The sequence below is a fragment of the Cryptomeria japonica genome, chromosome 7 (assembly GCF_030272615.1).
Source record: "Cryptomeria japonica chromosome 7, Sugi_1.0, whole genome shotgun sequence".
Lineage (NCBI taxonomy): Eukaryota > Viridiplantae > Streptophyta > Pinopsida > Cupressales > Cupressaceae > Cryptomeria > Cryptomeria japonica.
In genome coordinates this window covers 485990742-486279099 of record NC_081411.1, presented here as the reverse complement: position 1 = coordinate 486279099, position 288358 = coordinate 485990742, and the positions used below count along the sequence as shown (strand labels likewise).

General features: G+C 36.5%; 1 protein-coding gene across 2 annotated transcripts; it reads right to left on the bottom strand.

Moving 5' to 3' along the window:
• Nucleotides 1-133029: 133029 nt before the first annotated feature.
• LOC131065748 (uncharacterized) lies at nt 133030-252652 on the bottom strand. Of its 2 annotated transcripts, none has more exons than XM_058000371.2 (8): nt 252362-252652; nt 154575-154659; nt 154332-154400; nt 134710-134822; nt 134327-134438; nt 134092-134235; nt 133798-133972; nt 133030-133410 (listed from the first exon to the last, which is right to left on the bottom strand). In XM_058000371.2, the coding sequence occupies exons 1-8, from the start codon at nt 252411-252413 to the stop codon at nt 133285-133287; spliced, it is 876 nt and encodes a 291-aa protein (XP_057856354.1). In that variant the 5' UTR covers nt 252414-252652; the 3' UTR covers nt 133030-133284. The 2 variants fall into 2 exon arrangements, with proteins under 2 accessions (XP_057856354.1, XP_057856355.1); XM_058000372.2 differs by lacking the exon at nt 133030-133410 and adding an exon at nt 133593-133657.
• Between the last annotated feature and the right edge of the window lie 35706 nt (nt 252653-288358).

Sequence of the window (288358 nt, the reverse complement as noted above, 5' to 3'; positions counted from 1 at the left end):
GTGAACTCTGTTAAAAGTGTAAACCGATGTATTCACTACTTCTCTCCAATACACATGAGGTATATTTGCTTCTAATATCATGCTTCTAGCTGCATCCAGAATAGTTATGTTCTTCCTTTCCACAATTCCATTTTGCTGAGGTGTTCGAGGTGCTGATAGTTGTCTTTTGATTCCATTTACTTCACAGAAGGTATTAAATGATTATAGGTTCTTTGTATTTTATCTTTATGTCCTTCAACATTTGTTTAATCTATAATACCTAAGTACAATTAGTTGTTGTTGCAACATATTCTGATTCTGCTATTGATAATGATGTACAACTTTGTTTCTTGCTCATCCATGAAATCAATCTGCTACTAAGAAAGAATGCCCCGTCGGTGGTGCTCTTTCTATCATCTACATCTCCTACCCAATTTTTATCAGTGTATGCAAATAAATCAAAATTTTCATCTTTAGGATACCATAAACCAAGATTTGTTGCACCTTGTAGATACCGGAAAATCCTTTTTACTTCTAATTCATGATTTTCTTTAGGATTACTCTAAAATCTTGAAACAATACATACTACATTCATTATATCAGGTCTTGTTTGTGTCAAATACTGGAAACCTCCAATCATAGATTTATATCTTGTAGGATTAACCAGAGTCGAATCATCCTTCAATGTCAATTTATCAGTTGTAGTCATAGGAGTACTTATCGGTTTGGAATTTTCCATACCAAATTTCTTCAATAGTTCCTTCAAGTACTTTATTTTACATATGAATATACCTTTATCAGTCTGTGAAATCTGCAATCCTAAAAATAATTTTATCTCCCCAATCATAGATATTTCAAATTATTCCTGCATCTTATTAGCAAAGTCTTTACATAATCCATCTTCTCCTCCAAAAATGATATCATCAACAAAAAATTCAATAACCAAGATATCTTCATTAGTCACTTTGAAACATAATTTGTTGTCAGCATTACCTTTAGTGTAACCAAGCTTCAAAAGATATTTGTCCAATCTAGCATACCAACCTCTAGGAGCTTGCTTCAATCCATACAAAGCTTTCCTTAATCTACAAACCATATCTTTATCATTTGTCAATGAAAATCCAGCAGGTTGTTCAATGTAAAATTCCTCTTCAAGATCACCATTCAAAAATGCACATTTTACATCCATTTGATATACTTTATAGTTCTTGTGAGCTGTAAATGCAAGAAATAATCTGACTGCCTCAATTCTACCTGCCAGTGCAAATCTTTCATTGTAATCAATTCCCTCTTTCTGTGAATATCCTTTACACACTAATCTTGCTTTGTTTCTGATCACCTTACCATCTTCATTAAGTTTATTTTTGAATACCCATTTAGTTCCAATTACATTTTTGTCTTTGGGTCAGAGAACCAATGTCCATGTATTGTTCTTTTCAATTTGTTCTAATCCATCTTCCATAGCTTTAATCCAAAATTTATCTTCACATGCCTCAATAACAGATGTTGGTTCAATTTGAGAAATTAAACATACCTCTTCATTTTCCAGTCTTCCTCTTGTCATAGCACCTTGATATTTATTCCCAATTATCTGACTTTCAGAGTGATTCAGTCTTACATACCTGGGTGTGTTCACTTGTTGTTGTTCTTCAATCAGTGTGGATTGATGTCGATGTGACTGGATCCACATTCTGTACCGGTACACTCTGTATAGGTTCATTTATGATCACCTCAACTACCGGTTCAGAATCCATAGTTCTTGAATTTCCTCTAAAGTGTTCATCTATCTTCACATTTGTACTCTCAATGATTTTCTGCAATCTTTTGTTAAAACATCTATATGCTTTTCTCTTAGATGAATAACCAAGAAATATTCCTTAATCACTTCTAGGATCAAATTTACCAATATACTCATCTCTCTTAATATAACATTTTCTTCCAAATATTCTGAAGTATTTAAGAGTAGGAGTATTACCAAACCATAGTTCATAAGGGGCCTTACCGGTTTCACCTTTGATCTGAACTCTGTTAAAAGTGTAAACCGTTGTATTCACTACTTCTCTCCAGTAAACATGAGGTAGATTTTCTTCCAATATCATGCTTCTAGCTGCATCCCGAATAGTTTAACTCCATTTTGCTGAGGTGTCTGAGGTGCTAATAGTTGTCTTATGATTCCATTCACTTCACAAAATGTATTAAACTCCTTAGATGTAAATTCACCTCCTTGATCTGATCTTAAACATTTGATTCTTACCGGTTTCATTCTATACCATTGCCTTGAATAGTTTGAATTTCCCAAAAGCTTCTGATTTCTCCCTGAGAAAAGTAACCCAACACATTCTAGAATAATCATCAATAATTAGCATAAAGTATCTATCTCCCTGTATACCTCTTGTTCTTGCCCGACCACACAAGTCAGTATGGATTAAATCATGAACATTATTGGATTTCTCAGAAATACTCTTAAAAGTTGTTCTAACTTGTTTTCCCATTTGACATTCCTTACATACCGGATTATGAGGTTTTACAATCTTAGGTAAATCCCTTACTGCCTTAGATGAACTAATATTTATAATGCAATCAAAACTCACATGATAAAGTCTTTTATGCCATAGCCAACTTTCATCAATATGTGCAATCAAGCATGTATTTTCATTGTTATTCAAATGAAAGATATTACCTCTAGTCTGATTACCGATTGCAATCTCCAAACCAATTCTATTCATGATTTTGCATTTACCATTCTTGAACTGTAACTGAAATCCATTTTCAACTAATTGACCAACACTCAAAAGATTATGCTTCAAACCTTCAACATAATAAACATTGTCAGTATTGTGCTTACCATCAAAAGATATAGTGCCTTTTCCTTTGATCAAACAAGCTTTATCATCCCCAAATCTTACTAGACCTCCATTGTATTCCTGAAAAGATAAGAATTTACTTTTATCACCAATCATATGATGTGAACATCCAGAATCTATAATCCATTCATCATTTTCTTCAATTTTAGCTGCCAGGGCCTGCTCTACCTGTAGATCAGTAGGTGTCGGTTGATCTTCTTTTATTGCAACAAAATCCCATCCATTATCTGTCAGTTCTTCATCAGAATCATCAATAACTCCTTCATCAACATAGTAACATGATTAGTCTTTGTTCTTCTTAAATTTGTATCTCTGATATTCAGGGTTAGGTTTATATGTCCTTTTAGCTTCTTCTCTCAATCTTGCATGTCTATCAGGACATCTAGATGCCATATGACCAACTTTATTGCAATTAAAACATTTAAATGGTGCTTTACCTTCATACTTACTTCCAATAGGACCTTTAGGCATTTTCCTTGCAAATAATGCTTCAAGTTCTTCCAATTCTTCATTTTCCTTTCTGATATCTTCAAGCTCTCTTGCATAAAGTGCTTTCCAATTATATTTGTTAGATGATTATGATGATGCAGATGATGATGCTTTGAAGGATGAATTTGTCTTAATTGTAGCAATAGGACCAAATTTCTCAAGCTCAAATGCTGAAAGTTTTCCAACCAAGGTATCTTTAGATACTGATGTATTAGGCATTGTTCTCAATTCATTAATAGTAGTTATTTTCATTTTGTATGCCAGTGGCAATGCTCTTAAAACTTTAGAAACAATCTCATCTTCACTTAAGGAACCTCCACAACATTGTATTCCCAAAACAATTTCATTTACCCTTTCCATAAAAGCAAAAATTCTTTCATCTTCTTCCATTTTCAGATTTTCATACCTGACCCAGAAGCATTCCAGTTTTGCAATTTTGATAGTGGTGTCTCCTTCATTCAATGTCTTCAATTTATCCCAAATAGATTTAGTAGTACATCGGTCTAATAATCCCATGATTTGTTGATCTGACAATGCGCTCAAAATTGCTTCTCTTGCTTTGCAATCATTCTCTTGATCCTTACCCAATGTTGGTGGATTAGGTTGATTTGGTGTAGGACCAACATAGCCATTCTTTGTAACATCCCATATGTCTCTTCCAATGCAATTCAGATGTGTCTCCATTCTAATCTTCCATATACCATAGTTAGTTCCATCAAGTTTCAGACTGTCGTTCCTGAAAAAGTTTGTTGTCATAGAATCTCCTCAAGTTGTTAAACTTCTGCAAAAAGAGGACTTAGCTCTGATACCAATTGTTAGGACTTGGAGGCAACTAAGAGGGGGGAGTGAATCAGTTTTCAATCAATTTCAACCGAAATATAACTTAATCAAACTTGATACATTATATCGGTATACCAAACTTAATGCCGGTGAATAAATTAACAGTTAATATCAATACCGATGAAACTTAATGCATGAAACAGAAAGAGAAACAACATCCACAACACATAACACATAGATTTGTACATGGAAACCCTATAAGGGGAAAAAAATGGTGGGAAACCTTACCCACAATCAGATGATACCACTACAAATAGTATGTGTAAACAAATGGGGTCTGCACATGCAGAAAGGCCAACCGCCTAGAGCTCACTGCTCAATCACAAAATAGGAGTCACACTGACTACAATTGGATGGTTAAATCCAATGATAATGTACTACTCAAAGTAGCATCTCCAATGCTTGATTTAGTACCGGTTAAGATCTGATAATCACCTTCAAACCTTCCTTGAACCTTCTCTATGGTTTTCTCATATGATCTTCAATATTCGCACATACCATGTTACAATACCATAACCTTACTTACAATATTCTGCTCTCTACCTATTACATCATCTCACAAATGAGATCTTACATATATACCAAAACCTAAGACCAAATGTGTAGGTCGTCTATCTAAGAATATTACAATTAAACCAATTACAAATAAGTCAAGATGTGATGCATCATGTCAGCTCAATACATTTACTACAATATCCAATTAATAAATCGTCTCCATAATGTGTCATGCTGATCTGGAATAGATAATGCATGTCGACTCAATTAGACCAATAACCAAAACACCAAAACCAAGTATCCAATCTATATCTTCGACATAACCAAGTGATCTCCAGATGATAACAAGTCATCTTTAGTGCCAGTGTACAATATAACCTGCCAGTGAACGATATACTGGTGACTGTGCATAAGTCACTGAACTTGTCGGTGAACATAATGTGTCAGTTCAACATAACCAAAGATCTCCTCAAGGATAAGTGTTGACATCAATGACAAAACTAATGCAACATATCCATAATACCAACGACATTGTGATACTCTAATACAACAATAAGTTCTTATTATTCTACCCATCATCGCAAAAAATATTCTCCAGTATGTGTTATCAATTCTATATTGGTTGATCTCATTACAAGTGCCAATTTAAGATCCAACATAAATGTAAAATAAGGAAATTTTTGTTATTCTAAATAGAAAACTACAACCCTTGAATAGTGGACAACCCATTGTTCTTGATAATAGATGTCTCAATGAAAATTTTTTTCCCTATATTCTAATGTGAAAACAACTTTGAGAAAAATGAAAAAAGCATTTCCTCAACCTTTTGCTAGCATAAATAATTTCAATCCTTAACTTATAATGAAGATGATCAAACTACTTACTATTAGTTATTGATTTAAAAACTTTAGCAAGTTGAAAACTACATTCATATTTGTTCCCTAGATAAATATTGAGGGGTTGCATCCTCAAGGTAAAAGCTAAGCCAAAACTTAAATCTCTTAGAAAAGAGTTTCTGAAAATAGATGAAGAATAGAATACCTTTCCTTTTTCGCAATAGTTGCTTGTTATCACTTGCCATCCCAGCCTTAGATGCAATTAACATTTATTATAATTAAATATTTATTTTTTCTTACAAAATTAATAATTATCTTTTTAAATAATTCAATATATATTTTATTTTTTTCTTTTCAATAACTTAAATACTCAACCATTTAATAATTTAGCTATTTTTCACACAACTTCCAAAATTACAAAAAATATAAAATCCCAAACATGAATTCTAACCACTCCATCAATACCTTAAATGTATAAGAAATCATTTAATATGAAGGTTGACAGCCTCCCAAGATTATGAAACTCTCCAAGAAGTGTGGAATTCTCCCATAATGTTGAATTTGTATATGGAAAGTACCATTATACTATTTTGGCTCTAGAAACTCTCTAGCACTCGCATCATACTTTCTAATAAAATGGGTGCTCTCCAAGAATGTTTAAATTGACCAAGAAACAAACATTACATTTGTCTATCTTGAACTTGGTGGTAGTTCTCCCAATGGTCATCATAAGGTGGTCTCCTAAATTCGGCAAATAAAATAACAAATTAATACACTGATTCTCATCGTTCATTTTCATTCTCATTTAGTGCAAATGGGTAATTATCATAATGGAGGCATCTAGATGTCTAGCCATGGACCCACCATCCTCCATCTTAACGTTATATGATTTTTTTAGGATAAAATTATTCACCGAGGATTTATCTTAACAAATTTATCCACACATCTTCCAAAGATTCATTGCAATAGTCTTTTCATGCGCATTCAAAAACACTAAAGTAGCCAAACTAAGTCTAATAAGACTTTGATTTTGTATCCATCTTATCCTAGTCTTCTTGTGATGTAGTTACAGGTGTAGATTGCCCATAAATCTCAGTCTACAAGTGCATCCTTCATCTTGAGCTTTCATGAATCAAAGTTTATGCTTGATAAATTCTCCATCTCTATCCTTGATGTGTTTTTCATCTCTTCCTGCAATAAGATCAAAAACCTTTCAATGCAAGCTCCCACTCAAATGAATATTAATACTAAAAACCCTTTATCTAACACCTAATCTGAGGTGATTAAGATCTATAAAACTGAAAGGAATAAGGGTATGCAAAACATTTCCCACTTAAATATTATGAGGAGACTGTTGTGTAAATTTTAATCCTTTGACAATTACAAAAAATAAAAACACATCTAGACAAAAATAAACAATTGTCACAACCTTATTTCATAAATATTTTTATAAAATAATTAATTACTTATTTATTGATTGATTTTGTTTTAACTTATTCTAATCTAATAAAATAAAAATTTAATTAATAATTAAATATATTATTATTATTATAAATACTTTTATTAATATGTCTGGAAAATCAAATAGTAAGTATATGTATATTCTTTTTAAAACTTAAATAGAAATGTTATTAAAAAGAATTATTTTGTATACTATATAAATTCTATTTGGTATGAAATTATTTCTAATTCCTAAACTAACATTTATTTTTAAGAAGGAAAAGTAATATTTTTTTTTGAAACCAGAGAGAAAAGAAGTTTCTTTTAAAATTCTTTTAGAAACTTAAAATATAAAATTTATATTATAATTGCTTTTAGGTGGAAAGGTAATCATTATAAAGAAAAATAATAACTTTAATATGAGAATATTTTTTATCTAAATTTTAGAAGTTTCTAAAAAACTAAAACTCCTTCATTTTCACGTTAAGGATAGAGAAAAATAAAATAGGAAACTTAGCTTTTCATGCATGGAAAAAATTGAGAGAGGAATGATAATATAAAAAGTAATAGAATCATGAGGTAATTCATTTCTCATGCAAAATGAAATCAATTTTAAGGAAAAATATTTTCAAATTAAAATTTAGGAAATAAATATGAGTTTTCTACATAAAAGGATAAGAAAAGGTAAGATAAAATAACACGAATAATTATTATGAAATTTAAATTTCTTTAGTTTCTATTAGGTTTTAAGATAATTAAGATAATTATTATTGGAAGGATAAGTTTACATAAAGAAACATGTTTTTCTTGGAGGAAAAAGATGTCTTCTCGAATAAGTTAAGAGGAGATGCAATAAAGCAATTTAAAAAATAAAGAAATACAACTAATTGAACATGAGTAATTTGTTTGGAAAAGAGAAAAATAATAATTTTGTAATTTGAGAAAAATAAAGATTATTGCCTATATGAAAGTGAAATGGGTATAAGAAGAAGCAAAGAATCTGCAAGAGCATAAAAAAAAAATCTTTTTTTTACTCCATTCAGAGACAAACTATGGCAAAATCTAGGTATTACAAAAAAAATCCTTTTTTTACTAGAACCAAATATTTATGCAAAGATAGAGTTATATGAACAAAAAATTTCACCTTAGCATGAATAATTATGCATAGTATAAAGCCTATCTCTACTTGCCTGACAGATAAATTATTTATATATATAATAGATAATATTTAAATTATTACATTAACTTAATGAATTATGTGAGAGGATATACAATTATCTCTAATAATGAAAATTATCATGCATAGGGGTTAATAGATAATCTTTTATATGGTTTCGGATTAAATGATTTTGGACCATTTTTCCTTTTTGTTAGTAGGTTGGCATGATAGTATGTGATATTAAATTTATAGCTAAGGGCTAAGTAGCCTGAATAAGAAATTATCATGTTCAAAAACTAGTATTTTATTTGTAATTGAGCGTAGTTAAATCCTTGTGTCGATAAAGACCATAAGTCCCATGGCTTGAATCAAACATGAAATGGTATGCATAGGGTCAAATTAAGAAAAGACTCTTGTTAGATTCTTTAGATATTAAATATCTAGGAATAGGAACTATAATTTTATGTTAAACTCGATTAAATAATAAGTAATTAATTGGTTTAGTTTCTCATATTAATGTTCAAAGCTAATTTTAACGAACAATTCATAAAGCATATTAATAATAAATGTTGGCAAATTATAGCTATTTACTACTTTTTCAATTATTTGAAGATTAGTAAGATACAACATGAATATGATTATCAAGGCTTGAGCTCTCATAGATCTTGGTAGGATGTTGACTACTCATTTTTAATGCATGTTAAGTATTATTGTTCTTTGAGTTCAATTAGTTCTCATATCTTATTGGAATGAATTTCTTGAAAGATGTAATTAGAGTTTTATAACTAGACTTGAGAATAAGCATGGATTGATGCATTTGTATGCACTTATGTATTTTTTCTTATTTTATTTTAGGTTGTATTTGATGAATAATGATGAACTACTAAGGTCCTAACTGGTACTGAGAGAGGGGGTGAATCAGTACACACAAAAACTACATCAACACTTTGTCATATCAAAGCACAGCTAACCAGTTGTCTCATAGCAACACCGGTTAAATAGAAGTACTTCAGAAAACTATACCAGTTAAACAAAAACACTTCAGACAACATAAAACAGATCTAAAATCTTGATGACTACTTCACCGATATAATCATGCATGATTTGTATCAATAATACCACAACCATTAAGCACTGCATGCATATCTAATTTAATTAAAAACCACTCAATCATCACATGAAAAACTCACAACCCATAACACATAGATTTTTCATGTGGAAACCCAAATGGGAAAAAAACCAGGGTGGGGATGAATACCCACAAGCTTGTTTGTGAACTCTTTTGAAGTCCGCTCTGTTAGGAGCCTAGTCCGGTTAAAGACTTCACAATAAAGGTTCTATTAGGAACCAATCCTATTAGGGATCACCCGGTTAAGGGATGGCTATACACCCTGTTAAGAGTTACCTCGCTAGAGGATTTAAATAACTCAATGAACTTGAGCCACTTGGTTAGAGGATTTACAACAAATCTTGTTAAAGCTACCCGATCAAGGGATTTACCTTCTCTTGAAATGGTTAGAAGACAACAGGTAAAACTTCGATCTGATAACAACACTCCTTGCTAAGGAAGATCCTTTTCAGTTCCTCTCTTCTGCAATCACACTATGCAGATTTCTCACTTTGGTTTGGCAAGTATCAAATCTCCAACATGTGGACACAAACACAACTTTTTCCAACCACTACAATAACAAAACTCATCGACCTTATAGACAACAATTAGGTTGGTAGCATAAACCCTCAACCCTAAACATTTTAGGTTTACAATTACAAGTGGTCCAATCCTGACTGTCAAATACATTACATAGAATGAAATGATCTAAAATAGATCTCAAATCATACTATATCATCCAATCTTCACCACATCTGAAAAATAGTAACCCATCATGCGCTCTTCACACACCGTTAAGAAAAACATACATTCTTGAGGTAGACATTCAATGCATTTGATCTTCACGTGCAAGATCCCAAATAAATCCTTCACGTGCACACAACTGAAGTGGCATCTAGATCCTTATCCTTGTTCTTAACAAAATCATCACAAAACATCATCAGTTACACCGCACAAGCCAAAACGGAAACCCTAGAGCTGAACAGAGACTACCAACCGGTAGTCATACTTAGTGAACCTCGACACCAGTCCACTCCATCTCAGTTGACCATAACTGCATCCAATCTTCATACCGGTGCATACCGGTTCACCTGCTTGAGCACTTATTGACATCAATGACAACATACATTATCATCGCTTCATCATATGCCAAAAATTCCCCCCTTTGGCATTGATGGTAATACTCAGTGTATCTGCACCATTCTGAATAACATATACCCGTTTAATCATAAAAGATCACCACCACCACCTGAACTTGTTAGTGTACACTTTTCTCAATCACTTCTTGCACATATATCTTCTCCCCCATATGTCTTCATCATCACTCACACATATATCTTCTCCTCCTTTGACAACAATGCCAAAGTGGAGGCACAAGCTTCTGATCTCCACTATGCTGCTCCCCCTATGGAGTATCATCCTTCAACACATCAATCCTATAAGATCTGGCATGGTAGTACCTGACTGATGTGGAGCACACAACTTTAATTTACTTCATGAAGGGGCAGAACCCCTAATTCACCTCTTAAATATGTAAATGTAGTCTTCGATAAGGGCTTAGTGAATATGTCTACTAGCTACTCCTTACTGGAAATATGTTCTAATATAACCTCTTTATTTTGAACCTTTTCTCTCAAGAAATGATACTTGAGCTCAATATGCTTTGTCCTAGCATGCAATACTGGATTTTTTGAAATATTTATTGCACTAGTATTGTCACAGAAGATACTCACTGGTTCTGATATAGTCATTTTGAAGTCATTCAGTACATGCTTCATCCATATTGCCTGAGTGCAGTTCATAAATGCTTCCACATACTCCGCTTCAGATGTAGACTAGGAAATACAACCCTGCTTCTTTCTCATCCACGAGACTAGTCTTCCACTAAGGAAGAACGCTCCACCGATTGTTCTCTTCTGGTCATCCACATTACCTGCCCAATCTGCATCGGTAAACGCTTTGAGATCAAAGTCACCACTGTATGGATACTACAATCCATAATCAACTATCCCTTTCAGATACCTAAGAATCCTCTTTATCGCTACCAAATCGGATTCTCTTGGAGTAATCTGAAAAACGGGCCACTATGCCCACTACATGAGCAATGTTCGATTTGTTGTGCACCACATAGTGCAACTAATCGATCATTGACCAATACTCCTTCTCATCCACCAACACTATATCATCCTCCTTTGTTAGTTTACAACCGGTCACCATCGGCGTTCCAACTGGTTTTCTCTCCTCCATGCAAAAGGTCTTCAATACCTCTTTGATATACTTGGACTGGGTAATGAAGATACCCTCTTTCATCTACTGAATCTGTAGACCACTAAAAAACTATATCTATCCAATCAAAGACATCTCAAACTCCTTTTTCATCACATTTGCAAATGCATGACTCATATCATCATCTCCACCAAAGATTATATCATCTACAAATACTTCACATATCAAAATTTGATCACCTTCAGATTTTAGGTAGATGTTGTTGTCCTCACTTGTTCTCTGAAATCCTATCTTCACAAGATGAGAGTGTAACCATTTGTACCATGCCCTTGGTGCCTATTCCAATCCATATAGGGCCTTGTGTAATCTGCACACCATGGCACTATCTTCTGACAAAGCAAACCCACCTGGTTGCTCAATATACACTTCTTCCTCTAGGATTCCATTCAAGAAGGCAGACTTCACATCCATCTAGTATACCTTAAATCCTTTGAATGTTGCAAATGCCAATAGCATTTGGACACCTTCCAATCTAGCCACTGGGGCAAAGGTTTCTCCATAGTCTTCTCCTTCCTGAGCATATCCCTTGCATACAAGTCTTGCCTTGTTCCTTACCACTGTGCCTTCTTCATTCAGCTTATTTCTAAAGAACCATTTGGTACCTATGACATTCTTGTGTTCCAATCTAGGTACCAAGGACCATGTTGCATTCTTCTCTATCTGGTCCAACTCCTCTTTCATTGCCTTTATCCAGTCTTCATTGATAAGTGCCTCTCTAGAGGTCTTAGGCTCAAATTCTGAAAACATATAAGAATTTTCTTTAACCTTTCTCCTTGTAAGTATTCCTGCATCTTTGTCTCCTATGATTTGCTTTGGATCATGATGTAGTCTTACATACCTAGGAATGACCGTATCTGGTTCAGCTTGCTTTTCCTCTTCTTTTTCTGCTTCATCTTCTTCATCACCTACTAAAGCTTCTACTGGTACAGAAACACTAAGGTCTTTGCAGTGTTTGTCACTTATTTCTTTCTTAACCAATTGCCAGAAGGCTAAACCCAGTTCATCTTTCATTTTCTTATTGTCATTTTCCTCAGGCTTCTTAGGGGATTCATCAACCCTGACATTGATACTCTTAACAATCTTCTGAGTCCTCCTGTTATAGCACTTGAGAGCTTTGCTTTTAGTGGAATATCCCAAAAATATTCCTTCATCACTCTTAGCATCAAACTTGGTCAGGTGCTCACCTCTCTTGATATAGCATTTACTCCCAAACACTTTTAAATAACTCACATTGGGATTTCTCCTGTTCCAATACCCATAAGGGGTTTTGTCTTTACCTTTCTTAATGAGTACCCGGTTCATGGTATAGACTACAGTGCTCACCGCTTCTCTCCAAAATGTGTGAGCTACATTTCCTTGGATCAACATAGTTCTCATTGCTTCAACCATAGTCATGTTGTTTCTTTCTGCTATGTCATTCTATTGTGGTGTCCTTGGGGCAGACAAGTGCCTCTTGATACCGTTCTCCTCACAGTACTTATTGAATTGATCAAAAGTGAATTCACCTCCCTGATCGCTCCTTAGGCATTTATCGTTCTACCGCTCTCCTTCTCCACCAATGCCCTAAAGGTTTTGAACTTTCCAAATGACTCAGATTTGTCTTTCAAGAATGTGACCCACATCATTCTTGAGCAATCATCAGTAAGAATCATGAAGTACCAATCTCCCTGAATACTTCTAGTTTTCATCAGACCACACAGATCGGTGTGCACTAGATCAAGTAAGTTCTCTATTGAAAAGGACTTACCTTTGAATGTTGAGGAAGACATCTTCCCAAGTTGACATTCTCTGCACAAAGCATTCTCTGGTTTGTTCAGCAAAGGCAATCCTCTTACTACCTTGATCTTACTAGCCTTTACAATATTATCAAAATTTATATAACAGTCTCCTATGCCATATCCAACTATCATCAAATTTTGCCATCAGGCACTGACTAATATTGGCATTAAGCTAAAACAGGTTTCCTTTGGTCTTCTTACCAATGGCAATAAGTTCACCTCTTTCCAACTATTCTACAGACTGCACCTTTGAACTCCAGAATGAGTCCTTTGTCATTCAAATGAGCAACACTCAAAAGGTTATGCTTAAGGCCTTCCACCCAGTAGATATCATCCACACTGCTCTTTCCATTCAGTGAGATGGATCCCTTTCCTTTCACCATGCAATGTGCATCTTTACCAAATTGGACAACACCACCATCATATTCTTCAAGAGTCAAAAACTTTCTTCGGCCACCGATCATGTGGTGAGAAGACCTGCTATCAATGATCCACTCATTGGAGTTGTCAATATGTGAGACAAGGGCTTTCTGGTCAGCCAACTCTTCCTTGACAGCCACAAACACTATGTCCTCATTCTCTTCATCCTTAGATTCCTCATCGGTAATACCTTCATCTACTGCAACAAGACAATTTATCCTACCTACTCCTTTATACTTTCTAAACCTCTCTGGTTTATCCTTATTGTCATTGTTAGGACAGTTAATAGCTATATGTCCTATCTTATTGGAAGAAAAACACTTCAGAGGAAGCTTACCTCTATATTTTCTGGTGCCTTTTGGAAGTCTCTTGGCGATAAGAGCTTCAAACTCCATCAGAATCTCCTCATCGTCCATATCTCTTCTTGGCCTAGGTTCATAACTGGTACTGACCTCTTTTCCTTTCTTGGTCAATGCAGAGGAAACATACACTCTAAAGGTTGACTTGGTCTTCTGAACACTACCATCATATCTATTCAATACATATGCAATCAACTTTGCAATAATAGAGTCTAAAGATACCTTGGTTTTGTCGATAGACCTTAGCTCCTGAATAGCAGCAACCCTGATTGCATAGACTGGTAAAAGTGATCTCAGAACCTTACTGACAACAATGGCATCATCAATTATTCCACCAGTGCTCTTGATCTCTCCAACCACTGTCTTGATTCTTATGCCATACTGCTGAATGGTCTCTCCTTCAACCATCCTCATATCTTCAAACCTTCCTCTAAGGCTTTCTTCCTTAGCCTGCTTGACATGTTCATCATCGCCATAAATGGATTCCAGTTTGTCCCACACATCTTTTGGATTGTCCTTATCTTGTACATCAATGAACTCTACATCGGACAAGCTGCTAATATGGGCTTCTATGACTTGCCCATTTTCTTGTATCTCTCTTTTATGATCATCGGTTAGAGTGCTAGTGGGGATTACATAGGCATTCTCAACATAGCTCTAGTATTGTGCACCCAAACTCTTGATATATATCTTCATTTTATCCTTCCATAATGTAAAGTTATCCCTGTTGAACTTAGGACCTTCCCTCTTCATCATTAAAACAAGATATTTTGCCTCAAGCGATTAAGCTTATATCACCGAGAACCTAGATGAGCTCTAATACCAATTGATGAATAATGATGAACTACTAAGGTCCTAACCGATACTGAGAGGGGGGGGTGAATCAGTACACACAAAAATTGCTTCAACACTTTGTCATATCAAAGCACAACTAACCAGATGTCTCATAGCAACACCAGTTAAACAGAAGTACTTCAGATAGCTATACCGGTTACACAAAAACACTTCAGACAACATACAATAGATCTCAAATCTTGATGACTACTTCACTGATATAATCATGCATGAGTCTTATCAATAATACCACAACCATTTAGCACTGCATGCATATCTAACTTGATAAAATACCACTCAATCATCACATGAAAAACTCACAACCCATAACACACATATTTTTCACGTGGAAACCCAAATGGGAAAAAAACCACGGTGGGGATGAATACCCACAAGCTTGTTTGTGAACTATTTTGAAGTTCACTTTGTTAGGAGCCTAGTCCAGTTAAGGACTTTACAATAAAGGTTATGTTAGGAACTGACCCTGTTAGGGATCACCCAGTTAAGGGATGGCTATATACCCTGTTAAAGGTTGAACCCTATTAAGAGTTACCTTGCTAGACGATTTAAATAACTCAATGAACTTGAGCCACCTAGTTAGAGGATTTACAACAAAGCCTGTTAAAGCTACCCAGTCAAGGGATTTACCTTCTGTTGAAATGGTTAGAAGGCAACAGGTAAAAATCCAATCTGATAACAACACTCCTTGCTAAGGCAGATCCTTATCAATTCCTCTCTTCTGCAATCACACTCTGCAGATTTCTCACTCTGGTTTGGCAAGTATCAAATCTCCAACATGCAGACACAAACACAACTTTTACCAACCACTACAATAACAAAACTCATCGACCTTATAGACAACAATTAGGTCAGTGGCATAAACCCTAAACCCTAAACATTTTAGGTTTACAATTACAAGCGATCCAATCCTGACCGTCAAATACATTACATAGAATGAAATGATCTAAAATAGATCTCAAGTCATGCTGCATCATCCAATCTTCATCGCATCTAGAAAATAGTAACCCATCACACGTTCTTCACACACCACTAAGAAAAACACACATTCCTGAGGTAGACATTCAATGCATTCGATCTTCACGCGCAAGATCCTCAAAGAAATCCTTCACATGCACACAGCTGATGTGGCATCTAGATCCTTATCCTTGTTCTTAACTAACTCATTGCAAAACATCATCGGTTACACCGCACAAGCCAAATTGGAAACCCTAGAGCTGAACAGAGACTACCAACAAGTAGTCATACTTAGTGAACCCCGACATCGGTCCACTCCATCCTATTTGACCATAACCACTTCCAATCTTCATACCGGTGTATACTGGTTCACCTGCTTGAGCACTTATTGACATCAATGACAACATACATTATCACCACTTCATCATATGCCAACAGTATCAAGGATGAAGTTGTCAAATGCATATGTGTAGTTTAGAGAGATTCTATGTTGAAGAAGCCTTTTTGAAATTAATAGATAGCATGTGCTCAATTTATGAATGTCATGTATATAAATCTTGTCTATAGAATAAAGCTCAAATTCAAGAATAGATGCATGGATGTATCATGTGTTTTATCCATGTTAAGATAATTCATGCTATGTTTATTTATTAAGATAAATGTGATTGAGAAGGAACTAGAATGTAATGCCCCACCAAGAAACCTTAAAGGAAACAATGACAAACTCTTGAAAAGAGTGCAAAATATTATTTTTTAATTAATTAGAACACATTAACGTAAATGATAAACATGGCATTAGAAGTTGCACATGCGGAAGACTTATCACAAACTCCTAAAGGGTTTCCCGATGTGAATTTCTGAATTAAACTAATCTATCCTTAAGGTCAATTAATCCATTTAAGATATACATTTAACCATTAATAACTTAATTATACAAATCAATGATTGATTATACATTGCACGTAATAACAATAACATTACTATACTTCATTCATATTAATACATTCAATTACATTACATCAATGATTTAATTAAAGATAGAATTTCTTAACATCTAGAGCACATCAGAGTACATTATTTTGCATTGCAAGGATACTTAGTATTTCAATAGCACTTATACATCAAGTCACATATAAATTACATAATGATTACATAAAATTACAACTACCACAAAGGCATACATATATATATGACACAATCGACCACGTAAGGGTCCAAGAGATACATAAATGATTTGAAGCATCAAAGAGGTTCCAACTAGTACAATGGAATGAAATTAGTCCAAGAGAAACATCTGGAGAACCTATGAAGCTAATCCATCACAAGAAGGCACAAACAAAATACCCAACAGAAAGTGGCACTACCACCCGACCATGTGGCCCAAAACGGAACCACCCCTCCGTGCTAGGAGATAGTACTAAGGCCCTCAAGCAAGCCATAATGCAACATCACATGGTCTCACATATAAATCAGTTACTCACACAATACATAAGCATTCAAATATGACTCTCATAAGAGTGCTCCAAGTAAAGCCAACACATGACTACACATTAGTGAACATAAGGGAAGAGTGTCATCGCATAGCTTGTATGGGTTAACCTAGCAGGCCTCCATAGGCCCCAACCCCCATCCTAGGTTATCTTGATAGCCTCTCCCAAACCCCCAGCCCCCATCCATGACTCATGCGGACCCAACAAATCTTTCGTGAAGACAAGGTAGTTGGTTTGCCATTCCAGGCCTTCCCACTACATCCTGAGTTTGTACTAGAACTCAACCATGAGCGGGTCATAATTGATCTTGATTAATGTTTGAAAGCCAAACCCAATTAATTAATTTAGTTATCACTTACTAAAAACAAATTTTGATGGGTTATCCTCCTAACCTCTTTGGGCATGGCCCCCACTTGAAAGCCAATCTTCCTTATGACACTACACAACCTCCAAAGAACCCCAAGGAAAATCATAAAATCCAACTAACAAAAGGAGTTCAAAAAAGAAAAATTGAAGAACAACTTGATTTAACAAACCTTATACCAAGGTTAAACCACTGGAGTGAAACGAACAACTGGTCTATTCACAAAACAAGACCACAACCAAAATAAAGCAAGTACGACCACAACCAAAACTTAACCAAATCAACATGCACAATAAGATTACATTCAACAACATGCCATAATGACACGAGAATGACTTTATCAAATCAACATGAATAAATCACCAAACTCCTCTAATGCCATATTCCAATTAAAAAATTACAAATTAAATATATATATATTTATGTATAATCGCATAAACTAAAATTGAAATCATCAAATATCATATTGACTGCATTTTTTTAATTGACTCTTTTTTTTATGTTCACGGCATATATCTGTTGGCAATATGGATGAATTGATTAAATGTTGCATTGATGTTTTATCATTGATGTCAACACTAGCTATTATGGTTGGTTATCGGCAGATAGGTTTTAGTTACCGATAGAATATCTTGTGTTACGGGTAAGGATTTAAGGTTTACCGACAGAGCTTTTACTAAGAAATGACAGAATGCATAAGTGGTGTTGGTGCAACTTCTAGAAGGAATTCAGGATGCAGAAGGTGATCCTTGTTCATGGCTTGACTTATTGGAGACATCGCTTTGGCATGGTGGACTCATATTTGGCCTGGTACCTATCTAGGTTATGGACTGGTATCATGCTAACGTATTCCCTACACGTTACCAGGATGTTTTATGGATTGGTTATTATTGTTTTGGTCTAAAGACAACATGGCATATCATTGTAATATGGATGTATGTAATGATCTTATTCTAATATCTTTTAGGTGGCCGACCTAATTGGTTTAGGCCTTAGAGTTTATATAAATTGATGTAAGATCTCATTGTAGATCATGGGTATGGGAATGAAATATGTTCGTGGTCATGGAATGAAATATCATATGCGAAGGAGATTTGGTCAATCATAGGTGATTGAATTGGGTTTAAGTAAGAGGTCAAAGGCCTCCGATATTGAGCTTAACTGGGATTATAATTAGGCATGGTAGATGCTATCTCTGGCAATTAATTCTTCTAGATTGTTGTCCAATTATCCTGAGGTGGTTATAACCTCTTTGTAGTCAGTGAGACTCTTTTGTAATGAGCAGTACACTCTAGGGAGTGTTCCTTCCTACATGTGTAGGTCCCTTATTGTATCACATACTTTCTACATAAGTATTATCTAATTGTGGGTAGGCTTCCCACCACGGTTTTTCCCTTTACCAGATTTTCCATGTACAAATCATGGTGTTATGTGGTATGGTTGCATTGTGTTAATTATCAGTTTCATTCTTAAGTTTAATTGCTTACCGGTATCTATTTCTGCTATTCCAGTATTCAATGTTTGTGTGCTTTGGTTAAAGGTTATATAGTGGTTTGATTAATATAATTTGTTGACAACTGATTCACCCCCCCCTCCTCTCAGTTGTCCACTAGTTATCCTAATAATTGGTATCAGAGCTTTGGTCCTCTTTTGTAGAAGCTTAACCACTTGAGGTAGATCCTATGACAACTAATACTTCAAATCCACCGGCAACTATTTTTAGAAGAGAAATCCCTAAGCTTGATGGAACAAATTATGGGATATGGAAAATCCGAATGGAGACTCATCTTAGATGTCTTGGCAAGGATATTTGGGAGATCACTAAGAAAGGATATACACCTTATGATCCGGCATCTAGCAATCATGCTCCTCCAGACTTGGAAAGGAATATTAAAAATGATTGCAGAGCTAGAAAAGCCCTCTTGTGTGCACTTACTGATCAACAAATCATGGGATTGACTGTTAAATCATTGACAAAGGTTATGTGGGATAAATTGTAAACTCTGAATGAAGGTGATCCTATTGTCAAAATTGCTAAACTTGATAGTTACTAGGTAAGATATGAGAACGTGAAGATGGAAGATAATGAAAGAATTGCTACATTTATGGAAAGAGTAAATGAGATTATCATGAGAATTCAACATTGTGGAGGATCTCTAAGTGAAGATGAAATAGTTTCCAAAGTCTTGAGATCCCTTCCACCGGCTTACAAGATGAAGGCAACTACAATTAATGAATTGAGAACAATGGCAAACACTTCAGTTAACAGAGACATTCTGATTGGGAAATTATCTACTTTTGAGCTTGAAGAATTTGGAACTCTGGAGCTATAAAGTCTGAACCTACTTTTAATGCATCATCATCCACCAACAAAAGTGATTGGAAATCCTTAAATGCAAAGAATTTGGAAGATATGAGTAAAGAGGATGAATAATTTGAGCAACTTGAAGCCTTATTTTCTAGAAGAGTACCTAAAGGACTGACAGGAAGTAAGTATGAAGGAAAAACACCATTTAAATGTTTTTCATTTAATAAGATTGTCATTTTGTATCTAGATGTACGGAAAGGAATGAAATATTTGAAGAAAGAGTTAAGAAATCATTTAAGCCTGATCAAAACAAATATAGACTCAAGAAAAACAAACAATGTTGCATAGCAGATGAGGAAGGAGTAAGTGATGACTCTAAGGATGAACCGACAGTAGACTTTGCTAGTGGATCCGGCAATGGAAAGGAATGGGTGTTCTATGCCTTAAAGGAAGATGAACCAGAACCGGCTATCAAGAATGAAGAAAAGGCCCTGGCAGAAAAATTTGAAGACAAGGATGAATGGGTAATTGATAGTGTATTCTCACATCATATGACTGGAGATAAAAGAAAATTTATGTCGCTACAAGAATACAAAGGTGGTCAAGTCAGATTTGGAGATGAAAAAGCATGTATGATAAAAGGTAGAGGTATTATTTCTTTGGATGGAAAGCATAATACTAATAATCTCTATTATGTAGAAGGTTTAAATCATAATCTTTTAAGTGTTGGTCAATTGGTGGACAGGGGATTCCAAATTCAGTTTAAAGATATAAAATACAAAATCATTAACAAAACTAGTTTGGAGATTGCAACTAGTACTCAGACTGGAGGTAATATCTTTCACTTTAACACTGGTAATAAGACATGTTTGATTGCTCATATTGATGAGAGTTGGTTATGTAATAAGAGGTTGTGTCATGTTAATTTTGATTGTATTGTTAAGATCAATTCAACAAAGGCAGTTAGAGATATACCTAAGATTATAAAGCCTCATAATCCGGTATGTAAGGAATTTCAATTGGGAAAGCAAGTTAGAACTTCTTTTAAGAGCATACATGATAAATCTAATGATGTGCTTGATTTTATTCACACTGACTTATGTGGTCTAGCAAGGACTAGAACCTTTCAAGATGATAGGTATTTCATGTTGATAATTGATGACTATTCTAGAATGATGTGGGTGACTTTTCTTAGGGAGAAGTCTGAAGATTTTGAGAAATTTAAGATCTTTAAAGAAAAGGTAGTGACAGAAACTGGATTGAAAATCAAATGTCTGAGATCAGATCAAGGCAGTGAATTCACTTCTCATGAATTTAACAGTTATTGTGAGACAAATGAAATTAGGAGACAGTTATCTGCACCCCGGACTCCTCAGCGGAATGGAGTAGTGGAAAGGAAGAATAGAACCATGATGATGGAAGCCAAATTGACTCACATCTACTAGAAAGAAGCAATGAGTACAACAGTCTACACATTCAACAGAGTTCACATCAAAGGTGAAACCGGTAAGACCCCTTATGAATTATGGTTTAGACATACACCTATTGTTAAATATTTCAGAATTTTTAGAAGTAAATGTTATATCAAAAGGGATGATTCGATTGGGAAGTTTGATCCTAGATGTAATGAAGGAATATTTCTTGGATATTCAATTCAAAGCAAAGCATATAGATGTTATAACAAAATATTACAGAAAATTGTGGAGAGCGTAAATGTGAAAGTGGATGAGCAATACAGAAATAAATCTATATCATCTGAAAGGGAACCGACAGTGAAAATGATCATAACTGAACCAACAATGCCTCAACCGGTACAAGACACTAAGATAGTTACACCGACACAATAAGAAAATTCAACTGTGACTAATGACCAGAACAATGAACCTGAAGTTCAGAAGACACCAAGGTATGTAAGATTAAATCATTCTGAAGATCAAATCATTGGAGATAGGAACAAGGGAGTTATGACAAGAAGAAAACTGGCAAATGAAGAGGTATGTCTTATTTCTCAAATTGAACCGACATTTGTTATTGAAGCTTGTAAAGATAAACATTGGTTAAAGGCTATGGAAGATGAATTAGATTGGATAGAGAAGAATGAGACTTGGACTTTAGTTCCCCGACCTAAAAATAAGAATGTTATTGGAACTAAATGGGTTTTTAGAAATAAACTAAATGAGGATGGTCAAGTTGTAAGAAACAAGGCTAGATTGGTTTGTAAAGGATATTCTCAAATGGAAGTAATTAATTATGGTGAGACATTTGTACCTGTAGCTAAAATTGAATTTGTTAGACTATTTATTGCCTATGCAGCTTATAAGAACTATAAGGTCTATCAAATGGATGTTAAATGTGCATTTTTGAATGTGAACTTGAGGAAGAAGTATACATTGAGTAGCCTGATGGATTTTCACTGACAGGTGATAATGATATGGTTTGCAGGTTAAGAAAAGCATTATATGGATTGAAACAAGCTCCTAGAGCTTGGTATGCAAGGTTGGATAAATATTTTTTGAAGCTTGGTTTTACTAAAGGTAGTGCTAACAGTAATTTATATTATAAGATCACTGATGATGATAATCTGATTATTGAAGTATTTGTTGATGATATCATTTTTGGAGGAGAAGATAAATTGTGCATGGAATTCTCTAGTAATATGAAGAATGAATTTGAAATGTCCATGATTGGTGAGATGAGATTTTTATTAGGTTTGCAGATTACTCAAACTACCAAAGGCATTTTTATCTGCCAAACTAAGTATCTAAGGGAATTGTTGAAGAAGTTTGGTATTGATAATTCCAAACCGGTAAGTACTCCTATGGTGACAAATGAAAAATTATCTATCAAAGACATATCTGCACTGGTAAACTCGATAAGGTATAAGTCTATGATTGGTGGCTTGTTATATCTAACTCAGATTAGATTGGATATTATGAATGCAGTAGGTATTGTTTCAAGATATCAAAGTAATCCTAAAGAAAATCATGAATGTGCAGTAAAGAGGATATTTCGGTATTTGCAAGGAACAACATAATATGGCTTATGGTATTCTAGAGATGATAACTTCACTTTATGTGCATATACAAACTTAGATTGGGTAGGAGATACTGATGACAGGAAGAGAACTTTTGGTGGAGCTTTCTTTCTTGGAAATAAATTGGTTTCATGGATCAATAAAAAATAATCATGCATTTCTTTATCTACTGCAAAACTTGAATATGTTGCAACAACAACTAATTGCACTCAAGTCTTGTGGATGAAGCAAATGTTGAAGGATATCAGGGTAAATTATAGTGAACCAGTAGTTATCTATTGTGATAACTCTGTAGCTATTGACATGTCTAAGAATCTGATATTTCACTCTAAGACTAAGAACATATCAATAAAATATAACTTTTTGAAGGACAAGGTGGAAGAAAAGGAAGTCAAATTGGTTTATTTGAACAGTAAAGAATATATTGTAGATATATTCACTAAACCGTTGTTTAAGAAATCATTTGAGTATTTGAGAGATAGGTTAGGGGTATCTACCCCTCCAACAAAAACTTAATTAATGGAGCAGACCATCAATCCGGTATGCATCATCAGCTTTATCCTTTGCTTTGGGTTGATGTAGTGGTGTTACTATTCACAGGGAGTAGTCAGCTTTGAGATTCACAAAATTTTGATATCTATGTCATATCTTTGGCATTGATGTCAAAGGGGGAGAGTTATATGTGAAAAATTCTGATCAGTTTTAAATTGGACTGCACTCCTCAGGGGGAGTTGTTAAGATTTTTCATTTTTTCATTGTTATATCTTCTATGAGAAATGTTTGGCACTTCTTGGCACTTAGATGTTTTCTTTTTCACATCTAGTGTTGCCATCAATGCCAAAGGGGGAGATTGTTGGAAATATGGATGAATTGATTATGTGTTGCATTGATGTTTTGTCATTGATGTCAACACTAGCTATTATGGTTGGTTATCGGCAGACAGGTTTTGGTTACTGGTAGAAGATATTATGTTACTGGTAAGGGTTTAAGGTTTACCGGTAGAGCTTTTACTAAGAAACTTTGACATAATGCATAAGTGGTGTTGGTGCGGCTTTAGATGGAATTCAGGATGTAGAAGGTGATCGATGTTCATGGCTCGACTGATTGGAGACATCGCTTTGTCATGGTGGACCCAGATTTGATTTGGTACCTATTTAAGCTATGGACCGATATCATGCTAACGTGTTCTCTACATGTTACCAGGATGTTTTATGGATTGGTTATTGTTGTTTTGGTCTAAAGCTAACATGACATATCATTGTAATATGGATGTATGTAATGATCTTATTGTAATATCTTTTAGGTGGCCGACCTAATTTGTTTAGGTCTTAGGGTTTATATAAATTGATGTAAGATCTCATTGTAGATCATGGGTATGGGAATGAAATATGTTCATGGTCCTGGAATGAGATATCATATGCAAAAGAGATTTGGTCGATCATAGGTGATAGATATGGTTTAAGTAAGAGGTCAAAGGCCTTCGATATTGAGCTTAACTAAGACTGTAATCAGGCATGGTAGATGCTATCTCTGGAAGTTCATTCTTCTGGATTGTTGTCCAATTATCTTGAGGTGGTTATAACCTCTCCATAGTCAGTGAGACTCTTTTTGTAATGAGCAGTATGCTCTAAGTAGTGTGCCTTCTTTCATGTGCAGGCCCCTTATTGTATCACATACTTTCTGTAGAAGTATCATCTAACTGTGGGTAGGCTTCCCACTATGATTTTTCCCTTTACCGGGTTTTCCACATACAAATCATGGTGTTATGTGGTATGGTTGCATTGTGTTAATTCTCTATTTCATTCTTAAATTTTATTTCTTACCAGTATCTGTTTCTTCTATTTTGGTATTCAATGTTTGTGTGCTTTGGTTAAAGGTTATAAAGTGGTTTGATTAATATAATTTGTTGATAACTGATTCACCCCGCCCCCCCCCCCCCTCTCAGTTGTCCACTGGCTATCCTAACAATATCATGGTGTGGGGAGGAGGGTTTACCCCCCCCCCCCCCAAACAATGCATGGTGGAAGGGGTTCTCCCCACATGTAACGCCCCGCCAAGAAACCCCGAAGGGATAAAACTAAAACACTAGATAAGAGTGCAAATAATTTTTCTTTTTTTAAAACTTAATAAGTTTAATGATACATTGAGTTAACATTGAGTTAGATTACACAACAGAAGACTTAACTTAACACCTAAAGGGTTTCCCAACTTGGTTAACTAGGTTTATCACTAACATCGCTAACAAGAATTAATCAAATTAAGTTGATAAAACTTAATAACATAATTACACTTAATCAATGGTTAATTCATCCAATAGTCTAAAATACAGATGGCATATTTAAGTTCATTCATTAGGAATATAACCATAACATTACATCTAATATTCAAATGAAACATATGCATTACAATAAATTTCCATACATTGTTTGCATGATAAGATAATAAATACATTTAATTTCACTAAATCACTACGTTACAAAATCAGATAATGTTACATTACAATTTACATCTTGCCATGACGACATACATATCAAATTCATACAACTGATCATGAAAGGTCCAAGATATATAAAGAATGATCCATGACAAATGGGATCCAACTGGATAACAAAATGCTCAAATCCAAGCTCAATCAGAACACCTGTGAAGCCAACTCTCGAAAGAAGGGACGAACACACCCAATGAAAAGTGGCACTACCACCCGACCATGTGGCTCAAAAATAACCACCCCATCGTGCTAGGAGATAGAAATAAGACCCACTAGCACCCTATAGGTATGCATGCACACACGGTCGAACTCACAACATCGGATAAACAAACATGAAGTAAAACTCACAGGACATGACTTCACATCAAAATTAGATGTAACCAACAAGACTACACACTAGTGACCATAAGGGTAGAGTGACATCACATAGCTTGGTATGGTTACCCTAGCAGGCCTCCATAGGTCCCGACCCCCATCTTGGGTTACCCTAGTAACCTCTCTCGAACCTCTGGCCCCATCCAAGTCTCATGTGGACCCAACCAATCCTTTCATAAGGACAAGGTTGTTGGTTTGCCATTCCAAGCCTTATCACTACATCTTGAGTTTGTACTAGAACTCAACCATGAGCAAGGCATAATTATCTTACTTAGTGTTTCATCTACCAAGCCCCCTAATGAATTATTAAGTTATCACTTACTTAACAAAACTTTTGATGGGTTACCCTGCTAACCACTTTGGGTGCGACCCCCAATCGAAAGCCACTCTTCCTTATGACACTTAACCAAAAACCAAACGAACTCCCAAAACCAAGGTATACACATGAAATAGTACACGAAGTTCAAAACAACAGAAAAAACACTTGGCCAAACAAGCCCTTACACAATGTTAACCAACTGACAACTCCTTGACTCAAGACATGAACAACCATGAAGACCACCACATGACAACATCTAACAATCTGACCAAGGACTTGCAGCTCAAAAATAAATGTGAATACATTAATTAAACACGCATCTTCACCAATCTAAATTGACAATAATTTTTCCATTTGGTTTAAAATACAAGTCGACCAAGGTTCTCCAATTCACCTATAATTCAAATTACATCATATAAATAAAATCACCATCTCACTACAAATTAAAAACCAAATCTCATTTATATAATTATAGATATTTGCTATGCATATAAAAATATAAATTAACTTATTTATTTATTAATCTATTATTTATATTTTCCCCAAAATAAAAATCAATTTCATTTTTTTTTCCAAAATAACATATCGATTTAAATTTCCCAAAAATATATATTTTTATCACTTTAAAATAAAAAAAACTAACATGAATATATATATATATAACAATAATAAAAATTAAATTAAATAATTTTTTAAAAAATAAAACTTTATTAACTAACCCCATGTGGCTTTTCACAGCCACGTGGGCCCCCTTAAAAAGAGGTAGCGCTAAGCAACACTGCTCTCACATATGTTAGGCAGCGCTGCCCTCACACATGTGAGGCAACACTGTCTCATGTATGTGAGAAGTGCACCCTACATGGGCAGCCCCCAATCGCGATGATGGGGTCGAACCTGGCTCCCCCAACTCACATGAAATTTAATTTTTAATTAAATTTTTTTTAATAATATTTTTTAAAAAAAACTCAGCCACAACAAACTTATAAACTTATGAGTTAACACAGAAAACTCATAAATTTTCTAAGTAAAAAAAAAAATAATAGTTAAATTAAAAAAAAATAATAATAATACTTTTTAAATCAAACCCCCAAAATAAAGTAAACTCGGAAAATTTTTGAGACAAATAACAAAGAATACATAATTTATTTTTTTGAAAACAATTCCACTTCCAAGCAACCAAATCTGGGCAAATTTTGCCAGCATAACCCCATACAAGGGTGAATTTTAACAGATTAAAACTTTTCCCCAAATCAATCTCTCAACAAACATACTAAATTTTTATTTTATGAACAAACTGAAAACTTCTAAAATGAGCTCTTTTTCCAAAACACGGTGAACAACCATTCACAAATTTTAATTTGAAAACCAATTCTTTCAACAAATAAATTAGAAATTGATTGGAGAATTCGAAATGAAACAAAAGATGGTTGAAATGTCAAGTTTAAAATGCAACCCTTCCTTTTCCAAACAAAAAATTCAATGAGTTTGCAAGCAGATGAATTCATACACACACAGAGATATTTCTAAATCAAATAAGCTTTGAAAACAGAAATTTTTACAAACCAACCTTAATAAGCAATCCTAGAAGACAATTTGAGAAGAGCTATATCCTACAACTGAACAAATTCCTTCACCAGAGATGAAGACCAAATTTCCAACCAAAAACTTTTCCTTCTTTCTTCTCGTGAAAAACACAGATAAATAGAAAAATTTCAACCTAAAAGTCTAATCTAGGTTAAAATTATTTCTAACCAATCAAAAATTTTCTCATAAAGTGCATTTCCAAAAATGTCTTTCTCCTCAAAATACAATTTTCCGATTTAAATTAAAACTAAAATTTTTATTTCAAAAAGTCAATGAGGAAGATATTTTCTTTTCCAAATTCTATTTAATCTTTTCAAAATGCATACACATATTTAATTTCACGATTTAAAATAACCATTACTCAAATTCCCTAATTTAGTGAATTGAACCAATTGATTTAACAATTTATAATACTAAGGGGTACCAATTAATTTTAATCTCTTTATTTAAATATGCAAATAAAACATATTAACTAATTAAACACTTTACGATTTAATAGTTAGTTTCACAAATGCATAACGCACAACTCAAGTAAACCAAACAAACACATGACCCGCATACCAAACATAGGGAACTGATGGATGACTGACGATGCTCACTTTGAGCAAGGCTAGGGTTAAAATGTAGGGCCTTACAACTATCTCCTCCACTTCCATTAGGTCAATAAAGTACACTCAGATCTGTGAAGCCGGGTGGAGATGATAGTCGTACCTACACGGTACTTGTACCTACAATTCCCTGCATCAACGAACCACATATGCATATATATACAACCACAATATACACACCGGTGAAGGAGAAACGTGGTGTTCCCTGTCTCACCGAAGTGAGTGAAGGAAAATCATCTCCTCGCACACCATACACTTACAAACATGAAACATGTATAAAACACATCGCACTCATTAACTAAATTTGTTAGTCCATGTTAGTAATCCAATATAATAACATTTAACCATCAATAAGGAAATACTGCATGAACAACATACACTGCAACTCAAATTAAAGAATAACACATCATAGCATAATGTCTAAGTAAAATATCACAATATAATGTATCTACTAATATCCACTGAAAAGTAAACTGAATTCAAAACATGAATCTAAAAAGTCTAATCGAGGGAGGGGTACTACACCCCACCCCCATGGCTGTGGTGAGGAGACACCACAGTGTGGTGTCTCTCCCCACCAAGGTTGGTTGAGAGGCATCCCCACATGGGGTTGGGGACACATAGCCCCCCCGCTCCCCCCTCCCTCCCCTCCCCTCCCCTCCCCTCCCCCATTTTGTTATTATTTTTTTTTTTTATTATTATTATTTTAAATTTCCTCTCAGTTAAAATAAACAAGGGTATAATGTACAACCTGAGTTGACCTAGTGGTGGAGAACTTGTGCTCTTGAAATAGAGGTCATGAGTTCAAATCCCACAAAGGGGATAGGGTATGTACACCTTATCGGCTTCGACCCATTACCTATAAAAAAAATCACCAGTAGAGAGGAAGACTTTCTAGAATGAAAAAAGAACAATCCATCCCCTTTTGAAAAAAAATCCAAAAATATAAAGCAATTTTCCCAAAATCCCATTTAGGGCAAAAATTCTCTTTTTAAATAAATAGTAGAAAATTTAATTTCCTTTTAAAACATTGGCATGACTATTTTAAATAAACAATTCTATTATTCTTTTATTTTTTCTTTTCAACACAAAAGTCAATAAATAATTTAATAACTAATAACTAAAAATCAACTTTCTTTCTCTTTTATTTTTTTAAAATAATTACTCAAGCCAAAATATAAATTTCACTAAAATCCAACATTCACTCTAACTAGACAATTAAAAATAATTGATTAACTATTTATGTTCCTCAATTATGGAAATCAATGCATTAATAGAATTTCAACAAGATGCATAATCTTTAATTACCTAGGTTAAACATACTAACACCTTATTCAGCTTCTAGGATCCACTATTCCAACATACCTTCATACAAGAAAAGATCTTCTACATAAATCCTTATCCAAAAATTTTCATATCATATTGTACAAAACATCATCACTTAGTCTATCCAAACATGGAAACATTTATTTACATCAATAAGCATCATAAATATGGTATCAACATGTCTATCTAATTATACACTCTTCCCCGTATTACCAGGTTCATCACAACATACTCTCAAATTAAACTCTCTAAAATCCAATCATAACTAGCATTTCATACTACCTCTAAGGTACATAATGCATACACATAACAATGATTAAAGGTTCAGGGTGCAAAATCACATCAATGACAACACCAAAGCATCACTCTTGAAGCAAGATACAACCTCATACGAAAGAAGAATAAATATGATTACCTACATCTAACCATCTAAGGTCTACTTAATTCAATCATAACCCATGTAGGCTTTTCAAACACTCAATGAAAATAATAAGTCTACAGATCATTAATATTTATCTAAAATTATCACACAATCTACTAGATCTAGTTCACACTTCTTACTACTACATCTTATAATTCAGATGATTACAAACTAATTTCATCAAATAAAATACACTTATTTCCTTAACTAATCTCATTATTTAGTTAGTTACCTCATTATGCCTAGAATCACTCTTTGCGGTGTTCCCCCATAACACACTATCAGAGGTTCAAGTGAACATGATAGATATAACACTTAACACATAGCCTGGGATAGCTAATACAAGTATTCAAAATGACCATCAAAGATCTCAAAAGAACACCATCCAAATCATGATTGCCAAATATGATGATAAATTAAAAAAATGCCAGCAATTTAAAAAATCAACAAATTTGAAAACATGACAAGTGTCAGATTTAAATAAAAAGGAACAAGATTTTAGTGGCCATTTCATCATAAGAAATTTCAAAAGAAAGTGCTAGCCCCTTAGCCACAAAAAATAAGTCAAAAGATAGTTCAAACACTGTCACAATAAAAACATGAAACAAAGTGACCATTTTTCAGCCACATCAAAGGGAGTAACCGCTACACTACATCCAAGATCACACGTCTTGAGTGTGTTAGAGAATGAACCACAAACACTAAGGCTATTAGACTAACTACTTTACTTTAATACCATGCAATCTTAACTCACAAGTGTCACCTTCCCAACATTATCATTTATCCATATTACTAAAATTCACTAATCGAATAAGGTAAGGAAGTAACAACATTTCTATATTTTCACTAACCAAAACCTATATTCTCATAAATCCTAACAATTATACAATAGTTTTACGAAACTCAAAATTCTATTTTCAAATAAAACAGAATTATAAAAGATTAATTTCCTATTCTCTACCCACATTCTACATGCAATGATAAGATTATCTTTATCAATACTCTTTCTCCATCATGATCTATCAACATCTAAATTACATTGACTACCTAGAGAGTATATGCAAACAATATTCCATTTACTTACTCACTTAACATGATGCAATCATAGGCAAAACAAAACACTTTGGTCGCCAATGTAGAATGAAACAGACATTCATTAAAACATGCCTCATAATATTCATTGCAAATAATCAATTATTTCTATTTAATTTTCAAATACATCATTTACTAGCACTTTTTTTAATCTTCATAACTAGATAGAGAGAGAAGGGAGAGAATTTTCAATAGTCAACCAATTTACACACATGCATGTAAACCAACAAAATCACACAAGTATGGCTTAAATTTCTCCCTATATGCCTATCATCCTTATTGTACTATTTTTTTTCATTTCACTATCGATATAAAAGAATGCAAATTGGCTTATCATGATATTTCCTTACATTAAAAATGCCACTAATCTCTTAGTTTCTAGAGGAGAATAATAAAATACAATATTTTCTTACATATTAACCTTCAAGCAAAATACTCATTACTCTTAATTGCTATAATCACATCATTAACTATGACCATTCATTGAATGTCAAAACATGAGGAGATGACGGAAAATTGAAATTACCCATTAACTAATATAAGGTTATGTAGGAAAATCAAACACATTCTATATTTGCACATCCAATTCCCTCCTATACCACTATAACATAATCCTTTTACCCATCCAAGATATCTTCTAACATTCAAATGCACACTAGCCTCTCCAAGGTTCACATAAGGGTTTTAGGAAAACTCAACAAACATATATTTTATTTTTCTAGAGATAAGGAGGAAGAAATACATGTAAATCATTATGAATACACACTCAACATTTTCTCTACAAGATCTCATAATTACGACACTAAGTACAATTACAAATATATCACAAGTGCATGATCATACTTTCAGACTTAAGATAATGAATTAGTAAACCTAACAAGCCAATCTAAATAGTATAATATTGGTTAAGAAGGTACATCCAATTATATCTGAAAGTGAGATTAATTGTAGACCTAAACATCTTACAAGAAAACAATGCACATATAAACACACAACAACCACTAATCATCAATCAAGAAGAGCAAGAACTGAATACAAATGTTACACTCATTTAGTGTTTTCAGAAAGAGAGAGATAAAGAACAGAGCACGAAATATCTAAGATCTTCAAGATCCCAAGCGTTAATCACAAGCATACAATAGAGAGACAAGAATACAATGAAAATACTATGTATTGCACACCAAACTAAGGGCACAAATTACACCAGAGATCCCAGTGTTTGCAAACCTTGGCTCTAATACCAAGTGTAATGCCCCACCAAGAAACCCTAAAGGAAACAATGACAAACTCTCGAAAAGAGTGCAAAATATTTTTTTTTAATTAATTGGAACACCTTAATGTAAATGATAAACATTGCAATTGAAGTTGCACATGCGGAAGACTTATCACAAACTCCTAAAGGGTTTCCCAAGGTGAATTACTAAATTAAACTAATCTTTCCTTAAGGTCAATTAATCCATTTAAGATATACATTTAACCATTAAGAACTTAATTATACAAATCAATAATTGATTATACATTGCACGTGATAACAATAACATTATTGTACTTCATTCATATTAACACATTCAATTACATTACATCAATGATTTAATTAAAGATAGAATTTCCTAACATCTAACTCACGTCATAGTAAATTTCTTTACATTGCAATGATACTTAGTATTACAATAGAACTTATACATCAAGTCACATAATGATTACATCAAATTATAATTTCCACAAAGGCATACATATACATATGATACAATCGACCACGTAAGGGTCCAAGAGATACAAAAATGATCCGAGGCATCAAAGATGTTCCAACTAGTACAATGGAATGAAATGAGTCCAAGAGAAACATCTGGAGCACTTGTGAAGCTAATCCATCACAAGAAGGCACAAAAAAAATACCCAATGGAAAGTGGCACTACCACCCAACCATGTGGCCCAAATAGGAACCACCCCTTCCTACTAGGAGATAATACTAAGGCCCTCAAGCAAGCCACAACAAAACATCACATGGTCTCACATATACATCAGATACTCACACAAGACATAAGCATTCAAATATGACTCTCACAAGAGTGCTCCAAGTAAAGCCAACACATGACTACACACTAGTTAACATAAGGGAAGAGGTTCATCGGATAGCTGGTATGGGTTATCCTGACAGGCTTCCATAGGCCCCAACCCCCATCCTAGGTTATCCTAGTAGCCTCTCCCAAACCCCTGGCCTCCATCCATGACTCATGCAGACCCAACACCTTTTGTGAAGACAAGGTAGCTGGTTTGCCATTCTAGGCCTTCCCACTACATTTTGTGTCTATACTAGCACTCTGTTGGTAATTTGGAGGAATTTATTATGTGCTTCATTAATGTTTGTCATTGATGTCAACACTAGATGTTTTGTTGTCTACTGGCTTCCGGTAGAGTGGTTGGTCTTTGATGTTGATCTAGAGATTTGCCTTCAGTTTGGTCTAGCTATTGGAATTGGTTTTGATTGGTTATTCATGTCTTCCTGATGCATATCACATTTAGTTGGTTCAAGATTTGATAATCCGGATGCTATCATATGTTCTAGTAAGTCTTTTGGTTATCAGTAAGGGTTTTATCGATAGATCTTTTCTAAAGATCTTTTGATGAATCCGATAAGTGGTGTTGGTACGACTTTTAGAAGGTTATCAGGATGTTGATGGTTATCATGTCCATGTTCTAGTTGATTGTGGTGTTTCATTTGTCTTATGGCAACCTATTTTAGGTTCGATGTATTTATGCTATGTTATGGACCAGTTTATGTAACCTGTTGGTTGATGCTCCCTATGCGTCACCGGTTGGATTTATTATTTAGTTTATGTTGTTTCGGTCTTAGGCTGACTTGGTTTATCATTGGTTTATGGGATTATGTAATGGATTTATTGTATTATCTTTTAGGTGGCCGACCTAATTATTTAGGTCCTGGGTTGGTAGAAATTTGATGTAAGATCTCTTTGTAGATTGTGGTATGGGATTAAGGTTATGGGATTATCTATGTGTGAAAAAAGTTGTAATCATATGCAGAGGTTTTGGTCAATCATAGGTGATCGAATTGAGTTTGTGTAAGAAGTTTAAGACCTCTGATATTGAGCTTAACTAAAACTATACTCAGGCATAGGAGATGTTATTCTTGCAGTTCATTCATCTTTCTAGATTGTAGTCTGGATTTATTTTGTACTTAGTCAGGCTCCTTTTGTGATGAGTAGTGCGCTCTAGGTTGTTGGCCTTCCTGCATGTGCAGGCCCCTCTGAATGTAATCACATAATTGATGTGGAAGTATTATATAGCTGTGGGTAGGCTTCCCACTGTGGTTTTTCCCTTTACCAGGTTTTCCATGTACATATCTCGATGTTGTGTTATGGATGGTTGGTAATTGTTCTTTAATTTATGTTTATACTTAATTGTTATATCTGCTATTGTGTTGTTTGTCTTATGCATTCTAGTAAAAGGTTTTGTGTGCTCAAACTTTTATAATCTGTTGACAAGTGATTCACCACCCCACTTCTCAGTTGTCCATCGGTTATCCTAAAAATTGGTATCAAAGCCTGGTCTTCTCTCTAGAATCTTAACCACTTGAGGAAGATCATATAGAAACTAATTGTTCAATTGCATCTATTTTCTGGAGAGAAACCCCTAAGCTTGATTCGACAAATTACAAGGTATGGAAGATTCGCATGGAGACCCATTTGAGATGTATTGGGAAAGAGATTTGGGAGATCACAGAGAAAGGCTATACTCCTCATAATTTGGCAACTGACAATCCTCCTCTAACAAACTTGAATAAGGACATTAAAAATGACTATAGAGCTACAAAAGCACTCTTGAGTGCACTTTTTGATCAACAAATTATGGGATTAACTGACCAATAATCTATGAAGGCTATTTGGGATAAGTTGGAGGTTCTAAATAAAGGTGACCCTACTATTAAAATTGCAAAACTTGATGGTTATCGAGTGAGGTATGAGAATCTAAAGATGCAAAGAAGATGAAAGGATTAATGCTTTTATGGAAAGAGTTAATGAAATTGTTATAGGAATTCAGTGTTGTGGTGGATCTCTAAGAAAATATGAGATTGTTTCTAAAATATTGAGAGCTTTTCCACCGGCTTATAAGATGAAGTACACTACAATTAATTAGATAAGAAGAATGGCTAACACCTTTGTTAACATGGATACTTTGGTTGGAAAATTATCTACTTTTGAGCTTGAAGAATTTGGTCCTCAAGGAGCTGTAAAGACTGAATCTGATTTTCATACATCTGCATCATCAACCGGCAAGAGGGATTGGAAAAATTTATATGCAAAGGAACTAGAGGAAATGAGGAAAGAAGATGACGAGTTTGAGCAACTTGAAGCCCTATTTTCTAGAAGAGTACCTAAAGGTCCAACAGGAAGAAAGTATGAAGGAAAAACACCTTTTAAATGTTTTGCATGTAATAAGATAGGTCAGTTTGCATCTAGATGTCCTGAGAGGAATTCAAGATTTGAAGAGAAATATAGAACATCTTTTAGGCCTAACCATGATTATCAGAACAAGCATTAGTACAGGAGGAACAAAGACAAATCATGTTACTATGTGTATGAGGAAGGTGTGACTAATTCTGATGATAAACCAGCACAAGCTTCTGCTAGTGGATCCGGTAGTGGAAAGGAATGGGTATTTTTGGCTATCAAGGAAGATGCTCCGACACTTGTTATTTAAAATGAGGAAAAGGCCCTTGTTGCTAAAATTGAAGACAAGGATGAATGTGTGATAGACAGTGGATGTTCACATCATATGACTGGAGATAAAAGGAAGTTTTTATCTTTGCAAGAATTTGATGGTGGTCTGGTTATATTTGGAGATGAAAAAGCATGTATGATCAGAGGAAGAGGAACTATATCATTGTATGGTAAGCATAACATTGATAATATGTATTATGTTGAAGGTTTAAGGAATAATATTTTGAGTGTAGGACATTTGGTGGATAAGGGATTTCAATGACAATTCAAGGATAGAAAATGCAAAATCATCAATAGATCTGGATTGGAGATTGAAACCAGTACACAAACTAAAGGTAACATCTTTCATTTTAACTCCAAACATGTTTGATTTCACAAGTGATAAGAGTTGGCTATGGCATACGAGGTTGTGTCATGTGAATTTTGATTGCATTGTAAAGATCAGTTCAACTAATGTTGTTAGAGATATACCTAAGATTGTGAAGCCCTATAATCTGGTATGTAAGGAATGTCAAATGGGAAAGCAAGTCAAAACTTCTTTGAAGAGTATAAAAGATAAATCTAATGATGTTCTTGATCTTATTCATACTGATTTGTGTGGTCCTACTAAAATAAAAAGTTTCCAGGGTGATAGATATTTCATGCTAATCATTGATGACTATTCTATAATGATGTGGGTTACTTTTCTAAGGGAGAAATCTAAAGCTTTTGAAAATTTCAAGATCTTTAAAGCTAAAGTTGAGACAGAGATAGGGTTGAAGATTAAATGCTTAAGGTCAGATTAGGGTAGTGAATTCACATCCAGTGAATTTAATAGTTATTGTGATAAGCATGGGATAAGGAGACAGTTGTCTGCACCTCAGACACCTCAACAAAATGGTGTTGTGGAAAGAAAGAACAAAACTATCTTGGATGTGCCCAGAACTATGATGATGGAAGCTAATATGCCTCATATATATTGGAGAGAAGGTGTGAGCATGACGGTATACACATTCAACAGAGTTCATATCAAAGCAGACACCAGTAAGATACCTTATGAGTTATGGTTTAGTCATACACGTATAGTTAAGTATTTCAGAATCTTTGGTAGTAAATGCTACATTAAAAGAGATGATTCCATTGGAAACTTTGATCCTAGATGTGATGAAGGGATATTTCTTGGTTATTCTAATGAAAGCAAAGCATATGGATGTTATAACAAAAGATTGCAGAGAATTGTGGAAAGAGATAATGTCAAGGTGGATGAGTAGTACAAAGGTCAAATTAGAACTTATGAGAGAGAACTGGAAGTGGAGATGATCATAACTGAATTGGTAGAACTTGTACCAGAATAGAATGTTGAACCATTTACCCTAACAATATTAGAAAATTCCAGAGTAACTGAAGATCAGAGCAGAGAAACATAAAGTTAGAAGACTCCTAGGTATGTAAGGTTAAACCATTTAGAAGATCGGATCATTGGAGACAAGAACAAAGGAGTAATGACAAGGAGAAGGTTGGAACCTGATGAGGTATGTTTAATTTCTCAAGTTGAACCGACATCAATTATTGAAGCTTGTAAAGATGAATGTTGGATGAAATATATGGTAGAGGAATTAGATTAGATAGAAAAGAACAACACATGGACTTTAGTTCCCCGGCCTAAAAATAAGAATGTTATTGGAACTAAGTGGGTTATTAGTAATTAATTGAATGAGGATGGACAAGTTGTGAGGAATAAGGCTAGATTGGTATGTAAAGGATATTCTCAGAAGGAAGGAATTTATTATGATGAGACTTTTGCTCCGATATCTAGGATTGAAGTTGTGAGATTATTTATTGCTTATGTTGCCCATAATAAATACAAGGTTTATCAGATGGATGTTAAGTGTGCATTTTTTAATGATCTTGAAGAGGAAGTTTACATTGAGAAACCTGATGGATTTTCACTTTCAGATGACAAAAATATGGTTTGCGGGTTAAGGAAAGTTTTATATGGATTGAAACAAGCCCCTAGAGCTTGGTATGCTAGATTGGACAAATATATTTTGAAGCTTGGTTTCACTAAAGTTAATATTGATAGTAACTTATATTACAAGATCACTAATGATGACATATTGATTGTTGAAGTCTTTGTTGATGATATCATTTTTGGAAGTGAGGATAAGTTATGTATGGAATTCTCTAATAATATGAAGAATGAATTTGAGATGTCTATGATTGGGGAGATGAAATTTTTCTTAGGTTTGCACATTACTCAGAATGATAAAGGTATTTTCATCTGTCAAACTAACTATGCTAGAGAGTTGTCGAAGAAATTTGGTATGGAAAATTCCAAACCGGTTGATACTCCTATGGTTACAAGTGAGAAAATGAAAAAGAATGATGGATCAGCTCTGGTAAATCCTACAAGGTATAAATCTATGATTGGAGGTTTGTTATATATGACTCAGACTAGACTAGATATAATGAATGCAATTTGTATTGTATCAAGATATCAGAGTGATCCTAGAGAGAATCATGAGAGTGCGGTGAAAAGGATTTTCAGATATTTACAAGGAACAACTGAGTATGGTTTGTGGTATACTAAAAATGATGACTTTACACTATGTGCATATATAGATGTTGACTGGGATGGAGATGTTGATGACTGGAAGAGAACATCTGGTAGATCTTTCCTTTTTGGAAAGAAACTTGTTTCTTGGATCAACAAGAAACAGACATGCACTTCTTTATCTACTACTAAAGATGAGTATGTTGTTGTTGCTACTAACTGTACACAAGTTCTATGGATGAAGAAAATGTTGAAGGACATAAGGGTAGATTGCAATGAACCGGTAGTTATTCACTATGATAACTCTGCTGCTATTGACATATCAAATAATCTAGTATTTAATTTTAAGACTAATCACATTTCTATCAAGTATAACTTTTTGAAGGAGAAGGTGGAAGCAAATGAAATCAAACTGGTTTATGTGAACACTAAAGAGAAGATTCCAGATATTTTCACTAAAACCTTTGCCTAAGGAATCATTTGAGTACTTCAGAGATAGATTGGGAGTTTCTGCCCCTCCGGTAGAGACTTGAGTGATGTTGATTGGCATCAGTCTGGCATGCATTACCAAAACTATCATTCATTCTGGATTGATGTGTTGGTGCTACTACTCAAGGAGAGTAGTCAACTCTGTGGTTCATAGTTTTTATGACTTTTCTTTGATGTTTATGTCAGATTTCTGGCATTGATGTCAAAGGGGGAGAGATATTTATGTGAAAAATATAGCTTAACAGGGATATCATTCATAGGGGGAGTTTGGTCTATTGGTTCAAGACTTCATTGGCATATCATCTTGGAGAGTTTCTTGGATGTCTTCCATTGGGGAGACGCGTTTGGCATTTCTTGGAACTTGGATGTTTTTCACATCTAGTGTTTCCATCAATTCCAAAGGGGGAGATTGTTGGCAATTTGGAGGAATTGATTATCTATTGCATTGATGTTTGTAATTGATGTCAACACTAGTTGTTTTGTTGTCTCCCGACTTCTAGTAGAGTGGTTGGTCTTTCATGTTGATCTAGAGATTTGTCTCTGGTTTGGTCCGGCTGTTAGAATTGGTTTGGATTGGTTATTCATGTGTTCCTGATGCATATCACATTTAGTTGGTTCTGAATTTGATGATTTGGATGCTATCATATATTCTAGTAAGTCTTTTGGTTACCGGTAAGGGTTTTACCGGTAGAGCTTTGTTAAAGATCTTTTGATGAATCCGATAAGTGGTGTTGGTACGGCTTCTAGAAGGTTATCAGGATGCTGATGGTTATCATGTTCATGTTCCAGTTGATCGTGGTGTTTCATTTGGCTTATGGCGACCTATTTTGGGTCTAGTGTTATTCTACTAGGTTATGGACTGGTTTATGTAACGTGTTGGTTGATGCTCACGATGCGTCATCGGTTGGATTTATTATTTGGTTTATGTTGTTTTAGTCTTAGGTCGACTTGGTTTATCATTGGTTTGTGGGATTATGTAACAAATTTATTGTATTATCTTTTAGGTGGTTGACCTAATTATTTAAGTCCCGGGTTGGTATAAATTTGTTGTAAGATCTCTTTGTAGATCGTGGTATGGGATTAAGGTTATGTGATTATCTATGTGCGAACAAAATTGTAATCATATACAGAGGTTTTGGTCGATCATAGGTGATCAAATTGGGTTTGTGTAAGAATTTTAAGACCTTTGGTATTGAGCTTAACAGGAACTGTACTCAGGCATATGAGATGTTATTCTTGTAGTTCATTTATCTTTTTGGATTGTAGTTTGGATTTATTTTGTAGTCAGTGAGGCTCCTTTTGTGATGAGCAGTGCCCTCTAAGTTGTTGGCCTTCCTGCATGTGCAGGCCCCTCTTATTGTAATCACATACTTGTTGCAGAAGTATTATCTGACTGTGGGTAGGCTTCCCACTGTGGTTTTTCCCTTTACTGGATTTTCCACGTACAAATCTCGGTGTTATGTGTTATGGATGGTTGGTAATTGTTCTATGATTTATGTTTATACTTAAATGTTATATCTTCTATTCCGATATTTGGCTTATGCATTCTGGTAAAATCTTTTGTGTTCTTAAAGTTTTTATAATCTATTGACAATTGATTCACCCCCCCCCCCTCTCTTAGTTTTCCACCAGTTATCCTAACACACTCAACCATGAGTGGGGCATAATTAATCTTGATTAATGTTTGAAACCCAAACCCAGTTAATTAATTTAGTTATCACTTACTTAAAATAACTTTCGATGGGTTATCCTGCTAACCTATTTGGGCGTGGCCCCCTCGAAAGTCACTCTTCCTTATGACACTATACAACCTCCAAAGAACCCCAAGTAAAATCACAAAATCCAACTAACACAAGGAGTTCAAAAAAAAAATTGAAGAACAACTTGATTAAACAAACCTTATACCAAGGTTAAACCACTAGAGGTGTGAAATGAACAACTAGTCTATTCACAAAACAAGACCACAACCAAAATAAAGCAAGTACAACCACAACCAAAACTTAACCAAATCAACTTGCACAATAAGCTTACATTCAACAACGTGCCATCATGACACAAGAATGACTTTATCAAATCAACACCAAAAATTTACCAATCAGAGTAAATACTCAACAGAAAATACTTGCACTCTAAACACATCCATGTTAAGGAATCATATAAATCACTCAAAATATACTTAAAAGTCAATGTCATCTAATTTCAGCTATTTCAACAACTAACTCTTTCATGATAAGAAAATCCACAACAGAGAATAATGCATAAAAAGGGTCTACTTGAACATACACCCAAATGAACTTCCTCAACACATGATTTAAAACCATACACCCTTAAAAGAATCGCAGCAACTCGTAAGCTAATTAAGCCATCATTTAAACAAATATATAATCATTTCAATTTAAGCCAATATGGCTATAACAATACCATTTGAATTCGAATTTCAAGTTAATGAAAATAACATTTAAAATAATTTTGGAAACTAAATTCAATTCATAAGTCAAAATAATCCTTTCCAAATTAAAATCATTTCGACTAACAAAATGGATGGTTATTCCTATAGCCTAGTTTTGACCAAATCATTGTACGTTTACATCAATCAATCTTTGACATTTAACTTCATACTACTAATTCAAAATACATATTATATACACATATATAAATATATAAATATATATATATATATATATATAAATATATATATATATATATATATATTTATTAAACTCGAAATCTAATAATCCATTTTTTTTTAAAATCGAAATTCCTCTAACACAATATTCCAATTAAAAAATTACAAATTAAATATATATATATATATATATAATCGAATAAACTAAAAAATGAAATCATCAAATATCATATTGACTGCATTTTTTTAATTGACTACGTTTTTTTATGTTCACGACATATATCGTGGAGTGGGGTGGAGGGTTTATCCCCCCCCCCCCCCAACCACTGCGTGGTGGAAGGGGTTCTCCCCCCACCCCCACGACTATGGTGTCTCTCCCCACCATGGTGGGTCGAGAGGAACCACCCTTTGGTGCCCCCTCCCCACATCGTGGAATTGGGGATGCACAGCGCCCCCCCCCCCCCCCCATTTTGTTATTATTATTATTTTTTAAATTTCCTCTCAATTAAAATCAACAAGGGTATAATTATTTATTTATTTTTTAATACTTTTTCTTTAAATTTCTCCTCTAAGAAATATAGGGGTATTTTTATGTGGTAACATACAGAGAATCAAATAGCGAGTTGTATTAAAAAAACAAATTCATCAAATAGGTATATCTTCCTGAAAAATATTAAGATTTAAAATCTTGTTTTCTATCTGGTGTTTCATACCAATTTTTTTCAAATAAACACACTCCCAAGCTGAATAAAACAACAAAACCCCATTTTTTCTCCCAAAATTGGGCCAATTAAAACCCCTTTTTTTCAAATTCACATAAAACAATCCAAACAGACAGGAAAGAGTAGGAACAAAAATCAGTTTTCCCATCTCTTCTTCTTTCCCAGACAAAAAGAAAACCAGAAAAAAAAACAGTTGACAAACAGGCACAAATAAACAAACATGGGTTTCAAAAATCCAACTTTCCATAGCTTTCCTAGCAAGAAATCTGAGAAGAGCTCCCCATCCCCAGATACCAAAGCTTCCATCCAAAATTCTAATCATAGCAGAGAGGAAGACTTTCCAGAATGAAAAAAGAACAATCCATCCCCTTTTGAAAAAAATTCCAAAAATATAAAGCAATTTTCCCAAAATCCCATTTAGGGCAAAAATTCACTTTTTGAATAAATAGTAGAAAATCTAATTTCCTTTTAAAACATTGGGATGACTATTTTAAATAAACAATTTTATTATTCTATTATTTTTTTCTTTTCCACACAAAAGTCAATAAATAATTTAATAACTAATAACTAAAAATCAACTTTCTTTCTCTTTTATTTTTTTAAAACAATTACTCAAGCTAGAATATAATTTTCACTAATAATCCAACATTCACTCTAACTAGACAATTAAAAATAATCGATTAACTAATTAGCCACAAAATGATCCTAATGTAATTTATTCTTAATTTCATTTAATCAACACAACACACATTAATTACTCATTAAGTACTCAAGAAGAGATTAATCAATCACACAGAACGAATAACACACAAAACTCAACTTAAACCAAAATAGAACATGACCCACATACCAACGTCAGAAAAGTGTCCTACTTGGCGAACCAATAGGGTAGACAAAAGACTGACGACGCTCACAATCGAGCAAGGCTAGGGACGACATTAGGGCCTTATAACTACCTCCTCCACTTTCATTAGGTTAATTAGGTATGCTCAAACCTGTGGAGCCAGGTGGAGTCGGTACCTTGTACCTACAAATTCCCGCATCACCGAACCACGCATACATATCTATACAAACACGGTAAACACACCGGTGAAGGAGAATCATGACTTTTTGTGTCTCATTGAAATGAGTGATGAAAAATCATCTACTCGCACCCCATACACTTTCACACAACATGACAACATACACATAAAGCCACTCACACAAGAATCAAATGTGTTAGTCCATCGTTAGTAAAACATAAATAAACTTAACATTCCATCATTTATAAAATACAATGCATGAGCAGAGTTTACAACTACTCATCAATAAGCAATAATGTCTATTCATATTCACCAAATCCCACTCCAAAGCATAATACTAGAATAAAGCATCACAATCACAATAAATCAACCATCCACATAAGCCACTAAAAAGTCAACCTTGGTCAACGAGGTCAAAAAGAGTCTTAACAATGTAGAGGTACTACATAGAATCTCAAAAAAATTTAGAGGGATAAGTAAAATTGTTGCTTTTATCTTCTCATGTGTGTTATATGCAATTTGTGTGTCTATGTTATCATGACACTAGTATAATTTATTGCACGATTCCATTATTCTTGTCAGATTTGCATTGTTAGTCTACCTTGTGTTGGGTCGAGTATCTTTCATATAATGAAAGATTTCAGGGAATTATAACTACTTCGTGGTAGGGCGGATACGTGTTCTGACAATGTTCTCGGCCCTAATGTGATTGTGGGAGACAGTTGTTAGAGTTTCTATCTTGGTGGTCTTCATGATTTGTTTCCTATGTATTCTTATAATTGACCTTGTGGTCTATTGTAAAGTAACATGCTCCCTTATGTTCAACCTTGTTATAGGTTGCGTATTAAATATTCAAGTTGAAATGTAAATTTAAGTCTCCATTCTTGCATATCTAGACATGTGGAATATTTTATTCTTTATTTTATGGACATTTCTATAAATTATGTGAATTATGTTATTTTAAAACTATGGAGGTCCTTACAACAATACATTCCATAAGTAACAAGTGTATGTAGGTGAAACCATTTCATGAAAAAACCCCTCTAGAGCAACTCAATTTATTATTCAATTAACCATAATTACTATACACTGGGAGAGAAAGCCTCCATAGAAGTATCACCAACAAGAGATCTAAAAGAATTTTTATATTTTAATAATATTTCAAATATTGTACACTCAATATCCACCTCAAGCACATAATATATAAGAGATACAAACCCCAATACCATCAAATGATAATTAGAAACTATGTGAGGTAAATATGTGTGCCAAACTAAAATGTTTGAAACAACAAGGAAATCAACCAAGCAAGCCATTAACTCAAACACCTCAAGATTGGGATATATAAAGAAAGAAATGAAGTATGGAAGCATAAAACAAGTGAATGCAAACCTCATTTACCAACTTTGATTTGATTTTCCCATGTTTGGATGTGCGCTCAAGACATAGCTAGTGCTCAATTGCTCCATGATGCTGATATGTTGATTGGATTCAAGATGCAAAGATGGCATGATTGGATATGAAGGTGGATATTGGCATTATGATAGTATGGATGTTCTAAGTATGGGTGAAATATTGCATTATGGTATTACGAATGTATGAAAGTGGATGAAATTCTGCATTATAACAATGCAATGTAATGAAATTGGATGATTTTCTCCAAAATGAAGGGGGATTAAATAGGAGAAGGGAGGAGAGGAAAGGATTGGGAAAATGCAACACTTGTCCTCAAGGAGGACAAGTGGCAATCCTAGGAATGAAAAGTGGCTGAAGAGGGAAAGACAAGTGTCCTAAACAAAGACACATGTCAAAAGGGGTTTGACATGTGTCCTTGAGGACACGTGTCTCTTTTGGGAGGAAGCCACCCAAAAAAGGAATCAAATTTTTTAATATTAAGGAAATTAGGGGAATATGTGTACACACACATATGAGGGGAGGTTAGGATAAGGTTAGTTTGGGAGGATAGGGTTGGTTAGAACTCATGAGTTAAATTGAAGGTTAGGCTAGAGGGTGTTAGTTAGGTAGTTATAAGTTAGGAGACATGTGACATATTTAAATAATTTTATTTAAATGAGGTGAGCGAAATTAATTAATTAAAGGGATTGGAGAGGGGCATTAATTAATTAGAGGATGTTAGGTCCCAGAGACAACTGAGAGGGGGGGGGGGGGCAGTGAATCAGTTGTCAAATAAATTCAAACCAAAACAACTTAACCAACCTTAATGCTTAATACCGATAAACCAAACTTTATATCGGTAGATAGTTTATTAGTTAATTGCAGAACCGGTAAAGATTAATGCATGAAACAAAAAGACAATAACATCCACAACACATAACACCAATATTTGTACGTGGAAACCCTATAAGGGGAAAAATCATGGTGGGAAACCTTACCCACAATCAGATGATACTACTGCAAATAGTATGTGTATACAAATGGGTTTTGCACATGCAGGAAGGCCAAGCACCTAGAGCTCACTGCTCAAACACAAATAGGAGTCACACTGACTACAATTGGATGGCTAAATCCAATAAGAATGTACTGCTCAAAATAGCATCTTCATATGTTGGATTCAGTACCAGTGTAGTTCTGATTGTCTTTACAAAAACCTTACTTCACCTTCAAATAATGTATGCGTATATAGCTCTACTTAATCTTGCATATACCTTCTTACAATTCCTTATCTCAATCGCATATTGATCTTATAAATAAGATCTTACATATATACCATAACCTAAGACCAATTTTAGTAGGTCGGCTCTAAAAGATATTACAATAAAACAATTACAAGTAAATCAATAACTGATGCAATATCCGATTCAACATGTCGGCTTAATGCATTTACAATAACAACAAAATCATCTCCAAAGTGTGTCATGCTGATCTGGAATAGATAAGTATGTCGGTGCATAACCTGGACCTATTTGCCGGTAACAACAAATATGCAAAGATGAATATGCCAATGAACAAATCTCCAAGACAAAGTGTCCAAATGATGTCTTCGACATAACCAGATGTTTTCCATGTCATTCCAAGTGTCGGTGAACAATATATCCTACCGGTGTACTAGATACTGATGACTATGCATAAGTCACTTTCTTGTCGGTGAACATTGCCAATCCTTCCAAGTGTCAGAGTTGATAAGTGTTGATAGGTGTTGACATCAATGACAAAACCATACCAAAATACCAACAGAGGATTGGAAAGGGGGAATTAATTAATTAATTTAATTAATTCAAGGGATTGGAAGGGGGGAATTAATTAATTAGATTAATTAATTCAAGGGATTGGAAGAGGGAAATTAATTAGTTAGATTAATTAATTCAAGAGATGGGACTAATTATTTAAGATATTTAATTAATTAAATGGCTAAAGGAAATAGATTTGACTAAATTTATTAGCCAAATTTAAGTGCCTACATTTTGCCCCTCTTCACAGTGGCGCTAGAATAGTGTTAGTGCAAAAACAATAAGACACTTGTGAGAGAAGAAAAAGGAAGGGTGATCAAGAAAGGAGCGACAAAATGCCCCAGGCAGATGAAGGAATGGGTAGGGATGCCCCCTTAAGAGAGTGCATGGGGAGAAAGGATCAGGTGGTGTCTTGAAAGAAACATTGCCCCAACGGACAGGATGGAAAGAAAGAAGCACGGGAAGAGGAGATAATACGAATGCAGCAAAGATGAAGATGGAAACATCATGGAGTGCGAGCACTTGTAAAAATAGGACGTCATGTAGCACTTATTTTGATTTGGTAGTGTATGTGAGTCACCAAAGTATGAGAAACCAAGGTGGAATTTCGCAGCCAATGCATGGACTAACAATTATAACTAGACACACAAGCTAATCTAGCACCACACAGAGTTACAGAGACCCTGCAGGAAATAGTGCTAGAAGAAGCCCAAGCAGAAGATATGTCCCAGTGTAACATGAAATAACAAAGACCTCATGAGGGTACAGCAAGGAACACATCCAAAATAAATGCCAAGAAAAACCAAAAGAAACAAGATCACATCCTAAGCTCTGTTATTCCTAGCGCACCATGATATAAAGGATCGTGGCAACCAAGAGGAAATAGGACTCGAGGAGCTTAAAAAGATAAACATAGATAAAAAAGAATCAAAGCCAACACAAGTGTCTTAGATATATTTTATCAAAAGATGATGATGATTTGATGATGTTTGGTTTCAGGAAGGATACATCTTGCATAAGACAAAAATGATCAAGATGTCTAGTTTCAAGAAGGATACATCCTATATAAGACTAAGATAGATCAAAATGTCTGGTTTCAGGAAGGATACATCCTGTATAAGAAAAATGATGGGTGTTGGAGGGAAGGATACATCTTGAAACAACACTAGGATGAAAGATTAATGATGATCAACAAAAGGATCTAATAGGATCATGATTACCAAGATGCTCAATGATGATTGTTGAAGAATGAGCCAATAGGATATGATCTTGAAGGACTGGACCAACGAACGCCTATGTACAATGACACCTATATACAAGATGCACAAGAGATACAAACGATGGAGAGAGACCCAGGGACAGGCATGATTTTTCCCTAGTCAAGAGGAAAAGTGATGAGATATTGATGACGATGATTGGGAAGGATACATCTTAATGATGATGAGAAGATTGTGATTGAGCCTTGCAGCAAGGTTGGGAACAAGACCAAGGATGCGATTGGATGATTCAATTAGCATTTGACCTTGGATAGTTAAGGAATATGGATAAGATTTGTACAAGATGGTAGATTGTAAGGAGAAAATAGACTGATAGGACGGAATGGCATTGGATTGCGTGGGGGTAGCCTAGAGCTAGATACCAATGATAAGGGATAAATTATGCAATGGAATGATAGGATGGGAGGAATGAAAGGATGGGAGATAAGATGAAAAGGATTTGGATATGGAAGCATTATGCATGGTATGGATGAAGGGATTGATGAACTAGGAGATCCAAGGATTGGTGGATGAATGGATAGAATAAGATAACTGACCGGAGGATAGGAATCTTGAGGGAAATGAATGGAAGATTGGTGATGGGTAAATAAGGACTATGAAGGAAAAGAGTGATAGAGAAATGGAAGCCAAGAAGCATGTATACATGGTGGCTTTTTCTTGTTAATAAAGATCCAAGGGAGGATGGAGGAAGTGAACTGGATAGGATATGATGGGTATGGTAGGTAGATGGAGATGGAGGAAGAAATGGCTAGATGGCTAGAAGAACTTTACCCCCAAGCGCAGAGAGAAAAAGGATGAGTGGAATTACGCATGACAGATATTTGCCATGTTTTCATCGCGATACTTGTCCAAGGTGTCTGTTTGCCAAGTTTTCACCACTAGATGATTTTTTTCTCTTTACTCATTTTCTTTTTTTTTTCTTTTTTTTTTTTTTTTGGAATTTATAATTTTGGGGAGGAAATTTATGGATGGAGATCAATGAGGATAAATGGATTTGTAAGATAATACAGATGGAGTTGGATGAGGATAAATGGATTTGGAGATAGATGGAGGAGGACTGAAGCATCAAGTTCCATATCAAGGTAATTGGAGCCCATTTGGAGTGATCACTGGATGTTGGTACAACTTTATTAGGAATGAGGGAGTTATGAAAAGGCTTGGATTAGACAATTCTAATGGGGAATGTAAGGGACATGGTGGTGGAAAGTGTTTGGATGGAATGAGGGAAAGTGAGTAGGATGGGGGGATGTTGTTAGGACCAACATTGGCACATGTTGTGGGGGATGTGGGATGAGTGGAGGAGAGATGGATACAGCATGTGGATATGATGGAGGAATTGTGATAGGTAGCTTTGGGACATAGGGACCCAAAATAGACTCAGAAGAGGGAGGGGGAGAATCTTTAGCTAGTGGACTAGCAATTTTGGATGCCATTGGAAGTTCTAATTTTGGATGGACTGCTTCTTTTTTCTTTGGAATCCACAATGTTTTTGCTTTTTCTTTAGTGGGTCTTTGCGGCCTTTGAGATTCATTAAATTTTTGTATCGGATTTTACATTGTTGAAGTATGTCTTTTTGAGTGGACATGGTCATATTTATATTTTTGTGGATGTTTAGCTATATGCATTTTTTATTTGGCATCCAAACTGCTGCTAGTAGCATTGGAAGGAGTGTGCAAAGGTGTAGGAGATGAAGGAATTATGGATGAAGTGATAGATGCAAGGTTTTGGATGGAATGAGGTGATATGTTCCTTTGTTGATCCTGATTGGGAATGAAAGGAGTGGAATTTTTATCATTGGTGATAGGGATATCGGATACAGCATGAACGGACGAGTAGGAAAAGATGGAGGATGGGATTTTGGGATATAAGGGCCCAAAATGGATTTAGCATGTGAGGAATATATGAAGGTAGATTTTTGGATATAGGGACCCAAAATGGACTTAGAGGATGAAGGAGGAAGATGGGTGGTTGTTTTATCATTAATGATGGGAGAGGGGGAATGGCGATAAATGGTTTGGAGGAACGATGTGGAGATGCAATGGTGTGTTTGGAAGCATACTTGGATTTTGCATTAGTTGTACCAAAATTTTTATTTTAAGCACCTTGGGATATGTAACCAACACCATGAGATCCTAGATGTGCTTTGACATGGATGGGCTCCTATATACCTTTCTCATGTAGGCCTAAGCCTTTACTTTTATAGTTCATTTTTTCGAGCATTTTTTCTAAAGTAGGATACTTGTTCTCTGGGTAAAAAGATGTGAGTCCATTATTAGATGGAGGAGAATGAGTGGTGTATATGAGATGTTCGTCTACTGCAAGTGAAATGCCATGGATGAATGTAAGTGAACCAAGGGGATAGAGTGAAGGTGGTGGGATGGTTTGAATAGGAGGAGATGGAGGATCAAGAGGTGGAGTGTATAAGATAGGAGGACCTTGACTTGGTAGAGGAAATGATAAGGGATCCTGAGATGGAGTAGATGGATGGGTAGGATCTTTATTTGGCGGTGATAGTCCTGAAAATGACCTAGTGAAAATCTTCATTCCTCAAGAAAAATGTTGGTCATTTCTGGATATATTTTGTGTTATGTCATATGCTTCAGGATTAGGGTTTAGCGTTTTATGTATTTTTGTTTAAGTCTTGGTTAAAACCCTTAAACTAGTTATAATTTTGCATTACCTTTTTCACTTAAGTCTAAGGGTTCTAATAACATTGGCGGGGCCTTTTTGTGTCCTAGGTGTTAATTTGTTTCGCGGTTCTTGTTTTTCCTAAGTCTGCATTTTATTTCTCCTAGGTGGGTTCCATTTTAATATTTCATTGGCTAAATAAAATTTTCCTAAGTCTGACCTTAAGTATTGTTGCCGATATCTTTGTGATAACAGTTGGGATACTAAATATTCCTATTATCTGCACATGTGTTAATGGACGAAGTTCTTTTAATCTTGATCGAAAGATGCTCAGTCATTAAATAGCTAGAAAAGGCGAACACCATGTCCAACAGGATAAATCTTGAATAGATCCGATGAATCTTGCTACCTCATAGTCAAACATGCTCAGGAGATAATGATTATGGCATCAAGAGATGATGCCACATGTCTAGGGTGGATCGAGATAAGCGGAATGGTGGGGGTTGTTGATGATAATGAAGAGGATCATGAGTTGGAGGTGTCGCATCATGATTTTGATGTATCTGCTTGCCACAAGAGATGGTCAATGCTCGATTGACTAGTATGAATCACGCGATATGCCATTGTGGAGAGAATCAATGGTCCAGTTTCAAACTTGATCCAAATATGAATTTGAGTTGTTTACCACTCGTGCGAGCAATAATGGCAGACAAGATGGTGACTCTTGGTTCCAGAATGATAATAAAAGCCTTTTCAAAATCATTCTCGACTCACAAAGAAATTTAGTAGTGACTAGAAGGTAATTCCAGAGCTAAAGAAGATCTGAATGAGTTCTTGCAGTGCAGAATTAAGGTTCACTCAGTGCATATAAAGCAGTAAGTTGTTAATTTCCCCTTCTGTGTTTTCAAAGCTATTGAAAGTTGTGAATTGTGTGAGATTGTGGTGAAAGGATTGTGATTTGTTATAGGGTTAAAAATCTTGGCATAAAAGGGCTGAGGTTTTTCATTTTTTGTGTTGATATTTTTAAGTCTTGTGATAAGCCCTAGTTTCCCTCCTTTCTTTGTCAGTAATTGTTAAAAACACCCTAATCAAGTAGTATGGCTCCCTCATGAAACCACTCAGAATAGATAGAGTGTCTGAAGATAAATTTGTTTGAGGACTTTCTTTTACCAATTGAAACCATCAACAAATGATAAATATGAGGGGCAAAGGCTTATACAAGGCAAAACCCTAGGAGAAGGGTTAGTTGATAAAGCATATACTATTTCGGATGCCAGGGTACCCATTACTGGGGTGGAGATGTTTAAATTATGGTATGGACAAAGGAATTTGCAATCTTCATTTTCAAGTGCATGACAGTATGACTTGGGCAGGTTAGTGGTGCCCAATGTATTCATGGATGTCGACCTTCTCAAGGCAGTTGTAGACAGATATGATCCTGTTTCAAAAGTAATAAGGGGGAATGATGGAGAAGTTTTGTTGACAAACCGAATGGAGGAATTCCATGAAATTTTGTATTTGTATGAACCTTCTGCCATCCTTGTTTAGGTGTATTTGAGTGAATTAAAGGTTGAATGCTACATAATGGAAGGTTTCATCAGAGACAACCTCCTCCCAGCACATTTGGCGAAATCAGGAGACACAATATGCCACATTTGCCCAAGTTCAGTGGAACCTTTTCCTATTGGTTCCTTCGCCAAATATCTACAGGCCACTTTCTTTTCTCTATGCCAATTTTTAGGTTTCAACCCTTTTACAGTCATGCCACCGGATTTCATGTATATGGCTATTCAGATTCAACATACTGATTTCATAGTGGTTTTTGACTTTGCACTATAGCTTAAAAAAAAGCTTCATGAGGGATTGATAGATATTAAGAATGATGTGTTTAGTACTCATTGTTGATGCATATGTTCTTATATAGAAATATAGACAATTTTGAAGGTACCATGAATCTTAGAAGAACAATTGATAATATTGAGATATCGGTGCAGCTATGGAGTATGGATATGTCATGGGATAGGAAGGAGGCCAGTTTTGTGAAATTTGACAATGGTTTTGCTTCTAGATTGAGGCAAAGATTGATAGTGAATCCACCAAGGATTCCTACACAGCTGCATGATTTTGTAAGACCAAAGGAAAGGCTGCCACTTATGAAAATTGAGCACAACTGGGGGGATATCATCCCTTATCATGTTAGTATAGCTATAAAAGTTTATGGTTTCCCTGGTCAACCGCATGTATTACCTTTTAATGTCCCTTTGAGATTAGGTTTTGCTGAAGTAATCTGGCAAATAGGTTGTATACATGATAAGGAGCTAAAGGGTAGAGGCAAAGGGACCATTTTCCCATATTATACTCTCATCCCATGCTTTGTCATTATAAAAGGGGGATATGTGCATTTTGATAAGATTTTTTCACCATATCACTTAGGGGTCAACACAGTCAGACACAGTGACCCAGAGGGATTCTACAATATTTCCAGGCAAAGAATAAAAGGAGGCTCATTGCCTCATGAGCATAAGTTTCCTGAAGATATAATTATAAATGAATTTGATTTGATGACCCAAGATTGGAGGAAGGAAAAATGGATAGCTTTCGGGAAGCTATGGACTATTGTACAAAAAATAGATCCCAGTTATGATCCATTAAAAAAATTCACTCCATTCTATGCCAAGGTTGATTTTTTCATGAACAATTTTGATGAGTTAATTCTTGCATTAAAGGAGAAGAAATCTAGACTTGAGGAAATCCACACTGCCATCAAGTTGAAAGAAGAAGAATGCAGCAACCTACACCCATCACACTTGAAGAAGCAACCTTGATTCATCAGATGAGGATAAAACAACTAGGCTCACCTCAACCTCCACCTCATAGGACAGATGGGCTAGAAGAAAGTAGACCTAGTTATGTGCCCCCTCCAAAGGGTGGTATTGTGATAAAAAGAATAAGAGATGAGGTAAGTAGTGAAGAAGGGAGTGATAGTGGTAGTGACACAGGAAATTTGGTGGGAAGGAAAGGAAATAAAATATTGAACGTAGAACCAACCCCAAAGGTGCAAGTAAGACCTTTAAAGGGGTCAAGATCATAAATCTTGAAGATTCAGATAGGAGTCCCTCACCACCACATGTGACTTTTTCACCTCTAAGACAAAATTAAGAACAAAGAGAAGAGCAACACATGGAGGAACAACAGGAGGAGGATACCATTTAAATTACAAATGTAGAGATGCAGATTGGTATTCCTCATGTGTCACCCACTCTGGAATTAGACCTGTCTCTTCTGGATATTTAGGGAAGAACTTTTAGAGATGCCAAGAAGGAGGCATGTGAAAAATTTCTCAAGGATGAAGCTTTTTTAAAAAGCCCAGCCTTCCTTCAATTGGTGTGAAAGATGAATATAGATGAATATAAGAGGATAAGTGATGAAATAATTTCCCAAAGGCCAAACAAGTCTGGCTGGGAAAATCGGGAAGAAGTCAAGAGTGAAATGATGGAGGAATTTAAAGGAATCATTGTAGATGAAGGCGAGATGATTGTAAATCAGGTCAATATTTTAATTCTGCCAGAGTGGGACATAGCTAATGCAGTGGCTTTTGATGTGATCAGAAAATCAAAAGACCAACAATTCTGTTTAGAAGAAGCAAGGTTGGCATTAAAAGGATCATAGTTTGTAGATGATTATGCAACCTTAGTGATATGGTCACTAGAACAGGGGCCTAGGAGGCCTAATATAAATCCAAACTTGAAAGGAAGCCTCGTTGTAAAGAGAGCCTCTTAAACATAAAATGTTGAGGCCTAAAAATTAGTTGTTGATGCAGCCAAATTGGCCCATGAAACTTCAAAAAGGGAGGCTAAAGAAAAGCAGAAACTAACGAAGAAATTTGAGAAGCTTTTTAATGATTACAATATAGTTCAACATAGATGTGTGGAATTGGAGAATAAGGTTAAGCTCCTTGAGCAGAAATAGGTAGGAGCACCCTCTTCAGTTCTTGCAATTGCATCAGTCCCATCAACATCCAGGTCTCCACCAGTCTCACATATAGATGCATCAGTCCAATTTGATAGTGAGACTGACACTCTAATCACACCACTAGTGCCATATGTTGATGAAGAACATGCGCCCACAAGTTCTACTGACCCAACAAGAGATCAAATTTTAGAGAGAATCCATGAGTTAGAACAAAATCTAAAAGAGTCACAGAATCAATCTGCCAATAAGAAAAGAGAGATAGTTATCTTTGTGTTGACTCATTTGAATGAGAAAGTAGACAGTAGATTAAATATCATTAATTCTTTATATTCTTTATTGTTTAATTCTATTCAAATTTTTGACAGAGATAAAGAGGTGGAAATCCCTTTGTTTACAAAGTGGTTAAAAAGGGGGAACGAGCTCTGAATAATGTCAATGGCTTCCAAGTACCATGTTGAAAGGCCACCTATACTTCAGCCAACCTATTTGTTGGTAAAATCAATGCAGGAAGCCCAAGTGTTGCCAAACAATATAGAAAGAAAAATAAGAGAGTTGATGAGAACCTTTAGTGAATTGAATGAAATGCTCTTGTCGGGTATTGAGGATGAAAATGGGGCAATCAAGCCTTTACAACTCTAGAAAGAAGAGGCAGAAAGAGTCATCAATACTCAGGCGGACTTTATTTGTGATGAGTTAGATACTACCATGCTAGAAGATAGCATGGAAACACTAGTACATTTGAGCCTGAATTTTGACTACAGTTTGTCGCGATTCCGACTACAATTCGTCGGACTGTCGACGATCAATGTCATCAGAAACTTGTTGTTGAACATTCCAATGGTGCTCAAGACTGTCAGAAATCTGAAGATATTGAAGACTCTTCTAACGACGACCATGACTACACTTAGCCGTCGGTAAAACTCGATAAGTCATCAAAATTCCAATGACTTCAAGGTAATGTTTTGACGGTTCAGGTGTCGGAATAAATTGGAATTCTGACACCCCCCTCACTGCCTAGCCGTTGGTAAAATTTGATAAGTCATCAGAATTCCAATGGCAACCAGGGCATCCACACCAACAAGGATGTTGTATGTGCGGTGTTTCGATCATCTAAATTCAGATGGCCTCATCACTGTTTAGTTATCGAAATTCCAATGGCAATGAGGGCATCCACACCGATGAGGATGATGTACATGCGACAGTTCGGGCATCAGAATAAATTGGGTGGGCATCATAATTTTGACACCTGCTCACTTCTTAGCCATCGGCAAAACTCAATAGCCATCAGAATAAATTGGGTGGGCATGGGAATTTCGACGCCCCCTCACTGCTTAGCCGTCAGCAAAACTTGATAGTCGTTGAAATAAATTAGGTGGGCGTCAAAATTCTGACGCCCCCTCACCGCTTAGCTGTCAACAAAACTCGATAGTCATCAACATAAATTGGGTAAGCATCGAAATTCCGACAACCCCTCACTTCTTAGCCATTGGTAAAACTTGATAAGTTATCAAAATATATTGGGTGGGCATCGAAATTCTGACGCTCCCTTACTGCTTATCCGGTGAGGATGCTATCGGACATACAACATCCTCATTGGATGCTTGGTGGATGGAAAGTTTTGCACTTATTGACCAATATGATAATACTAAAGATTCATTACTCTGTATCAACCAACCAAACGGCAATAAAAACAATTTGACAATCTAATCATGCGACGGTTCGGGCGTCGAATGCTTGGTGGATGGAAAGATTTGAACTGATTGACCAATACGATAATACTAAAGATTCATTATTTTGTATCAACCAACCAAACAACAATAAAAACAATTTGACAATATAATCTTTCCACTTGAAGACTAGCCTCAAAAAACCATGTATGATTGAAGAATTGTGTCCCACGTTAAGTTCTTCAATCCCATCAATAGCCACCCATAAGTGGCATACCATAAGCTGGCATGGGAGGTATTCCCATTCCACTCATACCTGGCCGAAAGAAACCTCCCATGCCAGGCATTGGAGGTTCTGGCAAAGAAAAGGGGAAGAAGCTAAGCATACATATTCTATAAACAAAATAGGCACATTTTTATTTCTGCAGAAGATTTAAAATATTTATTAAAGAGAAACTTAAAATATTCGTAGAATTGTCAGAGTATATCAAGAACCTGAAGTAGGTATGGAAACACAAAATCAATCATATTATTCATCCAGGAAAGTTCCAAAGAAACATCTGGTCTGATCAAGTCATAGCATATGAACAAGCATGAAGCAAAGCATTCTCTCTTGACCTGCAATTCCAAATGCAAAAGTAAGCCCCAGTTCAATGCCCCAATCCAAAATGAAAATTCAAAATATACTTTATCCTATGAGAGAGAACAACCAACTATATGTTTTACCAAGTGTATACCTGTTCCACAAAATACACCAGCAATTCCTCTGCAGGTTCACGATCACTCGATTGAGAACTAGTTTCCATTGCATCCTTGTAAAGATTATCCTTTTTAGACAGTGCAATATGCTAGCACATAATTTTTCTATAATTTCCTGAAAAAATGCTATTTTCTGTAATTTCCTTAATTATGCTCTTAAAAATGCTCTTTTCTATAATTTCCTTAATTATTCTCTTAAAATGCTATATTTTGTAAACAAAATAGGCACATAGTTATTTGAATTTTTAAAAATCTTCATTATAGTAGAACAAGTGCTCCTTGAGGCTCAATTAAGAAAAATGCATACATGTTGAGCAACAAGATCTTTCTCTTATTTCTCCTTGGATTTCTCTTCTTGGACAGCCTCTAACTTGTCCTTAACAAGCTCATCAACTTTTGTCGTGTATTCTTGAATAAACTTTGAAAAAGAATTTTTTTGAATATTAGCTATTTAATTGTGCAAAAGATTTTAAATGTTTATTAAAGAGAAACTTAAAATATTCACAAAATCATCAAAGTATATCAAGAACCTAAGGTAGGTATGGAAACACAAAGTCAATCATATTATTCATCCAGGCAAGTTCCAAAGCCACATTTGGTCTAATCAAGTCATAGCATATGAACAAGCATGAAGCAAAGCATTCTTTCTTGCCCTGCAGTTCCAAATTGCAAAAGTAAGCCCCATTTCAATGCCCCAATCAAAAATGAAAATTCAAAATATAATTTACCCTGTGAGAGAGAACAACCAGCTATATGTTTTACCAATTGTATACCTATTCCACAAAATACACCAGCAATTCCTCTGCAAGTTCACGATCACCCAACTGAGGTGAGGAGGCATCAGGATACCATATACCGATGAGAGAGAATAGCAAGCTAGAGTTATACTCATCGATAGAAGTTATACCAATCAAGGAGAAAAGTTGAGGAGAATTGATGCATCGGGAAAAACTATATCGATATGACCCATCGGCATAGTAAACACTAGCGGCAGCAGTGGAGAATTGTCTTGCCGATAGCCGATGAGGGTATCGATAAGACTTATACCAATAAGAGTGGTGAAAAGAAGAGTCCATCGGTATAGCCAAAGTGATCGATATGTGTTACTTTGAGCCACCCAATGCTCGAAGAAATCATTGGTGAAACGTATATCAATGTAACATACTCTATCAGGAAGAATTTGCTTATCGGTATGTTTCATTGTGGACTACTCCGATACTCGATGAAGGAGTGGACTGATTGAGTGGAATGAAGACACTATCGAGAAGAGTCATGACCATGAATTCAGTTGCATTGGTATAATCAAAGTGATTGATATGTGTTACTTTGAGCCACCCCGACGCCCGAAGAAATCATCGATGAAGCATATACCGATGGAACATACTCTATCGAGAAGACTTTGCTTATCGATATGTTTAATTTTGGATTACCTCGATACCCGATGAAGGAGCAAACTGATTGAGTAGAGTGAAGACACTATCAAGAAGACTCATGGTGATGAAGTCGGTTGCATCGGAAATATCTATGCCGATGGTGAAGCCCATCAAAGAAACAATGCCTATCGTGATAATGCTAAATGAGGTCACCCGATGCCCAATGAGAATTTTGATTTGAGATATACTGATGAGGAGGAAAAGGAGTCATCGGCTTAGGGTATCCCAATAAGAGAAAGTAAGATGTCAAAGCAGATAAAGGGTTGTTCAGAGAGCGCCAAAAGGGAAATATTCATCGGGGAGACATATGACAATGAGTCGTTGTCATATCAGAATTCAAAACTGAAATTTTTATAATTCTTCTATTTAAAAACTACAGTAGATGCATCTATGGTTTGCACGAGGAAATTTTTATGAGAAGTTCATTATTTCAAAAGAATACGGCAGAGGATTGTAATTGCAGAATTGGAAACTTCGAGTTCAACAGGAAAGAAGAGGGCAGCCAAGAGCCCTGACTCTAAGGTGAAGAAAGGAAAAACTGAAGTGGTGCCTCCAATCAGGAAGTTAAACCAAGACATGATGACCAAATGCAGGCACCCAACCCAAAATCCAAAAGGTCAAAGTAGCACCTGTCAGGGAGAGACCAATTAGAAGACAAGTACAGAGAGATCGGAGATGTCTAGACCAAGGTAAGGGGACATGAAATGTTTATGTTCCACTATTTGAGAAGAAGCAAGGAGATATCGCTCTGCAATCCTTGGATGACAAATTTAAGTAAGCTTTTAGTCCCCAATGTTTTTGTAAACATAAGATTTCTATAGGTTTTGGTGAGGAATTATAATTCGGTGAAGAGGTGCATTCAACTCCCGAATGTGGAAGCATTTATTAGATTTTATGTGGGTACCATAAACGAGATTTTCAATTTAGACCCCAGTCCTAATAAGCCCTTGTCCTTTGGAGAGTTGGAGGAAGAATACCTTAGAATGGACACTACATATACCAACTAGAAATTTTCCATTCACAAGAGGCAGGTAAGAAAATTAACAAAGGAAGATGGGCCACCATTCAGCATTGATTTATTCAGACACTACTTGCAGTACACATATATTTCATGTGGGCTAGTAGGAGTGGTGGAGGTACCTGATCTAAAAAGCATTGGGTCATTGGTGTTAGCCTTTGATATACAGATGTATGAACCTAGGCTTTTTGACTATGCAACATATCTGGTGGAGAGGTTTTAGAAAGGTTTTTTAAACCTTAGGGATGATACTCATCCCGATTTCAAATTTTATTTACTATTGATGCATCTAGTGTTATTTTATGGATATGTAAAGGGTTTTTGGCCTGAGGGCCTAAAATTAAATACTAAGAATAGGGAAGGTGAGGAGCAGTCCATCCAATTGTGGACATCTCTTTGGGATTCTTGATATATGAGGTTCGGCTATATTAAGTTTTAAGAACTTATCGTGATGCCATTGTACCGCATGTATGGGATTTCATGTGAGGGGTCTATCTCTGATGAGATCAAGAGGTTTCTAAGACCCAGGGATTATGATGAAAGATGCATTGTTGATCATAACTAAGGGGACTAGTTTGTGAATAAGGATTTTACATGTTTTAGAGTATATGGATTTGAGGGGAGCCCCTACATGCTGCCAAAACTAGTACCAAACATAATAGCTTATCTAGAGATTGTGAGGAAATTGAGTGTGTCCAATGCTAAACATTTTGCAGATATGTGTAAGCAAGTCTTCCTGCCTAGGACACTGAGTTTTGGTGATTTCACCATAGTGTCAACCAAATCTTATGAAATAATTGATAAGAAGCTAATAGAAGAATATAATTTGTATGAGCATTATGCCAGGAAAAACTATGATCCTAAAGGATACATTCAGTCTTGCAAGAAGAGATAGAACTTGGGAGGTTATCTGCATGTTAGTATTGAGGCTGAAGATATCTTCAAGAACATGGAGGATGCAAAGGCCAAAGAGGTAATTGATCAACTGAATAATGAACTGGCAGAAAAGAGACGGAGACTCGAGGAAATTGAAACTGAGGAGGAAGAGGCAAAAAGTGAAGCTGATGAGAATGCACTTGTCTCTAGATGGCAAGTGCTAGAGAAGGAAGAAGAGCCAAACATGCAGGGCCAAATAGAGACAGCATTAGAAGTTCATACTAACTCTTAGTTAGAGGATTATTTTTCTTTTGTTGTTGATGATGTTTTTATTCATTCCAAAGAATTTAAAACATTCTTGTACAATTTTAAAGGGAAGAAATTGAGGGACTCTATTCCCAACATAACACCTGATAATGAGGTTGAGTTGTTAAAGAAATTAAAAGAGGAAATTGATGCAGAGATAACCACAATGACCCCTCAAAAGGGCAGGAAACTTCTTATAGAGGCTAGGGTGATTGTCTTTCCTGGATGGGACCTCAGTGCTTCTTTTATCTTTGACAGTTTATTGCATTCAGAAAACAAGGAATTCAAATTGGATATACAAGGTGTAAATGATGTATTTATTGGTTCAAGATTTGATTAGGGTGAGGAATCTTTGAGGTTATGGGCTTTGTACCCTCCCCACAAGAGACCCAAGATCTTTGATGTTGCCAAGGCCTTTCACCATATGATGAAACTAAAAGTTGGTGAAATTGATCTAATTGTTTCTACTGTTATCAGAGTGGATATTTCAAAATTCAATAAAGCACAGATGGTCAGAGTAGTGAGGGATAGGAACTAGTACAAGGCATTGTATGAAGAAACTCTAAGGAGAAGTGGGCAACAAGTGCCAATGGTTCTTACTCTGGATAGCTCTCAATGGAAGAAAAAATGTGAGGAGTTGCAGCAAGAAAATAAAAGGATATTAAAACAGATGCAAAGTGTAAGGGCAAATACTGCTAGTTGAAATAATTATGGACAGTGTTTCAAAAGAACATGGACAATGTAGTTTCACACAATAGAATTTCAAACAGATTGGGAACAAGGTTGCATGACAAAACAATGGCCAAAGCAGAAACAGAAGAAATTGAAAAAATAAAGAGGTTGCTGGCTAAACACAATAAATTTGATGAAGAATTACAATTAGAATATGATGAATGCAAAGACATTGTTCAACATGGTTTCCCAGAGTTAATTGATCAGAAGGGTGAGACAAAGGATAAAGATGTATGGATCTCATAATGTCGTAGTCTTCTCAATGTCACCCTTGATATTGCCCAAATTGATGGAATTGAATTGAAAGAGACTGTGAAATAGATGGAAAACTTTGTCATGCTAGAAGTTATTGTTAGGAATATCATCCATGATGCAGACACATATAAGTCAGAGAAGTACTTAGACCATATCGCGAAGTGCAGCAAGATGCTGGGAGACTAGACCTGATGTCTAAGTTGGAGCCCAGAGTCATGTTTTTCTATGTTTTTATAATATGTTCATATTGTAAAGATAGTTTTTAGGAAGTTAGTTTTTACTTAGTTTTTGTTAGTTTTAGTTTTAATGAAAGGGCAATGCCCTTTCACTTTCAAACTAAATCCTCATCTATAAATGGAGGATCTTTTAGAACAAGTGAGGGAGATACCTCAAGTTTTATTATCTTATCAAGACAATTTTATACAACACTTATGTAATTTGTTTTCTGGAAATATCAAAGTTGATGGATGATACATATTGAAATCAACTGGTTTGATTATCTATTTTCAATATAAATTTCATGCATTCTACATTCTGAATGGTATATGCTTTTCAATTGATTGATTAGTTCCATGTGATAAATTTGTTTTATTAGATTGCGTCAACGTGATATCTTATGTTATTGTGATTGAGACTAATTTCCAGTTTGAGAATCAGTTTGAAAGGTTGGTTGGAAAGTTTCAAATTGTCTTATTGGTCTTTCAGAGCAAAGTTAAAATTCAATAAGACTAACTACATTTTATATTTCAGTTACAATCCATATAGATGCTTTTGATGTGATGGTTTTGTTTTGAAAACAAGTTATTAAAATTGTCTCCATAGTTATACGTAGGATCTTTCAATTTGAAATAGTATGAAATCAGTAAGGGATGAAGGCACTTTTATTTTGTTGATCTGATATAATTAAATCAAGTATTTTCAGAAGCAATTTTCATCAAGGAATCATACTTTTAATTTATACAGGCACAACTTCATAAACATTTATATGTAAACATTTCATCATTTTCAGCAAGCAATAAATATAACCAGAAAGAATTCAAGAATCATTTGCCTCCTCAAAAATTCACTATAGAAAAGCCTTTAACCGGAATTCAAGAAGTTCATGTTTCTCAACCTAATTGAAATTGAAGATCATTAGAAAACTATTCAAATGCTCAATTACATCCCACTTTAACTTAAATGAAAGAACCAATGGAGAATTTCCTCTCACCCTCTGAGAAAGCCTTATCTGATCAAAGTTATCATGCATATCTATAGATTCTCGAAGCCTATCATAATCTTCCTCTTCTACATAAATTTCATTCAAAGCCTCATTAACAACAGCTACATTGTTGCTATGTACTGCAACCATGTACGGCTTCACAAGATGGAGATCTCCAGCATGGATAACAAATACAACAGAACAAAAGATACTCATGAAATTTTTCCAAACCAAATAGTTGCTAAAGAGAACATCTAGAAAAACTTAATACCCAAGTGAAAGATCTCAGTAATCCTAAAAACAGTAACAGAATAAAATATTTTAGAGCCATACCTTACGCATGATGTCAACCACTCGTGTGTGGTCTACCCTAAGAGAAAGGACATTCAAGAGGTCATTAATAAGATCTGGGTGTTCTTGCAAATAAAAGTGTACAGCTTTGTAGTATAATTCAACATTGGCCACTTTAACTACAACATCTTTGAATTGCATATGATCCCATGCCTCTAGAGAATGGTTCATGATAGTAGTGGAAACATTAGCATATTCATCATCTTGAATATATAAATATGTAAGTTCCTTCCAGTGTTGTTGCTCATCACAAACACAGATATGAGTTCATCAAAGTGACCCCTATTTTGATAGTAATCACTGACCTTCTCCAAATCATCCAACTAGAACAAAAAATAAATTTCAGAACACAAAAAATATAAATTTCTCACCTTCATAGTTACACATAACACTGCAGATGAACCTTCACAGATTATCATGAAAAAAAAAACTTAAAAAACAAACCACTTACTTGTGGTGTTGTTGTTCGTGTTAGCTCTATTGGACCTTGCAATTAAGATTCAATATACATTATTCAATAAGATTAACTATGCAACATAATGAAATATTGAAAAGTGTGTTATCTTATTGAGCTTCGCTTGGTTTCGAGAATAGTTTAATATTCTCTACTTAACAGGGCCAACCACGTGAAGGTGGAAGCTCATTTGGCCCCTCCCCCCCCCCCTAACATCACTCTAAATTCCCCATTAACATCTAACATTCATTCATTATTTCATTCATTAATAAAATATAACATTCATTCATTATCACATAACGTTCAATAACACATAACATTCATTAACACTCATTAACATGCAACATTCATCAATATTAATTAACACATATCATTCATGAACATTCATTAGCACATAATTACATGCATTAACACATAAAACTCGGTCATTATCAAATAATGTAGATTACAGTCATTTTTATTTTTATTTTGAAGCGATGAAAAGTCTAAGTGGAGCATCGTTTTCTTCATCACTTTCCCCCTCTTCAATTGTTCTGCCCTCTTCTCATGATCTTGATGTATGCCTAGTCCTCTTCTAAGGATGACGAAACAGATGCAAAGCGGGGTCCTCTGCAATAAAAAATAAATGAGTTAAATTCAAATCATTTTATATTTTTGTTACAAGTATTTCATTAATTTAAAGAACAAAATCATGGCGCTCTTTACCTAATGGGGCCACATCATCTTTGAAATTATTTTGTCTAGCCTCAACCTCAACATGATGAACACCCTCTAGATCCTCTAGAGTTGAAATATGAAAGGTTACATTAATCAATACACCAGTTGCAATTAAATATGTTTAAAGGAATAAAAATGGTCCTCTTTAACTGACTACGGAGCATCACATTCCTGATGTTGTCTACCCAGATCATGCTCCACTTCGTCACCACCGAGTACATGCTCTAACATATTAGCAAGAAAGGTTACATTAATTTCTACACCAATTAAAATTTAAGATGTTTATTTGTATTAATAATTACATTAAAAAAATGAATAGCAAATGAATACCTCTACTCTTGGGATGCACATCCAGACCTTCATGTGGAGGTTGTGTTCCTCGATTATCAGGTTGCATTCCAATGTCATGTGCACTATTATAATTGCTTTCTTAATTCAAACAAATAAATTCACTTTATGTTGGAACTTAACATCAAATAGATTATTGGTAAGGAATTCAATTTGAAATTATTTTCATATAACTTATTTACCTATGTGACAGATGCACCCAAATCTCGTGTTTACCCACTCAATTCTCGTAGCCGTTCAGCCATGATTGTATAGCCTTGCTATTAGGTAATTCTCTTGTCATCTTCTATGGGCACTCTATTGAAATCAAAGCCCTTCATTTTTTCTTCGTATCGTGAATTTTGATTGTATTGTTTGATCAAAAAAAATTCTTTGCAATTTATAAATATTTTGATGTGATATTTCATTTACTGATTCTTACAATTCGTGTGGCAAGTTTCATATAACCATCACAATTGAGTTTGTGTTTCCCATGATTTTCTTGTATTTCCTTGGTTCCCTTTGAAGTGTCACTCGGTCTATGAAAAGTTTGAAATATGTTATATTATATAAATATAAAGATTAATTAGTATATAATTACATTCTTAATAGTATCACATACCTTCTTCTAGCGTCTATTAGTGTATTTCCTTTTTTCCTTTCAATTATCTCCTTTGCATCCAAAATCAAGTCCTTCCACTCCCTCTCTGGGATCATGGAGGGATGCTCGTACTTTACGTTATTCTCTAAATGTGTCCTATACTGGTCCCTCACATTCTTTAGATATGTGCCAGCTTTTTCAAGGAGCTTGGTTTTGTCCAATGTGTGATGCAAAGGCCTTCTTACACCTAAGGACATGTCCAAAAGGTTCAATTTTATCCTTCCAAATGGTAACAAGAATCCTATAAGAAGGACTACACACCTTAAGGTTGGAGCTACTCACACTCCTCTAGACTGGCACCTACTCAAGATGAGTAAAGAGCTTCAACATTCCCAACATGCCTCACCATGATTCTTTCTCTTAGGTCCTTTAGATTTGGTCCACTCATGACATCTAATAATTGTTCCTAGCATTGGTTTTAGACTTAGGCATCAATACCCTATACCTCCTTTGGAAACCTACCCCCTAGGCTAGTAGCCCTATTCAGAGAGTATTGTTCCCTTAACTCTAAAATATTGCACACAAACTAACAAACAACTTACCATTCTAGATACCCTTTAAGGATTTACTCTCATCCCCAAAATGGATTGGCAAGATCTGCAACCTAAAGATCTGAACCCCTTAGAAGCCTAGAGACCTAATTAGGGTGATTAGGCCTAATTTACAAAGTAACACCCATTTATAGATTCCCAACTGAAAAACCAATTTCATGAGAATGTGGGGGATGCTAAATAACCTCTAATTCCATTTTTTCATGCTTGGAATCCACCATTACAAGATTTTAGTGTGATTGTCCTAATTTTGTCTAAGGTAGTCACATAGAGATGCCTACCTAGTTTTGCATCATACTCTCCACAACTATGTCCTCCCTGAAAAAACCCATGAAAATCCTAATTTAAACTAACCAATCCTACACTCCACCAAAGGAAAGAACTTCTAGAGGAAGGAGGTGCAAGATATGGCCATTTTTAGGTAAAACCCTAGCTTTCTGGGTAGTAGTCAGCAAATTGAAGGGTTCTCACTACTCACAAAAGATCAAGAGCTCAAACCATTGCAAAAAAAAAATTTATTCAACTCTATATCTTCTCCATGAATGGTTTTGTCATAACCAATCCATACAATGACCTACAACCACTGCAAACTCAAAAAATTTGGGAAATAACACAGTTTTCAATATTTTATTGCTTTCAAACTTCAATCCACAGTAACTCTAACCTTGGGAATCATATCCACAAGGATTATATCCTTCCCCAATGGTTTCCAACCTAATTTTGAAGAGTATGGAGCTGTTGAGAGGCTTACAACAACCAAAAGTGGAAAAGTTGCACTTTTGCTTGCAAAAGTTGCATTATCAAAAGGTGCACTTTCTGACAAAGTTGTCAGTTCACACCAATTTGGGATCCACACAACTTGGATCAACCAAAAATCACCTACACACCCTAAAATAATATCAAACACCAAAACAAACATCAATCCACCCCTTATACACCAAATTGTCCAAATTGGCTTATCAAGTTGCCTAATTTGTGACAATGGTTTACATGGTGGGGTCCTTATTGAATACACAAACAAAAGACATTCACAATGATCCTAAGATCCTAATATTCATCATCAAATCCATGTTTGTCTTGTTGAGAAGGTGCTCTTACACCATACTCCCTAGGAGAAGAGATGTCAAGCCCACTTGAGATCAGAGTTTGGAGGTCTGCACCATGGTTAGAAATTTGTTTGTATGTCATCTAAACTACTTCAGAGTCTGGTTTGCCTTGCCAAGCCACCAAATACGCTATGTACTCCGTGTTTCTTGTCCTCTTTGTAATTCTACTATCTAGAACCTTTCTCAACTTTGGTGGATCATGCTTTGGAATATCATCATCTTCTGCAACTTGCAATGGTTCTTCTTCTTCATTTAAATTGCCTTTGTAAGGTGTAATATCAAACACATTGAAAATGGGTGACAATTCAAGATCAGGAGGAAGTTGGATTTCATAAGCATTATGCCCACATTTCTTCAAAATTTGACATGGTCCAATCTCCCTCTGCATGAGCTTTGTGTGTTTTCTTTTTGGGAGTCTCTCCTTCTTCAAATGTACCCATACTAAGTCCCCAACACTAAACTGCACATCCCTCTTTTTCTTGTCAGCATGATCCTTGTACTTCTCTATAGATTGTTGGAGATGAGACTTCACTTGATCATGTACCTCCTTGATGGTTGATGCAAAAGATTCACCATCTGCACTAATGGATTCTTCTTTGGGAAACTCCCTCAACTATAACACACCTCTTGGGTGGATGCCATACACAATTTGGAAAGGAGATTTCTCAGTGCTCCTATTTATGGTGTCATTATATGAGAAATCTGCTTGTGACAGTATGCTGTCCCATTTATCTATGTTGTCTTGTCAAAAATCTTAATAGGTTCCCCAAGGACCTATTGACAACTTCAGTTTGTCCATCCGTTTGGGGACGGTAGGTAGATGAGAAAGATAGGTTGGTTCCCAACTTCTTCCATAGGGTCCTCCAAAAATGACCTATGAACTTATCACATCCCTGTCTGAAACTATGTTTAGAGGTAGCCCATGTATCCTGACTATCTCTTTGAAAAACAACTCTACAACATATGAGGCATCACAAGAGGTTTTGCATGGCAAGAAGTGAGCCATTTTGCTAAATCTGTCCACCACTATAAAAACACTGTCAAATCCCCTCCTTGTCCTAGGCAGACCCAACACAAAATCCATGCTTATTCTCTCTCATGGCTTAGAAGGAATGGGTAAAGGCTGGTACAAACCTGCATTGGTGGATTCCCCCTTGGATTTTTGACAGATCACACATGTTTCTACAAACTTCCTTACATCTACTTGCAACTTAGGCTAGAAGTAATGTCTTTTCACAAGGTCAAGGCTCTTGTCAAGACCAAAATGACCTGCCATTGCTCCACAATTCTTATCCCTAATGATATTCAGTCTCATTGAACACTTAGGTATACATAATTGTCCACCCTTGAATAGAAATCCCTCTTGGAACAAAAACTCAAAAAATTCAACATGATACCTCTCACCAAAAGACTCACATACCTTATAGATCTCTCCAAAATATTCATCATCATCATACATGTTCCTCAATGAGTTAATACTAGCACTTTCCATCTTGATTTGGTTGATGGTTAAGACCCCCCTACTCAAAGCATCTGCAACTTTATTCTTGACCCCCTTCTTGAGCTTGAGGTTGAAGGTGAAGGCTTGTAGGGTCTCTACCCACTTCATGTGCTTGTGGTTTAACTTCTCTTGACTATTTATGAAACTAAGTGCCTGATTATCAATGAAAACTATAAACTCTTTAGGCAATAAATAGTGCCTCCACTTCTTCAATGACTGAACCAAAGCATACATCTCCAAATCATAGGATGAGTATCTCCTCTTAGCATCATTTAGTTTTTCACTAGAAAAAGCAATTCACCTTCCTCCTGATTGAGTATTGCCCCTATAGCCATGTGGCTTGCATCACATTCCACCTGAAATATCTCATTGAAGTCTGGTAGGGAAAGGATTGGTTGTTCTGCAACTTTCTTCTTCAAAGTTTAAAATGAGTCATCTGCCTCCTTGGCCTAACTAAACTTGCACTTTTGTCCTCCTTTTATGGTGTCAAGCATTGGTGCATAAACATGACTAAATCCCCTTATAAACTTCCTATAAAAAGTTTCTAAGCCATGGAAACTCTGGACATCATTCATGGTTTTAGGTGTTGGCCAAGATAGTATAGCACTTACCTTCTCCTGGTCCATTTTCAACTCACCTTGTGAGATTACAAACCCCAAGTAGATGATCTCCTCCTGCATGAACAAACACTTGTCCAAATTTATCATTAGCTTCTCTTCATGTAACCTTTTGAGGACCATATCTATATGTTTGAGGCACTCTTCCTTTGAGTGCCTAAAGATCAAGATCATCAAGGTATACTATTACAAATTTTCCTATGAACTCCACCAAGACCTCATTCATCAACCTCATAAAGGTACTAGGGGCATTGGACAACCCAAATGGCATGACTTTTCACTCATACAACCCCTCATTGGTTTTAAAAGTTGTTTTCCATTCATCCCCTAGCCTTATTCTAATCTGGTGGTATCCACTCCATTTTGGTGAAATATTTTGCACTCCCTAAGCAATCAAGTAAATCTTCTATCCTAGGGATTGGGAACCTATACCTTATAGTTATCTTGTTGATGGCCCTTGAGTCTGTGCATAACCTCCAAGTGCCTTCTTTCTTGGGTGCAAGGACAATAGGTATTGCACATGGGCTTAGACTTTTGCCAATTAGCCCTGATTCTAGCAACTCCTCAATTTGTCTTGCCATCTCTGCATTCTTATCTTGGGTGAGCTTGTATGCTGCCTTATTTGGTAGGGTAGATCCAGGAATCAGATCTATGCAGTGACTTATGTCTCTCACCGGTGGCAGGGATCTCGGAATTCCATCAAAGATGATGCCTTTATACTTGTCAATTAACTGTCTAACTATAGGGTCTATGTGCCTCTTTCCTTCTTCTTTCCTCTCTGTAAACTGCTCCTTCTTTGTCACCTTGGACTTTGGAATGAGGGCATAGTAAACTACATCCTTCTCTGCAATCTCCTTCATGAACTACTTCCCTTCTACCAGCAACACTTTGGCATCTTTTCCCTTTTGTTCTATCTCATTCTCCATTAGGGGTAAAATCTCTATCACCTTACCATCCTTGGTGATTGAATAGTTGTTTCTAACCCCATCATGATAAGCCTTCAAATCAAATTGTCGGGGTCTCCCAAATAGGAGATGACATGCATCCGTCTTGGCTATATCAAATAGCAATCTATCCTTGTATGATCCAATCTGAAACTCTACCCAAACCTACTCTTCTACCACTGATTGTTGACCTTGGGTGAGCCATGAGACCTTGTAGGGGTAAGGATGTGGAAACCTTCTCAACTTAAGATTATCTACCATCTCAAGTGACACAAAATTTTCAGTAGACCCGAAGTCTATCAAGACCTTGCATACTTTTCCTCCTGCCTTGCAGGTAGTTTTGAAAAGAGTTTTTCTTTGTGGGGGCTCCTTGTCAAGTACCTTCATGGTGGTTACTTCTCTCCTCATCATTAGAGCCTCTCCTCTTTTAGGGTATCCATAGTTATCAGGAGCATTAACACTTTGATAGGTGTTTGCACTTGCCACACTTTAGCAATCAGATTCCTACACCAAGTTGTTCCTCCTTTCTACCATGGAGCTTGTAGCCTTCTCCAGACACCTATTGGCCATGTTCCCTTCTTGGTTGCATTTGTAGCATCTAGGAGGTCATTTGCCTTGGGATATTCCTCTAGAGAATGGCCTTCTACCCCTAAAGTTCCCTCTTTGATTGTAGCCTCCTCCTTGGTTGTAACTGCTCTCTCCTCTAGTACCTTCTTGGTTAGACTCACCTTGGTATCCAAAACCACTTCCTTTGCCTCTGAAAGGAATTCTTCCCCCTCTTTTTTGTCTCCCTTTTCCTCTGCTATTTTGTTCATGTCTTCTCTTTAGCTTCTCCTCCACCTTGAGTGCCAACTGAAAGCACTTTTGGACTATCTCCAGGGTGTGGAGGTTCAAATCTTCTTGGATGGAAAATCTTAGTCCATTGAGATATCTTGCCATCTTCTCATCTTCACTCTCCTTTACCTTGGTCTTCACACACAACTTCATGAACTCCGCTATGTAGGAACTCACATCCATCTCCTTTTGCTTCAAATTTTGTCTTCTCTTATGCAATTGGATATTATAGTCCACTGGAACATAGGCTTCCTTCACCAAAGCCATCATCTTCTTCCAAGTAGTCACTTTTCTCTTTCCCTCTTTCACCCTCTCATCTTAGATGAAAGTCCACCAAGTCAGTGCAGCCCCTTTCATTTTAGATTGGGCCATCTTCACCCTTTGGTGCTCTGGTATGTCTTCACTCTCAAAGAAATTGTCCAAGGAGTATATCCACCCCATCATTGTAGCAGGCTCCATCTTGCCTACAAACACTAGCAGATCCAACTTCACATCCATTGTTCTTCTTTCCAAGGACTTGAGGACACTCATCAGGGGTCTCTAGTCTGCAGGAACCTTTAGTTCTTCCTACCTAGGGATCTCCTCTTCATCCCCTTCCTCATCTCCTCTAGAGTCTCTCTCTCCCCTCTCCACTTTTCCCTTGACCTAGTCCATTTCATTTCTCAAGGCCTAATTCTGAGCCCTGACTACTCTTCTCTCTGCCAATTTCTTCTTTACCAAGACAACCAACTCAGCATTGGTCATCCTTGATGGGATATCTTGGGATCCCAATTCTTTTGGCATTGTGTCTTCTTCTTAAGTCTAAAGTGCACTCCTAAGATCTAATACCACTTGATGCAGAGGCCTTCTTACATCTAAGGACAGGTCCAAAATTTTCAACTTTATCCCTTCCAAATGGTAACAAGGATCCTACAAGAAGGACTCCACACCTTAAGGTTGGAACTACTCACACTCCTCTAGATTGGAACCTACTCAAGATGAGTAAAGAGCTTCAACATTCCCAACATGCCTCACCATGATTCTTCCTCTTAGGGCCTTTGGATTTGTTCCACTCATGACATCTAGGAATTGTTCCAAGCATTGGTTTTGACTTATGCATCAATACCCTATACCTCCTTTGGAAAACTACCCCCTAGGCTAGTAGCCCTATTTAGCAGGTATTGTGCCCTTAACTCTAAAATATTGCAAACAACCTAAAAAAAAATTACCATTCTAGATACCCTTTAAGGATTTACTCTCATCCCCAAAATTGATTGGCAAGATCTGCAACCTAAAGGTCTAAAACCCTTAGAAGCCTAGAGACCTAAATAAGGTGATTAGCCCTAATTTACAAAGCAACGCCCATTTCTAGATTCCCAACTGCAAAAACAATTTTATGAGCATGTGGGAGATGTTAAATATCCTCTAATTCTAGGGTTTCATGCTTTGAATCCACCACTACAAGATTTTAGGGTGACTGTCATAATTTTGTCTAAGGTAGTCACATAGAGATGCCTATCTAGTTTTGCATCATACTCTCCACAACTAACTCTTCCCTGCAAAAACCCATGAAAATCCTAATGTACAGTAACCAATCCTACACTCAACCAAAGGAAAGAACTTCTAGAGGAAGGAGGTGCAAGATATGGCCATTTTTAGGTAAAACCCTAGCCAAACCCTGGCTTTCCAAGTAGCAATTAGCAAATTGAAGGAATCTCACTACTCACAAAATATCAAGACCTCAAACCACCACCAAAAAAAAGGTGATTCAACCCTTTATCTTCTTCATGAATTTTTTTGTCAGAACCAATCCGTACAATGACGTATAACCACTGCAAACTCAGAATTTCTGGGAAATAACACAGTTTTCAGTATTTTATTGCTTTCAAACTTCAATCCACAGTAACTCTAACCTTGGGAATCATTTCCAAAAGGCTTATATCCTTCCCCAATGGTTTCCAACCAAATTTTTAATAGGTTGGAGCCGTTGAGAGGCTTACAACAACCAAAAGTGGAAAAGCTACACTTTTGCTTGCAAAAGTTACATTTTCAAAAGTTGCACTTTTTGACAAAGTTGTCAATTCACACCAATTTGGTATCCACACAAATTGGATCAATCAAACATCACCTACACACCCTAAAATCCTATCAAACACCAAAACAAACATCAATCTACCCCTTATACACCAAATTGTCCAAATTGGCTGATCAAGTTCCCTAATTTGTGACAATGGTTTACATGATGGGATCCTTATTGAATACACAAACAAAAGACATTCACAATGATCCTAAGATTCTAATCTTCATCATGAGATCCATGATTGGATTATTGAGGAGGTTCTCCTCCACCAATGTGTCATTTTTGAACAACTCAACCATACGATTTGTGAGTTCATCTTTTAACCTGTTTTCTTGGTCATTCCACCTTTTAAGCAAAAACAAACCTATTAGATTCAGAAATGAACTGAAGCTACCTTTAATATAGTTCAAGAAATGGATCAAAGTAAAACTATTCTAGAAATGATGTGAAATAAAAATAGTGGATTAGGGTTAGTTCACATATGATGTTCCACCTTTTACGTATGGTGGGCCCAAACATCTGCAATGCAATGTTATTAAGATTTTTATAATATATAATAATAATTTTAAAGTACCTGCAACCTTCTGTATCTTCAAGGGAATCAATTCTTTGTCGCTCACCACCAATGTGGTCTGCAATGTTCTTGTACTAGCAATACAAGAAGATCCAAGAAATTATGCTATGTTATCACTAGTATTCGCCTCTGGCACAGCCTCATGTGCATCTCGTGCTGGAGAAAATGAATCCACTATGAAATGCCCCCAAGAAAAAACACTTTAAGGGAAATAAACACATAAAAAAGAGAGATCAAAAGAGGGATCTACCAATAGTGAGTGGGTCAACATGATGAGCAGTACAGGATGTTTGCATGCTGCCTGTTCCTGACATTGTAGTCGGTAATACAGATGGGGATAACCTCTAATGAGGTGGTCTTTCCACAGGAACATTAGCAGCACCTGAAGAATAATACATTAAATATATATAAACTGCAAGAATTGTAAACAAGGATGAACCTTTATTAAGAGTTGTAAGGAAATATGAACCTTTATTAAGTGTTCGATGATAATATTAATGATACAATAGTATGAAGGAGAATAAGGAAAGTAGTTTTTGATGCAAGACAAAGGTATGGAAATTTGTGACAAGAGGGCAGTGTAAGTGATAAACTAGTATAGTCCTTACAAAAGATAGTCCATGGAATCTATTTATTTAGATTGCTTCAATGTGCTATCTCATGTTTTCAAACTTCATGCTGTCTTATTGGTCTTTGTAATGTCCCTACTTTGAAATATAATTTAATAATAGTAAATTAAAATACAAGTGATCAAATCAGATCAAATGAGAACTTCTAATTGTGCAACTAAATACTTTATTAACAGTTTAATAAACTATTATTACAATCATATATACACACAAAACTTATTATTATTCATTCTAAAGAGAGAGCAATAGTATAGACACGAAAAGGCCTATGCAAATAACAATAGCATTAAAAAAGCAAGTTCATAGTCCAAAGAAGGATTAGTTTTAATGTATAGAACATGGTCATCACCTGCACTACCTGCAATACCCTGATCATGTCCACCAGGTTGATGATGACACATGAAATTCTATAAAAACAACATGTACATATTTTAGTTAGTGACATAAAAGAGTATAAAATATAAACCATTATTGAAATTTTTTTATAATTAAACCTTTCATTACTACTTACTCGCATGTTTTTTTTTGCTTGCATCAATTCATTTACCCTATCTTTTATCTCATCAGTGTGAGGGGTCATGCATACCAAAGCAACAATCTCTTTAAAAATTTTGTGATCGACATTTTTATCACTTCTATAGGGTTTGTGGAAATTGCGTAGTCCTCATCGCTTAATATTGTGTTGAGGTGTTGATGTAAGGGAGGTTCCTTTCCCTTTCCCCGAACATCCATCTATGACAAGAATATTATTAACACTATCAAAATTACTCCAAAACACTCAAGAAAATAACATAATAATGTGACAGTTTGCTTCTATCTAATTAGTACAATTACAATGAGGTTTACCTGCTCTGTAGAAGAGTCGGGACTTACATCCCTGTATGTTCTATGTGATGGATCCAGGTTGCCCTGTGACAAAGAAAAAATACAAACACGTTAGCGAAATGAAACCAAGAGACTTAGCAAAAAAAACTTAATAATAAGATGGTATATTGGAGTCACTAATTGGGGGTTGGTTTAAATGGTATATAGTACGTACCACCCCCATGTTAGTAACTATAATCGATTAGTAGCTCTTCCCCTGCACTTATTGATTTTATCGCACATACAAATACACGATTTCCCTCGTACGCCTCAAATATGCAATTGGGTTTCTTATTAGTTGACCCAGGTCGTGTGCTATTTATAAAACCTGCAATATTCCCTGTTGCTTTTGGCCTTCCATCAATGTACACAACCACTCGTTTACTTTTATCATTATCTTTCTGTTGTATATAATTTGCTGACAATACATACCTACACATACTTTTTTTATATCGAACAATCTGCATCCAATATTTGTAAAATTGTAATAAGGTCTCACATACTCCATCAATTTGGAAAATTTGTTGTAATAGACCTTTATGTTGTCCATGGAAAATATGCCCAAAAATGACGAACGTGCTATGTGATATATCCTATCGTTAACACAAAAATCAGTGTTTATTGGAGGAAGTTCCTTGGGTAGCCATTGTTTCTCTAGATGTTTGTACCTCAAGGGAAGCTCGATGTCTCCTTTGGTCTCATCATCATAAGAACATGACCCCCCTTGAAAAAGGAAAAATTCCATGCGTTTATTGAATCTTCTTCTAATCTTCTGACCTCTAGTTGATCTCCCTATTTTAGACCTACTACAGGTCTTACTTTCATCAACTATTCCTACATTTGCCTCACTTGAGGAAGACACATCTGACAAATACATATTTGGTGGTACTTGCACTCCATCAAATGAGACAATTAGTTGGTAATGAGAGAGATATTTTGCAAATGAGGGTAATGTTGATGAAGAAGTCGGCCCTGAAGTTGATGTTGAGATTAAAAATTGAATAAATCCAACTAAGGCCTCAAGTGTTGATAATTGTATTAGATTTGTTGCTAATGTTGAGGTTTGAAGAACTGAGGAAGTTTGTTTTCTTAGTAATTTTTTTAAAATAAACTATTTCTATAAGGTGTATTGACTTATACCTCTCGATCCATGAGACTGTGCAGGATCCTCATCAAAGGGGTTCAGGTTCCTGCATATGTAATTCAATTATCTTATGTTAGCCAAAAATTACATGATATGTATACTAAAAATTACATAGTACACTACATGAACAGTATGCAATCATCATAATCATTGTATATTTTTTTATTCCTTACCTTTACTTTATGTAGACTATGTAGGATCCTCAACTAAAGGGTTGACAATGTCTTTAGTCAATTACTAGTTTACACCAAGGGTGGCAGCATCACACAAAATATATACATGAAATCAGCACCAACAATTAAGCATCATAAGCATTACAATTGTAATTTGATAAACAATAAATACATATGTATCATGAGCATCATAAGCATCACATATGTATCATCATATATGTAATTGAGCATCATAGGCATCACATATGTATCATCATAAACATGTAATCTATCACATATGTATCATAAATCACCATCCATGACATAGCTAATAGACAGTCCACATTCCATAAATAAACACATAGTTCAAAAAATTTCAAATGTATCATCATAATAATGTAATCCATCACATATGTATTTTAAATCACCATCCATCACATAGCTAAATAACAATCCAAATTCCATAAATAAACACAAATTTTAAAAAATGTCATACATTTCATTCATGTCATTGATCTTCTTCTTCATCCAACTCATCATCATGACCATCATGATCATCATCACCATCATCATCATCATCACCATCATCATCATCATCATCATCATCATCATCATCATCATCATCATCGTCGTCATCGTCGTCATCATCATCGTCATCATCGTCACCATCATCACCATTACCATCACCACCACCATCATCATCATCATCAGCATCATCATCATCATCATCATCATCATCATCATCATCATCATCATCATCATCATCGTCGTCATCGTCATCTACTTCTTTGGTATCTTCTTCTTCCATCTCATTCTACTTTATCAACCTTCCTCTTGGATCATGTCTAACAACAAATGACCAACCCGGTTATGTGGAACCTCTGAGTAAAATACCTACTCACATTGGCTTGGAAGAACATAGGTCTCATCCCCAACTGGCTCAAACGACCTTGTATTAACCATTGTAGATTTATTATCATGTTCAATAATAGTTCTATCAAGATCATTTTTATTCAGTCGTAGCCTATACCATTTGACGACGAACAGAACTAATTTGAAGGAATTATAGTCACACTCAAGTATATCATCCAAAATGTCATAGTATCAATTTTGAGACTCTTGAGGATGTATGTCCTTTCTAAATGAAATATTGGTCACCTCAAAGACTGCAGTTATCCCAGAATCACAAGTTTTCTTCATGTCATCCAACTTTTTGATGCGAAATTTATGACCATTGCAGCACATAGCCTTGTGGTGTTTGACCTACAATATGTCTAACATGTTAAAATTATTGCATCGTGAGTTGATAAACATAAGGGTGATTAATAAAATTATACATACCTATTTATCTCTTAAACCATATGCTAAATCAATTTCCCTTGGCATAACATTGGAATCTCCATTACGATGAGCTTCTTTAACCAATGAAGCCACACCTTCCCATATTGATGTGTGACCAGAATGTTGACATCGTTCAATTCACACTGTCATCCAATCAAGATTGTTTGCAATATACAAATGTAGCGCATCCCACTCCCGACCAACTATACAAATGATTAATAGATTACTTACAACCAATTTATTTAGAAGATTAAAAATTAATTAACTACAACAACATCTTATAATTACCTCTCACTTTCCTCAATCTACCTTTCCCCATCAAGTACTCCCCTTCAAATTTGTTAATGGGGTTGGGATCCCAAATGCGATCTATGTGGATCTCTATTGCAAACTTAGAAAGATATTCAACAATGTACACCATAGTCTAGTATACCATATATCCCTCCACCATATAACCCTCGGGATGTGCTCTTTGTCAAACCAAAGCCTTCAAAAATTGCAAGTTCCTCTCAACCATCCACATTGACCTAGTGTGTACAGGTCCACACAATTCAGTCTCCTCAACTTGGTGTATGAGGTAGTGTTCTTGTACATTGAAAAAAGTTGAAGGTAGACACTTTTGCATTTCACACATTAAATGAGGAATTTTTCTCTTCCAATATTTTATATCTTCTTTATGGATTTTTGTAGATGACAGCCACCTAGAAGAGATTCAAGACGCAAAAATATATAAACGAGACTTTACAAAATAATATACAATATATTACATAACAAGTAAATCAAATCACAAATATATTATCTATACAACAAATTGAACAAAGATCACTACTTACCTCATGTATTTTCCAAGATCATATATGACTTGCTTGACATTATTGTCAAAGTTGTTTGGGAGAGATAGAGGTAGAACGTACTACAACAATTATGAAATGATCTTTTCATTGTTTTCTAACATAATACAATGAAAAATACATGCGTAGTATACAAATATTTAGTAAATATACAAGAACATGAATTACCTTAATGAAGGTATGCCAATCATGTGTTTTCATCCCTGGCCCAAATTCACTTTTCTTTGATATGAGATTGTTTATGTTCGCAGCAAATCCTGTGGGAAATCAAATTTTTCATATGACTTTTTTTATAGTATTTCTTTGTTGGTCCGTTAATAACCAAGGGAACTTATATTATTCTGGTCTCCATTGTTATTTGATTGAATGACATTTTTCATTGCATGATTGGATTCTTGAATGTCAGTACAAATTTTGACAATTTTTTCTTTGTCACGCCTTCCCTCCAATATTTTCCATAATGTCTCTGTTATATTCTTTCCAATATGCATAGTATCAAACAAATTCACAATTTGTAGTTGCTCGTAGTAGGGAAACCTACTAAATTGTCTCAGATAACTTTTTAGTCCCTTTAGAAGGTGGTCATTAATGCCTTGATGACCTTCACGATCATCAATTACATCATCAGTAAACAAAACACAATAGAAAAATACAAATTCCAAAAATAAACCATTAGATGGAATGACATTACCTTGATGATTAATTCTATTATATTCCAACTTCCATAGCCAAGGTGACATTCTTCATGGATTTGATGTAGTCTCTTCTTTCCCATTGAAAAGATGTTTTTCAGTATTTCGATACTTATGATTTATGTGGAGGAAGTGCCTATACTCATCAAACACCTGCTTTCCTAAACTTTTTGAATCACGGGATTTCATCTTTGGACCACAAACTGGACATGCAAGTTTTCCCTTTGTTTGAAAACCTACCAGATAATGTATAATTGGATTAAATATGTTATTTTTTATAATTATAATTATAATGCGCAACTTGAACACTGTAACATACCACAAAAATGTGTTAGCCCTGCGGCAACATGTATTGTCCATACAAGCATTGCATGGAATTGAAATTGTCTTTGTCCTATTGGTCTAGAGACGTCATACATAATGACACCATTCCATAACTCTAGCAACTCATCGATAAGAGGCTCAATATACACATTCATATCTTTAACTTGGTACTTACCTAGTTGAATGAACAAAAACATTACATAATTATTATGACCATTTTACTGCAATATTTATAATTAAATGTAGATGACTATTAAATGATAAAATACCTGGAACAATCATCACCAACATTATGTGCTCCCTCTTTATTGACATCCATGGAGGAATGTTATTATTGATAACAAAAACTAGCCACACCGAGTAAACAGATCTCATCTCTCCAAATGGATTGACACCGTCCGCTGCCAATGAAAGCTTGTGATTACGAGGTTCTTCTTTAAAGTGTGGCCACTTTTTCTCTATGTCCATAAATGTTGAACCATCTACAGGAATTTGAATAATATCATCTTGACTTCTAGTGTGTGCATGGTAATCCATAAATTGTGTCAAGCTAGTGCACCTGAATAATCGTTGCATACGTGGAATAATGGGAATATAACAAAGAACCTTGCGAGGCACCTTTTTTGTTATTCGATCTTTTCGATATCTACCGATATGACATTTAGGGCATTCTATTGCAAATTCATGTTGTTTATGATATATAATATGATCATTGGGACAAGCATCTATTGCTTGATACTCCATTCCAATATCATTCAGAATGGAAGATAATTCTCGGTATGAGTGAGGTAGAATATTTGATGGTGGTAACAAAAACTCACCTATTAATCTACAGAATATTAATTTGTTAATATAAATAATATTAATGGTATATGATTCACCCTTTATGAACTATAATGACATATATGACATACCTTAACATACATGAGATTGTTATGCTGGATAAACCATTCATAACCTTGAAGTTCACCAACAACAATGCAGTGGAGAGAAGAGTTTTTTCAGAGCCTTCATAAAGGGGCTCGTATGCCTTCTCAAGTACAGGTAAATCATGAACAACATCAAAGTCATCTTGATCATCATGATCAGTTGTGCTAGTACTAAATGTGTCATGGATCAATTTATTTGTACCATCATCTTCAATTGTGTTTTCTAGCGCATGATCGTCATCTTCCATGGGATCATTATCTTCAGCTTTGATATTCACACCTCCATGTTCATCCACTTCGAAAAACATATTCTTCGGGTTGTGTTGGTCCATATCATATTCCCTGGGGAGCTCGACCTATATAAAAATGATCAACATAAATAAACCATGATCATGATCTCATTATGAAGTGATTTCTTATGTATATAAATTGTTAAAACGATATAATGAACATCTTACCAATGGATGATAATCATGTCCCCCTTCAATGTGACCATGTTGCCTACAATTGTCATAGTTGTTTTGATTAGAAGTCTTCTAGTCTTTAAGCCCTTACAAATTTTGTAGGGACAATAACATTCTCCATCACCTATTCTTTTTAAGTTAAACCACAATCTAGCAATTGTCTCCTTATTTTGTTCTTCTCTAATATTTTCTAACATGGTCTTTCTTCACATGCAAAAAAGTCAGGCTATCGAAACTTTGGTGCGTAACCTTCACAAACTAAGCAAAACGATATCGCAAGTACGAAAGTCTTCTTAGAACTAGTTATATAGAATTTGAAATGTTACTTAAACTTAGACTATCTTCAATTATGAAGACTATTTTATTTAGATAGTTTTCTTGGCTTGATTTTGGCAAGTTGATGAAAAATATTTGAGTTTTTAAAAAAGAGATGTTTTTATTGTGTCATCTAATAGAATCTACTTAGGAATGATGAATTTACAAAGAAGTCAACATGAAACCAACTTCATACGAAAGAGAATTGAATTAACTATTAGAATCCAAAATATGAAGAAACTTGAGCGGTTACATTAAGAGTTATAATCAATTCTTTTGTTGCAACCGTGTCAACAAGGGTTTTATGACAGTTTTGACAAAAACCATTAGAACTTTCTTTATGATCTATGGATGACTTCAAAACTGACTTGAATTAAAGATAACTCTTCATTATACAACCTCAAATAGGTTATTAGGGGCTAGATTCAATCCAAATCTTATTAGGAAAAACATCTAAAGCAGCAAATAATCATGACTATCAAAAATAACAGTTAAAAGTATTGAACAAAATATCAATTTTCTCATTGAATCTTCATGAAAAATATTTTCCAATACATAATTATATAAATAAACTTCCTTTCTATTTATCCAACAAACAATTACATAGAATAATTGCTCTCAAACTGATATACAACCCTGTAACTGTCACAACCCTACAGAATTAAGTGACAGTCAAAGGCTTTATTTGATCTAGCCTTACAAGACTTTCCTCCAACTCTGTCACACACACTTAATCCAAATAAATGATGGATTTTATAGCCTCTCATGGTTCTATAACTGTTCCAACTGCCCCTAAGACCGAAATGTACAATTTAACAATATTTTATGCATTGTTGCATTACAACTTTTTAGTGACACCCTGACAACTTTTGCCTTTTGACATGAATGACCAAAAAATTACTTAGATACTTTGAACACCTTAGTATGGACTCAAAACAAAATATTAAACCTTTATTACCCTTCCATGGGTACATTTACATTATTTGAACAATCAAGACCTAAATAGGACTATTTGACAACTTTTGACAAAATGGCTCAGTTAGCCTTACACATTGATTTCAAGCTTGACAAGCTTGTAAATTCTCATTACTCATGATGAGTATGTAGCTTCTTAATCTTAGTACCATTTAGTTCTCCATTTTCTTTAAGAAACAAGAGAGTATGGATGTCTTTAAGTATGGATGTCTAGAAGTGGAAGAGAAATGGAAGAAGTCCATTAGAACTCCACAAGTCTGCAAATCAAACCATTGGTGTAGCCTACCCCGAAGAAAGAACCCTAGCAAAACCAAAGGTCATCGGGAAGTGATTAACTATCACTAAAAGGGGATAGGAGTTATCCTGATACCTGATAGATACATCAGGAGAATATATGTTGATCGAGTCATTACTAAAGTATCATCGGCATGACTTTCGCTATCGAAACATGTGAATTGTTGTCTTCTTGATAGCCGATAAGGCTATCGGTAAGACTTACACCGATAGTAAGAGAAGCCTTAGTCATCGGTACAACTTAAAGAGATCAGGGTGTAACATTTCAAGTTGTCCTGATGCCCAATGGAAACAATAGAGTAGGAGATTCATCAAGGAAAAAGTAACTATCCACAAAGGTTGTTCAAGGTTCTGTCGATACTCGATGGAGGGCTCGGAAAGACACACTGATAAAAAACAAAGCCAATTAAGGAATGAAATATTGTCGATGGCACCAAGGGAGTAATTCGTTGGGAAAGCATATACCGATGAGATTTTACAGATACAATTCAAAATGGAAACCAAAGTAGCCTATATTTAATGCATGCAATTGAGTAGATTGATGGCTCACACGAGGCAAATTAAGAACCAAATGGAGGTTGTGTCTTAGTAAAAAACACACAGTGAGAATTATTGCTCACAATTCATCACGCATCATGGAGGTTGCAAGTTCATTGGGAAGAAAGAGGAGTGTTAAGGGCTTTGAATCCACATCTAAAAAATCCAAAATAGCGGAAGTCCCTCCTAAACAGAAACTAAATCAAGATGTCATTGATCAATTGCAGTCCCCAGGCCCAAAATCAAGGAGGTCAAAACAACATTTGCCTAGAAAAGACTAGCTTGAGGACAGGTTTAAAGGGGTTGGAGATGTGTGCACGAAAGTGAGAGGTTATGAACTCTTCTTGTTTCATTTTCTGAGAAAGGAAAGAGAAGTGTCAATTTGCAACCCGTGGATAACCAACTTAGGTAAACTAGTTGTTCCAAATGTTTTCGTAAATATCGGATTAACGGAAGTCTTGGTCAAAAATTACAATTATATGAAGAGATGCATTTAGTTTCCAAATGGCGAAGTGTTTATCAGATTTAGCAGTGGCACCATAGATGAAGTTTTTAACTTAGACCCTAACCTTGATGTACCCTTGTCATTTGAAGAACTAGAGGAGGAATTTGTTAAAATGGATACTACTTATAAAGGGTGGAACTTAGCTTTCCACAGGGTTGAGAAGGGCATTCTTACTGAAGAGGATGGTCCCACATTCAACATGGACATTTTCAAACACTACTTATAGTACATCTATATATCATGCAGATGGGTTGGAGGTATAGAGGTCCCTGATGTAGCTAATATTGGGCTGCTAGTGTTAGCAGCAAATGTATAGATGTATGAGCCAAGACCCCTTGATTATGCTACTTATGTTGTAGAAAAATTACATGAAGGTTTCTTGAACCTCAGAGATAATAGGGAGCCCACTTTCAAATTTTACTCGTTGTTAATGCATTTGATTTTATTTTATGGAATATTTAGGCTTATGTGGCCAATGAATTTAAAATTGAACACAGTGGATAGAGTAGGTAAAGAAAAACTAGTACAGATGTGGACATCAGTTTGGGATTCACGATATGTGAAATCAAACTACATCAAGTTTGATGAGATAATAGTAAATCCATTATACCAGATGTATGGTGTCCCGTGTGAAGGATCTATTTCCACTGAAGTCAAAAGATTTCTTAGACCTGTTGTTTTTTATGAAAGAGGTATTGTCAATCACAACTGGGGTGATTGGTTTGTTCACAAGGATTTTACTTTCTTCGGGATTTATGGTTTCGAAGGAACCCCATATCTATTGCCAAAACTTGTACCAGACAAAATTGCTTATCTGGAGATTGTGAGACAGTTAAGTGTTTCGAATGCCAAACATTTTGGAGGTATGCATAAGTAGACTTTCCTGCTTGTCCATTGTATCAACAAAGGCTTATGAAGCCATTGATAGGAAACTAATTGAAGAATACAATTTGTTCAAATATGCTGCTAGGGTCAATTATGACCCTGAGGGATATATTCACAATTGCAAGAAAAGTCAAAACCTGGGAGATTATATTCATGTTTACTTGGAAGAAGAGAACATGTTTAGAAACATGGAGGAGGAAGAGGCCCAAACAACCATTGATGAATTAAACAAGAAATTGGAAGAAAAGAAAAAGAGATTGCAAGAAATGGAAACTGAAGAAGAAGAGAGTGAAGGCGAGTCCGAAAAAGTTGAGGTGGTATCTAGGCATCAAGCACTAGACACAGTAGAAGAGCCAGACTTGCAAGAGCAAATTTTTGTCAGGCTGAACATCCATAGTGATGCAAGATATGATGAGTATTTTGCCTGTGTCTGATGATGTTTTTATTAAGTCAAAAGAATTTAAATCATTTTTTATATAATTTCAAAGGGAAAAAACTGAGACTATCCCAAATGTAACCCTTGAAAAAGAATCGGAATTGTTGGGGAAACTAAAGGAAGAAATCAGTTTAGAATTGACCACTATAACCCCTCAAAGGGGAAGACAACTTCTTAGTGAAGCAGGCATCATCATCTTTGTAGGATGGGACATGAGTGCATCATTTATTTTTGATAGCATGTTACATTCTGAGAATAAGGATTCTAAATTGGATCTTCAAGGGGTAAATGATGTGTATGTCAGCTCTAGATTTGACAAAAATGAAGAGGCTTTTCTTTTATGGGCTCTTTACCCTCCAAATAAGAGGCCCAAAATCATTGATGTTGATAAGGCCTTTGGTCACATGATGAAATTGAAAATTGGTGAAGTAGATCCCATTGTTACTGCTGATATGGGTATTGATATTTCAAAATTTAATAAAGCACAATTGGTCAAAGTGATCAAAGAAAGAGATCAGTACAAGGGATTATATGAAGAATTGCTAAAAAGAGGAGGATAGCCCATGCCACAAATCCATGATGGGTTTCAGTGGAAAAATAAATGTGAGGAAGTGCAATTGGAAAATAAAAAGTTGAAAAGGCAAATGCAAAGTGTGAGGGATGACACAACCTCTGTTTTATTGACTAAGAGATTTGAAAAATTGTAGGGTTTCCTTGAAGATTTTTGGGCTATTTATCAAAAGAATATGGATAATGAAATATCTCACAACCGGATTTATAACAGACTGGAAACTTTGTTGCATGATAAGGAAATGGCCAATATAGATGTTGAAGTCATTAAAGGAATACAAAAGCTATTGAAAAAGCATGAAGACTTTGACACAGAATTGCAAAATGAATTTAAAGGATGTAAGGAAATAGTACAACATGGTTTTCCAAAAATTGAAGATCAAAATGGATAGATTAAGGATAAGAATAAATGGATTGTGGAGTGCCAAAGTCTTCTAAGTGCTTCCCTTAACATTGCCCGGTCTAATGCACTTGACATGACAGACACAATCGAGCAGATGGAAAACTTCATCACTTTGGAGATTGTGGTCAAAGATATTATCTACAATGTAGATACCTATAAATCATAGGGATATTTGAAGCACATTCAGAAGTGCAATCAGATGCTTGGAGACCAGCCATAGATATCAAAATATGTTTAAAGATGTGACTTTGTATTTTATAGTTTTAGTTTGTTAGGGCGGTTTTTAGGAGTTAGTTTCTAGTTAGTTTTTTGTTAATTTTAGTTTAATGAAATGGTATGCCCTTTCATTTTTCAAACCGAATCCTCATCTATATGTGGAGGATCTTTTAGGAGAGATAGATATCACAAGTTTATAGTTTTTTTATCAAGACAATCTCTATGCATTTTCCTATGAACTCGTTGTCTGGAAGTTCCAAATTGATGGAGGATATGCACTCAAATCAACTAGTTTAAGTAGTTTATTTTCAATATAAAGATTCAAGTGTTTCTCATTTATGATGGTATCTATCTTTTCAATGGATTGATCAGTTCCTTGGATAAATCTATTAACATAGGTTGTTTCATTGTGCAATCTTATGTTGTTGTAATTAAGATTGATTTTCAGTTTGAATATCAGTTTGAAGGATTGGTTGGCAAACTTTGAATTTTCTTATTGGTCTTTCAAAGTAAAGTTAGTCTATTCAATAAGACTAACTAGATATCACATTTTAATTGCAATTCATATGGAAGCCTTTGAGATGATGGTCTTGTTACATTAACAAGTTATTAAAACTGTCTCTAAGGTTAAACGTAGGATTTTTCATTTGAAATGATATGAAACTAGTAAGGAATCAAGGCAATTGGTCTTTTATTGATTTTATATATTTTAAACAAGTATTTCCAAAGCAAGTTTCATTAAGGAATCATATTTCTAATTCATACAAGACCTACTTTATAAACATTCATTTACAAGCAAGCAGATGGAAAACATTCATTTACAAGAAAGCAAGCAGATTGATTTTGGTATAGTAAATAGGGTTTACTTTTTTTTTAATTTTTATACAATACTTTTAGCCTTTATCTAACATAATCGATAATTGGAAGACTTTTTTAATAACTAGGAACTGCAACATTAGGAAAGTAAAGAAAAACAGATAAATGAGAACATGCCGATAGGATGACAAGCTCAAATTTATGAGACACACACTCTGAAATGAACTTGTCTACAACCAACTTTAGATGATTCAAACACACAACCTGCAAGTCCACAGGAATTTACAGGCATGCGAAAATCTATAGGAATTTCACCATCTCCAATAGTTTGATACCGTCAAAACTACAAAATCAATCCTTCGATATCACCTACTAGACAACCCAATTTGTAGAGGAAGAGGCAGAGGCAAAAGAGGCAAAGGACACGTTGAACCCAATTTGCAGAGGCAGAGGCAGAGGAAGAGGCAAAAGAAATAAATCAATTGGCACAGGAAGAGGAAGTCGATAGTTAATTCAATCCGTCGCGCGTGGTTTTAAAATGAACTCGCGCTTTTATTTTATTTTTAATAATGCCTTTGGTCATCAGAATTTTTGACTAATAAGGGCTTCGTCGAAAAACGTCGTCACAATTTCGACATTATCAGGCATTTTAAAAAAAAAAAATCACATCTGATCACAAAAATCCTTGTCCGTCAGAAACCTCCATCAGAATTTGAGGCCAAATGTATTAGTGACAAGGTAATATGCACAAGAATATTTTTTGAATATTTTGAAAGGGAGGCAAATCAAGTGGCAGTTAAGTATACTCCATACAGCGCAAAAGTTGATGAGGTCGTCAGATGAGGAATATGTTGAATGGAGTAACACTTATTTAAAGGACGAATGAGGACATCAAATAGCTAGCTAACTATGTGATGTGACAATCTAGCAAGCAGTTTTGATTCTTTGTAGCATTCACTTTTTGGATGTGAGTAGCAAAAAGGTGGACCTGTTTCAGATCTTCATCAATAACAACAAAAGGGAAGAAAAGGTGCATAAAGTTCTATGATGAATCAGTTGCAGATATTTGGTCTTGGTTGTGACATTCCTTAAGGAATATTTTGTAACTGAATTATAGGTAACCAGTTGCGTTTGAATGACAAATGTCTCCTCTGGCCCGTAACTTGTTTTTCTCCCTTATTTTTATAAAAGGAAATTCAAGGCCAAGAGACAGGGTTCTGAGTTTGGTCTCTGTACTTAGTTTTCTCTAAAATTCAGAGTCTTCTAGGTAAAAAGGAGCAAGTTATAAAAATTTTGCAGAGCAAAATAGAATGAGTCTTGTGTCATATCTTATACAAGTTTTGAATGATTGAATTGTACATTATTTTTATGGCAGTTATAGCATTTGAATAAATGAAATAGAATCTAGGTTTATTTCTCTTCAATGTGTGATTCTACTATCTTTTGAACGTAAGTGAAACAAGGATTTCTTTCTTTCAGTACATTGTTGTGATGTATGTGATTTATTTTTATGCTTTGATCCAAGGGATCAATTAAATGCTTGAACAAAATTGCAGAGTGGTAGAACTTGTGTAGGGATTTCGATAAGTAGTTTGGGCTTGGGTTGTAATTGAGATGCATTGTAAGGACATGTATTCTTAGATCAATATGCTATCATATGAGTTCTGCTATAATTTACTTTATATTTCATGAATTTGACTCCCCAATAGAATGAGGCACTAGTCGCAGTTTGTTTCAAATATTTACAGTCAGGTTGTGCTCATTATGTTTGTATTTGTTACACATTGTTGATTATCAAAATACTATTTATCTTATGTATGTTATTGTATGTTTTGCCTATCTCATGCTCAATTCAGGTTGAGGATCGCTGAAGGATTTGCCATCCTTGAGAATTCTCCCTATTGTTGAGCCCGTACATGAGATATTATGCTTAATTTTGGTGAAAATTGTAAGTATGGCGCAAAGATTATAAGTTCACCAAGGGACCACCCTCCTGGGTTTTGCAGAGCCCAAAGTGTAGAAGGATTAGCAGAATCCTTGTCATATGTTGGTCCAAGTTCTTGGAGATATCGATAGTTGGAGTTAGCTTCTCCATAGATAACCCAAAGAATCAACTTGGTTTCTGCCTCTTGTAGTGTAAACCCCATTTTTCTTAGGGAACCAACAGACAGAGGAAATGATAAGGGATCTTGAGATGGAGGAAATAGAATGGTAGGATCTTGATTTGGATCAATAATTATTTCAACATGATCTGGAACAAGATCTTGGAATGATGGGATAGGTATAGATGGTGTAACAAGGAGTGAGTGAGTAGACTCTTCAAAGGGAATGGATGGAACAATGGAAGATTCAATGACTTGGGTAGATGGAGTGGATGGAAGGATGGGAGATTCATCAAGTAGGGTAGACATCTTAGATGGAAGGATAAGAGGTTCTTCAGTTGGGGGAGACATAGTGGATGGAAGGATGGGAGGTTCCTTGACTTGGGTAGATGGGGTGGACGAAAGGGTGATAGGTTCCTTGAATTGAGTAGATGGGGTGGATGGAAGGATGAGAGGTTCCTTGACTTGAGTTTGAATGATGGTAGGAGTAGGTGATGGGGATTTTGGTGTGGGAGGTGGAAGGGAATTTGCTGAAATGGAAAAAGGAATGGATGGTGGAGGATTCTGGTAGGATGACATGGATGAAGGTGGACTAAGGTAGGAAGAAGTAGATGGTAAGTTGAGATATGATCGGGGAGTGTGACTGGTGCCACTTGCCAATTCATGAATTTTCATCACAACAATGGATGAAAGAGGTGCCTATAGATAACTAGATCATGGTTTTGAAATAGTAGGTTGTGATGCTACTTGAGTTTGATGTTGTGGAGCACTGACAACTTGTGGAACTGATTGGATGGGTGGGGGCATAGATAATAATGACATTATGTAATTCATGCCCCCAGTCATAGCTTGAGTGACAAATGATGGCGAATTAGGATTAGATGAAATATTGAGATAAGATAGAAGATTAGAATTGGATGGAGAATCTAGATAAGATGAGAGATTAGAACTGGATGGAGAATTTAGATAAGATGGAAGGTTAGAAACTGGATGGATATTTGTCTCATCAAGTTGATCAACCATACCCTCGTCATCATCGACATAGGGTGAAGTGGAAGAAAATGAGGGATGACCGTACTCATCATAGTATGATTGAGACATGACTTGGACATTTATGTCATCAGGTTGATCAACCATACCCTCATCATCATCGACATAGGGTTAAGTAGAAGAAAATGAGGGATGACCATACTTATCATAGTAGAATTGAGGCATGCCTTGGACATTTGTCTCATCAAGTTGATCAACCATATCCTCGTCATCATCAACATAGGGTGAAGTAGAAGAAAATGAGGGACAACCATACTCATCATAGTAGAATTGTGACTCAATGATTAGTTGATGAGTTGGATAGAGATGAAAGATGAAAGAGGATGATAGGATAAAGCTTAGAATGAGATGAAGACTGACTTTGAGGAAATTGGAAAGAGGATGAAGTTTGATGTTCGATTTTGGATATTTGATGTTTGATTGACGACCTAAGAAGAAGGCGATGATGATGCAAATTAGGAGATGAGAGATGATGATGCATGATAGTGATGACACAAGAATTGAGATGAGGATAAGGTAATGACTTAGCAATTGTGATGACAAAAGTTTGATTATGTAAGTCAAAACACCTTAGTAGATGATAGTAACGATGCAAGATTTGGAATATATGACAAGGTAATGACTTAGCAATTGTGATGACAAAAGTTTGATTATGTAAGTCAAAAAATCTCAGTAGATGATAGTAACGGTGTAAGATTTGGAATATATGACAAGGTAATGACTTAGCAATTGTGATGACAAAAGTTTGATTATATAAGTCAAAGATCTTAGTAGATGAAAGTGACAATGTCAGATTTGAAATGAGACCAAGATGACCTAATTTGACACTTGACCTAGGTAAATTTTGACAACATAATGGGACAGCTGAGACAAAATTGATAGATCAAAATGACAAATGTTGAAGGATGAGACCAAGCTAGGACCTAGTGACGTGAGATTGTTTGATGTTTTGAGTTGATTTTTGACAAAAGATTATTTCGACACCAAACATGGAAAACACGCAAGTATGATAATTAAAGCAGATATACACTTCCTAGGATAGTCAAAGATAATACTTGTTGAATCCCTTAACCATAAAATACTACATCCAACAGGATAGATAGAATCTTGGCAGCATTGACTCCACCCTCGACACACACATCTCAGGCATGCCAAGCTTCAAATTTCTAGAGATCCGAGGATATAGAGAAATTTTCTATTTCCAATTGGGGGGTACATGAGGGGTGTCTTTGGCATGTGCGTATCACAACGCTTGAACCAACAAGTAGAAGGATTGGGGCCACTATAACATTGGTTCATAATAATTTTCCAACGGGTCCAGTCCAACAATGATTTTGTGAAGCAAGCCACTTAAGTCACTAATTGAACTTATCAGTGCAAAGAAGGCCTCCACATATGATGAATTCACTGAACACTCTGAATGTTTGACCAGGAATTTGTATAGTGGCTCAAAAAACACTACTCGAGGTCGCGCTGGGAGAGATGCTATCCCAACATTCCCCTGTTTTGAAACACTCACTTGAGGTGATGAGGCCCCCAAGAGGTGATCCTCTAATTAATATAAAAATGGGCATCGTTAACCACCTTTCTCATCACCCAAGTTTTGTGAAGGTGAGGGGAGAGGATAATAGGTGTAACTGTTGGTCCACCCTATGAGTGCACAAGTGTGCCAAACATGAAAGACATAAGATTCATTTTAATCCACATATAGAAGTTGTTTACTCTAAAAAGAAAGCATACTCCTAATCTACCTCTGCAAGAAAAGCATTAGTAGTTTCATAACTGTCTTTGACTGCTCGAAACACCCTTGCAAGCAAAGTGATTAGAAATTTCAATGTAAGTCTTTGGCCGATAGAAACGTCTATTTTATTCCCACCACATGCTACAAACAAACCATTAGTAGCATAAGTCAAAATTACAACATCAAATTTTTTTGATTTTTTGATTTTTTTAAAAATTTTCTAAAACTAGAAACTTGCTAAAAATGGAAATCTGCCAAATTTAGAAACCTGCTAAAAATAGAAACGTACTTAAATTATAAACTTTCTAAAAATGAAAACCTGCTAAAAATAGAAACCTGCAAGATTTAGAAACTTGCTAAAAATGGCAACCTGCTAAAAAGGCAACCTGTTAAAAATGGAAACCCGCTAAAAATAGCAACCTACTAAAAATAGAAACCTTCTAAAAAATAGAAACCTGTCAAATTTAGAAACTTGCCAAATTTAGAAACCTGCCAGATTTAGAAACTTGCTAAAAATGGCAACCTGCAAATATGATTAAATTGGCCCGTGAAGTGGGTCCCACCGGGCATGCCAGAAAATATGTGAGGTAAATATGCGTGCTAAACTAAAATGATTGAAACAACAAGGAAATCAACCAAGCAAGCCATTAACTCAAACACCTCAAGATTGGGATATATAAAAGAAAGAATTGAAGTATGAAAGCATAAAACAAGTGAATGCAAACCTAATTTACCAACTTTGATTTGATTTTCCCATGTTTGGATGTGTGCTCAAGATGTAGATAATGCTCGATTGCTCCATGATGTAGATATGTTGATTGGACTCAAGATGCAAAGATGGGATGATTGGATATGAAGGTGGATTTTGGCATTATGATAGTATGGATGTGCTAAGTGTGGGTGAAATGTTGCATTATGGTATTATGAACATATGAAAGTGGATGATTTGCTCCAAAATGAGAGGAGGTTAAATAGGATAAGGGAGGAGAGGAAAGGATTGGGAAAATGCAACACTTGTCCTCAAGGAGGACAACTAGCAATCCCAGGAATGACAAGTCGAACAAGATTCCACAAAGGACAACTGGCTCAAGAGGGAAAGACAAGTGTCCTAAACAAAGACACATGTCAAAAGGGGTTTGACATGTGTCCTCGAGGACACATGTCTCTTTTGGGAGGAAGCCACCCGAAAAAGGAATCAAATTTCCTAATATTAAGGAAATTAGGGGAATATGTGTGCACACACATGTGAGGGGAGGTTAGGATAAGGTTAGTTTGGGGGGATAGGGTTGGTTAGAACCCATGAATTAGATTAAAGGTTAGGTTAGAGGGGGGTTAGTTAGGTAGTTAGAAGTTAGGAGACATGTGACATATTTAAATAATTATTTAATTATTTAAATGAGGTGGGAAATTAATTGATTTAGAATTAATTAATTAAAGGGATTGGAGAGGGGCATTAATTAATTTGAGGATTGGAAAGGGGAATTAATTAATTAATTTAATTAATTCAAGGGATTGGAAGGGAGAATTAATTAATTAATTAAATTAATTCAAGGGATTGGGAGGGGGAATTAATTAATTAGATTAATTAATTCAAGGGATGGGCTTAATTAATTAAGATATTTAATTAATTAAATGGCTAAAGGAAATAAACTTGAATAAATTGATTAGCCAAATTTAAGTCCCTACAGAAACCCATGAGCTAAACCCACCCAAAAGCAACACCCAAATTATCCCTCAATCAATGTCTTATGATTTCTCATCTATGCATCATAAGTTGGTCAACAAATGTTACTCCCTTTTACAACTATTTCATGCATCCAACAATTTTTTACATTTCCTATGTAAACTTTCATAGGCCATAGCTTTTGAATAATGGGTTGATTGGGCTTGAGAATTTTTTTTATTTTTATCCAAAAACCAACCCTATATCCTAGAAATTGATTTTTTTCTATTTTATGTCCAAATATTTCACATTTTATAATATTGACATTAGGAGCAAGTTTGAGACACCTTTCCCAACACATTTTGTATTGATACAATATCAAAAATTACTCTACCACAATTTATGAGTTGTCTCATAAATAAAGCAAGTGTTTTTGCAATGTTCTTGAATAACTTTGAAGGCTAATAGAGATTTCACATAGAAAATCCAATGTTTTATTTTCTCTTTGAAGAAAAGACTTAAAATAAAATATTCTAAAAAAAAAGAATTAAATTCTTCAAGAATGTTTTTTAATTTTAACAACAAAAGATTAATGTGAGATGTTTGAAAAATAATAAATAAAATTAACTATTTCTAATCTAATATATTAACCAAGGAAATAATTAATCTTAAACTAACCAATTAAAATAGAAAATATCAAATCAAATGCTAAGCTAAACTAAAATGAAATAAACAAAATCTTGAACCATAATTGTGTGATTAGGCTTAGAGCAATTTGGAATAGAAAAGTTTGGAAAGTTGTTAAATGCAATTCTCAAATTGCACTGCCAAATAAGTCCCACTTGTATATAGTTGTTGATAAAGACCTTGACGTAGGAAAACTATGTGAAAGCTAGATAGTAAAAAAATGAATGCATTTGGCTTGAAAATGGTGAAGTTTAGAGCTACCAATTGTAATATTGGAGTGATGAAAAATAGATGGGATTGTAAGAATAGGGAAAATATTCTAAATGGATGTAATGCATTACACCTAAGGTGGAGAGTGTAGATCTCTACTACAGCTAGGTTGAACAAAGGAGCATCGTAACACAAAAAAAAATTTAAATGATCATCTATTTTAAAAATGAGTCTAAAACATGTTTCTTAATAATCTTTAGAAAATTTGGGAGGTAAAAAGGTTGAAATGAAAACCAAAGGACAAGTTAGAGGAAAAGATAAGGAGTTCATATGCTCAAGCAAAATTGTTGATTCCCATAGAGGATAGGTTCAAAATCACATTGTTGAACATGTAATATCCATGGTGATGATGTTAATATCATGGAGAATTGTGAAGTACCTAGGAAAATTATGAAATTATTGTGACGATTGTGCAATTGTCATCACAATTTAACAATCGTCACTTAAACATTGAAAGTATAGATAGGCTTTAAACCATTTTTTATTTTTGTAAGTGGGGTTGAAAACATACTGTAGACGTATAAAAATGACCACATTCCTAAATGAATATTTTATGTTCATTTCTCTATTTAATTAAATCCAATTTAATTAAATTACCCGCATTCCTCTATTTAATTAAGTAAATTACTCAATTAAATTCACTATACCATTTAATAGAATAAATTCATTTTATTCAATTAAAGCCCCTATCCACTTTTTAATTAAATTCAAATTTAATTAAAATAGTTATCCTAAATTGAATAAATCTAATTTATTTAAATTGCAACCAAATTCAATTAAATTCAATTAAAACTCATTATCCCTTCATCCAAATGACAAAAATCCACCTCCCACTTGCATCCTAAACCCTCTTCCTAATTTCTTCTAGAATCCATCTAATCCTAATTAATTAACCCAAACCCATCCACTATCCCTTTTCCTCAAATTTGAGGAGGTCACTTCTCAAAATTGGAGTAAAGTCTTCTAAAAGCATTAAAGCCTTTAATTTGTTGAATACCCCCAAATTTGGAAGGACTCTTACAAATTTGTCCCCAAATTCCTCATAACCATTAATGGTTAACTCAACCCTCTAGCATGGTTAAAGAATTTCCCTAAACTCAACATCCTTGTAACCCAAGGGTCTCATCAAGCATTTATTGCTTTGACCATGGTTATCCTTAATCCTTTGCACAAGAATTTATCCTTTGAATAAAATCTTTATTCAATGGGTAATCTTAACTTAACCTTAACCCTTACTCCCTAGGGTAACCATGAGGTCTTCTCAAGCATTTAATGCTTCTTACATCTCCTCTCAACCAACCTTATGTTGACAATTGTCACCATTTCATTGGTGCCAATTGTAAACATGGATTCCCAACTTTCAAACTCAACCTTTGATAGCCTCTTTCAATCCTAACCATCCATTGCCCTATTTTTGCTATAAATAGAGCTCTCATTCCTCCATTTTGAAGATCCAAGTCTTTAGCATCATACTTATACTAAAATCCATCCAAGTCTTTAGCATCATACTTATACTAAAATCCATTCAAGCTTTCATATATCATTTTAAGCTCATCATTTAGTCTCTCTTTTCAATAGGAATTAATCTAAATATGCATGTTTAGAGTATGTTCCTCATCATTTAGCTTAATCATAGACTAGTATATCATGCTAGGATAGTCTTGTTACTAATCTTGTCATCTTATAACTATTTTATTTCATTTATAGGATCATGCATAGCTTAGGATGCATTTCATCTTAAAATCAACCAAAGCATCCCTTGTTCTTGCATTTGTCATCCCCAAACCATTTTGCTCAGTGATCTGAGAGCAAAAACATTGGTTTGAGGGACCTTGTGAGATAGAGAACCATGGAACCATCCTTGGGAAGCTGAGCCATACTTCATGACTCCATAGCTTGCACCAAGAAGTCATGTGGGTGTGTGAGCAAGGCTCCCTAGAACTCCATTTTTCACATTTCAAGTTCTATCGACCCGCTTTTCCTGCATACATTTCTGGCACCCGATGTGGGGCATCACCCCATATATCAAATCGGTTTTTGAATTTAACCACTTTTGCAGGTCCATGGGAAACAAGAATCAGCGCGTGGGAAACATTCCCTAGCGCATCTAGTTAACAGTTTAGCACATCCTGCTTACTGTTCAACGCGTTGGGTCCATCATATAGCGCGTCAAGTATTTTCCTTAGCACATTATATTTCTAATATTTTCCTTTAGGTCTCAGCGTGGGAGAAAAACAGCGTGGCGCATCCGGAAAATAGCTTAGCGCTTTCGAAAAATAGCTCAGCGCATCGGGTCTGTTTGATAGCGCATTTCACCCATTATGTAGCACATCACAGACAGAGAATAAAATTTACTTTGTCACAGAAATCAAATTTAGACTTGTAGAAGTCCACAAAGCCAGTGTTTCTCTAACTACTTTACTTATCGTTTTTGCAGGATTACTGACAGTTTCTTGCAAGTTTGGGAGATCATTTTTTTTTTAGTTAGGACTTAAAATAGTTTGAATTTTTTTTACTAACTTAGCTAGGTTAGTTGAAAGTTTGAATTCTTTTAATTTATTGTTTAAAAGATAAAATTGAACTCACTTTGTTTTGGGGCTTTAAAAGGAACAACAAAAACCACCATTCTTGCTTTTCTAGGAGAACAAATTTGCAAATCAAAAGGCTTAAAAAGAATTTCACCATCCTTTGGTGCATAAAAGGATCCATCTTTAATTTTGGCAAAGTAAAGAATCACACAAAGTTCAAAGGTCATTTGCAAATTTAAAGAGGGGAAATCTTCCCCTTTCGAAGCGATTTACTTTGTTGACGAAACATCGGATTTACGTTGTTGACCATTTATTTTCAATAAATCCAAAAATCATTGCCTTGAAAAGTTAAAAAGAACACTATGTTTTCGTGGAGCAACATCTCCATATAGGATTAACAAATCATTGCTTTGAAAGATTAAAAAGAACAACCTGATTGCCTTGTCTCAAAAGTAGAAGGTATATGCTCTCCCCTTAACTGGGTGATCAAAAATCCAGACTACTCTTATGCTTTCAAATCATTTCAAGCATTTTACAATCCTTTAGTAGGCCTGCCTTCCCAAGGAGTTGAAATCAACTCTTAAAGCCATTTATGGCCGGTGTGAAGGGAACAACCTAAGTGGGAAACGGCTTTGACGCCAAGTGTTCCAACCCACTATAATCAAAAGTGGAAAGTGACGAAAGTCCTTTTCAATGGTTGTGCACAGTGATTAGCCTTCCCCCAGTATCCTTGAGATATGTAAAGCCTTTGTTCTAAAGGTTGGGAAGCCTCCTAAGGGAGTTTATCACTGACGGCCGAACAGGAAGCCTGATTACGAACCATAGAAATAGAAACCTTGAGCTGAGTCAGTAACCAGATATTTGTAATATCATAGTGCAAGGGTGGGGAAGAATCCACCCCCAAGATTGCTCACCATATATCTCCCAAGATAACTACTCAATTGTGAAGCAATTCACTTTGAGTTAATTTATGGTAAAAGGCAAAAAAATTGGGCGCCCTCTAGGGGGTGACACGGTTGTTTGAGCTGACGGAGTATTGAGACTAGTGGGCTATGATATTACTTATAACCTTTGAATAAAGAGTTTTCCTGAAGTGTATTATTTGTATCCAAACCTGTTAAAACATTGGGGATTTGAACACATCCTCTCAGAACATACACTTTTTGTTAGATTAAGCAAAATGGTTGTCTCTTTGGTGCTATGCTTAAATTTACTACTTCAGAAAATCATCCATCACAACTGAAAAACTCACAATAAAAATCCAAAAATTGTAAAAACCAACCAAAGGAAAATATCAAGACAGTTTAGTGCATGAGAGCAACTTCTTAGTGCATGTGGTATATTTGTTAGCACATCAGAGCATCCAATTAGCGCTTCTGGTTGAAACAGTAGTGTTCTACCAAAATTTCAAAACAGCATTAAACAGTCAGTGTGTCCGGAAAATAGCCTAGTGCGTTGGAACATTAGCTTAGCACGTAGGAGTCAAACAATAGTGCATAAAGTTTAAAAGTTAGCGCACAGCAGACCCATATTAGCGCATAACTTTTTCAAGCAAAATAGAAAACAAATTTTAGCAGTCTAAACAATTAGTGCGTGGTTGGGGGCAGCTTAGCGTGTATGGTCTTTTACTTAGCGCATGAAAAAATTTCTATAGCGCATCTCGTCTCTATTTTAGCGCGTGACCAAACCCAGAAAAACAGGGGGCAAAACAGTGAGGAATTTTGAAAACTTAGAAAACATTTTTGGAAACCTCTTTTCATCAGCATCATTTTTCATCAAAACAGAGTATCAACAACAAAGCTTTAAAAACTATTTCTTGAGCAAAATTTTTGTCAAACAAAAGTTGTAAAAATCTAAAACTGATCGCACGATAAAACATATCTATCCTATCAAAATCAGGAAACATCATCACAAGTGACAAAAGGGTCCTTTATCATCTCACGGATTTTATCTCAAAAACACTTGTTTCAAACCTCAGGTTGTCAAATAAAGTTTCCATATCAAGAGACTTTATCCATATCATTTGACATGCTTTGTCGTGGAGGGACATCTAAACCTTCACTTTGATAAAGTAAAATGTGATTTTTCAAAGCAAGATCAACTGAATCCAAAACAATTCAAAAGAAACCATTGATCATTTATGCATTACTAATCCCCATATTCTGAGAAGAAAGAATATTTATCGTAACACCACATTAAAGAAACAACAACCTAGTTTTTCCAAATTTATCAAAAGAAATAAATTTTTAGACATCAATCGTCAACTCTTCAAATTTCATCGAATTTTCTTCATCACGTCAAACTTTATATCCAAAACAAATCCAACGAATTTGACAAAGAGCCTTTAAAGACTAGGGCATATTGTCAAAAATCCGCATTTAATCAAATCATAAACCGTGGAGGAAAGATCAATCCGGCATTCTTGTCGGACGAGTGCATCACTTACAACACACCCTGACTTGAACCACCAACCCTTGAACAACATATCGAAGAGGATTTTGTCCCCTTCGTCACAGAAAGTTTCTACTAAAATGTCTGTTACTTGCTCTCAACAAAACAAACAAAGTGAGGCACAAGCAGAATCCAGTATGAATCAAAGGTTATCAAATCCTTTTGAAGGTCCACATCTAGAGGATACTGAAATTTCTGAAGAACTTCTTCAGGAATGCCAAGAAAGTGCTTCATTCCAAAAACTTGTGGAAAGACTCATGGAAAATGACAAGGAAAAATACTTGCTCATGCTCACAAGCAAAGGGGTTAAACTCCCTGATGACTTTGACACAGACATATTTAGAATGAGACATTATGAATATCAAGAATGATAGCGAGAAGGGGAAGCACGCGATCCTGAACATAATATTCTTGAACAAAACATACCGGAACAACATACACCAAGGCAAAACATCCCTAAACAACACATCCCCGAGCAAAACATACTGTTCCATACACCATTTCAACCCAGGATTAATGCAAGGGAAGAACTCTTCCCTTGGCAAAACAATGCACCTTTGGTTGCCCTTACTCAACAAATACAAATGTTACAAAGGCAAATGCAAGACATGCAACAAGGGACAACAGTGTGGTACTCTTTAAATGAAATTTGTCCTTATCCCTTTGACAGAGGATTGCACATGATCCCTTTTCCTCCAAACTCAAACGTGCCTAAATTTGACAAGTGCGATGGAAAAAGCGATCCCCGTGATCATGTCAAAGAATTTTGTACCATGAGTCTTGAATTTGCTCATGATGACACCTATCTGATGAGGTTGTTCCCAAGAAGCTTGGGAGTACAAACAATGGAATGGTTATCCAAGATCACACCTCCTATCAGATCATTTGATGAATTGGTCAACAAATTCATAACGCAATATTCCTATAACATTGAACATGCTATAACCATGCTAGACGTCTGCAACACCAAACAGAAAAACAATGAAACATTCATGATATTCCTTCAACGCTGGCGACGTATGGTTTCACGATATCCTCAAGACATTCCTGAAAAGGAAAAAATGGAAATTTTCATCGACAACTTGAATGGTGAGATGAGTTACAGGCTCAAACTCCAATGCATACCATCTTTCGCTAAAATGATTGAAAACGGCATTCAAGTAGAAGAAGCATGTGTCAAAAAGGGAATGCTCAAATTCTTCAAAGAAGGAACAAGTTCACCAAACTACAATAACCAAAACAACAACAACTTAGACAAATCTAGATTCTGGACTCGAAACAAAAACAAAGGTGGTAATGAATCACATGATCCAAAATCTAAACAACCAGTGCTCGCATTAATAGGAAATCCTCAAGCAACAAAGAATCATAAAGGTGCTAACCCAGACGCTAACACATATGCACCGAATACCAATCAAGGTCAACCCAGTGCAAACAACACCAACAATACTCACAACAAAACCACGAATCAAGGACCTAATAACAATTCACGAGATGGCACCAACAATTTCCAAAAACGTGTCTTCACACCACCAGGACAATCACTGGAGTCAGCATTCAGAGAACTCCTGGAAAACAAGATTATCTCTTTGCCCATAATCAGCAACTATGAACCCCAAGTCAAACCACCTTGGCGGAATGACTCACACTTTTGTGATTTTCATCGCAACAAAGATCATCGAACGAACGATTGCATGCGATTGAAAAACATTGTTCAGGACATGATTGATCGAGGTGATTTAACGGTGGATGGTCTCAAAACAAATGGTGACCATGGAGCCTTTAAAAATCCTCTTCCAATCTACAACAAAGATGGAGCTTCAACCTCAAATGATACACGAGGATCTCGTATCAACCACATCTACAATAACACCATCAATCACATATCAGCTGAAGACCATCATGTGAATGTCATCACAATCTGAGACCAGCATGATCATGAATCTATCAATGTAACAACTAGAGCTCAGAAATATGTCTTGAAGGGACATACCTCGCCGACAACCACTACACCAAAAATCCAATATGATTTAGTCAGCCAACTATGCAAAACTTCGGCTCAAATATCTATACTAGAATTTTTGAAACTGTCGCCAAAACACAAAGACATATTGGAACAAGCGCTATTGGAAACCAATGTACCTCAAGATCTGGATGCGGACAAATTTCAAGTCATGGTCGCTCATATGACAGGGCCTCATAATCTCACCTTCTCAAAGCATGATAATACTTCCTTAAGTCATCCGCATAACACTCCTCTCCATATTGAAGTCATCGTTTATAAAAACCAAGTAAAAAGAGTATTGATAGATGGAGGAGCTGGACTTAATATATGTACCTTAAAACTTATATGTGCATTAGGCTTCTCAGAGGAGTCCATTGATCCAAGTAAAAAGATTACCATAAAGGCATATGATGATGAGGAAAGGTCATCTAAAGGAGCCGTGATGTTACCCATACAAGTTGGACCAGTGCAAAGGGATACTATGTGTCAGGTCTTAGACATAGACCTCACATACAATATTTTATTAGGTCGACCCTGGATACATGAAATGCAAGCAATGCCTTCTACGTATCACCAATGTGTCAAATTTCCCTATAACGGACAAGAGGTCTCTATATCTGTTGATCACAATCCATTTCAACATTGTAATGCAATGGGAGCAGCCCAAGACAGTTTGGTTCCCCATAATAGGGAAAAACAGAAATCCTCAACAACATATCTACAGAAGGCAAAGCCCGAATCATTACCTAGAGATTTCAAGCAGAAAATGCAAATCAGAGAATAAGGCATGGGGGAATACTCTTTGGAACCCATGTGTTTGGAAAACTTACCAACATCACCCAGATCTCATGGATTACCTACAACATCAACACATCAAGTAACTCAGCCCATCACCAAATTTGATGGTACCTTCATCCAACTAGGCACTCTAGCACATGAATCAGAAGAAAAGGACATTCTTAGCTGGTTATACAAAGATGAGGAAGAAGATAACAGAGCAACTGCTCTGGACATAGTTCTACCAACTCACCTATATGGAAAGGGCTATTTAATCATGAAACAAATGGGATATGATGGTAAAGGACCTATTGGAAAATGCAAAGAAGGAGTCACTGAACCAATAGACCTTCCTTCACAGCTCAGTAGAGACAAAACAGGTTTGGGCTGTAAACTCACTTTTCTACTAGGAAAGATACCACGCATAACTCCAAAACCTCAATGGAAAGCAAAGAAGCAGTACAAAGAAGAATCCTAGTAGGAAGCACTATTTGAGTCAGCAGCAACAATCCGCAAGGACCATGAACGTAAAGAACAAAAGCAATATCAGGAGAAACTTCTCAGTCACAAGAAGGCCATATCTGCAGTAGTAGCCCATATTCAAACACCAATATCTAAGAAACAAATAGAATCATCTCTTGATATCGTTATTCATCCCTAGGGAGGCATAGTATATGAGCAAATACAAAAGGTAGAAGCAGGATCCGACACAAAATCAGAGAACACTATCAAACTAGTATCCATCATCAAAGATCTATTTTCACCATACAACATACCTATTTATAGCATTGATAAAATCTAGGATGATACCTTAGAGACTGATTTCAATGAATACGAATGGGGCAGCTGTTCTAATATTCCTGATGATATTGCAGAAAATAGTAGTCATACATCCATTTCTGGAGAGGCATGCAGCACAGAATATCAACCTCTTGAATTTGGTCCACAAAATATCTATGATGTCATGCCAAATGAGCAGCGACATTACAAACAAGTCTATATAGAAAATGATACCATCGAAGACCTCGATGAAATCCTTGACTTCTTTAAAACAAAAACCGATCACGATGAAACCTCTGTCTTAACACTTACAGTAGCAAAACTTGATCCACCAAATGATTCCTTACCACTTGTCTTTCCTGACCTCATCTACTGGGATGAACCCGAAATACATGATATACCAATTTTCCCGGATGATGAATCTATTATCCACTACCTATGTACCGTTAACCCGGAAACAGGCTCTACCAGCAAACAAAGTAACGATATCTGCAAACCAAGGAGTGCCAAGTCTCTCAGTCGCAAAAATGAACCAAATTAAAGATCTGATGCTGAAAACCAGTCAATGGCAGCTCTAGATCACAAAAAAATAAAAATAAAGGACGCATCTGAGGGTGAAAACATTTTTAAGGCACCTAAGGATGGGAGACTTGACACTCTTCCTGAACACTTTCATGAGCAATCACCCATATTGATTGAGCCCACTCAATCAATCAACATTGGTACTACAAAAGCAGTCAAAAACATACACCTAGTAGAATCTCTGACAAAGGAGGAAAGATCAGCATTTCTCATTTTTTTTATAGAAAAGCAAATTAACTTTGCTTGGTCATATGCAGATATGCCCAAAATTGATCCACACTTGATCATGCATCACTTGTCCATCTCTCCAGGAGTTAAGCCAGTCAAGCAAAAACTAAGAAAGATGAATCCACAAGTAGCACTCATGGTCAAGGCTGAACTAAAGAAACTATTAGATGTCGGATTCATTCGACCCATCGACTATGCAGAATGGATTTCCAACATAGTACTGGTATCAAAACCAGATGGCAGTATCAGAATCTACACTGATTTCAGAGATGTCAACAAAGCCTGTCCAAAGGATGACTTTCCTCTACCCAGTATCGACATAATTATAGACCTCACAATGGGCCATGCAATGCTCTCACTAATGGATGGTTTTTCAAGCTATAATCAAATAAAAATAGCCCCAGAGGATCAAGATAAAACAGCGTTTACCTGTCCATGGGGAACGAACTGTTAGAATGTTATGCCTTTTGGCTTGAAGAATACAGGAGCTACTTATCAACGAGCAATGACAACAATCTTTCATGACATGATGCATACCTTCATGGAAGACTATGTGGATGATTTACTAGCTAAATCCTTCACCAGAGCAGAACATCTCGGCATCCTAACAAAGATCTTTGATCGATTGGAGAAATTCCAAGTTAGGCTCAACCCTAAGAAGTGTGTCTTCGGAGTTACATCAGGCAAGTTACTAGGCTACATAGTCTCAGCTAAAGGTATTGAAGTAGATCCAGCAAAGGTACAAGCCATTATGGAGATGCCACCACCAAAGAATATCAGTCATCTCAGGTCCCTACAAGGACAACTCCAATCAATCAGGCAATTCATCGCTCAACTAGCTTATAAAAGTCTACCATTCAATCATTTGCTACATAAGAATGTACCTTTTCGATGGGAAGCCAAGTGTACAGAATATTTTTATCAAATCAAACAGTATCTGATGAACCCACCAGTTCTAGTACCACCAATAGCAGGAAAGTCACTCATTTTATACATTTCAACAACAAATATATCACTGGGGGCACTATTGGCACAAGAAGATCAACAAGGAAAGGAACGAGCCATATACTACATCAACAGGACATTGAATGGCTATGAACTCAACTATACATTCATTGAGAAGGCTTGTCTAATAGTAGTCTTCGCTTCTCAAAAGTTTCGACATTATATGTTAGCACACACCATTAAGCTAGTGGCGAAAATTGATCCTCTCAAATATCTACTCGGTAAGGTAGCTCTTACAGGCCGATTGGCTAAATGGGTCATGATTTTCAGTGAATTTGACATCCACTACACAGAACGAAGAGCTATCAAAGGGCAAACAATTGCAGATCAACTAGCTGAAGCACTGCTACTAGGCAAGAAAACTATGGAGATTGAATTTCCAGACAAGGACGTTCTTTCTATTTCTACCACACAATGGACCTTATACTTTGATGGATCCTACACACAACATGGTTTAGGTGTTGGCATTCTATTTATCACTCCTGAAGGACACACTATACCAAGATCATATCGGCTTATGTTTCCATGCACAAATAATGTGGCTGAATATGAGGCATTGGTTATAGGCATCAAAATGGTCGTAGAATGGAAAATCACAGAGTTAATGGTCTATGGAGATTCACAACTAGTCGTCAATCAAATCAACAACGACTATCAAACAAAGGATGACAAGCTACTGCCCTACAAGCGAATGGTGGATGACTTCAAACAATATTTTGTACACATCACCTTCGAGCAAATACCAAGGTTGAACAATAAAGTAATCGATGCAATGGCTACTATCGCTTCATTACTCCAAATTCCAGAACAACAGAGTCATTACAAGTTTCTGGTAGAGCAACTGTTCTCCCCAGCCTATGACCACTCTGAATCCCATGTTATCTATGCCTTAACCAGTTCGGATTCTCCTTTATATGGACCAATATATGATTACCTAAAGAACAACATCCTACCCATTGACTTATCCCAAAACCAAAAACGTAATTTTATCCGACAAGCCGCCCGTTATACCCTTACTGCTGATACTTTGTACCGTCGAGGTCTAGATGGTACTCTTCTTCATTGCCTTGATCGTAATGAATCTAATTCTGCTTTACATGAGCTTCACGAAGGTATTTGTGGCACACATTCAAGTGGGACTACTCTTGCTAAAAAGCTTCTAAGGATGGGATACTACTGGCCTACAATGGAAAAATATTCTTACCACTTCGCCAAGAAGTGTCCTAAATGCCAGATCCATGGCAATCTGATACATGCACCAACACAGGAACTACAGCCATTTACAACATCTTGGCCCTTTTGTCAATGGGGACCAGACTTGGTTGGCAAAATTCATCCTTCATCTTCAAATGGACACAAGTTCATTATAACTGCAACAGAATACTTTACCAAGTGGATAGAAGCAGTCCCCATGACAACAGTAATTGGAAAACAAATTGCCTCTTTTATCCTGAACTATCTGATCTGCAGATATGGTATTCCAAGTTCCATCATCACCGATAATGGATGACCGTTCAAAAACCAAGATGTCCGAGAACTATGTGAACAATTCAAAATACAACATTGGTTCTCTACGCCATACTACCCCTAGGGGAATGGTCAAGCAGAAGCATCCAACAAAACAATACTGAAAATCCTAAAGAAAACTGTAAATGATGCAGGCAAAGATTGGCATGTACAACTCAATCCAGCACTTTGGGCATACAAAACTAGCATCCATACACCTACAGGAGAAACACCTTTCTCATTGGTCTATGGATTAGAAGCTATTTTACCACTAGAGGTAGAAATTCCATCTCTCAAAGTCTCTCTAAAAGGCTTAATCCCAGATGAAGAGTATAGAGTCAACCGACTACAAGAACTAGAACTATTAGATGAAAGACGTCAGTATGCTTACACTCATCTCAAAGTGTATCAGCAATGCATGTGTCGAAGCTACAATCACAAGGTCATCCCTCGCAACTTCAAAGTTGGTGACCTAGTCCTCAAAGAAAATCCAAGAAATCAGCAAGATCGAGAAAAGAAAGGGAAATTTGAACCTAACTGGTTGGGTCCCTATGTCATCATACCAATCTATGGATCAGGTGCTTATCAGCTTACAACTTCAGAAGGAGATGTGCTTGACGAACCAACTAACAGCATTCATCTGAAGAAATACTACACTTGAGTAGTCTAATGCACGGAAAAAGTCAAAAATGAAAAAAAAAAAAATCAAAAAATCAAGAAAAAGAAAATAAAAAGGTACAATAAAAGCAACTAGTGAAAACCTGGTAACAGGCGCTATTGTGAGAGGACAGCTCCTTTATCTATATCCATATCCCTACAGTAGAGCACTATCGGCCATCGCCCGATACTTAGCGAATATCCAGTTAGGACATACTTAGCGTACTCACTATCCTGGTTTATCCATATATCCTCTCACCACATCTCACCATGGCTTGGTAATCACTGTACATGTCCACATCAAGAGGCACACTTAGCTAGGGGAAATAATCATCAAAACTAGCAGTATGTTCAAAACATCAAGACTATTTGCAAAACTCAGAAACACCACATCCAACAACCAAAAACTTGCTCCATCACAAAACAAAACATTGAATCGCTAAAACAGGAATCACAACAACACTACGATGGATGATTTTCTAAAGTACTAAATGTTGCATTATTGCATAAAGTCTTGATTATTTTTGCATTTAAACCTTTTAAATTATTGGATTCTCTACATTTTCTCGACAATGCTTCAAAGCTAGAGATCATGGGAAAACTCCAATATTTTCTTAGTCTTCTGTCTGTGAGGCGATCACTTATACTGTGTAAATACTTGTCTCAAGACATGATACAACAAATATCACTAAAGACATGATTCCGCTTTATGCATACAAATGGTTTAATCTTATCTGTTATACGCAATCCACACTCTAGTCATCCTGGTTCAATTATACCTTGATGCTTGTGCTATCTTGCAAAATCAAAAATCATGTAAATTTTTCTCAGGTCATTATGGTTCAATTATACCATTGTGCTTGTATAAATTTTCAACATATCCCAAACAGATCAATTCTCAATGATGATACATATATCGAAAGCAAATAAACATGTGGTTATATCGGATGACAAATGTAGAATGAGGATGCTCCAAAAACAATTAGTTGCATATCATTTAACAATTAGTTGCATATCATTTTACAATTAGTTGCATATCAAATCATACATCTCATTTTCAAGATACATGTCACAGCATATCAAATCATACATCTCATTTTCAAGATACATCTCACAGCATATCAAATCATACATCTCATTTTCAAGATACATCTCACAGCATATCAAATCATACATCTCAGATTCAAGGTACATCTCATAGCATATCAAATCATACATCTCATTTTCAAAATACATCTCACAGCATATCAAATCATACATCTCATTTTTAAGATACATCTCACATCATACATCATGCATCATATCATCTATCTATGCATTGCATCATCATAAAGTAAAGTAAAAACATATAAAACATGCATCCATAACACATCACGTGATCAAAGAAAATGGTGTCATATATATATCAAAAAAAAATTATCAAAATATACAAAATCTGTCATATCTGTGCCCCATGCAAAAACAATAATCCAAAATACAATAGAGACATCGTCTCTCAAGTATGACTATCTCCTGAGGGGGATGGTCTCGCCACTGATGTCCCAGCCCTTAGATCTCCAAGAGGATCCTGTCTCGGCAGCCTCGTCACACCTCTTCTCTTTGACTGTGACCCAGTCTCTCGAGATAGACTCGATCTCGACTGCGTGAAGCTCTACACTCTGCGCTCCCTGGGCACCGCATCCTCATAATGGCGTCGATAGTACTCTGCCTCCCTCACTCTCAAGGACAGCTCTCTCATGATGTCCCTCATAGGACCAACTGCTGCTTCTCTCTGCATGCTCCCTGCCAGCTCCTCCACTCGACCTCGCCGCTCTATCTCCGTATCGCGCTCTAGGGTCAGCTGGGTAATCTGACGCTGCTATGTCAATAGCTATGCCTGCAACTATTGTACTATCAACTATAGGGTCCTGATCTGGGCATCCTCCACATGCATCAGGATCCGGACCCGTAGGGGTACCTGTGAAGGGGTACCCCTATCCCTCTGCCTATCCTCGGTGCCGGTGGAGGTAACTCATCAGTCCTCCTCCTCTGCGCTAGTTGTCTCCACTCATCAGTCCCTCCCACCATTTCTATCACCTCTCCCACACTCCCCTCCTCTCCTGCTCCGATTGCCAACCCTCCTCTCCCTTTGTCCATCACAGCTCGTTGAACTAATCTCTCCACCCGCACTCCCCTATCACCCCCATCTCTACCTTTGTCTCCTCTCCTCCCCCGATATCCTCTCCCTCATCATCCTCCTCCACCTCCATCATCTCCATCATCACCATCTCTCCCTACCTCATCCTCGTCATCATCAAAGGAAAACCGCATCTCCTCAGGATCTGATATCTTGGCCACCGCATGAGCTGCAAACAACCCAGTGAACTCATGTGTCATCCCAGCATCTAGTATCTCAGGAGCATAGTCCCATATCTAGCCCGCTAAGTTGGAGAACTCCTCTATAGCCGCTCCACTATCAATAGTAGGGCCTCAATCCGATATATCCTGCCTCCGACGTGCATACAAGCAGGTCCCTTGTGGTATCCCCTACTGCCGACCATACTGCCGCAAAACCCTACCGACCTGAAATCTCTCGATCACAAAGGGCGTCTGCCCTATCAAAAACTGACTCATAAAAACATAAGGCATCTCCAGCCCATCCTCGGCCCAGACCTCGCAATCTATATACGGTCGCCAGACGACCGTATCGATGTCATCCAACACTCTCCTCCAATGCGACAGTTTGCCCAGCTTACGCTGGACAACTAGCCCCCTATATCCATATGCATATGCCTGCCCAACAGGCCTGTCTCTATCCACCAGTGGCCTAGCTACTAGAATGTGCTCCCAACACCATACCTGTAAGAGTGTCACGCCAGATGACAGACTGTCGTAACCCAGATATACCACCTCATGTAAATCCTTGTATAAGTGAGCTAACATGGTCGATCCCCATGCAAACCTGCGGCCCTGGGTCACCATCTCCTCAAGCACCAATCCCCAACCTACAAAAAATCTCTTTCACCTATGGTCAGGACATAGGAATCCACCTATAAAACCTGCTAGTACTAACGGGAGAGGCACATAGTCCAAATCCAAGAACTCCTGCCAAGGGATCTCATATCCACACACAGTCTCATCATGAAATATGTGCCGCAGTGCCTCTGTCCCACCCTCCTCGGTCTTCTCATACGGAAATAATGTACCTGCTATGGGAATCCACAATATCCTGTAACAATCCTCAGGAGTAACCGTCATCTCACCTGTGGCAAAGTGGAAGGTGTTCATATCACTATGCCATCTCTCTGCGAGCGTTGTGAGTAAACCCTGGTTCACAGTGAACCGAGGCATATCTAATAAAGATGACAAGCCACATCTCTCAATAACATCTAAGTCAGCCTGTGTCAACCGTGGTATCAATGCCCATGGTCTAGGGAACCGCTCGCGTGATTGAACCACTCCCAATCGCTCCTATCAAAAAGCAACACAAGTCCAATATCAGTTTCCTCATCAAAACAAAGATATCAAAATCAAAATCACATCAAAACCTTGAAATATTTTGCAAATCTAATCAAGTTCCACATCATATCATTCCATATCAACTTGTAACACAACTCAAGTTTTCAAAAACCATATCGAAACTTGTAAAACAACTCAAGTCTCCACATCACATAAACTTGTAAAACAAATCAAGTTTCCCACCCATATCAGCTTGTAAAACAACTCAAGTTTCCAACCCATATCAACTTGTAACACAACTCAAGTTCCACAATCATATCAGCTTGTAACACAAATCAGGCTCCACACATATTAACTTAAAACAATGCAAATCAAATCAAGGTTCGATCAAAAACACATTAATATCTACATCAATAACTTGAATGATCGCAAATTAAACCAAGTTATATCAATACTCATATTGGACAAATTATCAAAAACATGACAACCGACACAGCAAATGACAAAAATCCACCTCCCTAGGCAAAACTGACCTTCTCTTATGTAATTTTCTACATTCAAAAATCATCCTATCTTGCAAAACCCGATCCATGCGCTAATTAAATTTGGCTATGCACTAAACCATATCCATGCGCTACCCTGTTTTCTCCACGCGCTATCCTATCTACCCTATGTGCTAGACTAACTCTACGTGCTACCCTTTTTTCTCCATGCACCAACTAATCTACCCTAAGTGCTAAACCCGATCCATGCGCTAACCTATCCCACGACTGCGCTACCTATTTAACCCTATGCGCTAGGTCTAACCTACGCGCTACATCCCCCTGCCCATGCGACCTCCTGTGGACCCTATGCGCTAGGTTTACCCGATGCGCTACCCTTTTAACCCTAAGCACTACCTTGTATCCTTCATGCGCTAACCTAAAAATTTCATGCGCTACCCTAAACATTTTCGGACACTACCCTAAATTAATACCCTATGCACTATGGAATTTTTCGTATGCACTAAACTAAGATCCCTATGCGCTAAAATGTGAAAACCACATTTCAAAAGTCAAAAACTGACCAAAAACGACCAAATTAAAAATCAAAAAGGGGTCAAAAGGGTTGACTTGTCGGTGGTCCATATGCGGCAGGCCTCCGATACCTCCGAACACGCTCAAATCGATGCATAGAATAGGGAATAGGCATTTTGTCTTCTCTCCAAAAGTCTCTTTCTCCAAGGTCAACAAGCACAAATGAGACAAAACAATGCACTTTTCCCCTTTTATAGGGTAAAATAGAATTAGGGTTAGGGAAGTGAGCATGTAATTTGCTCGTGGTCTCCCTCATACCCTCGCACACGTCAATTATCAAGAGATGAATCAATTTACACATTCCACCTAGCCAAATTTTACAAAACAAACACGATTATCAAATCAAATCAAATTTTCCAAAATTTTGATTCATCTCCCGAGGGCGCATTATCAACATTGTTTATCAAATCTAGGGCATCACACATCAAATCTGGGGCACGACATGAAAATCCATAAAGACAACATTGTTCATAAAATCGCAACGACACATCATTTTCTTTGAAATAACATGTGCACACACGTCACTTCAAAGAGGGGCAAAATGTAGACGTATAAAAATGACCACATTCCTAAATGAATATTTTATGTTCATTTCTCTATTTAATTAAATCCAATTTAATTAAATTACCCACATTCCTCTATTTAATTAAATCCAATTTAATTAAATTACCCACATTCCTCTATTTAATTAAGTAAATTACTCAATTAAATTCACTATACCATTTAATAGAATAAATTCATTTTATTCAATTAAAGCCCCTATCCACTTTTTAATTAAATTCAAATTTAATTAAAATAGTTATCCTAAATTGAATAAATCTAATTTATTTAATTGCAACCAAATTGAATTAAATTCAATTAAAACCCATTATCCCTTCATCCAAATGACAAAAATCCACCTCCCACTTGCATCCTAAACCCTCTTCCTAATTTCTTCTAGAATCCATCTAATCCTAATTAATTAACCCAAACCCATCCACTATCCCTTTTCCCTAAATTTGAGGAGGTCACTTCTCAAAATTGGAGTAAAGTCTTCTAAAAGCATTAAAGCCTTTAACTTGTTGAATACCCCCAAATTTGGAAGGACTCTTACAAATTTGTCCCCAAAGTCTTCATAACCATTAATGGTTAACTCAACCCTCTAGCATGGTTAAAGAATTTCCCTAAACTCAACCTCCATGTAACCCAAGGGTCTCATCAAGCATTTATTGCTTTGACCATGGTTATCCTTAATCCTTTGCACAAGAATTTATCCTTTGAATAAAAGCTTTATCCAATGGGTAATCTTAACTTAACCTTAACCCTTACCCCCTAGGGTAACCATGAGGTCTTCTCAAGCATTTAATGCTTCTTACATCTCCTCTCAACCAACCTTATGTTGACAATTGTCACCATTTCATTGGTGCCAATTGTAAACATGGATTCCCAACTTTCAAACTCAACCCTAGATTGCCTCTTTCAATCCTAACCATCCATTGCCCTATTTTTGCTATAAATAGAGCTCTCATTCCTCCATTTTGAAGATCCAAGTCTTTAGCATCATACTTATACTAAAATCCATCCAAGTCTTTAGCATCACACTTATACTAAAATCCATTCAAGCTTTCATATATCATTTTATGCTCATCATTTAGTCTCTCTTTTCAATAGGAATTAATCTAAATATGCATGTTTAGAGTATGTTCCTAATCATTTAGCTTAATCATAGACTAGTATATCATGCTAGGATAGTCTTGTTACTAATCTTGTCATCTTATAACTAGTTTATTGCATTTATAGGATCATGCATAGCTTAGGATGCATTTCATCTTAAAATCAACCAAAGCATCCCTCATTCTTGCATTTGTCATCCCTAAACCATTTTGCTCAATGATCTGAGAGCAAAAACATTGGTTTGAGGGACCTTGTGAGATAGAGAACCATGGAACCATCCTTGGGAAGCTGAGCCATACTTCATGACTCCATAGCTTGCACCAAGAAGTCTTGTGGTTGTGTGAGCAAGGCTCCCTAGAACTCCATTTTTCACATTTCAAGTTCTATCGACCCGCTTTTCCCGCATACACATACATGTTACAAATAATAATAGGATAGAATTGTATTATATGTCTTCATTTTCATTTACCAAATTATATGTGATGTGTCACTTTGAGTGGCATGCCAATGCTAAAGACCAAGACCAAGAGATAGTTCCAAATTGCCATATCTTGTGCCAATAATAGTGTTAACAATTGCCAATAACAACTACCAAAATAAAGAGCTAATGGCAATCAATACCCACACCACACAAAATAAAAAATGGTGAGTATGTTTGCATTACAACCAAACATACAATTCTAAGTTATGGGAGTAAATAGGAGAACATAAATCTTGTATAGAAGTACATCCTTCTAAAGGAGAATGCATCCCTCTCTTAATTACACTAGCTTGCTTTGAATCTAGATGAAGGGTCAAAGATAAGGGAGTATTATAAAGCAACATCAATGAGGACATAGGACATGGAATTTTCACAATACTTTCCTAATAATATTGACATTAACAAGTATAAAATTTCACATTTTAAACATCATTACCATGCCAAGCTCCACAATACACAACAATTATCATCTCAAAAAGCATAAGCAACAACCAACATGGTAGGTACAAAACTAGATCATGTGTTACATCCATATCATTTTCTTTTTCAAGATGGATATCTAGTATTACATGCTCAAGATATGGTCACAATATTAATGAGGTTTTGTCATAATTCTTTTACATTTAAACAAATAATTCTTTTGTACTATATTATACAATAAATTATACACACCTATGACCCACTTACAATCACTATACAACAAAGTACATAAACCTTTACATTATTATCATTTATTAATTTAGAATTATTTATTGTGAGGATTTCACATTGTATTTATTCTATATCATCGGACAAAGTTTCTATTTGTGACACTTCCTTATCAAACACCCACTCAACCATGTCATGCAACATCAATTCAAGTATTTCTACAACTTTTTTTTGTCTTAACTAAATATACTAGATGAACCATTTATTATTAAAATCCATCCAATGATGCAATATTGAGGAGGGAAATCTAACCAAAAATATAAAGCACAACCAAAGAATTTACTACTTCATGACAAGGTTTTCTTTGCATGTTAGTATAAACAATCACAATTGTGAATATAATAATGTAGTCACCATAGCCAATGAAATTACTCATTTTCATCCATGAGAGAGCTTTACAACTTCGCACGCTTAATGGTTTGATCCTCCATGGAGGGGTCGCTCAAGCCAAGTCGTGGAGGAGGGCTCACGACCTCCTCCACGCAGCTAAGCCGCCTCTTCTACCTCAAGATTTTCTTTATGATTAATGATGCATTGTGTTTGTGCTTTGGCGTTTCAACTTGTGTACCTTAAGTGGCTAATGCATCATGATGGATAGGGATTTGGATGGTGGTGCAATTAATTCAGTCAATCATGTTGGGTTTTCAAATGTTGTCGCCTTGGCTAGTGTTAAAACATTTAAGGCTACCCTTGTCAACTCATCATTCTCTGTTTGAAGATAGGGTTTCTTCGTTGCTTCAAGGTAATGGTGACGAGTGTAGAGGAGGAGGTAAGGAGGAGGTAAGTAGAGTAACCTTGCTCTGTCTAGTCTTTCTATTGTCCCCAATTCGGAAATGATTGATGTCCTAAATAATTAAAAATCTAGATTAAGAGATGTTGCTATTTTTCTTGTGGTCGTGGACACTTCCAATTGCCCGACTAGTAAATATATGGATGAATGGCTTAAAAATATTTGGGTTAAAAAGTTAGGGTTGCATATTTCATTTTGTAGAATGATTCAGAGAGGATTGTTTATCATTTTCTTTAATGATGCTAAGTCACAGATGGTTGTCGTCAAGAAGCAATTTTGGTCCATAGGGAAATGTACATTCAGGGCCCTCAAATGGTCACCCGAGGCTGTGAATGATGAAATTCTAGCCTTCTCTTTCCCTAGGTGGATTGTGAATAAAAAAAAATTGCTTTTGTTGTAGAATTATATCCTCCAAATGTTAGCCTCCATTTGGAGAGTGCTCGGAGTGGATAACACTCATTCCTTGGTCCCTCACATGCATGCTTCAAATTTCGATCGATCCTGGTAAAGACCTTCCAAGATTTGTTGAAATTAAGGTCAACGAGGACCCCATGGTTTGCCTCATTGAAGTTCTTGGCGGTATTTGTATGTGGGAAAAGAGGGTCGATAGAACTCAATATGTGAAAATATTCCAAAAGACTTGTCCACACACACACACAGGACTTCTTGGTGCAAGCTATGGAGTAATGAAGTATTACTCAGCTTCCCAAGGTTGGTCCCATGGTTCTCTATCTTACAATGTCCCTCAAACCAATGTTTTTTTGCTCTCAGATCACTGAGCAAAATGGTTTAGGAATGGCAAATGCAAGAACGAGGGATGCTTTGATAGATTTTAGTATGAGATGCATCCTAAACTATGCATGATTCTAGAAATGCAATAAACTAGATTATAAGATGACAAGGTTAGTATAAATACTATCCTAACATAATATATTAGTCTATGATTGAGCTAAAATGATAAATAAAGTATTCTAAACATGCATATTTAGACTAATTCCTGATTTAAAAGAGGCTAAAATGATGAGCATAAAATGAGATATGAAAGCTTGAATGTATTTGAGCATAAGTATAATACTACAAATTTGGAGGATATCTAAAATGGAGGAATGAGAGCTCTATTTATAGCAAAAACAGGGCAATGGATGGTCAGGATTGAAAGAGTTGATCAAGGGTTGAGTTTGAAAGTTGGGGATCCATGTTTGTAATTGGCACCAATGAAATGGTGACAAGTGTCAACATAGGGTTGGGTTGAGAGAAGGGGTTGGAGACATTAAATGCTTGAGAAGACCTTAGGGTTATCTAGAGATAAGGGTTAAGCTTAAGTTAGGCTTACCCTAATGGATTAAGAGTTAATCCAAGGATAAACCCTTGTGCAAATGATTAAGAGATAATCATGGTCAAAGCATTAAATGCTTGATGAGACCCTTGGGTTGGATGAAGGTTGAGTTAAAAGAAATTCTTTAACCATGTAAGAGGGTTTGAGTTAACCATTAATGGTTATGAAGACTTTGGGGATTTAAGTGGTTGAAGGCTTGAAGCCTTTAATGGTTATCAAAGACTTTGAGGAATTAAGTGGTTGAAGGCTTGAAGCCTTTAATGGTTATCAAAGACTTTGAGGATTTGAGAAGTGACCTCCCCTTGCTTAGGGATGTGACAAAGTTTAGAAGATGGGTTAGGCTAATTAGAAGCGATTAGAAGAGTCTAGAAGGAATTAGGAATAGGATTTAGGATGCAAGTGGGAGATGTAGGATTTTGCAAGTGGATGGAGGGATAATAGGATTTAATTGAATTAAATGATTTAATTCAATTTGGTTGCAATTTGGGGAAATTAAATAAATTAGATTTATTCAATTTAGGATAACTATTTAATTAAATTTGAATTTAATTAAAAGTGGATAGGGGGAATTTAATTGAATAAAATGATTTATTCATTAAATGGGTATAGTGAATTTAATTTAAATAAGTTGAATAACTTAATTAAATAGAGGAATGCAGGTAATTTAATTAAATTGGATTTAATTAAATAGAGAAATGAACATAAAATATTCATTTAGGAATATGGTCATTTTTATACGTCTTAAGTATTAATGCATGCTTTCTATGTAAAAGAGAGGGGCATATTCACAGGAATTGCCCTATTCTCACTATACGTAAACCCCCATATGGTTTCAAGGGTAACTCTGAAAATCTTGTGAATCCTAATGGTGCATCTAGCACCCCTCTTCAGTCTCTTCCTAATCCCATAGAGGGTACTCAAGCCTTTGTCATGGACATGCTCAATGTCCTTATAAAAGAAATTAATGATTTTCTTGTCAATCTCCCCATTTTGGATGAAGCCCCTAAGTTTGGGATCTTTAATGCTGACCCTCTCCCTCAACCAACGATTGTGTTTTCTCTCTCTCAAATCAAAGATCCCAAGGAGGGAAATTTTGATCAATTTGTGCACTTGAAAAGTCACAAAGTTAGGGAAAGAACGCCCAATAGTTCAACATTGAGAAACTCAAGGGTTCTAAGGATTCCATGATGGAGATATCCTGGTATTCAGAGTAGCACCCTTGGGATGTTCATTCCTCTATTCCTATGGATGATGACTCTCATGTATTTTTGTCTGAGACTAGTTCAGTTAAATAAAATAATAACTCCCTTGTCAAATAGATATTGTTAGGGGTATCGAGGATAAGAGGATCTATCATGAATCTGAGCGAAGTTGATAGCTTGAATTCTCCCACAAGGGGTTCAGGCCCCTGAAATTAACCAATAAATTTGGCATTCTTATCAGACCTCCCTTTGAGATGCTTCATGATGGTGAAGGCAGTGAGAATCCCCCCCTTTGTGGTGGTATTTAGGCTACCACTTCCCCCCCAAATTGATGTTAGCACTTCCCCTATCAATGAGAATCAAAATCGTAATTTTGACAGTGATGCATCCTTCTTTGATGTTATTATTGTGAACCTCCTTATTAGGAACAAGGTTTCTAATGAAGCCCATGACTTAGCCATTGTTCCCTACGATAAATCTAGGATGAGCGTCGGTGAGGATCTCACTGGAGTTCAATCTATTGAGTCAGACTTGGATTTTGGGTCCCTGTCCGATGAATCGATCACTAAAGAGGAGCATTATACAAGTCAAGACCAAGTTAAAGATTCCAAAATTGAAGAATATGAAATCCTAATCCTTGATGGGAATGGTCTATTCACCAAGGTTAAAAGGAAGAGGAGAAGGCTTAAACGTAAACAATCCCCCCTACCTAAGAATAAGGACACTACGAAGGACCTATCTAAGTGCTTCGACATCTTCAAAGTGGCCAAAGATATCATCAATTAATGTTTCTCATGGATCTGAACTATATATCTTGGAACATTAGGGGACTTGAAACCCTAGACGTGAAACATGTGGTCAAGTGATTTCTTAAAAAACACCAAAATATTGACATATTGCTACTACAAGAAGTAAAAGCCACTAAATTCACATTGGATGCTAACCTTAGATCCATATGGAAAGATGCATTTCAGTTCTCTACCAAGAATGACAAAGCTAACGGGGGTATTGTCATTATGGTTGGAGGCAAATGGAGTTCCAAGATCATGGACAGTGGCTCATCCCCATGTAATAGAGTGGTGTGGATAATCCTAAATCTTGGTAGCACTAGGGTTGGTGTATGTTCCCTCTATGCCTCCAATGACTATAGAGAAAGAATTGTCTTATGGAAATGACTGGATAACCTCTTAGATATTCATTGGCTCATAAGAGGGGACTTTAACATGATTGAACATCCAGAATACAAACTTGGAGGTTTGAATTTAGAGTGGAAAAGTGGGGAGAAGCTCCACTGGGATAGAATGAAGGATAAGCTTATTTTTTTGATCCCATTGAAGGTATGAAGGAGTATAAGGCTATATGGTATACTTGGTGTAACTTGCAGCAAGGGAGGAGGAGGATTTATTGTAGACTAAATAGGTTCTATTCCAATAAGGACTTTTTTCTTTCAAACAAGATGGGAATGGTAACATTGTCAAGGTGTTTCCATTCACTCTCTCAGATCATCATCCGATTTTAGTTCAAATTTATGTGAACCTCAATACAGCCCCTCAGGTTAAGAGGGAAGACAACTTTATGATTAACACCAATCTTCTAAAGGATCAAGATGTTAAGGATGTCATCTATATGATTTGACAAATCAATAAATGGGATTCACATATCCCTTCAGCTCTTGAGAAATGGAACCAAAATGTTAATAGTTGGAAAGTTTTTTGTCAAACCATTTAAAAAAGAAAAGCTAAAGACAGTAGGAGGATTGAGAGAGAACTTGAAGATAGACTATTGTCCCAAGAGGCCTAGGCTCAAGATAATCATGACAATATGGAATTGTCTCTCTCCTTATCTCAAACCAGAGACATGTTGAGAAGCATACAACACAAGAAGATTCAAGGGGCCAAGGTTAGGGATAGACTCAATTAGTTGCAACAAGGAGATAAAGGCTCCAAATTATTTTTCAATATATTGAGGCAGAAGGAGTCAAGGAAAGAATTGACAAAATCTAGTAATGAGCATATTAAGACTGCCTTTCTGCAATACTATCAGAAGTTATTCTCTTCAGAGGATTTCTCACCTTCTAGCCTCGCTGCCAAAGACAAATGTAGAGCCCTCATTCCTAAGAATATTTCAGTAGAAGAGGTTGAATTACTCAAAAAACCTATATCATTTGAGGAAATACATAAGGCCATCAACTCCCTTAACAATGATGAGGCACCTGGTCTAGATGGGTTGCCTATTGAATTCTACAAAGAAGTTAAGGATTGGATTAGCGTTGATTTGTTGCAGATGTATAAAATTAGCTCTAATAAAGGGAACATTAGGTTCTGAAATCAACAAAGGTGTGATAAAATTGCTCCCAAAGGAAGGAGACAAATCTCTCATTAAGAATTGGAGGCCTATTACATTACTTGGTGTCTCATATAAGGTTCTGGCTAAAATTATTGCAATAAGATTGGTGGATATCCTTCCATGTTTTGTTAGCAACACTCAAACCAATTTCATTAACGAGAGGTACATTCTTGAGAACCCCATCACAAGTTGGGAAGCCATGAACTGGGAAAAGTTAATTGACCAAAATGTTGGTATGTTTTCAATAGATTTTGAAAACGCTTATGATCAAATTGAGTGGAGCTTTCTAATTATGCTGCTAGAGGCATTTGGGTTCCTTAATGAATTCCATCAAATGGTTTGAGTGCTCCTTAAAGATGCATCTTCTCGAGTGGAGGTTAACAATTCCCATACTCAACCTATCAAGCTAGAACGATCTACCAGACAAGGATTCCCTCTTTCTCATGTCATGTTTGTTATTGCAACAGATGTTATATCTTACCTACTCAAAGATTCTTCCCACTCCCCAAGGATTAGGGGTCCAACAAAGTGGATCTTATCAATATCCAATTTGCTGATGATACAACCTTTTTTCTAAAACTTGATTAGGATAATATGGACTCTCTGATACTTAAGCTTAATATATTTTGTGAATCCTCAAGGGCAAAAATATCTACATCCAAATTCACTCTCATGGGTTGGAATGATACCCCCCCCCCCTCCTTTGCTTAGTAAGTATGGATATCAGTGGGGTGGCCCTTCTAAGCAAGTAAGATATCTGGGTATTCCCTTTTCTATTGACCCATGTCTGAAAGAGATGTGACTGTGGATTAAAAGAAAGCTGGACTACAAATTGAACACATGCAATAAACAATATTTACCACTAGTAGGCAAGATTCAGGTCTGTCAAAAAATTATTTCCTCTTATAGCTTATCATATGCATCTATTTGGATGTTTAGTAATTATCAAATTAATAATATTCAAAAATATATTAGGAAATTTCTTTGGTCGGATGGAAGAGGTAATAGAAAGTGGCACTCAGTTAAATGGAATTGGCGTTGTCTTGGTAAGAAGTTGGGTGGTATAGGTCTAAAGGATCTCAAGATGCAAGGTATAGCCTTAGTAGCTAAATGGATATTTCATACCCTAGAAGGTGAAGAGCCATGGAAGGTGCTTATCATAAATAACATTATTCTTGTTGTACCAAAGCAGGGCAAATCCTAGAAAATGCTCCCCTTTAGTGACCTAGTCGCTGGTAATTTCCTAGTCTCCCTAGTTGGATCTAATGTGTTTAGGGTTATATGGAAGGCTTGGGAGTTCATTAGGCATCTTGTTACTAATAATAAGATCACCAATAATTCTAATTTTGTTTGTGGAGAGAGGTCTATCTAGTAGAACTTGTTCAACAAAGATAAACCGCTTGCTCTCATCCAGGGCTTCTCGACTAAGAGTCGGTCTCAGAAAGGTATTTGTTGTTTTAATGACATTATTACTGATGATAATTTGATTTTTGGGTATGATATCTCTCATAAATATCATTTGCCTTCTTCCAATTGGAGGACTTATACTATGATGAGGGAGACATGTCTCTGCCTTGGTCTCCCCAAGCCATGTGATGTAATTCCAGATAGATTCTTATCATATACTTGGGTGGATGGATCTTTGCTAATGAATACCCAAGAGAAAATGGTTTATGATGCATTATCTTCTAACTCTAACTTGATTACACATATTAATTTTGTTCGGCATTTGAATTACAATAGTACTAATTGGCAAAAAAATTTCACCCAACTTTGGGATGGTAATATCTCACTTGAAAAGAAAAGCTTTAAGTGGTTGTTTAATTTGCACAAACTTCCTATTAAGAGTAATCAAAATGATATTGATGTGTGCAATATTTGCAGGGTTGTGAATACTTCCATGCATATCTTCTTTGAATGCATTTTTTCTAAAAAAAATTGGAATATGTTTGGGATTAACTTTGCTAATGGTTTTACTCATCTTGATGTTGTTTGTGGATTCATTAAAGGCATTAAAAAAGTAATCTTTTTGGTCCCTATTATCTTGTGAAATTATTTGGACTATATGGAAGTTTAGGAATGAAGAAAGGTACCAGAGTAAGGATAGGTTGCTTACAGAGTCTCTAAGGAGACTCATTTTTCACAATATTGATGTGCAAGTCTCCATACTGATGAGACTTGTAGTAAATTTTTTTGAGAGATTCATAGAAGATGGAACCACAAGTCTTTATGTCTGAGCTTTCTCATGGGTATACCTAGTCCAAATTCAGCATGGAAAGGTCCTCTTTTGTCAATGCATTGGAGGTTTTTATGCACAAGATCAATGAAGGCAAGAAGATGGAGCGTTGGTATGAGGTACAACTAATTGAAGCTAGAGTTATTCCCTAGAACAAAATTGTCATATAGACAGAAGGCCCTCTAGGATGGGCTTCCTGGATTGAGAATTAAAGCATATTGTACATCATGTGTAGCATGTATAGCATGTTTTGAGTATATAGGCCATACTGTATATCAATTTTGACTGAATGTAAACTATATATGATGTATAGACCCCATTTTGTGGTTGATTATATGAGTCACTCTCGTACAGTCATGGTATCAGTCCCTTTTTGTAGCAGTTAGGATAAGTTTTTTTATCAGTCTATACTTCGAACATTATATCTGATCTTTACTCTATATTTAATACCAAAAAAATGAAATTACTCTTTAAGCATCAAGACTATATAAACTTTCCTATGAAATTTTCATACATCATTAGCATCACTTAAACATTTTCCAATCAAAACATTCATTGCAATCCATCAAAAATATAATTACCTAATCACAATCGTTCATCCTTATAGTTTTCTTATATTAATCACCATCCAAACTCATCAAAGTAACAAAACAAAGCACACCAACAATCAAGCATTTCAATAACATATCCGATGTAAATAACAAATAACCATAACTACCAATATTACATGTGCACATTTAATGGATAAGACCCCAGCGTTTAACTCCCAAATATTCCCTCATTGCAATTGTGCTTTGATTCTAGATGGTATGCCCAAAATTCTCACCATGGACGTCACTGATATTCGGATCTTCCTTTCCCGGCGGATCCCAGAGAGAAAAGCGACGGATGCATGCTAATGTCCGAGAGAGAAGCTAGGGGCCCCAAGTGCAGTTGTTAATCCGTATATGAGGGGTGGGGAGGGAGCTAGAATGTTGGCTGCTGGAACTCATCTCACCTGGGTCGATTCCAGCGTAAATGATCCGACTGGCCATGCCTTCGTGGGTTCGTGGGAAACTACTTCTTATTCTGATCCCTCTTCTAATCAAGGAAATCTGGATACATTCAACAAGGATGTACCCAATAGTTTTTTGACAAAGCTTCACTAAACAATAATGCAACATGACAACAAAAGTCATTGCCAAACGCAATGCCTCCTAGCACCAACAATGGATGAAAGAACATATTGACATGTACACAAGGAGGATAAGATCATATAGCATGATACAAGTGATACACATCCTCATCCAAGACACCTCCACTACCAAAAAAAAAGAAAAAAATTTGCTTAGCTGGGAACCATCCTACGTGGCACCTCAAAGGAGTTGCTCCTATAGATAACCCACTTGTGATGTTCTCAAAATAAAGAGGTGAAGCTCATTGCCTTTCAAACCAAACATTAAAGTAACATAAAACAAGCATTCTAAAATTTATATAAATTAACTAAATTTCTAAATAGAACACATTGTTCAATTATATTAACTTTATTAAATTATGCATGAATCCAAGCGAAGTACTTCTCATAAAATCTTAGTTTAACTTAGCCATAAGATAAATAATATATTCTACTTGTAATTGAAAGCAGAGATTAGGAAGGATAAATGATCATTTACGTCTTCAACTACCTTTGAAAGAAAAACATGAAGGAAGAATCATTATGTTTATATTCCACCTGATCTAAACCATCATGATAACAATATATTAATCATTTGCTATATTTTAGTATTCTGACAAGATAATGGGTTAGGAAGGGATAAGAAGCACACTAATACTCTTTTTATTGGTCTAGCATAACACAATATGTATTTCGTTGCTTCAACCATTCGAGCACATAATTATGGATTACTTTTCACATCCTGCCTCATTTCTAAATTGATGAAATAAATATGCACTAGTACTACCCATTAAGATTCATGTGAATGTTCATTTCTAGTCTGAAAGCATTTGAACCTTGATAAGGGACTAGAGTGCGATAGATATATTTATCTTTTGAGGAAATAAAAATAGGTTTATTCCTTTGAGCGTTTGTCCAAAAATTCAAGTAAACAAGGCAACCTTTCAATTTTATCTTTTTACACAACTTCACTGGCATTTTTATTTGTTTTTGAGATTATACTAAGGGTTAAAGTCCGCATCTTTTCTAAAATTAAGAACATCAAAAATATATATTATGAAACATTACATATATCTTTTTCCAATAAATTCATGGACTATACGATAATAAAATTACAAGCTTTAGAAGATAACATTACAATTGTCAAGGGAGGTGTGCCTCCTAATCATATGGTATTAGTAAATACAAAGGATTCTACCTACATTCTAATCAAACCCTAGATTTGGAGGATTGTCCAAGGACCAAAAACATATAAAACACCTTAAGATACTCAACACATGGCCATAAAGGTTACACAAATATAGAAGGATGGACATAATCCCAAAAGACCAATTAATGGTTTCTCTTAAGGGAAGGCAAGGAGTATACTTTACAATGGAGTGCACAAATGCCAAGGACCTACAACTCAATAATAAGCATAGCATCAACCATTTTATGCTCTAAGAATACAAGATGACATTATCTAAATAAAATTATCTTTTAACAATTTCATTTAAATCATGAATATAACCACTTATCTCAAAAAAATACATGAAACAATAATCCAAATGATTTCCGAGGTTTCCCCTAGCAAGCTCAACTCCACACAAGACCTAGTCCATCCATGTGCAGTGTGAAGCCTAGTGAAGATTTCAAACAAATTAAAAGCTCACAATTCTTCCAACACTATCGACATCCAAGCTAAAACAAAAAATTCCAATTTCAAGCCCTCAAACAAGGAAGCAAAAAATGTAAAAGAGCCAAAGAAAACAACCAAAGAAGAGTCAATTCCAATCCCATGTAAGACCCTCAAGAAAGCAAATCCTTCCCTTGTTTCACCTTCAATCTAGCGCACTCCCTGAGATTCATAGATTTTTCAATGAAATGAAAATGCATCCTCCTCATCAAGCCATATGACAATAAAAAAGAAATTTTATATCACTAATTTCCATCCAATGGGATGGAGCTAAATGGAAACTCTCCTACTTATGGACTCATAAGAAAGGAACATGCTTACCCCTATGAAACACCATTAGTTCTCTTTGCCCATTAAATGCCAAACTCTTCCTAGGGTCTTTATAGTACACAAAAGCCTTCCAAAACACTCAAACTTTCTTCCCCAAATACCTATGAAATAACACAAAAATATTTTTTCCCAAACTTCAAAAAGTGCCCTAAAAGCAAAATTCAAAATTTTCTAACACAACAAAATTGAAATCCCTTAAAATTACTAACCATGCCCAAACACTCAAAATAAATACAAATAAACATAATAGTCCCATGTGATTAACACATTATCTCGGTCGCATTTCACCAAGATATTTTGGTAAAAATATTTAACACAATCAATCTCATTGCTTGATAATGTGGAGCAAAATAGTAAAATGGTCCCCCAGATCCTCCAATCTCATGACGCCTTTTCTTATAATGTTCAACATTCATCATGCACATTAAATCACACCACAAAAAAATTATAGCCAAAGCACCACATTATTAAATTACACTTTCCATTTATAGATATATCCACAATAGTCTCAACGCATTAGCACCAGCATAAATAAAATTAAATCACAATCAGCAATAACTAAATCACACATTAAAAAATTATTAAAAAATCATAATTAAATGTTTATTTTCAATAAACAATATTTGTGTTTTAACTCAAAATATTTAAAGTAAGCTCAATCATAATGCTAAATTTATCATCTGGGATGAGGTCCCTCATTTGTGGCCTCACCGATTCATAGCTCCGGGTCAAAAGTGTTAACATGGAGCCGGAAGGCGCGTCATTTATTAAAAAAAAAAAAATCACATATTTTGACCAGCTCATAAATTAGGGTTATCAATGTTACAAATCAAGAACTATTTAAATTGTATCAACTTAATTGCCTAAAGAAACCAACAATGTCCATTTAGAGTAAATATTATAATATCACAAGCATCACTATTCATTAGCAACAAAATCAATAACCAAACTAATCTATTCATTAGACTAACATCTCAAAAATCAACTTCTTAAGTCGTGTCCATTATCATAATAAAAATACATACAATCCACAGTAATAAAACATATGCAATTATCTTCCTAATTTAAGCAACAAAATGAAACTTACAAAGCCCTAAGTATTATTATACTAATACATCACCTAACAAACTCAAATAATTTTCAACACACAATCACCATTATCGAGAAGGAATTAGGTCATCATCACCCAAACACACTAATTAATGGTTACCAACCAAATCAGTGATCAAAATCATAGAGTACATTGGTTAGAATATTAACAAGTAGTGACTAAAATTGGATAATATCTTAAGAGTTACTAAGCAAGAAAGGTGCAACTAGGACTGCAACATGGTTGGGCCTTACAAAAGATGTTCTAGCATGTAAGCCAATGGCCTTTAGCTAAATATGTGGTTTGCAAAGATGGTGAACACGTGAGAAAGGATCCTAAGAATACAAGGGAGCTTACATCAATGTTGGAAAGGCAAAGAGAGTTATTCACATATGGGCCATGAGTTGAATCAACAAATCATCATTGAACTAACATGTATGCCCATAGAATTTTAGATGCTTACAATTATCATCAGATAAAGATGCAAATATCAGCGATACAAGCTAGCATTGCCATACTCTTCCATAATTTGATGTGAAGAATGTAGATATAAGTGAATCATATGTAGCTATGTGTGTGCATGTTGAGTTTGTAGCTTCCAATAGCCAGAAAGTTTTTATGCTCTTTACTTAGTATAATAAAGATGCTCACTCTTGTTGGTACTTGCACGACCAACATTCCCATACCTACAAACTCTTGCAATAAAAATTTCATCGCATAAACATAAAACTCTTTAAAATCTTAACTTTTTAACTCTAACTTTGTCTCAACAAATTAGTTTATTTGTTAGAAATTAGGATCTTAGGATACTAATCACTATAAACAAGATCATAAAATAAATGAAATGAGAATCATACATGCATAAATGTACACATTACACAAGATATACATGGGGAAAACCCTTTCGGGTAAAAAAAACTCATAAAGCATCATTTTATTAAAACACTTACAAATATAGTCTATCATAAAATAGACTCGAACTTGGGGACACTCCTCCAATACTTCCACATGGCCAATAATACCTCATATGCATAGTGATACAACTCACCATAAAGCATTGAATTCTCACCACTCCCAAATGAGAGAGAACCTCCTTAAATATAGGAGGAAGGGTGGCTTCACTAGTCACACCTTTTCAATAGCCCCCACTCATAAATAATTAATAATCTAATAGTTATTAGATTATAATTATTTCAAATGGGATATGCTTATAAAGCATATAATATTTAAGATGATATAACCTTATATTAGAACATTATATATAAATATTATAAGGATGTGATCCCTAATAACATTATGTTCTAACACTCCCCCTTAATGTTAATAGGGGATCACATGGCAATTTCTATAAAAGAAAAAATGAAGTACCCCAATAATGTAGGTTTTCTTTGACAGTGATAAATAGGGACACAAATATATGCCAACATGAAGATCATGCATTCCGGACTACATGAAAATCATCTTGTCATAATTTATAATCCCAGTGTTTCAAAAAAGATGCTATGAGGTCTTAAAAAATTATATTGGAGTCGCGGTCTCCTCAAATTAGCCTCTCCCCAGGTTCATTACATAGTGCCTGTAGGACTTAATACAATGCTTTCACAAGTGGAAGATTTACAAGGAGAAGAATCTACAATATGCCCGTAGGACTTAAGCACAAATGTGCCTATAGGACTTACTAATGCCTAGCTGCAATATTTAAAATAAAAGAGGACTTACATATGCCTATCTGCAAGCTTAAAGGACTTACTAATGCCTATATAGGTCTTATTTCATACCTATTAGGACATATGCCTACTAGTAGGATTTAAAACTAGGATTTAGCCACTAGGTGGTGTCATTGACATGCACACTCCCCCTCAATGGCATGACCTAAGGCCAAGCATTATTTGAATTTGGAGCATATAATGCCTAAAGGTCTTATGCCTATTAGGTCTTACATCTAGGATTTAGCCACTAGGTGGTGTCATGTACACTCCCCCTTAATGGCATCACCTAAAGCTAATCACTGCATAGAGGATTTCAAAGTGATGGCTAAAATTTCAACATATAGCATGTGCCCATGATCTTCAAATTTTCTTTATCATAGAATGATTTCACTTGAGTGAGGTGCCCATGATCTTCAATGTGTCTTTATTATGAAATAATTTCACTTGAGTGATGTGCCCATAATCTTCAAGGTGCCTTTGTTACAGAATAATTTCACTTGAGTGATGTGCCCATAATCTTCGAAGTTCAATTTGGACTTTAGAAATGATATTATTTGGAAAGAGTAAAATAACTTCAAGTAAGATGGTACTTTTACATGTATCTGAATGGAACTCTTCCAATAATCTTCAAGGTCATATTGATTCTTCATGAGCTACACTCATATTTTGCCCATTTGATTCAAAGACAAATAGAAGATAGTCTTCTTATTAAAGTATTGCACCATCCATGTAATAGCACTTGCACCATATGTTTTGAAGGCATAACCTCGCCATAGAAGAAACAATATAGTTAGTAACATAGTAATCAACTTCATTTTTGGTGCAAAGAAAAAACAAAATATTATTTTTTTGTCATTTGTCAAAGATCATATAATATTCCTCATAAATGTAAAATATAGTCCAATAATTCATAGCAAGGAAATCAACATATATTTTCATGCGAATAAGCATGAATAATTAGTTGTCTTGTTTAAAAAATAGACATACTACTACATATAGTAATGATCCATAAAACAAAATAGGCAAGCATTAATTAGTGGAAGTCGGCTGATATAAATAGAGGTTTGAATTTGCAGGGCCATTGAAGTGTTTGACATAATTCTTCAATGGGATCTAATCGCATGGTTTGAACAAAATATATTTATGAAAATGCTTCATTAGTGCAAATGTTAAGTCCACATTTTTCAACATCATGCAAAAGGTAAGCAAACTATTTGAAAGAATTCCTCAAATAAATTATATCTCATGGATTGCGATGATAGATGGATAGGTACAAAATAAATGAATTTGATTTCCCTATATGGGGAGTGTGAAAAAGGAGATTTCGGTTGGGAAGATAGCCACATGACAAAAATGCATTAGTAAAGGTTGCGACTCATTTACCTTCAATCGATTGCAAAGAAGCCCTTTTTGACTTTTATGAGGATAAGTGCTATTTCCTTGAGTAATATAAGGACACAAACTTGTATGAAGAATTACATGAAGATAAGAAATTCGACATAGATGAAGGCTTCAATAAGTGATTCAATTTTTTTGAAGATTTCATTTAACAACTCCTATTTAAATAATGGTTTGATTAATTGTACTTAACAGACTTAAATATATGGATAAATTAAAATGTTGATTGAATGTTGTAATGTATTTTTCATATTATTTCAAAAAAGAAAATGTCATTATCTTTTATCAATTATGATCAAATTACAAGTAAAATGGTGTTTTATTGAAATGTTGTGTTCAAGAGCTATGAATTTTATTTTTCTTTGATAAGTTGAAAAACAAGTTTCTGACTCTTATAAAGACATCAAATTTAATAAAAGACTTCATGAATTCAATTTTAAGGTTAAACACCTCAAGTTTCTAAGCCTTATATCAAGTTATTTTTTTTTATCTCTCTAAAGAGAAACAACATCCAACTTTCTAAAGGACTTGATCTAGTAACTAAAGCACAACTTTCTATACAATTGGCACTAAAAAGGGTTTTGTGACTATGTACTTCTCTTATAATGGACTAATTTTGAGTTAATAAGATTATGAAATTTGATGTTATTAAAAATATATATGTTATACTTCATTTAATAATCAAATATTTGACCCTCACAATCCAATGCTAAAAAAAATGAAATATTATTGAAAATATCACACTTGTAAAAAGGAATAGTTAGAATTTCCTTACTTGACCTTGATAAATTGATTTTAAATCAATAGAGAAGGCACACTAAATATATAGCACAAATGGCCTCGCACGTGTGTTGATTTGGCATAGATAATTTTTCCATCAAGTTTTATGTCTTCTAGTATAACCTGAAAAAATGATTAGTACTAGCCTAACCTGCTCTGATACCATGTTAGAAATTAGGATCTTAGGATACTAATCATTACAAACAAGATCATAAAATAAATGAAATGAGAATCATACATGCATAAATGTGCACATCACACAAGAAATACATGGGGAAAACCCTTTTGAGTAAAAAAACCCATAAAACATCATTTTATTAAAACACTTACAAATATAGTCTATCATAAAATAGACTCAAACCTGGGGACACTCCTCCAATACTTCCACATGGCCAATAATACCTCATATGCATAGTGATAAAACTCACCATAAAGCTCCAAATTCTCACCACCTCCCAAATGAGAGAGAACCTCCTTAAATATAGGAGGAAAGGTGGCTTCACTAGTCACATCTTTTCAATAGCACCCCCCACTAATAAATAATTAATATATAAGATTTTCTAGCCTTGTATTAAAACATTATATATAAATATTATAAGGATGTGATCCCTAATAACATTATGTTCTAACATTATTTCTAACACAAAAAATAATACATATCCCATCCTCAACATCATAAAAGACATAGAAGCTAGTTTACATGCATTCCAACTTGTGCCTTCTTTGACACAGGCAAACTAGCTAAAAGTGTAATGGAGTTGTGGTATGTGGCACTAGAGCAACTTGATTTGTTGCTACCATTGCCCAACAATCTTCATTTTCATGGCCTCAGATAACCAGCATGGTCTAGTGTCGGTGGCAAAAGCACTCGTTGTGGTCCTTTTACTATACCTCCATCTAATGTCAATAATGGTGATGCTCTTTGTGAAGAACACTGAGAATAAATTTTGGTTTAGTTATTTTACTGATGATAATGATGCTCTTTTGTAATATTCGACTTTGACAAATTGACATGTAGTAGTATTTTATAGCTGTTATATTTATTTTATACATGTGGTTACCTGAACTTAATTATTGATTTTAAGGGATAATATACATAGAACAATGAATATCTATTGTGAGATTCACGCTTAACAAACTGACATCAAAGTGGTATTTTATGGTTGTTTTAATTAGCTTATGCATGTTATCTGGTTAACTTTATATGTATACTTTTTTTTTAACATGAACAGGATGCAAATCTAACTTTCAAGATGATTTGTCTCCGCTCACAAAGTACAAGTTGAGACTCTGCAAGCAAGTGTTACCTGTGATTGTGAAAGTTAACCGGCAATAGTACTGTAAAGACGTTATCTCTTTGCCCACCAAGGTACAAAATCTCGGTGCTTCTCATCCTTGCTTTAACAAGCAGATAGTTTTCTTGTAATTACTCTTCTCAATTCACGTAAACTTCTTGTTTATTTTCGTGAAAAAAAAAGTATACTTTCCAAAGAAATCTGGGCAATCATCCGACAGCTGTAGAGTGTTCATCTATTGCCAACCAGTAACATTGATATTGGTACTTATCTTTTAGCATTTTTCCAGGTTGGCAGCCCCGTTGACCATTAGTACACAATAGCAGGAATCTGCTGCTCTGCACCTACTTCCTAGGGAAGAATACTTGTACATTGGACAAAACATTTGATACACTGGGTTTTAGAAAATGAAACAAAGGAAACTAGAGAAAGGTCGCGTGTCTTGTCTATTTATTTTGCAACTGTCTAAAAGGACAGTAAAATTAAAGCAATTTGGTAGTAAACTCGCAAGGAGCATCTACAGATTTATTTCTTGTCACTAGTTTATTTATTATTTCAATAACCTCACTCTCAGAATTGAGAGAACCAACAAGAATAGGTACAAATTTCACTGGCCACCTATGCCCAACTACAAGAAAAAAAAATGCATTTAATATGGCAATGAGCATTCAAAAACATCTAATCACTAGCGGCCTCGATATCAAATCCCAATTGAGGCTTCAGCAATCATTTGGTTGTTATGCTACTTAAAAAAGGTTGAAAATATGGGCAATCATCACTGGCCTAAATGATCATTTTAGAGGATCTAAATCATAGGAAAAAGACTTGGAAGAAGTAGAATAGCAATTGGTTAACAAGTGGGAAATAAGCCTACATGACTGTAATCATCACTGGCCTAAATGATCATTTTAGAGGAGCTAAATCGTAGGAAAAAGACTTGGAAGAAGTAGAATAGCAATTGGTTAACAAGTGGGAAATAAGCCTACATGACTGTCCTAACACTAATGAGGATATAAAAAAGTGGGTGTTAAGAAAAATTCAGGAATGCCATCTGGACAAAACAGCTAGGCAGAAAAAAGGTATACTGTTATCAAAGAATTTAATTCCACGTGGAAGCATGATGAAAAAGCCTGTTTGAAATCTACAATTAAAGGAAACGCTAAAATTGTAACTGCACAATTGAGGACTAGCTCTCATCATTTGAGATGTGAAACCGGTAGATGGAAGATGCCACAAGAAGTCTGGGAAGAAAGGACGTGCACTTTTGCAGCAAGGGGGTGGTGGAAACGGAAATGGAAGGGGATTTCATCAAAAAGTGTGCAGCATACTTAAAGGTGGACAATTTAAATGAACTTTTTGAAGAGACAAGGCTTCACAAAGCAGCAATTTTCTTACTCCAGATCCATAACAGAAGAAACAATTTAGAAAAGAACTCGAAAACAGATTAATTTGGTGTCTCTTGGTCCCTTGGACCACTGGGTCTCCTGGACGTTATTAAAATCCCTTCATTCATTCATTCATTCAAAGTTGAAGAAAAGATTCGGCCACATTAACAAGAAGCAACGTTTATGATTTGAAGTTGAGTAAAAAAACAAACTGTGGAACGAACTAGTTGACTACAAAATAATTGCCTCAACTAGAAGCCACAGATCAAACAAGACATAGGAAGATAAGTCCACCCCAAAATACTTGAATTTTACCATTAAATTATATAATAATATCAAATGAAAACCACAGCCAGCTCTTTAAGCCCAACATTATAGAATTATATTTGTAATGTCTTTGAAATCACAAATTTGTTACTTCAAGCCTCTGCTTTAGCCACTGCTGATGCATAGCTGACACTGCTATCTCGCATGCTTCTACACTGGCTGGATTGCTCATATTGAATGAAAGAAATATCCATTTTCAATGAGCAGTTCCTTAACATCTGTCACATACACAGAAATAATTATCACGTTTCCTGGCACAGGAAGCTTCCACGGTAACAATATTCATCCATTGAAAAAATGTGTTATTTATCTGAAATTCATAGAGGTTTCTAGCTAAAATAAATATCTAGATTATTTACAGACCTGAAATGAACTATCAGAAAAAAAAAAGGAACTGTACCCGTATCAAAAAGCTTATTACTACAAAACACGGTACCTCCAATGGATAAGAGATTCACTCAAACCCTATAAGAAATAACAGACTTACAATGTGACAACATAAATTAGGTGATTTTTTGGACATGCAAAATATGAAATTTAAGCATAATTCTGTTATCTATAACTTTTAAAGAATAAGGACACAAAGAAAAGAGGAAGTTTCGTACATGAAGAAACACACTGATGGGATGTCTGCCACAAATGGTGTTATCATACTCCAGCAAGTAATCTTTAAAAGCATCAGGATCTCCTGATTCTATAATGTCCATGCCTTTCTTGTCCAAGGCCTCAATTGATTTGTAAATTGCCCCTTCCTTTCTATCATAGTATACATAATTGAAACTGATACAAAACAGGGCAGATAAAAGCATTTGGTAAGAGTTCCCAATAACAGTTTCTACTAAGAAGAGTGCTTGTTTAAATTTAATATAGCTCAGTCAAGTGAAATATTTAGAACTTACCGGGTTCCCCAATGGCAAAAATCAGATGAGACAGAGAAAAATGTTTTTGGATCATCAACATACTTGGCCAGTAAACGTCCATACATTGCCTCACTCTCAGAACTGAGAGAACCAACAAGAATAGGTACAATTTTCACTGGCCACCTATGCCCAATTACAAGAAAAAAGATGCATTTAATAACCCCCCAAGATGTGGCTTGAGAATGAAAGAAGATACTTGGGGTAAACATATTACCCCTGAAAAACTTTTGCAAGGTATGGTAAGTGCATCTCCATGCTATGTTCTGCCTCATCTACTTGAAGATCCATGACCTCAAATTTCCCGGTTGCTTTAAGTTCTTCATTAACTGAAACTTGGATGCCCACGTAGCTTAAGCATATATTTAAATGCATGCTAGATAACTAAAACCAATAAAACATAAATAGAGATACCAATCCAAGCTAGAAAAGAAGTTGAGACGGTATAAGATTTAAAATGGAGAAAAGAATAATGCATGAGGCAAACAAATGAGTAAAACAGAAGCCAGTCCAAAAGAACTCAATGCTTGACAACAACTGAGTAATGCCAAGCTAAGGTAAAATATCACTTCTTGCAAAAGGGTTTTAATTTTATATCACCTTCTAAATCAATTGTAAGGTCCCCCAGAGGCGTCTTGTAAACTGTAGCCCTTGAGATAGCACACTTTGGAGTGTAATAATGGTGTGAGGGACCAAGAAGAAACACACGAGACCTGAGAAACTCTTCAGCCACAAATTCCGTAAATATATTCACAATTAGACTGCTAAAAACGTCTATGTTTACTCTAACCTTAAAAAGAAATGCTATGACAGAAAGTTCAGAGAATATATGCAGAATGAGACCATTATAGATAAAATATATATTAATTTCACTGCCCCCAATATATTCCATCTTTAAAAAATGCAAATGAGAAAATGCATACCCCTGGGTTAAAAATGATCATCATTCACCTGAAACATAAGCATTTCTACAATGAACTTGACGAATGTGATCTTATCCATAACCAACGAACTGGAGAACAAAATTGCAAATAAAATGAATTTTAACTTTTCCCTGTATTAAAGTAGAAATTAAGGGCATGCATTGGTACCATTAGTCTTATTAGAAGAAATTTGATAGCTTGCTTTATTTAAAGATTCTCAAAAAATTTGGCTCACAAATTTTCACATGTTAATTATCTAGGAAAACTTGTATTAAATTGAATCTGAAACAGAACCCCATGTTATCTATGGTCTCTTATAAGAGACCATTCCTGCTTGACACAATCTTGAGGGAAAATAAATGTTACTGTAATGTCCCCTTTCTAGTCAATTAAGTATGGTGGACCGTTAGCCTCTTCAACCGGTTCACGTAGGCTAATGAGTTAAGGCTAGGGAACTCATGGTGATGATTTATCCAACGATTGGCAGTGACTGGTGTTTATTTGAGCTCCGGTGATTATGACATGTATGATGCCCTTTTCTCAAGTGGTTTTGGTTGAGACTTCCAATACTTACTATTTTTAGTAAGTCAGTTGTGGGCACCGCCTGAGCCAATCGTCAATGTTACTATTTTTAGATGTGTCAACGGAAGCAATTGATATCAATATCTCGATATTTATTATAGTCCAAAGCATTTAAATTATATAGCAATAAGTTATTAAATTAGTAAATAATCAAGTTAAATTAAAGATTAACTTTATCATTATCTTTAATTTATTTAATAAAACCAATCGTCAATGTTACTATTTTTAGATGTGTCAGCGGAAGCAGTTGATATCAATATCTTGATATTTATTATAGTCCAAAGCATTTAAATTATATAGCAATAAGTTGTTAAATTAATAAATAATCAAGTTATATTAAAGATTAAACTTTATTATTCTATTTAAATTATTTAATAAAGGACTATAGCGTCGCCAAATATTAAGTCTCTAAGGGGTCCACAAGTGCTGGAAGGTGTTGGAGAGGCTTCCCCCATCTAATCACATTCATTTGGGACAATTATTGGTTTCCTTTGTCGTGCAAGGTGCTAGGTGAAACCCTAAGTTCAAGCAGCAAGGGTCTAAGAAATTTCAAGCCTAAGGAATGAATGGAATATAAATACTCTGAAGGTCCACACCACAAAGTCACGCAAAGGATCTGGTACTGCTAGAATAGATGCACAAGCTAGATGCTCCTTAAGGAAGTTGGGGATTTGGGTAATCTCATACCGAAGGCTCATGAGATGAATAGGGGGTCAGAAAATTGGGGGTTGGGATCTCAAGATACCAAGATGCTAGGCAAACAAATTTGCAAGCAAGAAGGATGGCAAGGAAAACCTTGAAGGTCTAAAAGGGAATGAATGATGGGAGGCTGAAGATTAAGAAAATGGAGTGCCCATTACAATGGGAGGAAGTGCGAAGTGGGAAGGGAAAGTCCATGGGCCCCAAGAGAAAGCATCGATGGGACCACAAGGATCAAGATTTTAAATACTCAACGTATGAGATACGATGAGATGAAAAAATCTTGCGGTCTAGGGAAGACAATAGAGAAAAAAAGCGGAGATTGGTGTTCGAAGATATCAAATGTAGTTAGAATGTGAAATATAGTCAAAATGGTCACAAATGATTTTGTTGAAAAGTTCGGGGGTCAAAGTTTCAGCATGCGTTATACCAATAGGGATTAAAGATTGGGGAAAAGGAAAAACCAATACTTAAGGAATTTAGGGAAAGGAAAAATCACAAGCTTGCCAACGTGGTGAGGTTTGGCCCTTTGGGATTCTACGATGCTAGATACCCTTTTGGTACAATGATAGGGTGAGGTCCAAGAGCCTACCATATAGTGGAGATCAAGAAAATAGGATATCCAATACCATGAGAATCAACAATTTGGGTACTCAGTTCCTTCAGAAATAAGGCAATGAGGGAGGTGGAACTCTAAAAGCCCACAAGAGAAGGGATCAAGAGAGTGAGAATTAGGATGAATCTATCAAGGGACTCAAGGAAAATAAAAACTTGAGGACTTGAGGGAAAAGAATTCTAGAAGGGAAAGGTGCACAAGTCCACCAAAGGGAAATGAATGCCAAGGCTTGAACATCAGGCAAACTAATTGCATAATACATCAGTGATTCCAAGAGGGCTAGACCCAAATACATAGAAGTTAAGCAAGAGTCAAGAATCGAGAGTGTGCGGAAATGGTTGCAATGTAGACAAGGAAGTCCACAAACAAAAATCTAGAACTATAATAGGGAACAAAGCAACATGGGAATCAGAATTTGGGGGAACTTCGCAATAGGTAGACATATAAAGAGATTCCCAAAAGCCCATAGGAGACGAATACAACAAGAAAACCTAGGGGCACAAGGAATTGAGGAAATGAGAGAAAGGCACACGAGTACATAGAAGCTCAAACTCTAGCAAAGAAGATGAAGTGAGCATCCAAGGACCATGAAATAGAGGGAGATGGGACAAAGGTAACGAAAAACTCGGAAACCTGCCCAAAGCTAGAAATTGACTTAAAGATCCTCATGTTTTGAAATATTTGCATTTTTTGTGATTTAAGAATAGGACAATCTATGGAGGCAAAGTACACCATCTAATCACAAAATTGGCCAATTGGACCCATTTAAGGAATGTTTAATGATTTAATCAATTATCAATGATGCGAAAAGTAAAGCCACAATGAGGAAAGGAGCACCAAACTTTAAAAAAATTGCATTTTTTAGCATAAAAGAGATAATGCCAACAATCCCAATGTTGAATCTCTATTATGGGATAGCCTAAAACTATTTGCTAAGTCAATTAACCTCTTGGCTCCAATTAGATTATTTGGTGTAGATAAGGCAAAAAAGGGTTGAAAGAATGATTGTGGGGAAGCAATGAGAATTACAAAGGAGTTCCCTCAACTAGGTCAAATAGATTATGTGGACTGACTAGAGGAATAGAAGCAGCAAAAGAAGGAACCATTGGAGAAGCAGCAAAAGAAGGAACCATTGGAGCTTAAGTTTAAGAAATAAGAATATTCACAAGCAAGGATATTAGAGGACGTGTTGCAGTTGTCAAGGGATCATTTACTAAGAAGTTAGGGTAGCCATAGAAGTTAGAATGGTATGCATTGTGGAAAATGAAAGAAATGGGGATGGTGGAAGCAATGAGGGTGGAAATTATGGGTGAGGATATAGATGTGGGAGTGCAAATGATGGAGGGGTTTATGGATTGATGATGGAGATGTGATAAGAAAGAGGAGGTGCATGAAGATCAAAGGTTTCTCACCATTGTTCTTGTATATCTTCTCTTTCTTAGCCCTTTGATAGTTGGGCACATTGCTTAGCCCTTTTGTTTAGCTAGTAGACATATAGGTTTGTGTCTTTACGAAAAATATAAATAGGATATCAAAATATAAATTACAATACTAGCAAAGAAGAGTTCCCAACTTTGCCAATATTGTAATTTCCAAATTTTGATTTTTAGTATCAAAATGGAGGACTAGTGAGTTGGGTTCCCTAGTCTTTGACAATTTTAAGCTACTTTTAGAGAAAAAGAGCTATAAGCCAAACATATAGGTAATGACGACAACCTATATGTTTAGCTAGTAGACATATAGGTTGTGTCTTTAGGAAAAAAATTCTCTTTGTTCACATCATCTCCACTCTCGTTATCATCATTACCCCATGGTGGGGCACCCTAACTTTTTCTTGTTGGTGGTGGAGGTGTATGTAATGTAACAAATTTGGATGCATCCTACCTTGAATGAACTTGCTTGGAGATGCCCCCTTGATGACATTTTGATTGGTCACCATCTTGGGGTTACTATCAAACCTCTTAAGTTTGCTCTTCTATTTCTACTTCTTCTTTTGATGACTCTATAGGTCTGTCAAACACTTTTTCCCTATCAAAGTCATGAAGCTTCATTGTCACATTTGTTGTAGCATACATCTCACCTCTTTCCTTATACATTTTTGAACTTGTGAGAGCAATAGGCACCTAAATGTTGCTTCAAAAGTTGCCACATATTCTACTAAGCCACTAAGCCTGAGAGCACGCAACAATCAATCATCGCAACACGCCTCTTATCCCACAAGTGGCAGGAACATCCCTTGGGGTAATCTATTTGCCTCTTGGCCCACAAGTGGTAGGAACGTCCAACTATGACCAGTTCAATCCCTTGGGGTGGTCTATTTAGTTTGGGGGAGCCAATAAACTGCATCTTCCTAGCTTATTTCCTCCAACTTTATATTTGATTGATCATGGGATAATACATGTATATCTGTAGAAATATAATATAAGTAGCGATCTTATTATAATCAATATCTATAAATGCATATAGGAAGGTTGATTGTATTTAATACTTAGAAATCAATATTTATAAATGTAGACTTCATACCAAATCACTGATTCAATACACAATGGTTGTATGCCTCAATCTGATTCACTTATATCAGATCTGTCCATGTTCGATTGATTGAATGATTGATGAGTGATTGATTGATTGAATGAATGCCTTTGATTGTATGATTTGAGGTATTGATGAGTGAAAATGTAATGAAGGCTGGTTTGATATATCGGTGAATGCTGATTTGATAAAATGATTTGCTGATTAATTGTTTGCTTGAATTGATGATTGGAATGTGATCCTTGAATGATTAGAATGATCTCTTTATACGTCATTGGTCAAAGGGTCACCACCTTTCATAAGACTTGAGTCACCACCCTTCATTGCTATCTCTGAGAATAATAAATTTTTTCCCAAATTGATCTCCCTTGGATGTCCTCCTAAAGTGAAACCTTGTCCCCTTTATATCTTCCAACATGAGAAAGAGTCACACCTCTTCATCATGTCTGCCCTTTTGCAATGGTCACAACCTTTCACAATTATCACCCTTTGAAAGAGTCATAACCCTTCATCATTTCTGCCCTTTGAGAGAGTCACAACCTTTCATAATTATTACCTTTTTGAAAAAGTCACTTCCTCATTTCCTTCTCATTCCTTTCTTCTTCTATCAATCCTTCTTTAATTCCTGTTTCATTCATTCTTCCTTTCTCCATTCCATACCCCTTTATATTTTCATATTTTATTGAGGAGACACATCTCTTTGGAATGAGACATACATTTAAAGGGTCATGTCTCCTCATTGCAGTCTTATTATTCAATCAGATCTAGTTTCGGTGGTGAAAGACACACCCTATCTGGGTTATTGTTTCAATCAAAGAGTACACAAGTTTGCTTGAGATTTTGATGACATGGGTTTGCAAAAAACGAAAATTTATGAAGTCTTTTGAGTTTTCTTTCAAGGTTATTGGTATGATTTGATTATCTATGGAATGTTGTTCGAATTTAGTGAGTTCTGGTTGAAAACCCAGGTCTGGCTGTACACTTCCAGCCACAAGGTTTCTCACATTTTGGTTCGTTTCTCCAAGAGTATAAACTTTTTGCTTTTGGGTATTGATGCATTGTTCTTTCTACTGCTGGGCGACCAAGAATGATAGGTTACTTGTAAGGTTTTGTTTGTTTTTTACTTTTTCTCTCTTAAAATTTGTAGTGGAAGATCTTTGATTTAAACTACTACAATCTAAACAATAAATAAATTTGCACCCTGTACAATTTTATCCTCTGAGATTTTTGCATGAAAATAAACCACTAAAAGTAAACTAGACCTATCTTTTTTATCACAAGCCTTGAGAATTTCTTCTCTCTCCAGGAGAGATTTATATTATGCAGGTAAGAAAAATGATATGAACTAGAAACAAATACTATTCATTAATTAACACAGAGACCAACAAATTCTATTAACAATAACATTTGTTTAACACAAGTAACATTCTACAAACAACATGAAATGCAACACAAGATTGAAGGCAACAATTCCTTAAAAGCATCAAGGCTACTTATGAAGAAATAAAATAGGTGTTAAGCAAAGTTGAACATGAATCTTCTTATTACTGACTTACGAAATCTCACAACAAAACACCATAAGCTGATTTCAATGTTTGAATGAGAACTTCTGCACCATAGATCTTGCATAAACTCTCGTTACAATTTATGTGTTTAAAGCACTTATTAGTTATTTATAGGCTCATCAGAGGCAAATTTTAGGGATCAAATGATATTAAAATAATCTCAATAAAGCCCTACTTTAAAGCAGCCCTAATTCTATCCACTGAAAAGAGGAATAAATCACTCAAAATAATCTAAAATACTAAATAGTCTTCTTCTCATTTCAAATCTGTGTTCTCCTTTATATAGGCCTCTGAGTTTAAAATAGAGCCATTCTCTTCCTAATTTTTGCTTTAAAATACTGAAACTAGGCACTGGATTTTGAACTTGAAAACTTGCTTTCATTGGGCACCATTCTGAGGTGGCTTAACCAGTACAAAAATATGCCTAACATGAATTGAATGGTGGTGAAGACTCGTCAAAGGTGTGCTGCTCTATGTATTTAACTTGTCTTCATGGCTGGGCACAGTTTTAGAACATGTTTGCCACTTAAGTCACAGTTTTGCGTTGGCATTACTAGCCAAAAAGTGCCACTTTCACTTCTATGTTTTTCATTTCTTTCTTCTTGGCAGAGTTTCCTGATATTTTTGCCACTTGGTTGCTTTCTTCCACCTTGCTTGACCACCAAAAAAGTGTGATTTTCACTTATTTGATGGCAAGCGGGTCGCAATTTCATTAGACAAATGCCACTCTTAGTGCAATTATTGGGTTCTTTTGCCACTACAAAATGTGAAATTCTTACTAAATCTTGTAGGCAGTTTCTTCATGGCACATTTTCCCTAGTCATTTGCCACCCTTGCCATGATTTTGGACTCAGTTTGCCACCTTTTGTCACATCTTTTCACTGGCACTGCTACCTAAATACTACAACATTCACTTAAGTTTGATGCATTTCCTCTTGGCACACTTTTGTAACTCCTCTGACACCTTTGTCAGAAATTGTTAGTGGCCTTGCCACTTAGAAAATGCGCTGTGACTTTGTCACTTAAAATTTCTTGCTTGGTTTGATAGAATTTCCACTTGATTTTGCTATTTTTGGGTGCTACTTCTCACTGGCTTTGCCACCTTGATATTCCACCAAGCTTCATCACTTTCTCTACTATTTCATGTTGATGCCTAAATTAGCCATGAGCTTCTTTGTCTTTTGCTTGGCATGGTACAAACTTGAACAATCTGCAAGAATGCTAGATTTAAAGCCTAGACCAAGATAGGACAACCTTGCAACTTGAAGGAGGAATTCAGCTAGCATTGGTAACAAAACAAGAAAGACCTATCTTAAAGCACAAACTTTGATAATTGACAAAGTTTCATAGAGACACCAACAAGTCCATATAAATCTTCTCCTTTCATATGTTTGAGCACTTAAATCAGAAATTTATCCACCAAAGTAGTTAGGGTTTTCCACTGACATTAAGGACTTCAAGTTCCGACTGACAGCATGTTACTACATTGTCTAGTTCTTAATGCTAAAATACTGCAAATTCCAATTTGAAAACACTAAATAGGTGTGGATCTGATTTAGAAACAGATGGAATAAGAAGGCCAAATATTTCAATTTATTGATGGCCACAAATTTGTTCAATTCCCTTTGTATATCTAAAACAATTAATTCTGAAAAGCTTATCCTCCGAATATTCCAAGTGCAATGTATCTCAATCTATGCAACAAGTTAAGATGGGTTGCATCTATTTGTTGATCACTTTTGTCTCCCAAAAGAAATTAAATGATGCTAAGGTTTTTTTTGCCTTATTTATTGAATTTGTGCCACTTGATTAGCAGTGAAGGCTCAGCCTTTGATTTCAAAGTCATCTAAATTTGTAGAAAGCATAGTTTCCTTGCCTTAACCATCTTGAACCACTGGCTTTTCTCATTTGCATAAGAGAATAATATATCGTTAGTATCCTCATTTGTGTATCCCTGTCACATATGCCGAAGGCATTAAGAGACCTCTAGTTACTATTGATTTGTGTACATATGGAGACAGATCTGTGAGGTATTGCTCGTCCTTGCTATCCACTACTACTAAGGCTCCTTAACACCCCAATTATCACTCTAACAGCTGTGGTTCTTTTTATTCTCAACATCGTGACCCTCTCAAACCACTCTTCTATGGCATATATCTCAAGGGCAAACTCACATTCAAATGTTTCTCCTACTACCAACAATTCTTCAGCTTTGAGTGTTAGGAGAGGCTCTATTCAAAATTGAACGCCAACCGAGATTGTCCATCCTATTAACCCTGGACTTTTTTATGAACATTAGCAAATTCTACACTAATACTCATACAGATCAATGATAATATTGTTGATTCCTCCAATGCATCCCTGAGTGTTAACACCTAAGGATTTTGTTTTCCCCTCTTGGATAGTCTTCATCTATTTCTACTGATTTGCAGGGCCTCCTCCCTTATCTATTTATAATTGTGCTATTTCAAGGGTTAAGTTGTTTAGGTTAATCCTCATGTGCATTGTAATGTCACCATTTTCACAGTTCTCTCGTAGTGCAGTTGGTGTCGGCTTTAGGGGGGTTTTTAGATGCACCAATGAGTTGAGATGGATTAATGGAGATGAACGACACCTTCTAGAGTGATTTCAGACAACTTGTCTGAGACATTCTATTTTTAGTAGTGGCCGTTTTTAGCACTTACTATTTATAGTAAGTTTTAGTGCATCCCAGATTGCGCCAGTTCGGTGTTTGGATACACTATTTTTAGCAGTTGCTATTTTTAGTGTCTATTTTTAGCAGTGAGTCGGCCTCTATTTTCCCAGCAGTGAAATATGTCATTCTTCAACGTTGGGTGAAGTTTAATAGTGTTAAAAGAAATATATTTTGATTTTTAGTTACTTAAGTCTATTATATTGTCACTTTATGACTTAAGCAACTTGTACCCCTTCGCCTAATTGCACAACGTTGTTTTATAAAGGGGGCCCTTTTATGTCCTTATGTGAGGCTTATTTATGAAGAAATGTTTTATCCCACATGGATTGGTAAAGAGAGTGGAGCCTCTTGAGAATGTTATAAAAGCAACTTAGTGGAGTTCATTTCTCATGCTTGGTTGGAGAATTTGGAGAAATTGTGGATTTTCTTTGGAGAGTTCATTTCAAGGGCTTTTGAGGATGAAAACCCTCTTAGCTAACAATCTCTACGCTGTTGGAAGATACAGTCTGGAGATTTATTCTTGTGCTTACAATAGAGTGAAATGTTTGAGCACCATTAAAATATTCCAGTGGGTTACTTTATCAGCATCGATTTATGTGATTAGAGAGCTGATTGGAGGGGAGTTTAAAGTGTGATAGCATCTTTGTGTGCTTCCAGCAGAGCCGAACTAGTGGGATCAGATTGTACCTTCTTCTATAGGTCATACTTACTCCTACAGGCTGTACGTGGGTGCTGACTTCTACTTGTACCAGCAGATGCCTCATTACTTGAAGGGCATTGTGTGGCTGTGGCAGGGATTGGAGATTTTATTTGCTGCCAAGGACGTGTTTATTGATCAGCATGTTGATGGCATTCTACAGGTCAAGCTAGGGACTCAATCCTTGGACAGCTAGGCAAAAAAGTGACTGGTTTAGATGCCCAGAAATTCATTGTAAGCTGCTATATAAAATAAGAGGTTACTGCTGTATTAAAAATCACTGCTTATGTGTCACATGTAATCATCAACCAAATCGGGTATGTCCAGGCCCCCAAATCTGAAGTTGTTTGTTTAAGGCAGATTTTATGAAGTTTTATCAGTCTGAAACTTCCGTATCAGACTTGTCTTCAGAACTGATTTGAAGTGAACTAAGTTGAATTTGAATGCATAAGTTGTGGATTTGGTTTATGTCTCCTCGTCTATCTTTTCTGCATATTTCTATTTGCATTTGGCATTAAAAACAAACCATAAACTCAAAGAAAACTCAGAAAATCAGACTTCAAGATGAATACATGCCAAGTGTTTGACAAAATGTCAAACAAACCAAACTGAAAAATTAAGGGCAAAAGGACAGAGATTCTTACATGCATATATTTTCCAGCTTTTCCCATTTGTTCATTTTTCCTGTGCCTAGGGTCCTTTGCCATTGTTCATGTTGCATGTTTCAGTCCATTTGATGTTTTTAGTCATTCATGGCATTAATATAATTTATTTCTAACAGCTTCTGCTATGATTGCCACCCTGATTTTCCCAAACTTGACGTCAATTTTATTGGATTGGGCATTTTAGTATTTAACACGTCGCTACCAATTAAGGGCTGAGGTGTACTGCAAATGGAGAAAATTAGACAAATCCCAACTCCCATGCACAGCATTGGTAGTGAAGGAAAGTTAAACCTCCCCATTTAAAAATGCTTCTTCATCCATCTGTTCAGCATTCTTTTTTGTTCATGCAGTGAATACATCTAAGTATTCATTGATTACTTGGGCCATAGTTTGCAGACTCTGAGTACTCTCCAAGTTGCCAAGTTTTTACACTTCTATTATTTTTGCTGGGTGAGTTTTTACAAGTTTAACTCGCGAGTTTTTATAGATGTAGGAAAAATTTTGGTAAAAAATGCCAACACGGGTAAAATGCTCATTAAAACATGTTTTTCACATGTCTTTTCTATTAAACCATGCATTTCTCTTTTGAGATGCCAATTTTTAATTTAAAACATTTTGTAATTGAATTTTGCAAAAAAAGTATGTTTCTTCAAGAAATTTTAATTTTTAGTACTTTCGAAGTTGCTGAGTTTTTGCCAATTTTTTATTGAGTATATGCCAAAGTTTTTGCCAAGTGCTCCCCTGAGTCTGAGTTTGCAAACTACGACTTGGGCCATATTGGTGGGCAGTGGGGCACAGGGTACCTCCTCTCTTTGCTTAACTAATACCATAGAATTTGTTTAATGAGGTTGAATCATATGGTGTCCTTATGCAGCATCATGCCCTTGAAGGCCAATCATAAATGACCATGGGATTTAGGGGTTGTGGCATGCAAAACTATTTCTTGTGCTGGAAGTAGAAGAAGCCATTTCTCTAGAATTTAGAGAAGAGCTCTTCTTTCCAGTTGTATGGGAATTTATAAAAGACCTAACCCCACCCATTTATAATAACACTCACATTCTACTCTTCTCTTCTCTTATTCTTAGTTGTATTATGATTTGGGAAACCTTTAGAGATTCCACCCAAATATTTTTGTGTTAAGTGCAGATTCTTTGCATTTTTACTTATGGATATTATATTTGTGTTTATCATGGAATATCAGACTTGAACAATCCCACGCCAAACCCTAGTTTGATGGTTTCCCAAAAGCATATTGGGTAGAAGCAAACCCTGAATAATAACATTGTCAATTTGCTCGAATTCAGGCACTCAACTAGATTAAAACTAGAGATTGAGCATAGCTGCTTTTGACTTTGTCTTTCAATTTATTGCACAATAAGTCATATTAAGCATAGTAACCAGTCATGAATCAATCGACAAGTTACTAACGGCATGAAATTATCATATGCCACTAGAACTAAATGGTATGGAAGGGCTACAATCCAAGAGCATGATAATTTTAGTGACTTCAAACTCTATATTCCAAAAGAAAAGCACAGAATGATCTAGCACCTTAAAAAATTGGAAATTCAACAAGCATGATGTCTCAAATACTAAAAGTGAGAATACCTCCTGAACAGGATACAAACCACTCACATAATGCAGGATGCAATAAAACAACTCTGTGAAACCTTTAAAGATTCCACCCAAATATTTTTGTGTTAAGTGCGGATTCTTTGCATTTTTACTTATGGATATTATATTTGTGTTTATCATGGAATATCACGCTCGAACAATCTCACACCAAACCCTAGTTTGATGGTTTCCCAAAAGCATATTGGGTAGAAGCAAACCCTGAATAATAACATTGTCAATTTGCTCGAATTCAGGCACTTAACTAGATTCAAACTAGAGATTGAGCATAGCTGCTTTTGACTTTGTCTTTCAATTTATTGCACAATAAGTCATATTAAGCATAGTAACCAATCATGAACCAATCTACAAGTTACTAACGGCATGAAATTATCATATGCCACTAGAACTAAATGGTATGGAAGGGCTACAATCCAAGAGCATGATACTTTTAGTGACTTCAAACTCTATATTCCAAAAGAAAAGCACAGAATGATCTAGCACCTTAAAAAATTGGAAATTCAACAAACATGATGTCTCAAATACTAAAAGTGAGAATACCTTCCGAACAGGATACAAACCACTCACATAATGCAGGATGCAATAAAACAACTCTAGGAAACCTTTAGAGATTCCACCCAAATATTTTTGTGTTAAGTGCGGATTCTTTGCATTTTTACTTATGGATATTATATTTGTGTTTATCATGGAATATCACTTTAAAAATCTCACGCCAAACCGTGGTTTGATGGTTTCCCAAAAGCATATTGGGTAGTGTTGTATAACAAAAATGAGAGCAACCCCCTTGATTTTTTGTTAAAATTCATCCTCTGAGTCTTTTTGCATGCTTTCCAAGGTTGAAATTTGTTTCAAATCTTGTCTATTTTGGGTGTGTGCCTCTTTTTGATCTTCTTTGGTTAGTTTTTAATTGTTTTGAGTCTTCTTTTTTGCACCCTTAGTGCAAAATCAGGTTTCAGAGGTCACACTTCAAGTTGGGGGTTTTTCTAAGCACATTGCAAGTGATATTGATCACTTGTAATCGAGTCTTTAAGACCCGATTACAAGTGGAAAGGGTTTTTGTTAAGTGTTTTACACTTGCAATGATGAAAATATAACCCAATTTCACTTTTGTGCCTTTATATTTTAAGTCATTTGTTATCGGGTAAATATACCCCGATTACAAGTTTGCAACTTGCATTTTTATTTTGTGACTTGTAATCGGGGGTTTCAAACTCAATAAAAAAAATTTAGCACTTGTAGTCAAGTTCATATAACCCGACCAAGTGTGGCAGTGCGTTCTTTTTCTCTTGCAAGTTTGTGAGTCTGTTTCCCTTGGTCATATTCTGCGATTTTTGGGGAGATTAATCAATGCAGAAGTGATTGCATCCAAAGGGGAGTCTTATTCATATTGCCTATAAGTGCGTGATTGGTTCTTGCAAGTTTGTGAAGTTTTTGTTGCTTCTTCTAAGTCGTTTTTTTTCTTGATTCAGCGTTTTCATCTTTCAGGTATGTTCTTATGCTTCCTCTTTGTTTGATTGATTGCTTTAGGGTTTTCTTTTTTCTTTTTCATTCGTATGTCTTGCTGGATATTTGTTAGCTAATTACAAGCAACGGATTTTCCTTTCGCGCCATGATAATGTCCTAAGCGTCCAAGTTTAGCTCCCGATGTGAGTCTTCCTTTCCATTTGATGCCAAGTTTGTGTTCTTCCTCTCCGCATCCAAGCACATGTGTCCTCACTTTGCATCTATCATTAGTCCTATGTTGGCATCATGTTCTTCCCACGCATCCAAGGTGTATTGTCTTGTAAGCTTTCCTTTGTTACTTATTATATTTATTTCCTTAATGTAAATGAAATCAGGTCTTATGACTGCGTATGCAAGTTCAAAAATATTCAAATTTACTTGCCAAGACCCGACTACAAGTAAATAAGAGGTTGCTTTACCCAAAGTCGTTTCCCATTTGCATATTGTCTCTCCTATTGAAGCTCTTGTCATAAATAATCTCTTGTACTCCATGTGCATTGCAAATGCAAGTGATGTGTTATTGCAGGTCATTTAGATTGCAAATACATGTGTCTTTCACTTGCAGTCGGGTCTTGGAGACCCGATTACAAGTGTGTTTGACATATTCATTTCAAGTTACCCTCAAAGTCAAATCGGGTCTTGTTCTTACAACTGCAAGTTCAAATATAAAGACTTACTTGCAGTCGGGTCTTGGAGACCTGACTACAAGTAAAGCACATTGTTTTATCCCTCATGCTTACTTGCAATCGGGTCCCCAAGACCCGACTACAAGTACCAAAGTTGGTTTCTATCCTTTGGCTTCGCAAATTCATACCACTCGCAGTCATTTCCCTCCATTTCAAGATGCTTTCCACAAGGTCATTTCACATATTATCCATTTGAATCGGGTTTCAAGCTTTCAATTACATGTATGCACCATTATTCGCCTTATAACTTCACTTTCTCACTTGTAGTCGGGTCTTGGAGACCCGATTACAAGTGCAAAATGTGTAAATTATTCCACTTGCAGTCACCCTCACGAGATCCGATTTGCTTTCCCATCGCTGTCCAAGCTCATCCATAGAGCATCTTTGAGTCAGTCCAAGTTGTTTCATAATGAAATCCTTCCCAAGTTGTGGTATGAGCATTAGTTTTAAGGGCTTGAAGACTATGGAATCCCCAGTTGTTGTTGAAGATGTTCTTACCCTTTTGAATTTTCATCACAGTGTTGCAGATTCTTCGATGTCAAAGGAACCAACATCACCTCCAAACAAGAAGATGAAATATAAATATGACGAATATCAAACTGAGATTGCTCCCACTCAAGTGGTCTCTCTCATTGATGAGATCTGCGACACAGAGATCGGACATGTTGACATGTCCAAGTTTCTAGAAAGAACAAAGTGTTCACCTACACATGGGATGCAGCTGCTTATGAACAGTCATATTCATTTGGTTTCTTCATTTCCAGTGGTTGCCTTAGAGCCTGAATTTGTTCTTGCATGTGCTGCTCATTTTGATCGAGAAACGAGAACAATTAGGGATGAAGATGGGAATGTTATAATCAAATTAGATCCAGAAACAATTGACAAGATCTTCAAAGTCCCCATAGCTACTTTGTATGCGGACATTACTATGAAAAGTGCCCTGGATCACTACAATCAGAGAAGGTCAATATTAATGCTAAGTGGTTGAAGACTCCCAGGACTTGCGTTTCCAGATGGCCTAAGCTTTATCGCTACAACTTCATTGAAGAGGTTGGCGACATGATCACCCTTCTCAACAGAATTATGGGTTTGAGACACGCTAACATGTTTGAGATCTGGATGTAAAAATATATTGTGATCATGAGAAAGGGGCAATCTCATATTTTCAAGGGAAAAATCATCAGTGATAACCTGTATGAGTAGTTGTCACAAGTTTCCAATACCCTCACCTTTTATATGAATTCATGCTTGCTGTATATTGCAGCATCACTTAGACAATTTCCTGGTCTTTCCACCAAGGGTGATAGATCGTTGGTACCTGTATGGAAATATTATGATCAGTTGACCCTTAGACCTAGCAGGATTCATTATAGAAGAGTGCAGGATGCGTTCTTTGGACACTTCATGTGTCTCTTGGACAAGACCCTCGAGAACAAAAGAGTCTTCGAGGCAACCTGGAAGAAGGTGAATGAGTACGGTTGCCTATTTCTGCAGTTCCCAACTTTCACCTATATGAGAGTTGGATGTTTTGAAGGCCAACTGTACATGTTGCCGAGGTACCCTACAGACAAGATTGTTTTAATGGAGTTGGCAAGACAATTAATGGCAGTTCATGCAGTACAACTTGCCAATCATAAGCTGGGTATCAATATTTCTTCACACAATCCATCACAGCTAGGTCGGTACTCTTTGAATACTTCAGCAAGAGCCAAAGCAATGGAAACTGAACTTCGAGAGATTAAGTTGAAGAAGTTCGTTGCAAGAAAGGATTTTGATTACCGAGGAATGAAGGATAAGATCAAGAGGGCCTTCACCCATGTTCATCGTCTGGAAGATATTTGGGTTGATCTTCGCCCTGAAGAAGAAATCAAAAGGATGGATTACAGCTGACTCACCTTGGAGCAGATTGTTGATCTTGATTTGATGCGGATTCCGGAAGGCATGGTAGATGGTGGAAAGATTCTTGATACGAAGTACATAGAACAAGGAGTTGTTGAAGCTCCTCTTCCTTCTCCTCAATGGTCGAAGAAAGAATGTGATTCTATTTTTGATAGATTTCAGCCCATTCTCGCAAATACCAATGCTTGGCTGAAAAACACTAATGTCAAGACTATCAAGATCAAAGGAGGAGCAAAAGTTGATTCAGCTGGACCTGTTGGACGAAGATTCGAGGTCATAATTGAGTCTAAAGAAGATGCCTCTTCTTCCGGTACAAGAGTCAAATTGAGAGTTAGCAGAGCTTTGGTTATCCCTCCTCCAGAGGTGTCATTAAAAGGGAAGGAGAAACCAAAAGTGCAAATACAAGTTATTGATGCTGACAATGATATTCATGAGGAGAACCCAGCAGGATCACCTCCTTCTATAGGATCGGAGTCTCCTCATACAGCCCTTCCCCAATTGTCATTGGATGTACCTATGTCCCCAATTGATACGGATATAGATTCTTTCTCCACCGTTCATGTGGAACCTATGCAACCAAGTACATCTGCCTGTACTAGTATAGAAGTACCTTTTGAGACTTCTCACGATGGCTTGGAGAATGTCTTCGATGTAAATCCCTCATACACCATCCTGTCTAATGTTTCTCTTCCTGAGATCGCTACTTCCACAATAAGTTTTGATAAGTTCATGACGGAAGCTAGTCATGATTTGTCATCCAAGCAGACTCTTGTTGTTGTTCAGACAAAATCCCCTCCTCGAGTTACAACTATGGTACAGGCAGAGCCTGTTTCAAACCACAATTGTTGTCTTTAATGTGAACTCCTTAGAACTACCCCCATGGCTGAGTTCAATCACACTTAAGAGGAAGAAGCAGGAGATCTCTCTTGATATCTTTGATTTTTGACAAGTTGGAAAACTTAAGCCCAGACCTCTTAAGAAGGCAAAGACAGTTTCGCGGGTGGTAGTAGACAAGAACAAAATGAAATATGCAGAAGTAGCACAGCCACTAGTTGAGAAGCCGCCAGAAGAGATGTAGTTGTCAAATTACAAGCTCACGAGGATAGAACTTGGAAAACAGACACATTCTGGTCTCAAGCATGATGCCCAAGATTCTGTCTCTTTTTGGTCCAAAGTTATGATGAGCTGCTTGCAAATAAGGATGAGCTTAAAGAAAAGAATTGGCAACTCATAACAGTGATTCAAAAGATCACAAATTCTTCAAAGCAGGTTGATCCTTTGACCTCCTCCACCTCTAAAGAATCTATCAAACAACTGGAGAAAGCTGCTCGAAAGGCTAAGGCAGTGGATTCTTGGGTAGATAGCTAATTGATCAAAGTACCCAAGTGGTGAACAAAGCATTGCACATACTAGTTAATGTAAGAGCAGAAAAGTAAAACTGAATCAGACCTTGGTAACTTTTAACCAGAGTCTAGTTTCAATTGAAAATGACTTAAAGATCTGGCATGAGATGTATTAGGTCAAACTAGAAATTTTATGCAACAATGTGGTGATTCCGAACAGAGAAAGATACATAGAATTTGAAGAACTCGTGACAAAGATGTCATTGGTTATCAAGGAGCTTATCAAAGATGTGCAAGCCACCCTTGAGATAAGTGATGAAGCCGAGCAGGATATCATCTCTAGTTTTGACAAAGTATCTTGCAAAATCATAAGTCATGATGGAGAGCTACTCGCTGAAGATATCATTCTTAATGACTTAGTGTCAAACCTTTTTTAGGAGTTAGAGTTAGAGCAGTTTGTTGTAGGTTCGATTCACAAGTTCATGAATTACCAGGTGTTTTCTGATAAAATGCAAACTACTCTCGAAGAACACAAAGAAACAATAGTAAGGTGTTTTGATGTCATCATAAAGACTGTTGCAGTTGCCAGAAATACAGTAGGCCCAGATCCTAATGAGTTGCAGAGATCTATTAGCAAATTCTAGTCTTTCAGAATAAAAAGTGTCTCATGACACTTACTCTTTGTTTTATGTATTTTGTTTTTTTTTGACTTTGTGATTGCAAGTGTCACTTTCACTCACATTCTTGTAAAATGTAATTACATGTAAAGCAACTACAAATTGAGTTATATTGGAACTATAGTTGGAATAAGTCATGGTGGTTGAGAGAATTTCTCTAGTTAGTTAGGATCCTCCCACCTTTTTCACAAGGCTCCTCTCCTATATATACTGGAGAGGGTCTATTGTATTGGATATCTTTTTTGCAAGCAAGTAAATTCTACAGAATTTTGTACTCATAAAAACTTTGAGCTTTATAGTTGTAAATTGATCTCTTTTGAGTAATATAAAGGAGTGTGGTACTTCAGACTTTGTGTTGAAATCTTCCTTTGTTCCCATTGTGTTCTTGTGTTGAAATCTTCCTTTGTCCCCATTGTGTTCTTGTGTCATTTTGGAGCATTACTTTGTGCTTACTTGAAGATTGTAGAAGGCTGTTAAGAAGAGCTTCACCCTAAGTACTTGCAGACTTCGTGTTGTAGATATTGAAGGTGGAATTAGTTTAGTTTGTGATTTGAAGCTGAGAAGTGTTGCAAGACTTTGTGCTTGTAGTAATTCCCATATAAAGTAGTGTTAAAGTACATCATATTTGCAGACTTTGCACTGCTATACACTGCACTTTGTTCTTAAAGTTATAGTTATAAAAGGGTAGATAGGACTGCGAATATTCAAGACTTTGTGTTTGATATTGTTTTTCCGTCCTGGAGGAGGTGACCGAAGTCTTTGTGCTTTCAGGAAACTTCATTTCCTCTCTCAATTTTTCTTTAAAAGTTGTTGCTGTTATTTATTTACAATTGTTATTAGTTTTCTGTGAAGAGAAAAGAGTACTCTTTCTTGAAAGAAGAGGAAAGATTGTTGTCCTCCCCATATTAGATTAGATTAGTTTGTAGCTAGGGGGAGCCTTCCCTAAATTAGGAGAGTATTATACTCACACACTGTCGTTGAAACCACAATATTGCACATCCCCTAGGTGTACAAAATTTTCAACCAACAGGTAGAAGCAAACCCTAAATAATAACATTGTCAATTTGCTCGAATTCAGGCACTCAACTAGATTCAAACTAGAGATTGAGCATAGCTGCTTTTGACTTTGTCTTTCAATTTATTGCACAATAAGTCGTATTAAGCATAGTAACCAGTCATGAATCAATCTACAAGTTACTAAGGGCATGAAATTATCATATGCCACTAGAACTAAATGGTATGGAAGGGCTACAATCCAAGAGCATGATAATTTTAGTGGCTTCAAACTCTATATTCCAAAAGAAAAGCACAGAATGATCTAGCATCTAAAAAAATTGGAAATTCAACAAACATGATATGTCTCAAATACTAAAAGTGAGAATACCTCCTGAACAGGATACAAACCACTCACATAATGCAGGATGCAATAAAACAACTCTGGGATACATTCCCTACAAGAATGTGTCCCATCAACAACAAAGTCAAATGAAGTGAAGTATATAACTCACGTGCTTTGAGGATCAATGCTTGCAAATGCAAACGCTGCACAACGACCCGAATATGAGTAGCCTGCATGCCTGCAGTTTTGAAGTCCACTATTTTAGGAGATGAGGTATCATTTCAACAGTAAAACAATATAGGAGAAACTGTGAATTCAGTCAAACATATGTTCAAACATGCAGAAGAGAAAATGTACATAATGTCAACTTATTATTTCCATTCTAAATCTTATTCAACACCAGGCAACTTACGGAGCAATGACACCTCGTACATCAGGAGACTTAGACTGGCCACTGGCTCTTAACCATCTATCCAGCTCCTCTCCTAATTGCCTTGCTGAGAATAACCAAGGAAAATGCTGTTGTTAAGTTTAAAAATGGGTGAAACAAGGATAACAATCACATAACAAAAAAAATGAAGGCTAATATCAAAAGATGAGATACAAAATAAATCACTATCTTTGATTAAAACAAATGTTCCAAGCCTACACAACCAAACTAACCCCTAGAATCCACAATGAGGAAAAATCTTATATAAGGCGCCTTATTATATACAAGTTTCCCATATGATTTGCACTTTATTCAAATGGGATTAAAACCTGTCAGTGGCTGCAATCCGTGCATATTTGCTTCAATTTGTCTCCACTTTGTCTTAACAGAGATATTATGACTACTACAAGATTCGAGATTTAATTAAGTGTTTTACTTGTTAAAGCTAAGGAAATTGATAATGGTTTGTTCGAAAACCTGCCAATTGTTTTCATTATTTGAGAAACCAAGTTCAAAGATGTGTATCCATTTTAACCAGTTGCTTTATCATGATAGTAACACCTAAGTCCAAATGAGGTTATCACTCTTGATATCTCATTTCCTAGTAGTTATTGTAAAGATACTTTCCTTTTGAAAATGTAACTGCCTCAACTTCTACTGACATTTGTTAAGGCTGTACAGAGAAATCTAAAGCATTCTAACAGGCCAGTAACCTATATTTGAAGTTACCATATTCTTATTTTATGTCCAAAAAATATCTTTTAAGCAGTACAGCAAATCCCAACTGCCTTTTAACTAATATTGTGTTTGCATTAGGGATGAAACACAAATCCATCATAAAACATGAATTAAGCACGATTTCCCCCATCACAGTTGACAGCACTGAAGGAATATAAATGCAATTAAGTGTTTAATTTTAATATGAAAGCACATCTACAAACTAGCCTACATGTTTGCAGATAATTCATTACATTTTTTGTCAAATATCAATTGAATTTTCACATTATGTATCTCAACCTGATGTTCAATTGAACCACTGTCACCGTGCATATTCTCTCTAGTTCGCAAAAACAGAAAAGATCAAAACATAAATCACAAAACAACACATCACTCGAGGCATCGGCATTTAAAAAAATCAAAATCAGTTTGAAAAAAAATCTAGCACAAGTAGATCGAAACATCTCGAGGCATCAACACTTAGAAATCAAAAAACCACTTGATAAAAATTCTAGCATAAAACTGATGGAAGCACTATACAAGGCTAATATATACTTAAAATGGTTCACAATCATAAGAAGCTTTTTCATTTATTGCCAACAAATTAATCTGTCTCCATATTCACTGCCATCGTGCATAGTACTGTTTAGATTGTCTGTAGACATTGCAAAGCCTTAAATGAAGACCAACTTCTCTAAATTCTTTGGTTCAAGTCAATTCTTTGACAAGTAAATAAAATTGAGTGTTTTAGCTCTAAACACAAGAAGAAAAAGAGGCTACTTTTGAAAGTAACTATGTAGCAAAAGCCTGCAACAGAGGTGCATCCTGCCCATTAAGATGTCATCATTCTGTCAGATTCTTCTGAAATAAGTCTATCATACAAGGCATCCATTCTACCAACTCATCTCATGCGATTGAGAACTATTCAAACTGGGTCCTGATAACAGATGCCCCCTCTCTATCACCACAAATATTTTTTACTACCATGATGAAGGCCCTCATCACCTCCCTATTATGAGAAAGATGCCTTCTTAGTCACTTCAGTCTCTTGGAAATTAGGGTTCAAGGCATAAGAAGTCATTTTGATAGCTGCGTTTAACTTGCTCCATTTGAAATAAAATTTAACATTATCAAGAAAAATAAGAAAATACCCCTCCTATCTACCACAAATTTGATTGTCTAACACATCCAGTCAATATTTTGAAAACATGCACCCAAACATGGGCTCTCTGTACCTGAAAAGAGGTTAATCTCAGAAGAGACTCAAATTAAGCAGCTGATCACAGAAGCAGGCTCAAAATCAACCACAAATTTGACATCACATCAAAAATAAATTATGGAAGGTCAACCGTTTAGCCTCAGCACCAATCTCTGGCATATCACTGACTGTGATAGAACATAATGCTCCTTTAACTTCCAAAGGTTGCCAAAACAAAACAAAAAATGACAGCATGTTTTAGTGAGTTTAAGCAAATCTACCCTAGAAAATTGCATGTGATTAGTGATGATTGCATTCAAATATATGAATCTTTTCTTGCACCAAATCAACTTCAAAAACTCCAAATTACCAATGTTCTTCACGCATGCACACAACATGTTGTCCAGAATTAACACAAATTATTTTCAAGTCCTATCCATAAAACCTGCAACTTTGCATAACAAGACTGCACTTGTTATATTAGATGCCCTACATGCTACACAGAATAACCACATAAACATTAGATGGTCTTTCAAGAAAATAAAAAGAGTTTTTTGTTATGAAGCCTGAAAGCTACTATCTGCTATAAAGAATTACCATGTTCATGATTTACTATTTATAGTTGCAATGTATTTTCCATGCTTTAAATATCTGTGGACATTACATGTTAGGGCAATAAACTCAGAACTGATCATCAAAGTTTGCAAGGTATATTCATCCAATCCCAGTTAAACATGAGACAGAGAAGATGGATGAAGTAGGAATAAAATAGGAAGTAAATTTGGTTGCTCGTGCCTAAGTAGGAAATAAATTTGTGCAGATGCTCTTACTCATAACAAGGTAGTTTGGACTAATATACTCACAGATACTTATTTCCAAACATTTTATGATTGTCTGCAAAATAATTCTTCCAATGATTGTCTATATTCATACCTACCAGGAACCAATATAATAATTTTATAAAACATAATGGCAGACCAAGTATTCTAGATTTACCTGATATTAAATAGTAAATATTATAATATCTGTTGATTGTAACTAGGTAGGATGCGGATTCCAATTGCCTTAAGGCAAATTTGGAATCCGCCAAGGGGCCGGGCCCTTCTCTCCCCTCTCACACGCCACTCTAAGGGAAACGTGTTCCCTCTAATAGGGCCGACCCTATAACCCAAAAGACATATCGCACAAAAGGGGATAAAATAAATAAAAGAATTGGCGCCAAGCCGACCTCAAATAGGTCCCTTGCCACATATAAATGAAGAACAACTTGACCTCATTAAATATATCACATCTTCCCTCACAAATGCGAATTAGCTCTAAAGTTGAAGCGAATTTAGTCAGTTATTTGTTGTGCATGAATGCGAACTACATCTGCTGCCAAGGTGTAAACATTAGGTGTGGATATCTCCATTGAAAGGGGCGAACTGCTGTCAAGAACAAGGTGTCAAAAGTGCAGACCAGGTTGCTGGTTGATGAAGACAAAAGTGCAGATCTGAGGTGCAGACCTGATACTGATTAGCCATCTACATCAGCCCTAAGTGTGGTCATATCAAACCTCCTAAAGAGATAAGTGTTGTAATCAGAATATTGTGTATAATTCATAATCAGATCTGAGGATCTCTTCTTGTTGGGTTTTTCCTCCTAGGAGGTTTTCCCAGAGTAATGCTGTCTTGTTTCATTTTTGTTTGCTTTCTGTCATTCACTAAGTTCAAAACTCTAATAGAAAATAATCTAATTCTAGTTACTAAATCTATTTTCTGAGTTTACTGTTAATCTGAAAGTAAAACTAACATGGTATCAGAGCCCTAGGTTATATATATTAACTTTCAGATTTCAGTAGTCTTTTATTCCAGTTGTTGTTTCATTTTCTGTCAAGACAATGACAGGACTGAAAGTTGAAGATAGTCTTGAAGGGGCACTTAACTTTGCTGCCTGGAAGGTCTGCATTTTACTTGCTCTTAAGGAAGATGATCTCCTTCAATTTGTGCAAGACAAAGAGTTGACTGTGCCCACAGATCAAGAAGAACTAAAGCAGTTTAAAAAGTATGCCCTCAAAGCCAGAAAGTTCATCATTGACTCAGTCAGAGATCACCTTGTCACCTCTATCTCCAAGTTCACTACAGCCAGAGAGATATTCAAACATCTAGAAGGTATTTATGAGATCAATAACCTCAGTAGAGAAATTGCATTAAGGCAACAATTACTTCCCATTAAAATGGCAAAGGAAGATTCAGTTATCTCTTACTTCATGAAGATCTCTGAACTAAAGGATCAACTAGGCACAATTGGTCATGACATAGAAGACAAGGACATTGTCATGATCTCATTGAATGGTCTCCCAAACTCATGGGAGACCTTCATTCAATCCATAAGTGGGAAATCTAAATTCCCAACCTTTGATCGTCTTCGGAACGATTGCCTTCCTGAGGAATCTCGCCTTGCCACAAGAGGAAAACTCAAGAGTGCTCAAGTGGATGATCAGCATATGCTTGCAACCCAATGCAAGAAAGGTGGTAATTGAAAGAAGAATAATCCTAAGAGGAATAGAGAATTCAGACCACACAGTTCTTAGAATTCTTGGAAGAAGCCAAGAGATCTCTCTCATGTTCGATGTTTTAGATGTGACAAATTTGGTCACTATGCTAAAGAATGTCAAAATGAACCCTCGCAAAGAGAAGCCAACCTAAATGAGGTCTCAGAACAAAATGAAGGCTTCTTATTCATTTATGCCTTGTCAAGCAACATACCCTCAGATAGTAACACATAGCTGTTTGACAGTGGTGCTTCCAGACACATCACAGGCTATTGTGAGCATCTTTCAAACTTAGTAGAAAAGGATACCAGTCTACATGTGGTAATTGGTGATGATGCTCGATTTTCAATAAGAGGTTCTAGCACTACCTCTTTAGATTTAAATTCTGGTATTTCACTTCACCTTAGTGATATCTTATTTGTTCCTGGAATTAAAAGAAACTTAATTTTTATTTCTGCTCTAGAAGATAAAGGTTATCAAGTAGCATTTTCTGAGGGTAAAGTACTTGCTTGGCCTAAGAAATCTAGTTTTAAATCTGCTCAAGTTATTGGAAATAGATATGATAGTTTGTATAAGCTCTCCACTAACCCTGTTCAAGCCCTCATTAATGAGGCCCCTGAATCCTGTGAGCTATGGCATCGAAGGCTTGGACACTTACACTTTCAAGCTCTTTCTTCCCTCGGAAGGATAGTTAAAGGCATGCCTAAACTCAGTCAATTTCACGATGATACTTGTAAAGGTTGTGCTATGGGTAAAAATGTTAAAAGTTTTTTTCATAGAAGTGAAAGTAGAGCTAAAGAAAAATTATAACTTGTTCATTCTGATTTATGTGGACCTATGTCTGTAGCTTCTCCTAGTGGATGTCTCTACTATGTAATCTTCATAGATGATTTCTCTAGGAAAACTTGGATTTATTTCTTAAAAACTAAAGAATCTTTAGAAGTCTTAAGTAGATTTAAAGAATTTAAGGCATTGGCTGAAAACATTTCTGGTAAAAGAATTAAATGTTTAAGGTCTGACAATGGAGGTGAGTATACCTCTGGCAGTTTTTATGATTTATGTGTTGAGTCAGGAATTAAGAGGGAATTATGTGTTCCCTACAATCCTCAGCAAAATGGAGTTGCTGAAAGAAAGAATAGGACTATTGTTGAGGCTGCAAAGGCTATGATCCATGATCAAGACTTGCAAACTTTTCTTTGGGCTGAGGCTTCTAGAACAGTAGTATGTATTCAGAATAGATGTCCCCGCCGTGTTCTAAAGAATATGACTCCTAAAGAAGCCTTACAGGATCCAAACCTGACATCAGCCACTTGAGAATTTTTGGAAGTCCTGTATATGTTCATGTGCCTAAAGAAAAGCGAACTAAGTTGGAGCCTTCCGAAAAGAAGGGGATGCTAGTTGGATACAGTGAATCCTCCAAAGCCTTCAGGATTTACATTCCAAGTCAAAGGTATGTTGAAGTAAGCAGGGACGTTACGTTTGAAGAAGATATTGCTTTTAAGAAATCAAAAGGTTCACTTGTTGTTGATGAGGTTAATAATAATCAAGATATGAATATTGATACCAACCTTGAGATTCAGAGGGAGTCTGTTGAGCCTCCACCTCAAGAAGAGCATAATGATTCACCTGAGCCCATGAATCCCACTAATATACCTAGTGGCATTGTTGTTAGCAAAAAGAGGCCACTTTGGGTGAGAAACACCATTCAAGAAGCTGAAAGATTTGCAGCTCCCAGTGGCACCTTCAAAGAAAGCAAGAGACCTCAAGTATTCTCCAACTATGTTGCATTGATGAGCAATCTCATTGAGTCTGAGCCATGCAATGTTGAAGAAGCCTTGAACCATCATGCCTGGAAGCTAGCTATGGATGAAGAATATCAATCAATCATCAAGAATGATGTTTGGGACATAGTGCCTAGACCCAAAGGTAAATCTGTTGTTTCCTCTAAATGGTTATTTAAAATTAAACATAATGTTGATGGTAGTATTGAAAAATATAAAGATAGATTTGTAGCTCGTGGTTTTTCTCGAAAGGTAGGCATAGATTATGAAGAAACATTTGCTCATGTTGCTAGATATACCTCTATTAGAACTATAATAGCTATTGCTGCAGCTAGAGGTTGGAAGCTACATCAAATGGATGTTAAGACTGCCTTCCTTAATGGTGTCATTGAGGAAGAAGTCTATATTGAACAACCTGAGGGTTATGAGATTCATGAAAGAGATACTCGTGTGCAAATTGAAAAAAGCTCTATATGGCCTCAAACAGGTCCCTCGTGCTTGGTATGAAAGAATTGATAAATACTTGTTAAGTTTAGGATTTTGTAAGAATGATGTTGATTCTAACATTTACTTCAAATATCTAAAGATGAAATGTTAATTCTGGTTTTATATGTGGATGATTTATTTCTTATTGGTAAAGATGAGCTTATCATTAGATGTAAAAAAGAATTAGCTTCAGAATTTGAAATGAAAGATTTAGGTCTAATGCATTATTTTCTAGGACTAGAAGTATGGCAAACATCTAACGAAATTTTCTTAAGTCAAGGAAAGTATTCTATTGATATTTTGAAATGATTTAGAATGATGGATTGTAAACCCATGTCTACTCCTATGGAATCTAACTTAAAGAAGTTGAGTGTTTCTGTAGCTAACTCCGATTTTGCAGATCCATCTGAGTATAGACAATTGATTGGATCCCTAATGTATCTAGTTAACACTAGACCAAATATATGTTATGCAGTGAATGCTCTCAGCTAGTTCATGAACATGCCTAAACATGTTCATCTTGTTGCAGCCAAACACATCCTAAGATATTTGTGAGGCACAGTTGGTTATGGGCTGAAGTATCCACTTAACATCCCGATAACCCTAGAAGGTTACTCAGATGCAGATTGGGCAGGAAGTGTCAAGGACAGGAAAAGCACTTATGGCATTTGTTTTAGCTTAGGATCCATAGTAATCTCTTGGGCTTGCAGAAAACAGTCCTCAGTAGCACTAAGTACAGCTGAAGCTGAGTACATTGCAGCAAGTGTTGCTTTTAGAGAAGCGGTGTGGCTTCGTAAGCTCCTTGCTGGGTTGTTTGGACAACCTTGGAAATCTACAGTTATTCATTGTGATAATCAGAGTTGTATAAAGATGTCTGTCAATCCGGTGTTTCATGACAGGTCAAAACATGTGGAGACTCATTATCACTTCATTCGAGATATGGTGCAAAGAGGCGCCATTCAGCTGAAGTATGTCAATACTGATGATCAGATTGCAAATATTCTTACCAAGCCCCTGTCAAGAGTGACGTTTGTGTACTTCAGAGACAGACTTGGTGTTGTGGAAAATGAAACATTGGTTGAGAAGGAGTCTCAACCTCAGTGATACATTGTGTTGTATCAACCACCCTCTGCGGGCAATGCAAGGTGGTATTCTTCTCAAGGAGAAGAGCAAATGTAACCATCCTCTGCGGGTAATGCAAGATGGTAGAAAAGATCCTCTCCACCCTCTGTGGGCAATGTAAGGTGGATCCATTCTATGCTTGTGTGCAAGATGGAAGATTATGATATGTAATTCCAATCTATGCTTGTGAGCAAGATGGAAGACTACAACATTCTGATTATGTAATCCATTCTTTGCTTGTGTGCAAGATGGAAGATTATGATATTCTGATTATGTAATTATTTCCTCCCTAGTTAAGAGGGAGTGTTGATTGTAACTAGGTAGGATACGGATTACAATTGCCTTAAGGCAACATTGGAATCTGCCAAGGGGTCGGGCCCTTCTCTCCCCTCTCACACGCCACTCTAAGGGAAACGTGTTCCCTCTAATAGGGCCGACCCTATAACCCAAAAGACATATCGCACAAAAGGGGATAAAATAAATAAAAGAATTGGCGCCAAGCCGACCTCAAATAGGTCCCTTGCCACATATAAATGAAGAACAACTTGACCTCATTAAATATATCACATCTTCCCTCACAAATGTGAATTAGCTCTAAAGTTGAAGCGAATTTAGTCAGTTATCTGTTGTGCATGAATGCGAACTACATTTTCTGCGAACTACATTAGGTGTGGATATCTCCATTGAAAGGGGCGAACTGCTATCAAGAACAAGGTGTCAAAAGTGCAGACCAGGTTGCTTGTTGATGAAGACAAAAGTGCAGATCTGAGGTGCAAACCTGATACTGATTAGCCATCTACATCAGCCCTAAGTGTGGTCATATCAGACCTCCTAAAGAGATAAGTGTTGTAATCAGAATATTGTGTATAATTCATAATCAGATCTGAGGATCTCTTCTTGCTGGGTTTTTCCTCCTAGGAGGTTTTCCTAGGGTAATGTTGTCTTGTCTCATTTTTGTTTGCTTTCTGTCATTCACTAAGTTGAAAACTCTAACAGAAAATAATCTAATTCTAGTTACTAAATCTATTTTCTGAGTTTACTGTTAATCTGAAAGTAAAACTAACAATATCTCCATCTTATAACTATTTCTGGACATCTTAGTGTCCAAATGACTTGTTTGTTGATTAAAAGAATTATGTTTAGCCTAAATGGAAACAAGATATTCATAAACATGTGCAAAAATATTTAAACTGTCAGAAGGTAATATCAGAAGAGATTTAGAACAATGTAAGAAACCTAGATAAATACAACTACCGTCTAATCCAAATTGTAAACGGGAACGGGAATCTATAAGTATGTTATTACCTCACTACTCTACCTCAAACCCATAAAGGTTGTGATTCAATCTTAGAGGTCATTGATAGTCATAGATTAACTAATATGGCTCACTTTTGCCAGCTAAAATTAAATCATCTACTTCTGATATAGCTCATTTATTGACTGTTTGTAAAGGAAATATTCTGTTTACAAGAATTCCTTAGAATTTAGTATTAGATAAAGATCTCAAATATTTTTTATTTTGAAATCTCTCTGTGATGAGTTGGGTGTTAACTTGAGTTTTAGTGCTGCATATTATCTCAATTCTAAAGGTTAAACTAGAGAATTAATATAGTCATTGCAAGTGCTTCACCTTATCATGCTTAGGCATATATAATATCAGTATCATAATTTTCCCATCCCCTTCAGAAAACCATTGCCCTCAATGCTTAGCAATGTTAGAACATTTTCTATGAATTGTTCACAATTCCATGTTTTAACTTAGATAAAGATGTCAGCAAAGTATACCAACACCAATTTGTGAAGAATTGGTTGGAAAACTGAATTTTTTGAGGTTTTTTACAAGTGATCTTGTTGAGCTCCTTGTAATACGAGCACATTCTCCATGGCTCATCCTTCTTGTTAGCATAATCATTGGGGAGAAATAGCACTTGTTAGGATTAACAATGCTTCCTGGAATTAATTCAATGGCATGATCATGGTGTTTGATTAAGGGTAGACCCTTGGGTTCTTGAAAGGTCTCTTGATGGTGTTGAATGATCTCTCGAATCTTTGACTGATCTAGTTTCTGCATCTTGTGCTTCTACAAAATGTGGTTATGTCCTTATGCTAGAATAACATTTCTTAAATAATTTGTTTATCCTATGGGAGATAATAATTTGACTTGGTGGAGATTGAATCTCTATAAGTTTATAATTTTTCCCATGTGTACTAAAATCCATGAATAGTTCTTGAAAATTGAAGGACAATGTTCCTAATTGTTTAAGCCATTGAACTCCTAAAATTACATCTGTGCTGCCAAGTCGGATAGCAAACAATTTTGAATCTGGGTGATAATCTCCCAATGAGAGTTTTATATGATGGCATGTACCGACACATGAGAGTTGTTTCCCATCAGCTAGCGTGACCTGAAAGTTAGAGACTGGATATACAAAACAATTGAGGTCATTAGTCAATCTTCTATGACTAAGTCGTGTCTCCTACCAACACTATCACCTTCATCTTTATATATAGCCCCACACTTTTAAGTATTTGTGTCGTGCTTGTGCCATTCAATGCATGTAGGGAGATAGTAGCACTTGCTTCTGCCTTTAAATGTGCATGCTCTAGTTTGATATTGAGTCCCTTTAATAGCTATTTGTCCCTCTTCGTCAACCTCATCTCAATAATCATAAGTCTCTTCTCATAATTACCACACTTATGACTTCTAGACCATTTGATATGACATTGCCAACGTAGACCTTTTTCTCTTTTCTCTGCCTCTTGTTGATGAGAGAGTTTAGTTATTTGTCTTGGGTTAAGGAAGTTGGCCTCAATTTTCCTAATAGGATTTGTGACATTTCTATGTTTCTGTCCTAAAGTTTGACCTTGTGTAGATATACTAGAGGCAAATTTTGTTGTTCAATATGCAATGCTTGTTACATAGCTTTTCTAGTTGTAAAAGGTTCCAACAAACAAACATCATGTTTAACTTGGTCATTAAGTCCATTGATGTAGAGTTGTAGCCTTTGATAAGGTGTCACCTTGTGGGTCCAAATTGTCAATCTCATATGCTCAGCATTATTTTTAGCTCCAAATCTTAATTGTTTTAAATTTGTTAGTTGGATAACACCACTTTCCTTCCATGGTTGCTCATAGACAATTACTTAGTCATTACTAAACTCTTTCCAACTAAGAATTTTCAATTGATTGCCACTCAACCTCCAGTTAGCACTATAGGTAAGGTTTTGATCCTAAATATAGCAGGACTATGTTAGCCATTGCATTGTTTGGTATATTATGATGTTTAAACTATTGTTTCATGAACTTACATCAATCCCATAAAACTTAGGGATGCCTATTTTAGGTGGGTTTAATTGTTGTCCTTGAAAAGGTTGTTCTATCTCTTGATTTCTTTTTTAATTAGGGTTGTACCAACCTTGGTGGTTTTTGACAATGTATCTTGTTTAAATCTATCTAAATCATCATTTTAAGATGTTGGAATTGGGTTGAATACATTGCCCTTAATAAAATTTACCACTGTTTCATATCCTAAAGGAATTTTCCCCTTAAATTTAGCTGGTGGACAATAAGAAGGGCCCTTGGATTTAGTATCTATAGAAAAGTCCTCTAATCTTAAAGATGACATGGCTTCAATTATGTTTTATTTTAAACACTAGATTATTATATTAATAAAGGATATTATCTAGTGTGAGTTGTAACCATAAAATTTTAGAACATGAGCTATGACAAAATTTAATGTTTGTGTTTTGAACTTCAGCCACTAAATTAAGAAATATATATTGTATCTAACAATAAATTATAAAGAACTAACCCCACCTAATTTTTCGTAAGCTTTCCAAAAAGAAAATTAAATCCAATATTAAGGGTCTGTAGAGCAGATCAATAGGAAAAAATCTCCAATGACCTACACAAAACTCTAAAATTTTACATGAACTTATATTTGATGTATATTTATAAACACAAAAAAAACAAGTCCAAATTTGAAATGATGTGTTAATTATGGTGGAAACAAAAATATTGGCCCAAATTGTAATTCTAACACTTGTTATAATATTTCTTGGAAATAAATGCAAAATCAGAAAAATAGCAGACCATTTCAAAGGGGTGACCATACCTATTGAACCCAACTATGAATTTGGAATTAAACCTAACAAAATTATTGGTTAAAGAACTAGACAATTACAAAATAGGGGTATTGATACAGTAAAACTTAATTGGTCTTTTGAGATGCTAATAAAGCTCCATGGCAAAAGACTTAATATATTCACAGTGAATATCCCCATTTATTTCACTAAGTAATTGTTATTTGTGATGTGACATAGATACACTTCATGCTACTAAGCTAAGTCACCAGGTTCGGCCAAATTTCTTACTTGAAGTTCAAATTTCCCGAACTTTAAAACAGAGTATAAAATTCGTTTAAATTCGTTCAAATTCGTACATTGAAAAAAGTTAATATTTTTTAATCACGATTTTGGGGTTTTTTCGGTTTTTTTTATAAATGAGCTCCAGAAACCCACAGTCTTCAGTCCATCGTGAGTCATCGCTAGAAAAGTGTGGAAGCCGAAGTGGAAGTCGCAGTAGTCTGCGGTAGTGTTCAAAGAAGCCCGTGTTCGACACCCTACCAGTTCACCTATGCCGCCGTGTTCGACACCCTACCAGTTCACCTATGCCGCTGTTACATATATTTATTAAAAAATTTAAAAAATTACATATATTTATTAAAAATTTAAAAAAATTACATATGGCGAATTTAATTCGAATTTTATACATTTCGAATTTTTTCCTTGTCGAACTTCATTCGAATTTCAAAGTTGTCGAACTTCAAATTCGAATTCGAACCTGGTGACTTAGCTACTAAGAGTAGTAGATAAATTGCAAGAGGATAAATGATATAGAATGTTTAACTCGCGTAAAAATACAGTGAGCTTTTGAAATATAGGAAATAAACAAATTTGACTTTTTTAATAAATGAGATAAAAGCATTTTGTAATCATGTATAAAAAAAATTATACAAAAGGTAATAAATCATAAAGCATTGTAAATAATATTTGGATGATTTTTATGCATGTGTGCAACTCCTCGGAAAATATTTTAAGAAGAGCCTATTGTTGGCAATATAGCATTATAACAGACAATGAAAGATTGTTGGCATTTCAATAAGGATATTGAGAAGGTTGTTGATGATTATGAATATAACTGATTAAGGATGTTTACTGTCTTGATATTATTATTTTGTCATTGATGTCAAGAAATTGATTTTCTAATTCAGTATGATGTTGCCATATCTTGAGAAGTATGATATGAAGAATAGAAAGATGTCAGTAAAAGACACAGGAAAGAATATGATGAATAAAGGGATGAATAAGGTATTCAATGGGCAACTATTACCGAGTCAGACAATGATGAGATCATGATGTTTTAGATTGTTTTAACATCATACATATGTTGTAAATTGTAACGGTTAATACCATACTATGTTATCAAGCAAAGAACCTAGTCGGTAAACCCTAAGGAACCTAGTCGGTAAACCCTAAGGTTATCGCTATCGGTTAATGAAGGCGGAATGTCTACCGAGTGAAGTTTAATATTCACCGAGTTGTTACCGAGTTGTAACCGAGCTATAACAGAATGCATAAAATGTTTACATGCGGTATTTAATGAAGGAAGCTGATGAGCTGGAACTGATTAAATGATTGGTATGCCGTGCATGAAGTTTTTTAAGAATCTAAGGCAAAGGAAAGTCGGCATGAAGATCTACAGCGCAGATTGAACCGCAATACCTTGGTACAAGTTCCAAGAAATGTATGCAAGTTCCTAGGCGGGGTAAAACATTTTCAGATCGAAAGATGCATTGAACCTGGACAAGATTGAAGATCTGATAACTATGATTGATCATGGGAAATGTGATCAAGCAGATTAAGCGGTTACCTAATTGTTTATAAATAGGAGACTGTTGATAAACAATGTATGCGGGCAAGTGTATGCACAGGGATGCTACATAGTGATTACCAAGCACAGAAGCTTGAAGACCTGTTTGAATAACAGAGTATAAAAGCCTAGCAGTTAGACAAAATTAGTTCTATGTCTAGATTGTATTGAACAAATAACAATATGCTTTAGCATTTTAGATGTGAAGTTGCAAATAGATTTTTATTACTGTTATTTTGTGAAAGTGACAGAAAATCTCTTAACCGAGTGGACCTAACAGTCTTATTTGTAAAACCCTCTAGCAAGGTGATATTCTGATTGAGTGTTTGAAATCCTTTAACAAGGTCACTTCTAACAAAGTGAAGATCCTAACAGATCTGAGGGAAATCCCTTAACCGGGTCACATCTAGCAATGTGTTTGTAATCTTTAACAAGATTTGCTTTTAACCGAGCATACTCTAGAAGAGTATATTTCTTAGTGGGTCCGAAATCTCACAGTGGTTTTTCCCTATTTGGGTTTCCACGTTAAATCTGGTGTTATGAGGTTTATGATGTTTATATGCTTTTGAGTTTGCATGTTTGACAGTTTTTGGTTATATTACTGTAGTATATGTTACCGAGGTTGAATCTGATGTTTTTATGGAAGATTAAGTTTGTATGATTCACCCCCCCCCCCCTCTCATCTTGTTGGCTATTGGATCTATACTTATATTAAGTATCAGAACTATCAATCGGTATCAGAGCTTTGGACTCTGGAAGGAAAGTTTAAAGGCACTTGAGTTAAAGATCCAAAGATGTATAAGAGGGATGCACCGAAGCTGAACAAGTCAAGTTTCTCTACATGGCAGAAAAGGATGAAGCTACATCTATCAGGAGTTGGAGAATATGCTGTATACTATCTGGAGAATGATTTTGTCACACCGAGCACCTATCCATTGACTATGGAAGAGATAAAGACAAAGCAAGAACATATTCAAGCAATGATTGAAATAACATCTGCATTGACCGATTCAGAGTTTAATGATCTAGAAGGCTGCAATGATGCAAAGGCTATGTGGGATAAGCTCATATCAGTATATGGAGGAGATGAACATGTTCAAAGAGCAAAAGTGGATAGTCTAAGAGGACAACTTGAATCTATGAGGATGAATGAAGGTGAGAACATAACTCAGTACAGTACAAGACTAAAGGAGATTGTCAATCAAATCAAAGGAGCAGGTGGAACTTTTGAAGAAAAGGACATAAGAAGTAAGTTGTTAAGAAGCCTTCTACCGGCTTATGCAATCCGAGTCTCTGCAATCAATGAATTAAGGTCTATACCTAATATGTCAGTTTCTTTAGATGCTACTATTGGTAAGCTACATGCATTTGAGTTAAGTAACTTTGATAACAGTGGATCTTGGGTAAATAAAGTTGAATCTGCATTTAGTTCTTTTCATCTTGATGAATCTAATGATTTCAATGAAAGAAAGTATAAGTACTCTGAAGGAGATCACAATGGAGCAAGTGAAAGATTTCGTAAGAACATGGAGGCAGTACACAAACTGTATGAGGAAATCAAAAAGCAAGAAGAGTTTGAAGCACTATTAGCCAAAAGGTTACCGAGAGGCAAAGGTAAGTATAAAGGAAAACTACCTTTGAAATGTTTCAATTGTGATAAGATAGGACATATGGCTTCTAACTGTCCTGACAAAGATTCTACTAAAAAGAGAGATTACTGAGATGACAGACAGAAAAATAATCATTACAGAAGACACCGAGACTTCAGAAGAAGAGATAGAAAGACATGCTTAATAGCTGATGAAGAATCCAATGATGATAAATCAGATGAGATTGATACAGAGGAAGTAGTTTATGTGGCTATCAAAAATTGATCAGATGAAGAAAGGTATGAAGAAAAAGCCCTAATATCTCACATAAACACTAATGATTCTTGGATTATAGATAGTGGATGCTCACATCATATGACAGGTGATAAGCACAAGTTTGTTATGTTAGAAGATTATGATGGAGGCTATGTTAGATTTGGTAATGATGCACCATGTCCGGTAAGAGGTAAAGGATCTATAACACTTCTTGATAATGCAAGATGCAATGATGTTTATTGGGTTGAAGGTTTGAAATATAATTTGTTGAGTGTAGCACAGCTAAACAACACACGATACCGAATAGAATTTCAAAAGGGAATTGTAAAGTTCATGACAAGAATGGAAAGTTAGCTGCTACCGGGACACAAACAAAAGGTAACACATTTCACCTTGGCTCAACTCGGAATAAGTGTTTGTATGCAAAGATAGATGATACCTGGTTATGGCATAAAAGGTTTTGTCATGTAAATTTTGATAATCTGATCAAAATAAGTAAGAAGCACCAAGTAAGAGGTCTACCGAGTCTTGAAAAACCTGAGAATGCTATGTGCCGAGGATGCCAGATGGGTAAGATGACAAGATCAAGCTTTACAAGTAAGTCTTACACTTCTAAGGGAATTTTAGATCTAGTGCACACTGATCTTTGTGGTCCTATGAAAGTTCAAAGTTATTATGGTGATAAATATTTCATATTATTTGTGGATGACTATTCAAGGATGATATCAGTAATGTTTTTAAAAGAAAAATCAGAAGCTTTTCAAATGTTTAAATGGTACAAGGCAAAGAGTTGAAAATGAAACAGGAAGACAACTGAAATGTCTTAAGATCAGATAGAGGAGGAGAGTTCACATCTGATGAGTTCAACTTATTCTGCAATGATCATGGTATTAAAAGGCAAGTCTCTGCACCGAGAACTTCACAGCCGAATGGAATAGCTGAGAGAAGAAACAGATGTATTGTGGATTGTGCTAGAACAATGATGATTGAAAAGAAGGTGCCACAAACATTTTGGAGAGAAGCAATAAGAACAGCAGTTTACACCTTGAACAGAGTACAATTGAAGAAAGGTACTTTGAAGACACCATATGAAATCTGGTATGATAAGAAACCTAATGTTAGTTATTTTAAAATCTTTGGAAGTAGATGCTATGTTCACAAAGATGATAGAAATGGCAAGTTTGATCAAAAAAGTGAAGAAGGAACATTTCTAGGTTATTCTTCTAGAAGCAAAGCATTTAAATGTCTGATCAAATCATCTAACAAAATAGTAGAAAGTGCAAATGTGAAAATTGATGAATTTGCAGAAAGAAATGATGAAGGAAATTCCAAGGAACTAGAAGACTATGATGAATTTGTCTATGTTCAACCGACAAGTCTTACCGAGAAAATTGTTGAAGAAAATGAAGAGAATATCCAGTTACCGAGTGATGAAGAAGATCATACAGAGCCTACCGAGCCTGTATTAGCCAAGCATGTCAGAAGACATCATGCACCAAGTCAGATTATAGGAGATAAGGATGATCCAGTGATGACAAGGAACAAACTGAGACAGAACACATGTATGATATCTGAATTTCAACCGAGAATAGTGAAAGAGGCATTTAACAGTGAAGATTGGATAAATGCTATGACAGAAGAGATTGATCAAATCAAGAAGAATGACACATGGACACTAATCCCAAGACCGAAGGACAAAAATGTAATCGGTACAAAGTGGATTTTCAGAAACAAGCTAAATGAAAAAGGAGAGGTCATTCGAAACAAAGCAAGACTAGTTTGCAAAGGTTATGCTCAAGAAGAAGGAATTGATTATGGTGAAACTTTTGCACCTGTTGCTAGACTTGAAGGAGTAAGAACATTGGTTGCTTATGCTACTTTCAAAAACTTCAAGGTATATCAAATGGATGTCAAATCTGCATTTCTGAATGGAATATTAGAAGAAGAAGTTTTTATTGAACAACCTGAAGGATTTGTTGAAGACAATAATAAAGATCAGGTATGTAAATTGAACAGAGCTTTATATGGTTTGAAACAAGCACCTAGAGCATGGTATGAAAGATTGCACTCTTATTTGATTAAGATTGGTTTTATAAGGACAAGTGAGAACAGCAATATGTACATGAAGAATGATAAAAATGGAATACTGATCTCAGCCATATTTGTTGATGATATTATATTTTGTGGAAATGACTCTTTATGCAAGAACTTTGGAAATGAAATGAGCAAAGAATTTGAAATGTCATTAATCGGTGAGATAAAGTATTTTATAGGTTTACAGATACTGCAAATGAAAAATGAGATTTTCATTACTCAATACAAGTACATAAAGGAAATCTTAAAGAAATTTGGAATGGAGGATTCAAAACCAGTAAGTACTCCTATTACTACCAACTGTAAATTGTCAAAGAATGATGAATCTGCATCTGTTGATGAGACACTTTACCGATCCATGGTTGGAAAACTACAATATGTTGTTCACAACAGACCAGACATAGCACATGCAGTAGGTATAGTTGCAAGATTCTCTGCAGATCCTAAGGAAACACACATGACAGCAATCAAAAGAATTTTTAGATACTTGAAAGGCACAAAGGATTATGGCTTAGTATATCAGAAAGGAAATGATTTTGATTTAAAAGTTTATACTGATGCTGATTGGGCAGGCAACATAGATGACAGAAAAAGCACAAGTGGAGGAGCTTTCTTTTTAGGAGAAAGACTACTGAGTTGGCTTAGCAATAAACAAGGATGTGTTTCACAGTCAACAGCAGAAGCTGAATACGTTGCTGCAACATTGAATTGTACCAACATTGCATGGATCAAACAACTGTTGGAAGGTATAAATCAGAAAGTTACCGAGCCAGTAACTATATTCTGTGACAATACTAGTGCCATTAATATTTCAAAAAATCCTGTTATGCACTCTAAGACAAAGCACATCTCTATCAAATATCATTATCTTAGAGAAGAAGCTTAAGAGAAGAAAGTGGTGTTGGAGTATGTTAGCACAAAGGAACAAATAGCAGATATCTTCACCAAGCCACTACCAAGGGACACTTTTGAATATCTCAGAAGTTAGGGGTCCTACCCCTATCTTCTACTCACTGACCGAGTTCGATGAAAGCATCAATCCAATAACTCTATCGAATATCTTTCACGAGTTGATGCTGCATTATACACTTTAGGATGTTTTCTAAAGGTGTACAGAAATTATTACAAGAAATTATACAGGGAACAGGAATTGAAGACAAATGCTCTGACCGAGACTCAGTTGATACACAACAGCAGGAAATCACTTCATACAGAAAGAAATTATGTTTTAGTTCTTTACTTTTTGGCATTGTTGTCAAAGGTGGAGAAGACTACTATAAAGGGGAGAAGACTAAAAGAAGACTGAGAAGACTACAGATTGAAAACAAGACTGAAGAACAGAGGAGAAGTCTAATGTATGGGGGAGAGCATTTCAGCATTTCAGAATCACAGCAATCCGAATCTTTTAAGGTCAAATCAATTGGTTTTGCCATCAATGCCAAAGGGGGAGATTGTTGGCAATATAGCATTATAACAGACAATGAAAGATTGTTGGCATTTCAATAAGGATATTAAGAAGGTTGTTGATGATTATGAATATAACTGATTAAGGATGATTACTGTCTTGATATTATTATTTTGTCATTGATGTCAAGAAATTGATTTTCTAATTCAGTATGATGTTGCCATATCTTGAGAAGTATGATATGAAGAATAGAAAGATGTCGGTAAAGGACACAGGAAAGAATATGATGAATAAGGGGATGAATAAGGTATTCAATGGGCAACTATTACCGAGTCAGACAATGATGAGATCATGATGTTTTAGATTGTTTTAACATCATACATATGTTGTAAATTGTAAAGGTTAATACTATACTATGTTATCAAGCAAAGAACCTAGTCGGTAAACCCTAAAAAACCTAGTCGATAAACCCTAAGGTTATCGCTATCAGTTAATGGACGCGGAATGTCTACCGAGTGAAGTTTAGTATTCACCGAGTTGTTACTGAGTTGTAATCGAGCTATAACAGAATGCATTAAATGTTTACATGCGGTATTTAATGAAGGAAGCTGATGAGCTGGAACTGATTAAATGATTGGTATGTCGTGCATGAAGTTTTTTAAGAATCTAAGGCAAAGGAAAGTCGGCATGAAGATCTAGAGCGCAGATTGAACCGCAATACCCTGGCACAAGTTCCAAGAAATGTATGCAAGTTCCTAGGCGGGGTAAAACGTTTTTAGATCGAAAGATGCATTGAACCTGGACAAGATTGAAGATCTGATGACTATGATTGATCATGGGAAATGTGATCAAGGAGATTAAGCGGTTACCTAATTGTTTATAAATAGGAGACTATTGATAAACAATGTATGTGGGCAAGTGTATGCACAAGGATGCTACATAGTGATTACCGAGCACAGAAACTTGAAGACCTGTTTGAATAACAGAGTATAGAAGCCCAACAGTTAGACAAGATTAGTTCTATGTCTAGATTGTATTGAACAAATAAGAATCTGCTTTAGCATTTTAGATGTGAAGTTGCAGATAGATTTTTATTACTGTCATTTTGTGAAAGTGACAGAAAATCTCTTAACCGAGTGGACCTAACAGTCTTATTTGTAAAACCCTCTAGCAAGGTGACATTCTGATTGAGTGTTTGAAATCCTTTAACAAGGTCACTTCTAACAAAGTGAAGATCCTAACAGATCTGAGGGGAATCCCTTAACTGGGTCACATCTAGCAATGTGTTTGTAATCTTTAACAGGATTTGCTTTTAACCGAGCATACTCTAGAAGAGTATATTTCTTGTGGGTCCGAAATCCCACAGTGGTTTTTCCCTATTTGGGTCTTCACGTTAAATCTGGTGTTATGAGGTTTATGATGTTTATATGCTTTTGAGTTTGCATGTTTGACAGTTTTTGGTTATATTACTGTAGTATATGTTACCGAGGTTGAATCTGATGTTTTTATGGAAGATTAAGTTTGTATGATTCACCCCCCCCTCTCATCTTGTTGGCTATTGGATCTGTACTTATATTAAGTATCAGAACTATCACCTATACTCAGAAATATAGCATTAAGAAACTTTGGATTGATAAAAAAGCAAGTAGTGAGCATTGAATATAGGCCATACATATGTCCAACTAGGGATGCAAAGTATACCCTTGGTGGTTGCTAACTAGGACACGGGAAGAAATATGCGATATAATTTCCTCTATGCAGCCATTAGTCTAAGGGCCTTGTCTTTGTTCTTCTAGAGGATGACAAGCTAATAGCCCATGCAATCCACAAATATTATGAATGCTAATAGAGATACAAATGAATAACCCTTTATGAATACAATAAATGCAAACTCCCTTAAATATCTCTTTAATATTTCAGATATTATTTGCTTGAATTTGAGTCAACCCTTATGCATTGTGTTGTACTTTTTAGTGAAATCTCATTTTCTATTTAGTCTCTCTTCCCCTTTCTATTAGTGATCAGAAGTCACCATTCTATCTTATGATCTGAAACTTTGATGCACAAAAAACTCACACACTTAACTCTAAAAGCATTCTTGATTGCTATTATGGATTGTGGAAATTTTATGTCTCTTATTAATCCATAGCTATGTATTTTGCAAATTTTGAAATGTTTTGAAATGTTTAAACTTTTATAAGAAGATTTAAATGGTTATTAATATATTTTATTTCAATGCATATTATTTAGGCACAACCTAGATCATTATTTTTAAAATATATTTACTTTGGAAATATTGGACAATAACACACAAATGTGGTCTATGCTCAATACTACCATTATGCGTATATATAATTTTAATTGTTTAGACATATGGACCAAACAATGTGAGATTGTTTAAATGAGTACCCTGAAACCTAAGCATATTTGAATATTTTTTTAAAAAGAACTATAAAACGTTGTGAAGCACACTAGACAAATCATCACCACATGCAAGCTGCTATGGAGTTTCTACCATGAAAAAATTGGGGAAAGCCTACCAACATGCTGACAAGATTCAGAAACAAACCAAAACAATGGAAAAAAAAAACCAATCCTTCTCCTTTGGCCCTTAACACGAGGATAAATCTTTAAATACTTCTATACAACATACAACAACTTTTCTCACAATGCACAACCTTCACCTAAACCTTAAGTAATTCTCCAAACAAAATACCTTGCACTAAAGAAAGGTAAAGGAAAAGGAAAGAAATGGTGTAGTTCTCACAAGTTGACACCCATGACAACTAAGAATGTCTTGTGCAATAGACTTTGCTTGCTTAGACTTTAGAACTCACAATAAAAAAGAACAAAATATAAGATATAATTTACTGTTAGATTTTACTTTGTACACAGAGATGTTTGTTGCTTTTGTTAAGTGATGAATATTAATGATGTAATAACATCACACTAGTCATGTCTAAAAGGTACCTTTTAATGTAAGTTACAACTACCAATATCACTTCCCTCTACAAAAATTAAAGTATGTGTCATCCAATTCTTTCAAAGTGCATTCATTCTTTCAATATTTATCATCAAAGCAATGATGCCCTAGGAATGATTCATTAATTCAAAGCAAAGAAGTCCTAAGAGAGGGTCTACTTGTCATGTCCTCTAGCCTATCCTTAGATAGGCTAAAGGAGTAAGCAACGAAAATAATTATTTCTGATTTTAAGAGCCACCATAATAATATTTTACTAAAATAAAGTGTTTTTTTATATCGATAACTGTTCACAAATTTTTTGCTTATACAAGCATCAACATGAAACCAATACAAGCTCTTGCAAGCACAACAATGAACCACTGATACTACTAGTTCCAACCACACTAGAAACCACCAACGGAAGACCAAGGGTCACAACTTAAAAATTCACTTATGTAGAAGCCACCTCCACACTATAAGCCAACTGTGGAAGACCAAGAGTCACAACTTAGTATTCCAATTAGATGTCACTTTGGAATTTGAACTTGGGTCTCCACAATGAAAAACCAATGCTCCAGCCAAGTAAAGAACCCCTTGGACAAATAAAAATTGTTTTAAACATTATTATTAACATTAAAATAAATAGTATTAAAATAAACAGTATTTTAAATACTTATGGAAATCGGATCATGGGTCTGTTTTGGAGCAATTCACAATGAAGGCATTTGGATTTATTTGATAATCATATTGTCTTCATTTTGTAAAACAACTTTCTAGAATTTGAGCGTTGTGTTTGATTTCACAACTGAGGATGAAAACTCTAGCTTTTGGAGATCCTTGAGGACAAAAACCCTCTTAAATTTCTATCAATAGATTTGGGAACAAAAACCCTCATCTCCTTTAGGATGATTCCACCCAGGAATTGCATAAGTGCTGATTTTGGTGATCTTCATGCACAATCTCAGATTTGGGCAAATGGATTTGCAAGCAAATGTTGGTGTTAGTGACTTTGGAGGGTTTCATTGCTGATTTTCAGAATATTTGTTGTTCTACATTCATTCAACTAAAAGATCTCGAGCACCACATTTAAGAGACGCTGTCATCAACATTAATTGCAATTTTTAGGGTTTGCACACATGCTCTTGTTTGAAGCCAACTGCCCTCATTTAGGGCCTGTGCCATCATTGTTCAGAGTTTTGTTCCATTTTGGGGGAATGAATACACAACCATAATGATGCGATCTGCATATTTTTGGTCATTACGAGGGTGCACCATGATCATTTGCTGTTGCATCAGCCATTCCCAGATACCTTTCTGTTGAGGGCATCTGGACCCCAACTAGTGCTGTGATCTACAAGTTTCAGGTCTTTTTGAGGTTATTTTGACTCATATCAGCTGCTGCAGTACCTTTTCCAGCCTTGTCGACTGCTGCACCAATCTTTCCAGCCCTAAATCTTAAGCAACACATTTGTAAAGAAGCTGCTATCACCATTTCCAACTGTTGCAGCCTCATACAACTGCCAAAATCTTTTTCCAGGGGTTTCTGGGCTTGTGGTAGCTGTACCATCAGCATTTTCAGTAATTTCATCTGTTGTGAGTGGAACTTATTATTGAAATAAAAATCTACGATGCCCTCCTCGGAAGGGGATGGCTGATCATGGCCAGAGCCAATCATGACTGGAAGAAGAATACACTCTCGATTGAGAGTGAAGGCCATAAGTATGTGATTGACATAAGGAACTAGGTCGTCAGTGAAGAGCTTGTGTCGTCTGACTCCGACTCGGAGGACTCAAACAGATGGGAGTGGGGTTCCGAAGGAGACAGAGGAGGGATGGAACCCAACGAGGAAGGAGTGTTGGAATTGGACATATGCTCTGAAGATGAAACTAGTTCATTGGCCGGACTCTTCCATTGGCAGATGGAGGACTACGAGGTCTTCCACCCGGAGTGCCACATGCTGCAAATATGCGAGATTGGGGAATCAAGTGGTGGTACGGAAGAGCAGTCATTTCCCCCGGAGTACGGTAGGTACCAGGAAGGGGTGGCACGGGTGGATAACACACCAGCCCACCGATTTGAATGTGATAAACCTATCAAGTACGAGGAAACTGATGTGAAAAAAGTCACTGGAGAGGATAAACAAGGTACTAGAGAGGAAAGCATACGATGCCCTCCTCCGAAGGGGATGGCTGATCATGGCCAAAGCCAATCATAACTGGAACAATGATACGCTCTTGATTGAGAGTGAAGGCCATAAGCATGTTATTGACCTGAGGAACCAGGTCGTCAGTGAAGAGCTAGCGTCATCTGACTCAGACTCGGAGGACTCAAATAGATGGGAATGGGGTTCCGAAGGAGATAGAGGAGGGATGGAACCCAACGAGGAAGGAGTGTTGGAACTGGACGGATGCTCTGAAGATGAAACTAGTTCACTAGCCAGACTCTTCTATTGGCAGATGGAGGACTACGAGGTCTTCCACCCAGAGTGCCACATACTGCAAATATGCGAGATTGGGGAATCAAGTGGCAGTACGGAAGAGCGGTCATTTCCCCCGAAGTACAGTAGGTACCAGGAAGGGGTGGCACAGGTGGATGACACACCAACCCACCAGTTTGAACAGGATAAACCTATCAAGTACAAGGAAACTGATGTGAAAAATGTCAATCTAGGCAAGGACGAGGACCCGCAGGTGATACTCGTGGGGGATGATTGGAACCCCGTACTGAAGGTGGCGGCCTTAAGGATATTCCTGGAGTACAAGGACGTCTTTGCCTGGACCTACAAGGACTTGAAGGGGGTACCTCCGGAACTGTGCGTACACCGCATATCCCTCGTACCAGGAGCCCAACCCATACGGAGGAGACCGTACAGAATGAACAAGAACTACGCGGCCAAGGTGAATGAGGAAATCAACAAAATGTTGGAGGCTGGGATCATATTTAAGGTGGAAACAAGTGACTGGGTCTCCCCAATAGTCATTTATCTCAAGAAGGAGGCTAACCAAATAAGGATATGCGTAGACTTCAGGTACCTAAACGCAGTAACAATCAAAGATCCATTTCCAATCCCATTCACAAACAACATCTTGGAAGAAGTACTTGGGCACGAGATATACACATTTCTGGATGGGTTCTCGGGATATAATCAGATATGTATTGCGGAAGAAGATAAGCTAAAAACTACATTCGTGGTGGAAGAGGGGGTGTACGCCTACAATCACATGCCCTTCGAGCTATGTAATGCACTGGCAACCTTCCAGAGAATAATTTTACACATCTTTGACAAAATGTCGTAGGGAACTTTAGGGCTTTCTTGGATGACTAGTCTATTTTCAATGATCAGGACACTCATCTGAAGGCACTCGGAGAATGTATGGAGAGGTGTCGGAAAGCTACGCTAGCTCTTAACCCGAAGAAGTGCAGGTTTATGGTACCGCAGGCAAAGCTCCTTGGCCACATTGTTTGTAAAGGACTAAAGAGAGACCCGGACAAGATACGGGGATCATCAATATGGAGAGTCCGATGAATGTAACGAGGGTGAAGTCATTTCTAGGCCACGTTGGCTACCACCGGAGATTCATCAAAGGCTTTGCGCAAGTCTCTGTTGACGTGTCTAAAATCGTTGAACTTGCGACTTCATTCGGCCAACGCAGAATAGAATGTACTCACTGAGTATCCTATCCTCTCTTGAGATAAGGAAATCCCTAATGCTGTTTTTTGTTTGATCAAAGGGGACGACCTCAAGGTTTTGATTGTCAGGTCTTGACTGCGGGATTACTCAGTGGTCGATGTGATTTGTTGGGAGCACAAGGGGACTTACGATTTGCAACAAGTTGGTCTGCTGTGATTCTCGAATTACGTAATAAAGAGCAAAAGGAAAGGGTTAGGAGATCTGAAACTAACAACACGGGTATGCGGGTAGACGGATTCAACATAACCAATTCCTGCTTGGCCAGAATAGCTCACAACCTTGCAGGAACGGTGCAATCTTCAAAGGGACTTGGAAGATTGCCAGACTGGAGACGCACGGCTAAGCACCCAATTCTGGAGTAGCTCAGACCGACACCTGCAATTGAACTAAGCACAATTAAAGGCTCAGGTTAACCATACAAAAGGATACACAATCAGTATATCCTCAATGGTATGAGCCTGAATCTATCAAATACCTGCACACCCAAAACAGAAAGATCTATCTAAAATGCTGAGAGAAACCATGCAAACAGGATGAAAACAAGACAATAAACACCAAATCAATGTCTATATATTGATTTCAGCTGCATATTACAACAATTTCTGTAGCATCTCTATGCTACTGCTTAAAATCTAACATATCCTAACTCTAAAATCTAACTCTCTCACCAAAGTCTTAACTATTTAACAAAAATCTCTAACTATCTAACCCTTTACAAAAGAAAAGCCTCTGCCTTTTATAGATTTTACAATACGAACCAAAGGCTAGGATTAACTGCATCCAAGGGTCCTGATCTGCCTTCCAGAAACTAGCAACCTTAACCCATGCCCATTAAATTCTCACTCATCCATTCAACCACAATTTCAACTACCTGCCACTATTTGGCTTCAATTTGAGTCTATCCGGTAGTTGGACATAACTGTCCACAACTGACTTGTTTCCCCTTTCTTTCAAAATATCTGAGTGGGGCCTACAAGTAGTTTTACAATAAAACAATTTCAGCTTTTTTAGAAATTGAATTCCTGGAATTAAATCCAGCTCTGTGCTTTTTCTCGAGAAGGCATAAACTTGCAGCATTCAGAGTGTTCTTTGGTCTTTGGTCCCACTGGTGGACTTCATCTTTTTTCAGCGGCGCGGTTCCCAATGTTTGGTTGCTCTCACGCTTCTGCAGCGCGTTCCCACATCCTTTTTCTTTTCCAATCTTCAGCGTCTGGCCTTGACTGCGATCCTTCTTCAATTTGCGCTTCAGGTCTTTCTCCTGGTTCTCTAATGATGTCCTGCGACCGGCGAATAATCAATTTCATTTCAATAAATCAATTTGAAAAATTAATTAATTTAATTTAACAAATATTAAAATTTAACGCCTGGAGGGTCATTTGAAAATTTCCCAAGTTTTAACGCTTTTACTCCTCCTACGAGTTTAGTTGTTCTTAGCAATTTCGGGCAAGAGGGGCGTTTGGAAAGTTTTAAAAACTTTGACATTTTCACCCCTTAATGGTGAATTTCGGGATTTTGGGCACTTTTGTACTTTTGCCAACTTTCACTTTTTAACATTTTGGCTAAAAGGTCCGAATTTGGCCTTTTGAGGCATTTTTGCCAACTTTTCACTTTTTAGATTTTCACTTAAAGGTCCAAATTCGGCCCTTTGGGCACTTTTGCCAACTTTCACTTTTTAACATTTTGGCTAAAAGGTCCGAATTTAGGCTTTTGGGGCATTTTTGCCAACTTTTCACTTTTCAGATTTTCACTTAAAGGTCCAAATTCGGCCCTTTGGGCACTTTGCCAACTTTCACTTTTTAACAATTTGGCTAAAAGGTCCGAATTTGGCCATTTGGGGAATTTTTGCCAACTTTTCACTTTTCAGATTTTCACTTAAAGGTCCAAATTCGGCCCTTTGGGCACTTTTGCCAACTTTCACTTTCTAACATTTTGGCTAAAAGGTCCGAATTTGGCCTTTTGTGGCATTTTTGCCAACTTTTCACTTTTCAGATTTTCACTTAAAGGTCCAAATTCGGCCCTTTGGGCACTTTTACCAACTTTGACTTTTTAACATTTTGGCTAAAAGGTCCGAATTTGGGCATTTGAGGCATTTTTGCCAGCTTTTCACTTTTCAGATTTTCACTTAAAGGTCCAAATTCGGCCCTTTGGGCACTTTTGCCAACTTTTGATTTTTTTTCCAAAAAGTGCGAGTTTTGGCACTTGGGCGAGTTTGTCAGCCTTGGCACTTTGCATTCTTTATCTCCTTTGTATCCGTTGGCGAAAATCGGCATTTCAACGTCATTGCAGGCCTTAACTCTTTCTTCACATTTAGGCGATTTTGCGAGAATTGGGGAGTTTTAAGTTCGCAATATGGCCCTAGAGGCCGAATTTGGTTTTAGTGGCACTTGACCCTTCATATTCCCTTCCTCTTCCGCAAGGACAGAAAGGCACAAATTGGGGGGTCCCTGTCCAAGACGGGGATGGGTGTGCGATTCGCACAACAAATGGCGACTCCGCTGGGAAATGTTCCTGAACATTTCAAGGATGACTATCCGAATCGAACCCAAGAATCTCTGGTATATACCCCACAAAACAACCCAAATGACAGAAGACAAATTCAAAGTAAAAATGAGGTCACAAACTAAATCACGTCACCAACCTTGAGAAATCGAGTGTGTGCAGTGAAGTTCATTCAAGCCTAAAGAAGGTTGAGCTATCATTGTTTAGATAATGCAAGTTACGTAGAGCGACTCTAACTCCAAAAGCAACCTGGATAGAGCCCTGCTACCAACAAGCGTCTATAGCCCCGACGGAGTTATCGCCTGTAAGCTCACAGAGATTGCTCTGTTTCCGATAAATTTTCTTGTTGAAAATCGGCAGAGGTGTCTGCATTCCCAAAGCCAAGCAACTTGATATTTCTTTGCTTTTCAATTTCTTTTCTTTTGATTTTTCTCTTTTATTTTCACTTTTTCACTTTGGCTGGTAAGCAATGAAGTCTACGTGGGATTGAGCGTTACAGTGGTCGCTGAAGCAGAGCTTCAGATTTTTTTTTCACTTGCAGTGACCTCCCTTTGATAAAATGACAGACTTAAGCGTTTTTAAGCATTTTAAAAGTGCAGTGATCACAATGTTGGCAACAAGACGCAGTAAGCAACTAAATTTTTAGACTGACTAAGCCTTAAACCAAAATGGACTGACTACGGGGGCAACTGTCAATTAGGTGCTCTACCAAAGTTGGCATCCAAGAAATGAGCCGGAAATTTTATTTTTTTTCCGACTTCGTACACCAGTGCTGGGAAAAGCAAACAAACCCCTTCAAAAACTGATAGGGAGACAACCCCTTCCGAAAGGACACCTACACTATGGAAAGCAAACTAAACTAAAGCAGAAAACAGGAAATCTACGCTAAAAGAACAGAAAACGAACAAAAACCTAAACTAACTATGGACAAGAAGAGACCGATTGCACAGAATGTGGGTTGCATGCATGCATTCCAGACCCAAGATGATTTTTCAGTATATGCAGCAGTAACAAGGCAGTGGGAATAGTTCTCAGTTTGGCTGGTTTGTCTTTATACTCTGAGAAGAAAATTTTCAGTTGGCCACTCTCGAATTTAACCAAGACATTGCGCAAAATTATTAGTTGGGGAAGTTCATTAGGTCCGTGGTTAATCCATTTACAGGTTGTTTTTCCAGAATATTCAAAATTAAACAGAAAATTTTCAGAATTAACAGCAGGAGGGAAAGAAACAACCTGGCAAGATTCTGAGTCATGCAGAGTATTGTACGATGGGTTGTGCGGCGGGAAGGCTTCAACAGCTGTATCAGGAAGTCGCCATTGGTGGTGCAGCATCTCGATAGCGTCTGGTGTATGTAAATCAGCATCACATTCCACATTAGGTTGCGTGGGCTGAAAATTAGTCTTGAAACCGAACTCGAACTCAGGAAAGAGAGGCGCATCATCTGTCAGTGAATCCTTGGGCTGTATGAATAATGCGGCCTTATGTACTTGTATCAGTATGTCCTCAAACAGCAGGGACTCTTTGATTGATTGGCCCTCAAAAACATCCTCGACAGACTCTTGGAGTGCATCGTCCATTTGTGGGGCTGCTGCAAAATGCTCTTCAACCTGTGGCTGATCCACAAAGCTCCCTTGATTGTCCCCTTGAACACTGTCCTCATCAGTTGCAGGGATAATAAATTCATCTGCTACCTTGGTCTGATTGACTGGTTCATCTTGCTCAGCACTTGATAGCCCCAACTTAACATCGTCAGAAGGTGTGGTGTTGTATTGATTTTGCGATCTTCTATACTCGTTTGCAGCAAGGTAGGCACTCCACACTTTGTTGGTGATGCTCTCCTCTGGTTCTTCCAGCAGTCCAAACTGAGCTTTAACTTGACTGAATGCTTCTATGCATAGCGAGCAGGTGAACTCTAAATGTGGGGTGCGGTGAATTCTATACCACTAAGGTGACAGCACGCTCTCCAAGCGTAATTCCTCTTCAAGACCAAATTGGTTCTCAATCAATTTCTTAAATCGTGTAAACTCCTCGTTGTTGGATGGAGGACTAGGGATATCCGACTGTACGATCGCCTCTAGTTTGGGGACATCCCAAAAAAATATCTGCCCCTGAAATGCGAGCTCGACCCTTGACAAAAATGTCAACCAATTCAATTCATCGTGCGCTGTGGTGTCGTGAATTCTGCAATGAGCTGAAAGATGCAAATTCGGACAGCTGCCTTGGATAGAACTGCAAACTTAGCTCTTGCTGGATTTGAAAAATTTCGGATTGCAGACAGTCTTTATGAAACGACTGACTCAACATACTGACTCAAAAATATTTTTGGTATATTTAGGTTTTCTGATTTTTTGGTTTTTCTGGTTTAACAGGGATCTTGCATATCCCAAGTATAGCATTTCAAAGGTCTCAATAAACTCAACTTGCTGCCTGGATCCTGACAAAGGCCCCCCTAGCGCCAATTCTGTTGCGCGCGAAGGAGGTTAAAAAAGCTATAAGGTTACTCCTCACAAATATGGATTGATATGATCTTGAATTAGTTGTCTACACATTTCATCATATCGGCCCTCCTTCTAGCGCCAATTCTGTTGACGTGTCTAAAATCGCTGAACTTGCGACTTCATCCGGCCAACGTAGAATAGAATGTACTCGCTGAGTATCCTATCCTCTCTTGAGATAAGGAAATCCCTAATGCTGTTTTTTGTTTGATCAAAGGGGACGACCTCAAGGTTTTGATTGTCAGGTCTTGACTGCGGGATTACTCAGTGGTCGATGTGATTTGTTGGGAGCACAAGGGGACTTACGATTTGCAACAAGTTGGTCTGCTGTGATTCTCGAATTACGTAATAAAGAGCAAAAGGAAAGGGTTAGGAGATCTGAAACTAACAACACGGGTATGCGGGTAGACGGATTCAACATAACCAATTCCTGCTTGGCCAGAATAGCTCACAACCTTGCAGGAACGGTGCAATCTTCAAAGGGACTTGGAAGATTGCCAGACTGGAGACGCACGGCTAAGCACCCAATTCTGGCGCAGCTCAGACCGACACCTGCAATTGAACTAAGCACAATTAAAGGCTCAGGGTAACCATACAAAAGGATACACAATCAATATATCCTCAATGGTATGAGCCTGAATCTATCAAATACCTGCACACCCAAAACAGAAAGATCTATCTAAAATGCTGAGAGAAACCATGCAAACAGGATGAAAACAAGACAATAAACACCAAATCAATGTCTATATATTGATTTCAGCTGCATATTACAACAATTTCTCAGCATCTCTATGCTACTGCTTAAAATCTAACCTATCCTAACTCTAAAATCTAACTTTCTCACCAGAGTCCTAACTATTTAACAAAAATCTCTAGCTATCTAACCCTTTACAAAAGAAAAGCCTATGCCTTTTATAGATTTTACAATACGAACCAAAGGCTAGGACTAACTGCATCCAAGGGTCCTGATCTACCTTCCAGAAACTAGCAGCCTTAACCCATGCCCATTAAATTCTCACTCATCCATTCAACCACAATTTCAACTACCTGCCACTATTTGGCTTCAATTTGAGTCTATCCGATAGTTGGACATAACTATCCACAACTGACTTGTTTCCCCTTTCTTTCAAAATATCTGAGTGGGGCCTACAAGCAGTTTTACAATAAAACAATTTCAGCTTTTTTAGAAATTGAATTCCTGGAATTAAATCCAACTGTGTGCTTTTTCTCGAGAAGGCATAAACTTGCAGCATTCAGAGTGTTCTTTGGTCTTTGGTCCCGGTGGTGGACTTCATCTTTGTTCAGCGTCACGATTCCCAATGTTTGGTTGCTCTCGCGCTCCTGCAGCGCGTTTCCACATCCTTTTTCTTTTCCAGTCTTCAGCGCCTGGCCTTGATTGCGATCCTTCTTCGATTTGCGCTTCAGGTCTTTCTCCTGGTTCTCTAATGACGTTCTGCGACCGGCGAACGATCAATTTCATTTCAATAAATCAATTTGAAAAATTAATTAATTTAATTTAACAAATATTAAAATTTAACGCCTGGAGGGTAACTTGAAAATTTCCCAAGTTCTAACGCTTTTACTCCTTCCGCGAGTTTAGTTGTTCTTGGCTATTTCGGGCAAGAGGGGCATTTGGAAAGTTTTAAAAACTTTGACATTTTCACCCCTTAATGGTGAATTTCGGGATTTTGGACACTTTTGCAAACTTTGGGATTTTGGAGTCTTTTGCCAACTTTCACTTTTTAACATTTTGGCTAAAAGGTCCGAATTTGGCCATTTGGGGCATTTTTGCCAACTTTTCACTTTTCAGATTTTCACTTAAAGGTCCAAATTCGGCCCTTTGGGCACTTTTGCCAACTTTCACTTTATAACATTTTGGCTAAAAGGTCCGAATTTGGCCATTTGAGGCATTTTTGCCAACTTTTCACTTTTCAGATTTTCACTTAAAGGTCCAAATTTGGCCCTTTGGGCACTTTTGCCAACTTTCACTCTCTAACATTTTGGCTAAAAGGTCCGAATTTGGCCATTTGGGGCATTTTTGCCAACTTTTCACTTAAAGGTCCAAATTCGGCCCTTTGGGCACTTTTGCCAACTTTCACTTTTTAACATTTTGGCTAAAAGGTCCGAATTTGGCCATTTGGGGCATTTTTGCCAACTTTTCACTTTTCAGATTTTCACTTAAAGGTCCAAATTCGGCCTTTTGGGCACTTTTGCCAACTTTCACTTTCTAACATTTTGGCTGAAAGGTCCGAATTTGGCCTTTTGTGGCATTTTTGCCAACTTTTCACTTTTCAGATTTTCACTTAAAGGTCCAAATTCGGCCCTTTGGGCACTTTTACCAACTTTGACTTTTTAACATTTTGGCTAAAAGGTCCGAATTTGGGCATTTGGGGCATTTTTGCCAACTTTTCACTTTTCAGATTTTCACTTAAAGGTCCAAATTCGGCCCTTTGGGCACTTTTGCCAACTTTTGATTTTTTTTCCAAAAAGTGCGAGTTTTGGCACTTGGGCGAGTTTGTCAGCCTTGGCACTTTGCATTCTTTATCTCCTTTGTATCCGTTGGCGAAAATCGGCATTTCAACGTCATTGCAGGCCTTAACTCTTTCTTCACATTTAGGCGATTTTGCGAAAATTGGGGAGTTTTAAGTTCGCAATATGGCCCTAGAGGCCGAATTTGGTTTTAGCGGCACTTGACCCTTCATATTCCCTTCCTCTTCCGCAAGGACAGAAAGGCACAAATTGGGGGGTCCCTGTCCAAGACGGGGATGGATGTGCGATTCGCACAACAGTCTCCTGGCCCCTAGACAAGCTAACATGTAAGGGAGAGTTGTTCGTGTGGGGTACGGAGCAGGAAGGAGCCTTCAAGGAACTGAAGGATCGGCTAGTAAGTGCACCAATCCTGGTTTGCCCGGATTGGAATAAAGAGTTTCACGTACACGTGGATGCTTCCAACTTTGCCATTGGGGCCACCCTTGCACAAGTGAGGACGCAGGGATTGGATCACCCCATCTTCTTCGCCAGACGGCTTTGGTCGAGGGCCGAACAAAACTACAGTACAACGAAGAGGGAGGCGCTCATGATGGTGTATGTCGTTCAGAAGTTTCGTCACTACTTGTTGGCTACCCTGTTCACGTTTTACGTGGACCACCAAGCATTGATGTACTTGGTAAATAAACCGATCATTCAAGGTCGGGTAAGTAGATGGCTGCTACTTTTGCAAGAATTCACCTTCACCATTAATGTACGGCCAGGGAAGTCCCATGTGATAGCTGATCAACTGTCACAGATCAGGTCAGGGGAGCCAGCCGAAGGAGTAAATGAGGACTTTCCGGATGCGCACTTATTCTGGATTGCAGTACTACTATCGTGGTACGAGAAGATCGGCCAGTACCTCTCTACTTCCACATTTCTGCAAGGAATGCTACCAAGGGAACGGCGGAAACTGGCACTAAAGAGTAAGACCTTCCAACTAATCAATGGTCTTCTATATAAAATGGGACCTAATCAAATCTTGAGATGTGTTATGGAGGAGGAATTCCCCAGTGTCTTGAAGGAAGCCCACGACGGATTAGCAGAGGGACACATGGGATCTGATGCAACCGCGCGGAAAGTACTTCTAGTCGGTCTATGGTGGACAACTCTACACACTGGTGCTCGGGAGTGGGTGGTCGGGTGCGACACTTGCCAACGTGCGGGGAAACCACTCAAACGGGACTTCATGACCCTATTCCCCTCCCAGCCGCAGGAGCTATTTGAAAGGTGGGGTTTAGATTTTGTGGGACCTTTGAAGTCAAGCAGTATGCATAGATGCAAATATATTGTGGTAGCTACAGAATACCTCACTAAGTGGGCAGAAGCGAGAGCCCTACCAGATAACACTACTATTAGTATGACATGATTCTTGTATGAACAAATTGTCACCAGGTACGGGATACCCCTTCAAATCACAAGTGATCGGGGAGTGCATTTCATCAAGCAAGTGATCTATACCATGACCGTTGAGTTTAAAACCTTCCACAATCTCTCTAGCCCATACTACCCGGGAGCGAACGGACAAGCGAAGGCGACCAACAAGGTATTGGTGTCAATTATCTATAAGTCGTGCGGGGTGGAGCAGGAGGATTGGGAAGAAAGGCTACCGGCAGTACTATGGGCTTACCGCACGACCTACAAAGTCACTACGGGGCATACCCTGTTCCACTTCATGTACGGACAAGAGGTTGTGGTACCTGCCGAATACACTATACCAAGCCTGCGGGTGGCAGTGGACAATAGACTTGGTGACGAAGAGAGTCTGAGTGCAAGGCTTGACAACTTGGTAAAATTGGCGAACGGATGGTAATGGCACAATGGGCAACGGAGGTAGCGCAATGGTGGCAAAAGTTCTGGCATGACAAACACCTGCGGCCAGTTAACTTCCGACCGAGGCAGTTGGTATTGAAGTATAACGGCCGTAACGAACTGTGACCAAGGAAGTTCAAAGTTCGTTGGCTCGGACCCTATAAAATCAAGGAAGTCGGGAAGAACGAAGCAGTGAAGCTATCCACCTTGGACAACAACCCAATCAAGGACCCAGTAAATGGTTTGAAACTGAAAGTTTATAGAGAACGAAACAAACCTGTGATAGCAATCAACATGTTGGGATACGCTACAAAGGGAGATTGGACCATCGAGCAAAGTAGGGAAGTGGAAGAAGACCCGGTGGTGAAAGCAGAGCTTTATCGGAGGGGCGAAGACTGGGCCAAACCGCTCACATTCATGGAAGAACGACTTGTGCCGAGGCGGGTGGAAGGTGTTGCGGTTCCAAGGATCAAGAAACACCTCACAAATGCGTACTTTGGGGACCCGACTGCGTGGGTACGAATTTCAAGTCATTGGAAGAAGCAGGCCCCATATGAGGGTCTTCGAGAGGGGTATGTAGCGTATGATATCGATGAAGAAGCCGAAGCCAAAAGGAAAGCCGAGAATGAAAATAAAGAGGAACCTGCAGACTTGGAGGAAGAACTTGACCTAGAGGAGTACGGGACAACTCTAGGACCCTGTTTGAAGATGGTGCTGAAAACGGAAGACTTGTTCATCATCGCCTCCCAACCAAGCGAATTGGAAGTCGGACCAAACTCATTGTACCGGGTGATACCTAACCCCGCAGGACCCCTGGAGGTGGACGGAGAAAAGGTAACATGGTACCAGCAGTACGGAGGCCGGTATGTCGACGGGCGGTATAAGGGAGTGGGACCCACTCCGTTGGTCGATAAGATATGGGATCTGGAGTACGTGGGGACATATTGTGTTGAAGAATGCTATAGGAGGATGTCGCACGTATGCATGTGGTTGCATGATTCGGAGATAAAGTTAAGGCCCCAGGACGACCCTTCAGGAGTAAAGAGGAACATAGAAGATGGGGATGTCGACCAAGGACCAAATAAAAGGTGGAAGGAAATCAAAACGCATGGCAAGGGAACAGCAAAGAAAAAATCAAGTAAATCAAGTATCCGTACAGCAAAGAGGAAACGAAGGGGGCAGAAAAATTTAGAGGCATCTGAAAAGGCAATAAACTATCCTGTAGATCAGATAGGGCTAAATGCACGACGCAAACAGACCCCGGGATACCTTAGTAAATTGAAGGTACGAAAGGTTGAATTTAAGAAATGTTATCGGGTGAAGATTTTAAAACAATTGTTAAAGAAGAGGGTACTAAAAGTCGGAAATGAAAAGTACGTGGAAAAAATAAAGAGGCCACAGTTGATAAGCATTAAAAAATTAAGATGTAAGGCAAAAGTAATGAAAGTAAGGGAAAAATACAATTATTAAAGAGGCATTTATTGTATAAAAAATCAATGAAGTATGTATGCCCAACCCTAACTCTGGAGAAATCAAATGATTATATAAAGCCCCACAGAGCCCATTTGTACACAGCATACAGGCAGAATCAAGACAGTGAAAGCAGAATTGGCGAAGGAGAAGAGCTGAAGAGTGAAGACGAAATCAGTACGCCATACAACGAAGGCCGAGAGGAGGAAACAAATCCGTACTGAGTACGGTCAACAGCTGAAGCAGTTTGTACGTCGTACGACAAAGGTCGAAAAGGGAAGCCGAAACCGTACTGAGCACGGCCAAGACGTGAAGGGGTCTGAACGTCGTATGACCTGCAACAGTTGGTTCAGGGAGCCGTACGGCATACAACGCAAGAGGCAAACCGTACGTCACACAACGCGCGAGGCAAGCAAGTGGTACAGGGGTCATACTGTACGGCACAAGAGAAGACGCAACATCGCGTAACAAGGTTAGTAAACCGTACAATCTGGTATGGATATCAGCTGCTAAAGGAAATAGATCGCTTGGCATCTGTACACGCAGAGAAGAGTTGCATAGAAAATTTGAAGGTACCAGCATAAAAATTTGTGCCATCCGTATGGAAGTATGTGCAGAGTTCACGCGAGTTGTAGTACGGTCAGAAAAGGGAAGTGTACGGACCACTCCGTACAGTGTAGAGGAGGCAGCTAGTACAATGGTTCGTACAAACTGGCGTGCCAAAATTTCAGACCGTTATAATAACGGTCAAGGACTTGAGAAGGATAGGAAAACAAACAAGCATGCAAGGCAAAGCAATCACAGCGCAACCATGACCGCTACAGACCCATCCAACAACAGCAAGAAGGCGAAGATCAGACCAAAGGTACAGAAGAACCTGGAAGGAATCATTGCAAACAATGTGGTCTTTGAGAGCATGACCAGCAGCGAATGTCGTGCTTGGTGGGAGGAAACCCCTTCCAACCATGTGATAAAGGATTCTCTCAAAAAAGCACAAGTGAACCATGCCATTCAGATGCCAACATTCAATATCAAGGATTTTGAACCTGTGTTGCAGACCATGGTGTCTGGATACAACCGCCACGAAAGAGCCTCCATCATTCAGTTCCAAGGCTACACAATACGAGTTTCCTTCAAGGCTGAGGACTTCAGGAGGGTATTTGGTATACCCGAGAAGGGAGTATCTGTGGCAAAATTGGCCAAGAAGCTCACCAAAGAGAAAAAGAAGTGGTTGTTGGACTTGGTGTGCAGAGATGACCTGACGGAGGAACAATGGAAGTGTCTAGTCTAATAGTAGGGGATTGAAGCGTGCTTTTATTGCACCGGGAGACTGGAGTATGCTGATGGACTTGGTGAAAAGTCGACTCACAGGTGCCAACCGCGCATCTGATATAGCCATCTGGATGATAGGGTTGATGAATGGCATCAAGTGTGGCAAAGTTTACAACTAGGGGCAGCTTTTATCTAAGAGGATTCATGATTTCCTCAAACTGGAGCATAAAACATTCTATATGTGCCACCACGCCATTAGTCTGTTCCTGGATGCAGTACGTTTACAAGTACCTCCACAGATGTGAGGTACTTTTGAACCACGCGGTAGGGTGGAACCCAACAAACCATCCATGTACTATCATGTCCACCTGGACACTCTTGGTGATGTCATACAGCCAGCAAAGAAGAGGAAGTTGGACGTAGCAGTTGAGGTTGAAGAAGATAGTGGCATGGAAGATTCAGATGAGAAGGTCGAGGAAACGGAGGAACAGGAGAGTGGAGATGAAGGATTCCGCATGGCACCACACACTGCCGGCAAAGAAGAAGAGGAAGCGGAATCACAACAACAGGAAGGGGAGGAGGAGGAAGAGAAGCATGGAGGACTGCAAGCACAGTGGAAAAGCACGCAGGTGAAATTTACACCCCCCAAATTACCTTCTTCAGCGCACTTGGTACCACAGGAAGCACTCACAGTGGCTAACCTGGTAGGCGACGTAAGACCAGTAGGAGTGTTGTTCAGGAGAGTTGATGAAGGGGAGCCTCCAGCACAACGAGGAGTGTCGCTACAGCAGATCGGCCTGGCCGTACTCGAATCACAAGGCATACCAGCAGCAGAGTGTACCAGTAGGCCAGCAGACCGTACGGGTAGTGACTTAGGCGACATAGGAATGATGGACCGTACGGTGGCAAAGAAGGACGTGCAGCATAGTCCGGAGGAAGCAGTATAGGAGGCAGTCGTACCAGATGAAGCTGCATCGAAGGCAGACGTATAGGAAGTAGCCATACAAGAGACAGGTACTGGTACGGCGTGTACTAGTACGGAGGGGACCGTAGCAGTTGAAGGCAGTACGGTACCATCAGGACGGAATGAGTCCAAGGATGTACCAATGGCAGGAGGAGATGGTCTGGAGGAGTTAGCAGTATTGGACACACTAGCTGACGAGGATATAGATGCATCTTTGGACGGGTGGCTGGGGCAGTTTGCACTCACACCTTACCTTCCCACTTCGCCCTCACCGCACGCCATGGTAATTGGACAGGGCTAGACATAGCATAGGACCACTCTTATCATAGATCAAGTCCCGGATGAGATGATGTCTGTAGAGGAGCAGGACAGAGCGACTATAGGTGGTAGACATGACTCGAAGATCATTGATGTCAAGGAGAGCAGGTCCACAGGACCACCGGCAGGTCCTCACCTCACACCGCCAGACCCTAGTGATCCAGCAAGCTCGCTCCAGCAGTTCCTTGGGGAGCTACAGGGGATCTCAGATATAGCCCAAGGTATGGAACAGTTGACTGGACAGATGGATGTCGGCAACTCAGCTGACGCTGAGAAGGTATTCCACTTCATGGCTTCAAGATGTGAGGAGTTTGCACAGCACTTTGACCAGAGGGGATGGCCAGACGGTAGTATGTTGGAGATGGTACAGGAGTGGAAGCACATGCGACAGGTGGAGGGAGTGGGTACCTGTTGTGACCATTTCACACATCGCCCCATTAAAATGGGGACCCCCTCTTTTTGCTCGTTTTGCTCGCCTTTCTCTTCGTTTTTTAGGGTTTTGGTTTAGTGTGTCAGTTGTCTGGATTAGGGTCAAGCCTTAGGGTTCCCGTTTTGATGTTTTCAGGCCAGATTCCAGTCCGTCTTGAGAGTTTTTGAGCTTCCTCCCGTAGGATGCAGTTTTGAAATGAAGTGAATTCGCCAGAGGTCCAATAAATTTGCCTAAGTTCAGTCGGAATTTTGAGTGCAAGTCTGAATTTGTTTAAGTGTTAATGATGAGATTTTTGATTTTGTCTGATTGAATGATTTTGACTAAATTTTGGAATTTTGATGATTGATTCTGGGCATTGGAAAGGTCTTGTTGTTGCCTTGTGAAGTGACTAAACCCTTGAAATCATGATATTTTGGCCTGTGGAAGCAAAATCGCTCCTGTCCCTCAGTGAGGGACCGGAGCTTAAAATCCAGCATTGCCTTGTCCTTGCAAGATTTCAACAATTTCGCGATTTGAGGAGAACCAAGGAAGTGCATTTTATCAGTTGAATATAATTTGAAAGCACTAACATGAGGAAAACTTGGCCTAGAAACTAATTCGCTCCTGTCCCTCAGTCAGGGACCAGGGCGAAATTTGATGATAGCTCCCGTCCCTCTCCCAGGGACCAGAGCGATTTTCCTCATAGGGCAAAATTCGAGTGAAGATCAAGTAAGTTTTGAGTTTGAAGCAAGTAAAGGAGGTATAATGAACCTGTTGAAGCCAAATTGAAGATTGAAAGACGCCTGATGAACTCCATATTGTCCTAGGCGCTCCTGTCCCTCAGTCAGGGACCAGAGCGATTTCTTCCTTAGATCAATTTCTTGCCAAGTTAAAACGAACTCCAGGCCAAAGATGAATGAAAGGGGGCACAACGAGTCCATTGAAGATAATTTTGGAAGTTGGCAAAGTGTGATTGAGCTTGAAAATGAAAATTCGCTCCTGTCCCTCAGCCAGGGACCAGGGCGAAATGTTAGTTATCTTGCCTTCCACCCAAATTCAAGTCACTCCAAGTCAAGGTGTAAGGTGGCGATGACGTTTTGAGGTGTCTCGACGAAGAATGAAGTTGCAAGGACCGCCAAAGATGAAGGAATTGCACTATATGCTCAAGTTCGCTCCTGTCCCTCAGTCAGGGACCAGAGCGAAATATTCAAATGTGTCCAAATTTAAGTTGCCACTCACAGTTTAAGTGTTCGAAAGGGAGTAAAGAGCATCATTTTGAACCTTGAAGACAATTGCAAGTTAATATGATGAAAGATTTATACTATATACCCAAATTCGCTCCTGTCCCTCAGTCAGGGACCAGAGCGAAATCTCTATAAAGGTTTAAGTTTTGAATGATAATCACGTTTCAAGTGTTCAAGAGGGATCAAAGGACACCGTTTTACATTGTGAAGGCGATTGCAAGTTGATAGGAACAAGGATGAGCCCAGGATACCAAGAATCGCTCCTGTCCCTCTCCCAAGGACCAGGGCGATATTCATTATACTAGCTAGTTCTTTCAAAAATCACGCTAAGTCAAGGACGTACAAGGTTGCACAAAGTCTAAGGTGTCTTGAGAAGATGATATGCGAAGGAGTTAAACGTTAAAAGGTGATCAACTAGAGCAAGGAGACAAGATCGCTCCTGTCCCTCGGCCAGGGACCAGGGCGATATTAACTACATCACTCATTTTCTTTCAAAGATCACATCAAAACAAAGATGCATAAAGTTGAAAACGTCATTTGGAAGGCGACAAACAAGAAGTGAACGTCAAAGATCACAAATTTGAGCTAAAAATGGAAGTTCGCTCCTGTCCCTCAGTCAGGGACCAGGGCGATAATGGTCACAAGGGGCATTCGTCTACGAAATCAAGTCAATCAAGCTCAAGATCCTTGTCGAAGATGTCAATTTCAACGTGAAGATGGAGATTTTGAACGTAAAAGGCAAAAGAATCAAGACTAAGATGATAATTCGCTCCTGTCCCTCTCCCAAGGACCAGAGCGATGTGGTTTGTACCCTTACCTCTCCCAAATTTTGGCGCTAACACAATTCTTAAATTTTATTAAATGCTAAAAAATCGATAAAATTTGAATATTTAATTAATAGCATTTAAAATTTGCGCATGAGCATTTATTAATTAATTTTGCCTATTTAAAAAATCGAATTAATTAAAAAACGAAGGCATTTAATTAATTAATTACTATTTTAAATAAAATCAAATTGGAGCGCTTGGATTTAAATTCTTATATTTTTACAAAGTCGGCCCTTGGTTTTTATTTAAAAATTGTTTTAAATTGCCTTATTTTGCAAAGTCGGCCTAGAGGTGAATGAGAGGGTGAGCGCCTATAAAGGGGAGGTGAATTATTTCATTTTCAAATCATCATTCGAACTTTCCTTTGCATGCGATTTGGAGAAGACTATTACAAGGTGCGAGTTTCATCAAAAGGAGGTGCGAAGCATCATCAAAAGGGAGTGCGAACTTAGTTTCAAGTGAGGCGAACTTGCTATCATCACGTCAAAGACCCCCCCAAAGGTGGCGAAATTGCTAAGGAGGACGTTCGCTTGAGGAGGATCACATTGAGGTCATCAAACATTGATTTTTGCCTAGGCGAATTTCTTAATTTTGCATTTTAGAGCTAGCTCTCAAGAGAGGTATGGCGATGTGTTTCCTTGTCTTGAATTTTTGAATTTTGATCGTCATAGCCTTAAATTTTGAATTTTGAAATTTTGAATTTCCTATAGCTCAATCAAATTTAGGAAATGATAACTCAAAGACTTATCATGAAGTTTCCTAAATTCAATCCTTAATCTAATCTATGTTTATACGTTGCAAAATCTATTACTTATTATGAAATGTTGTGTAGGTATCAAGATGGCGACTCCTAGGCTCGAAAGATCTACAAGTCGAAAGACTCTTCTCAAGCAAAATCAAGCCAGGTCAAGGACGGTCTCATCAAGGACGATTAAGCAAATATAAGGGCAACCTCCTCCAGGCTAGCATTGACAAGGACGACCTTCTTCGATCCAGCATCATCAAGATGAGGGCGACCTTTTCCAATCCAACATTCCAAGGCGAAGTACATCGATCATCCTGCAAATCAAGGACAGAAGGAGTTAGAACAAGAGTTAATTAAAGATAGCTTCTCAACAACATCAAATTGAATATCTACCAAGCTACAAGTGTCAGACGAGGTGGCATCCTAGTCATCACTCCTCCAATCGGATTGGTCCACCACCTCAACAATGTCCAGGTTCAATGTATCTAATTCATAGAAGGTGGCACAAACTCCGATGTACCTACCCTAGCTATCCATTGGTGGAAATTTCTAGAGAGGACATGTGTCCAAGCAATACAATTTTATCATTGGTCAAGTATTAAATGTTATGTAATGGTTGTAATAAAACCCTAATTAGGGTTTAGGTGTCATAATCTTGGCCATTGATCTTCTTTCGATCTGGACCGTTCATTGTAATTGAGGATGCTATATATACCCTCATTTCTTTTCATTTTGCATAATTAGAATTAGAGCTGGAGAAAAATTAGAGATTAAGGAGAAATTAGAGAGATTAGAAGCAAGTTGTTTTTGTAGCAAGATTGAGCTTTGAGAAAGAAATTCAAACAATTGTTGTACATGATGGCTTTGAGATCAATGAAATATTGAAGTTATGGTGTTTTGTTGCAATTCTCTTGGTTATCTTCATGGTTGTTCATTTTTCTTGAATCATTCTCAATCAAAGTAGTGTGTTAATTCGAAGGACAAAGTGTTGGACTTGATCTTTGGTAGGATTCGCTTTCCAAACCACTAGCTTCTTGCTGATTGTAGGAACGCCTTGCGTGGTCGATTGGAGATACTTGAATCGCTTAAACCTTCAATCGTTGGTGGATCTTGGATATGTACCTTCGTGGCAGTGTCCTTGATCTTTGATGTATTGAAAAATCATTTGTTACCTTAGAAGATCGCATCAATTTCAATTGAGTTGTTAATTTATGGCACTATTGAAGTTGGTAGAATCTCACCAAGTCTCGTCCACATTAAGTCAATCTTAGGGTTAGACTAGATTAGACCTCTTGCAAACGACAGGATACGAAATGGTCCCAACCACGCAGTACGGTCAAGCCATGATTGTTGAAAGCTGCAAGTATTCACAAGAAGAAGTTAATCAAACACGAAATGGGAGATTCCCACCAGAATCGGCTAATGGACCGATGGTAACCCCAGGTTCCCAGTTCCCACCTGCATCTGCAAATGGACCCATTGAAGACTCAGAGTATTATTTTCCACCATTGAACAACAGTGTCCTAGTTGAAGGGATAAAGGAGGTTTTTCACCAATCTTCGGGAGGTGTGAACCAAAGGGTTTATCACAGAAATCAGAGGAATCAAGAGCCCCTAACTACATCAATTCCTCCGAACAATTTCTCTACTCCTCCCGATCCCCAAGCCAGCAACAATCCAGAATATCCACAAAACACGCAAGAATACAGACAAAGGAATATTACACCCCCCGTGGGCAATGAAATGAAAAGACTGGCCACGTTGGTGTTAGAGGAACTCAAGAAAGTAAAAGTTAGTCTACCACTTTACGAGTTGCTCAAAGTATCAGAAATCAAAGATGCAGTGATCAATAGTTTGAGTGAGTCTAGTACAGTAAGGTCAAATGTTCAGGACTCGACCAACAAAGCTCAAGTTACTATCAATGTGACCCAAGAGGAAGCCAATGACCAAGGACGATCCGAACAAAATGAATGCATGGTCCAGACCATAACCTTCCCAGCCAAAAAGGAAGATATATTGGAAGGAAAGGTATTACTAAAAAGGGGCGAGACTAAGAAAACTCAGCCTACTATCAAAGAAGGCCTCGCCACTAGCCAGATTCTTCCAGAAAAGGAAGTTGCAATTAAGAAAGATGTGGTCAAGAAAGGGAAATCTTCAAACAAAGCAGATCACTCAAAAGAAGAGAGTCTAGCAAAAGACAATCATTCAAAGGTTAATGAAGTGAAACATCAAGGACACAGTGGGGATTCTTCAGCCCTTTCTCAAGGAAAAGATGAACCGGCCCCATTCCTATTATCAGTTAGAATTTTTGGAAAATTATTACACAATTGCCTTTATGATTCAGGAGCTTCCAGTAATGTGATGCCCCTGGCTGTCTGTCAAAGACTAGGAATAACTCCCGCTCCTACCAAAAGAAAGGTCACCCAGCTAGACAAGACAGAAGTTCCAGTCATGGGCGAGTTGAACAATATTCACATGCAGTTGGCTGCGGACCCAAGAGTCCAGAATTTTATAGACATATCGGTGGTTGATATTCTTGATTCATATGGGATGCTTCTGAGTAGGGATTGGTCGCGAAAATTGAATGGATATGTGTCAACTGACTTTGCACACATGTGGCTACCATGGAGAGGAGTCCCAAACCAAATTAAGATCGATAGCACCCCAAGATTGAGACTTATGATAACCGAGTATGGGGAAGACAATGAGGTCCTGTTCTTAGAATCTAATCTAGGAACGTACAAACCTAAGGTGGAAGAAATCCTGATGATAAAAAACATACAAGATAAAGATGGCCAGCAAGAAGTAATGGAATCTACCGAAATTGTCGTCGGAAGTGATCAAGGATCCGACCAAGAAGATGATGGAATGTTTGAAAGTTTCAGGAGGTTCGTACATAGAAACATACAACAAAGTGTGCAACTTGGTAACTTAGCATCCGTTCGAGATTTGCTTCTCCCAAATTGGTGTAGGATTCACAATGCCGTCCATTCAGAACTATCTTGTGCTTTATGTCAGACTGCATTAGAACAAGTATACAAAAGAGCCCCACAGACATTGATCTTAGAAGAGATTCAAGATTCGGAGATCGAGAGTTCTGTGGAAGATGAAACCTTATCCGATACAACAACTGAAAGTCAGGAAGGCCCAGAGACAGGAAATCAAGAAAATACAATATGGACATTAAGGTTCGATGGATCTAAGTCTAAACAAGGATCTGGAGCTGGCTATGAATTAATTAGCCCAACAGGAGAGACCTACCTTGCCACTCACAGATTACAATTTCCTTGCACCAACAATGTAGCTGAATATGAATCCTTGATTCATGGATTATTGTTAGCCATCAAAAAAGGGGCGAAAATACTGCAAGTATATGGAGACTCAGAGATAGCTATAAGGCAAATCAGGAAGCAGTATGTTTGCCATGACAAAAGATTGACCAGATACCGGAACCGAGTCTGGGATCTCATTGAGAGTTTTGAAGCTTTCAACATCAATTCTATATATAGGCATCAAAATCAAGTGGCTAATTCCCTTGCACAAGCCGCCAGCTCGTTGATACCATTAGCAATGGAAGGATTGAAGAAGTTCACAGTTGAATTAACATCGGTCCCTTCGGTCCCAGATAACATCACCAATTTTCAAGTTTTCGAAGACGACAAGCACATCCTGGATTTCTTAACCAATACAGATGTCTTCTTAACCCAGATCATTGATGAAGAAGAAGTGGGAGAAGCAGAATTTGATGCCGAAGGAGTTTTGAATTTAAAGACAAACACTATTCCAAAGGGAATGGTAGAATTAGAAAGAATTTTTGATCCCGACAAATTGAAGGAGATGAGGAACCACAGCATGGAGGGAAACATGTGCGACACAATCAATTTAGGTGATGATATACAAACTAAGAATGTGTTTATTGGTAAGTCTTGCACAGCAACTCAAAGAAATGGAATCCTAAAAAACATGAGGGATTTCCCAGATGTCATTGCGTGGAGTTATGAAGATCTCAAGACTTACGACACTGCAATTATTACTCACACAATCCCTTTGAAGCCAGGAAGCAAGCCATTTAGGCAAAGACAAAGACCGGTAAATCCTTTGTTGGAACCCCTGATATACCAAGAAGTGAAGAAGCTGCTCTCAGCCAAGATCATCTTCCCAGTAAGACATTCGACGTGGGTCGCCAACCTGGTTCCTGTCAGAAAGAAAAATGGAGAGATTAGATTGTGTGTTGATTTCAGAAATCTCAACCGAGCATCAGAAAAGGACAATTATCCGTTACCATCACTAGATGAAGTATTGCAGATTGTCAATGGGTCTCAGATGATGTCCTTTCTAGATGGATATTCAGGATATAACCAAGTTCTGGTCGAGCCCGAAGATCGACTAAAGACTGCTTTTACCACTAAATGGGGAACATTTGCATATAAGAGAATGCCTTTTGGACTTATAAATGCCGGGGCCACATTCCAGAGAGCCATGGATATCGCTTTCAGGGACTTAATTGGAAAATGTATTGTTATATATATGGATGACATCACAGTTTTCTCCAGGCAAAGAGAAGATCATGTGGACGACTTAAGAAGAGTCTTCCAAAGGTGCAGAAGATATGGTGTCTCTCTCAATCCGAAGAAATGCATATTTGGAGTAATAGAAGGAAAACTTTTAGGACATGTTATTTCAGAAAGAGGAATCTCCATCGATCCTGAAAGAGTAAAAGCTATATCCACTATCAATTTGCCGGCTAGTAAGAAGGAACTCAAATCATTCTTTGGCAAGATCAACTTTGTCAGAAAATTCATTACCGGATTTGCCGAGATTGTCAGACCTTTGAATGAGATGCTGAAGAAGGACGCAAAGATTGAATGGTCCCCACAAGCCAAAAGGGCATTTGAGGAGATAAAAACGGCAATCACAGAAGCGCCAGTATTGATCAGTCCAGATTATCTCAAGCCCTTCTATCTATATTCCTTCGCTTCTGACTACACTTGTGCCGCCATTCTCACCCAGAGAAGTGAAGAAAGGGATGAGAATCCAATTGCATTTATGAGCACCCCACTGAAAGATGCAGAACTCCGATATCCCAACATTGAAAAACAAGCATACGCACTGGTAAAGGCCGTTAAGAAATTCAGACATTACCTCCTAAGGGCCAAGATTTATGCAATAGTGCCAGATGCAGCAGTCAAGACTCTTCTCATGCAAAATGAATTAGGAGAAAGAAGAGGTAAGTGGGTCGCCGTTATCCAAGAATTTGATATTGAAATCCAGCCCATGAAACTTGTTCGAGGACAAGCTTTGGCGCAGACATTGGCGATTGATGGACCAGGATTAGTCCAGCAAATCTACGAATTAGAGGATGTCACCCCTGATGAATGGTACAAAGATATTGTGACATACTTGCTTAATCACAGATGTCCTGCTCGCATGACACCCACGCAGAAAAGAGCACTAAGGATAAAGTGTCAACATTACATGCTTCAAGGATCTGTTCTATATTGCAGAAATCATGAAGGAATATATCTGAGGTGTGTTGGCAAAGATGAAGCTAAACAGATAATCGAACATTTTCATTCCAAGTTTGGAACCGGACATGGAGCTAACCTTGCTACAGCTCACCAGATCCTAAGGGCAGGATATTATTGGCCTACACTTTTCAAAGATACATTTAATCACATCAGGACTTGCCACACATGCCAAGTCGCGGCTTTTAGAGAAAGAAATCCTGCTATGCCACTGAATCCAGTGATTGAAGCTAGACCATTTGCCAAATGGGGAATGGATTTCATTGGTGTCAGCAATCCTGCATCCTCGGCGCAACACAAGTATATCATCACGGCTACTGATTACTGTACCAGATGGTCAAAGGCACAGGCACTCAAAGTTTGCACTACTGAAGTTGTAATCAAATTCCTGGAGGAAAACGTAATTGCAAGGTTTGGATGTCCTTATGCGTTGGTTTGCGACAATGGATCGGCATTTACATCATTGAGATTCTCGAATTGGGCTTTTGAATATGGAATAACCCTCAAATTTTCATCAAATTATTATCCTCAAGGTAATGGGTTAGCTGAGTCAACCAACAAGAACTTACTCAGCGTTATCAAGAAGTTGCTAGAAAGAAGTCCGAGAGAATGGCATACCCAATTAAGATTCGCCTTATGGGCAGACAGAATCAGGACCAAGAATGCATTAGGCATTTCGCCTTATTTTCTGGTTTATGGCCAGGATCCAGTCTTTCCCATGCAACTCAGGATCCCGACTTTGAGATTTATTCAGGAGTACATGGAAGACACCGATGCTATTCAAGCCCGATTGACGCAATTAATGAATCTGGAAGAAAAGAGAGATCAAGCATTAGAAAATTTTGCAAAACACCAAGGAGTGGTGAAAAGATGGTTCGATCGACAAGCTAGAGTCAAAGCATTCCGGATTTCAGATCTCGTCCTATACTGGGACAAAGCACACGAAAAAAGAGGAGAACATGACAAGTTTGATAAGCTCTGGAAAGGCTCTTATCAAATTTCAGAGATATTGGGAGAAAATGCATTTAGGTTGAAGACATTAACTGGAGAAGACATCCCATTGCCTGTCAATGGGAGATATCTCAAACATTATTTCCAATCTTAAGATGCTCAAGGCCTTCCCTTGTACATAGTTAGTTTAGTTTGCTTTCGTTGTTTTTCGTTTTTTTTGCTTTTCTTTCATTTTGGTTTGCCTTTTGTTTTGTTTTCGTTCTTAGTCTAGGTGTTTTGTCTTAGGTTAGTTGTTTTGTCCTGAGGGGTATCCATTTGAAATTGGGTGATTTTGTTATGTAACACTCTGACTTCCCGCTAGATTGTTGGTTGCACTTGGACAATCATGAGGTCTTTTGGAACTACAAATGGAGTTTCTTTTAATAAAGCTTTGGGTCAGGACGTACTTGCAATGAAGCAAGATTAGCTTATTGAACTCACGTATTTTGTCCTCCAGTTATTATATCTTTTCACACTTATAATCTCCGAGTCATTGTGTTTTCCAGGCAAAGCTGTGATCAGTGAAAAATCTAAAGTCTGACTTCAGCGCCACCACAATCCTCAAACCCTAGTGAGTTTTACTACTCACAAGCCAAAAGAATTGACGGAACTGAAAAGCAATATCAAAAGAAAAAATGAGAAAATGAAAAATGAGAAAAATCAAAAAGAAAGAAGATGAGCTGACAAAGTAATATCAAATTGGCTAAATGGGAATATACGAGTAACTCCATCAGGGCTATAGACGCCTGACTGGCAATGGAGCAATGTTCGTGAGCTTGCGGCGATAACCTCGTCGGGACTATGGACGTCTGACTGGCAGCGAGGCTCTATCCAGGATGCTTTTGGAGTCCAGATAAACTACGTAGCTTATCACAGGGGAACCTGGAGACCATGATTGTCTTGTTGAGGGGAATTAACGCATTTGCACACACATGGGTAACTGTGGACTTGATGCTTTGTCTCGATTTGATGGTCTCTTCTTGTAAGTGTTTCTTAACTCTTGGTTTTGTTAGGGGAGGTTTTCTGAGTTTTCTTTAAGAAAGATTGATTCCCAAATGTTTTTCAACATTTCTCAGTGGTGTCGCCAGATGTTGTGACCATTTCACACATCGCCCCATTAAAATGGGGACCCCCTCTTTTTGCTCGTTTTGCTCGCCTTTCTCTTCGTTTTTTAGGGTTTTGGTTTAGTGTGTCAGTTGTCTGGATTAGGGTCAAGCCTTAGGGTTCCCGTTTTGACGTTTTCAGGCCAAAGTCCAGTCCGTCTTGAGAGTTTTTGAGCTTCCTCCCATAGGATGCAGTTTTGAAATGAAGTGAATTCGCCAGAGGTCCAGTAAATTTGCCTAAGTTCAGTCGGAATTTTGAGTGCAAGTCTAAATTTGTCTAAGTGTTAATGATGAGATTTTTGATTTTGTCTGATTGAATGATTTTGACTAAATTTTGGAATTTTGATGATTGATTCTGGGCATTGCAAAGGTCTTGTTGTTGCCTGGTGAAGTGACTAAACCCTTGAAATCATGATATTTTGGCCTGTGGAAGCAAAATCGCTCCTGTCCCTCAGTGAGGGACCGGAGCTTAAAATCCAGCATTGCCTTGTCCTTGCAAGATTTCAACAATTTCGCGATTTGAGGAGAACCAAGGAAGTGCATTTTATCAGTTGAATATAATTTGAAAGCACTAACATGAGGAAAACTTGGCCTAGAAACTAATTCGCTCCTGTCCCTCAGTCAGGGACCAGGGCGAAATTTGATGATAGCTCCCGTCCCTCTCCCAGGGACCAGAGCGATTTTCCTCATAGGGCAAAATTCGAGTGAAGATCAAGTAAGTTTTGAGTTTGAAGCAAGTAAAGGAGGTATAACGAACCTGTTGAAGCCAAATTGAAGATTGAAAGACGCCTGATGAACTCCATATTGGCCTAGGCGCTCCTGTCCCTCAGTCAGGGACCAGAGCGATTTCTTCCTTAGATCAATTTCTTGCCAAGTTAAAACGAACTCCAGGCCAAAGATGAATGAAAGGGGGCACAACGAGTCCATTGAAGATAATTTTGGAAGTTGGCAAAGTGTGATTGAGCTTGAAAATGAAAATTCGCTCCTGTCCCTCAGCCAAGGACCAGGGCGAAATGTTAGTTATCTTGCCTTCCACCCAAATTCAAGTCACTCCAAGTCAAGGTGTAAGGTGGCGATGACGTTTTGAGGTGTCTCGACGAAGAATGAAGTTGCAAGGACCGCCAAAGATGAAGGAATTGCACTATATGCTCAAGTTCGCTCCTGTCCCTCAGTCAGGGACCAGAGCGAAATATTCAAATGTGTCCAAATTTAAGTTGCCACTCACAGTTAAGTGTTCGAAAGGGAGTAAAGAACATCATTTTGAACCTTGAAGACAATTGCAAGTTAATATGATGAAAGATTTATACTATATACCCAAATTCGCTCCTGTCCCTCAGTCAGGGACCAGAGCGAAATCTCTATAAAGGTTTAAGTTTTGAATGATAATCACGTTTCAAGTGTTCAAGAGGGATCAAAGGACACCGTTTTACATTGTGAAGGCGATTGCAAGTTGATAGGAACAAGGATGAGCCCAGGATACCAAGAATCGCTCCTGTCCCTCTCCCAAGGACCAGGGCGATATTCATTATACTAGCCAGTTCTTTCAAAAATCACGCTAAGTCAAGGACGTACAAGGTTGCACAAAGTCTAAGGTGTCTTGAGAAGATGATATGCGAAGGAGTTAAACGTTAAAAGGTGATCAACTAGAGCAAGGAGACAAGATCGCTCCTGTCCCTCGGCCAAGGACCAGGGCGATATTAACTACATCACTCATTTTCTTCCAAAGATCACATCAAAACAAAGATGCATAAGGTTGAAAACGTCATTTGGAAGGCGACAAACAAGAAGTGAACGTCAAAGATCACAAATTTGAGCTAAAAATGGAAGTTCGCTCCTGTCCCTCAATCAGGGACCAAGGCGATAATGGTCACAAGGGGCATTCGTCTACGAAATCAAGTCAATCAAGCTCAAGATCCTTGTCGAAGATGTCAATTTCAACGTGAAGATGGAGATTTTGAACGTAAAAGGCAAAAGAATCAAGACTAAGATGATAATTCGCTCCTGTCCCTCTCCCAGGGACCAGAGCGATGTGGTTTGTACCCTTACCTCTCCCAAATTTTGGCGCTAACACAATTCTTAAATTTTATTAAATGCTAAAAAATCGATAAAATTTGAATATTTAATTAATAGCATTTAAAATTTGCGCATGAGCATTTATTAATTAATTTTGCCTATTTAAAAAATCGAATTAATTAAAAAACGAAGGCATTTAATTAATTAATTATTATTTTAAATAAAATCAAATTGGAGCGCTTGGATTTAAATTCTTATATTTTTACAAAGTCCGCCCTTGGTTTTTATTTAAAAATTGTTTTAAATTGCCTTATTTTGCAAAGTCGGCCTAGAGGTGAATGAGAGGGTGAGCGCCTATAAAGGGGAGGTGAATTATTTCATTTTCAAATCATCATTCGAACTTTCCTTTGCATGCGATTTGGAGAAGACTATTACAAGGTGCGAGTTTCATCAAAAGGAGGTGCGAAGCATCATCAAAAGGGAGTGCGAACTTAGTTTCAAGTGAGGCGAACTTGCTATCATCACGTCAAAGACCCCCCCAAAGGTGGCGAAATTGCTAAGGAGGACGTTCGCTTGAGGAGGATCACGTTGAGGTCATCAAACATTGATTTTTGCCTAGGCGAATTTCTTAATTTTGCATTTTAGAGCTAGCTCTCAAGAGAGGTATGGCGATGTGTTTCCTTGTCTTGAATTTTTGAATTTTGATCATCATAGCCTTAAATTTTGAATTTTGAAATTTTGAATTTCCTATAGCTCAATCAAATTTAGGAAATGATAACTCAAAGACTTATCATGAAGTTTCCTAAATTCAATCCTTAATCTAATCTATGTTTATACGTTGCAAAATCTATTACTTATTATGAAATGTTGTGTAGGTATCAAGATGGCGACTCCTAGGCTCGAAAGATCTACAAGTCGAAAGACTCTTCTCAAGGAGAATCAAGCCAGATCAAGGACGGTCTCATCAAGGACGATTAAGCAAATATAAGGGCAACCTCCTCCAGGCTAGCATTGACAAGGACGACCTTCTTCGATCCAGCATCATCAAGATGAGGGCGACCTTTTCCAATCCAACATTCCAAGGCGAAGTACATCGATCATCCTGCAAATCAAGGACAGAAGGAGTTAGAACAAGAGTTAATTAAAGATAGCTTCTCAACAACATCAAATTGAATATCTACCAAGCTACAAGTGTCAGACGAGGTGGCATCCTAGTCATCACTCCTCCAATCGGATTGGTCCACCACCTCAACAATGTCCAGGTTCAATGTATCTAATTCATAGAAGGTGGCACAAACTCCGATGTACCTACCCTAGCTATCCATTGGTGGAAATTTCTAGAGAGGACATGTGTCCAAGCAATACAATTTTATCATTGGTCAAGTATTAAATGTTATGTAATGGTTGTAATAAAACCCTAATTAGGGTTTAGGTGTCATAATCTTGGCCATTGATCTTCTTTCGATCTGGACCGTTCATTGTAATTGAGGATGCTATATATACCCTCATTTCTTTTCATTTTGCATAATTAGAATTAGAGCTGGAGAAAAATTAGAGATTAAGGAGAAATTAGAGAGATTAGAAGCAAGTTGTTTTTGTAGCAAGATTGAGCTTTGAGAAAGAAATTCAAACAATTGTTGTACATGATGGGTTTGAGATCAATGAAATATTGAAGTTATGGTGTTTTGTTGCAATTCTCTTGGTTATCTTCATGGTTGTTCATTTTTCTTGAATCATTCTCAATCAAAGTAGTGTGTTAATTCGAAGGGCAAAGTGTTGGACTTGATCTTTGGTAGGATTCGCTTTCCAAACCACTAGCTTCTTGCTGATTGTAGGAACGCCTTGCGTGGTCGACTGGAGATACTTGAATTGCTTAAACCTTCAATCGTTGTTGTATCTTGGATATGTACCTTCGTGGCAGTGTCCTTGATCTTTGATGTATTGAAAAATCATTTGTTACCTTAGAAGATCACATCAATTTCAATTGAGTTGTTAATTTATGGCAATATTGAAGTTGGTAGAATCTCACCAAGTCTCGTCCACATTAAGTCAATCTTAGGGTTAGACTAGATTAGACCTCTTGCAAACCCTATCCTTTTGATATTTTTTGAAAAGCTTGTTTAGTTTAGAAAAATCTTCGGCGCCGTAAGGCCCCTTGATGACACAGCAATCACAACGACCACTGGTGCTTATCCACACGTAGAGACCCTACTAAAAAGAACATTGGAGTCATCCTAACTGATCCTTCTTGCGATATCTTCAGCAGTTAGCGACTTTATTCAAGAGAGGATAAGATGCCTTTGGGTATTTTATTCTGTGTATGATTGTGTACAAAATACACGTCAACAGTACCCTAGGAGCCATCTTGCACAGTATGGAGGGATTGTTCCGGAATGTCTACCTACAGATGCGACAGAGTCAGATGGAGCAACAAACTCAACGGTTGTACGTAGCAAAATTGGAGAAGGGGAAAAGCGTCGCAGTTGGCCGCAGTAGAGAAGAGCTTGAGGGTTGAGTTGGAGACAAAGGTGACCACTTATGAGGCCCGTTGCAGCATGCACGAGAAGGACGCACAGGCACTAGCAGCACAGGTGGTTGACCTCACTCTGCAGATGGAGCAAAAGCACAAAAAACTATTGGAGGTTGCACACATGGTCAAGAAGGCACGTGAGCGGCAGCAAGCTCTTCACTGTCTCCTTCGGAACCCCACTCCCATCTATTTGAGTCCTCCGAGTCGGAGTCAAACAACTCAAGCTCTTCACTGACAGCCTGGTTCCTCAAGTCAATCACATACTTATGGCCTTCACTCTCAATCGAGAGTGTATTCTTCTTCCAGTTATGATTGGCTCTGGCCATGATCAACCATCTCCTTCCGAGGAGGGCGTCGTATGCTTTCCGCTTTCATCATTTCATCAGCATTGTACCTTGTTTCCAGCTGCTACAGTTAAATAAAAATCAATTTCAATGGTTCCTATTGCTGTTAAAATTATTTCCAAGTATATTCACAATCTCGAGTTTTAGACCAGTTGTATCGGCGATACTACTTGATGTATTTAATAAAAACTATTCAGATCCATTGTTCATGTTGCATATAAAGGTGTGTATCCGCATTGTGAGGGTCTGGAATGACTGTTTGAAGTTGCATATTTGATTCACAAGGGTTGTGGAATATTGTTTCAGTGCTGATCAGCTAGAGATTCGCATCTGATATTTTTTTAGCTTGCACATTATTTCAAAAACTAATAGAACATAGTATTCTGATATTCTATTAATTAACAAGATACATTTACAAGAGGTTCATCTCCTTATATAGAGATTGGAGAATGAAACCATCCGAACAAAATAACATTGCATGACTCACTTAAAGCTAAAAAGTGAACTAAAAAAATAAAAAGAAAACACTTGTCACTAAGGTGGCTTTATTACAATTGTAAGCCTTATCTTTCAATAATTTAATATTATTCTAAGGTGGCTTTATTACACTTGTCACTAACATGGCAACAAAGTGTGCCGTCATTAACTTTAAGAAGTAACTCAGCACATTTCACTTCATGATACCTATTGTGACGTTTTCACACATCGCCCCATTGCAAATGGGGACCCCCTACTTTTAAGGCCCCTCTGGTCTTTCGGCTTTGTTTTTTGGGTCTTTTCGCAGCAGTATCGTCAATCTCTCTAAGCTTGCAAGTGAGTGGGGTCAATTTGATCAAGTCTGCTTTTCGTTTGAGCTAATTTGGTTAAGTCTAGGGCCTGTTTTGGTCATTTTAGGGTTTTGTCCTTCGGTCCTAGATTTTGGGGTTTTATTTTAGGGTTTTTGAAAAACTGAACTTAATACTGGAATCAAGGCCCTTCAAGGAACCTCCCAGTAAAATTTGAGCCAAAACAGAGCAACTTTCTATTTTTTAAAAGTTCCTATTTTTTAGGGATTTCATTGAGTCCCGGAATGTCTTCATTTTGCCAAAAATCAAACTTACTATTTTTAGTAATTTCTATTTTTAGTAAGTTTTTATTTTTAGGAAGTGCTTTCCTGACCTGTTTTGTCCAAACCCTAACATTTTGAAACACTTACTATTTGGGAAAATCTATTTTTGGCAAGTTCTTCGCAGGAAAACACTGAAAACTGAACATACCTGAAGATGTCGAAGACTGAACGTTCCGGAAGAGTCAGAAGGCAGACAAGTGTGATCAAAGTTTGGCTAGGTATCGGAACCAGTCCAAGAATGGAAAGCTCAAAAAATCATCTAAGTTTGGAAATCCACATCAATCCACAAATGTCATCCTGATCCGGAAATGGCCTGAAATTTGACTAAGTCTAAAAATTTAAAAGATCTTCTAAAACCAAGAATTTGCATTATAATTCCTAGAGATCTGAAACCACTCTCAAACATCCTGCCAATATATATGAAATATAACTTAAGATATAACTTATACTTAAATGTTATATTTCATATATATATATATATATGTTTTGATGAAGAGAATGAGACCGACTTGGTAGAAATCATCAAATTCCTCCACAAGCATGGAAATCCGCCCAGGCAAGGATGAAGGCGCCAAAGTGGAGTAGTCAGGGAAGGATGAAAAAAAGTGTGAATTCCTCCACCTATGCAAAAATCCACCCTACACTAGAGGAGGGCGCTAAAATGAACTGTTCATGGAAAGATTGAAAAAGAAAAATTCCTCCTTCCTTAAGAAATATCGCCCAAAGGTGATGAAAGGAGCCAAAGGTAAAAGGTCTTGGAAAACATGAAAAACATGAAATTCCCTAAAGCCAAAATCCCACCCAAGAAAGTCAAAGGGCGTCAAAACATGGTCAACAAGGAGAGTGAAAAAAGTGTGAATTCCTTGCCTTAAGCAAAAATCTGCCCTAGACCAATGGAGGGCGCTAAAATGAACTATCCAAGGAGAGATGGAAAAATCATGAATTCCATGACCAAGGTGAAAATGCGCCTAGGCAAGGTAGAAAGGCGTTGGGGAAGAGTAGTTGTGGAGAAGCCAAAAAAATCATAAATTCCTTCCTCAAGCCAAAATTCCGCCCTAGGGAATAGTAGGGCACCAAATGGAAGGGATGAAGGTAAATGTTAAAAAGCATGAATTCCTCCCTCAATGAAGAATAGCGCCTAGCAGTGAAGGAGGGCGCCAAAACACACAGGGCATGAAAAATGGAGAAAGTTTGAAATTCCATGGCAGGGAAGAATCGACGCCCTGGTCAAGGAAAGGTATTGAAATGGCTAAGGCAAGGATGAAATGATGAATTCCACCATGAAGAGTGAATTCCACGCCTAAGTTGGAAAACTGAAAATTTGTCTAAGGCATGAAAATCCAAGGGTCAAGGAGGAATGGAAACCAGAAATCCCCTCGGGAAAATTTTTGGACACCAAACCTTATCATAATTCGGAAATTTTTACAGATTTGAACCTTATCGTGGGAGATTTCTCTCTCCTAGACCCGAGACCTAAATTTTAGGAAAGTTCCTAAACAATAGATGGTGAAAAAACGTTGAAAATCTCTCCCAAAGCAAGGAAAGTTCAAAAAACTTCATGGATCAAATTCTTCTCTTGAAGTTTTCTCTCTCCAAGGTTTTCTCGCCAAGTGGCAGCCGGGTCAACACACGCTGAATTAATGAAGCATCTCTTTGCATGTAGCTGTCATATATATGGCATTATGGCAGATTCCTTTTGCATGTAGCCGTCATATATATGGTATTATGGCAGATTCCTTTTGCATGCAGCCATCACATTTAGGAGATGGTGCATTTATGGCATCATGGGTGATTTTTGCATGAGGGTACATTCATTGCATAGTGGGCACTTTTTGAATGTAATGGTTAATTAATGCTTTATGGGTGCCATTTTTGGTAGGATTGTAATTAATTGTCATGGGCTTTATGAGGTATTTATTGTTAATCCCCACCTTGTTGCATCTTGAGTGGAGAATCTTTTGGGGAAACCCTAATTAGGGTTTCATGTTATCATGGCTTGAGGCCTATATAAAGGGGTGACCCCCCTCATTTGTAAAAAGAGGGAGATTTGTATGAAATTGTTGCAATAAGTTTTGAGATAATAACAGTGAAACATTGTTCTCTGATAGTGTCAACTTAAGTTATTTTTTCATGACTTGCATGGTTTCACCTTCCTCACTTATATTAGAATTTTATTTTCTCAGTTGTTAGATAAAGTGCTTTGATTTCAATAGAGAATGTAATGGTGTTTGATGAATTTTCATGGTTCATAATTTTTGCATCTTGCTGATTGTAAGTTGCAGTGTAAAGTTAGCCTGAACCCCAAATTTGTGCTAAGTTCAATTGTGGATAGCCATTTGGATTGTGTCGTTTTTGGGTATTCAAATGTACTTTCTCAATTTGAAAATCCTCTAGCATCCCCAGAAGATTGCACCGGTTCTTGCGGAGTTGTAGTTGATCTTGGCGAAGTAGAACTTGGTTTATTTGGAATTTGTCCACCAGAGCATTATTTGTTGATATTATTGCCCTTAGGAGCAGATTTAGATCTTCTAACCCTTTCCCCTTTATTTTTAATTCATTTTAGTTTGTTCGAAGCAGTAGCATCACAAATTGCCATATCCGATGATGAAGTTCCAGCCATGGTGAAGAAGTGAAAGAACGATCCAAACGTAAGGCCCCTTCTGTAGTGCTCACTCTTGAGCAGACTCTTGTTTCATTTTGGATTGATTTGATCGGACCTTTATTTTGTGCGATGGATATGCTAGATATGATTTGACTTATGTGATGCATGGATATTGATTATGACTATTTACGTTTCTCAGTTGATGATTTTGATGATAGACATTACATGATTTTATACTATTGATATTAATGACTATGCTCATGATTAGTTGATTTCTACATGGTAAGATGTTTATTATGATGTTATTCGCTAAATGTATCATATTGTGATTGATGCATAGATGGTTAGAAACAACATTTCGATTGTCATGTGCTTTGATAGATTCTATGGATTATGCCCCATTTTGGAATGAACATACTAACCCTAGTTTGATTTGCTTATAATGCAATGTTTCATGAGTCATATGTTCGCTGTATGGATATTGTTTGACTGTCTTCGTGGGGGATCAACGTCACATCACTCATTGCAAGCGGGATGTGTTGTTGCGATATCCCTCCATTTGCATGTTATGTACATATATACATATGCACATGTATCTTTGTTGTGGTTGCAGGGTTGCAGGTACTAAGACATTCATTCCTCTGGGGCAACCGGGTGCGAGCTCCCCTGGCTTTACAAGTGTGAGCGTGTCTCTTCCCGATGGCAAATATGTGGTTCGGAGATGTCGTTGGTTCCCTACCCACACTCTAAGTCTAGGTTTGACGTCGAGTCTTTGTAGTTAGTTTTGGCGAAGTTCGCCATGTCGTCATCATCGTCATGGTTTGTGTGTATGTGGCATGGTGAGTTTGATTATTTAGTTCATTTAATTTATTTAAATTGTGGTTTATTGACTATAGTAATAGATTAATTATTTAATCTATTTAATAGCGATTTATTGATTTAGTGATGAATTGATTGTTTAATTTATTTAATTGGCAATAAATGATTTATCGCGATTGAGCAATTATTTAATAATAATTTATGATTTTATTAGTGGTAGCGTTATTTTAATTTATTAAGATTTAACAATTTTTTACTATTTAATTATTTCTCGCGATTGAGTTTAAATTAATATTTATTTGGATTATTGAAATTTTATTTAATAATTAATGTTTTTAGTTGATTAAATTTATTGAGTTATTTATTTATTTCGCTTTATTAATTTTATTTACTTATTGACGATTTTAATCTTCAATTAATTATTTACTTTGATTATTTTAATTATATTATTTATTTAATGTCGAATTTAGTTTCTATTTAGCTATTATTGTGGAGTCCGATTATTTAATTAATCGATCTATTTGACTATTAAATCAAGTTTATATATATAAGTGTAATTTGAATAAATGGAAAATAGATTTTCAAATTTCATGAAGTTGGTAGTAGGGGAATATTTTAATCAAATATTCCCATTGGTTATTTTTTTGGCTAGGGTTTTAGTTGCTTTCTTTTTGGGATTTAATTCTTCTTGTCAATGCAATTCGGCGGGTTCAGCATTCATTTTTACCTCTCTGCAATTACTCTCTATGGCTGCAAATTTGGAGAATTGGGGAATTTTTTGGCTTGGCTGCCAGCTTGTGCTTGGGGATTTGTTTGGGGAAGAGATTGTTGCTGTGCTGGAGGCAGAGGGAAGCTCTTCTTCAGAGGATCCCTACCATAACACAGGAAGGCGGTTGTTTACCTTCTTCTCTTTTATTTTGTTTTCAGAATTTGAATGTTGTGTATTCTTGTGTTGGATTGTTTGAGAAATCGGATGTTAAAAGATTGATTTAGCTATTGGTTTTATTATTGTTGAAATTTTGAATTCCTTACTGTGGAGATGGGAAGAATTGAGTTCAGTTAGATTCTATTGAATATTTGTTTGGAAATCTAAATTTGGGAATTTCATTGTGATGAAATTCTGCAGTTTCCCTCCTCTTAAATTTGGTGTTAAGATCGTTTGGTAATGTCTAAAAATTTATTGTTTAAACTTTTATATATTGTCTGGGAGCTGTGATTTTGTAGCTCTCTATTTATAATTCTAGTTTATTGTAAAAATTGAGTCTGTGCCCTACCTGTGGGAGGGATTATTATGTTCTGGGCAAGTTAATTTACTGCCCATATTCTATGTTTACACCCATGATTATTTCTTTTTGGGGCTGCCAACTATTTGTTTTTGCCACCCCTGTTTTTTGTTTCTTTTGGGCTGTTTTTGTAACCCACATTGTGGGTTGGGTGCTACGGTATCACCCACGATATGGGGTATGCCGTGGCATCTACCATATCGTGGTGGGTGCCTGCACCCCCACAACTTGGTGTTGTCATGGCAACACCATGGGGTGTAGGTGCTTAGCACCTCCAACCACATGGTGGTGCGGCACCACCAATATCATGGTGGTGCAGCAACACCACCCACGATATGGTGTGTGCACAGCACCACCAATATCGTGGTGGATGCTGCTACACAACACCACCATATATATTAATTCGAACCTGCAATTTTGATTTCCCTGCTGGAAATAAATTCACCCAGCTTGCAGCATATGGGGTGTAATTTCATTCACCCAGTCTGCAATATATATTAGAAAATTTAGTTCCCAGTCTGCCGTTTGCAATATGGAATTTGATAATTACCCAATTGACGGGTATTTTGTGCTTCAGCTACCCAACTCGATGGTTGGGCAGCGAAGTCACATTTTCGAGAAATGCAAGAATTTCTTCAGATTACAATTGCAATTTGATTGTTTCTCCCTTCTCGAATTGTCTGAGCATGTTATGATTTCAGTGTATATATATATATATATATATATATATATGTAAGACAGCAATAGTTAATTTGATTGATTTAAACTGATTATTTTTGATATGTGTATATGTTTATTTGTGGTATGAGTCAAGGTATTGTTCAGCTAAAGAGTCTATATGTCTCATTGTGAAGTTCATTCGTGTTTTGGGGAGAGCCCGCAAGTTATAGCCCGGGCTAAGCGTGACATGTTCGCTGCCCCAACTTGTTTTGTTGTTCTTCATTATAGTAGTCAATTGTAATGTGTCTTGATGTATTTGATTTCCGGAGGCGGCTTGTTTGAATTGTATTTTAAATGAGGTTTAATTCAATTTGATGCCATGGTTGTTTGTGAGTTCTCTTTGGTTATTTTGACATCCCCTCATGATGATTTTGCCATGAGGATGACTTGCTTATGCTACTGATTTTATAACAGCAAGTGTGAAGACCTTGTTGGGTTGTCTTTTACTTGATTGCAGCAGTGTTACAACTCGGGTTGTACTTCCTTTGGTCAAGAGGCTCGTCTCTTTTTCTTATATGTTGATGTTTGGTCATTTTGAGCATGTGTCTATGAATGGTTTGGCACGGTTTGATGTTTTGTTTCAGATTTACTTATTTGTTTAAGAGTCTCTCGTATTGTTGCTTATGGGTCCATGTAAAGGGAGTGGGTTCTTTAACGATACCCGAAGGTCACGAAAGATGGACTATCACGAGGTTCCTTGTAAGGATGCGTGAAGTCCAGACCTCATGGGCGTAAGGGAGTTTACTATATTTTAATCAAGTGATAACTAATTAATGAATGGGTATGGGTAGTTAGACAATTAAAAAGATAATAAAATTGATAGTGCCTCATGACTCAATCCTACGGAGGATGTTTTAGGCTGAGCATGAGAAGACCGTGGAGACGGTAAGCCAATCTCCCTTGGTCTCTCAAAGGTCGAGATGGCTTTGCATGCCCATAGGCTAGTGCCTTGGTCATGGTTTGGCATGTGATGACACTCCCTTGTACATGTGTTCCCCTTATGTTTCACTTTTGCATCTTTGTAAGGATGTTGTGTCAACCTCTGGAGTTTTCTTGATCATTGTTTGCATTGGTGTGTGGTCGTGTATGTGAAAGTTTGTTGGTGATAGTCCCTTTGGTTAAGTGTCAACCTAGGTTTAGTGTGTGAGTTGGGACCTAGCGACATCTCCTAGCTCGGGGGGTGGTTCCTTGTAGGTTCCACATTGGTTGGGTGGTTGGAGCTTTTTTGCCATTGGGGTTTTTCCTTTCTTGTTGTTGTGCTTCTTGTGCGTGGACTTGGATCTTTCTTCGTGATGGCTATGGATTCTATGGAGCAGATTTATGTATCAACCTTTATGGCTTATGAGATGTACTTGTTATGTAATAGTGTTGGAACCATTTAAACGATTGAGTAAATCTTATGATCATATGGACTATGTAATAGTAGTATGTAGTGTATCCATGATTATACATTAGACTTAGGCATTCAATGGAGTTCTTCATATGATATTGTTATATAATGGTTCATATGTATCATTGAATTAGGAATGGTTATGCCACTTTTGGACAGCATTGTAAACATGTGTAAGGACTTAAACACTTAAGATGAGATTGTCATATTTATGCTGTACTGTACTTAGTAAGCTGTATCTTATGTGCTCATAATGGAAATAGCCTTGGAGCAGTAATTTAAACAATTATGTGACATTATCATGACATGTAATGTATATATACATATAGTTAGTTCCATGTTGTAATGTAGAAAAGATGTATTTATTTACTTTCTTCATGTTATGTTTAAAACATTGGAAACAAACTAGTATTTGGCAGTGATGTGCTCTCATGAGAATGTTGATGTAATACCTGTAGATGTTAGTGTATTGTTTATGAGATATTTTGATTTGTGTAATAACATTTAAATAAAAGACCTTAGCAAACTATCAATGTGGGAACAAGAAAGCATGACAAATACAACAAAATCATAGTTAATAATATAGTATCCAAATCAGCCATGTGGCTGGAAATCATAACAAGACTTCGAAGATTAGGCATGTATGAGACATAATTGATTATGAAACCATCAATGAGATGGCTACAATAAAATGATAGTTGTGTGTTGATATCAAATATAGGTAAGCATGGCATGCACCTCATTACAGCAGTAGATGGAATGACATGTGCATAATGTATTATGTGTAAGGACAGCAGTAAGGTAGTTAACAGCATGTTAGCACCAGGTTGCATATTAAGTAAGTGATGCATTAAGCTTATGGCCAGCAGTAGTAGCATTAGCAACATGGTAATACTAAGTTGTTTGGTATTAAAGTGATGCATGTTGCTTGTGGGCAGCGATGGAAACATTAAGATAATGGTAGTAGGAGCTCTTCCTTAGCATGTTAAGGCATAAGCATTTAGTAGCATGCATGTTGTAGGATGAGAGTTAGTAATTACGCATTGCATGGTGTGATAGATCATCTAGTTGAATGTATTGTAATCATGTAGACATAGAATGTGTAATCATAAGTAATGTGCATATGATAAAAGCTCCTCATTTAGTGTCATGCACTAGAAAGAGTATAAAGTGCCAATGCATTAGGTAGGCTAAGGCATGTAGACTTGTACGATTGTATGGTTTAGGTTCCTAGGAGGAGCTAGTGTATAGAGGGGTTTACTTCATATGAAAAGTAGCTACTAGGCATTATGGATAGTAGAATGCATTGAGAGATTAGAGGGCAGCCTATGTAGCAAACCCAAGTGCGGAGACATTATGATAGCTAGATTATTAAGTGCATGTAGTACCCCTCCCCTGATTTGACTCTTTTAAACCTAGTTTGACCTTGGTTGACATTTTAGTGGCTTACTTGGTTAGTTGGTATACCATGTTGTGATGTTATATTCAGGTTTTATGCTTGATGTGTGTATTGGTGAATGTTGATTCCACATTAATTCTTATGTATGATTAGATGCTAATTTGATTTATGTGTTACTGACCTGGACTAACACATTTATTGTATACGTGAGTTGCGTTGTATGCATGTTTTATGTTTATGAGTGTATGGGGTGAGAGGAGATGATTTTCCTTCACTCATTTCGGTGAGACAGGGAACGTCACGATTCTCCTTCACTGGTGTGTCTACTGTGGTTGTATTTACATGCACATATTCATTGTTGCAAGAGATTGCAGGTACTAGTGCCATGAAGGTACGGGGTATCGTCTCCACCTAGCTTCACAAGTTTGAGCGTGCCTTATTGGTCCGATGGAAGTGGATGAGATGGTCATAAGACCCTACATTTTACCCCTTGCCAAGCTCAATAGTGAGCATTGTCAGTCGTTCGTCAGTTACCTATGTCTGGTATGCAAGTCATGAGTTTATCTGGTGTTCTTGAGTTGTGTGTTAGCGTGTGTGAAATTAACTATTAAATCTTAAAGTGTTTAATTAGTTAAATGTGTTTATTACGCATTCGTAAATAAAGGGATTAAATTAAATAGGACCCCTATGTGTGATTAATGAATAAATCAAATTGCTTAATTCATATTACTAGCAAGTTTGATTAAATGTTATTTTCAGAATGGTGAATTAAATAAGTATATGTTTTTTTTAAATAGAAATTGTAAAAATTAGCTATGCATATACATTTTTGTAAAAAAAAAAGGTTAAACAAAATTGGAAAAGTAAAATAATAAAATCCTTTACCCTCATTGACTTTTGAAATAGAATATTTTTTAAAGTTTAAATTATTTGAAGAAAATTAAATGAGGAAGAGAAAAGCATTTTTTTGAATATTAACTTTATTAGGAAATGAGTTGATTGGTTAAAAAAAATTTCAACCTAAAATAGATTTTAGGTCAAAAGTTTCCTTTTAACCTATGTTTTTCATGAAATTTGGGGAGGCTATGTTTTTTGATGGAAAAAAATTTTTGGAGGCATCTTTGTATGAAGAAATCTTTCAGATTACAAGTTGGGACTCTTCTCAGATTTCTTCCTGGATTGCTATTAAGGTTGGATTCTGGTTTAAATATCTATGTTTTGTTTTAAAAAATTTATTTGATTGAAGAAACCTCTGTGTGAAAAGAATTGATGTCAAAATTTGTTGAATCATTCATTTAGTTTTGAAATGTGAGATTAGTATTGTTGTTTGTAATTAGAGCTGGTAGATTCCAATTGCCTTGGGCAACATTGGAATCCGCCCCCCCTTTATAGGGCCAGGCCTAATACCTCTCGGCCCTCAACTAAAGAAACCTCCACGCTTCACTCAACTCACATGCCTCCTTGATAGGGTCGGCTCCATCAATTAAAAGGAAATTAATACTTAATTGTTTAATGGTAAGGAGGCCGACATGGTTGAGAAGTTATATGTCCCCTATAAATGCAGCGCATACTTCTCATTATCAAACCAAGTTTTTAGCTGATGACATTATATTCTGTAAAGAGCGAACTCCACAAGAGGCAGCAGACCGAGAGGAAGAAGATCCAAATTGGAGAGCAAACTAGATCAAACAGTTGCAGATCCCAAACAGTAGACAGCGAACTAGGAAGAAGATCCAAATTGGAGAGCGAACTAGATCAAACAGTAGCAGATCCCAAACAGTAGACAGCGAACTCCACAAGAGGCAGCAATCCATCTCCAAAGCATAGAAGACTTCTTTAATGAACTATGATTAGATGAGGAGGACTGCAAGCTGATTGAAGAGTATTTCATCTCTTTCACATAGTGACTGCAACTCCAGATAAGTGTGTAATGTTCAGTTGTATTCTAAATCATAAATCAGATCTGAGGATCCTTTGGCTGGGTTTTTCCTCTTAGGAGGTTTTCCCAGGGTAACTGTGCAGTGTCCTTAGCATTTCATTTCTCTTATTATGCTTAAAAGTACAGAAAACAATAAATTAATTAGCCTAATTTTAAATTTCTGAGTTTTATTCAATCTGAAAGTACCAAAAATAACATGGTATCAGAGCTTATTGGTTAGATCAATCTTCAGATTTAAAATTCAGTACTCCTTTATTTCAGTTTGTTGTAGCTTTTGTAAATCAGGTCAGTGGGGCTAAAAGTTGAAGATAGGCTTGATGGGAATCTAAATTTTACTGCATGGAAAGTTAGAATCAAGTTGGCTCTTGAGGAAGAAGACCTTCTTCAATTCATAGAAGAAAAGGAGCAAATTGAACCTTCGGATGCAGCTGAGTTGAAACAATTCAAAAAGGATGCTATCAAGGCTAGGAAGATTCTTATTGATTCAGTCAAAGACCACCTCATCACCTCTATCGCCTCATTCACCACTGCTAGGGAAATGTTCAACCATCTACAAGGTACATATGAAGTTAATAATCTTAGTAGGGCAATTACATTAAGACAACAACTACTTAATATAAAAATGGCTAAAGAAGATTCTATGATTTCCTACTTCATGAAAATTTCAGAACTAAAGATTCAGCTAGGTTTAATTGGTCATAACATGGAAGACAAAGACCTTGTCATGATTGCCCTTAATGGTCTACCTCTCTCATGGGAGTCATTTATCCAAACCATAAGTGGTCGGTCTGAGTTACCTTCTCTTGATCGCCTTAAGAATGATTGCATCCAAGAAGAGTCTCGCCTCATATCAAGAGGTCAATCCAAGAGCCCCCATGTAGATGACCATCACATGCTTGCAGCTCAATGCAAGAAAAGGGGAAATTGGAAGCAGCCTTATCCTAAAAGAAATAGGGAATCTAGATCTTTTAGTTCCCAACACCCTTGGAAGAAATGTTTTAGATGTGACAAATTCGGTCACTATGCTAAGGAATGTCAGTTTAACCCTAACCAAAGTAAAACAAACCTAAATGAAGTCTCAGAACAAAATGATGACTTCTTATTCATCTCCACTCTATCTAGCAGTGTTCCCTCAGATAGCAATACATGGTTGATTGACAGTGGTGCCTCCTGACACATCACAGGTTACTGTGATCATCTTTCAGGCCTAGTAGAAAAGGATACCAGCCTTCACGTGGTAATTGGTGATGACGCACGTTATTCAGTAAGAGGTTTTGGCTCTACTTCTCTAAAATTAGATTCTGGTATTTCCTTGCATCTCAGTGATTTATTGTTTGTTCCTGGAATTAAAAGAAACCTAATTTCCATTTCTGCTCTAGAAGATAAAGGTTATCAAATTGCATTTTCTGAAGGAAAAGTTCTTGCTTGGTCTAAGAAAGATAGTTTTAAATCTGCTCGTATAATTGGACATAGATATGATAGTCTTTATAAGCTCTCTACTAACCCTATTCAAGCACTCATTAATGAGGCTCTAGAATCCTGTGAGTTATGGCATAGACGACTTGGACATCTACATTATCAAGCCCTTCCATCTCTTGAAAGGATAGTTAAAGGTATGCCTAAACTCAGTCAAATTCATGATAACACTTGTAAAGGTTGTGCTACTGGTAAGAATGTTAAAAGTCCATTTCATAAAAGTGAAAATAGAGCTAAAGATAAACTAGAACTTGTTCACTCTGATTTATGTGGTCCTATGTCTGTAGCATCTCCCAGTGGATTCCTTTATTATGTTATCTTCATAGATGATTTCTCTAGGAAAACTTGGATCTACTTCTTGAAATCTAAAGAATCTGATGAAGTCTTAAGTAAATTTAAAGAGTTTAAAGCATTAACTGAAAACTTCTCTGGTAAAAGAATCAAATGTTTAAGATCTGACAATGGAGGTGAGTACACCTCCGGTAGCTTTCATGATTTTTGTGTTGAGTCAGGAATTAAGAGAGAGTTTTGTGTTCCATACAATCCTCAACAAAATGGTGTTGCTGAAAGAAAGAGTAGGACCATTGTGGAGGCTGCAAAGGCTATGATCCACGATCAAGACTTGCAAACCTTCCTATGGGCTGAGGCTTCTAGAACAGCAGTATACATCCAGAACAGATGTCCTCATCGTGCTCTAAAGAACATGACCCCGGAAGAAGCCTTCACAGGATCCAAACCAGACATTAGTCACCTCAGAATCTTTGGAAGTCCAGTCTATGTTCATGTGCCCAAGGAAAAACGATCAAAGTTGGAACCCTCCGGAAAGAAAGGCATGCTAGTCGGATACAGTGAATCCTCCAAGGCATTCAGGATTTACATCCCAGGTCAAAGGTACGTTGAGGTAAGTAGGGATGTTAAATTTGAAGAAGACATTGCTTTTAAGAAATCGAAAGGTTCTTGTTTTATTGATGAATCTAATGATAATCAAAATATAGACGTTGATACTAACCCTGAGATTCAGAGGAAGCAAGTTGAACCTCCACCTCAAGACAATCATGATGATCCTCCAGAACCCATGAATCCCACTGATATTCCTAGTGACATTGTCGTTACCAAAAAGAGGCCTCTCTGGGTAAGAAACACCATTCAAGAAGCTGAGAGATTTGCTGCTCCAAGTGGCACCTTCCGTGAAACTAAGAGACCTCAGGTATTTTCCAACTACATTTCTTTAATGTGTAATCTCATTGAAACTGAACCTTGCAATGTTGAAGAAGCCTTAAGTCATCATGCCTGGAAGCTTGCTATGGATGAAGAATATCAGTCAATCATCAAGAATGATGTGTGGGACCTTGTGCCCAGACCCAAAGGTAAATCTGTTGTTTCATCTAAATGGTTATTTAAAATTAAACATAATGTTGATGGTAGTATTGAAAAATATAAGGCTAGATTTGTAGCGCGTGGCTTTTCCCAAAAGGAAGGCATAGACTAAGAAGAAACATTTGCTCTTGTTGCTAGATATAGTTCCATTAGAACAATAATTGCTATTGTTGCCTCTAAGGGTTGGAAACTACATCAGATGGATGTTAAGACTGCCTTTCTCAATGGCGTCATTGAGGAAGAAGTCTATATTGAGCAACCTAAGGGATATGAGATTGAGGATAAATTAACCCATGTGGGCAGGTTAAAGAAAGCGTTGTATGGTCTTAAACAAGCTCCTCGTGCTTGGTATGAAAGAATTGATAAATACTTGCTAAGTCTAGGTTTTTGTAAAAATGATGCTGACCCTAACATTTACTTTAAAGTAGCCAATGATGAAATGCTAATTCTAGTTCTTTATGTGGATGACTTATTTCTTACTGGTAAAGATGAACTTATTATTAAATGCAAGAAAGAACTAGCTTCAGAATTTGACATGAAAGATTTAGATCTAATGTATTATTTCCTAGGTCTAGAAGTATGGCAAAGATCTAACGAAATCTTTCTAAGTCAAGGGAAGTATACTATTGACATTTTGAAAAGATTTAGAATGATGGATTGTAAACCAATGTCTACTCCTCTGGAATCTAACTTAAAGAAGTTAAGTGTTTCTGCAGCTAACTCTGAATTTGCAGATCCATCCGAGTACCGACAGTTGATTGGATCACTGATGTATCTAGTTAACACTAGACCAGACATATGTTTTGCTGTAAATGCTCTCAGCCAGTTCATGAGCTTGCCCAAGCATGTTCACCTTGTTGCAGCCAAGCATATCCTAAGATACTTGCGAGGCACAGTTGGTTTTGGGCTGAAGTATCCACTTAACACTCCAATAACCTTGGAAGGTTATTCTGATGCAGACTGGGCTGGAAGCGTCAAAGACAGGAAAAGCACCTCTGGTATTTGCTTTAGCTTGGGTTCTGCAGTGATCTCTTGGGCTTGCAGAAAACAATCCTCAGTGGCATTGAGTACTGCTGAAGTTGAGTATATTGCAGCAAGTGTAGCATCCAGAGAAGCAGTATGGCTTCGTAAGCTTCTTGCTGGGTTGTTTGGTCAGCCATGGGATCCTACAGTTATTCACTGTGATAATCAGAGTTGTATTAAAATGTCTATCAATCCAGTGTTTCATGACAAGTCAAAACATGTGGAAACCCATTATCATTTTATTCGAGACATGGTGCAAAGAGGAGCTATTCAACTGAAGTATGTTAGCACTGATGAGCAGGTTGCAAATATCCTCACCAAGCCTCTATCCAAAGTGAAGTTTGTGTACTTCAGGGATAGACTTGGTATTGTGGAAAATGAAACTCCGATTGAGAGGGAGTCTCAATTTCAGTGATACTTTGTATTGTATAAAACCATCCTCTGCGGGCAATGTAAGATGGTGTTGTAAATGTTAACCACCCTCTGCGGGCAATGTAAGGTGGTATTGTAAACTTCTCAGGGAGAAGTGTAATTATTAACCATCCTCTGCGGGCAATGTAAGATGGTATTGTAAATATTAAACCACCCTCTGCGGGCAATGTAAGGTGGTATTGTAAACTTCTCAAGGAGAAGTATAATATTAACCATCCTCTACGAGCAATGTAAGATGGTATTGTAAAAGGAAGTGTAAATTGTTAAACCATCCTCTGCGGGCAATGTAAGATGGTAGTAAAGGATCCTCTCCACCCTCTGTGAGCAATGCAAGGTGGATCCAGTCTATGCTTGTGTGCAAGCTGGAAGATTATGATTATGATTCTATTCCCTAATTAAGAGGGAGTGTTGTTTGTAATTAGGGTTGGCAGATTCCAATTGCCTTGGGCAACATTGGAATCCGCCCCCCCCCTTTATAGGGCCAGACCCAATACCTCTCAGCCCTCAACTAAAGAAACCTCCACGCTTCACTCAACTCACACGCCTCCTCGATAGGGTCGGCTCCATCAATTAAAAGGAAATTAATACTTAATTGTTTAATGGTAAGGAGGCCGACATGGTTGAGAAGTTATATGTCCCCTATAAATGTAGCGCATACTTCTCATTATCAAACCAAGTTTTTAGCTGATGACATTATATTCTGTAAAGAGCAAACTCCACAAGAGGCAGCAGACCGAGAGGAAGAAGATCCAAATTGGAGAGCGAACTAGATCAAACAGTTGCAGATCCCAAACAGTAGACAGCGAACTAGGAAGAAGATCCAAATTGGAGAGCGAACTAGATCAAACAGTTGCAGATCCCAAACAGTAGACAGCGAACTAGGAAGAAGATCCAAATTGGAGAGCGAACTAGATCAAACAGTAGCAGATCCCAAACAGTAGACAGCGAACTCCACAAGAGGCAGCAATCCATCTCCAAAGCATAGAAGACTTCTTTAATGAACTGTGATTAGATGAGGAGGACTGCAAGTTGATTGAAGAGTATTTCATCTCTTTCACATAGTGACTGCAACTCCAGATAAGTGTGTAATGTTCAGTTGTATTCTAAATCATAAATCAGATCTGAGGATCCTTTGGCTGGGTTTTTCCTCTTAGGAGGTTTTCCCAGGGTAACTGTGCATTGTCCTTAGCATTTCATTTCTCTTATTATGCTTAAAAGTACAGAAAACAATAAATTAATTAACCTAATTCTAAATTTCTGAGTTTTATTCAATCTGAAAGTACCAAAAATAACATGATTTAGATCAGATTTAGCTAATTTCCCCAAATCTATTTTCTTGTTTGTAAATAAAATGGTTTCAAATTAGATTTATGAATTTTTCTTGTGTTTTGAAAACCAGTAAATTTCATATTCAAATCTTTCTATTTAGAGCTTAATTGTGAAAATTAGTTGCTCTTGTATGTTTCTGGGGTATGAAATTTGTCCAAATTTACCCTGTGAAGGGTTATGCTGGCAAAATTTTGCCAATTTTGGTATTTTTGGCATGCTGGTAAAAACTTATTTAGTTCTGATTTTATTTTCCAGAACTTTAAATCTGGTTTGTTTTGTTTTTAAAAAATCTTTATGATAAGTTTTAAAAAAAAAAGTTATATAAAAGGCTCTAGAAATAAAATTTCCCAGAGATTTTGGAGTCTGAGAATTTGTAGGTTTGGGGGAAATGTTTTTTAAGTTTTTAAAAAAAAAAAAAAATGATAATAATTTGTTTGTGTTTGGAGGGGGGGGGCCTTTGGCCGAGCCAAGCTCCTCAACCCATGGCTGGGTAGCCATAGCTTCCCCAAGCCATGGGGAGAGGCCTCAGCTGTGGAGGCCATGTCGTGGTCTCCAACAGCTAAGACTGTTGGGAGACCACGACATGGTCCCCACAGCAGCCCCCCTTCCCAACCCTTCCCATTGGTAAGGGAGATCCACGTGGTGGGCATTACTTTTTATAAAAAAAAATAAAAAGTTTTAATTTTATTTTATGAAGCTTTTTTTTTATACTAATTTTTTTATTAATATTAATATATTAATATATATATATATGGTTTTATATTTATTTTTGTATTATTATTTTTTTATGCATGGTTAATATATTGTTGATTTGGAAAAGATTAGATTAGATATGTTATTTTGAAAAGAAAATGAAAATTGATTATTTTATTTTGAAAAATAAATATCAATTTTAGGTTAATTAATATATAAATTAAATTATATTTTTATATGTATAACATATAAATATAATTGCATAAATGAAATTTTGGTTTGAAATTTATTGTGAAGTATTGTTACTTATTTTATGATGTAAATTGAAATATAGTTGAATTAGAGAACCTTGGTCGACATGTATCTAAAAGAAATGGAAAAATTGTTATCAGATTTGATTAGCGAAGATGCAAGTTTATTTACTGTATCCGCATTTACTTTGAAAAATTGCAAGTCTTTGATTTCAAGTATTGGATGTTGTCATGTGGTTGATTCGTAACTGGTCATGTCTCTAGTCAGAGCATCGTCAGTTGGTTATCTGTGTGCAAGGGCTTGTTTGGCCAAGTGATTTTCTATTGTCTTGAACTCCGTATACTATTTTTTGTGTATACATTGGTTTTGGGAGTTCATCTGATTTGTGGTTAAGTGTCATATGGGAGAGTGGCTTTTGAGTGAGGGTCGCGCCCAAAGTGGTAAGCAGGATAACCCATCGAAAGTTTGTCTAAGAAAGTAATAATTTAATAAATTATTAAGGGGTTTGGTAGATGGAAACACTAAATAAGATAATTGTGTCTCGCTCATGGTTGAGTGCTAGTACAGACGCAGGATGTAGTGAGAAGGCCTGGAATAGCAAACCAACAACCTTGTCTTCACGAAAGGATGTGTTGGGTCCACATGAGACTTGGATGGGGCCGGAGGTTCGGGAGAGGTTACCAGGGTAACCCAGTGGATGGGGGTCGGGACCTATAGAGGCCTGCCAGGGTAACCATACCAAGCTATGTGATGACACTCTTCCCTTATGTTCACTAGTGTGCAGTTTGTGTTGCTTTTGCTTGGAGCACTATTGTGGGAGTCATATCTGGTTGTTTATGTTTTTTGTGAGTACCTGATATTCATGTTAGATCATGTGACGCTTATGATGGAATGCGAGGATTTAGTTTCGTTGGTGCTCCAATTGTTCTCTTGTATTTACTCCATATCATGTTTCAAATAGATCCTCTTTCTTCTCTTGGATCATTCATGTATCTCTTGGAACCTATGCGGTCATATGTATCATTTGTTTTTGTACGCCTTGATGGCAGGATGTATTGATGTGAACCTTATGTATTTTTCACCTATTATTTATTAGAAGGGTCTTGCATTTGAAGCAGACCCAGAGATGTAGCCCATTAGGGGTGAACTCTGATATCAATTTTGGTGTTGTATGGTGTATGTGTTCATTTGGTTCCTTTTTATTTAGAATGTATGAATGGCATTATGGTTAAAATGTATAATGTAATTTAGATGATATTAATCTTATTGCATGTATGAAGTTATCAATTAGATGCAGTAATATGGATTATGATGGATGTAGCTTAATGATGTAATGTAGTTAATATTAGATGTACACATTCAATCATGCTAGTTAATTCTCTTATGGAATTTTATTTCTCTGTCCTTGTGGTAATCATTTTATCATGAGTAGGTTTAATGATTCTCATTGTTAATTGGATTAATAAACCTTAATGTTCATTGGATTTATCCAGTAATCTTCGTTGGACACCCTTTAGGTGTGTAAGTTAAGTCTTCCGCTTGTGCAAATGTTATTGCAATATTTAATTTAATCCATCTTTAAGTTCTTTAATGTTAAAATAAAAATTATTTGCACTCTTTTCGAGAGTTTTAGTTGAATCCTTTAGGGTTTCTTGGCGGGGCATTACAGTGCATATATGCATTGTCATGTTGATTGTAAATCTAATGCATGGATTGAGAATCATAAAGTTGGTACGGAAATGAGGAGTGGCATCAATATGCCCTAGGGATATGAGACTATGTAATCATGTTTCCGCTTATGCCTAGAACATACATAGACAATCAATGTTTAAAATTCAACACTAAGATGAGTCTAAGCGAACTAATTTCTTAACCATCGTAACTTAGAGTATGTATAATGGAAACTTATTTAGTAAACAAAAAAAAATTACTCCATTTCTAGGTTGTTAGTGTAAGTTCCCTAGGGTTTGTTGGCGGGCGCTACACCTTGGATTACCAGCAATCACATCCGCCAACTGAGTCACGTCCGTTGCATGAAGGAACCTTGGAGTTAGCCATTTGAACTTTCCGCAATCTTAGCATATGATTAAACTTTGATCAAGAGAGAGTGAAGTGACCATTGGTAACTTTATTATGTGTTAGACGTCGTCATAAAAAACACGTCAACAATACCCATGAGAAAAGTGCATGGTTGTCCAACTTTCTGAGTCTGCTCCATCTTTCATTGTGCTGGTCATTCAAAGTAACTGCAGCTAAAAAGAACACTAAATACAAAAGTAGAACTGTCACTTGAAATCTCAGCACTCATAACTTGAAAAATGTTTGGATTAATCTAGTGCTTTATCATTATAGCTGGACCTTCAATCTCATCCATTGTAGTGATCATAGATCAAAATTCAACTTACCCAAAAAAACTTTTTTTCATGTGAGGCACTAAATGGCTCATAAAAAAAAATTGATTAAAAAAAAATCTTTCACATGCAATGACATGTAAGCAACATGCAAGTTATTTTGCATGAAAATTCCTACACGGTCCTTTGAAAAAAATCTGCCCACACAAAAAACATCTAAACGGATAAGCATTCCATGATTCAGTTAAAGCTAAAAAACAAAATAAAAAACTAGAAGAAAACACTAGCCACCAAGGTGGCTTTATTACAACTGTAAGCCTTTCTTTTAATAATTTTGTATTATTCTAATATACATGTGTGAAAAATCAACTATTTCCTCAGGTTGTCCAATTGGGGGCATTACTGCACTAAACCAAACTGACAAAGGAGAAACAAATATGACGTTGGCTGTTAAATCTGTTGTCCAAAAACACAAATTGCTCTCCAAAATAAAAACAAGAGACAAAACACTTTGAGAATAATTGCAGACAGAAATCTTTACAGAATCCATAATGTACATATAAACAGTGGGGCTGTACAGTATCAACAGCAAGTCTCTATAGTGAACAGTGTTATCAAAAATTGGGTACATTTAAATCTGATCTTTAATTCTGTACAATAAACCCAATATTCTGCCATCTTTTCTGGAAGTCTGCATTACATCAGTCAGCAATTGCTTATTTTGCTGTCAAAATCTACTTTTTTCCTTGGGTGTTGAGACATTTCCAATGACCAGTACTCAAAGTCTTGTTTTGCTCAAAGCCCAAAAATTGGTAGGTCAGAACTTTAGTGTCTGACTCTGGAGTTACAAAATACTCACCCGTTGCTGAGAATAGCAAGTGAGAATAATTCATAAAACAGGAAAAAGGCACGAGTCTAAAGTTCTAAACCTCCCTTTGGTTGGGCCATTTGCTTGCCTGTAAGTCAAATATTGCATTTAAGTCAAATATTGCATTTAGGTCAAACTACTTTCCTTTAGATCAAATCTTTGCCTAGATTCCAAAGATGAATTCCTATGCAATCTTCTTTTGGTGCATTTTCATGTTCCCCTTACTTTTTCTTTCCAGACTAGGTATCATGTAAGTGGGAACTCCAAACCCCCAATGTCCTGCCTACCTCCCTCCTTCCATGCTTTTGAACATCCATGCTCTAGCAAACCTTTCCTTGTTTCCCTAATCTCCAATCTGCAATAGTCCTTCACTTCCCATTCCTCTCCTCATCCCTTTACATCACCAATATTGGATTTCTACGAGACTCAATCTCCCTTCCTCTCCCTTCAATACTGAGTACCTTTTCCCCAAGTCCCCAAAACCCCACTTTGCCTTGCCTATCAAAGTATTGGAGTTTCCCTTGCCAAAATGCTTTCACTCAGTTTCTGAATCCCCTAGTTTTTCTCGAAGTCTTTTATGCCTTCCCAGTCTTCATGCTACTTGGTTCCGTATCATGTGATTCCTCGAAATCCCATGCTACCCCTACTTCCTCTAAGTCTTTTGTGTAATTCAGACTTTGGGGCTTTTGAGTATTGCCTTCCCTGTGTGTTGCACTTACCTTTTGTCCACCCCATCTGTTTTCCATTTTAGGATCGAGCCTCCAAGGATACTTCTAACTTGGTAACACATAAGCAATAGGACCGAACTCCAAACATCAATGTTCTCCTTATTCCTCACTTCCCTATTCCAACTACATTGTGGGAACCCAATGATTTCTTTGTCACCTTACCTTGTAGAAAAAAGTTATAGTGCATACACAACACCTAAATTTCAATGGACCTTCCACTATTCTTTCTATATTAGGTGTCACTTGGTTTCAAATACGTAGCCGCTTTCACTTAGATTGCAAGTTTCCAAGCTTCTCCATCCCCTCTTCCCCAAAATGCATTGGCTACTTGGCAATCCCAAAACCTAACCCCCCCAACTTCATTCATGCATTCGTCTCAATTATTCAAGATTTCCTTCCAATCCCTACTCTCCTTCACTCTTTACTAGTGGTAGCAGCCGCAGGCATGCAATTTCCCAATCCCAACTCTTCACAACCTCTTTTGCTGAACTTTCATGATACATGACGCTGACTTACCCCAAATGTAAATTCTCACATAGCATTCTTGATCCCAAAATCCCGCCATCTCTCCATCCCACTTTTCGATGCTCACGATTTTCCTTTCCCCATTCATTTGGCCTGCCCAAACCCTAACCCCCAACGCTCAATGATTCCCTAGAATCCCAACACATCATTTCGGAAATCCTCGACTCCAAGCCTACAAAACATTTTATACCTACACACACTATTCGAGCATGGATTTTCATGGAGCAATGACGTTCACAAGATATCCTACCCACCAACACACTACACTTTTTAAGGATGCCAAAATAGTTAGTCTTTGAGCGAATTCCCCACCGTATTGCTGAAAACATATTCTTGGGCATCGAATGAAGTGTAATTATAGCACTATAAGGGAAAGATCATGTTTGTATGAGCTGTAGGAATGGTAGTCGGGCTTGGTTGTTGTATGATCATATGTCTCCATGACAGGTTGTAATGTCTTAGGGATATCTTCAAACCTAGCTACATGTTCTCTCTTGTCATATTTGTTGGCTTAATGTAATGAGTAGTTGATTAACGTTGTAGCGTTATAATGCATTACAAACATTTTTGAAATGGTATATCTTCCTTGAATGTGGGTATTGTTGATTTGTCGTAGCTTATAAGGTATGTATGATATGGGATGTTTCTCTATTTCTACGATTCTATTGCAGCACATAGGCTCACCTCTCTTTCTCACAAGTCATGAATCTATTGCCCATTGGAGTATGCACCGATTAGTTGTCTTTGGATTCAATCATTCATTTTCATAAAAAAATTCTCTCTTTTTTTTAAAGTTAAGTTTCCTTCTATGCCTACATACACGATCCAATGTTATTATTTATACCATATCTTACGAGATTCATACTTGAATGAGATGTTCAAAGGCTTGTGCATCTAAGAGTCATGCTCACCATTACAATCCATTTCTTTATAAATATGCATCTTTTGTGAGTTTGTGTCAGATTAATATTTAAAGGGTTGTAACTTGTGATGATGAGATTGCAAGATATAAAAAAGAGTGCATCTGATTTAAGGGGTTCATCTTTTGTGATTAGAACTGATTATATTTTGGGTGCTCTTACATGTTTGCTTGTATTCGTTGTTGATGAGGTCTAGTAGGTCTGTCCTCAACAACCATTAGGGCATGGTAGTCAAAGCTTTGTTGCATTTGTTGTCCTATCTTAGGGCATCAAGGGAATACATCATTGGTTCTATAGAGCTTCAAAACAAAGAGAATTTGCCCTAATTCTATTTTGTTGGTCCAAAACCAGCCTCTCCTTGTCCATGTAGCACTCTTTATTTGAGATACCTTGTTCCCCTTGTCTCACTTTTGTTGTGGTGCTAGAGAAGAGGGCCTATGTTTTCCACAACCAACAAGTTAGACCTTGAGGAATTTGGTTTACAAACTGCCTTTGCTAGCATGAGTTCTATAGTTACAACCTATAAGAGGCACCTTCTCTAGTTGGGTGAATCTCAAAGCCTCCACATTCTCAAGAGGGTTCCTCACTTCCCCAACTTTGCCAATTTCATTTGTTTTCCCATGAAGGTGATCCAAGCATCAAAGACCATGTCTCACTAGCAAGTCCAACATCCCCCACATCTATGGCTTCCTTGTTTCTCCTCAACTCCCCCATGTAATGTCCCCTTTTGCGATATTCTTTTAAACAATAATGTTCACTCAAAATATGATAATAGTTTTATCAAAGATTATAAATCATGATATATATTCAAGTCAATAAATCATAGCAAAATACCCAAAGTTGATCAAATTGTGAATTCTTTGGAAACACTTTGCAAAACTGTTGAAGTAGATGGTTTCATCCTTAACTCAACAATGAAAATACCAAGGACCTTGTCAAGGCATGAAAGGATAACCTTCCAACCCTTAGCTCACCTTGGAGGGTTTTTGTCCTCCTCAACCAAGATTTGGATCCAAACTCAATAAGAGCATGAAAGATTCCCGACCTTCCAATTCTCGTGAACACGGAAGGAATTTTGTCCCTCCAATTTGCAAATACTACCTAGAATTCAAAATCAATAACTTGATGTATTTGCTAGACTATTGCTGATTAATATTTCTTGATGGATTCACAATGTCAATCTTGAATAATACTTGGAATGCTTTTATGAAAGATTCTTGAATGAATTTCTGAAATTATATATTGCTGAATGACTAGTTGCTTGGATATAAAGTTCTCAATTGATTGTCAATTGATTTTTGTATCGATGATCTGAAATTGTTTTTGAATTGATTTCTGGCTTTTTATACCTCTCCCAAATGATTTGTTCTCTCTTAAATATTTTATTTGGACAGAATCACCCCTCTTCAATGTTTTTGTCCTTTGAAAGAGCTACCTTTTTCATAATTACTCACTGTCGTGATTTTTTTTTTACTTTTTTATTTGTATGTTATTGGAAATCGCTGCCCATTTAACCTTGATCGACTCCTCCATCAAATCGCTATTCTTTTATGATTACATCACCCAAGTTTTATTTATTAAAAATGACGCAATCTAACTTCTAAAACCTATTGTTCCTAGGCGAGGGCATGATAGTCTACCCTTTACAAGATTGCTTGTTCACAAGCAATTTTAAGTCGAGATGATCAAAAAAATTTGCTCCTTCCCATGTGGCATCCTCCATCGGCAAATTCTTCCATTTAACCAAAAATTCTTGAATAACCCTATTTCTTAATTTCTTTTCTCTCATGTCAATGATGGCCTCAATTTCCAAAATTTATTTCCCCTTCGTCATCAAGCGAAGGTAACTCAAGACATGGTGTAATATGTTGACCTCGCCCCTTCTTGAGGCGAGATACATGAAAGACATTATGAATTAGATTATTTACTCATAACTCCAATTCATAAGCAACTTTGTCGATCCTTCTTATAATCTTATAAGGTCCATAGAATCAGGCTTGAGCTTCTCAACTCAACTTCCCTTGATAAAGGATTGTTTATAAGGTTGCAACCTTGGGCAGATAAAGTCTCAAACTTCAAATATTCTTTCAAATCTTCAATGATTGGCATACATTTTTTGTTAATTATGGGCGTGTTGCAAGTTGTCTTTGAGTTTGTTAAAATTATCTACACTTTGTTGCACCAAGTCTCTTGCTCCAGGGACTCTACTATCTATGAGAATCGAATCTCCACATGATATTGCCTCACAATCATATAGTGCCTTGAAAGGACTCATCCCTATTGACATATGATGAGTAGTATTGTAACAATATTCTCTAAGATACACCCATTTGACCCAAGTTGTTTGCTTCCCTGTGACATACTTCCACAAATATCCTTCAAGCCACTTATTTACAATTTTTGTTTGCCCGTTTGTTTGTGGGTGATAGCTAGTGTTTGGGGTTAATTCTATTTCGACTAGCTTAAAGAGTTCTTACCAGAATAAACTAAGGGATCTACTATCTTTGGCACTAACAATATTCTTAGGTAGTCCATGTAGTTTAAAGATTTCTCTAAACAAGAGATCCGCTACCTACTATGCTTTATATTCAAAATTTATTGCATGAAAACGAGCATACTTAGTCAATCCACCACCACAAATATACAATCCTTCCCTTGCACCTTTGTGAGCCCCATAAAAAAGTCCATTGAAATGCTTTCCCATTTTTTATTTGGTATTGGCAAAGGTTATAACAACCCTATTGGAAAAGTCTATTCTACCTTGTTTTTTTGGCAAACCATATGTTCCTTAATATGCTTCAAAATATCCCTTTTGAGGCCTTTCCAAGAAAATCTTTCCCTTGCTTATATGTTTTATGTTAACCTTGTTGACCTGCTAAAGGAGTATCCTAGTATGCCCTCACAATCTTTTCTTTCATTTTCAATCCTAGAATGAGATATACTATCTTTGTAGAGAATGAGCTCCTCCACCACCTTGTACTTATCATCTTGTAGTTTCCCTTTCCAATATATCATTTGCTAATGCATCCTTTGCATATCCTACATGTATTGAATTTTTCCAATCTGTAGAGATGTCCATCATAAAACATGAGTGAGGTCTTTGCAATAGAGCATCGGCCACACCATTATTATTTCCCTTCATGTACTCAATATCAAGGTCATAGGCTTGCAACTTGCTAACCCACTTCTACTATCTTTCATTTAGATCTTTTTGGTTCAAAAAGAATCTTAGAATGTTATGGTCAATCTTGACGATAAATCTTTCTCAAACTATGTATTGTCTAAACTTGGCTAGGGCATGCATAATAGCTAGCATTTCTTTGTCATTAATATAATAATTCATTTTCATCACCTTAACCTTGTAACTCTCAAAAGCTATTGGCTATTTATATTGTATTAGTATAGTTCCAATTCCATCCCTTGAAGCATCACATTCTAACTCAAATGGAAGAGAGAAGTTTGGAATGGCTAAAGTCGAACAAGAACTCATTATTTCTTTGAGTTTGTCAAAAGTTTTTTGGGCCCCCTCACCCCATGAAAAAGCACCTTTCTTAGTCAAATCTATCAATGGGTGGTTGACTTTGAAAATCCCTTCACAAACCTTCTATAATAACTACATAGTTCTAAAAATCGTCTTAAATGAGTTAAAGCCTTCAGTCCTGGCCAATTTGTTATTGCCTTGATTTTTTTTTCATCCATATTAACCCCTTGGGTGTTGATATTGTACCCCAATTACAATACTTCCATGCATCCCAAATTCACATTGGGATGCTTCAGCAAAGAATGACTATTGCTCAAGTATCCCCAATACTTAATCAATATGCCTTAAGTGATCCTCCCAAGTTTTGCTATAAATCAATACATCTTCAAAGAACACCAAAAGAAATTTCCTTCATTGTTTGTTGAATATGTGGTTCATGCATGATTAAAATGTGGTTAGGACATTAGTTAGTCCAAATGGTAATACTCAAAATTCAAAACGCCTAAAATGACACCTAAAGGCTGTTTTAGGAACATCCTCTCTTCTCATTCTTATTTGATAATACCCAAAATGTAAGTCTACCTTAGAGAAGTATATTGCACCATGGAGTTCATCTAATAATTCATCAACCCTATGGATGGAGTATCGATTCTTGATAGTTTTTTTATTAAGAGCCCTAAAATCAGCACACATTCTCATTAAGTCATCTTAACCAGCACTATGGAAGAAGCAAAAGGGCTAGAGCTAAGTTGTATATGCCCCCATCTCGAGTAACTCCTTAATTGTTTTCTCAATGTCTTCATGAAGCATCACATTCTAACTCAAATGGAAGAGAGAAATCTAGAATGGCTAACGTCGGACAAGAAATCATTATTTCTTTGAGTTTGTCAAAAAAAATTGGGCCCCCTCACCCCATGAAAAAGCACCTTTCTTACTCAAATCTGTCAATGGGCAGTTGACTTTAAAAATCCCTCCACAAATCTTCTATAATAACTACATAGTTCTAAAAATTGTCTTAAATGAGTTAAAGTCTTCGGTCATGGCCAATCTACTATTGCCTTGGTTTTTTCTTCATCCATATTAACCCCTTGGGTGTTGGTCTTTGCCACAAATACAAAATTTCACCCATCCCAAATTCACATTGGGATGCTTTAGCAAAGAACGACTATTGCTCAAGTATCCCCAATACTTCATCAATATGTCTTAAGTGATCCTCCCAAGTTTTACTATAAATCAATATATCGTCAAAGAACACCAAAAGAAATTTACTTAATTGTTTGTTGAATATGTGATTCATGCATGATTGAAATGTGGCTAGGGCATTAGTTAGTCCCAATGGTAATATTAAAAATTCAAAATGCCCAAATTGACACCAAAGAACACCAAAAGAAATTTACTTAATTGTTTGTTGAATATGTGATTCATGCATGATTGAAATGTGGCTAGGGCATTAGTTAGTCCCAATGGTAATACTAAAAATTCAAAATGCCCAAATTGACACCTAAAGGTTGTTTTAGGAACATTCTCTCTCCTCATGCTTATTTGATGATACCCAAAATGTAAGTCTATCTTAGAGAAGTATATTGCACCATGGCGTTCATCTAATAGTTCATCAACCCTATGGATGGAGTATCGATTCTTGATAGTTTTTTTAATTAAGAGCCCTATAATCCACACACATTTTCATAGTGCCATCTTTTATATTTTTAACTAACACTATGGAAGAAGCAAAAGGGCTAGAGGTAGGTTGTATATGCCCCATCTCAAGTAAGTATCTCCTTAATTGTTTTCTCAAATTCTTCCCTATATCTCTTTGGGTGGCAATAAGGTGTGGCAATAACAGGTTTTGCCCCTTCTTCTAGTTCAATGGTATGCTCAAAACCCCTCTTAAGAGGTAGTCCAAACTCCGAGTGGAATATAGCTAAAAACTCCTTAATATTTGTCTAAGATAGATTGAATATCAACATGTGTAGTCTTCCCTCTTTTGGAAAAGATCTGTCAAGGATCATGCATTGTGTCGCCCACTCTACATGCCCGTGTCTAAAAATCTCTTTCTATCCTTTTTTATGACACCTCCCTTGGAGATCGATCTAATAGGCCTTGTAGAATTACTTCTTGGCCATTATTTAGAAACAAGTTCCATCTATTCAAAATATTGATAATATCTACCCAAGGAATGTAACCATTGAATGCTCAAAACCACATCTAAATCGCCCATGTTACTACATAGAAATCTTCACTTATTTGATGTCTCCCTAAGGTAATTATTAGTTGCTGAATTCATTGTGTGCAAGGGGTAAATCCATCCACCATTATTACCTTGAAACCTTCAAAATTTTCACCTTTTAAGAGATTCTAGAGAGAACATCTACATATAGTAAAACCACATTGGCCTCTCCCCTTGAGCCACTCAACCCCAAGCTGACTTTTTGCATTGAACATTTCTTATAGCTGGTGGATTGTATTACTCATTGCCCTCATTTTCTCCAAAGCCACTATCCTATGACTTAAGATTTCCCATTGGCTAAATGAGAGTCTTCTCTCACCAATTACAAGTTGAAACTAATCAGCACATCCTCTATCAAGACTAAACTGTAATGTCCCCATTTAATAGTTGTGTTGGCCAGCTTTATCTGCCAATATTTTAATTAATTAAATAAATAATAATACAATTATTAATAAATGTTAATTGTGAAATGATTGAATAAGTCAGTTGGGTCGACCTGACCTAATGCCGACTTTAATGAATTCTATAATTAATTAATAACATCGTGTTGTATAAGGCCGATTTGCAAGGCTTATTTCTCCTTTGCCTGGGCCAACCTGTTTGGCTAATTCTTGTAAAGGAAGGAGGCAATTCCATTTGAAGGCATCACGGAATTGAGTTTGTTTATCCCTGCTTAAGGTGCACCTAGTAAGAGACAAAAACCTCAGCACTAGTCTTTATAGGTAGAACAAAAACTCTACCCATATTTACTGAGGTATTCACACATGCATCAGTCCAAGAATTGCTGGAACTTTGTAACTATGCAAGAATGATGGCATAGAACCTTCAGGACAGAACATGGAGTGCAAATTCCATGCTAATATGGTGTAAAAATGTTTGTTGGTCAGAATCTAATCATTACAAGACCATGGCAGTCATATTGAAATTCAATCAACACTGTGTTAATTTTAGTGATCAGAATTAGTTAAACTCAGAATTTAACTCAAATGTAAACACACAAGAGACACAAAACAACAAAATACCCTGGGAAAACCTCCCTCTTGGAGGAAAAACCCAGCATCAAAGATCCAGATCAAAATCTATTAATCATGAGCAAATTACAAGTACAATGAAGATCAGATCACGTATCTGATTAAGTCACCAATCTAGGGCAGAGCTTTGCCCAATCTAAATCACTGATGTGCAGGCCCTAATTCGCTGATACCACAAGTAGAGTTTTGGCACCACAGAAGAGGATGATCGCTGCTCTAAATTAGTGAGTTAGACAACTCAATGTCGCCCAGCATAGCCGCCCATAATTTGCACAAGTCTGCTCCGCAATGGTGATCAGATTTGGGTCTAGAATGGAGCTCAGAATGATCAAAAGTTCGCTCAAATATAAGGTAGATTCACAGCTCAGATTCCACACTAATTCGCCCAGCCACAAGAACAGATTCGCATTAATTAGGATGACAAATTCACTAGTAGAAGACCACGAATAGCAGAGCAAATATTCGCTGATGATGAATTGTGTTTTGGTTGACAAGCTCGAGTCTAGTTATATACAAGACTCAATCAATCCTTTGCTCAAGTCGGCTGGCCTAATTGGCCGACTCAAATTCATATTTCCTTTTTCTATATTGGCACCCAAACTTGGGATAATAATTTGATTACAAGTTACATTGTTTTCCAATTGGGCCCAGCCCAATACTTTACAAGTAATTTGCTCATGATAATATTATGATTATTACAATATATAATTAAATTTTTAATTGCCACTTAGGCAACATTGAAAATTTAATCCACATAATCCGATTCTAGCTATCAAATTACAACACTACCTCTTAGCTAGAGAGGATTATAGAAAAACACATTATATTGTAATAACACATCATAGATATTTTTTCATTGTATCCATCTTGCATTGCCCGCAAAGGGTGGAGGAGGTCTTTCACCTCAACCTTCTATTGGCATTTGGCATAACTGATACAGATGAGGTGATGTAGTTAAAGACTGATGACTGCATCGGTAGAGGATAGAAGTCTATTTGTGATGAAGCGATTGAAATTTTGTGATTAGATGACATGATCAGTTATTTGTGTTGTCATTGATGGCAACTGATGTCAAATGATGATTACTGATGTTCCTGATGTTTTGTTTGTTTTGTCATCTAAGTGATTTGGTTTACCGGAAGACAGGGTTTACCAACAAAGAACTGAAAACTATGAAATAGGACTTTAACCAGTAAAGAAAAGATGTTTTGATTGAATCCGACGATCGGCGATGATTGGTGATTTGCGGTTTAGATTGTGAACTTGTATCATGGAAAGGAGTATATGACCGGAACCGGAACTTGTGATGATTGCCGGAAGGCGTGGTTCAAATTTCTGATGAAGTTTTGCTAAGGTTTTAGTAGGGTTTAAAACCGGTGAAGAAATCATTAAACCGGTAATGATTTTTGTTATGACGGTGATCGACGGCGAGTCTACATGAAGGTGGTAACACGGCACAACCCACATGAATGATTTAATTACTGTTTTGGCGCGATTCAAGGAAGAATTTCTTGGGGAACAATGAAACGCTTGGTAGAGTGTTTCAAGGTTTTGACTTTGGTACAAATCGGATTTTCGTGATGGGTTACGATCAACCAACAGTTGATATTGCATTGTAATTAGTTTTAATGATCTGTATATCGATCCGTGATGATCTCTAATGATTTGTATTGCAAATTCATGATGTAATTAGGGTTTAGTAGTCGACCTAGTTGAGATGGCTATTTAGGATGGCACTGTTGATGTTTATGGTGTCGGTGGTCTAAGAGAATGTATTGAGCCGTCCAAGTGAAGTGTGAGATCTGTCTGAGAGTTGCAAAGTGTTGTGCATAACTGGATTTGATCAAGCAAGCCGAGAAGTGCAAGTAACGGATCACTTTTTCACTGTTGTTCCCTAACAGTTGCTGCAGGTTAAATCCCTTAACTGAGTAGGTCCTAACAGGCCTTAAACATTTAAGTCCCCTAACAGGGCAGCTCTCAAAAGAGTGTTAAATCCTCTCACGAGGTTGATCCTAACAGATCATCAAGCTCCTAATCGGGTTGCTAGGCAAATCCCTTAACATGGTGACTCCTAACAGGGTCTACTCCTAACAGGGCGTATTGTAAGCTCCTGACAGGGCGTACTTCAAAAGAGTACAAATATTTGTGGATGCCAACTCCCATCGTGGTTTTTCCCTATTTGGGTTTCCACGTCAAAAACTTATGGTGTTCATGTGCGGAATGTTTTTCATGTGATGTTCTTGTTCATGTTTCATTTCATGCATTATTTCTGAGACACCGGTTATGATGTTTCCTCAGAAGGTTTATCAAAGGTTACCGGTACTGATAAGAGTTGATAGAGAAAAGTGATTGATATGATAAGATAAGTTGGTAAATGATCAAATCTATATGATTGCTTAAGTGGTGAAAGAATTGATTGATGTGGTAAATGATTTGATTAATGTGTTAAGCAAATCTGATAAAGAGGTTGTTAGATCTGATTAAAGAAGTTGAGATATTTGTTAAATGGTTTCAGATCTGATATAAGTTTGTTTTTGGTTTAAAGTTTCAATTGGTCTTAATACTGATTCACCCCCTTCTCTTAGTATTAACCAGATCCTCATAGGATTAACACTTTCTCCCTGAGAAGGATCCAATGTCACCTTGCATTGCCCGCAAAGGGTGGAAGCAACTTAGTGCATCACTGGGACTGAGACTCCCTCTCAACCAAAGTTGTGTTCTCAACAACTCCAAGTCTCTCTCTGAAGTACTCAAACTTCACTCGAGCAAGAAGCTTGGTGAGAACATCTGCAATCTGCTCATCAATGCTGACATATTTCAGCTGAATGGCACCTCTCTGTACCATATCACGAACATAGTGATAATTAATTTCCACATGTTTTGACCTGTCATGAAACACGGGATTAACAGACATCTTAATACAACTCTGATTGTCACAATGAATGACCGTGGGTTCCCAAGGTTGTCCAAACAACCCACCAAGAAGCTTGCGAAGCCATACTGCTTCTCTTGACGCCACACTTGATGCAATGTACTCAGCTTCTGCAGTACTCAAAGCAACTGAGGACTACTTCCTGCTGGCCCAGGAGATCACGGTAGAACCCAAACTGAAGCAAATCCTTGAAGTGCTCTTCCTATCAATTACACTTCCTGCCCAATCAGAATCAGAATAGCCTTCCAGGGTGATGACAGTGTTGATTGGATACTTCAGCCCGTAGCCAACTGTGCCTCGCAAATATCTCAGGATATGCTTGGCTACAACAAGATGAACATGCTTCGGTTTGTTCATGAATTGGCTAAGGGCACTCGTTGCATAACAAATATGCGATCTAGTGTTAACTAGATACATCAAGGATCCAATCAACTACCTGTACTCCGATGGATCTGCAAAATCAGAGTTAGCTGCAGATAAACTCAATTTCTTCAAGCTAGTTTCCATAGGAGTAGACATAGGTTTGCAATCCATCATTCCAAATCTTTTCAATAAATCAATAGTATATTTTCCTTGACTAAGGATAATTTCATTAGATCTTTGCCATACTTCTCAACCTAGAAAGTAATGCATTAGGCCTAGATCCTTCATTTCAAATTTTGTAGCCAATTCTTTCTTACATCTAATGATGAGACTATCTTCACTAGTTAAAAATAAATCATCCACATACAAAACCAAAATTAGCATTTTACCATCAAATACTTTAAAGTAAAGGTTAGAATCAGCATCATTCTTACAAAATCCTAAACTAACCAAATACTTATCAATTCTTTATACCAAGCTCGAGGAGCCTGCTTGAGGCCGTAAAGAGCTTTCTTCAATCTGCACACATGAGATTCTCTATTATGAATCTCATATCCTTCTAGTTGATCAATATAGATTTCTTCCTCAATGACACCATTAAGGAAAGCATTTTTTACATCCATCTGATGTAACTTCCAGCCCTTAGCTGCAGCAATAGCTATAATAGTTCTAATAGAAGTATATCTAGCAACAGGTGCAAATGTTTCCTCATTATCTATGCCTTCCTTTAGAGAAAAACCACGAGCTACAAATCTAGCTTTATATTTATCAATACTTCCATCAGCAGTATGTTTAATTTTAAACAACCATTTAGAGGAAACAACAGACTTACCTTTAGGTCTAGGCACAATATCTCAGACATCATTTTTGATGATGGATTGATATTATTCGTCTATGGCTAGCTTCCATGCTTGCTGGTTCATAGCTTCTTCTACACTTGATGGTTCAGTCTCAATAATGTTGCACACCATTGCAACATAGTTTGAGAACTTCTGAGGTCTCCTACTTTCTCTAAATGTTCCTTGGGGAGCTCCAAACTTTTCAGCTTCTTGAATTGTGTTCCTAACCCAAAGTGGTCTCTTCTTGCTAACTCCAATATCTCTGGATCCATTAGTTGGATCTAGAGGCTCAGAAGGATCACCATGCTCAATAGGTTCAGGAAGCTCAATAGACTCCCTTTGAATCTCAGGGTTAGTATCAACATCCATATCTTGATTACCATTAACTTCTTTATCATTATCAGTAAGGGAACCTTTAGATTTCTTAAAAGCAATATTTTCCTCAAAAGTAACATCTCCACTTACCTCAATATACCTTTGTCCTGGAATGTAGACACAAAATGCTTTGGAAGGCTCACTGTATCCAACAAGAATACCTTTCCTTCTCAGATGGCTCTAGCTTAGTTCTCTTTTCCTTTGGCACATGAACATAGATAGGAGTCCCAAAAATCCTTAGGTGACTGATGTCAGGTTTGACTCCAGTGAAGGCTTCTTCAAGAGTCATGTTCTTCAACACTCGATAAGGGCATCTATTATGAATATACACTGTAGTCTTAGATGCCTCGGCCCATAAGAAAGTCTGCAGATCCTGATCATGAATCATTGTCTTAGCAGCTTCAACAATGGATCTATTCTTCCTTTCAGCCACCACATTTTGCTGAGGATTGTAGAGAACACAGAACTCCCTCATAATTCTTGTCTCTACACAAAAGTCATGAAAACTACCTGAGGTGTATTCACCTCCATTATCAGATCTTAACACTTTAATTCTTTTTCCAGAAAGATTTTCAATTAAAGCTTTAAATTCTTTGAACCTACTTAATACTTCATCAGATTCTTTAGTTTTCAGAAAATAAATCCAAGTCTTTCTAGAGGAATCATCTATGAAGATTACATAATATAAGAATCCACTAGGTGAAGCAATAGACATAGGTCCACATAAATCAGAATGAACAAGTGCTAACTTTTCTTTAGCTCTACTTTCACTTTTATGAAATGGACTTTTAGTATTCTTACTAAAGCACAGCCTTTGCAAGTATCATCATGAAGGTGACTAAGTTTAGGCATACCTTTGACCATCTTCTCAAGTGAGGGAAGTGCTTGGAAGTGTAGATGACCAAGCCTTCTGTGCCATAGTTCGCTCGACTTAGGAGCCTCATGAATGAGGGCTTGAACTGGACGAGCTAAAAGCTTATATAAACTATCATATCTAAAACCAATGGTACGAGAAGATTTAAAACTAGCTTTCTTATGCCATGCAAGTACTCTACCCTCAAAAAATGCTACTTGATAACCCTTATCTTCTAATGCAGAAATGGACATAAGATTCTTTTTAATTCCAGGTACAAATAAGATATCACTGAGATGTATAGAGAAGCCAAAATCTAAATTTAAGGAAGTATTACCGAAACCTCTTACCGAATACCGAGCATCATCACCGATTACCACATGAAGGTTAGACTCTTTCTCTATCAAATCTGAGAGGTGTTCTCGATATCCCTTGATGTGCCTAGATGCGCCACTATCTATTAACCAAGTGTTGTTGTCAGTCGACACATTGCTTGATAAGGCAAAAATGAAGAGGAAGTATTCATTATCCTTTGGTTCTGCGACTTCATTCAGGTTTGCTTCTCCTTGCTTAGGCTGATTTTGACATTCCTTCGCATAGTGACCAAACTTGTCACATCTAAAGCAACGAATGCGTGAAAGATCTCTTGGCTTCTTTCTTGAATCATGACTTGCTGAAGGTCTGAAATCTCTATTCCTCTTGAAGTTGCCCTTCTTCCAATTTCCACCTTTCTTCTTGATTGATTGGGCTGGAAGCATGTGATGATCTCCTCCATGAGAGCTTCTAATTGCTCCCTTGGCAGCCAGTCGAGATTCTTCTTGGATGCAATCTCCCCTCAATCGTTCAAACTTGGGAAGCTCGATCCTAGCACTGATTCCTTGAATGAATGGTTCCCAAGCTGGAGGAAGACCATTGAGGGCAGTCAAGGTAAGATCGTTGTCTTCAACTTCTTTCCCAACTGCTGAAAGTTGATCCTTTAGATCAGTCATCCTCATGAAGTAGGAGGTGATGGATTCCCCTTTCTCCAATCGGATGTGAGTGAGCCGATTCCTCAAGGCAAGAATGCGGTTAGTGTTGTTGACTTCGTACATCTTCTCCAATGTGCTGAACATCTCTCTAGCGGACTTCATCTTGGAGATAGATGACACAAGATGATCTTTAACGGAATCAATGATCAACCTTTGAGCCTGAAAGTCTTTCTTCTTCCATTCTTCCTTTTCCTTTTCATCAGTAGGTTCTTCAGCATCCTTGCTAACATATTCGGCAAGATCATTCAAGGCCATCATCACTCTAACCTTCCATGAGGTGTAATTTGCAAAACCTTCCAACCTGTCTTCAGCCCTAAGAGAAGAAGCCATGTTGTCTAAACTTTTGAACAGTAGGTAGAGATCCCAAAAACACCTGCATGCAAATACCTGTCACAAGAGAAGAATGGAGGCACATAAAGCAAAAAAGCATAAATGCTCTGAAGTAGAAAATTATCATTCAGAAAGGGAATCAATTGAATGAACAAGTACAATACAATCCTTATAAAAGGATAATAGCAACCCTAAAGGTGTGCAACCCTAAATAAACCCTAAAGGGATAAAGAGTATTTAATAATTAGAATAATTATTAAATACTTACAATATTATTAAATGCCTAAGTTAAGCTTAAGCGTAGAGTATAATAGACTAATAATTAAATAAATAAATATTAGCTAATACAAGATAACTCTAACACCCCCCCTTAAGATGAACTTAGGGAGTAGCTAAAAAACTAAATGTATGAAGCAAAAAATGCAACTACATGATGAAGGCAAATTTGGGTCCCGGCAACAAGGCCTGATGAGGTACCCAATCACAACCAAATCTCTATGAAACGGAGAAATAGAGAAAACCACGTGGGAAAAAAACTCTACTCCAAAAAGAGATGGAAAAACAAGAACAACACCACTGAAGCATGAAATAGATGCAAACACTGTCGAAGAGTAGCTGCTATTCTGAAGAACGTCCACTGAAATGGAACATGACCAGGTAGAGAAGACTGTAATCTGCATGAGTGCCCTCAAATGACACTACTCGAATCAGATCGCAAACAAGGGCAAACAACTGAACTCGAAGATACGGATGGCATGAGACACCAAAGCCTGAAGAGCTGATCAATCGAACCACGGAAGCATTAGAACCAACAGGACAAACCTCCCCATAATGCTGAAAAGGGAGAGGGACAAGTACACTGAAAAGAATGGCCAACAAGAACTGCATGACGAAGAACCAGGAACATCGAAGGTGCTGAGAAAGTACATAGTGTCATGGAAGGAACACTCACTTGACACACATCATGAGGCAAATGTCGTGGAAGGAACACTCACTGGACAAAGGTGGATGGCAAACAAAAGGCAAACATCAACCCCCCATGGCACTTTATAAGTAGTGCATGTACAATAAGGCACAAGATGTGCAAAATCCCAAGTAAACAATGCATGATAGCACTTTATCTCACTGCGTTTGCATAAATGAAATGCTACAATGATAAGAGGAGACAAAATTGACAGCAAAAAAGCAAAATCCAAAGTTCAAACCTCCAAATCTGAAGAGAGCTCGAAAAGAGCTTTCCGACAATATAAAGTTTTTGAAAAAGCGCCTCCATATGACCAAGTTATGGCCAAAAGAAAAAACCCCTCTTTTAGGGCATAAAAAGAGTTTTTAAAAATAAAAAAAATTGACGAAAATTTTCTGACGCATTTGCAGGTACAGCCATACGGTTTTTTGTCTCTCGTAAAGCGTGCCAATGAAAAAATCATGGCCCAAATGCACTTGTCACCGAAATAGGTCGAATTATATATCAAAATGACTGGAAACGCCCTTCGAAAGCTAATAGTGAGGTCTTTTTTTGCCCAAACTGCTCTAATTTTGTTTTTTTAATGATTTTTTTGACGAATTTCTCAAAATTCGTGCCAAAAAAAGACAAAACCAAAAAAAAAATTTTAGAACCCAAATTTGTCAAAATTTGACAAATTTTATATGGAAATGGGGGTTTTGGGGCGTTCTTAGCTCACCGGTGAGGTCCGTTTGAACCCCAAATGCTCAGAAACAAAACAGCTACCCCAGATCCAATAAAAAACTCTGAAAAAACTTGAAACCCTCCTCCAAAAAATCTTCTGAAAAATCAGGAACAAGCAGCAGCAGATGTAGGCTCTGATACCATGAAGAAGTTGAGGAAATACAACTTCAGAGATCCCAAGAACACCTGCATGCAAATACCTGTCACAAAAGAAGAATGGAGGCACATAAGGCAAAAAAGCATAAATGCTCTGAAGTAGAAAATTATCATTCAGAAAGGGAATCAATTGAATGAACAAGTACAATACAATCCTTATAAAAGGATGATAGCAACCCTAAAGGTGTGCAACCCTAAATAAAACCCTAAAGGGATAAAGAGTATTTAATAATTAGAATAATTATTAAATACCTACAATATTATTAAATGCCTAAGTTTAGCTTAAGCGTAGAGTATAATAGACTAATAATTACTCTAACAGGTTAGACTAAAAGGCAATAAAATTGACAAATCTGATCACAACTATTTTACGAACCAAGCTTTGATACCATGTTAATTTTAGTGATCAGAATTAGTTAAACTCAGAATTTAACTCAAATGTAAACACACGAGAGACACAAAACACCAAAATACCCTAGGAAAACCTCCCTCTTAGAGGAAAAACCCAGCATCAAAAGATCCAGATCAAAATCCTTTAATCATGAGCAAATTACAAGTACAATGGAGATCAGATCACTTATCTGATTAAGTCACCAATCTAGGGCAGAGCTTTGCCCAATCTAAATCACTGATGTGCAGGCCCTAATTTGTTGATCCCACAAGTAGAGTTTCGGCACCACAGAAGAGAATGATCGCTGCTCTAAATTAGTGAGTTATACAACTCAATATTGCCCAGCATAGCCGCCCATAATTTACACAGGTCTGCTCCACAATGGTGATCAGATTCGGGTCTAGAATGGAGCTCAGAATGATCAATAGTTCGCTCAGATATAAGGTAGATTCACAGCTCAGATTCCACACTAATTTGCCCAGCCACAAGAACAGATTCGCATTAATTAGGATGACAAATTCGCTAGTAGAAGACCACGGATAGCAGAGCAAATATTCGCTGATGATGAATTGTATTTTGGTTGACAAGATTGAGTCTTGTTATACAGGACTCAATCAATCCTTTGCTCAAGTCGGATGGCCTAATTGGCCGACTCAAATTCATATTTCCTTTTTCTATATTGGCACCCAAACTTGGGATAATAATTTGATTACAGGTTACATTGTTTTCCAATTGGGCCCAGCCCAATACTTTACAAGTAATTTGCTCATGATAATATTATGATTATTACAATATATATTTAAATTTTTAATTGCCACTTAGGCAACATTAAAAATTTAATCCACATAATCCGATTCTAGCTATCAAATTTCAACACTCAGAACTTGTTGGCGGGCCTTTGGCAGTCTTGAATCCACTACAGCAGTACTCAGAGAGTTGTTGCAGGTCCCTGGAAGGGGACCAGACAGTCAGTATATAATTAAGGATCAGTTGTTATCGTCTTATAATTAATATTGCATATGTGCTCAAAATATTCTTGTGTGCTTTGCAACCTGTGAATTAATTATTCATTCTCAGTTCTGATTTAGTATAGCATATTATTTATTTGATATATCCATCTCATGTCCTTGTAAGTATCAACCATGAATGAAAGAAATCTCTGCAACATTTTATTTTTTGAATGAATTAAGTATCAGAATTATATAGGGCTTAGGTTTATTTCATAAACCTATAGTCTTTGCTCCATCTGAGAGGTGGAGACCAAGGTGCACCTCATTTTCAAATGCCCCATTTACTACAAGATCTGAAGAAGATATCACTGCCTCTATAGACGCTCAAGCAACAATCTATCTACTTTCTTCAAATATTCAAACCAAAAATGCCTAGCTCTTTTTGTTCACAACATTGTCACTCTTAACATAGAACCCTATAGGCTCTAGAGGTCCCATATTGATCGCCTCTTTTTTCTAGGACACCAAAGCAATATGCAACACAAAAAGCCCTTTACATACTGGTACTTCACATATCAAAGATAATAGATCAATCAAGCAATGCATCTCTTAGTGCACAATTAGTATCCAGATTAAGCAAATTCTCTAGCTTGCTCTCCTTCGGCATTGCAACCCTGCTCCTTCCCATTAGCATGACTCAACCCTATGCTAGCACCATGGATCTACTAATATCTAGCCACCCCTCAGACCACAAGAGCAAACTCATACTATGAGTTACTTTACTACTATGGGAGCTATGCCGACCTTAAATGTCAAGGGAGGGAAGAGCTTGCTTCCTCCTAGGATCTCCCAACTTAGCCCCTTTGACCTTGGATACCCCACATTGAGTATTACCAAATCTTTCACAATGACCAATGATGGCTTAGAAAATTCCTCCACTTTAAACAAAAATTGAGATATCTAATGTGATATCCTTCCAATCTTCATTAGAAAAAGTTTTAGAGCTTTTGTTTGCTCTTTATTACTTGTTTTTCTGTTTGTTACTGTCACGGTGCTTTATTTTTTTTAGCTTCTAGGGTTCTCTCTTCCTAGAGCTTTCTATTATCAACTAATATATTCTCTAGTCCCATTGACTTGCTTTTGGTCATCTATAAACATTAATATAATTTCTTTGTTTCAATTTATAAAATTATAGATTTTGTCCGTGCAGATTTGTGATGGAAAGATTATGGTGCAAAAACACCTAATCTTCAAAAGTTTGCCATCCATATTTTGTCTCACCCTTATAGAAATTTTGTGTGTGAGTGTAATTGGAGCACATTTGAGGCTATTCACACAAGGAAGTGCAACAGGTTGACTGAAAAGTGCCTAAATAACCTTTGTTTTTGTGCTACAATTCTTGCTTGCATACCAAAAAGATGGAGGGAAGAGACACAAATGATGCCATTGATCCTACTGACATGGATTTACATTCAAACTGGATCACTGGTGATGTGGACATAAAGCCCATCTTCTCCGAGGATGAGATTGTTGATATTGAAAAAGAAGAGGCAGGATTGGCAGCAGATGTAACGGCACATGAGGAGGCAGAAAGTGAAAGTTCAAGGCATCGGTTGGCGTTTCATTGGATGTGGCTGCACATTTTTCTTCCTCAAACAGAATCATTACCATCAATGTAAAAGCTTCTATAAAAACTTGTATATGATTTGTTTACATTAACGTTTCAGACCATACTCAATGACGCATCATCAACATTTTAAGTTTAAACATTTGCATTATTCATAAATTAAGCTAACCAAAGACTAGTAAAAAACTTCAAGCATTTAATTTGTCAAGAGAATACAATTTAGATGCCTAGAACAATATATTTATATCTATAAAAGAAGCTCATAATTTGAGCTGCTAGATTCACGGCATACAACATTTAATTTAGTAAATATTAGAATAGATCAAAGTTGTGATGCAACCTTGTCAAAAAGCTTCACAATAATATAGACTATAACAATGACGGAGCAAAGATAACACAAAATAGTTGAGCAGATGAAGTATCAAATTCTCCCAAATACTGTCTGGAATTAAAAGACATTTTTCAGGCAATGGGAAACTTAGTCAACATGACCCAATAGAATATAGAAACAATTAGGACGGAACAAAATCAAAATAAAGACCTACCCCTGACAGTCGACTGATTAAAGTTGCTGACTCAAAAAAGAGCCAACCACGATTAAATTCCTCGAAAGACCTAACAAGAAACAAGACTGGCTAGGTGTTTACCCTGAACAAACCTGACAGAAATATCCCTGATGGTGGACTGCTAGAGAATGTTTGCTCAAAAAGAAATCACTGAGGTACAATTTCCAGAACGTACAACAATGACAGGGGAGAGATAACACAAAATAGTTATCATATTCTCCCAAATACTGTTTGGATTTAAATGATATTTTTCAGAGATTGGAAAACTAAGTCAACCGGACCCGATAGAATATAAAAACAATTAAGACAGGACAAAATGAAAATAGAGACTTACCCCTGACCGTCAAATGGTTAAAGTTGCTGGCTCAAAAAAGAGCCCATTACGATTCAATTCTCCAAAAGACCTAAAAAGGAATAAGGCTGGCTAGGTGTTTGCCCTGAACAAACTTGGCAAAAATGTTCCTGATAATGGACTGCCAGAAAATATTTACTCAAAAAGAGATCACTGAGGTCCAATTTCCTGAAAGTGCGAAGTAAAAGATGAATCGAGATGCAAGCTTTAGGTGAATTTGACAGAACTATTCATGACACACAGACTCGTGATGATTGTTTTATCTCAAACACCTCACGAAGTCTAATTCCCCAAAAAAACAAATAAAGGATGTTGGCTGGTTGTTAGCTCCCAGTGAGTTTGCTGTCTTAATACTAATAAGCCAAAGCAAAAACTGATAAACAGACCTCTTAGCTCAAAAAATGATTGGAGTTGTGCCCAGTTACCTTGACAAGGAAACAAATGTTGAATTAGATGGAATAAGAATTGAATACCATTATCAGTGTACCAAGCCCCAGCGTGAATAGCTCGCCTCGCTCTCTCCATGCTCGTGCTTCTGCTTCCACTTCTCCTCACGGCGGGAATGCTACGCAACCATCAACCCCAAAAGGAGGAATATTGTATATGCCACTGGGGACAAAGCCAAAGAAATCACAGTGCTGTAAGACTGGAGAGAGAAAGATAGAAGGGAATCCGCATAACTTTGGCGACGCAGCGTTGATATAAAGATGTCCCCATTATAGATGCTCTCTAGTCTCTACTACCTAGCTAGTTGAAAATGACACAATCCAATTTTCTAAACAATACGCGGCCATTTATGGTATGATACATACGAATTAGGAAATACGTTTTCAAGGGGTGCTCTACACATTAAGTTCTTTATTATGAGGTCTATTAAGAAATTTATTAGTAGTAGTTAATGGGCTTTTATTTTGGACGCGTCTTTTTTGGCTATCACGCGTACTGCCGTTTTGAAGCCAGAATAGACGCGTCCAAAATAAAAGCCCATTAACTACTACTAATAAATTTCTTAATAGACCTCATAATAAAGAGCTTAATGTGTAGAGCACCCCTTGAAAACTTATTGCCTAATTCGTATATATCATACCATAAATGGTCGTCGATTTTGCAATAAACGGTTGCGATTGAGATTGACTAACACATCGCTATCACACTATACGAAAGGTCCGTTTTGGAACCAGAATAGCCGCGGCTTTTTATTTTCAGGTTCTTATGAATTTTGTAAGAGGGGTTAATGGTAGAAATTTTAATGAGGTGTTTAAAAATAAAGTAAATTGTATCTTTATGATATTAATTAAAAATTAAAAAATTTAGAATGTATAAGATGTTTTTTAATGATGTTATGTAGATTAAAAAAATTGTTAATAAGAGATCAATTTTGTTGCTAGTATTCTCTAAGATAAATGAGTGTATTTTATTCAAGGATCAGTTTTGTTGCTAGTATTCTCTAAGGCAAATGAGTGAACTTATTGTTCTTTGTTGCACGTTGATTATGTACCCATGTAACTTATTTGCACACCCCAAAAAATGAAACTCTCGTGCAAATTTGGTATGTTTTTAAAAAATTATTAAGAATTGGACTACTTTTTGAAACCTATTTGCCTTCTTTTAAAATATGTCTACAAGGAAACATGGTGTTGACAAAAGCCTTTAAGAGTTTCTAGGTAAGGTCTTCTCATTTGGTAAACATTTCTTTACAATTCAATGGATTTGGAACAAAGATCAAAGATTAGAAGCAACCATACACTAGAGTAGATGTCCATGCCAATTGTTAATGTAATTCTCTCTATGAATAAATAGCTCTTTGATAGATCTTGGAATCTAGGTACTCTCCTTGAAATGAGAATTGGGCATTTCCTTTAATAAAACATTGTAGCACACAAGTTAACACAGTTTACACTAAGTCAAATGAATGTCTTAATGGGAAAGGGTTGACTTGGGCCCAAATTTAAATCCAAAAGTTTCTAGTTCATTTATGTGCCCAACATCATAAATATAGAAAAGAAATTTTCCTCTTAAATTTCATCCAAAATCTATATGGTGGCTTATAATGGGGCCACATGAATAAAAATACATTATAATAGTGGAAAAAAATTCTAGCTCAACACCTTAAGAAATTGCTATAAACTTGAGAGATAAAAACTGATGTAATTTTAATTTAGCTCATAGTATTTTTTTCCTAATAATTTTATACTTTTTGCTCCATAATTATAAATCATGAAGCCCACGTATGGTACCACTTCCTTAATCCCCTCATAAAAAGTATGGCATACCTTCATAGAGGAAAATAAATCACCCTACACAAAATTGGCTAATATAATGCAATCAATCAAATAGTGTCAAATAATTATATGTTATAATAAAGAGATGAATATAAATGTCTAAAATTCATGGCCCTACATGTCAAGCTAGTGATGACTTGATGGTTACACACAACCCACATGGTGTGAATAATATCTCCTCGTAGCTTATATGCCTTGATGTAAGATCTCTTTCATCTCCAAGATCCCTCTTAAAGTGTTCACCATCCCCACAAATTGCATACTCAATTTGTATCGCCTCACCATCCTCTACGATTGAGTTTTTACACCTCTAGTGGCAAGGTTGATCAAGAGATCTTAGGGTTACTCGGGTGGCCCAAGTATAGTTGAAGGATCGCCCAAACAACTTGCCCTAGTAAAATGGGTGACTCTATCTGTAGACACCTAAAATTGTATCGCACGTGCGAACATTAATTTTACTAATTATTCCCCTTTATCAATTAATTAATTTTAATTACTCAATTAATTTACCTCATTCTTCTAAATTAACATCATTGCTCCATTTCAAGTTCATAATTCAAATTTCCCTATGATCCATAATTTAATCATTTGCCTTCTAATATTAATTAAATAACTTTATTATTTAATTAATCCAGGTTATTTACTTTAATTAAATGATCTTTATTGTCTAATTAATCAATTTTCATTATCCTCCCATGATTAAATAATTACACCTATTATTTAATTAGCTGATAATGTCCTCTCAAGTTAAATGAATTTCTAAATTTATTTAATTTCATTTCCTTCACATTTCAAATTAATTTCATTTCCCTCTCATTTCAATTTAATTTCACATTTTTGAAAACCAAAATTTTCTCCAAATTCAACTTCATCTCAATTTCCTACATCACATGGTGAAAATGAGTAATTGCCACTGACTCTCAGTTCTCACTAGTGAGTTAGAAATTACTTTTTCTAACTAGTCGATCTGCCCACTCTTTTAGAAATCGTCTTTTCTTTGACTAATCAATCAATTATCCTAATTCTTCAATCTAATCAGTTATCGTGTCAATCAAATTTAGTCGCATTGAGTTATTATCTCTCACCAACTTGTCTCATGAATTCTCAACCATTGATCAACTTTGTTGTCAAATCAATCTTGGTTGTTAATTCAAGTTCTGAAAATATTTAAATTCAATGTTGATTCTCAATATCAATAACCACATTCTTTGAATTATTGTGCCATAACTTTGTAGGTACCATGCAACTCTAAGAGTCACTACCACCATATGCATCAAGGAAGAGAACAACAATAGAAATCTCGTGCTTGCATTCAACATGGGATTTGACTTATTCATTTGATTGTCGACTTCATAATTTACATACTTTTATAATTGGATTAAAGTGATAGATTTAGGCATGCGGTTTCTTAATAATCTATTAATTATGATTTTCCCCAATTTTTAGTCGTATGCATTCAGGTGAACTCAATGTGAACTAACAGTGATTTAATTATTATGAGTTTCAGATTGTGTGCAAGTTACAGGTCAAGAATTATTCATTTGAAAAATCTATTCCACATTTGCACATTGTGTTTCACATATGCCTTCCATAGTATTGCATACATGTTGCACAACAACACATACGTAGAGCCAAACATCACATACTTTGAGCAGAGTGGCACATTCAAGAAGCAACTTATCACATAAGCTTAACAGTTTACTGCATACACCCTGATTTGTATTGCATGTGATACAATATGTCACGCATTTGACTGGTAAAGTTTTGAAGGTAAGTTCTCGAATCTAGTTATTTTCCTTCTACTTTAATTTTGTTTGTTGTCTTCGATTTTTGTCATTTTATGTTGTTAGAATAGGATTTTGTGTTGATAATCCTTTTTTTTAGCATACTAGAAAACATGGGTTGAAGAATGGAGAATTGAAACTACTAATGTATTTCTTGTAGGATCTTAAAGTTCATTTTCTTTGTTTTTCTATGTGTTTGTGCTTAGTAGCGTAAAGAGCACTTTCTTTTCTTAAGGGAATTTACACTTGCTTGACTGATTGGTGTTGTTGCATGCTTCCTATTATCTTCCCAAAATATTGCGAGAGTATCCTCTCCCCTTGCCTTCGTGGAGCCTAGGTGAAAGAGAAATCGTAAGATTCTCCTATAAGAGAGGCTTCATTGGGGATTTCATCAATCCTTGGTTTGACCTTAAGTGGTATTTCGTTTAGGCCACTATAAAAAAATGGTGAGAGCGAAAGTTGTAGCCTAGATCCCATAATCATTACATGTGGTGTCAATTGGGATGTGGACATATGGGCCATGCTAAGTTGACTAGAGACTCGAGTGTCTTACCATTGCAACATGTATGTGGGTGTCCTTGAACATTGACTAAGAATCATTGTGATTAGAGACCAACCCTATGCTTGATAGTTCAAGGAGTGTAAATTGTATCTGTAGATACCCTCATGTACCTCCCACGGTAAAATAGAATTTCCCTAGTTCATAAGGTCTCTAGATAGTTAGGGTAAGAGGAAATGTGTTCCACTGTTAGTTGAGCATATACTACCAGGTCCATGCCACTGGACCTCTATCTATATGTTGTGGATAGGTAATTTGTTGCAATGAGGGCTCTATCAAGTAGAATTCTTTGTACATAACCTTGAGTAGGACAAGTGCTTTCTTATGAGTGTTTGATAAAATTGATGTGTATATACCAGTAGAGTCAATCCAATCTTTGAGATAATTTAGGCCCTTAACATGAAACTCTTGGATTTTAGAATTGTAGAGTCTAATTCAGCAACCCATTGTCTTTGTTTTTTTATTGTTTTTGAAATTGACCAAAACTAAGCAAAAAACTTAGCAAAAAATAGAATCATGCATTCGATAAATCTTTCACACATTTGCAAAATCAATAATGCATACGCTTCAATCACTATCCCATTTGCTCAAATCTATATTGCATTCAATTGAAATCTATTTCACATATTCTTATTCCTATTATGAATTCGCTTAACATAGCCTAGACATTTCTTGAGTCATACTAGATCTGAAAATTGGGATCCAAATCGCTTTTGTTACTGTGATCATTAAGATATGTCCAATCAATAGTGACGTCATTATCTTTTATAGACATCATCCACATAATTTAGAGCCTTTTGCATACTCTAGGAATCATTCAGTATCTTTTACCATATTTTTTTAGACCAATTTTGAGGACTTAGGAAAATTCATTCTTGACTGTTATACCACATTGGTGATTAGATTATCTTGACCTCACAAATTTGTCTTGTCTCTCTCATTAACCCAAAGTAAAGGTTTGCATAGTCATTGTCTTAGTTGCATAGTCATCCTAAATCTTTCCAAAACTACCAAAAATATAGTATCAATCTTTCCATAGTCCTAGGATTCATACATGACCAACATATGATCACAAAGTAAGAAAACTCGAATGGATCTTGTTGTTGACCCAAACTTCAATCTTACCAACACCATGCATATTAGATCATATGCGTGCAAGTCATCCTCTTGAAAAGTTGACTACATTGTTGGACCTTGCCACTGTCCTTGACCCAAATGACCCTTTTTTGGTGTCAAAGATTCAAGTAGGGTTAACCCTGAAAGATCGGGACCAAGCCCAACAAGATCATTAGGTTTTGGCAATCATAAATGTTCTCTTAAACCATGATTTGAATATATACTTTATATTATTAGCATAGAATGGAGCCAAACTACCTCTTGGCTTTGATATCTCCATAATAGTACAGCCTAGCACCCAAATGTCACTAGGTATGGGATCTTCATAAGCATCATCATCAGATTAGTCATCCACTAGTCTTCCACTAGGTACTACTACCCAAAATCCTAACACATCAGTTTCATTATTCAATACCCAATTCAACAATCCTCTATACAACCTTCCACCTATCAATTCGAATAACCCTGTCACCACCCAAACCACTGCATCTTCCAACATTAATGTCCAAACTCAAAGCCAATGCATGTCACCCTCGGGCTCTCAAGAAAACAACGCCATTCACAACCAATGACATGAGAATCACAAATCTCTATGTTGCTTTCATTAGGACCCACTCTCCATAGGCAAAACACTATTCTTCCTAATGTTGTATCCAACTAGAGCCTTCAATGGTAAAATCCTAAGCTAAAATAAAACCCAATCCCAACACAAACCCATCCTCAATACACCTACTTTACTCCATCAAGTTTTGCAGCCAATTACCAGTTTTCTAGTTCTTATGCCTTTAGTCAACCACCAATATACACAAACAACAACCCTTTCGTGGACCCAAACCAAAAATTTAATGTCCAGCTCACATTAACACAAACCCACATACTTGCACAATAAGTGCAAAAATTGCAACAGCAAATGGTTAATACCAAGTGGGGGTACCATAAAGAGTTAGACCATGGAGGACTTATGTCCTTACCCATTTTACAAGATGTTGTGTATGTCATATTTTCCCCCAAACATTAAAACTCCTAAGTTCGACATATATAAGGGAAAGGGGAATCCATGGAACCATATCCAAGAGTTTTTCACTACTTGCAGAGAGGTTTCTCACAATGACACTTATCTTATGTATCTCATTCCTTAAAGCTTAGAAGGGAAGGCTATGTAATGGTTCTCACATTTACCGCCTAGTATACACGCATGGCGTGAGATAGCTGAAAAGTTTGTAGCACACTTCTCACACAATGTAGAGAACCCAATACAATAATGATCATGGACCTTTGCGCTACGCCAAAGAAAATAATGGGGAATCCTTTGCTACCTTTTTTAAATGTTAGCAATTCTTCATGAGTAAAATTTTGTGTCATATCCTAGAAAAGGAACAAGTTGAGATGTTTATCAAAAATTTGAATCCACAAATGAAGTTCTCATTGCAAATGCAGTGTCGAGATGCATTCCATCATGTCATAGAGAAAGGGCTAACATGTGAAAGGGGTCTTGTCACTTAGGGTCTCATGAAAATCTTTAAAGAAAGTAACCAAACATATAACTCAAATACTTCAAGTGATAAAACAAATTTCTAGTCTAGAAATAAAAATGTTACAAGTGAAGGAGTGGTTGATGTCAAGGTGGTCAATAGGGCTTAACCTATAATTTGCCTTCAAGGTCCAACCAATGCAAATATATCACCTTCTAATAATTAATCAACCACGTAATAATGACCAATCAAAAAATACTGCTCAAGCTAATCAATAGCATGGTCCTAGGACCAATAATCCCAAGCAGACCTACACCCCTCTAGCAAAACCAATTCAGTCAGCTCTAAAAAAATTAATTTTGTCTCACTTTATCACACTACTAGAAATCAAACCTTATGAAACACATCCCTTCAAGTTGGCTTGGTGGAATGATAAATATTTCTCTAACTATCATAGGATTAAAGATCATAAGACCTCAAACTACATCAAGCTCAAATATCTTATTTAGGACTTAATAGACCAAGGTGAGATAGAAGTCAAAAATCCTAAAGAAACCTCCAACATTGACCATACTATTTTCAAAAATCCATTTCAAAACCATAATAAGGGAAAAGCCTCATGTTCAGGAAGTCAAAATGATAAGGCCAATTATACCAATGCATCCCATGAGTATATAATTAGTCACATCAATAAGGTTGATGATAGAGTTGCCACTATAATCGTCAAAGGAAAAAGTCTTGGTTGTGTTGTAACCATGCGTTGGTCCAAGGTAACCCTGCAAAGGGTAGCATCGAATTCCTAAATTATGAGTTAGTACAACCTCTTGGATCATCTCAAAAAAAACCCCACTCAGATATCCATCTTTAAGCTTCTACGCATATCACCCAACCATAAGACAATTTTAGATAAAGCCTTGTGAGAGTCTGTATTGCCTAATGATATAAATATTGTTGAATTTAAAATCATGTCAAGTCACCTTTCCACCACACCTCAGGTCCCATTCACCAAACAAGACCTAGCAATGCATAAGCCCTTTCATAACATTCCCCTCCATCTTGAAGCCTACATTCATAAGTACAACATCAAAAGAGTCCTAGTAGATGTGGAGTTGGCCTTCATATATATGCACCTTAAAACTAGTCTAATCTTTGGGATTTTTGGAGCATAGTGTTGATGTATCAAAGCACATAAACATCAAGGCATATGAGGACGTGGAGTGCCTCTCTAAGGGGCTTATCACTCTCCACATCAAAGTTGATCCGACAATTCAAGATACTGCATTCCAAGTTTTAGACCTGGTACTTGGGTATAACATGCTCCTCGATCGACTATGGATTCATGCCATGTAGGTTGTTCCCTCAACATACCATCAGTGTGTCAAGTTCCCTTATAAAGGCACAGAGATCATGATGGCAAGTGATCCAAACCCCTTCCATTATTGCAATAACTTAAGAAGCACCACTAAAAATTAATCCATGTCAATCAAGGAGCCTTTTCTTCCACATCAGCCTATCTGGATCCCTCATACTCATTGTAATCCTCCAATATATCCCTTTCTATGCACAAGGTCAAGATCTAAATTAATGACAAAGGATGCAAAGAGGACACCTATGCAAAAGCCTTATGTATAGGAAAATTGCCAACATCACCAAAATCTTACAAGGTCACAACCAATGCAACACCAAGAGAAAGTAACCATCCAATATTAGCTCCCTATTGTCTTCACTCAATGGGTAAGCTTAATGAAGGATTCCTTGAGGAGGATATATCCAACTAGATTTATAGAGACAAAGAAGACAAACCACCTATTCAATTACCTTAAAATAGTATGGAAAAGGGTTTACTATGCTGTAAATATATGGTTAGGATGGTCACAGTGGAACAGGTGCATAAGGACAAGGCATGATAGAACTAGTCCTACCTAAAAGGAAACCTAGAAATCAAGGACTATGGTATGGACAACTAGTTGAGAATTTTGCAAATCAAAGGTTGGGGAATGGACAAGCAATTATGGGTTCCACAAATACTCAATTGCATTTGAATGAAGATGTTGGTGCTACTAATGATAATGGTTCAGATGAGGAGAGTTACATTGAGACCGATTCTAATGAATACGAATGGGACTCATGATATGCCAACACTAAGGTAAAGAATAAACTAGGTTCAACTTGGTATAAATGTCAATCTAGGGGTCGTAAGCTTGCAATAGGTGTCATGGCAATCTGCACAAGGGTTGTACGTAGCAAGATGCATTCATTTAAAATGCTATTAAGTAACTTTACTAAGAACATGCCAGTGATGGAAACAACAACAATTTTTAATTGTAGACACCCAAATCTGTTCACTTAATTAAATGAATACTTAGCATTTATTTGCTTATTTAACCATCGATCAAAAATTAATTAAATATTTAATTAATTCACCCTAACCCTCTTCTCCTATTAATTAAATAAATTATTCAAATTGTTTGATTTAATTCATTAAACCATATTCCGACTTTTAATTAAATAAATCATATTTATTTGATTAAATCCCCTTTTCCCATTTAATTAAATACCCTCTTCACATTTAAATAAATTAATATTTATTTAAATATCTATCTAAATGCAAGTTACAACCAATAATTAAAATAAATCAAATTTATTTTAATTAAATCCTAAAAATCTTCCCACTTGCATTCTTCTACAAAATCCACTTGCATGCCTAAACCCCTTCTAGATTCTTCTAATCATTTCCTATTTGCCTAATTACCCCTTAAACATTTGCACATTTCTTAAGAAAAGGGTCACTTCTCAAAATCCTCCAAAGTCTTCATAAACCATTACAAGATTTATGTCTTAAACAAGTTAACCTCTAAAGTCTTCTATAACCATTAATGGTTAGCTCAAACTCAACCCTTAGTTAGAGATTTTCTCTCTAACTTAACCATCCATTTAAGTCATAGGTCTCTTCAAGCATTCATTGCTTTGACCATGGTTATCCTTTAACTCTTGCACATTTTTTTATTCTTTGGATAAAAGGATTATCCATTAACTCAACCTTAACCAAACCCCCTAGGGTAACCATCATGTCCCCTCAAGTATTTAATGCCTCTTCTCTCTCCTCTCAAGCCTTCTTATGTTGACACTTGTCAATATAGGATTGGTTTGAAAGTGTCACATGGATTGAGGATCATTCAATCCTAGCCCTTATTAAGATAAATCCATCTCAACCCTTCATTTTCCCATTTCCTCTATAAATAGAGCTCATTCCTTCATTATTGAGGATACACACACACATAGGAGTTATCCATGCATTATCATTGTTACTTAGAATTTGAGTGTTTTGTAGGAAGCCCTTTGTATTATGCTTTAGTTCTTCCACTAGTTGGAATTGCTATTTAGCCTCTAATACTTCATTTGCAGCCTCATTCAACACTTGACACAATCAGCCATCTCCCATCCTCCATTTGATATCCTTTTTGTGCTAAGTGCTCAAACTGAGGGCATACATAAAATAGCAGTAGGATATTGGAGAGGAGGAGGACAAGGAAGAGCCATGGCATAGGGAGCATCATGGGGAAGTTCATTTCGTTTAGTTCATTTCCTAGCTAGCTTCGTGTTTACTAATCTTTCTTGATATGTTTTGAAAGGGTTTGAGTTCATTATGTTTGTGGTTGAGCATGTTATTGAGATGAACTCATATTATTTTTCTACTAATCCTCGTTTTCATTGCATCAATAATGATTACAAAATTTAAATAAACCACAAATTACACTTGCAAATAATATAGAAACAACATTCAATCAAGATTGAAAATAAACACAATTGTAAACTAACAACAATCACCAAATATCCCAAGAAGTGGGCCATGCCTCCTCAATACATCTGGCGATGGAGCATGAATTCCTTTCTATGCTACTTTAATTGTAAAAAAATGTTCTTTTATTTATCATAAATAATACAACTCAATACAATATTTTGCGAACAAAAATCTTCTAACTCTAATGTCTATCTCTCGTAGCCTATGTTATATCACATATATATATACACAATCTTATAACAAATGTGTACAAAATAGACTATTTGCAAATAATAAACTATATAATAGAATGGCTCATGTAAAACCTCTGCTACGACCCAATAATTAAAAATAGTTTTATTATAACAACAAATGAAAATAGAAAATGAGAATATTTCTTGGTTTCCTCATGCATGTGATCTTTGTCAATGCATTTTCATCATGAGATTCCCTCTTTATTTAGTTCCACATATCAATCACCATAGGATACAATGGTGCTGAAGTGGCCACTACGAGGTGGCAACTTGGTTGAGCATATATGAAATATTGGGTTGCATAAATGAAAGCGATGATGATGGCATGTGAAAAGCACATGAAATGTATCCACATGGTTGAAGAATGAAGGTGTGAAGTGTAGCGAAAAGACCACCTCGATAGTGAATAGAAAGCATGTGTCCAACCCAAGAAGCATGTGTAAATATATGTTGTGAATAGGATGAACATGCCATGAATAAAAATAGAAGGAAGTACTCCATTGAATAAAATGGCGCACAATTAGAATCAACAAGTGAATTTTGGTTACCATGGAAATTAGAGTTAGCCACGCAGAAGAGAAAACTACAGTAGTGAGCACAAGTTGTATTTTGGTGAAGAAGGTGATAAGAAGGTTCCTGTGAAGAAGGTGACATGAATTTTGTAGGAATTCTGCATTATTCTCCTTCCTTCAACATGCTATAAAATATATTTTACAAGGTTTAAAATAACAATGCTTATTAGTAAAGACAATCAACAATTAATTTCATAATTTTATCCTTAAATGATATTAATACCATTTATATATATTTAATCATATGCAACATAAAATGGTATGGAATGATATGAAAATGAAATATTAGAATATCATTGAAGGCATAGGGGAAAGGCTAAAATGTGACATAAAATGGAACATAAATAGCTCTTATCAACTCACTTAGTAGTTCCAACACTTACATTGTTGACAAATCCTATCAAGGTCTTGACCTTAATGACAATGACACAACCTTCAAAGATAAGGAAATTTATCCCAAATCTTGGAGACATTAGTTTGACACCACTTCTTGTACCTTAACTATCGTACCCACAACCTATACAAATCATCATGATAGAATTTATCTTGTATACTCGAACCTTATCAATTGGGGTCAACAAAATCCACCAAATTTGGACTTATTTGAAAATGATGAAGTCATTCCTAAGCTTCTAGGAATTCAAGAAGGAATATAGTCTAGGGATAAAAAAGATAATTTTGACATATATCTCGACCACACAACATACTTCAGAGACTCTAATCCTATTTCTAGCCAAAACAATGAAAATACTTGGTCTTTAAATGAAAACTAAATGGTAGCTTTTGACCACAAAATAGTAAAAAGAAAAGGCATATCCAATGGTGAAAACCTCTCTAAGGCATCAGAGGATGGAAGGTTGGACCCTCTTCCCATAGATCAAGAAAGATTCCCTTTACTAGTGGAACATACATAGAAGGTTAACTTGGGCGACATTGAGAATACAAAAATAGTCCACTTTGTAGAGTCACACCAAATGAAAAAGAGAGCTTCATCAAATTCTTAAAATAAAGACAAATAAACTTTGCATGGTCTTATGCTAATATGCTATGATTGGATCCCGAGTTAGCTCTTCATCACTTACCTCTTATTCCCACAGATAAATCAATAAAGTAGAAGTTAAGAAAAATGAACCCACAAATCACCTTGTTGGTTAAATTTGAACTATAAAAGTTATTAGATGTGGTTTTCATAAGACCAATTGACCATGAAAAGTGGATATTCAATCTGGTACTAGTAACCAAGCCAAATGGGGTCATTAGGATTTGCATCGACTTCTAAGATTTGAATAAAGCTTGTCCAAAAGATGACTTTCCCCTACTAAACATTGATATGATTGCTGATCTTATTATTAGATATAAGATGATTTCTCTTATGGATGGATTCTCCATATATAACTAGATTAGAATAACACCAGAGGATCAATATAAGACTTCCTTCACCTATCCTTGGGGTAAATATTGTTGGAATGTCATGCCCTTTGGCCTGAAAATGCTAGAGAAACTTATTAGAGAGCCATGACAACCTTGTTCCATGATATGATACACACTATAATGGAATACTATATTGACAATTTGTTGGCAAAGTCAACTACATGGGATGGTCATCTTCTTATCCTAGCCAAACCCTTTGAGTGATTAGTGCAGAATAACATCAAGAAGATCCTAGGGTTTATTGTCTCACATAAAAGAATAGAAGTGGATCCAAAAAATATCAAAGAAATCCTAGACATTCCTCTACCCTTTAACATCAGGCAGTTGAGGTGATTACAAGGAAAATTACAATCCATTAGAAGATTTATTACTCAATTGGAAAATAAATGCCATCCATTCCAACATTTACTTCACAAGGGAGTCCTCTTTAACGAGTCAAATTAGTGTCAACAGGCATTCCAAATCCTCAAAGATTATCTACTCTCACGACTAGTTTTGATGCATCATATTCAATTGAAGACATTATTATTATATATATCAACTACCACCTCATCCTTAGGAGTCCTCCTAGCTCAACAAGATGAATAAGGAAAAGAAAGAGCAATCAACTAAATTAGCAAAACATTGGTAGGGTATAAATTGAACTACACTCCAATAGAGTGTGCATGCATAATAGTAGGCTTTGCATCCCAAAAGCTCCAACACTATTTGCTAGGTCACAAAACAAAACTAATAGCAAGGATCAACCCACTCAAGTACCTCCTCAATAAAGTTTCTCTCATAGGAATACTAGCCAAATGGGTGATGATCTTGAGTAAATTTGACACAGAGTATGTGGACAAAAAGCCCATCAAAGAGAAGGTAATAGAAAAACAACTTGCAAAAGCTCTGATCTAAGAAGAACACACAATACTATTAGATTTCCCAACTGGATTAGTGTTCACATTAAATGTATCTACATAATGAAAGTTTTATTTTGATAGATCAATTACTAATCATGGAGTAGTACTAGGCATCCTATTCATCACACCACAAGAGGATACCATACCAAAGTCTTATAAGTTAAAGTTCCCTTATACCAATAACATAGTAGAGTATGAAGCTCTCATCATTGGTCTTCACACAATAGTTTAGTGAAAGTTAAAGGATATCCATGTTCATGGGGACTCCTAGCTTATAGTGAAACAAGCCAATGATGACTACCTCACCAAAGATGAGAAAGTAATGCCCTACAATCGCATGGTAGATGATTTTCAAAAGTACTTTGACAACATAGTGTTGTTGAATGTTCCAGATAACTGAGAGGGGGGGTGAATTAGTTATCAATTAAAACTTGTTAAATTTTCACAATAGATCTGACAAACAAAGATTTCAGATTACACAACCATGAACAAATAATATCATGAAAAGAATACACACAAGAGACACTAGATATGACGTGGAAAACCCAAGAAGGGAAAAAACATGGAGAATGTTAGTTCTCAAAATAAAAAGACCTATTAGGGTGACACTGATTAAGGTGATTTTTACAAGATGGCTCATTGCCAGAAATGCTCATTGTAGGTGGGCTAAATGCTGGCTAAAACCACCTAAAAAAGGAGGGCTCACTACCCAAAGGAAGAAAGAAAGAATCCACCACAAGAGGCAAAACTGCCACTCAATTGCAATACTATAAGAAACCTTAGGTTCACTGCCACTAGTACCAAACAACATTAGTAAATAACCACACTGATCAACCACTTCTTATTGCTAGAGATAGATCTTCCTTTTACAATTAACTTCCTTCTGCTAAAACCTTCATCATCATTTTTCATTACAAGTGATCTTTATATACACTAATCTCCAAAATATATCATTCAAGTGGACCAAGGAGATAATAAAACATAATTCAAAAATATGTCTCCACCAAGCATTCCCATGGTGGAAATGAATGAAAAGTAGACTACACCACAATGCAACAACATGTTACCAAACATCTCAAATACAGGACCAAAAGAGATAGAACATCCAGGAATAATTCAAACTGATAAACATCATGATTAGAAAATCATTTATGGAGCACAACAACATGTGTCAAGACAAAATACCATATACACATGTATGGATATCATAATCTCAAACCCACAATATGAAAACGTGAAATGTGGAGCAATCCAGACCTCTGGAAATCTTGAATATTTTGATTACTACACAGACTTCTGGAGTATCAAAACTCTCATGCTGCCAATAGAACAATCTGTATCATCTGCATCATACATACCTATCTTCCATAGTTTTTAATACAACATACATACCTATCTTCCATATTAATTCGAACCAATCAAATTGACATCAATGAAAACATAGACAAGTGATTCTAACAATCTCCCCCTTTGTCAGCAGGTATTCATCAATGAAAAACAATTTCTCCAACAACATGTTCAAAATAATTCTCAAACACTTCTCCCCTTTAGAAAGAAAAAACTATATACTTCCAGCCTTCTCAAGCACAATATTCTCATGCTTAAACTTCTCAAATTTCTCCAAAATTCTTTAAAATTCTCCAAAATTCTTTAAAATTCTCCAAAATTCTCCCCCTTTGACATTAAGGACAAAGGTAGAGATAAACATAGCTCAGAAACCACTCTGCCCTCTGAAAGGAATCCCCAAACATTAGTCCAGATAGGAATGTGCACTAATTATCCTGGACTAATGCACTATCAAATTCACTTAGTTCAAATAAGGAAGGGAAATAACCCCTAACAATTGTCGGAGATGCTCAAAAGTATCATTGCACAATGCTTTTGTGAAAATATCTAGAACTTGCTCTTTGGTAGGAACATATTCAAGTTTCAATTTATTGTCCAATACTTTCTCTCTCTCAAGAAATGATACCAAATCGAAATATTATTTGTTCTGGATTAAAAACTGGGTTTTTAGAGATATTGATTACACTTGTATTATCACACATGATTGAGATGGGTTCATCAAACAACACACCAATATCATCCAATGTTTGTTTCATCCAATGCACTTGAGTACAACACAAAGTAGCTGCAATATACTTAGCTTTTATTGTTGAAAAAGATATCGAATCCCGCTTCTTACTTAGCCAACTAACCAAGAGCCAAGGAAAAATGCTCCACCACTTGTACCTTTTTTGTCATCAACACTTCTCACACAATCTGCATCAATATAACCTTTTAAAATAAAATCTGATCCTTTGGGGTACCACAGTCCAAAATCTTTTGTTCCTTTCAAGTATCCGAATATCCTTTTTACTGCAACAACATGTGACTCTTTTGGTTCCTACTAAAATCTTGTTGTAAGACAAACAACATACATGATATCTGGTCTAGTAGCAGTCGAATATAAAATTCCTTCAATCATTGATTTGTATTTCCTTGCATCAGTTTTAGGTGATTTATCATCATTAGTCAACTTGCATCTGGTAGTCATGGGAGTACATACTAGTTTGGAATTCTCTAATTCAAACTTCTTCAACATTTATTTAACATATTTTGACTGAGAAATGAAAATGCCTTTACAGTTTTGATTTACTTGCAACCCAAGGAAGAAATTCAACTCACCAATCATAAACATTTCAAATTCTTTCTACATTTCACTAGAAAATTTCTTGCACATATTATCATTACCACCAAAGATTATGTCATCCACACAAACAACAACAATTAAGATCTTACTTGATTCAATTTTGAATTAGATATTGTTGTCAATGAACCCTTTTAGAAATTCTTGATTTTATAGATACTTATCTAACCTTTCATACAAGGCGCTAGATGCTTGCTTCAATCCATATAACAACTTCTTCAGTTTGCAAACAACATCTGCATCATCCGATAACTTGAATCATTCTAGTTGTGCAATCTAGACTTCCCCCTTTAATTCTCCATTAAAAAAAGATGACTTTACATCCATTTGATAAACTTTAAAATCCTTATATGCTGCAAAAGATAAAAACATCCTAATAGCCTCCATTCTAGCAACATGAGCATACGTTTCTTTAAAATCAATGCCTTCAACCTGTGTGTAACCTTTGCATACCAACCTTGCTTTTTTTCTTACAACCTGACCATCTTCATCCAACTTTTTTCTGGAATAACCACTTTGTTCCAATAACATTCTTATTTGTTGGTCTAGGTACCAATTCCCAGGTTTGATTTTTCTCAATTTGATCCAGTTCTTCCTTCATAGCTTTCATCCAATTTTGATCCTTGTAGGCCTCTTCAATAGTCTTAGGTTCGGTCTCAGAAAGTAAACATAAAATAGATTGTTCTTCAACAACTTTGCTTCTTGTAATGACTCCTCTATTTTTATCCCTTGTGATTTGATTCTTTGAATGATTTTTTTGCACATACTTAGGAGTTTTTGATATAGTTTCCAGAGTAATCTGAGTTTCTTTTTTCTTCTCTTCATCTTTGTTCTTTTCTTCTCCTTCATCAGATTAATACCTTGATTGAATAATAGCTTCTTTTGAAATATTCTCATCAACCTTCACATTTGTACTTTCAACAATTTTATTCAACCTCTTGTTGTAACATATGTACGCTTTGCTCTTTGTAGAATAACCAAGAAATATGTCTTCATCTGCTCTGCTATCAAATATTCTAAAGTTTCCTTCATCTCTCCAGATATAGCAAGTACTTCCATAAACTTTGAAATACTTCACAGATGGGATCCTTCCATACCATAGTTCATATGATGTCTTCCCAAATTTCTTTTTGAATAAGACTTTGTTAAGGGTATACATAGCAGTGTGTATAGCTTCTCTCCAGTATATTTCTGATAGGTTTGCTTCCTTGATCATAGTTATTACTTCCTCTTGAATAGTCTTGTTCATTCGTTCAACTATTCCATTTTGTTGAGGTGTCCTAGGAGCTGATAATTGCCTTCTAATTCCATATTTCCCACAGAAAGTATCAAATTTATCTAAAATAAATTCTCCTCCTCTATCATATCTCAGACACTTAATTCTTCTATTTGCTTCATTCTCAACTCTAGCTTTAAATGTCTTAAACTTTTCTGACGCTTCTAATTTTTCTCTTATAAATGCAACCCAAGTCATTCTAGAATGATCATCAATTAAGAGCATGGAATACCTCTCATCTTATAGACTCCTTGTTCTAGTCAGATTGCAAAGATCTATATGTATTAGATCTAGCAATATGATAGATGATTGTTCCTTTCCTTTGAATATTCATTTTGTCTGCTTTCCCACTTGACATTCTCTGCAAATATTGTTATCTAGTTTAGTCAGTCTTGGTAAATCTCTCACAACTTTTATCACACTAATCTTCACCAAATTATCAAAATCGATATGACACATCCTCTGGTGCCAAAGCCAACTCTCGTTGATCTATGATAGCAAGCAATGTCCTCTAGTAGCTTCCAATTGATACATGTTTCCACCAATCTCCTTTCCCGCAGTAATGGCAGTTCTAGATCTCTTTTGGATCTCATAGCTACCATCCTGAAAGACAACATTGTAACCATTTTCACCCATCTATCCAACACTCAAAATATTATGATGCAGTCCTTTTACATAAACATTATTAGTGTTATGCTTTCCATCAAAAGTGATAGAATCAATTCCAACAATTTGAATAGCCTCATCATCTCCAAATCTAATAGAACCACCATCATATTTTTTAATCTTTACAAACTTACTTTTTTCACCAATCATATGTTTTGAACATCCACTATCAATCAACCATTCATCTGTATCTATCCTAACATGCAATGTTGAAGCAACAGTCTCAACAATCTTAGGGTTATTACTTTTAGGTCCATCTTTCCCTACCATAAACAAACAATCACCATCCTCATAATTCGACTCATCATCAGAAATACTAGCATCATCTCTAGCATAGTAGGCTTTCTTATTGAATTTTCTTTTACTTTTCCTAATTTTTTGTTTTGATCCTCTTTCCAGACATTTAAATGCATAACGACCAATCTTTCCACATTTAAAACATTTAAGGTGTAACATACCTTTATACTTGTCAGTTCCTCTTTTCAGTTTTCTTACAATGTTTGCTTCCATTTCATCTAGGATGTCATCATCCAAATCTTCATTTGTAGCTTTTGATACTTTAAAAATCATTTATGATTTTTCTTTGTCTCTACCAAACTTCCTCATTTCAAATGTAGTCAAGGTACCAAATAATTGTTCTCTAGCAAATTTTGTTGGATCATAGGTTTCCTCAATAGCTAATATCTTCTCACTGTAACTTTCTGGTAAGGTTCTCATGATCTTCTGTATCACATCCTTCTCATCCAGAACACCACCAAGATCTTTGATCTCATTCACAACACTATCAACCTTCTGAAAATAGCTCGCAATACCTTCACCTTCTTCCATTATCAAGTTCTCATAAGTGCCTTTAGTAGTCTGCATCTTGGATAGCTTGACCTTTTCATTCCCTTCATATATATTTTTCAAGCTTTCCCAAACTTTGTAAGCAGTGTCTAAAATAACAACCTTCGCTAATTTAGTTTTAGATAAAGCACTAAAGATAGCATGCCTTGTTTGTTCATTTTCTTCATAAACTTCAATTTCATCTGGTGTAGTAGGACCATTTGCCGGTGCTGAATATTTATTCTCCAGAACCTTCCAGGTCTTGTAACTTAGAGAAATTAAATATCCTCACATCTTTACTTTCTAGAAACTATAGTTGCATCCTTCAAAGGTAGGGATAGTCAATTTATATGCCATTGGATCTCCTCAAGCGATTAGTCTCTCTTTCTAGGAACAAAAGCTCTAATACCAATTGTTGAATGTTTTGAATAACTGAGAGGGGGGTGAATTAGTTATCAATTAAAACTTATTAAATTTTCACAACAATAGATCCGACAAATATAGATTTTAGATTGCACAACCATGAACATATAACATCATGAAAACAATGTACACAAGAGACACTAGATATGATGTGGAAAACCCAAGAAGGGAAAATACCAGGGAGAATGTTAGTTCTTAATATAAAAACACCTATTAGGGTGATACTAGTTAAGGTAATTTTTACAAGATTGCTCAATGCCAAAAATGCCCTATGCAGGTGGGCTCACTGTCTAGCTAAAATCACTTAAGAAAGGAGGTCTCATTGCTCAAAGGAAGAAAGAAAGAATCCACCAGAAGAGGCATAGCTATCACTCAACTTTAATACTAGAAGAAACCTTATGGTTATTGCCACCAGTACCAAACAACATCAATAAACAACCACACTGATCAACCACTTATCATTGCTAGAGATAGATCTTCCTTTTACAATCAAACTTCCTTCTACTAAAACCTTCTTTGTCATTTTTCATTACAAGTGATCTTTATATATACCGATCTCCAAAATATATCATTCAAGTTAGCCAAGAAGATAATAAAACATAATTCAAAAATAGGTCTCCACTAAGCATTATCATGGTGGAAAGGAATGAAAAGTAGACCACACCACAATGCAACAATACATTACCAAACACTGCAAATACCAAACCAAGAGATAGAACATCCAGGAACAATTCAACCGATAAACATCATGATCAAAAACACATTTTCAGAGCACAATAACACGCGTCAAGACAAAATACCATAAACACGTGTATGAATATCATAATCTCAAACTCACAATAAGAAAACATGAAATGTGAAGCAATCTAGACCTTGACAAATCTTGAATATTTTTATTAATGCACAAACTTCCAGAGTACCAAAACTCTCATATTGCGAATACAACAATCTGTATCATCTACATCATACATACCTATCTTCCACAATCTGTAGTACAACATACATACCTATCTTCCACATCAATCTGGATGAATCAGATTGACATCAATGATAACATAAATAAGTGATTCTAACAAGTGTTTGAGTAGATCCCTTAGATATAGAATAAAGTAATTGATGCAATGACCACTATAGGATCTCTTAAAGATATACCAAACAATGTGACATATTATGAGTTCTTGATCAAACAAGTTATGATCCCAACCTTTGAATCTCCTCCATCCAAATTTATTTGTGAAATTGTTGGTCTTGCTTCCCCATGGTGTCATGATATATACTCTGACTTTCATGATCAATACCTTTCTCATGATTTGTCTCATAACCAACGTAAAAACTTTATTCGACAAGGCACCTATTATGTTATCATCATTGAAACCTTATACCAAAAAGGCCTAGATGGAACTATCCTTAGATGTGTCTGTTGGTATTTTGGTATGGTTTTGTCATTGATGTCAACACCGACTAAACACTTATCAACTTTGGCACTTTGGAGAATCAACAACATTCACCGGCAAGCAAGTGACTCATGCACAGTCACCAGTATCTAGTACACAGACAAGATATAATGATCACCGACACTTGGAATGATATGTAAAACACTTGGTAATGTCGAAGACATCGTGTGGACACTTTGTCCTGGAGTTTTGTTTATTGGTATATTCATATTTGCATATTTGTTGTTACCGACAAATAGGTCCAGGGTTACACTGGTAGGTTTATCTTTTCCAAATCAGCACGACATGCTATGAAGATGATTAATTATTATTGTAAATGCATCAAGCCGACATGTTGAATCGATTATTGCATCGGATATTGTATTGGTTGTAAAATGTTTTTATTGTAATATCTTGTAGAGTCGACCTACTAAAATTGGTCTTAGGTTATGGTATAAATGTAAGATCTTATTTGTAAGATCAAGTGTGGAATGCAAAAAAGGATTGTGTGAAGGTATATGCAAAAATAAGAAGAGCTATACATGCAGACATCATTTGAAGATTGAAGAAGGGTTTTTGCGAAGACAATCAGAACTATACCGGTACTGAATCCAACATATGAAGATGCTATTTTGTGTAGTACATTCTTATTGGATTTAACCATCCAATTGTAGTCAGTGTGACTCCTATTTTGTGATTGAGCAGTGAGCTCTAGGCGCTTGGCCTTTTTACATGTGCAGACCCCATTTATGTACACTTACTATCTGCAGTAGTATCATCTGATTGTGGGTAAGGTTTCCCACCATGGTTTTTCCCCTTACAGGGTTTCCACGTACAAATATTAGTGTTATGTGTTGTGGATGACTTTGTCTTTATGTTTTATGCACTAATCCTTACTGGTATAGCAATTAACTGTTAAAACTGTCTACCGACATATTAATCTAGTTTACCAATATTAAGCATTAAGTTAGTTAAGTTGTTTTTGGTTTGAATTTATTTGACAACTGATTCACCCACCACCCCCCTCTCAGTTGTCTCCAAGACCTAACAATTGGTATCAGAGCTTAGTCCTCTTTTGCAGAAGTTTAACAGCTTGAGGAGATCCAATGTCTACTAACTATTTCAGGAAGGACAATCCTAAACTTGATGGAACCAACTATGGCATATGGAAGATCAGAATGAAGACACATCTAAAATGAATTGGAAAGGACATCTGGGATGTTACAAAGAATGGTTATACCGCTACTGTACAAGGTCAGCCTAGTCCAACTAACTTGACTAAAGATGAGGAAAATGATTGCAAAGCAAGAGAAGCACTTTTGAGCGCATTATCAAATCAACAAATCATGGGACTATCAGATAGGTCTACTGCTAAAGCTATTTGGGATCATTTGGAAACACTGAATGAAGGAGATTCCACAGTCAAAATTGCAAAACTTGAAAGCTTCCGGGTCAGGTATGAACATCTGAAAATGGAAGAAGATGAAAGGATTTCTGCTTTTATGGAAAGAGTAAATGAGATTGTTTTGGGTATTAAATGTTGTGGAGGAACCTTAAGTAAAGATGAAATTGTTTCAAAAATTTTAAGAGGATTGCCACCAACATATAAAATGAAAGTCACTTCTATAAATGAGTTAAGAATAATGCCTAATACATCAGTTACTAGGGATACATTGATTGGGAAACTTTCATCTTTTGAAATTGAAGAATTTGGTCTTGTTGCTACTATAAAGACAGATTTGGCCTTTAAAGCATCAACATCATCTGCTCCATCATTTGATAAATATGATTGGAAACCCTTTTATGCAAGAGAACTTGAAGAAAGCAGGAAAGAAAATGAAGAACTTTAAGAACTTGAAGCACTATTTGCAAGGAAAATGCCTAAAGGTCCAGTTGGAAGTAAGTATGAAGGTAAAGCACCCTTTAAATGTTTTAACTACAATAAGATTGGTCATATGGCTTCGAGATGCCTTGATAGACATGCTAGACTAAGAGAAGAAGCTAGAAGAACATACAAGCCTAACCCTGAATATCAGAGATACAGATTTAAGAAGAATAAAGACAAATCTTGTTACATTGCTAATGAAGGTGTGACTGATGATTTTGATGAGGATCCAGTAGACAATGGATGGGTTTTTGTTGCTATAACAGAAGATCAACCGACACCTACTGCTCAACCGGTAGTGCAGGCCTTGGCAGCTAAAGTTGAAGTAAAGGATGAATGGATCATTGATTCAGGATGCTCACATCATATGACAGGAGACAAAGGTAAATTCTTGAACTTTCAAGAATACAATGGAGGCTTAGTGAGAGTTGGAGATGACAAAGCTTGCTCAATCAAAGGTAAGGGTACAATATCTCTTGATGGTAAGCATAACACTGACAATGTTTACTATGTTGAAGGATTAAAGCATAATCTTTTGAGTGTTGGTCAATTAGTTGAGAAAGGATTTCAGTTACAATTTAAAAATAGAAAATGCAAAATCATGAACAGAACTGGTTTGGAAATTGCAACCAGTAATTAGACTAGAGGTAATATCTTTCATTTGAATAACAGTGAAATGACATGCTTGATTGCACATATAGATGAAAGTTAGTTATGGCATAAGAGACTCTGTCATGTAAACTTTGATTGCATGGTGAAAATCAGTACTACTAAGGCAGTTAGAGATTTACCTAAAATTGTCAAACCTCATAATATAGTATGTAAGGAATGTCAATTTGGAAAACAAGCTAGAGCTAGTTTCAAAAGTATTATAGAAAAATCCAATAAGGCTCTTGATTTGATTCACACTGATTTATGTGGTCTAGCTAGAACTAAAAGCTTGCGAGGTGATAGATATTTCATGCTAATCATTGATGATTACTCTAGAATGTGTTGGGTTACTTTTCTTAGAGAAAAATCAGAAGCACTGGGAAAGTTCAAACTATTCAAAGCAATGGTTGAAAATGAAACCAGTAAAAAAATCAAATGTCTAAGATTAGATCAAGGGGGAGAATTTACATCTAAGGAATTTAATACATTATGTGAAGTGAATGGAATCAGAAGATAGCTATCAGCACCTCGGACACCACACCAGAATGAAGTTGTTGAAAGGAAAAACATAACTATCTTGGATGCAGCAAGAAGTATGTTATTAGAAGCAAACCTACCTCATGTATATTGGAGAGAAGCAGTCAGTACAACAGTCTATACATTCAACAAAGTTCACATCAAAGGTGAAACCAGTAAGACCCCTCATGAACTATGGTTTGGTAATACTCCTACTCTTAAGTATTTCAGAATTTTTGGAAGTAAATGTTATATCAGAAGAGATGAGTATATTGTCAAATTTAATCCTAGAAGTGATGAAGGAATATTTCTTGGTTATTCATCTAAGAGCAAGGCATATAGATGTTTTAACAAAAGATTGCAGAAAATTGTTGAAAGTACAAATGTAAAGATTGATGAACAATTCAGAGGAACTTCAAGGTATATAGACTCTGAATCGGCAATAGAAATTTTGGCAAATGAACCTACACTAAATCCACCAGTACAGAATGAAGATCCAGTTACCCCGGTATCATCTAAGGATTCCACAGTAACTAAGGAACTGCAACAAACAAAGACACCCCGGTATGTAAGACTGAATCATTCTGAAGATCATATAATTGGAAACAAGTTTAAAGGAGTTATGACAAGAGGAAGATTGGAAAATGAAGAGGTATTTCTTATTTCTCAAATTGAACCATCATCTGTTAATGAGGCATGTGAAGATAAATTTTGGATTAAAGCTATGGAAGAAGAATTAGAACAAATTGAGAAAAATAACACTTGGACATTAGTTCCCCGGCCTAAAGATAAAAATGTAATTGGAACCAAATGGGTATTCAGAAACAAACTTAATGAAGATGGTAAGGTTGTCAGAAATAAAGCAAAACTAGTGTGTAAGGGATATTCTAGAAGGAAAGAGTTGATTACAATGAAACCTTTGCACCGGTAGGTAGAATTGAGGCAGTCAGATTATTTTTGGCTTTTGCAGCACACAAAAACTACAAAGTTTATCAAATGGATATTAAATGTGCATTTTTGAATGGAGATTTTGAAGAGGAAGTCTACATTGAACAACCTGATGGAATTTTTTTGACAGATGACAATGATATGGTTTGCAGGTTAAGAAAAGCTCTGTATGGATTAAAGCAAGCTCCAAGAGCTTGGTATGGAAGATTGGATAAGTATCTTTTAAAGATTGGTTTTACTAAAGGAAATGCATACAACAATGTATATTATAAAGTAAATAATGATGACATCTTGATTATAGAAGTATTTTTTGATGATATAATCTTTGGAGGAGAAGATGGATTATGTAAAGAATTTTCTATTAAAATGCAACAAGAATTTGAAATGTCTATGATTGGAGAAATAAAATTCTTTTTAGGATTGCAGATTTCACAGACTGATAAAGGTATATTCTTGAGTCAATCCAAGTACTTAAAGAGTTACTAAAGAAATTTTGGATGGAGAACTCTAAACCGGTAAGCACACCTATGACAACAAATGACAAATTATCACAAAGGGATGAATCTACACCTATTAATCCAACTAGATACAAATCTATGATAGGAGGTTTACTGTATTTGACACAAACCAGACCTGATATTATGAATGCAATATGTATTGTTTCAAGATTTCAAAGTAATCCTAGAGAAAATCATGAATCAGCAGTAAAAAGGATTTTCCGGTACTTACAAGGCACTATAAATCTTGGATTATGGTATCCTAGAGATGAAAACTTTGAATTATGTGCATACACAGAAGCAAACTGGGCAGGAGATGTGGATGATAGAAAAAGCACCACCGACGGAGCATTCTTTCTTGGAAACAGACTAGTTTCTTGGTTGAGTAAGAAACAGAGTTGTACATCTTTATCAACAGCAGAATCAGAATATGTTGCAGTAGCAACTAATTGTACATAGGTACTATGGCTTAAGCAAATGTTGAAAGACATAAAGGTAAAATGCAAGGAACCTATTACTATCTATTGTGACAACACTACAGCAATTGATATATCTAAAAATCGGGTATTACATTCTAAAACCAAACATGTTTCTATCAAACTGAATTTTCTAAGGGAAAAAGTTGAAGCAAAGGAAATAAAACTGGTTTATGTGAATACTAAAGAACAGATTGCATATATTTTTACTAAACCTCTACCTAAGGAGACTTTTGAATATCTCAGAGATCAGCTTGGGGTCATACCCCCACCGGTAGAGACTTAGGAAGTTGATGATTGTCATCAACTGACATAATTAACAGAGAAATCTTTTTTCTGACTTTGATGGGAAGCTACTTCTCAGGGGGAGTAGTTGGTATATTGAATTGATTGGTATTTTGTATATGAACTTGGTTTTGTTGTAACTTTGGCATTTGATGTCAAAGTGTGAGAGATTGGTATGGAAAAACTTTGAAAAACACAAGGAAAACACATGTTGCTCCCAGGGGGAGAGATTGTTGTTTGGGAGATATCTCTTTTTGGAGATTGTTGGTTTTTGGTATTTGGCATTTCTGTTTCGGCACTTTGATGGCTTTTCCATCTTGTGTTGCCATCAATGCCAAAGGGGGAGATTGTTGGTATTTTGGTATGGTTTTTTCATTGATGTCAACACCTACTAAACACTTATCAACTCTGGCACTTTGGAGAATCAACAACATTCACCGGCAAGCAAGTGACTCATGCACAGTCACCAGTATCTGGTACATCGATAAGATATAATGATCACCGACACTTGGAATGATATGGAAAACACTTAGTAATGTTGAAGACATCGTGTGGACACTTTGTCCTGGAGTTTTTTTTATTGGTATATTCATATTTGCATATTTGCTGTTACCAGCAAATAGGTCCAGGGTTACACCGGCAGGTTTATCTTTTCCAAATCAGCATGACAGTCTATGGAGATGATTAATTACTATTGTAAATGCATCAAGCTGACATGTTGAATCAATTATTGCATCAGATATTGTATTGGTTGTAAAATGTTTTTATTGTAATATCTTGTAGAGCCGACCTACTAAAATTGGTCTTAGGTTATGGTATAAATGTAAGATCTTATTTGTAAGATCAAGTGTGGAATGCGAAAAAGGATTGTGTGAATGTATATGCGAAAATAAGCAGAGCTATACACATAGACATCATTTGAATATTGAAGAAGGGTTTTTGTGAAGACAATCAAAACTACACCGGTACTGAATCCAACATATGAAGATGCTATTTTGTGCAGTACATTCTTATTGGATTTAACCATCCAATTGTAGTCAGTGTGACTCCCATTTTGTGATTGAGCAGTGAGCTCTAGGTGCTTGGTCTTTCTGCATGTGCAGACCCCATTTACACTTACTATCTGCAGTAGTATCATCTGATTGTGGGTAAGGTTTCCCACCGTGGTTTTTCCCCTTATAGGGTTTCCACATACAAATATTGGTGTTATTTGTTGTGGATGACTTTGTCTTTATGTTTCATGCACTAATCCTTACCAGTATAGCAATTAACTGTTAAAAATGTCTATCGACATATTAATCTAGTTTACCGGTATTAAGCATTAAGTTGGTTAAGTTGTTTTTGGTTTGAATTTATTTGACAACTGATTCACACCCCCCCCCTCCCTCTCAGTTGTCTCCGGGACCTAACAGTGTCAACTCAATCGAAGCATAAATGGATTTATAAGGAGTACATGAAGGTATTTGTGGAGCCCACTCTAGTGGTCTCGCCTTGGCAAAAGAGCCTCCATGAATAGGATATTATTGGCCTACAATAGAGAAAAACACATACAAATTTGTTCAAAAGTGATGACAATGTTAGATACATTGGGACCTAATACATGCACCAAGCTCAAGAACTCTAGCCTATCACATCTCCATGGCCATTCCCTCAATGGGGACCTCATAGGAAAAATTAATTCAACCTCTTCAAATGCACACAAGTTTATCCTTACCACCATAAAGTATTTCACCACAAAGTGGGTGGAAGTAATTCTGCTTGTCTATGTCATCGACAAACAAACCGCCAAGTTCTTGCTTAATTACATCATATGTTAGTATGGAGTACCCCTATTTATCATCATAGTTAACAACCACCCTTTCAAGAACCAAGATTTCCATGCTTTATAATTAGTTCCATATCCAATACCACTTTCCCACTTTGTACTACCCCCAGAGAAACGGTCAAGCTAAGGCAACAAATAAAACTATTATCAAAATCCTAAAGAAATTTGTTAATGATGCTAGCTATCACTGACACCTCCAATTGAACCTTGCCTTATGGGCCTACCAAACCTATGTTTGCACACCTACTGGTGCCATACATTTTTTTTCTTGTATACGGATCTAAATCTATACTCCTAATCGAGGTCAAGTTACCATTATTGGAAGTATCATTGTAAAACCGTATTTCAGATGATGAATATCGACTAGCGAGGTTGCATGAGCTATAACTGCTTGATGAAAAACATCAGAATGCATTAAATTATTTACAATCTTATCATAATTATCTCCATCAAAGCTACAATAAGAGAGTCAGAGTTTGATTATTTGAGATAGGAGACTTGGTCCTCAAAGAAAATTAAAAGAATCTAGCAGAAAGAGAAACTAGGCAAGTTCGAACCAAACTGGTTGGGTCTATACATCATCATAGTAACATATGGAAGTCGTGCATATCAATTGTAAACTCCAAAAGGTGAACCATTTCTAGATCCTATCAACAATATGCATCTAAAAAATTTCTACACTTGATCATCAAATAATCTATTGAAAAGTCCAAAAAAAATTGAAACATACAAAAAAATACCAGCTTGATGAAACCTTGCAAATAGGCATCTTGTGTGATCTAAAAAAAAATCTAAAAAAATGAAAAAATAATAAAGAGAAATAATTCACCCTATGGTGAAAACTTAGCAAATAGGCACTTTGGTAAGTACCATGGCGAAAACTTGGCAAACATGCACCATGCGTAAGAGGTTACAACTTCAAAATCTATTAGCATTCTACCTAGTCAATCATCATTCCATAAAACCATTTATCATTTTCATCCCATCTTCCCTAATAAATTTAGTCAACATGCTCATGGCTTGAGATTTGTCAGTTTTCATTGTTATTATCTCCTCTTCACAATAAGTCAGTCCATCTCCCCATTCCTATGATACATGGTTCTAGGCCTGATTGGGGAAAATTTCTAAAAAAAATTAAAAATCAAATATAGTCTTGAAAAGTCAAATAAAATCCTACAATACCATAAAAATCAAATAAAGTCCTGAAAAAATCATAAATATCAAAGAAAGTCTTGAAAAAATCATAAAAAGCATATAATATCCTAAATAAAATGCTAAAAAAATGAAAAAATGTCCTAAAGAAAGACCTAAAAATGAAATAATCAATCATGAAAATAGAAGAAATAAATCATCCCTTACAAAATCTAATGTAAGTAGACACGCATTATATCAAAGCATCAAGTAAACTAAATCAAGCAACAATAGGCAACCAATCAACCAAGTTTGCAAGCAAACTAATCATATGTCTAATTAATTGAACCAATCAATCCCTATCCATTATCTATCAATTATTCTTACACAAGGAAGGATACACTAAAAAAAGACAGATTGGTCTTATACGAGGTATTACATCTCTAAAACCAAACATCATTATCATAATCACACAAGCAATCAATATCGATAAAGATCAGTATGGGCATTGACTCATTTGGTTAAGTTAGTCTTATCTTTTATTGATTTACCTTGGATTATGTTCCTATTCTACTCAAGGATGTCCAAAAGTGACTAGAGGAATTGGGAAGGTTTGTAATCTCGTTTTTCATTGTTAGTTGTTTGTGGTGTGTTTTTCATGAAGTTTTGGGGCAAACATATTTTGGGTATTTGTATTGGCATATTCATTCCATAAGGATCTCATACAAAAATGAAGTCTTGGATCAATATGCATGTATTGAATAATCATAATCATGACATCATATAGAAATCAACATGCATATAAAATAATGAGACATCATATAAGCATCACCACCATAGGGGCTTCACTGGCTAGGCAATATTATATCATGTGCATTCATATTGGGGTTTTTTTAAATTCCGACTATGAAAAAATATAATATTTGGTGAAAATAGGGGAGCTTTTAATTTGGGCTGTGTATTGGGAGGGGGTGACATAAAAGGAGTTCAGGGCAATGTTTTTTGAAAATAGGAGGATTCTTTAGTATTCCATGAACGCATGTGCTATAACCTAGGTTCACTAAGTGAAGCCCCCATGACCGCCACCCAAAAATGCATACCATATATCTCAAAAATAATAGTGCGAGAGTATAATGTCATAATGCTTATGTAAATTACAAAATAAGGCCCACAAGCTCAATAAAAAATATACAAGTGTCTATAATATCAAGAGGGATTGCCACCTCTATTTGAATCAACAGGCCTATCAGGTCGAGCCCCAGTAGAAGGACCAACCTACCATTTCCTATAGAAGCCGCTCTAGGGGGACCCATAATCCCCATGCTACTACCTATAGCCCTTGAATATGAATGAACCTGAGATTGGTTGGCCCTATGCTCAACGCCCTCTGACCAGAAGGCACACCACTCTCATATAGGCATCTCCAATAGGAAATCTCATATCTCGACTCAACAAGTCGATTAGACATCCCTCTAACACTGAGACCAAGTACACCAATGAAGTATCTCTTATAAGAATCCTATGTGTGCTAAGCCCTACCTCTAGTAGAATCATGCTCAACCCTAAGTAAATCCCTCTCAGCAACAAGAGCATCTTGCTCTGCTAGCTAGACCTCTTTCTCCTCCATAAACAAAGATCTACTAGCCATATGATTTGTCTATAGTTGATCTACCTATGCCCATAGGTCTTTAATAAGCTCCCTTTGTGTCCATACATATGCCCTTAGTGCACCAAGATTAGGGGTCTATACCACATCCTCTCCAACATCCACATCCTGCATCTAAACACCATCATCATCATCATCCTCACTATTTGACCTAGAATCTTCAGAATCATTTTTGTCAGACTCCTCCTCAATGTCCTCTATGTTAACTATGGGCACATCATCAATGACTATAACATCTCCTTTTTCATCGACAACATCTCCATCTCCTCTTGCATCTCCACTCCCAACTCCATTGTTCCCTCCTCTAACTCTTGCATCTTCATCGTTGGCACCACCATCACCTCCATCCCCTCCATCTCCACTGTCTCCTTCGTCATCTCCTCTCCTACCTCTCACTCTCCCTCAACCTTTGGCTCTCACCTTACACATCCCTCTCCCCTATCCCTCTCCTTGAACTTTTCCTCTACCTTGTCCACTATCTTGGTCTATCTCTATCAATGACCTATGGATCTGTAAGTGGAGTAGGCCAGTGGATAGCCCACCGCATGTCATACTACAAAGTAGTGCTTGAATCCACCACATTTGAACCCCTATCCCATTGCAATGGCCAAAGATTATCAAACTTTGTATATGCTTCCTGTGGACTAATGAAAGGACCCCAATCACTCACCTCTTGGGTGGTGCAAGAAAAATATTTTTTGCCATCAGGAATACCCTTTTGCACTCCAAATTGTTTGAGAACCTTGTTGGATAACTGAATGTAAATGATCCTCTTAGACCGAACCACCTGCCCAACTGGATATCTATGCTATTTGTAGACACCTAAAAATGTCTCATTGATCATGTACTAATTATTCGTCTAGTTGGTTAAATAATTCTTTAATTAAGTTAATTAATCTTATTCTTCTAATTTCATATTTCCTCATCATCTTACTAATTATTCTATTTCTTATTCTATCATTATTTAATCATTTTAACCATTTTCTAATATTAATTAAATATTTATTATTTAATTAATTCTGATTAATTCCCAATTTAAATAATCTTTATTATTTAAATAAATATTATTTTCAATTTCTATCTCTAATCAATTAATCATTAACCCTTTTTTAAATATTAATTAAATATTTATTATTTAATTAATTGTAATTTAATCCTTTAAATTAAATAGAATTAATTATTTAATTAAAAGTCCATTTGTAAAATAATTAAATAGTTTCTTTAAATTATTTAATTAGCTAATTAATTCTTCTAATTTCGTTTCCAAATCCCCAAATCCCCAAATTCTAATTTCATTTAATTTCAAATTCTTCTAATTTCTTCTAAATTCAATCACATGTGCATGATTCCAAAAATCAAATTAAAAATCAAAGTCAAGTTCTAGATATATTCAAATACTAAATTGAATTTAAAATAAATTTAATTATTTGAATAAATCTCATGCAAAGATTAAATTGAAAATCTAAGTTAAAATGCAAGCACATGCTAAATTAATTAATTCAATCAATTAATTAATTAAATCATTATCTCTCCAATCTCTATTTTCATCTTCTAGTTAGCCTTTTCTAAATAAAGCTTTCTTTGTCATCTTCTTAATTTCCTCCAATCATTCTTTTTCTTCCTTCTGTTAGCTTTTTCTCAATTAGTTAACTCATTTAATCTATTCAATCTATTTTGTTTCACCTTCAAATCAGTAGTTCAACTATCAATCAACATGTGAGTTCACCCGAGTTCCACCTCTTGATCAATCTGTTCTACCTTTCAATCAATCCTCTCCAATTATCTATAAATTGAGTATTCAATCTCCATTTTCAATGATCAAGAACTTCGAATCTTTGTATCATTTGCAGGTTGTTAGTGCAATATCTGAGAGCCACCATACCACAAAGAAGAGAAGAACAATGGAAGTCATATGCGATCATGGAATAGGGAGTTTTGATTAACATGTTTTATATTCCTATTTCTTAATCGTATTATTTCATTGGTTTATGTTTGGATTGCTTAGATAGTTAAGGGATTCGTGATTTTCCTTATTTCCTATTTAGCAATGATGAATTTGAGCATAGCACATTTTGGTGAACCCGATGTGAACAACAACTAATTAACCTTCTTTGTTTTCTATGTTATTTTTGTAGATCGTACGATTTTTTTTCTTTTTTGCAAGTTTTGCACGGATTTCAAAGTAGATCTATTCGTCACATAATCGTATAGACAAGGCTATGCAATCGAGAAGACAAGGTTATGCATTCGTGCGGAACCCATCATGCAAACGACCTTACAGGATTACACAATCGCCTACACAGGATCACACAATCACTCTGATATTATCACGCATTCGTTAGGGATATTGTTGTTCTGTTATATTTTGTTCTTATTTCTAATATGTTCTCTATTCTGTGTAATACTACATGAAATTGGGTAAAATTTCAGGTGTCAGGAGGACAAAGGAGAAAATAAGACAGGTCAGACGCTATCAACGAATTCTCAAAGCATAAAAGAAGATACAAGATCTAGAAGACCAACCAACCACCTATAGATACAATAGCTTAGTTCTCTCATATTGGGTGAATATGATTTGATTAATATCGAATGGATGATGAGAGACCTTGCTAGAGCATCACAATCTGTTTTGCAGGTTTCTGATCAAAATTAGCTTCGGTTTTTATTTTTTTGTGTTCTCTGCCTGTGGATCACACAATCACCTTGTTATTATCACGCAATCGATTTGTTAGGATTATGCAATCGCTCTATCAAAATCACACAATCGCTCTAACAAAATTACTCAATCGCCTATACAAGGTCACACAATCGCGCGGGTATTGTCACACATTTTGTCATAATTGAGTTCTTTGTTTTTTGTGGATTTTATTTGGTTACTAATCGTCTGTTTGCAGCCTATGGCAAATTTACAGAGAGGATCGAATTAATATTAGATCATAAACACTCATGCTCTCACACTTAATTTTTTTGGGTTTAAAATGAATAATGGTTTAAAATGGACATGCATGTGTAACATTTCACTTTGGGCTTAAAATTAACAATGGTTAAAATTGACATGCATGCCTTCACATTTTAGTTTGGTGTTTAAAATTAACATGCACATGCATATTCAACACCTCAATTTGGGCTTTAAAATAAACATGAACTGCACATAGATTAACTCACATTTGATTTTCTTAAGGGAAATAATCTTTATCGTGTTTGGGGTGGACCTACTGTTCCTACCTTTCCACTCGCCTTCAGGGTCTTGGGAGAAAGGGAGAAGGTGACAACGATGCTCAATTTTATTTTATTTCAAGTCGTGAGGGGTATCTTTGACTGGGGATTTCAATACCTCACAGAGGTACTTCGAATTGGGATGCATTGGGGATATCATCTCTCCCAGCGTACTCTCGAGTGGGTTTTTCGAGCCGCTATATAAACATATTGGTCAAGCAGCTAGAGTATTGAGTGAATTTGACGTATGTGGGGGCCTTCCCTTCATCGATAAGCTCAACTAAAGTCTTACGTGGCTTGCTCTAAGAATCCATCGTTGGATCGAGATCCCTCAAAATTTTACAATAAGAACCAACTTAGTAGCCCAAAATCCTACATTCAGTGATTCCGGGAGTGCGGATCGTACCTCATAGATATCCCTCATGTACCTTGCATTATGAGATAGAAATCCCTCAGTGATAAGATCTTCGGATCTTCAGGGTAAGAGAGACTGACATGCCCAAGAAGTGTGTGCCGTGGAGTGGAGCCAGTGCTGCCAGACTCTCTATCTATCCATCTTGTTTTAGTATTTTGTTGCGGGGGCCTCATTGAATGGTGTCCAATTTCCAGCCTAAGATTGTCTTCTGTGTCTTTTTATGTATCGTTGTATCAGACCAGTATTGAGTTAGTTATTTGGGCTATTTCAGGCCCTATCCTATGTATCTCTGAATTCTCAGAGATTGTTTGAAAACCAGTTCAGTTAGCTATATCTACCTCTAAACAATTGTTCTCAGACTCGGAAAACCATGAAACTTGTCCTACATACAGAATTACTGAAAATGAAGTCCATTTTTGAAACGTCAAAACTCAAATGTTTACACACTTGTGACCATAGGTAGTCCTTGCATAGTCCTCATTTACGTCCTTATTATCGTCCTAAGTCCTTGCATAGTACTCATTTACGTCCTTATTATCATCCTAAGTCCTTGCATAGTCCTTATTTACATCCTTATTATCGTCCATAGTCCTTGCATATTCCTCATTTACGTCCTTATTATTGTCTATAGTCCTTGCATAGTCCTCATTTACGTCCTTATTATCATCCATAGTCCTTGCATAATCTCTATTTACGTCCTCATTATCGTCCTCATATAAAGTCCTTGTCTAGACCTCATTTACATTTGTCTTAGTCCATCATCATTCACATAACCATCCTAGAAAGTCATAGCATGCGTCCTAATGGGTTTCCCAGGTGATGGTTTGCTCCCCTTCAAGCAACCCAATCTAGTGCCAAATGGCGATCAAAGAAAAATTATTGACGGTCTATCTAACTTAGCCTGGCAATCAAGGAGAAACGCACCCTAGTATATAGGAGTCAAGTATGAGATAAATATCGAGTATAAAATTGCCCGTAGGATTGATAGAGAAATTGCTGCAGAATGTCTAAGGGAAGAACTTGAAAAACTTGCATTGCAGAAATCTTGAAATACTCAACAAGTCTCACATCAAAATCCCCAATAGAGAGTCTAGTCTAGTCTTCCATACCCCATACTTAGGTCTAGAGTCTAGCATTAGTTGTCGTCTTGCATAAAGTTCTAAAACCACCCTCATATAGAAGTCTTAAATGCCTGTCACAAGGTCACAAAAGGCAAAAGGTACAATGGACCCAAACAATGACTAGTCAGTAAACCCAACTTGTAATATGGACATATCAACTAATCAAAAGTCAAATTCTCAGGCAATGCCCACAATACATGAACTACAACAATATTTAGCACATGAAGAGATTGAATCAACTCAACAAGACCCACATGTCCTTATGATCTTAGATGCACTTATACATAGTGATAGGGACAAGTATCTCTCATTGTTATTACAAAATGGGGAAAAATTACCTGAAGATTTTGATGTCACAAAAATCTTACCACTA

Bases quoted from the DNA above. Each gene is read 5' to 3' on its own strand.
- LOC131065748 (XM_058000371.2), bottom strand. From the start codon at position 252,413: ATGGAGAGAGCGAGGCGAGCTATTCACGCTGGGGCTTGGTACACTGAT. The intron at 154,660-252,361 runs GTATTCAATTCT...GGTTATTCTCAG, and splicing joins GGCTTGGTACACTGATAATG to CAAGGCAATTAGGAGAGGAG. The intron at 133,411-133,797 runs GTACGAAACTTC...TGTATGTGACAG, and splicing joins CCATCAGTGTGTTTCTTCAT to ATGTTAAGGAACTGCTCATT.